At 42.0% G+C, this 281,129-nt stretch overlaps 6 protein-coding genes across 8 annotated transcripts; 2 read left to right on the top strand and 4 right to left on the bottom strand.

The window, feature by feature from the left end:
- Positions 1-21,626: 21,626 nt before the first annotated feature.
- On the top strand, positions 21,627-27,281 carry LOC143395024 (uncharacterized). Its single transcript, XM_076849716.2, has 7 exons — positions 21,627-21,732; positions 22,696-22,852; positions 24,162-24,266; positions 25,054-25,158; positions 26,092-26,121; positions 26,444-26,605; positions 27,057-27,281. Exons 2-7 carry the CDS (start codon positions 22,729-22,731, stop codon positions 27,137-27,139), a joined length of 609 nt encoding a protein of 202 aa, XP_076705831.2. The 5' UTR covers positions 21,627-21,732; positions 22,696-22,728; the 3' UTR covers positions 27,140-27,281.
- A 5,761-nt stretch (positions 27,282-33,042) lies between these two features.
- LOC143393619 (interferon alpha-inducible protein 27-like protein 2) lies at positions 33,043-34,670 on the bottom strand. The gene is made up of 4 exons (XM_076847997.2): positions 34,593-34,670; positions 34,453-34,482; positions 33,799-33,960; positions 33,043-33,269 (listed from the first exon to the last, which is right to left on the bottom strand). Exons 1-4 carry the CDS (start codon positions 34,597-34,599, stop codon positions 33,070-33,072), a joined length of 399 nt encoding a protein of 132 aa, XP_076704112.2. The 5' UTR covers positions 34,600-34,670; the 3' UTR covers positions 33,043-33,069.
- A 39,247-nt stretch (positions 34,671-73,917) lies between these two features.
- On the top strand, positions 73,918-190,580 carry Ppp4r4 (protein phosphatase 4 regulatory subunit 4). Of its 3 annotated transcripts, XM_076847994.2 has the most exons (25): positions 73,918-74,178; positions 75,443-75,516; positions 104,630-104,732; positions 129,384-129,531; positions 130,013-130,086; positions 131,556-131,662; positions 132,450-132,557; positions 135,779-135,900; positions 137,010-137,132; positions 138,141-138,313; positions 138,631-138,750; positions 140,907-140,984; positions 141,889-141,972; positions 143,292-143,474; positions 158,899-159,004; positions 160,343-160,490; positions 163,752-163,896; positions 166,220-166,261; positions 166,348-166,422; positions 168,122-168,191; positions 168,499-168,585; positions 168,856-168,949; positions 170,043-170,113; positions 186,947-187,094; positions 189,325-190,580. In XM_076847994.2, exons 1-25 carry the CDS (start codon positions 74,056-74,058, stop codon positions 189,347-189,349), a joined length of 2,631 nt encoding a protein of 876 aa, XP_076704109.1. In that variant the 5' UTR covers positions 73,918-74,055; the 3' UTR covers positions 189,350-190,580. The 3 variants fall into 3 exon arrangements, with proteins under 3 accessions (XP_076704109.1, XP_076704110.1, XP_076704111.1); XM_076847995.2 differs by lacking the exon at positions 168,499-168,585; XM_076847996.2 differs by lacking the exons at positions 129,384-129,531; positions 130,013-130,086; positions 131,556-131,662; ... (17 more) ...; positions 186,947-187,094; positions 189,325-190,580 and adding exons at positions 126,076-126,179; positions 126,287-126,659.
- A 2,740-nt stretch (positions 190,581-193,320) lies between these two features.
- Positions 193,321-201,182, bottom strand: Serpina10 (serpin family A member 10). Its single transcript, XM_077109009.1, is given in 12 exon segments — positions 193,321-193,460; positions 193,463-193,587; positions 194,746-194,779; positions 194,782-194,879; positions 194,881-194,979; positions 194,981-195,024; positions 195,026-195,126; positions 195,129-195,152; positions 195,155-195,424; positions 196,238-196,358; positions 198,968-199,064; positions 201,142-201,182. Coding segments are annotated over 12 exon segments (1,194 nt in total).
- A 9,434-nt stretch (positions 201,183-210,616) lies between these two features.
- LOC143393616 (corticosteroid-binding globulin) lies at positions 210,617-217,327 on the bottom strand. Its single transcript, XM_076847993.2, has 4 exons — positions 216,718-217,327; positions 214,124-214,394; positions 212,153-212,300; positions 210,617-210,799 (listed from the first exon to the last, which is right to left on the bottom strand). The coding sequence occupies exons 1-4, from the start codon at positions 217,325-217,327 to the stop codon at positions 210,617-210,619; spliced, it is 1,212 nt and encodes a 403-aa protein (XP_076704108.2).
- Positions 217,328-241,209: 23,882 nt separating this feature from the next.
- Positions 241,210-244,553, bottom strand: LOC143393544 (alpha-1-antitrypsin-like). Its single transcript, XM_077109008.1, has 3 exons — positions 243,935-244,553; positions 241,496-241,766; positions 241,210-241,318 (listed from the first exon to the last, which is right to left on the bottom strand). Exons 1-3 carry the CDS (start codon positions 244,551-244,553, stop codon positions 241,210-241,212), a joined length of 999 nt encoding a protein of 332 aa, XP_076965123.1.
- Positions 244,554-281,129: the final 36,576 nt, after the last annotated feature.

The raw sequence follows: 281,129 nt of genomic DNA, 5'->3' as shown, positions 1-281,129 counted from the left end.
ATGACCTGAGGACCTCCCACTCAGTCATACCTCTTAAAGTTCCACAGTACCTCCCTGCCCTTCTGGGGACCAAGTCTTTACAGAAGGATCTTTGGGGGACACTACCAGAGTAAGCTCAGCAAAATTTGATGTGTCTTTTTCCATGTCCAACTTTATATTGAAGTTTAAAAATAAAAGAACTACAACAAAATTACTATCCTAATCGTTTTTAAGTGTGCAGTTCAATAGCATTCAAGTGTTTTCACTCGCATTGTTGTGAACAAGGTCTCCAGCGTTTTCTCATCTTACAAATCTGAAACTCTGTACTATATTGAGATAACAATCCCCTCTCCCCATTCTCCCAGCCCCTGGTATCCACCATCCTCCTTTCTGCCTGTTTGAATTTGACTACTCTAGGTCCTCACATTTAGTGGAAATCGACAGTTTTTGGCTTTTTGTGATGATTTATTTCACATAGTATAATGTCCCAAGGCCTAGCTTTGTTACAGTATGTGACAGAACTAACTTCCTTTTTAAGATTGCATAATATTCCATTGTATTTATAACTCACATTTTGCTCATCTCATTCTTCCATCAGGGAGCACTTGGGTTACTCCTACCTCTTAGCAATTGTGAATAGTTCTATGCATATTTTCTGTTTTGGAGAAAGCTCAACATAAATTTCAAAGCTGAGAAGAGTGAGCACAAGGAAAACAATTTTAGAAGAAGTTAATTTATTCTATGAGTCTTTACAACTGCTCTATTTTTTTTGACACCTTCCTCCCCAGAAAGACTATTTAATATAATTATTTGACAAGAATCAATCTTTTCTCTCTGTCCCTATGTTTCAATTATGAAGCAATAATTCTAATCTTGAACAGGAATTGTAAAATAATTTTTTTTAAAGACATAAAATATCTGAAGTGTTAACCACCAATGAAGACTGTCATTTGATGTCAATTAAAAAAAAAAAAAAAAACCTCTGGGAGAAAAAAACAGTATTTCTATATTATATTGCAAACAATCATTCTTAAAATTCATTACCGTATATCAATGGTAATATAGTTGTTTTTAAAATGACACACCCTCCCTTGGTTAACCCACAACGATTGATAGAGTGGTCAAATCCCAGCTGGAAAACGGAGGAGAGTGGCATCTCTCATTTTGTTGCTGGATCCCAGACCAGAGACTCTACTGGGGTCCCAATGAATGGGATTCCGTCACCTTTCCACATCAGAAATCAGAGAAATCTGTTAGGTAGTAGTTAAGGCATGAGCAGGAGGTGAGGATTCTGAGAAGATACTCAGTACAAAGCCTATCAGTTAATCGACAGTCCTGTCTCAGTGGTAGTGGAAGGCCTGGCAAGACAGCTGTTTCAGGACTCTTGCCTGATCTCAGCCCCATAGATGAATCTTCTGACAACTGGAGAAAACAGATAAATCCAGGGGAGAACAAAGATAGGCTTGCTTAGCAGGGCCTAGTTGCTAAGACACCTTAAGCATGACCCTGCACAAAAATACAACCAGAGATTTCCAGGCTAGGAAAGAGGGGTGATCATCACTGATGATTGTGGGCCCCCTCACCAAGAATTTTGCCAAACCAGTTCCAATTAGGACCTGTCAGCCAGGAAAGATGACCAAGAGTTGCCCTTTGATTGTTAGCTAGAGTAGTCCGTCCGTCCAGAGCCCACAGGTGATACTTGGGTGAGACCTAACAATCTCCCTCCACCCCATTAAAAGCTGGGATGTAAGTGGGAGAGGGCCCACCTCTCTCCCTATGGGTGCTCTCCCCACCCCACCCCACTCCTGCTTCTTTTCTTTTAGTAAACATTGCTATACTTTTGCTAAGCCTAGTGTCTTGCCTGAAATCTTCTTGTGTGAAGACACTGTTAAGGTATGACTCCAAAATCCCAAATAAAACTTTGGGTCTTTTTGAAGTAAAGAAAAGGATTTCTTCTGGCCAGGGCCAAGAGAGCAGACAGTAGGTGTGCTTCTGCCACCCTACATGTGCACTAAGCCATCTACAGGGAGCGAGGGTTGCTAACTGCCAAGGGAAATTCTTTTGAAAATAAAAAGGAAACATTGGCTCTACTTGAGGCAATTTGATTACCTAAGCAGGAGGCTGTCATCGCTACCCGGGTCACCAAAAAGGAGACTCTCTGGTCATCAAGGGCAATAATTTTGCCAATGAGACAGCTCAACAAGAGGCCCTGGACTCCAAACCAGAACCAGTCACCATGTTCCCTTTGGCCTTATATCCCCAAACCAGCCTTCCTTCCCTCCCACATTATCTGCCAGAAGAAAAAGAGAAGGCTAAAGAAAAGGGGGAATAAAATCAGAAGCTAGTGGGTCTTCCTGACTCCAGACCATGGTACCCTTGTAAGGGTCCGGCGAAGCGTCGGAGGAAGAGACCACCAAGAGACTAACTTTATGCAATGTGCAAGAGGGAGTTTATTAGGATCCGGTTCAGCACGCTGAGTCCCCAGGCCGGCTCGCACAAAAAGGAAGAGCAGCCCAGGGCCCAGAGCAGAGGTTAAGTTGAGCCTAAGTACACCTTTTGGAGAGGGCGGGGGCGGCGGGGGGGGGGGGGGGGCTTTGCATACATCAGAACAAATCAACAAGAGACGCGGGAAAATTGAACAACAACTCTGAGTCAAGATTAGCACATTTACTGGTGGGAACAGATTGGACGGGGGTGATTGGTTACTCTTAAGTGGGGGGGAATATTTAAACTGATTGGTTCTGGGCCCGTGGTGCCTAGTGCCAGGCGAGTCAGTGAGAATGTTTACTGGGGCAGCTCCGCTATTGTCCTAACAGCTACAGAGATCAAAGGCTTCGGGGTAGCCGAGGTATTTAACATATCGATGGTCTCTTACATATCAATGGTCTCTTACTTTACAACCCAAGCCTTGCAGTTTTAGAAACTTCACAGTGTCCGGTCCTTTACACTTTAACTCTGGCTCTGTGGCTTAGAATCAGCTTAAAAATTTTACCTTTACATTTCCCACTCCTTTTTCTGACTACTTTTAATCTTAAAAGTAATGAGTCATAATTATTGGAGGGTCTCGTTTTCTATATCTGCCAGTGGAGCATATTGTTGCCTGATTACCATAAGTTTCACCTGTCCAATCTGAGCTCGAAGGAAAGAAACTATGCGGTTAAGTAAACAGGGACCCACAGTTAGTAACAGTATAAGAATAATCAAGGGTCCAGCTAAGGCTGATAGTGAAGCCAGATTTAAAGTTAGGTAGTCAGTGTAGTCAGGTAAATCGGGTCTAATATCGAGTGAAATCTAAAATGGAGGCCATGCTGGGAATGACTCAGGGAAAACGCAGGACAACTCATGGAATGTTAATGAAGTCCTGAAAAGGCCCTAGGCCAAAGTCCACTTCAAAGAAATGTTAATGGAGCCCAGGAAAACAGCCCCAACAGACTCGGAGATAGCCCATCCCAAAAGGTGATAATTAAGCCCACCTGTAGGCCTCCAACCTACATTCCATCACTGAAAGAACTATAAAAAGGGGAAAGAACAGCCCTTCCACGGATTCCATCTCTTGGGTCCCCTTCTTCCTCCGGGAGAAGTCTTTTCTGCTGTCCTTTAATAAATTTCTAATTTCTACTCTGACCTTGCCTCGGCGTGTGCTCTCTGGTGTTATTCTTCAACATTGAGGAAGCAAGAACTCATCACCGGTCAACAGCGGTTTCAATAGGAGTGTAGTTAACCAGGGGGACTGGGTAAACCAAGACTCAAACCACCCTTGTTGAGTTTCCCTTTCTCTCTGACGCTCTTCAAGGCGTTTTTTCAATTTATTCATGGATTCTTTCACAACTCCAGTATGGTCAGCATAAAAACAACATTCTTCCCTTAGTGCTACGCAGAGGCCTCCTTCTCTCATAAAGAGAAGATCTAACCCCCGCCTATTTTGTAAAACAACCTCAGAGAGAGAGGTTAAAGACTCCTGCAAGGCTGTGATAGAGGTCTCTAATGTCTTCAAGTCCTGATCTATTGCTGTTTCTAACTGGGCCATTTGTTGTGACCCCCGATCATAGCAGCTGTTCCTGTACCAACTCCGGCAGCAGCTCCTATCCCCAATAGTATGGCCAGAGTGAGGGACACTGGTTCCCAGCGGAAACGGGTTATTTGTCCTCCTACTAAACCTTCAAATGATTCTGCATCATGGAAAAGCACCCTGGGGAGTAACTGTACCATCACACAATAATTTACTGAGCTGTCAAACACCTGGACTGAAATGCAAGGAGTTAATCCTGAGTCACACGCCCACCAGGTTCCTTTCTCGGGAACTAGAAAGCCCTGCGTAACATCAATTTCTCCTATCTGGGTGCATATATGTTGTTTGCTTTTAGGTGGGGACCCTATACATAAACCTGCCCCGGTTACTTCTGGGAGAGTTAACTTTGGATTTTTACCCCAACTACAGGTGGAACTCTGTGTCTTTACAGCGTAAGTCCCATTAACTGCTATCCCTTCATAATAAGGGGGTGCGGCAGAGAGGCATAGCCAGCAGGATTGGGTGAGGTCTGGCTGTGTGGAGTTTAGCACCTCAAAGGTTCCTTCAATTAATTCCCAGGGGGAGGAGTCAGCTGTACTCTGGACTGGGGAAGTAGGCAAAGACGGAAACCGGAAGGAATGAGATAGTAAAGGGGTTCTGGTAGTTCTAAGCGAAGGGGGTTTGGGATGCTTAATTCCTGGCTTAAGGGGATTGGGCCCTATTGCCATAGGATTTTCTTCCTGCTTAAGTCTGATGGTGAACCAGAGACCAAAGTCATAGGTGGGGCCATAAACATAGAACCACATTCCCCAGGTATTTCCCGTAAGCCATGTCGTCCTGAGGTAGCCCCTTGCTTTGGAGGTAAAAGTTATGTTGAGGGGATTACACAGACTATTTCTTCCACAGTGAGTGTTCGACACTCGGCTAGTCATACAGTCTCTAGGGTTTATCCAGGTGTTATTTCGCCCTACCTGAATCATGCTGTCTGGGGAATTTGGTTTCCACCATGCAGCTCCTGTTTGTTCACAACCCCAAGATTTGCAATAAAAGTCATTGGGCCCTCCACAGGTTCGAGCCTGTTTGCGACTTCGGAAATCAGCTGGACACACATAATAATCAAGACTGGCTAGTCGACACCTATGATGTGGGCGATGACATCCATAATGCATATGGTTACCCCGTGGGGAATGTTGCCCTGGCTTGGGGTCGAACGGGATCTGTGTGGGGTCCTCTATGTCAGGGAGGTCCCAGTCAAAAAGGCCTATGGCCAATTGACAAATGTCAGGATGGAGAGATGGCCACCAAGTCCATAAGGGGGCTTTATGTGATATAGACCATACTACTTGTCCAGTGGGATTTATAATTTGCCGGTGTTGTTGAACAGGCTGATGGGGATTAGGGCTGCAGGTGGTCAGGGGAAGAATCCATAGCCCTACCCACATGACGAACACGCAACTTGAGAGGGTTACCAGTCTGTTCCAGTTTCCAGCCGGAGTCTGGACAGGGCGTAGGCTTGAGATGGGAGGCATGAATCCAGGGAGCGATCCCATCTACTTTTACCGCTGTAGGCGTTATAAGCAGCACCTGGTATGGTCCTTTCCAGCGAGGTTCCAGGGATGACACCTGATGTCGTCTCACGTAGAGGAAGTCTCCCACTTGGTATCGGTGTGGGATTTCCTTGTCTCCGGGCTGATAAGCAGTGGCCAGCCGTTTCCACAGGTATCGCTGGGTGTGTTCAAGGGCTTTAAGTCTGTTAAGCAAGGGGGTGTGAAAGGAATCATTAAGTCTCAGGGTTGGGGTCAGGTCCCTGATTGGAGGAGGGGCACCATAGAGAATTTCATAGGGGGTGAGGTTACACAAAGAGACGGAGGGGGTATTTCTTGCACGAAACAGTGCATAAGGTAGGAGCATAGTCCAATCTTTTATGCCGGTCTCTAAGCTTAATTTCGTTAAGGTCTCTTTGATGGTTCTATTCATCCTTTCTACCTGTCCTGAGCTCTGGGGTCTATAGGCACAATGTAACTTCCAATTAATCCCCAGGGCCCTGGCCAATCCCTGACTTACCTGGGCCACAAATGCCGGTCCATTATCGGACCCCATTACCTTAGGCAGTCCAAATCTTGGAAAGATGTCTTCCAGAATCTTTTTGACCACCGTCTGAGCTGTTTCTTTCTTCGTGGGGAAGGCTTCGACCCATCCTGAAAAAGTATCTACAAAGACTAGGAGGTACTTAAGTCCATACCTTGCTGGCTTGATTTCAGTAAAGTCCACTTCCCAGAACTGTCCAGGTCTGGTCCCTCTCAAGTGCTTTCCTACTGGAAGCTTGGATGGGTATGCATTAACTAATTGGCAGACTTGACAAGCTCTAGTCACCTGTTCAGCTATTTCTTTTCTCTGCGAGTCCGTCAACAACAAGTCCTTTCTTTTGTCTTTCTAGAGTGCCTGTAACTTCTTTGAGCCTAAATGGGTGAGCTGGTGTACATCTTTAACATAGAGTTGGGCTTTTTGGAAATGTAAACTTGGCTCTGTAGGATCCCGGAGTTCGGTGTCTGTGTCCCCAGGCCATAAGTTGCCTGTATGTTCCCGCACAGCTAAGTCTCCCAGTCGTTCCCCCGGCGTGGAAACAGCTAACAGGGTCACTCCTTTTAGGGCTGCCAGCTTAGCATCCTCATCTGCCCGCCTGTTTCCAACTGCCACAGGGTCATTCCCCTTCTGGTGCCCCTGACAGTGCACTATAGCCAATTCTTTAGGGCCTTTTACTGCCGAGAGAAGGTTGAGGATCTCATCTTTGTTCTTTATTTCCTTCCCGGCGGAGGTTAGTAGTCCCCTTTGCTGGTATATAGCCCCGTGCACATGAGCAGTGGCGAATGCATAGCGGCTATCAGTATATATAGTAGCTCTTTTGCCTGATGTTAGCTCCAGTGCTTTTGCAAGGGCAATTAGCTCTGCTTTTTGAGCTGATGTTCCTTCTGGAAGGCCAGAGGACCAGATAACATTAGTTTTGCTAACCACTGCTGCTCCAGTTCGCCGCTTACCGTCTTGGAGGAAGCTGCTCCCATCCCTAAACCATATGACCTCAGGGCGGGGCAGTGGCTGATCCTTTAAGTCTCATCGTACTGTACACTGGTCTCCTCTGCCAGTATGTGTTAGCAATCATGAGCGATAGGTCTTGATGATTCTTCTGGCAGCAGTGTAGCCGGGTTAAGTGGAGCAGGGGGTCCCAGCGTTATTCTGTCCTTGTCAAGCAAGAGGCTTTGGTAATGGGTTATTCTGGAGTTTGATAGCCACCTGTCTGGAGGCTGACGGATGATGCTCTCCAGGGCATGGGGGGCTATAATAGTCAGCTTCTGTCCCAACGTTAATTTATCAGCATCCTTTATTAAAAGGGCTGCCGCTGCTATAGCCCTTAGGCAATGGGGCCACCCGCTAGCCACTGGGTCCAATTTTTTTGATAAGTATGCTACCGGTCTTTTCCAAGGTCCCAGAGTCTGAGTGAGCACTCCCCGTGCTATTCCTTTCTTTTCCTCGATGTAGAGAGTGAAGGGTTTTTCTACATCTGGGAGTGCTAAGGCCGGGGCAGATAGCAGCGCCCTTTTGATATTATTAAAAGCCTGTTGGTGTTCAGGGATCCATTGGAATTGGGCATCCCCCTTTATCAGCGGGTATAGAGGGGCAGCTAAAGACGCAAACCCAGGAATTCATAACCTACAAAAGCCGGCAGTCCCAAGAAACTCTCTGAGCTGTCTCTTATCAGATGGGGGCGGTATCTGCACAACAGTTCGCTTTCTGGACTCAGTAAGCCATCGTTTGCCACCCCTAAGTGAATAACCCAGGAAGATTACTTCTTGTTGACAGATTTGGGCCTTTTTAGCAGAAGCTCTATATCCAAGCTGAGCAAGCTCGGATAATAGTGCTTGGGTCCCAGACTCACAGTTCTCCTTAGTGTTGGCTGCCAGCAGCAGATCATCCACGTATTGGAGTAGGGTGACTTCGGGGTGTGCAGTTCTGAAGTCGTTGAGGTCTCTGTGGAGAGCTTCATCAAAGAGAGTAGGGGAGTTTTTGAACCCCTGTGGGAGTCTAGTCCAGGTTAGTTGGCCGGATGTTCCTGTTTCTGGGTCTATCCATTCAAAAGCAAACAACAACTGACTGTCCTTGTGCAGGGGCAAGCAGAAGAAAGCATCTTTTAAGTCCAGCACAGTATACCATATCCGCTCCGGATTCAGAGTGCTAAGTAAGTTATATGGATTAGGTACCGTGGGGTGAATGTCCTGCACTCTGTTGTTGATCTCCCTCAGGTCTTGAACAGGACGGTAGTCCCCAGTTCCTGGCTTTCTTACAGGTAACAGGGGGGTATTCCAGGCCGATTGACAGGGCCTTAGGACCCCAAGAGCCAAGTATTTTTGAATATGAGGTCTTATCCCATCTCTAGCTTCTTTGCTTAGTGGGTATTGTTTAACACTGATTGGAGAGGCAGAAGCTTTTAATTCTACTACTATTGGAGGTTGTTTTATAGCTAGACCTAACCCAGCAGTTTCTGCCCAGGCATCAGGATAATCTTTTATCCATCTTTGGGGTAGTTTACCTATTTGATCGGTCCCAGGGGCCGTGAAGAGTTGATGTTCATCTTCTACTGACATAGTCAAAGCTGTGACTATGGGGGTCTTTACTGAGGGGTTTAGAAACTCCACTTGGGGACCATCAGGGTTAAAAGTTATTTTTGCCCGGAGCTTGGTGAGTAGGTCCCTGCCCATCAATGGGGCCGGGCATTCTGGGATTACTAGGAAGGAGTGGTGAACGTTTCCCCTTCCCAGGTCCATAGTCCTCTTTGTTGTCCAAGCCCGATATTTACTGCCATTAGCCCCTTGAACCAGGGATCTTTTATTAGATAAAGGGCCCAGTGGGGCCTTGAGGGCTGAATATACTGCTCCTGTATCTACTTCAAAGTTCACTGGGGTCCCCTCCACCTCAAAAGTTACCCTGAGCTCGGGGAGGGGATCCGAGCCCCGACTTTCCTAGTCATCTTCTAGGGTCAGCATGGTAGGCTGACGTGACTGCTTCTTTTTGGGACACTCTTTGGCCCAGTGTCCTTTTTCTTTACAGTAGGCACATTGGCCTGAGGCCAGGGGCAGCCTTTGGCGTGGGCCCAGGTATCCCTTCCTGTCTCCCTGCTTTCTAACTTCTGGCCTGTCTGTGGCTGTGACCAGGACCTTAGCCAATGCTTTAGTTTGCCTTATGTTTCTCTCATCTTCCTTGTGTTCCCTTTCCTTCTCTCTCCTCTGTTCTTTCTCTTCCTCAGTTTCTCTCTTTTTTTAAAATTTTATTTATTTTAATATTTATTGTTTTAGTTCTCGGCGGACACAACATCTTTGTTTGTATGTGGTGCTGAGGATCGAACCCGGGCCGCAGGCATGCCAGGCAAGCGCGCTACCGCTTGAGCCACATCCCCAGCCCCTCAGTTTCTCTCTTATAATATACTTTCTCAGCCTCTCTGACTAAATCTCTTAAGGTCATATCTTATAGTCCGTCTAAACGTTGTAACTTTCTCTTAATATCTAGGGCAGCCTGCCCAATAAAAGCCATTGCAACAGATGCCTTTTGGTCCTCTGCCTGAGGATCAAAGGGAGTATATCTCCTATATGCTTCCATAATTCTCTCCAGAAACATGGAGGGAGATTCATTGGGTCCCTGAATAATCTCCCTTACCTTAGCCAAATTAGTTGGCCGCCTAGCGGCCGCTCGGAAACCCACTACAAGAGCCCGGCGATAAGTGGACAGATGCTCCCTACCTTCAAAGGTGTTAGGGTCCCAGTTGGGTCGGTTTAAGGGGAAGCCAGCTTCGATGATGTTAGGAAGTTGGGTTGGTCTCCCATCTGGTCCAAGAACATTCTTTCGGGCTTCTAAGAGGATTCTCTCCCGTTCCTCTGTTGTAAAGAGAGTCCCCAGAAGCTGTTGGCAGTCATCCCATGTGGGCTGGTGTGAGAACATCAGCGACTCGACTAAACCTGTGAGTCGGGTGGGGTCCTCAGAAAAAGGGGGACTGTTATTTTTCCAATTGTATAAATCTGAGGAGGAAAAAGGCCAGTATTGGTAAGCTTGCATTTTTCCTCCGTGCCCATCATCTATTGTGGGCCCATAAGGACGGAGAGGAAGCATCACTGGGGCTTCTGAGTTGTTCATTGTCCGCCGCCTGCGGGTCCCTTTAGCTGGCCCAGGCTCCTCCGGTGGGGGAGGAGCTGCTGCTGCCGTTGTTGCTGTTGCTGCCGCGGGGAAGTCCCTGGGAGGGCTTTGATCTGACCCAAACACTTCTAGCGGCGGGGTGCCCGAGTCAGCGGCAGGAGGGTCACCTAAGACAAATTGGGGGTTTGGGAGCACCGGTAAAGGATACGGAGCGGGGGTGGAGTCCAATAAAGTTAAATCCTGTGACTCAGGGAGAACAGAGGGACGAGGGGGAGGAGTGGAAGGTTTGAGTGATAGAATCGTGGGGGAAGACACTGGAATAGGAACTGGGACAAGGAAAGGCTTCACCCATATGGGAGGAAATTCACAAAGGTCCTGCCAGGTCAAAATATATGGCTGCTGGTCTGGATGGCCACGTGGCCCTGGCTGAAAAACAGTATCTCTGACTTTGCGGATTAGAGGGAGGTGGAAAGACCCCCCTGGGGGCCATTCTACTCCAAGGGCGGGCCATTCTGAACGCAGAGTGTCTGCCAGGTCCGGCGTTTCACTGTAAAAGAAAGATTTTGAGCCCTTGCGTAGACGTCTGTCCAATGATCAAGGGTCAGGGACAGAGGCGTGGAATAGCCTTGTCCCATACTGAAAGTTATTCAAACAGAGACAGGGACGAGACAGTACTACATGACAAACACGGACACACAGTAAACATTTAACACAAGTTCAGAAGCAGAGATTAAAGACAGGCAGGGAATTTAGTCCTGAGAAAAAGAATTGCCAGCAAAACCAAACGGATTGGCAGCAAAATATATCTAATGAGGGCTCTTCCCTCTACCTGATGGGGGGGCTATTCTGTCCCCCCCCCCCCCCGGTGAGTCCCCCAAGGCGTCCCTCTGAGGAACGTGGCCCGTGACTTCTGGCACTTCTGTCTGCCACTGCCAGGGGAAGCTCACGCTCTCCGCTGGCGGCCACACGCTGCCAATCCAAACCAAACCTAGAAGGCTCTGAGAGTTCACACCCTCTGGGAGCTCACGCCCACCATTGAGCGAGGGAGTTTATTAGGATCCGGTTCAGTGCGCTGAGTCCCCAGGCACAAAAAGGAAGAGCAGCCCAGGGCCCAGAGCAGAGGTTAAGCTGAGCTTAAGTACACCTTTTGGAGAGGGCGGGGGGGGGGGGGGGGGGGCTTTGCATACATCAGAACAAATCAACAAGAGACGCGGGAAAATTGAACAACAACTCTGAGTCAAGATTAGCACATTTACTGGCGGGAACAGATTGGACGGGGGTGATTGGTTACTCTTAAGTGGGGGGGAATATTTAAACTGATTGGTTCTGGGCCCGTGGTGCCTAGTGCCAGGCGACTCAAAGTCCCAAGTTTTATCAGACCACCAGAGGAGTCAGTGAGAATGTTTACTGGGGCAGCTCCGCTATTGTCCTAACAGCTACAGAGATCAAAGGCTTCTGGGTAGCCGAGGTATTTAACATATCAATGGTCTCTTACATATCAATGGTCTCTTACTTTACAACCCAAGCCTTGCAGTTTTAGAAACTTCACAGTGTCCGGTCCTTTACACTTTAACTCTGGCTCTGTGGCTTAGAATCAGCTTAAAAATTTTACCTTTACACCCTGAGCTTTGGGAAGAACATTAGTATTGGATTTATGTGCCACAACTCCTTGGGGAAGAATCAACTGGCTGACTTTCTAAGACATACTGTATCCCAGGGCTAAAACAACATCCCAGGACATCTCTGGGCAATGTCCAGCCTGCCAACAGGTAAATGCCAAACAAGAAAGGTGGACCCATTCTGAGAGCTGCCTGGAGATCACTGGGAGATTGGCTTCACCTAGGTAAGACCTCCCTCTGGTAGTTATATGTTTCTCTTTATTTTTGTGGATACTTTCTCAGGTTGGCCAGAAGTGTATCCAACAAAAGTCCCACCAGGCTGTGAACTGCCTGTCACCAGAAGATCAGCTGTCAGACCGGCATTCCCTGCAGCGACTGGAAATTTCATTGCGCTGACCAGCCTCAACGTTCTGCACAGGTTGAGCACATGAACCAGACCCTCGAGTACCCTCAGTAGATTTACATTAGAGACAGTGCTGGGTGGCCAGTGCCTTTGCCTGTTGCTCTTTTGCGTGCCCGATGCACCCCTTAATCTTTGAGATCATATATGGGCGACCAACCCTTCTATTTCCCCGGGTTTCTGATATTCATTTGGCTAAAATCAGCCACCAGTCTCTTGTTAACTACCTTAACAAGAAAAGGCTTATAGACTCTTCCTTCATGAGAACCAACCCAGAAAGTTCACTGGTTTCCAACACCCATTCCAGCCAGGAGGCAACGTCCCCACCTGCTTGAGACACCTGAAGTCTTTACAGTCAGTCTGGTTGATTTGCCCCTAGGCTTCACATCCAACCCAAAATGGAGAGAGTAAATAAGGCACCTCTACACATGAAGCTTCATGCGTCTCTTCATGGCTTGGCTCCAATTAGTCACCACCAGGAATCCAAACCCTGCCGCAGTCTGGCTGGGCACAAATCATGAGCCACTCACAGCTTTGTAGATTCAAACAGCAATTCTTTATTCCCGAACTCACACCAGCCCTTTACAAACACGTTCTGGGGAAATCCACGTTCTCTGCCCAAATCCACACTCCACTGGGCTTCTGTCTCCCAAAAATACTGTCTGAATCCCTTGAGAACTCAAGGGGAACTCAGGCAGCAGGATACACCCTATTCCCAGCAGGAATAATCTGGAACCGCCCTAAACCCGATTGTCCTAAACTGGGAACACCCTAAACCCGGATCCGCCCTGGTCCTTGAGCAAGGTCACCTTACATGCTATGTCACTGCAAAATGTCCTATTTCCACGAGTCCTTCCACTAAGCAACATGGGGTACGCTGGCAAGGAAATTGTCATACCTACTTGGCTCATGGCTCCCAGCAAAACCCAACAAAATAGTGCTCCCTTAAAGCCTGTGTCAAGGTGATCAGTTCTGCTCACTGTGCCGAGTTTCCCCTCAGGAGTGCTTGAGCCCAAATGACTTTGGTTTCTGTTGTGACTGAGGCTCCAGCCTTCCAAGCCCCTTCTATGACTTGGCAGCTGCCATTGGATGGCTTTCAGCCTCAGTCAAAGGAACATGGTCCAGTTGGCTTTCCTGAGCTCACCTGGTCAAGCATAGCCTTGTAGTCGTGGAGGGGCTCAAGTGGGTTGTCTTCTGGTATCAGCCAGGTGGGGTTAAGGGCCCTTGTGGGGGCAAAGGTGAGTCGAGGGTGGTCGTGCAGCAGACCCTGATATTGAATAACATCTACCTAGTGCACTGTTTAGGAGGGTCTCTACAAAGTGTGGGGTTGCCACTCTGAGGGATTGTCCCAAAGTTAACTTATTGGCCTCTCTGACTATAAGGGCAGTGGCCATTATGATACATAAGCAGGAAGGCCATCTGGATGCTACCAGGTCCAATCTTTTAGATAGATAGGCTATTGGCCTTTCTCAGGGTCAAAGATCTTATGTGAGGGGCCCTTTGGCAACCCTTGGACTTTTTGCCACAAGCAGGTTGAAGGACTCAGTAACAGCGGGCAGAGCCAGAGCAAGGACCTTGACCAGGGCTTGGTGGCTTCAAAGGCCTGCGGTTCCTTCTTAGTCCATTTTAAAGGGCTAGTTCCTGTGGTGGCTTAAACAAAGACCTTGCTAGTTCTGTAAAGGAGGCAATCCAAAGCCTGCAGTAACTGCCATTCCTAGAAGTTCACAGATTTTGTTTCTCCGTAGTAGGGCTATGGAGAGAAAAAAATCAGATTTATAGTTCACGTATTTTCTGGTGCCTCTGGGTCAAAGTGGGAAAATGTCCTGAAAGCATCTTGCAGCTTTTCAAGGAATAAGCTTCGAGCTTTGTTGGGGCCTTGGAGTACCTCAGTAGTTCTAGACAATTTAATGGGCTTTTTAGTAGCCCCTTTTAGTCCCCCTAACAAATGTCCGTGATAGGCGTCCAAATGAACATTCTTTGCCCCAGAGTTAGGGTCCTAATCAGGACGGATGTCAGGAAGGGCCTTCTCTAACAATTGTTGTCCCTTGGCTTTGGTGCAACTGGCCACTGAAAGGATGGCTCTCTTGGCCATGAGGCAGTCCTGCTCATCAGAAGTGACAAGAGCCAGCAAGAGCTGCTGGCAATCGTCGCAAGCAGACCTGTGTATGCAGAAAGTGGCCTCCAGGAGAGAAATGAGGGCCTGTGGGCGTGCAGAGAAAGGAGGATTTTGATTTTCCCAATTATATATCTGAAATTGTCAAGGGGACATACACAAAGGCAGTGGTTCCGTCCCTTCCTGAGGGTAGCTGCCGGAGGGGCAACATGGGAACATTCGGGGTTGGGGGAGGAGTCGCACCCTGGAAATCAGCAGCAAGGGAGCCGAGAAGAGAGATGGGGGAGACACCACCACTTCCATCAAGTTTTTGTCTCCCTGTGAGGATGGGGGGAAGTTATGTGCCCTTCTGGTGATGAAAGAACAGACCCAGGGACCTTGGGGAAGACACAGATGAACGAGAAGGAATGTGGGGCCCATGAGGAGCATAGGGAGGTGGCAACATTTCATCCTCATCTGAAGGGGGAAGAACAGAGGCAGAAGGGTGCCAAGAAGACTCTTAGTTCTTGTCTGTTACGACCCTGGAAACCTGATATCCTGAAGAGCCAGGACTTTGGCTGACCTAGGTGCATCCTTGAGACATTTTTGTAAACATTTTGGAGGATTAAGAACCAAATCTAGCCATTGGTCTGTATATGGGAACTGGTCAGGATGGCCAGGCCTGCCAGTTACCACATTCCAGACCTTCTGGACTATGAGGGCTTCCAGAGAGCCCTCAGATGGCCATCCAACATTGAAAGTGGGCCGTTCTACCTCACACAGAATTTGGAGGTGCCCTGGTGTCACAGGCACCCCATAGTCAATGTGAAGCCCTGATGAGTTTTTCAACATGTAGTTCAAAAGGGTCAAAAGACAGGACTGATTAGATCCCATGATAAGGCCAAAAGTTAGAACAACAGGCAGAAATGGGAAGAAACTGGTAGGCAAAAGTCGAATTAGATAGTTGATGGATCCAGGGGCAGTGAGTTGTGCTGGCAGCCATCAGCCAAGTAGGTATGACAATTTCCTTGCCAGCTACTCCCATGCTGTCTAGTGGAAGGACTCTTGAAAGGTGATCTTGCTCAAGGACCAGGGCGGATCCGTGTTTAGGGTGTCCCCGGTTTAGCATAATAGGAGATTAGGGTGTTCCCCCTTTAGAATAGGGCGGTTTAGCATAATAGGAGATTAGGGTGTTCCCCCTTTAGAATAGGGCGTATCCTGCTGCTGAGTTCCTCTTGAGTTCTTAGGGTCAGACAGTATATTTTGGGAGACAGAAGCCCAGGAGTGGTGAATTTGGGCAGAGTGTGGATTTGGGCAGAGAACGTGGATTTCCCCAGAACGTGTTTGTAGACGGCCGGTGTGAGTTCAGGAATAAAGAATTGCTGTTTGAATCTACAAGCTGTGTGGAGACTCGTGATTTGTGCCCAGCCAGAGACTGCGGCATTTGGTGGCTCGTACGCAGAACGCCTGAAGCTTGGGGGTAAGTGAAATTGTGAAATTGCTCGCCCCTGAGGGAAGGCGAGAGAATGGGTGACCATTTCAAAAAACAATGTGTTCTTCTTTTGATTTATTTTGTTTTTCTTTCAAGCTGCCTATCCCTAGAAATTTCTCAGGCAAACTGGAAAAAATGGTTGACTAAAGGTTTGAAGTTTGTCGGCCCTGAGGAAGAGAAAATTGATACAACGATTTTTTATTCCGTTTTTGTTTCATTCAGTTTCGGTTTTGTTTTGTGTTATCTTATTGGGTTGCGTTATCTTTATAGTAGATTAAAACAAACTGAAAAGATGTTAAGTAAATTGTTAGAGGTTCAGAACATGGAGAAAGACATTTTAGATCAAGCAAAAGAGAAGGTCTCTCGAGCTAGTCAGACAGAGGAAGAAAATTTAAAGGAAAAGGGGTTGTTAGGAAAAAGGCCACAACAGGAGGCTGTTACTAACTCCGTTTTATCACAAGAGGGTTTAATTCAACCAACAGCCCCACCGATAGAGAGAGCTGAGTGGCCCTCAAACCCCGTAGTTGATAATTGGGATCCTGAGACAGGACCTCGAAGATTAGCATGCCCTGTACTTGAGCAGGCAGGAGGGCAGCGAATTCACCGTGCTTTAGATTTTAAAATAGTGAAGCAGTTAAAGGAGGCTGTAACAACCTATGGTCCCCAAGCTCCCTTCACGGTAAGCATGGTCGAGTCCATTACTAACTTGGACATGACGCCAGCAGATTGGGCTAGCATGTGTAAATCTGTGCTAAATGGAGGACAATATTTGTTATGGAAGGTTGCCAATGAGGAATTTTGTGCAGAGACAGCTAGGCGAAATGCAGCAGCCGGTTACCCTCAAAGAAATCTAGAAATGTTGCTAGGGAAAGGACCTTATGAGGGTCAGCAGCAACAAATTGAATATGATCCTGCTATATATGCACAAATTGCTGCAGACGCAGTTAGGGCATGGAAGACTTTACAAGGACATGGAGATTTACAAGGTCAGCTATCTAAGGTAATACAGAGAGCTAATGAACCTTACGCTGACTTTGTAGATAGGCTAATTCAAATGGCTGCCAAAATTTTGGGGGATACGGAACAAGCAATGCCATTAATAAAACAACTGGCTTATGACCAAGCAAATCGTTGCTGCAGAGAGGTTATTAGACCATGGAGACATGAAGATTTAAACACATATATTAAATTATGTAGAGATATTAATGAACAAGGGCAAGTCTTGGCAGCTGCAGTACAACAGGCTTTAGATGCCAGGCCAAAAACATGCTATGATTGTGAACAAACAGGACATTTTAAAAGGAGTTGCCCCATAGGAGGAGGGTTTAACAAAACTAGGTATCAAAGAAATAGAATACCGGGTATTTGCCCACGATGCCGTAGAGGGAGACATTGGGCTAATGAATGCCGTTCTCAAACTACCATAGAGGGTACTCCCTTATCAAAAAACGGACAAGGACCAGGTATTTACCCACGATATCGTGGAGAAAGGCATCAGGCTCCACTGCCAAAAAAACGGACAGCCGGGCCCAATGCTCCGGGGCCCACAACCACAAATATACGGGGCAGTGGAGGAACCCAGCAACACCATCAGAGTAGTGCCCAGGACACATTGTCCATTAAATCCCTCATCAGACAAACCCGAGGGAGCGCAGGGTTGGACATCTACGCCTCTGCCAGAGCAGTACTAACTCCAGAGATGGGAGTTCAAATCATTCCCACAGGAATAAAAGGACCTCTTCCCCAAGGGACAGCAGGCTTATTATTGGGACGTAGTTCATCTACATTAAAAGGACTTATGATAAGTCCTGGGGTAATTGATCCCGATTATGTAGGTGAAATAAAAATTATAGCTAGTTCTCCAAGAGGTATATCAGTAATTTCACCTGGAAATAGAATAGCACAGTTGTTAATAATACCCAGCCTACATAATAAATTTCCTAGTCATAGTGTAAAAAGAGGTTCCAGGGGATTAGGCTAGATTGGGCTATGTAGATTGGGCTATGTTGTCTTTAAATTTAGATTCTCGCCCAATGTTAAAACTAAATATTCAAGGACACGACTTTAATGGGCTACTGGACACAGGTGCAGACCTTCGCATCATATCTAGTCAGGAATGGCCAAAACATTGGCCATTACAACAAGCCACTCAAACGCTTCGAGGCCTAGGAGTGGCTACTAATCCCCATAGAAGTGCAATGGTATTAGATTGGAAGGATCCTGAAGGATGTGAGGGAACTATACAGCCCTATGTATTGGATCATCTTTCTATAAATTTATGGGGACGAGATGTCCTAGATCAATTAGGTTTGACATTAACAAATAACATCAATCCTAATGCGCCCACTACTAGGGCTAGACAAGGTTTTAGGAAAGAAAAAAGATTAGGAAAACAAGGACAAGGTATAACAGCACCAATTCAAATAGATCAAGGAACAGACAGACATGGGCTGGATTTTCAGAAAGGGCCACTGAGACAATAAAAATTACTTGGAAATCAGAAAGACCAGTGTGGGTTCCTCAGTGGCCCCTGTCTAAAGAAAAGATACAAGTAGCCCATGATCTGGTCAAACAACAATTAGCGGAAGGACATATACAACCTTCCATATCTCCCCATAATACTCCCATTTTTGTCATTAAAAAGAAATCTGGTAAATGGAGATTATTGCAAGATTTAAGAGCCATTAATAATGAGATGGTTATTATGGGACCTGCTCAATCAGGGATTCCTCAATTGTCTGCTTTGCCAAAAACCTGGCACCAAGGCCAAATTTGGGGGCCAACAGAGGTGAGGCAAAGAATCTCACCCCCCCACTGGTGCATAGATGGTCTAAAATTTGGGGGCCAATGGCTATATGCTGGACCGGTAGTCAGTAACGGGTATGATCCAATTGCAGTGGTATCAACCTAAGACAGGAGGCTGACGCCTAAAGGTCAGTTTTCCAATGACGGGTAAGAACCATATGTTGAATTGGACAACCTACCAGGCACGGTCCTTAAGCCACATTAACCTCACTCCCCCACTGGCACCAAGGCCAAATTTGGGGGCCAACAGAAGTGAGGCAAAGAACCTCACCCCCCCACTGGTGCATAGACCTATCCACAAGTATGGCTGTATGCTGGACCGGTAGTCAGTGACGGGTATGATCCAGTTGCAGTGGTATCAACCTAAGACAGGAGGCTGACGCCTAAAGGTCAGTTTTCCAATGACGGGTAAGAACCATATGTTGAACTGGACAACCTACCAGGCACGGTCCTTAAGCCACATTACTTGTTGTTTAATTAATCAGAAGGGGGGAGATGCTGGGAGCCATCAGCCAAGTAGGTATGACAATTTCCTTGCCAGCTACTCCCATGCTGTCTAGTGGAAGGACTCTTGAAAGGTGACCTTGCTCAAGGACCAGGGCGGATCCGTGTTTAGGGTGTCCCCGGTTTAGCATAATAGGAGATTAGGGTGTTCCCCCTTTAGAATAGGGCGGTTTAGCATAATAGGAGATTAGGGTGTTCCCCCTTTAGAATAGGGCGTATCCTGCTGCCGAGTTCCTCTTGAGTTCTTAGGGTCAGACAGTATATTTTGGGAGACAGAAGCCCAGGAGTGGTGGATTTGGGCAGAGTGTGGATTTGGGCAGAGAACGTGGATTTCCCCAGAACGTGTTTGTAGACGGCCGGTGTGAGTTCGGGAATAAAGAATTGCTGTTTGAATCTACAAGCTGTGTGGAGACTCGTGATTTGTGCCCAGCCAGAGACTGCGGCAGAGTTGGGAAAGAAGGTGGTTTTCTTGCTGGAGCAACAATGAAGGAGCAATGTTAGGCAGTCAGGCAAGCATGTAACTACCAAAAGACAGTTATCCTCAGAAAACAGACTCTCTCCATCCCAGTCCCAGATCATCACCACAATCTATGTAGTGGAGCACCTGGGTCCAAAACTGGCATCTCAACAGGTATCCAGTTTATTTGAGACACAAGACCTCACAATCCACCCAGCTGAAACACCTCTAAGGCTTGACAGTCAATCTGGTTGATTCTCCTCTTGTAAGAGTAAAAGAAATTGAAGTTAAAAAGTGAAGGACCAGGTATTGTTAAATTCCTCTGCTACACCCTGAGGCAGTTAAGACAACGCCCTACTAGGCTATTTTGCTGATTCATAGCCTAGAGCATACAGGGCCCGAACCAATCAGTTTGAATGTGTACCCCGCTTAGGAATAACCAATCACCCCTGCCCAATCTATTCCCGCTAATGAATGTACTAATCATGTCTCAGATTTGTTGTTCAATTTTCCCGCGCCTCATGCTGATTTGTTCTGATGTATGCAAAGCCCCCGCCCTCCCCAAGAAGTGTACTTAAGCTCTGCTCAACCCCTGCTTGGGGCTCTTGGCTGCTCGCCCTTCTTGAGTGGGCCAGGAGCCCCAGCGCGTTGGAATGGATCCCCAATAAACCCCCTTCTGCAATTGCATAAGTCAGTCTCTTGGTGGTCTCTTCCTCCGACGTTTCGCCAGACCCTTACACTCTAGGTTGACATTCAACCCAAAATGGAAAGAACAAACAAGGTACCTCCAAACACACGCAATTTTCTTTGTCTTCCTTCAAGGCCAGGCTTAAGTCAGTCACCACATAGGATCCAAACGGGACAAAACAGAGAGCTCCCACAACTAGAGGGGAAGGTGCCCCTTTCTGTGGGGTGGGGGGATCCTGATGGGCCGAGAGGCACAGCCTGGACCCCAGAGGATATCTCTCTGGGGCTTCCCAATATTTAGGCACTATTCCAAAATCCCAAATAAAACTCCGGGTCTTTTTGAAGTAAAGACAAAGGATTTATTCTGGACAGAGCCTAGGGAGCAGAAAGCAGACAGTTCTGAAGCCTAAGACACTGAATGTGGGTGAGGGGGCCACTTAAAAACACAAAGAAGGGGCCTCCTTACAGTTTCTGTTTCCTAGGAAAATGAAACCTAGCTCCTTGGCCACCCAAGCACTGGGCGTGCCCTGCAGCCAGGAGAGGCAAGTACAATTACAACACACATTTCAGAAAGTGTCACCAAGTTCTCAGAATTGGCACCTCCCATACCCACTCAGGAAGTAAGCTAGCACCAGCTCCATAGTGTCAGGGTGCAAGTGGGTGGGGGTGTCAGCTACTATGCAAGTGGACTCTTATAGGAGGGGGAGCCAATTTTGCGCAGGGTGAGATGTCTGAGCAGAATAAGGTCAGCCTGACCTAACTTCCAAATCAGCCCATAACAACATTAAGAGCTGAGAACATGATGCAGACTCTGGGAAGATTATCTCAGGTATGAGTTGATCTCCTGATCTCCTGATATAAAGCAGGTCGAGTTAGCACACGCCTGTAATCCCAGCAGTTTAAGAGGCTGAGGCAGGAGGATTGCAAGTTCAAAGCCAGCCTCAGCAATGTAGCAAGGCCCTGTCTCTAAATAAAATATAAAAAAGGGATGGGAATGTGGCTCAATGGTTAAACGCCCCTGGGTTCAATCCCTAGTACAAAAAAATAAAAATTAAATTAAAAAATAAATAAATAAATAAAGGGAAAGGAAAAATTAATTTGATTATAGTTTAGCCAAAACTGGGAAGACAGCTAACCTCCCTTCCCCCTTTCACAGAAACTTTATGATTAATAGAAACAAAAATCAGGAAATATGGCAGAGCCAGGTTAGGCCAGCCAGAGATCAGTTGTAATTCTGGGTTTATCGGCTCCTATCTGGGACAGGGTCAGCTTTTTGGTTTCCATTGTCTACCCAAGGAAGCCGGCATTTCATGGTTGCCAGATTTCACTTTGGCCTCCTTACAGTTTCTGTTTCCTAGGAAAATGAAACCTAGCTCCTTGGCTGCCCAAGCACTGGGCGTGCCCTGCAGCCAGTTGGCGGGGGCTTCATCAGTGTTTGGGCTGAACAAAGAACGCATGCTCTAGATAAATACCAGGGTCCATTCCACACTCTGAGGACTTCCCTTCACCAGGTAAGGCAGGGAGGGTGGGCAGGGACTGCCACTTGCTGTGGCCCCCAACCTCAGGTGGGCAGTGCCCAGTGTGCACCCACTCTCCCACAGATCCTTTTTTTTCATCCGGGTAGCTGCGATTGGAATAGAGGAAGGGGATCAGAGTGAGGGAAGAGAGAAGGGAAAACGAGGGAATGAAATCACCCAATTATGCTCTGTGCATGTATGAATATATCCCACAAATCCCACCATTAGGTATGTCACAGTATCAAAATGAGAAAAAAATAAGGCATCAGATTTTTTAAAAAGTTAGGTATTGGGAGAGAAGGGACTTGAGCCCCCACCTGCCCCTGACTTCTCTCAAGCCTCCAGGGTGGGTGGAGGTGAGGTGGGCTCAGGGGAGAGGTAAGTGTCTGGAGGGAAAGCATCAGTCACGATGCGCCTGTGAACTAGAATACCTGCCCTTGCTGGCTCTTGCTTTGCTAAGGCCTGGAGCATATAGCATACCCTCTCTGGGCTGCACCCTGTTTTCCCATCCCTAAGATGGGAACAGAAGCCCAAGTTTCTCATGTTAGTGAGATCACAGCGCAGCAGGCACCCACAATACCTCGGCTGCTGTTCATACCTTAACAGTGGGACTAGTTCTGATTTCCCAATTTTGGTGCTTTTAAAATTGCTCCATGGAGATTTAAAGGAATCCAGAAGTGGCTAGGTGGGTGCTGGGCTTTTCTCGAGGAAGAAAACAGCTGCTGGAGGAAAGACAATACCTGCGGCTCTCCCCTAGCCCCTACCATGGGTCTTTTGGTAACCTTGATGCCCACATTCCTCCTTCCCTCACCCAAGCCCCCTTCCAGGTCCACTGTCCCCACCAGCTCACAGCAGACCCCTCTACCCATCCCAGAGCCCCTCAGATTTTTCAGGACAGTAGGCAGAAAGCCAGTTCTGGGGGTTCCATTTCTCCACCAAAGTTCTACCCTTTGGTAGGTTTGGTCCAACTGAAGCTTTCTGCTCGGCAGCATGGCCCTTACGTCTGCGAGCATGCTGGCCTCCTCCCTGGCCACCCAGTTAACATCAGCAGTGACCATGGCTGAAGCTGGCGGGGCAGCCTGTGGCACCCTCCTGGCTGGCCTTTCGTCACAAGGTAAGTATTCTTGGAAGGGGCAGGTGCTGAGGGGGCGAGAGGACTGCTAAGGAGGATGCAGAGTCCTGCCCTTGAGTGTCCTTGTCCTCCCAGCACATCTATATGTCCCCCCTGGCATCCTCTCAGAGAAGGGCCTGAGGGAGGCAAGACCCTGGCTGTAAGCCTAGGGGTCCAGTTCCCCAAGGGCTAGACCTAGGCGCTTCCTGCGTCTCCTTCTCTCTCCAGATGTGAGCCTCCTCATGTCCATGTCTATAGCTAGGGGTCGTGGGAATCTCTAGCTAGGTCCCCCTCCCTAAGTTTCCTTTGTCAAGGAGCCTTCTCTGGTGAGCCTTCCCTAGGAGTTTGTCCTACTGGATCTGATTTTGAGCATTGATCATAACAAACTTCTTCACTTCAGGTCCTCTTCCTTCGTGTGTGTGTGTGTGTGTGTGTGTGTGTGTGTGTGTGTGTGCGTGTGTGTGAGTTTTCATGTTGCAGAAGAGACCTGTCCATGGAGCCAGAGTGGCCATTGTCTTGTGATTCCACAGGAAGAATTTGAAACCGGATGCACAAAGAACAGACAGCAGTGTATTAGAAATGTGCAGGATTGTGGGCAGTGCAGTGCTATGTAGGCCAACTCTGGAGAGACGGGTGGTTCTTCCAGAGTCTAGGGTCTTAGGATTTATCCCTTAGTTCTTGCCCTGTTCTCTCAAGGCCCCCATCAGTGCTTTATTACCCCTTATTAACTTGCAGCAAATTTTCTTTGTGAAGGTTGTAATGACCTAGTCCCAGGGGTGGGTGCTGTTGGATGCTGACACAGTAGTTCCCTTAAGGAGTTATAATTGACTGTGGCTGGGAGGTTTTACATGCCAATTTCCATTTTTCCAGATGTCTGTTTAGATAAGGTGATCCCCAGTCCTGTCACCTATGCACTCTCTTTGATGTGTGTGTGATATCCTCCTTGTAAGCTCCCTGCTTCACTGTCCCTCCCCAACCTCGTTCGTGCCAAGTGGCCAGCCAAGAATCCATCGTGGGCTGTTGCAGACTAGTGGTGGTTTTCATTAACGTGTGTGAGTTACACACAGGACAGTGTGTTATGTATGTCGTGCTACTGGATTATTTAACTCTTCCTTGAGATCCATCAGTGTGCTTAGGGGAGCTTCTGTCTGCTGCCAAGGGTTTCTCTGGGGTCCTCCACTGCCTGTGACCTTTCTGTCTCCCTGGGTGGACACCCAGGGCTTCTTCCAACTCCACCAGCACAAACAGCATGGATGGGTGGGGGTGGAGCCTCTTGACCTTCCCTGACCTCTGACCCTCTGCTCTTCTCCAGGGGCCACACTAGTATCCCAGGCTGCCCTGGCCCCTGTGGCATCTACTGTTGGCTCCCTCCTGTCGGGATTCTCTGCTGTCACCTCGGCTGCTGCTCCAATTGGAGGTAACTGGCTCTGAGTAACAGATACCACTTGTTGGGCTCCCAGTTCTGCGTGGCGAAGGTCAGGGCCTGGAGCACACCGGCGTTCCTTTCTGTCATCAGAAATGCAGTCGAATCCTCAGCTCATGGTGAAGAGATTCATAAGATTAAAATAACAAGATTGGTTAAATCTGATTAGTGTTTTTACACTTAGTTGCTAAGTCTAGCACTTGACATTTGACAATTCATTTAATTCTTCTAACCACCCCAGAGAAGTTAATATTGTGCCTTATTTACCAAGGGACAACCATGGGCATTTGGTCCCACAATTATGCACAAAGACTGAGTCCTGAAACTGACAATGTGTTGATGGGGGTGGGGGCTGGGGAGCCTGCAAGCTGCAACTGCTTTGTTCTTGCAAGGCTCACAGGGCAGTGTGAGCTTAGATCTTAACTACGTATTGAAAACAACCAACTGGCTTGCTAGTACGAAGGAAACATATTTCCCAGTGACAAAACAGGATGTTCTCATAAAATGCCAGGAAACATACTCCTAAAGGCCTTATTTTTCTCCTTAATCAGGGTCATTATTAGTCTAGCATGAGGAGTTATGCTGTCCTTGGCTTTGGCTAATACACAGGAACTCCGCGTTAGGATTCTTCAGGGTTGCACTCTCCATGACTTCAGGAGACTGGGCCCCAACACTGGATGGACATTCAGAGCTTCTTCCAACTCCACCAGCACAAACAGCATGGATGGGGGATAGAGCTTCTGATACCTTCCCTGACCTCTGACCCTCTTCTCTTCCCCAGGGGCCACGATGATATCCAAGGCTGTCCTGGCCCCTGTGGCATCTGCTGTGGGACCTCTGCTGGGGGCACTGAATGTGGGCTCTGTGGCTGCTGCCCCAATTGGAGGTAACTGGCTGAGTAACAGATGCTACTCGTTGGGCTCCCAGTGCAGTGCAGAGAGGGTGATGAGAAGATCGGGGCCTGGAGCACACCAGCGTTCCTTTCTGCCTCAGAAATGCAGACAGACTGTCAGCTCATGGTGAAGGGATTCGTAAGACTTAAATAACAAGATCAGTTAAATTAATTATTAAGTGTTTTTTTGGCTTAGCACTTGATATTTGTCAATTCATTTAATTCTACTAACAGTCCCAGAGAAGTTAATACTGTGCCTTATTACCAAGGGACATTTACCATTGTCCCTCTGGCCTGGGCAGGGAGGAGGGGTGGGAGGATGTTTTCAGAGCTTGGGACAGGAAGTAGAACAAAAGCTTGGAGATATTCCAACAGCAGAGGGTGGGGTGGGGTTTGGGAGGAACCCTCAGGCAGGCCAGGTTCTGCACACGCCAGGGGAAGGGCCAGCCACCCACACCCGTGACCTCTGGTTGAGACCAGCAGGGAGGCCATGAGATGGACAGCCTTCCATGTAAGGAGCCCAGTGTGCCAAGCTGCCTGCCGGCTGGGCGTCACCTTCCCTGCTTGCCAATAAGTTGAGCAGCAAATGCCTTTCAACCTGGTTCCTGGGTCCAGAGGATGCCCCTGGTCACTCAGGGCTTGACCTTCACGTGCCTGTTGCCCAAACCAGGGAGAACCAGGACCCTAAACCCCTGTTCCCAGATCACTCTTGACCAGGGTGGGTAAACACATTCAGGACAGGTCCTTGGTCTCTGAACTAAGACTCCCCAGCAATCACACCTTCTGCAAAGTCCTGCTTCTCTAAGAAAAGCAGGGAGGGGCAGGCAGGGGCCATTCCTTCCTGGGCAGCAGCTCCCTACAGTGGGTCTTTGGCAGGAAGAGGGAGGTACGACGTGTGAGCCTCACGGCATGTTCTTTCCCTTCTAGTCAAGGCTGCTGCAGTCATGACTGGTGGAGGTAAGCCTGCAGGAAGGGGGTTCCAGCCCCACTTCCCCCAAACCCAGGGTGCAGTCAGAGACGCCAGGGCTCCTCAGGAGGGCCTGAGGCCTGGGCAACCCATAGCAGACCCCTCTGGGAGTGCAGCCCCCTCTCCTGGTGGCCCCCAGTCCTTCCGCCACGTTCCCTGCCTTGCTGCCCTGGGCTCATCACTGCTGTCCTTGCCTGTGATCTCTCCCAAGCTCAGAGCCCAGTTACAGACTCCGTGAGGCCTCGGGATGGGCCCAGGGAGCAGGGAGTCCTTCCCCTGGATCCACACCCATGCAGCTCCTCTCCCCTACAGTCCTGACCGTGGGTGCCGTGCCCGTGGTTCTGGGTGCCATTGGCTTCACTGGGACAGGAATCGCTGCCTCCTCACTGGCGGCCAAGATGATGTCCATAGCTGCCATTGCCAACGGGGGCGGAATCTCCGCAGGCAGCCTGGTAGCTACTCTGCAGTCAGTGGGTAGGTGTTTGGCAGGGCTTGCTCGGGAGGGGACGGAGGAACACAGGAGCCACCGAGGACCCAACCCAGATCTCACCCGTGGCCCTCAGCCGCAGTCCTGCCTCACCCTCCTCTTCTCTCTCGGGTTTCTCTGAGGGTGGGGGGTGGGGGGAGCCCTGGCTGGAGCTGCTGGCTTAGGGCCAGGTCACTTGGGGCATCTCCTCCCACTTGGGGCTCATCCTTCCTCTACGCGGAGCAAGGCAGTTTCCGCGGATCCACCACTGGAGTCCCTCCTGGGCCACTGCCCACGGCGCCTCTCCCCTAGACCAAGATGCTGGGGTTCAGGAAACAGAGGGTCTGCTGTGGGGTGCCCCGCCTCGGGCCTTCATGAGGAGCATCCCCGGTCATGCACTTTTGTCCTTCAGAGCTGCCTTGGCCCTCCCCCCTCTGCTCACCCTCTGCTTTTTCCCAGGAGCGGCTGGACTGTCCTTGTCGTCCAAAGTGGCCCTGGGCTCTGCTGGGTCTGCCCTTATGGCCCGCATAGTGGGTTTGTAATAATTCCTGCTACTCCCATAGAGAAGAGGACCCCACGAAGAGGTGGTAACTGCCCCTCAGCCTGACCCGGGAGGGGCCAGTCCTGGAGGGTCAGCACCAAGGACATACATTTCTTGAGAATAAAGCTTGTTGTTGCAACCTACCCGAGCCTCGCCTCCTGCTTCCAAGATGGGTGGGAAGGGCCAGGCAGGGGCTCTCTCCCACTGTGTGTGGGTGTGTGCTGAGCAAGAATGAAGTAAGTGTGAAGACAGGAGCTGTCCCCTGCCCTGCTACTGACAATGTGTGTCACTCTGGGCAGGTCACTCCTCCTGTGCCTCAGTTTGTCTTTCTCTAAATGGGGAGTTGAACCAAATGACCTCCCACATCCCAGCCTGGGTGGGTGTTTGGCTCGGGTTCTGTGAGGAATCACTTCCCTCAAAGCCAGATCCTACTGTCCTTGCACTTGCCACCTCCTTGGTGTCTGGTGGCCATTTCCCTGGTAGCCTGGGCTGTTTTCCTTTTCCATACTCTTCCGCCATGATGTTCTGCTGTTGAGAGCCACAGCCGAAGGGGCTCCAGCAAACTTCCAGCTGCCAGCAAACTTCCAGCTGCCAGCAAACTTCCAGCTGCCAGCTGATGATTGGCTCACAGCGGCCCCAGCAACTTCTAGCTGCCAACTGATTGGCTCCTCTACGGTGATGCTCATTGGGCTGTTTCCCCGCCTTTTCAGACCATGGAGCTGCTTATTGGGGGACTATTTTAGGCTCCGCCCACGTGACCCAGCCAATCGGCCTCAAGAGCAGGAGGAGTGGGGGAGGTGGAGAGGCTTGTGGGAAGCCGGTGGTGGCAGTTGGGCTCTGAAGGTTTTTCCTGAGGAGCTGTTTTGTTTGGGGTGTGTGTGTTCTAAAAATAAAGTTTGTTTCTTTTGACAAGTGGCTCCTGAATTGTGCCCAGCCAGATCTGGTGGCCATTTCCCTAGTAGCCTAGGCTGTTTTCCTTTTCCACACCCTTCCGCCATGATGTTCTGCCTCACCTCAAGCCCCAAGGAACGGGGATGGCCATCCATGAGCTGAGACTTCTGAAACTATGAGCCCTAAATAAACTTCTCCTCCTCTAAAATTGTTCTTCTCAGGTCTTTTGGGCATGGGGGTGGAAAAAGCTGACTAGAACAGACATGCTCAGGGGGCTGAGTTCTGTCCAGCCAGAGGGGGACAGAATCAACTCTCTGGGTGTGCAGCTTCAGGGAGTGGAGGGCAAGCTTTGCCCTTTGTCCTCTCCCTTGGGCTCTGTTGCGGGGGTAGTGAGCCTTCTACACCCAGGAGAGGACAGCATCACGTCAAGGGAGGCCCACAGCACGGCTTTCATACTGAAAGGTGAAAGCTTCCAAATAAGGGGGTCTGGTCTCCCAGAGCCAGATCACTACCCCGCCCCCAGACTTTGGAGGACGTGGTAGCAGAGAAAGCAACTTCCCTCGTGCAATCCAGCAGGGTGTCTCTCAGTGCAAACAAACACATCCTGAAGAACACCAAGGAACCTTCTGACTCCGAGCAATCAGAGAATGAACCCAACAAAAAAAATGGTTGCTTTGACCTTTCCTCCCTCTCAAAAGAGCACTAAAATACCTGTCAGGGATTAAAGAAGCCCTGGCCTATAAGGAGAAAGAGAAGGAAAGAGGAGATGACAGTAACAAAATTTTAGGAGCCAGAAATGACCTGGACAAAGGGTCCTACTTAGCAGCACCATGAAAGCAGAATCTTAGTTGTTGGTAAAGACAGGAGAACTCGCCCTACAGGACCCCGCGCAGCTCAGCCACTGGAGTGGCCCAGGCCTCTGGAGTTCAGCACAAAGGTAGGCTGACAGCAAGAGGGCTGGTGGCCAGGCTGTTTAAGAAGCAGGCAGACCCCAAGGGTTCCTCCCCACAGATCACTGAGGCTGGTATCTTTGGAGAGGTTGGTCTCTGGACCAGAGAGTACCAGGCACAATGGAGAGCAGGAGCTTCATACTGAAAGGTGAAAGCTTCCAAATAAGTGTGAAGACCCTCACTCTTCATCAATGCTCCTGGGATGTGGGCAGCAAATTGGACTTTGTCCTGCCAGAAGCAGGACTCGGTCACCCTTGACACGATTTCCAGTCCTCCACCCACCGCATGTTCCTCTCGAGATGGTCCATCCAGATCTTTGTCTTATATAACCGCCTCCTGGTGACCACCTCCCTACAGGGTGACTGAACACCCTGCCTGGTCACCCCACTGGCCATCGTCCTTGTGTGGACTGCACAGAATTGCCACAGGGACCAACTCTCCGTCAGTGTGACCTCCTAGAACTCTCGCCTGCTCGTTCTAGCCCCCCCAGCTGAACTCCCAGGGGAAACCTGCTTGGCAATATCCTGGTCCCCAAAAAAGACACTGGCCCAAGGGACCCTTGCTTTTGCCTCTTCCTCCCACCTACTGGCTGAGCGTATGGGTGCCGGGTGGCTCCCTGGTCCCATGGCCCTGTGAGGCAGGCTGCCCTCTCCATCTGGACCTGTGAGCAACCGGCTGCTTCTGTCACTTGTGGGCTGTGTCAAGCTGCCTCCTCCGTCTCACACCCGACCTCACCCCTAAGTCTAACTCTCCTCCTGCCAGGGCTCTGTGGCAGAGGGGCCATCTTGGAGTAAGGGACATGGTCAGACAGGAGCCACAAGGACATGTGCCAGCATGAACAAGTCTCCTGTAAAGGGGACACCTGGTCGTGGTTTGCATACTTAGACATTAAATAGCTGTCCCCTTGGATAAAGAAGTATCCCATGAGCTGGGCATGGTGGCACATGCCTGCAATCCCAGTGCTTCCAGAGGCAGGAGGATCATGAGTTCAATGCCAGCCTCAGCAACTTAGCAAGGCCCTGTCTCTAAATACAATATTAGAAAAGGGCTGGGGGTGTGGCTTAGTGGTTAAGCATCCCTGTTCAATCCCCAGTACCAAAAGAGAAGTATCCCATGAAAAGTTCATAGTGAACACCACTGACCAACCCCTGGAGTTCCATCAGGGAAGGTCTAGAGTTTACAACCGGTCTCCGGAGAGCGAGAGCTCAAGACCTAATTAAAAGAGGCAGGACAACAATAGGAACAACAGCAGGGGCAGGCCTGCCAGGACTCTCCCAGGGAATCTCACTGGCTCTGGAAAACCAAGGCTCCCATGCTGACACCCAGTAAGGGGGTGGCCCTGTGACGGCTCAGACCGATCACAGAGCTGTCCCTGGACTGACAGAGCATCCTGTGGCAGAGCCTGATATCTACATCCCAGGAGACTCCACAGAAAGGGAAGCAGTTGTGAGCCCCACCCCTCTGAAGCCCTCAGGGTCCCAGCAGCAGCCATTGCCGCTGCTGCTGTTGGAGCTGGCATCTTGCCATAGGCTGGAAATGATCTACTTGTGGGTGGATCCTCCTTGAAGAAAAGAAGGCCAGTAACATACCACGCCCTGAAAATGCTCCTTTCTGTCCCAAGAACCCAGCCAAGTTAAGGGAACAAGAAGAGCAGTCCTGGACGGGAATGTCTAGATAAATCTGTATCTTGAAGGACAGAGAGTCCTTTTCTCACATATATTGCAACAGGGCAAACCTCTCTGAGAACTGCTTTCTTGCACGCATGCCAGGACAGCTGCTCCTCTGAATGCTGGTCCGAAGAGGATTTCAGGAACAGTTTGATATTGTGCTCAGTCCCATGCGATTGTGGGAGGCCCCGAGCAGTGGGAGGGATCTGTCTTAGACTGAGACCTGGGGACAAAGATTTGAGTGCAAGTTGTTTATTTGGGACGTGACCCCAGGAAGCACCAATTGGAGGAAAATGGAAGTGAGACAGGGACAGGAAGGTAGCCACAGAACGTCCACTAGTGGGTGAGTGTGTATCGTGGGCAGCTGGGGCTCCATCCCACTGTGCACCCCTGGTTGTCCCATCCAAGGGGAGTTTATCCTCTAGCTCCCATCCATCATTGGTCCAGGGATATTCTTGAGGGGCCAACACCCCGACACTTGCAGCCTGCCTTGGGGCCTGCAGGGAGGGCTCTGGGGCAAGGAGTCAAGAGGCTGGATATAGAGAGCAGCAGCAGGACCGGAAGCACGTGAGCACAGAAGTAGGTCAGGATGGAGGTCATCCAGTCTAGACCCACATCCCTCCAAGACCTGCATATCCCAGGGCTGCCTGGATGTCCCCCTTCACTGACAGTCTTGTAGGTATTTGCCACCCACCATTGTTGCCATGGAAACATCTAATTACTTACTTTTTCCTACACTCCCTCCTAGCAACTGGGACCTGGTTCCCTGGCACACCTCACTCTCTGCTAGACTTCCATGTACCTTTAGATGACCACCTATTTGTCCTTCCTCCAGGAAGTCCCTCCAGCTGTCCCCCACAGGAAGAGATCCCTGTCTTCTCTGGACTCCCTGCTGTGACCAAAAACCATCTGTTGTTTGGGAGACAAGGTGTCCCTCAATAGCTCATGTAATAGACAATAATGATTAGATTAGAAGAGCTGTGACCTGATCAGTGAATTAAGCCATTGGATGATTTCATCATTGGAATGAATTCCTGGATGCTAACTGCAGGAAGACAGGGCATGGCTGGAGGATGTATGACCACCATTAGCAGAGCAGCACCTCCCCCATGCCCTTCCACCGTGATGTTCTGCTTCATCTTGAGCCCAGAGCAATGGAGTCACCCAACCATACACTGCGTCTCTGAAACCATAAGCCTGAAACGAATGTTTCCTCTAAGTTGTTGCTGTAGGTATTTTGGTCATAATGACAAACCTAACTAACAGGCCATCACTGCACTGAACAGGTGTCCTGTGTCACACTCATTCATGTGAGTGCCAGTTCCTCCTGATATCAGACTCCTTGGGTCAGTGTGGACCCCTCCTGTCCACTGCAGTATCTGTTGCGTGGACAACGACTGCAAGGTCTGGGTGAGGGCATGGTCAGGGTTCCAGAGTGTCATGCGTGAATTTCAGTCTCCTTTTCTATTTTCAGGATACTGAGGTTGCTGTTTTTGATTCAGTCTTCTTAACACTCAGCACATTGTATTTCCCCGGCAGTTTGCTTGTTGACCTCTGGACAGGACTGAGGACAGGCCAGAAAAAGAGACTGTCTTGCTCTTCCTGGGTATCTAGTGCCTTTCATGAGGAAGGGCTGAGGGCACTGGGGTCAGTGGTTCATCGTGTGTTCCAGCTATTATGGTCTGGATCTGAAATATTCCCCCAGAGGCATATGTATTGAAGGCTTGGTCCCCAGTGCCGCAAAGTTCAATGTTCTGGAGGAGTGACTGGATCAGGAGGGCTCTCACCTCATCAGTGGATTCATCCATTGATGGATTCCTAATTTGATGGCATACTAATGGGAGGTGGTGGAAACTCTAGGAGGCGGGGTGTCATTGAAGGGAGTGTGCCATCAGAGGGTGTGCACTGGGGGCTATGTTACATCCCATCCCCTTCCCCTCTCACTCTCTCCACTTCCTGGCTGCCAGGGGAGCAGCTTTCCTCCACCACAGCCTCCCTGTCATGATGATTCTGCCTTGGAGCCAACCACCGACTAAACACCTCTGAAACCCTGAGCCCAAATCATTCTTTCCTCCTCTGTTTTCATCAGTTGTTTTGTCTCAGAAGCACAAAGCTGACTGGCCCACTACACATCATCTCTGCCTGCCAACAGGACTGTCTGTCCCCCGACACTGAATAAGGGATAAACTTAGGCCCACAGAAGTCCCTCCAACAGCTCTGGACCATTCAGTTCATCCCTTGCAAGGCTGGGACCAACCAAAGCCTCCCATCTGTTGACACTGTGCTGGAGCAACCTGGCCCCTCCCTTTGCCCTCTGTGACAAAGCTGGCTAGGAGAACCAGGGGGACTTGACACCCCCAGCTCACAGCTCCCCAGACAGAGCCACGAGGAACAGATTTGGGCGACACATTAGCAATGGATCTTTATTTCTCATCATCCTCTGATCTGAGTGGGGGTTTTGGAGGTTCAACTTGGGGTACATTTTCTCTTGGCTGGTCCTCTTCAGCATTGGGTTCATCTGGGGGGGAAGTGGTAGTCTTTTTTGAACCTCCCAACCAGGCTCCAAAAGCAGACCCAACAGAGCCCAGGAGGATGTTAGATGAGGTGGAGAGTCCAGCTGCCCCTGGGGAGAGACAGAGGGTGAGCACAGGGTAATGGCCAAGCCTGAGGTCCAGAGAGCCCCTGGATCCCTCCTCTACTTCCTGAGTCACCCAGGGCTCTGCTTTGACAGAGGACTCTGAAGGTAGCAGAGAGACGACAGAATGAATCTAGGGAACTGAGAGACAGAGGAGAGGGGTCACCATCCACACACAGACCAGAAAGCTGCAGATTCACCACTTTACACAGGCCACCAAGTCCCAGAGAAGGGAGGATACCATCCAAGGCCACCCAGGGGTCAGATGTGGGGAGGGCTGAACCCAGAGCCTAGGCAACCTAGGTACAACCTCTTGTATCTTGGGCCAAACTTCAGTTTTCTCCCTACAGAACACCTCTACACTTCCACCGGAACGACACTCAGAAGGAACCAGAGGTGGGGACACTGAGGATAGAAGAACTGCAGGGAGCCAGAAGAGGCAAGAGAGGAGCCCAGGGAGAGGACCCCCCTGGGGCAAGGCTTCTGATGTGGAACCTCACCTGGTTTTAGTCCTTACCCACTGACTGCAGTGTCGCCACCAGGCTGCCCGCCGAGATTCCACCCCCATTGGCGATGGCTGCAGCGGACATCATCTTGGCAGCTAGAGAAGAGGCTGCGATTCCTGCCCCGGTGAAGCCCACTACGTTGAGCACCACGGGCACAGAGCCCACGGCCAGCGCTGTGCGGGAGAGGCGCAGGGTCGGGTGGGGCCCGGGGAGGGACCCCTTAGGAATTCCTCACAGTTTCTGGGGACGGTCTGCTCTGGGCATTTGGGAGAGGACGGCTTGGAGGGGGACCCAAGGTAAGGGAGTTGGAGTAGGCGTGGAGCCAGGAGGGGGCGACGAGGTCGCAGGAGGATCATGAGTAGCCTGGTCTTGTCTTAACCTGCTGTGTGACGCTGCTATGTCGCTGTCCTTCACTGTGTGCCACCACCACTGTAGATTTTAGCAGCAATTGTCCTCACCTTCCCCATGTCCCCATGTGCCCATGACTGGTAAGGACTAAAGGAAACCCTGAGTAACTTTTCCCCCTGGAGTACTGCAAGTGCGCCTTCCTGGCCCCGCGCTTCGCCTAGGAAGCTCCAGGAGTGGCCGGTAGGCGGCGGGGAGCCCCCAGAACCCTGCCGCGCCGCGTCTCCAGTCTCCCTGCAGCGCGGGGCCAGGAAACAAACCTCCTCCGATTGCAGCTGCAGCCGCGCGTTCTAAAGAGAGGGGCGGGAGAGCGAGTTAGCCAGGTGATTGACAAGCGAGGCAACCCGGCGGCTCCCCGGGCTTCCAGGGCCAGGGGTGGGGGTGGCCCAGGGAGACTCACTCATCATGACGAGGCCGTCCCGGTCCCAGCTCCGCTCAGGAAATGACACGACTCTTGGAGGGTTGCTTCCTCGGGAACCAATCCGGACAAGGCCCGCCCTCGCAGCCCGGCACCCGGAGCTGAGCGCTGGACCCCGCGCTCCGCCCACTTGCTGGCCCGCCCCTGGCCCGCCGCCTCGCCCGCTGCAGGTGCATCCCACGGGGCGGGGGTGGGGTGGGGGCTTGGTCTGCGCTCAGGATCTACCAAAGAGAAAAGAACTTCCAAGCCCCGAAAACTGTAGCAGGTGGGCGGTGCTTCCCAGTTTAACCTCCCTCCTCCCCGTAATGGAATCAGTATTCGCTGCAAAAACCAAACAAAATAAAATCGAAAACTTTAAAGAGACAAACAAAATAACTTGCAAATTGCTCTTGTATCTAATTGGTCATTTAGATTTTCTCAGGCTGCTTAGTATTTTTCCACAAGATATTTGAAAGTCAAGTTCATTGAGGTCTAATTTGCACAAATAAACGTCATCCCTTTAAGCACACCCCTGCGACTTTGGACAACGTCGTACAGTTCTGGAACCACCACCTGGTACACAGACTATTTTATTTATCCATCACCCCTTTCTTGCGTGCTCTTTGGTATCATCCCCAACCCCCACTGATCTGGGTGCAGTCTCACACATTTGCCTTCTCAGAACTCAACATGATATTCAATTGTCATCAAATATTCTGTCCTGAGGATTTTCTACAGTTCAACGCATTGTCCTCCCTTCCTGAAGATCCAAATTCCTCCTAATTTTGCTCTTAGAAGTTATCTTGCTAACATAATGAGGCACCAATATTTTCTGATAATATGTCCCCAGAGGTAGAACTGCTGGGTCAGAAAAGGTATTTCAAGCCGGTGTGGTAGCCCACGCCTATAATCCCAGTGGCTTGAGGGGCTGAGGCAGGAAGATGCAAAGTTCAAAGCCAGCCTCAGCAATTTAGGCCCTAAGCAACTCAGTGAGATCCTGCCTCAAAATAAAACATAACAAAAAGAGGCCGGGGATGTGGCTCAGTTGTTAAGCGCCCAGGATTCAATTCCTGGTCAAAAGAAAAAAAAAAAAATGCACTTAATACCAATAAATTGCTCTCCAAAATCAGTGTATTAGTTTACATTCTCCCAGAAGTATGTGAGCAGATCTATATTTTTCTTTTGTGTGTGTGTGTGTGTGTCTTCATACATGTATTTTGGATAATACTGTCCATCACATCCCACCATCATTGCTAACCCTGCCCCCTCCCTTTCCCTCCCACCCCTCTGCCCTATCTAGAGTTTGTCTATTCCTCCCATGCTCCCCCTCCCTACCCCACTATGAATCAACCACCTTATATCAGAGAAAACATTTGGCATTTGGTTTTTTGGGATTGGCTAACTTCACTTAGCATTATTGTCTCTAACTCCCACCATTTACCTGCAAATGCCATGATTTTATTCTCTTTTATTGCTGAGTAATATTCCATTGTGTATAGGTGCTACCTTTTTTTTAATCCATTCATCTACTGAAGGGCATCTAGGTTGGTTCCACAGTTCAGCTATTTTGAATTGTGCTTCTATGAACTTTAATATGGCTGTGTCCCTGTAGTATGTTGTTTTTAAGTCCTTTGGGTATAGACCAAGGAGAGGGATAACTGAGTCAAATGGTGGTTCCATTCCCAATTTTTCCAAGAAATTTCCATATTGGCTGCACCAATTTGAAGTCCCACCAGCAGTGTATGAGTGTACCTTTTCCCCCCACATCCTCGCCAACACTTATTGTATCTTTCTATCCCTCATCAGCAATGAGCTTTGTCATTTGAAGAAGTCTTGTTGACTGGGTGATCTCAGGGATGGAGCATTTGTGGAGCAGGCTCGAGGCCCTGGGTTTCATTCCCAGCACTGGGGGGAAAAGTGATCTTAGTTGTTTTAATAGATTAAAAAATGGTGACTTGTTTTAATTAACATTTCTTTTTTTACTGTTGAGGGAGGCTAAACCATTAAACCATTTTTTAAGTTTTGGGGGCTTATGCAGTCCTTATTTTGTGAATTATCTACTTGTATTCTTGGGCTTTTTTTCTATTGAAGTATCTTCCTAATCAATATGTAAGAATTCATCATTGCCTGTGTGACATCAGGTGCTGCAGTGAAAGAATCCATTGCTCATATCCACGTAAGATTGAACTGAAGACAATAAAGTATTCGACTGAAAATCCTTGGTGCCTTTTAAAAATTTCAATGATTTGAAAGAAGGGCTTAAGAAATATATCTATATATTTACAGATTTGCACCCAATTCCCACGAATCTGACAACTGCTCATACAGACTGAGGGACATGAGTGACACCATGATTGACACTGCTACCAGAAACTTAATTTTCTGAGATGCTGAATAACTCTCGGTAAAGTTCAAACAAACCGAATAACAATCTCTTCCTGGTTTGCAGTATGACTGCATACCTGAAAATTCCATCTATATTAGAACCACACAAGGAATAATGCATAGAACATGTAAAACGTGGTCAAGTTCTAGGCTTAGATAATGATGAGGGTTAAGGGACATTTAAAATGTGTATGGGATGACTTTAGTTATGCAGTATTATGAATGTCTTTCAGGGTGTCAGGCGCTCCTAGCCCCTGTACACTAAATCCCAGTAGCACCCTTCAGTCACATTGACTTTTCAAAGCACACTGTAAAATTCCCCAAGTATCCCACTAGGGGGCAGAATATCCCCGTTAAAAACTAACATCAGGTAGATATTTTTTAAAACCTAAGAAAGTTTATGATTGTTTGCAGAGAAAATAAAGTCACATAAGTAAAAACAATGATATTAGTATTTCTGGCATTAGTTATAAGACTAAACTGTGCATTCTGAGTGCTTGTCTTGTGTATAGGAACTGGTTACATGTGACAGATTATGATTCCAATTTTAAAAGTGTACTTCAGTAAGAGATATAATCTTGATTGTGAAGTTGAAAATATTCTATTTTAAAAATAATTTTGTAAACAAATTTTGTTTAAGAAAATTTAATTTCAAAGTTAAATGTTTATTGTATTTTATTTATAAAATTCACCTAATAGCAGTGTTTGATTATTTTCTATAAAATTATTAAGGGAATTTGATAAACCAAATTGTAAAAGTTCTCAGACTTATAGATAAAACATCAATATTATAATTTAAAATAGAAACTTAAGAATTACTAGATTTTTAATTTATTCCAATAAATTTATTAATTTAAAAAACCCTAGTTGCCACAAATAGCCTTTACTGTTTATAAAAACTTCTTTCAAGAAAACCCCCAAACTCATATTTATACCAGTTACCTTCATCAGCTCTCCTGAGCTAACTGAGCCTTATAAAATTACCTGTAATATATGAACTAAAATCATAAGCTTAAACCAAACTCAGAAAAGTGCTGCACTTAGTTATATGGGGAAATATTATTTGAATACAATAAAATTAAGAACCTTTATTTCAACAAAAGGCATTATGAGAACAAGAACTGAAGCCCTCTACAGAGGGAGAAACTATTTGCCGTACATATAACCAACACAGCACAGAGATCCTGGGTATATAAATCACCTTTACAATGCAACAAAAGGCAAATAATCTAGTATAAAACATGCAAGAGGGCTGGGGTGGTGACTCAGCGGTGGAGGGCTCGCCTAGCACGTGTGGGGCCCTGAGTTCGATCCTCAGTACCACATAAAAGTAAATAAACAAAATAAAGGTATTGTGTTCAACTAAAAAATATATATATATTAAAAAAAACATGCAGGAGACTTTAGAAGAAACTACAAATGAAGCTATTCAAATAACTAATACAAAAAATAATTAATACATAGGGAGAAAATGCACGATCTTCTTAGGAATAAGGAAATGTAAATTAAAACTATAGTGCAAGGAGTTCTGCTTCTGGCTAAGATGTAGAAGGACACCGAAGACCCTTTTTACTCTTGAAAAATAAGAAATCACCGAATAAGTGAAAAATGTATATTTTTCTCTAAAGCAGGTATTGACAAATATTCTGTAATAGGCCATGGAGTAAATACTTTAGGTTTTCAGACCACATTTAGTTTCTGTTGTGTATTCTTCTTATCTTAACAATCTTTAAACTGTTTTTTAAAAAAAGTCATTGTTATATCATGATCTGCCCAAAAATAGGTCAGATCATGTTGGCAAAAGTAGACATAATCATAAATGGAGACAGTCATCCCAGTGTGACTTCAACCTAGAATAGAATTCCAAGACCAGCATTTCCCTGACTTTAGATTGTGGGCCACAGTTTTCCAACCCCTTCTTTAAAATCACTGAAGAGCTATGTACAAAGAAATCTAAAATAACCAACTCTAGAAGGATGATTCTCTCCTAGACACTGGGTCCAGTATCCAATAAAAATAATTATTTTTATAAGACATACAGAGAAACAGGAGAATGTAACCTGTAATCAAGGGGAAAAAATCAATTAACAAGAATGATTCCACAGATAATCCACATCTTAAAGTTATCAGAAATGTACCTTAAATAATTATGCCTTAAAAATGTACCTTAAATAAATATACTAAAAAAATCTAGAAGGAAGTATAAATTTAATGTTAGGAGGAATTAGAAATATCATTAGATTTGTAGCTATAAAAAGGAACTATATAGAAACTGAAAAATATATGAGATTGTAAATTCACTGGAGGGGATTTATAGCATAGCAGACACAATGGGAGAATGTGAACTTGAAGACAGTTTAAAAAAAAAAAACCTAAACTGAACTGAAGCTTAGAGGAGGAGGAGGAGGAGGAGGAGGAGGAGGAGAGAGAGAGAGAGAGAGAGAGAGAGAATGATCAGAACGTCCATCACGTGGGCTAAACGTGTATAATTGGTGAGAAGAGAGAGAAGGAGGGAGAAATGATATTTAAAAAAATATTGTTTAAAAGTTTTACAAATTTGAAAACAAAATAATGCAGTAACTCATTGATCCTGAAAGTAGACTGAACCTCAAAGAGGATAAACACAAGGAAAAATAAGCATATCATAGTCAAACTTGAGACAGCCAGAAATTAAAATAAGAAAAACAACAAAATTAACTGCAAATTTCTTACTAAAAATATAATGGCAGGGGTTGGGGGGTGGGGAAGGTGGGTGCTGGGGTTGTGGCTCAGCGGTAGAGCGCTCTCCTAGGCGCTGGATTCAATCCTCAGCACCACATAAGTAAATAAATAAATTAATAAAGGTATAAAAAAAATAATGTCACCCAGAAGACAATGGAACAATATGTTAGTCAGCTTTTGGTCACTGAGAGAAAATACTTGAGAAAGCCACCTTATAAGGAGGAAAGGTTTATCCTGGTTCACAGCCTCAGAGGGTCCAGTCCTGTCACAAGCCGTCCATGCGTTGCATGAGGGTCACCACCCATGGAAGCCTTGTGGCTAGAGACATCTGATGTCTGGGAATAACCAGTGGACATTTCCTCGGGTCATTTGCCCAGGGACAATGTGAAACTCTTTCCCTACGCTGCTGTGGCCCACACAGCATGTGAGATGGGTGTGACCTGCTAAGATGTCAATCAACCTGCTGACTGCAAGACATCACCAAGCAAGACTCTGCCCTTGAAACCTTATCCCTGCCTTTGATGTGCCTTCTTAAATAAACCACTGGAGCCATTTTCCTTTCCTCCAGTTCCAGAACCCACGTTCCCTAGATCCATCAGGGACTTTGCATTCTGGAAATATATTTCTGAGTATTTGTGCTTTCTTATTTGCTAATTATCTGAGATTGTAAGTTTTAGGGTAGCTTGGATTCCTGGCAGAAAGAAGGACCCCTGATTGAGACTCTGGCCATCATTTCCCCCTGAAACAGCCCATGATCACTTGCCCTGTTGCTGGGAGCCTGTGGACAGGCAGAGCCTCATGGTGGGAGCACATGATCTTGTGGCTGCTGAGAAGCAGGGCGGGTGGGGAAGGGGTTGGGTTTCAGTATCCTCTTTGAGGGCTTGCACCCAGTCACCTAACTCCTATCTACGCAGCCCCACCTTCTAAAGGTTCCACCACCTCCCAGCAGCACCACAGGTTGGTGGCCAATCTTTTAGCATATGGGCCTTGGGGGGATGTTATGGATTGGTTGTCATTTCCCCAAATCTCATGTGTGAGGCAATGCAGGAATGTTCAGAGGTGATGGGAGTCAATTATGAGAGCTGCACCACTGTGTCTTCTGGGTTTGTTGTCGTTGTTGTTTTTACACATTTTAAAGTTGGATGGTCTTCTGCAGGCAACCAAATGATTTTCAACCAAAATCTCTCTCTCTGGAAGCGGCATTATTGCACCATACGGATACTGTGCAGTCCCTGTGAGCAGGTATGTACCATGGGATCCTCTGGTTCACAGAAGAGCTGTTTCCATCTCCTCAGCTCCTGGAGCTCAGGCGCTCGAGCTGGGAAGGGCTGCGGAAAGAGCATCAGGGAGCTTGGGGGCCATCAGGCAGAACTGGAGGGACTCTCAGCCTCTCTGCCTCAGTTTCCCTCCTCTGTGAAATGTGGGTGATATTTGGGTCCTCCTGGAGTGCAGCCGAAGACGAAGGGAGATGGTCCAGTGGAGCTGAGCACAGGGCCACGATACCCACGGAGCTGTCAGGGTCCAACTCTGATGCGGACAGGAGTCTTCGCGTGTCCCAACACCATCTGGCCCTCTCTCCCTCTTGGCCCAAGGAATGCAGTCCAAGGCTCTGATTTATTTGTTTACTTATTTACTTTTAATTTTAATTTTTTAAAGTTGGACCCTGACAGCTCCGTGGGTATTGTGGCCCTGTGCTCAGCTTCACTGGACCATCTCCTTTCGTCTTATAAATCAGTAGGCTTTAGTATGCTGTGAGAGATACGCAATCATCACAATAATGTAATTTTAGGACATTTTCATCATCCTCAAGGAAACCCTGTACCAATATTAATCATTTCAATCCCCCCATCCTCTAGCATCCAGCTACCATTAATTCATTTTGTCACTGTAGATTTGCCTGTTCTGGACATTCCATATTAATGAATTATACAATATGTATCTTTCTGTGACTATGCTTTTGTGCTTTGCCTACTGCATTCAAGGTTCATCCACTGAATCTTTTTTGTTTTTTAATTTTTAATTGATTTTTAAAAAATAAATGACAGTGGTGTTCTTTTCTGTGTGTACTCTAACAAGAACAGTTTAAAACAGAATAATAAATGATTGAGGGTTATGTTTTTCAATAGAAAATATGTAGTGTTCAATGATGCTTCTAGTATGCACTGGTTGTTTCACAGCAAAGATTGAAAAGAAGAACAGCTTTATAAAAATGCATATGAAAATTTAGAAGTCAGAATTCTAAAAATATAAAATTGATTGAAGAATGAAAAAGTTTGAGGTTGGATAGGCATTAAAGAAGTTGAGTCAAAAGTTTGAAATTATCCCATAAGAAAACATTAGACCTAATTTCTAAGATGTGCTGTTCGTCTTTATGAAAAAAAATACTATAATAAATAAATAAATAAATGCCAGTGGAATGCATCACAATTCTTATTACACATATAGAAAAATTTTTCATACCTCTGTTTGTATATAAAGTATGTTCACAGCAATTCGTGTCTTCATACATGTACTCTGGATAATGATATCCATCACATTCCACCAACCTTGCTAACCCCCTGCCCCCTCCCTTCCCCTCCCACCCCTCTGCCCTATCTAGAGTTTGTCTGTTCCTCCCAGGCTCCCACTATGAATCACCTCCTTATATCAGAGAAAACATTCAACATTTTTTTTTTTTTTTTTGGCAGGGGGGGATTGGCTTACTTCACTTAGCATTATCTTCTCCAAAGCCAGGCTCTGATTTATGTAAGGTTAGTTAGACACTTTAAAATCAAGTAATTTGCCACATAAACAGAACAAAGGACAAATGTCCTATGCCAATCTCAGTAGATGCTGTCATTGAAATTTCTGAGCAATTTAGGAATAAATGGAAAGTTCTCCATATTACCAAATTTTTGTATGAAAAAAAAATCAGAAGACATTATTACTTTATGTATGTATATGACTGCGTGGCCAATATGATTCTACCACATGTACACTCAGAAAAATGAGAAATTATATCCCATCTGTGTGTGATATATCAAAGTACATAAATGCCTTCTACTGTCATACGTAACTAATAAAAAAAATGTTTAAAAAATCAGTTGCAAATATCATGTTTAATATGGTTATACTTAGTACTGTTTACTGAGTGCTATATCAACAAATTATGTCAAAATATGTGCAAGTTCTGTGGTCCTGTCGAGGTTCAGACCCTGGGAAACAGATTTGGGATCCTGGCAAGTGAAAGACAATGTGAGGGACAGTTGGGAGAGTAGGCATGCTTTATACAGAGGTAGCCGCAGCCCCAGGCCCCAGACCCCTGAATCTTCCCATAGGCCTTTTTGGTTTGCAGACCAAATAAAGAAGGCACATTACCAACAGGTTAGATAAATGAGTACACGCTCATGACCTTGAGTAGAAATGCCAAATCAGGTGTTTATGACCTTGACTATATACTGAAACATTGCTGGCCAGAAGTCCCAGTGAGAGAGACTAACTCTAGCCATCTTGGGCCTGCCTTACAATATGTAGACTTTAAGATATTAATATGTAGACTTTAAGATAAATATTTTAAGTCCAAAATATTTTTGAAAGAAATTGAAGTGAATCTAAAAAAACAGAAAAGAAAATTCATATCTGTGGGTTGGAAGAATGAATTTTAAGTTATCAATATTCCACAAATGGACCTATAGCCTCAATGTAATCCCAATCAAAATCCCAAAGGACTTTTCTTTTATGAAACTGAGTATTCTCAGGTGTATATGGAAATGGAGAGGACCTCAAATAGCTGTTTGTTTTTTTTTTTTCTTTTTCCCTGGAAAAGAACAAAGTTGGAAGTTTTTTTTTGTTTTTTTTTTTTTAAACTGAGGATTGCACTCAGGGCACTCTACCACTGAGCCACATCCCCAGCTGATTTTTAATTTTATTTAGAGACAGGGTCTCACTGAGTTGCTTAGTGCATCACTACTGCTGAGGCTGGCTTTGAACTCATGATCCTCCTGCCTCAGCCTCCCCAGCCACTGGGAATACAGGCATGCACCACTGCACCCAGCCAAAGTTGGAAGATTTAACAATACTTTATTTCAAGACTCAGTGTAAAACTTTATAATCAAGACCATGTATTGTTGGTGTAAAGATACGCAAGAAGACCAATGGAACAGAAAATAAATTCCATAAATAAACCCAAATATACTTTGATTGAGTTCCAGTAAAGTAACAAGTTCATTCAGGAAGGTTTTTTTTAATCAATTGTTTCTAGAACATCCATATGGTGGACTAATGGCCCCAAAATATCAGGTCCTAATACCTAGAATTTGTGAGTATTACCTTTTATGAAAAATTGCACATGTGATTAGCTAAGGATCTTGAGGTGGGAGGTGTTCTGGATTTTCTGAGTGGATCCTTACTGCAATCACAAATACCCTTAGAAGAGAGAGGAGAATTTTAGTCCCAAAAGAAGAGGATGATGTGACCACGGAGGTGGAGGCTGGGGCTGTGGTGATGCAGCCACAAGCCAAGGACTGCAGCAGCCACCAGGAACCAGAAGAGGCAGAAATAGATTCCCTGTAGACCCTCTGATGCTTCAGTATTGGCCCAGTGACACTGATTTCAGTCTTCAGCTTTCCATAGAGAATATGTTTCTGTTGTTTTAAACCACCAAGTTGACGGCAATTTGTTATAGTAGCCACAGGAAAAAGAATATAATTCACATGGAAAAAAGAAAACTCAATTTCTACCTCATGCTAGGTACATAATATGAACTGGAGATGAATCACAGACTTAAAATAAAAATAAACAGCTAGGGATGTAGCTCCATGGTAAAGTGTTTTCCTGCCATCCACAAGGCCCTGGGTCCAATTCCCAGCACTGCAAATAAATAAATAATAAATACAAAAGCTAAAATGTAAAACTTGTCAAAGAAATCAGAGGAGAATATCTTTTTGATCTTGAAATAGGCAAAGAGTTCTTTAACAGGGAGTGCAAATCTTAAAAAGAGAAATTACTTATCAAAAAGATAACTTCAACTCATCAGATTATATCATGAAGAAAAGATAAAGGCAGGCCAGACATTGAAAACATTGTTTATAATACATATATTTGATAAAAGACTTATATTCAGAAGCTATAAAGAATGCACAACATTAAAAAAACAAACAGTTCCATTTAGAAAGGGGCAAAAGATTTGAGCAAATGCTTCCCAAAGTAAGATACGGGAATAGCTACTAAGCACACAAAAAGTTTCCTGGTATCTTTAGTCCTTGAGGAAATATAAAATCATGTCACAAAGGAATATCACTTCACATGCCCTAGAATGGCTAAAATTAACGGCTTGTCATGCCAGGTTTTTGTTGAGGATCTGGAGTGAGTATCATGCATTCCTGGTGGAGGGTTAGAATGGTACTACCGCTTTGTTCTTACAAAGTCAAACATCTGTACATATAAACATCCATTAATCCCATTCCTCAGTACCTATTCAAGAACAATGAAAATTTTCACACAGACTCCAATATAATGTTCAGAACAGCTTCAATTATAATAGCCCCCAACTAGTGATAACTGGAAGAGTGTAATTCCCTGTTCACATACTTTTGAGCAATATATGTCCATGAGGACATTTAGAAGATACAGGTGTGTGATGTGAAAAAGAAATCAAAGTTCTAGAACTTCCTACCTGTTTCTGGTGCAGAGTTTTATTTATTTTTTAATTTTTTGGCCTTTAGCGTAGCCTTGGACCCTCCTCAGGCTCAGGTCTCCGTGTGCAGCTCTGAACAGTCTCCATGTGCTCCAACCATCCAGCTTCGAACAGGGAATGCACTGCACCAGGACGTGCCATCCTTCAGGTGGCAGCTCTGGGCAGCAGGCCAGGGAGTGTGAGGCCTCCTGGGCTTCCTTCGGGCTCCCAGACTACCCACCCCTAACTCCCTAGAAGAATATGTAAGGACTCCCTGGAAGGACTGCAGAGGACTGGCATTCTGAGGGCTGGACTTGGGAGACTCTGCTTCTTGCTTTGGAGTGCCCTCTTCTGGCACTCTCTCAGACTGCCACCGCGGCTGCAGGCGGTGGTGGCAACCGGACAAGGTTTTTGAGGCTGGAGTGGGCTTGTCCTGAACCGCAAACCTAAAGGACGAGAGGGCAGCGTGGTTTCTTGGAGCACACGTGTGCACTGGGAGAGCAGAGACCTCGCACGGGAAGCGTTGGGCAGCACCTGTTTAAGGAGCCTCCCCAACGGAGTCGTGTCCTTTGAATGTGACCTTGCTTCCCCAACCACAGCGACAGGCCAGTGGGCATCTGGCGAGTCTAGATCAACCGGAGTTCTTTCCATACCACTCTGGAGAAAGAGAGCCAGACAGACAGAGGAGAGAGGTGCAGAGGAGACTCACAGGCAGTGGATCTGTAATAAATAGCAGGGAGTCATGGGCAGCTGCCCTCTGCTCTCTGCACAGGCCCAGGAAGGGATCAGGTGTATCTCCTGAGAAAGAGGAATGTGCTGATGTCCAGAGAAGCCAGAGGGAGAGACAGAGAGAACCCTTCCATCCTTGGCGGCTGCTTCTGGGGCTACTCGTTCCGTCAGCAGATATTTACTGAGTGGTTCTACATGTCGAGAGCTGCTGTGGAACCTGGGGAAAGGGCAGTGGATGCAGCGAAGTCTTTGCTCCCTGTAGGACAGATGGACATTCAGCCAACCCCAAGGGCATCCCCCGTCAGGTGGTGGGGAGGCTGCGAAGACAACTGAAGCGAAGCAAGAAGGACAGTGAACGGAGGAGCGGACGCTGCTGCTCAAGAGTCTGTGTTGCTGTAACACAATGCCCGAGACTGGGAAATTCATGATGGACAGACATTTATCTGTCATCCTTCAGGAGGCTGCAAGTCCAAGATGGAGTCACCAGCATTGGTGTCTGGTGGAGCCTGCATCCTCCAGAGCAGAGAAACACGGCATCCTCCCAGGGCAGGGGGTGGAAGAACAAGAGAGACCAACTCTCTTCATCAGGCCTTTGATGAGGGCACCTCCAGTCCCCAGGGAGGAGTCCCTGGCCTAATGGCCTCTCAGAGGTCCCACGTATTAATGCTGTCACACTGGCAACACCTGAATTTTGGAGGAAACACATTCAAACCGGAGCAGATCTCGTATCAAGAAGGGCATCTCTCCCAGGGTGGAACTTCAGCCCAAATTTGAAGGAACTGAGGAAAAAGAGGGAGCTATATAGAAACTTGGGGGAAATCTGACCATATAGAAATGCACTGGACAGATAAAAAAATAGCAAGTGCAAAGGCCGTGAGGCAGGAAGGGTCTGAAGAGCACCAAGGACATGCCAGTGTGGTCAGAGGAGTGAATGGAAGCTAAGGTCAGGGTGGTGGAGGGGCGATGTCAGGGGAGGCTGTGCATGGCCGGGCACTCAGGGCCCTGTCACATCAAAAGGACTTTGACTTTTGCTCTGAGTGAGGTAGAGGGTTTTAAGGTGGAGTTGTGGTTAATGCTGGTGCTAATATATTTTAAAAAGAGAAGAATCAGACATTGGTGCTTGATTTGGGAGCCTGGGGGGTCCGTTCAAGACTCTGGAACTGCATCAGCACACACGGGGTGGGTAACACCCTTGGAGTGCGGGTCTGGGTCCTTGGCAGCATTTGGGATGTACTTGTAGGAAGAAGCGGATCTCACCGTGGAGCAGACTAGGCTCCCATAAGGACCACTGTTATCTCCAAGTTTTGACCTTTGGGTTTGCTCTTTTGGAAGTTTTCCCCATGAGACTGAGAGCTTTAGCTGGATCTGGTCTGGTCTGCTCTGGCTTAGGAGAAAAGACCCCAAAGACCCTATCTGGGGGCCTCAGGGATCTGCCTGTGGAGTTTGCGTATTGAACCACCTGGAACCTTCCTCAAATTCCCAATTTTAAATTGCCTTCCATCTTGACACACGCCACAGCAATTGTCACTGTCTCATCCCGGTGTCAGGATGGCCGCGGTCCGAGTCCTTGAGGAACCGCAGCAGAGGCTGGGAGGACTCAGTCAACCCAGAGAATGGACCCTGTCCTGTACAAAGGGAGGTGCTGCCCTGCAGGATGGGGCTCCAGGACGGCCAGGTTTTCTGAATTTTGCAGACAAGGGAAGTCTCAGTTAGCCTGACACAAAGATAACAACCACCACCTCGTGGCCGAGTCATCCAGCCGTGGGCCACCAGGCCTGGGCTCCAGCCTCAGGGAGAAGGGTCTTCCTCTCCCCCACATCCGTCTTCCCTCTGATACCCACAGTGCCAGGCCGTGGTCCCCCTGAGTGCCCTGCCTCCCTGTCCTCTGCATGGAGGGGGACCAGCTTCGTTTAAGGCTCCTTTTCTGATCCTTGTCATCTGGAGAATTAGGTGGAGCTCCCGGCAGCCTGCGGCACCACCTCTCCTCACAGCTCCTCCTGCAGCCTAGGACAGAGCTGGTTCATCTGTTCACGCAGCTAATACTTGAGTTTCTCCCCTGCCAACACTTGAGAGTGCCCAGGTCAGGACAGGCAGAGCTTGGCCCCGGGAGTGTGCGGAATGCTGTATCATCTGGGTGACCTTGAAGATTCAGTGGTGCCCCATTTTCCCACTTTTTAAATCTGGAAATGATGCCACCATGGAAAGTTAATCCCAAGTCACAAGTCCTCGTTTGTACGACATTAGGACGGCTCCTCTTGAGCTCGTATCTCACTACATAGCCATGTTCCAAGCCGCTTTACCAACGTTCAGTCCTGCTACCTGCTGTCCAGGGGACGAGACCCCGCCCAGGAGTGATTCTGCACTCCCTGTCTGCCGGCTCGGCCAGCTGGATCCGGGAGGCAGAACCTACCAGGCGGGAAGGGTCGGCAGGGGAGGGGTTCTCTACTGCTCGCATTTTCTCCCTCCCCATTTATTTCCTACCTTTTTTATTTTGTCGTATTTTAGTTTGCTATAACCATAATGATGCAGTGAGATAAACTATCCCCAAAGACAAGGACTTAAAAATCCTCAATAATAATAATAATAATTAATAATAATGATGCCCTCTTGTGGGTGTGTGGGCAGCAGGAGTGGCTCTGTTGCTCTAGGTGGGGCTTGGCTGGGTGGCAGTTCTGGTGACCTGGCCTTGAGCAGTGACAGCTGCAGCAGCTTCCTTGTGCATGGCTGGCCTTGGGTCAGGGGAGGTGGCTCTGCCCTCCGCGTGTTCTGCCTGAGGTGCAGCCGGATGGGCAGCAGCTGTGGGCTTTTCATGGCGAAGGCAGAAACATGAGGCCTCTGAAGGTTGGAGTTGTCATGCTGTCACTTTCCATGGGCCTCAGCAAGTCACATGGTGGAGCCTAAAATCAAGTGATGTGGCCCTGCCGGGGCCCAAATGCTGCTGCTGTGAGGGATCCGGAACTGGGGCTGGTGACCCAGTCCACCAGCCTGACCCGAGCTCAGGAAGTCCTCCCGCTGAATTCCGCGGGCCGTGGGCATATTCCCTGGGTTTTGAAAGTGCGCCTGGGGACACTTGAACTTGCCGCCTGGGTGGCCTTCTTTAACTTGATTTCCTCAAGGGAGCGGGTTCAGCTATGGCCTGCACCGAGGGCCAAGCCGCTTATGGCACTTGAAAAAGGACAAAAGAGCTTTTCCAGAAATGAAGCCGCCAGCCAGGAGTCGGGCTCTTAGGATCAGGGCTCCATCACCATGAACTTGAAACGTCCATTAGCAGAGCCATTAGCCTGTAGCTGCCCGGGTGAGGTCAAGGAGGGGGCTCTGGGCCAGCGGGGAGCTTTTGCCTCATCTGGAAAACTGCCCAGAAAAGACTCATGGGATGCCGATGCCAGGCGGGGGCCACACGTTATGCCATTTAATGATCACACAACTCCATAGAGTCGGTATTTTTAAACCCGCGGAATGGAGCACTTACATGGGTACAATTATGATCCCTCCCCCGGGTAATGACTCGGATCTTGCAGGGTGTGGCGTAGTCAATTCCCAGCATTGCTGGAACATTTAGAGACGCAGGTCAAGTGCCCTCACCTTCAAGTCATAGCACGGAGCTTATCGATCATTAAGAATGCAGACGAGGGTTTGGAGACAGCCGCAAGACCGGCTTTGCACTTGGCGATGGGGCTGCTCCGTGGTTCCCCATCAGAGCACTGACCTGTCCTCGGTCTCCAGTCGCCATGTGGGAGATGCTCTGTGGCCTGGGGCAGGCGTGGGACTCTCCAGTCCTCCTGGGGCCACTTTGGATATCTGGCAGCCAGGTCTTGGCTGTCCATTGTTCTAGCTTAAGTCTGTACCAAGAAGCCCCCCCGGAAGGGACAACGTGGACGTGAAGAGAAGAAGCACCCTCACCTCCTGCTCTTCTCTAGGGTCTTATCTGCTCCTCCATTTCTTGCCTGGCCACAGTCACACCCTGATCCCTTCCTCCTCCTTTACTCTGCTGGGAGAGGGCTCCCTGTCAGCAGCCCTCTGCCCCGGCTCCTCTCCTTTCCACATTCCTAGGCTACTGTCTTCCTGTTGAGGAAATGGAGCCCCCAGCTGTCCCTCCAGGTCAGGAAGGCCTTCCATGGCAGAGCTGAACCCCACTCAGAGCTCCAGGCTCCAACCTGCACATTCTTGTCACCCACACACTTGAAGTTTGCATATTGTAGTGCTTCTTCCCCAAATCACCAGGGAGTCTTGTTAAAATGCAGATCCTGATTCAGTAGGTCTGATTCAGTGGGCAAGCAGGTACCAATGAGGCCAGACCATGGAGCAAACATTGAATAGCAGGGTAGGGTGTTTAAAAAAAAAAAATTAAAACCTTCTCCTCGTTCTCCTCCTTCTCCTCCTCCTCCTCCTCCTTCTTTTTTCCACCTTCATCCTTGCTCTAATCCAGCAAGTCTGGCAGGGCAGAAGCAACGCGTATGTATTTTCTGGTAAGTTGGCTGAAGTCCAGAGAGTTGACATGCCTTGTTTGAAGCCCCCCGGTAGCAGACAGCATCCCTGAAATGAAGCGAGGAAACTTGGGTCTGGCGCATCACACTGCTCATCTGCAAAGACGTGGCTAAAGGCGGGGCCCAGACAGCCAGGGATAGCCCAGCAGGGGCTGCAAACCAGCTGTGTGTTTCATGCCACACCCCTGTCTCCGAGAGCAGCCTTGACATTGTGGTGACTGTCCTATTATTCTGAGGTCCCATTGTTCCTGGCCTAGGGAGATGTCCCAGTAAAGCACAAGACTCAGGACAAGTTGTGTGTGGCTGGAAGTGGAGAGCTCCTCCCCAAGGGCAGAGCTCGCCGTTTTGTGGTGCAGGATCAAGTGTGCCTTGTGGACTGCTCTTGGCGGCAAAAGTGGGCCATATAAATTATACATGGAAAGAATAGAAGCTGCTGCCACCCGCCAGGAGGTCTGTGATGGGAGAGATGACACTCTGCAGGAGAACTGCAGGCCACTCAAGAAAGGAGGGGACATTGAAGCCAGGTGTTCAACCTCTGGATTTCCAATCGGTTAAGACACATTCTTTTACCTGTTGTCAAAGCTCGCTGGCCTTTGACAAAGGACCAACATGCTCAGGGGTTCAGACCCTAGGAAGGAAAAAAAAAAAAAAGGAAAAATGGTCCAACCAGTGAGGGACAGCTTCGCCCCAGGCAGTCTGGAGCCCTGACAGTGTCTCCGTAGAGGGGCAGCAGTGAGCCTGAGCTCTTGCTCCTTTGTGGATCCGCTGCAAACAGCCACCGCACAGCGACACGTGCCCCAGGCACCCAGTGTATGGCAGGCAGCTTTGGGGCCAGGGTTTGGGCTTCTGAACTGTGGTCTCAAGTTCCTCGCATAGCTCCACCCTGTGCCTCCTCCTGGTCCAGGTTTTGTCTGATTTCTCTTAAGCAGGTCAAAGGGACGGCAGCAGGGCAGCAGACGGAGGAGACTTGGAAGAAGGACTCTTTCAGAGATGTGAAAGTTTAGATCTTGAATGTTTCTCAAAGGCCCTTGAAAGACCCACCGACTCCCTGTCCAAGAAAGACGCACGAGGCACTGGCTGCAAACGCATGAGGTTTATTCAGACAGACGCCTGTGGGTGCTCAGCGAAACCTCAGCTGGAGCTTCGGTGAGCTGGCACACCGGGCTTTGGGGTACAGGTCTTTTATAGGGTAAAGGGGCAGGTTTTGCGCGCGCGGTAAGCAACAGGCTTCTTATTGGTTATTTTGAACCCAGCATACAGGTTACCTAAAGGGTAAAGTTATTTTTCATTTTATGTTCCTGGAATTACACCACATGACAGTTACATATGAGCATTCTGATTTTTCTGTTCCTGCTTATTAGCCCCTGTTTATTCAGGCATGCCCTGGAATCTGTTTTTCTGCTCTTTCCCAACCATCCTGTTTTTCCCTTTTCAATCGGTCACACTTAACTGATTATCTGAAAAACACATTGTCTGCAGGTTTGTGACGTGCCCTAATAATTTTGTAACTAAGCCTAAGGTTGCTGGGCTGGGGTCTTTCACCCTCTGTTGAAGGCTGGGTCCGTCCCCAGCCTGTGGCACCACTGGGAGGTGATGGAACCTATAAGAGGTGAGCCCTAGTGGAAGGAACTCATGTCATGGAGGCATGCTCTTGAAGGGGATGTGGGGACCTCATCTCCTATCTGTCTCTCTCCTTTGCACCTGGCCACCAATCAGGACTCTTCTACTACGTGCTCCTGCTATGATGTGCTGTTGCCACCCAAGCAAAAGTAGCAAGTGACCATGAACCGAGATCTCTGAAACCATGTTTAATAACCCTTGCTTTCTTTAAAGTTGACTGTCTCAGGTATTTTGTTACAGTAACAGAAAACTAACACAGGAAGTGCACATGGAAAAAAGACCAAATCTGACATCAGAGAAGACACATTCCAACAAATGGTCATCCCCTTTGGCCCCTGTGCAGAGCAGACTTTTTCTTGGGCCTGTTCAGCTGGCATTTCTATCTGCCTTGCAGTAGATCTCATTGTTTATTTGTCTGACCTTCAGTTAAATGTGTGTCGGTTGAATGAGGGAATGAACTGCTATTTTCCCTGCAGGTTCTCATATTCTTTTCTGAAAAAGTTGATTGGACATCTCTCTGCAGGACAGGTCCTGAGCCTGGCATCAGTCATTTTTAAAAAATTGGGATATTTATTTTCTTACTTGCTTGCTAAAGTTACTTATTGGTTAGGGAGTGTTTTCTTTTTTAATTTTTGAGATTTTCTAGGTAGATGATAATAGAACTTTACATTTTTCACAGGTAAAATTCACCTCATGCCATGTCTGTCAGGGAACTTCAAATAACAGTAGCTTAAAGGACACCCATAGTAGTTGATTGTCACTCAGCTCTGCCTTGCAGTCTTGGAGCCTCCTATCCCCAGGACACTGCTTCCATCTGGTCTGAGTTCTCCCACTTAATCTGCATTCCAATGGGGACAGGAAGGAAAAGGCAGCTCTGGAAATTCTGCTCACATCTAACTGCTAAGGATGCTGGGAAGCAAGGTCTGTATTCTGCAAGACCTTGTCTCCAACCTCTTCTGTGAGACCAAAGGGACAGCAATTGCCTTCCTGCTACAACAATGAGGTCAAGAAGTACCTAATTTCTTCCTTTTTCTTTTCTTTTTTTTTTGTACCAGGGATTGAACCCAGGGGCGCTTAAATGCGGAGCTACATCCCCAGCCCTTTTTTATATTTTATTTAGAGACAGGGTCTCCCTGAGTTGCTTAGGGCCTTGCTAAGTTGCTGAGGCTGGCTTTGGGCTCTCGATCCTCCTGCCTCAGCCTCCTGAACTGCTGAATTACAGACATGTGCCACTGCACCCAGTTATTGCCTGGTTTATTTATCTTTTCAATCAGATAAACTCTGGTTTGGAGCTGCCGTGGGGACAGCTGGTTATCGGTGGTGCTACTCCACCTCCTCTGTCCAGAGCCTGGAGGGCATCACCCCCCTCGCTGCTCTGTGCTGCTGACGAGGGTGGGGGCAGTTTCTTCATCCTCATCGGGGCACTACAGGTAAGGAGGGGGTGGAAGATGCCTCCCAGCTCGGCTGCAGGGATGTGAGCCCATGTAGCATCTTCTCAGCCACCCTTCACCCCGGGCCCCTCACTGTGAACCATGCACGGCCAGAGGCCCCAGGCCCCCTGACACATTCTCAGGCGACCTCCAGGATCAATATTTAAAATCAGTATGAATTTCACATTCAACTGACAGTATTCTTAAAATGCATCTATATTTAGGATGGTCTTAAAAAATGCACCCAGGGGAGGCTCAGGGAACCCAACTAACCTACGATCTCTGACTAGACAAAACGTGATCATGGATAGTATTTAGAGAGTAGGTGTCTCATCCGCGTCCTGGCAAGAAATGTTGGCATCAGGCTGCCTCAGGGGCCAGGGAGGGACTGCTGTCAGACCTGGAGAGCCAGAGCTCTGAGGAGGAGGCTCTGGAAGGAGACCACACCCTGACAACACTCCCCTCCTCCTGGCCCTCTTCAGGGCTTCCCCTCCGTCTCTGGCCGAAAGGGAACAGCAGGAAGCCAGATGCCAGGGAGCCTGGGGAAGGGATGCAGTCCTGGGCAGGGAGGGGAGGGCCTGTGGGAGGAAGCCCAGGGGATGGAGGAGGACGGCAGTCACCTCTTCCATGGTGCCCCCGAATGGCTCTGTGGGTTTCCATTCTCACAGGGTCAAGGGCAAAGGAGGGGCCGAGGGCAGTGAGCAGGCGGAGGCCTTCCAGGGAGAAGTGGCTTGGAGCTGGGCCCATGGGGAAGAGGATTCACTTATTTAAAACGGCCAGACTGAGGCACAGCCGAGGCAGAAGTGACACCCTGGACCCACGGGAACAATTTATCTCATGAACCAACAGTGGCCAGTGAGTGGCCTTCTGTGTGGGAGGCGGGAGGGGCGGCCGGGGTAGGAGGAGTTTGCATGTTCAGACAGGATTGGGACCAGGAGGAAGTCGCTACCTCTCGGCTCCTGCTGTAGCCAGTGGGCTGCCTTTGATTACTACCTTGGAGAAGGCCAGGAGAAAGAGGGCTTAGAGGTCATGAACACAGTGGCGGCCACAATCATTGAGCTCTGTGTGTGTGTGCCATCTACGTCCAATCCCCACAATCCTGCAAGGTAGGGGTAATCGGGTCTTTTGAATAGATGAGGAAACTGAGAACCAGAGAGATTAGGTAAGTTGCCCGAGGTGACACAGCTGATAGGTGACCAAGTTGAGGCTCAACTCTAAATCCGATGAGCTTCTGTTGTTTTCCGCATCTGAAATAGATATGAAACCCAGGAAAGCTCAGGAGACCAGAGCAAACCTCGTGCCTAGGTGATGGGGGAGCCAGACCGAGGACAGGAGGGGTAAGGATGTGCAAGATTGTTCTGGGAAGGAAGCAGGCCATCATGGAGCGTGAGGGGCAGGTGATCAGTGTTAGTGGAGAGGGGCACTAGGGAGGTGAGAATGTGAGCAGATCTGGGGCAGGAGCATGATCTCCCACACCCAGCGAGGAAACAGTCCGGAGGAGCCTAACTTGGGGGGACTTTGCAATCAAACTCAGCGGCGGGACTTTGGACTGGTTTGGTAGGACTTACGTGCATCAGAAAAGTGACACAATGAAAACGGTGATTAAGGAAGATTAAGATTCAAGGGACACAGCTGACCGCCGCCAACGACTTGGAAGCCTGTGTCTGAATGAGCTCTGCCTCGCAAGCAGCTCTTAAATACAGTCACGGTCTGTGTTTTTCCTTTAGCATCAGGTAGATATTAAAACAAAGGGCTGGCATTTGAAACGTAGCTAACACCTCAAGTCGGTGTTTATTTTTCTTCCTTTTCTGGCCTAATGAGTTTAACTGACGCTTATATTATTAAGCTAGAAAACTAGTGCTTGAAAATGAACCCTGTGGGTGTCTGTGCCCAAGCAGCTTGGGGAGCTCACCTGCCTTTTGGCAGCGCTGGTGTGGGCACCTGTAGCGTAGCATTGCCACCTGTCCCCTGCGCTGCCTAGACCCCTCCACAGAGGCTGAGAAGGAGGGCTCAGTTTGAGGAGCCCAGACGGGCTCAGGTGCTGAGCTCTCTTTGGATCTCCTCCACCACCACGTGGTGAGAGCCTGGAAGCTGGTTTTGATTTGGTTTTTATAAAATTTTCAAATCAAACTTAAACACTCATCACCTGTAATCCCAGTGACTCAGGAGGCTGAGGCAAGAGGATTGCAAGTTTGAGGCCAGCCTCAGCAACTTAGTGAAATCCTGTTTCAAAAAAAAAAGGGGGGGGGCTGGGATGTGAGGAGCAGAAGCAGGAGGAAGGTGGAGCCCGTTGATGAGACGATGAGCAGTTGGTCTCCTGAGACGCTTGGACAGGTGACCGAGAAAGCTGATGGTCATTGTTTTCCAGCCTGTGTGACGCCCTGTGCTAGGTGCAGGGGGAGCCGGCTGAGACCAAGTCTGCCCTCAGGTGGTGAAGCCGCAGCCGCTGGTCCTAGGAGGTCACCTCTTCATGCACCTCTGTCTTACTCAGGTGCAGGTGGCTTCCCCTGGCTCCTGCAGACCCCTGTGTTGGTTCTATGTTGCTCCCCACCCTGAGCTGTCATTTACCAACTTACCCGTCTTCCTGTGTGCCCTCCAGGGCCAGGACATCATCGCCAGGGTCAGTGTGTGGAAAACTTGGTCATCCAGGGAAACAAACTGAAGGACTTTAAACCCAACTGGGAAAGTCAGTGAGTGATTCTGAGGTGAAATCCAAAAATGTCAACCTCATAGAAACAGAAAGTAGAGGGAAGACACCAGGGACGGGGACGGGGAAGATGGCCATGTGTTAGTCACAGGGTAGGAAGTTGCAGTTTCAATGAGATTAGGTCCTGGAGGGGACCTCTAGGTCACTTGATATGCAGCAGGTGATCATAGTTAATGGTGTGTATATTTGAATTTGCCAAGAGCGTGGATTTTAAGCATTCTCACTACCCGCGCATGCACACACACACACATAACCAGGGGAGGCGACCCACCCCTCCTGGGGCAGGAGAACGCTGTCCCATTCCTGGTGGCACCTCATGGCGTCAAGCCTGGGTGGCTGTGCCTCACCAGGGGCAATGCAGTAGTGTGGGAAAGGGAAGGAGGACAGAGGAGGATGGGCTGCCATCCTGTCAAGCGTGGTCGCAGGCAGGACTGTCATGTGAAGGAGTGGGTTTCCTCCTCCTTCCTGGGGATCTCAGTTCCTCCTTGAGCCTCTGTGTTCTTTGATTTTGTTCTGGAAACTATTCCTCAGGCCCCTGGCCACGGGACCGACAGCGTAGGTGATGAGAAGCGAATCCCACCTTCCCTCTCCAGATGGGGTTCACTCCGTGAGGATGGGAAGATGAGTGGACACAGGAAACAGAGTGGTCACACGCTCCTGCCAGGCAGCAGCGGTTACTTAGCAACAAATTAGAAGCTGTGTTGAGTGAGTCCTGTTTGTGTCCTGGCTGCAGTCGCTGTTCACAGAGGGACCATCTGTGTGTGCTTCGGCTTCTCCAGCATCGACTGCAAGGCAGCTGCGTGACAAAGAGTCTGAAGGGCTGGAGTGTTCCTGAAACGGTCTGGGGGTCAGGAGCTACGTCAAGAGGGACTCCTCTTATCTCTGGTGCTGCGGTTTACCCTGCGCTGCGCTGGTTAAAGTTTTCCTGGGTTCCTTCAGATGGCTAGTCTTAAGACCTGCCTTCGTTTCTTAGTGCACCAATACCTCTATCCTCTACTGCTTGAGTGATCTCAGTGAACGTATTTTATTTCCATTTCAGTCCTGCAATAGAGGGTTCAGAAAGGAGAAGACACATGTGCAAGGACAACTCAGTCTTTGCAAGGAAAAAGGATACAAGACGATAGGATGCCTCCTGGTTCAAGGTCCCATATCATCTCAAGTCTTCCTTTCCCTATCTACCCCTTCTGTGGTGCCTATGGGCTTTGTAGGAGGCTTCTGGCTTGAGACTTGAAGCCCTATCATGTGATTCCTCAAAGACGGCAGTCAAGGGGTCCTTGGATGCCTGTGACGCATGTTAGCACTCTCCCAAAGCCCAGAATCAAGATTGTTGTTCCATAGGTCCTCTCTCTGGGTCAAGATTCAGGAGGGGACAAGGTCCCTTTGCAGGCCCCAGCGCTGGGCTCTATGAGTATGTGCTGAGTGAATGAATGAATGAAGGGATGGATGGATGGATGGTTCTCATTCCATTCACAGCCTGGTGCAAGCTGAAGCAGAACATAATGGTTTCCATTACTCAACACTCAAGGGATTATTTTTCTGTAAACAACACTACTTGTATGCGTTGCTACAGAATTATAAGTTCTTGTGGTTCAAATTATTGTTCTCGGTAATTACTGTGGTGACGCCGGGAGAGGGACAGAATTGCCCCTCTTATGAAACAGAGATCCAGTTTGAGTCAGGGATGAGTGTTAGCAGGTGTTGTGGCGAAACAGGTGGCCAGAGACCGCTGGTGGCTCTGTTTGCCAAAGCAAACGCCATGACAGCACAGAACCCTCAGGATCCGCGCACGGTCTTGCTGGGAAATCACGTAGAAGCTTCATTGTGAAAGCGAGCTGATGTAGGCTTACTTCTCAAGTGCTTCGGTGTTTGTGGCCACTGCATCTATTCATAAGCTGAGTCTCCAAACATAAAGGAAAGGAGCTCAGCCTCGCCTCCCTGTCGGACCACTCCCCCACTCCCAGGCACACTCCTGGTGAGTGTCCTGCCTCTCAGGCTGTACCCAGATGTGAGGGTTGGAGCAAAATGCCAAGATCGTCATTCACTCTTTTATTTGTTTCTGTTCTATTCTTCTCTCTTGCTTATGATGAATAGTCCTCAATTTCTTGCCAAGAGGCAGACACACTGGGAGATGTAAAATGGTTAAGTTATTCTTCAGTGATGAAACCCACTCACAGGACACAGTGCCTTTGTCTCTGGGGCCCATTTTATTCCAGATTTACTGGCAAAGAAGGGATCTTTACAACCCAGCAATGCAAATGACTTTGTATTGCATATTAGACGTCACTTTGCATACTCCCGCCTGAGTCCCAGGCATCTCCTCTCTTTCCTTTGCCTCAGAGGGAGAGCTTCATCCCTGCCTGGCAGCAGATGAGTCAGGGAATATCCTGTGAGCCAGAGATTTAGTGATGCAGTCTCACTGGTCCTTGCTCTTACTCCCCTGCCCCCTGTCCCCGTCTTGCTAAGGGGAAGGTGGTGAGTGGTACTGAGATTTAATTTACTCCCACATATAAAAGTCATGTCCCACACTTTGTCCTCCCCTCCAGCCCCTGCCATGCCCCTTAGACGTAATTTCTGAGGAACTACAGTCAGTTTTGGTTTTAAATACATCTATGCTCGTAGTTTATGTATCTTGTTTCTCCTCTCAGCTCATGAACTCCTTCAGGCAGGGGCTGCTTCTCCTTCAATCCCCACCCCTTGGGGTCTCTCTCATGGTGCGAGGTGAGTGGAGTGAAGCTTTACACGTATTTTTTGCTAGATGGAAAATAGCTTTCATATTGGGTTTGAATAAATGAGTTGTTCCTTTGTGCAATAGAAGTGAACATGTAGGACGGGAAAGGAAAATAGCCTTTCAGCTCTGAGGCTACTGCAGGAACAGGTGAGAAAACTCAGAGAAAGAACAGATGCGGGGCCCAGATGTGGGGCACAGCCAGGTGAGACCAGCCTGCTGCAGCGAGGCTGGGGCAACGGGGCGGCGCTGCTTCCTTTACAGGCTTGAAATACAGATTCCATAATAATAGTGCTGGCCTTAAAAAGCACAGAAACTCGACTTGAGAATCCAATTAATGAGGGGAGTTTGCCCTAGCTTGGGTAAATGATGATGATGACAGTGACCATAATGATGATGACGATGAAGATTACAGGTTGAGTATCCCTTATTCAAAAGGCTTGGGTTCAGAAATGTTTCAGATTTTGAGTTTTTTACAAGTTTTGGAATATTTGCACATACATAAAGAGATATCTTGGGGATGGGACCCACATCTAAACAGGAAATTCATTTATGTTCCAGGTACATCGTATACATTCAGTCTAAGGTAATTTTACACAATATTTTCCACTATTTTGTGCACAAAGTAAAGTTTCATAGTGTGGAATCTTCCACTCTTGGTGTTCAATCAATGGTCAAAATTTCAAATTTCAGATTACCGGATTAGGGATAATGATGATAATGTGATGGTTTTATGGTTTAGATGTGGTGTCCCCCAAAAGCTCATGTGTGAGACAATGGAAGAAGGTTTGAAGTAGAAATGATTGGGTTATACCCTTAACTTAATCAGTGAGTTAATCCCTGGGATTAACTAGTGGTAACTGAAGGCAGGTGGGATGTGGCTGGAGGAAGTTTTTCATTGGGGGTGTGTCTATGAGTATATACTTGTATCTGGTGAGTGGAGTCTCTCTCTCTCTGCTTCCTGATCACCATGTGAGGTGCTTCCCTCTGCCACACTCTTTCGCCATGATGTTCTGCCCACCTTGAGCCCCAAGGAATGGAGCCAGCCTTCTATGCACTAAGACCTTTGAAACTCCAAGCCCTCAAATAAACTTTTCTTCCCTAAAATTGTTCTTGTCAGATCTTTTGGTCACAGCAGTGAAAAAGCTGTGATGGAGATGATGGTGGTGGTGATGATGATGATTTTAGTAGGGGTGATGTGATGGTGATGGTGATGGAGGTGATGGTTATGGAGGTGATGAAGGTGATGGTGATGGTGATGGAGGTGATGGTGATGATAATGGTAATGGAGGTGATGGTGATGTTGGTGATGGTGATGGTGATGGTTATGGAGGTGATGGTGATGGTGATGGAGGTGATGGTGATGGTGATGGAGGTGATGGTGATGGTGATGATAATGGTGATGGAGGTGATGGTGATGGTGATGGAGGTGATGGTGATGGTGATAATGGTGATGAAGGTGATGGTGATAGTGATGGAGGTGATGGTGATGGTGATGGTAATGGAGGTGATGGTGATTTTGGTGATGGTGATGGTGATGGTTATGGAGGTGATGGTGATGGTGATGGTGATGGAGGTGATGGTGATGGTGATGATAATGATGATGGAGGTGATGGTGATGATAGTGATGATGGAGGTGATGGTGATGTTGGTGATGGTGATGATGATGGTGGTGGGGATGGAGATGGTGTGATGGTGATAATGATAGTAGCAAAATCCTTAGAAGAACTATGTTCCAGGAAAAGTATCTTCCATATTTTATTTGTACTAACTTATTTGATCTTCAGTGACTCTGTAAAGTCTGTCCTTTAGTCTTTCTCACTTCCTTTAAAATAGTTGACCTATGGGGGCTGGGGATGTGGCTCAAGAGGTAGCGCGCTCGCCTGGCATGCATGCGACCCGGGTTCGATCCTCAGCACCACATACAAACAAAGATGTTGTGTCCGCCGAAAACTAAAAAATAAATATTAAAAAAATTCTCTCTCTCTCTCCCTCTCTCTCTTTAAAAAAAAAAATAAATCAAAAAATAAAATAGTTGACCTACTTGCTGTGTTAGGACTGGGACATTTTCCAAAAGAATAGAAGAAAGATGATATGAGCTCTTTGGAGATGGGCAATTCTTTCCTATCTTATGACCGTACTGCCCAGCTTGGTGGTGGGCACTGGGACTGGCTACATAATTTGCAAGGCCAAGTACAAAATAAAAATGGAAGGCTCTTTGCTCAAAAAGAAGTTTAAAGCTTCTTCCTTAATTTTTTTGGTCTCTCGTTCAACTTATGTATTTTTAATGGTTATTTAATGTTGTTATAAATAAAGAAAAATTAATATTTGCAATTATTAGCATAGAATAATTTTGGCATTCATAGTTATGTTGTGCAATGCCAGTCTTAAATGCAAACATGTATGGATTTAATTTATTTATGAAATCACCAAAATCACGCAGTGTGCCCTTCATGGCATCTGTGTCTTGTGTATTTCATTCTTTCCAGGCCAGTGGAAAACTGCAGGAGTCAGACTCACCTGTTTTTCTTTCCTTCTTGACACGGGCACCTTCTACCAACTCTCAACCTTCCTTTCCCTGGGAGGAAAAGGTGCTGTGGTTCCTGCTGTCCCCCTTTCCCGCCTTGCCTCGTCTTCCATGTGGGTGCATGGCCAACCAGGGAAGGCACGCAGCAGGAAGCCACCGTGAGGGGTCCTTGCCTGTCCCAGGGGTCCTAGTTCAATAGAGCATCCTGGTGTGAACAGAAAGTGTGGCCTCTGGGTGGAACACACTCAGAGGAACACACTTCCTTGGACTCATTTTGAGTGTCTTGAACTCCCATGGGTCCTGGGTCCACCAGAGTTCCCTGTCACGGGTACTGTGAATGCTCTGTGCAAATGGCATGGCAAGGGACTGTGGACACACGAACATCTGTTTCCTCTGCCTATGCCCATGCACCAGTGTCCCATCAGACTACTTGCACAACACAAGATCAAAGTTACAATTGTTAAGATTCTTAAGACGTCCAGCAGAAAACCAAGCTCAGGGTCCTTCGGAGTTGGGGACCCATGTAGCTGGACCTGCCTGACACATAATAAGTATGCAATAGCTATTTGTCTAAATGAATGAACAAATGTTACTTCTTAAGAATAAACCTCAGCCGGGCATGGTGGTGCATGCCTGTAATCCCAGAGGCTTGGGAGGCTGAGACAGGAGGATTGCAAGTTCAAAGCCAGCCTCAGCAATGGTGACGCACTAAGCAACTCAGCGAGATCCTGTCTAGAAATAAAATACAAAATAGGGATGGGGATGCCGCTCAGTGGCCTAGGGCCCTTTTGAGTTAAATCCCTGGTATCAAAAAAAAAAAAAAAAAAAAAAAAAAAAAAGGCCTCGTTAACCAAAACTTAATTTTCTATCCAGGGCAGAAGACAGAATAGTTGTATTAATGCCTCAAATAATTTTTTTTTTCAAACTTTTGAGCAGAGAGCTTTAATTTCCTTTTCTTATATCAGTTTGATTAATCAGTTGCAGTGTTGAGTAGATTTGAGTTTCAATTCCATTTTTTTTTTTTTTTTTGGCTAGGCAGCACTCAGGAGAGAAAGGGATGGAAATTGATGGGGAATGAAAAATTCATGGCCGGAAAGCAGGCCCTGCAAAGGGAAGATGGATCCCTGTGGCACACAGAGTTTGGAGTATTAATAGCCACTCTGGTTCAGAAGCACTCACATGTACAAATTTATTGAGGCAAAAATACTTTCAAAATTAGAGGGCTGGCTGGTGGGCTGTATCTGCATGCTCGCTCTGGGCTTTCCTGGATTAAAACCACTTCCCTAGATGTGACTAAATGCCACTGAAATGGATCTGAAATGCAGTTTTCCCTAAGGGAATAGGTGGAGAAGAAATCCAATGACAGATACCTGGAGTCCTAATTCCATTTTATCTTTCTCTTCAATGAAGCCCATTGTTTAGAGACCTGAGAGAATCAGATCTGCGCTAGATCTATTCTCCCGACCGGCATTGATCAAGTGACTAGTGTATGTCAGGCTCTGTGTTGGGTGCTGGGACTTTACAGTGAGAGTCAGTTAAGTCTTTGTCCTCCAGTAGCTGTCAGTGTATCTTGAAGTGACATCTCAAGTGGTGGGTGGGACGGGGGCGTGTATGTGTGGGGGTCCCATCTCCTGGAGTCCTGTAAATCCACATTACACCCAGAGCCCTCCCATGCTGGGGGAAGTCATTTTGCCCCACAGAGGTTGTCCTAGCTCTGATCACCATGGTAATAGATTAAAGGGAGCTGGCGCTCTGGCGGGCAACCCAGCTGTGAGAGCTGCCTCCTCCACTTCCCTAGATGTGAGATTTGGCTGGGGAAGAACAAGAGCCTGGGGAGGGGCAAAGGGAAGGGGAAAGGCCACCCTAGATTCACAAAGAATGATAAGCTAAAAAGCGTCCATTTATTGGACGGTCATGCTGTGCCAGGCTCTCTGCTAATCTTGTGGCCTCATCTGGTCTGATATTGGCTACTTTCTTTCCCTCAGTAGAGGGCAAGGAAACTGAGGCTCAGGTGGGCTACAGAAAAATTGTCCCATCTGATCCCCATGCTCTTAGTGCCAATGGCTCTGGTTCTGGGGAACAGTGGGCGAATGCTAAGATGCAGGCTCCAAGGCCTGGGTTTGAATCTACTGAATCACAATGTCCAGGGCTGGGGCCAGGAATCAGAACACGAAGGGATTTGGGCTGGCACCAGATCCAAGTGAGACCTGGAGTGGGGAAGGGACTTGTCCCAGGTGCCAGGGCTAACGTGGTATCTATGCCAGCTCAGAAGACTTTGACAGGGTAGGGTGGAGTGTCTTCAGGAACCAGAACAAGATATGATGGGTCCAAGGGCTGAAAGTCACCCTTCATTTACCATGTCAAGGCTCCCTCAAAGTGGCGCTCCAATAAAGATAAAGAAGAAAGAGAGGCAATCTCTAACTGGTGCTTATTATATTTTCTTTCCAACACTTCTGTCTGTAAGGCCAACCCACTTCCCAGCTCAGTCACCAGGGTAACCATCACCCCCACCTTGACAGCCAAGTGCATACGCGGCTTCTTGCACCCACCTCCAGGGCCGTGGGACCCAGCCCTATAATCAGCCTCCTGCTGCCTCTGCAGGCAAACAGCAGCGACAGTCAGAGCCCCATCACCCCATCACGGTTCTGCAGACACCCCCTCCCCACGCTCACACAGCGCGATCTGCTTGCCTCGCCCACTGCCTCCCAGGAGACAAGTGTGCAATCTGCTCTCTGCGTGTATCATCACCTCTGGAGGGAGGGATCGGCCAACCAACACACGGGGCCCACACGGGAGAAGACACAGGCTCTCAGAGAAGAGGACCAGTGGCAGCGACTGCTGAGGGGGCGGCTGGAGTTTAGGAAGAGTTTGCACAAGTGAGGCTGGGCTGCCACCAGACAAGGGGGTGGGGGGAGTGGGCACCCACTGCCTGTTGCTAAGGAAATGGCTCCAGCTGCCTGCCCAGCCCTGGTTCTCCCTGCCAGGACCAGAGTCCTCCCCTGGCCATAGACACCCGGAGCAGGACCTGGCAGGTAACGAGTGCGTTCCCTGGTCCAGGTCAAGGTCCCTGGTAGAGCAGTTTCATGAGACCAGTCTGTGGGGGACAGGAACACTCTGTCAGGACTTGCAAAGCACCCATTCCATCCAGTTTCTCAGGCCTCAGGGAGTCCACCCAAGCGCCTGCCAGAGCTCCTTCCTCAACCCCTGGAGCCCTGCTGTTTCCGACCAGCAGCTCCATCTCTACCTCTGCTCTGGATGCTCCAGATGTTTCACTCACTTATCCTCCATGCTCTCTTGGGAGCAGAGATTGCAGGATTATTATTATTATTATTATTATTATTTTTGGTACCAGGGATTGAACCCAGGGGTGCTTAACCACTGAACCACATCCCCAGCCCATTTTGTATTTTATTTTAGAGACAGAGACTCACTGAGTTGCTTAGGGCCTTGCTAAATTGCTGAGGCAGGCTTTGAACTTGCAGTCCTCCTGCCTCAGCCTCCTGGGATTACTGGCATGCACCACCACACCCAGCCGGGACTGAAGTCTTGAGCATCCAACCTCAGTTCCCTGCAGCCTGAGGCCAGCCCCCTCTCGCTCCTCCTTGCTTCCTGACTGGGAAGAAGTCCCCCTTGTCAAAGCTGGGGATTGCCTCCCTGCAGAGACTGCTTAAGAGCCAACCAAGCCCACTGAACTGCAAGGGCATTAACTCCTCAAGGAGTGGGTTCTGGCCACTGTCCTTGTAAGTGGAGGCGAAGGGTGGGAGGGGCTTCGCTTGTCACCTTTCCTCAAACAGGTCTCAGGCCTGGGGTTTGGGTCCTCTGTCCAGAGTGCCCTGTGTGCTGGTCCTGAATGAGGTGGGGCTGGCTTGTCTGCATTCACTGGGTTTGAAACCCTGGGTGAAGCAGGCCCAACTCAGCTTTGCCTCAGACTGCTTTCAAGGGAAGCAGGGTAAGCTGGCACTCAGACTCCAATAGCAGAGAACTCTTGTTCTATGTTTGCAAACCTGACTTGCTCATTTGACAGAGCAAGCTGAGGCCCAGGGAAAGGAAGTGCTTTTCCCAAGTGTTCAACTCGTTAGTGGAGAAGCCATGCTTACTTATTACCACCAGCAACGATGGACAATATTTTGGAATGCGTGAGTGAATGGATGGATGAATGAATGAAGTGGACCAAACCCCAATCTGAAAAAAATACAAAAATATTACTTCATGCATAAAAATTATGTATGATACCTAAGTACACTTTGGTTGTGGGTGCGAGGGTGGGGGATGCTGGGCCAGGCACCATTCTGGGCCCTGCAAATGCAGTGGTGACCACTACAAATGGATGGAAATCTCTGTCTTTACAGAATACAGCATTCTGGGGGAGCAGAAAGAGAAAAAGATCATATTTAATAAATATTCAGTAAGCCAGACTGAAAATCCTGGTTCTGGTGATGATGGAAAAAGTGGGTTACCTCCTTCCCTAATTGGTATCCTGAAGCCTTAAGCCCTGGTACTTCTGACTGTATTTGGAGAGCCCTTAAAAAGGTAATTAAGTTAAATTGATCCACATTCAAGCTGACTAGTGTCCTTGTAAGAGGAGGACATTTGGCACACATCCAAGAATGCCTGTACCCAAAGAAGAAGCCACGTGAGGCCTGGAGAGAAGGCGGCTACCTGCATACCAAGGAGACAGGCCTCAGGAGAGACCAAACTGTTGACGCCTTCCTCTTGGACTTCAGCCTCCAGAACTGTGAGGAAATACACTTCTGTTGTTTAAGCCGCCCAGCAGGTGGTATAATGTTAACATGCCCTAGCAAACTAACCCAGTGGGACTTTAATTCCCCAAAAGGCATCGGAGTTGGCTTTACCAAGAAGGTGGTGTCTGAGCAGAAATCCCAAGAGGGTGACAGAGCCGGTGTTTTGAGGGAAGAGAGCGGGCAGGGGGTTAGCAAGGATGGTGGAATGTGATGGACAACATTATCCAAAGTACATGTATGAAGACATGAATTGGTGTGAATATACTTTATACACAACAGAGATACGAAAAATCGTACTCTATGTGTGTAATAAGAATTGTCATGCATTCCGCTGTCATATATTTGAAAAAAAATCAATTAAAAATATATATAAAAACTGGAAAAAAAAAAGAAGAAGAAGAAAGAAAATCTCAGAGAAGAGCATACCAGGCAGAGGGAGGGCAGACCGAGAGGCTCAAATGGGGCCACCACAGCCTAAGTGACCTTCTGGGGGACAGCATGGGGAGGCAGCAGATAGGAGGGCACCTGATGGGAGAGGCAGGGGCATGTGGAGGAAGTCTCTCCCCAGGAGACAATGGTATTGCAGGGCTTGGGGTGGGAAGGAGGGTGTTTGGTGGTGTTTAAAGACATTTTTTCATTGTCACAGTTGTGGGGACCCTTAGGAGGGCTATGGTGCTGGGGGATGCAGCTGGGCATCCTGAGATGTGCAGAGCAGCATTTCCTCCCCCTCCCGGCAATCACCAGCCCCCCATGTCCTTGGTGCCCAGGAGGTCCACTCTGACTACATGGGAAATGTCTTTAGAGAAGAGCGGCAGAGCAGTGGTGCCATTAATCCAGGTGAGACATCTTGGTGGTTTGACCAGGTTGGTAGAAGTTCTCCTAATATGCCAGCGTTTCCTCCCCACTTCTTCCCTCTCTCTCTTCTCCCTTCTCAATAAACATGAACAGAACCCTGCCCCCCCAACATGCTACCATGACGTCGGGCGCGGGGCAGGTTCCAACAGCTATGGTCCACTGGGAACCTGGCCTGGTTCACACAAGGTCCAACCTGAAGACTGGGGAGCTGTAGGGAACAGCTGCTGACAAGATGAAGTCGGCTTGTGGCTGTGGATGGAGCGCTGGGGCGGTTGTCAGCAGGTGCCATCTGCTCAGACATGGAGGGAAGCTCAGGATGAACATTGGGTGGTCATGTCCCCATCCTTCCAGTTGCACAAGCCAAAAATCTCGGAGTCACCCTGAGTACCTCTGCCTCCCTAATAGCTCCTCCACCTCTACTCCACCCAGACTTTTTCTGAATCTGTTCAGAGCCCAAGATACTGTTCGCTCCCACCCGGTCCCTGTTGTCACTCCACAGACTTATGGTCTTTCATTAGGATACATGGCCAAGGCTGCAGAACCAGCATGAAATCTCAGAACCTCGACACAATGAAGGTTCATTTCTCATTCATGCCAAAGTAGGTGGGGTGGCCCTTCTCAATGACTCAGAAGCCCCTGCAGCTTTTCCAGAGCAGCTGTTTTAGTTTGTAATTATATATTTAATGGCACAGCTATTGGACTCATTTTCATTATTCTCACTGTAATAAGTACTCCTTGGGGGTAGGGCCCGTACCTGTTTGTCTTACTGTGTATCTCTAGACCTGGAACAATGTCTACGATATCATGAGAACTCTGGGAGGATTTTGGAATGCGTGAGTGAATGGATGGAAAAATGAATGAAGTGGGCCAAACCCCAATCTGAAAAAATACAAAAATATTACTTCCTGCATAAAAATCATGTGTGATACCTGAGTACATTTTGGTTGTGGGGGTGGGGGTGGGGGATGCTGGGGATTGAAGCCAGGGCCTCGCAAAGGCTAGGCAGGTGATCTAACACTGAGCTACAATCCCAGCCCCTACAGATGTATGTTTTAAGCATAAAGATAAAATAAACACTGATATCTCACTAGCTTATTCAATAAAACAACACCGACCAATGTCCTCGGTGGGTCCCTCCCTTGTCACATCTCAATTCTAGAGGTTAAACAACACATTGCATCTTGCGCCTTCATCCTGCTTCCTTTATGTATATTTTCAGTCTTTTTAACCATGTGGATATTCCATGTTTTATTGTTTTTGAACATTATGTAGATAGCATCATGATGCTGATAAGTAACTGTAATTAATTAATGTAATTAATTGATCCTTTCCTGTGGATGGACATTTGAGGTTTTCCCCAGGTTTTTGCTACTATAATTTGTACTCCATATAAACTTTCTTGTATCTCTCTCTCTCTCTCTCTCTCTCTCTCTTTCTCTCTCTGCAAAGGAGCAAGAATTTCTCCAGGGTATCTTGCTCTGAAGAAGTATATACCTCAAAGAGGAGGTATATTTAATTTTAAAGTTAAGGCCAAATTATTATCCAAGCAGGTTGCACCAATTTGTACTTCCACCAGTAATGTCAAGCGTTCTTGTTTGCCATTTGTAAAACACTCAAGGGGTCGGACCTTGAAATGTTTGCCTATCCAGTGGGCGAACACATTTGCTTATGCCTTTTTGTTAATGAGAGTTGACCTTAATTAATATTAAGGTTTCATTACTCATACTTAATGAAGAATTGATCTTGAACTCCTTTTCACAGATCTATTGATGATTCTTCTGTAAAAAGGTTGTTGATATATTTTCCCCTTATTTCCATTTAATTGTCTTTTTTATAGATTTTTTTTTTAAATTTCTTGATTCTGGATAGTAATCCTTCTATAATTAATTTGTTGCAAATATTGTTTCCCTGCCTATGATTTGCCCCTGATGAATACAAGTTCTTAATTTAAAAGTAGCTAGACTTCTCAGTCTTTGATTTCATATGTACACTTTTTCTTTTGCTTAAGACTTTTTTGTCCTCATATGTCATAAACATACGATGTTTTCTTCATATGTTTGAAAGAGTTGTCTTTGTGTTTTGGCTTTTTATTCACCTGAAAGTGGTTTTTCATGTGTGATCTAAGAAAGAGATTAAATTTGAATACTTTTTCTCATATAGATAATTGCATTGTTTCCCATGCTGCTGTAACAAATTACCATCGACCCCATGGCGCAAAATAACACAAACTTATTATTTTGTAGTTCTGGAAGTCAGAGTCTGAAATGATTGTCACAGGGCTAAATTCAAGGTGGCAGTAATGCTATGTTCTCTTCTGGAGATTCCCTGGGAAAATTTTCAAGATTTTGGAATCTCCCCCAACTTAACTTCTACAGGCTGCAGGCTCATGACCTTTTCTGTCTTGAAAGCCAACAGCGCCCGGTCAATTACTTGCATTGAATCACTTTGACGGTATGACACATCTGCCTCTCCCTTCCATGTATAAGGTCCCTGTGATTAGGGCCAACTTGGATAATCCAGGATTATTTAAGCATATCAAGATCAGCTTACACCTTAAATTAGCTACATCAAAGTCCCTTTCACCATGTCAGATAATATCCACAGGCTTAGAGGATTGGGACAGGGACATCTTTGGGGAAGCATTATTTTGCATCCCACAGTAATCAATTAATTCAGCACAATTTTTTGGTATCTTTTCTGAACCTGAGTCCAGAAGGACGCTGGTCTGGTGACAATAATAATAGTAATAGCAAACACTTGTGCCAGGAATTTTTCTAAGTATTGTATGCATATTATCTCATTTAATTCTCCCAATAGCAATTGGTGTTAAATACTATCACTATTACTTCATGAAGAGTAAATTGAGGAACAGAGTAGCTAAGTAGGAAGGTCAGAAGTGGCGGAGCCTGGATTCAAACCTAGATAGATGGGCTCCGAACTCCATGTGCTTTAGCACCATGATGTTGTTGAAAGAATAAATGAGGTAGGTAAATCTAGTTTTCCTTTGCTGTGTGTTCATTCATGCCTGTGTTGTATAACATCTCTGAGCCCCCATTCATTACCTGCCAAACTGGATTAGTGAAGCATCTTTTCACACTTCACAGGCCTGTTGTGAGGGAGCACTGAGATGACATGTATGAAAGCAATGCAAATGAGAAAAAGAGGGCTCTGAGAGTCAGTTTACCACTCATCACCGGCAGAAACAGGACTGGGGGTCAGGTTTCCTGGCAGCCAGGCTGAGCAGGCTACTTGCATCCTAGGGCAGTAATTAGAGCAGTTACATATTCCAGTCATCAAAGTGGGCACCTTCCCCTCACCAACCTCCTGCTCCCTTACGGTCAACATCAAAGCTCTGTCTGAGGGTTCAACCAGCCCCGTACTAAGAGTGCCACTGAGTCTCAGATGATACTGCTACAAAATCAGAGATGAGAGAATACTTCTTCACTGTCACAGGGTGAAGTTTACAAGTAATATTTAGTATCAATTTCAGGTTGTTTTGAATAACCAATAAAAAAAAATTTCAGGTGAAGGAGAAAAGGAGGGAGACTTCCAGAAACTGACAGAAAAGGGAACCCACATGGCATGTGCTCAGGAGAACCACTTCCCTGGGACTCGCCTCTTCTCTATCCTTATCCTGTCATATTTCGGCTCCCCTCCTTTGTCCCTACTCTTTAGTACAGCAGGGATCTAAAAGCCTGAATTTTAGCTGTGGGGCTCACCACTGACCATTTTTACTTTGAACTTGTAAGGCAATACCAAAAAAAGAGCAAAGAGCAGAGAGATTCACTCCAGCAGACCTCAGGACACACACTTGTCTCCCCTTATCCATAGGGGATGTATTTCCAGACCCTCAGTGGAGGCTGGAAGCCTCGGAAAGTATCCAACTCTCTATATACCATGTGTTTTCTCATACATAAGTACACTTACATGTGCTTATGACAAAGCTTAATTCATAAATTAGGGTAAGAAACAAACAATAACAACTAATAATAAAAATAGAACAATCACTGTATTAAGTAAAATAGAATAAGGTAAGCTGAACACAAGCACCGTGATGCTATGACAGTTGATCTGATGACCAATATGGCTACTAAGTGACCAGTGGGTAGGCAGCATTTATACGGCCTGTGTATTCTGGGTGAGTGGATGATCCATGTCCCGCCCCAGGTGGGATGGAACAGAAAGGGACCTGATGTCATTACTACTCAGAATAGAGCACTTGGGTTTTTCCAATTAACATTTTTCACATTACACTGACTGTAGGTAACTGAAAACACAGAAAGTGACATCAGAGATGTCACGAGAAAGTGATATGGGAGTGGGGACTACTATACAACTTACCCACAGTGGCAACCAGCACAGCACTGGCACAAGAACTGACCCAGATCAACGGAACAGCAACAAGAGCCCAGGAACAGAGAGGTGTGTCTGTGGGAACATGGTGCTTGATAGAGCTGCCACAGGACAAGGGATGGGGGGATGGGCAGCTAGGTGGTGCACTGGAAAACTGGCTCACAGCATGGAGAAAATATGTACCGGAGGTGAACTCCAGACTCCAGACCCACTGCAGCAGGTGAAAATAGGAAGGGAAATATAGATATTTTATGACTGAGTGAGAGTGAATTATTAAATAAGACTGGAAAGGTACACTTCAGAAGAGTTACAAAGTATCTGGCTAGATCAAAATTAAACATTTCTCATTCATTGTGGGAGAGCAAAGACCCAGTTAACAGGAGGCGCAAGGGACTGTAGGAATTATCTGTAGTGTCGAAGCTCACAAGGGATTAGTATTTAAAATCTATAAGAACATCCATTCATCCGTTCGGAAAAAATGATAGAAATCCAGTAAGAAAAATAGGCAAAGAATATAAAAAAGGTGATTCACAGAAAGAAAATATGTCAATGATTAAGTACATGGAAAAATAGTTAACATACCAATTATCAGAAAATACAAATGAAAATTATGTAATACTGCTTTGATGTCAGATTACTATGCTAGCACATTATTAGCTACAGGATGTGCTGTTGGCTGGAATGTAAATTAGCAAAGTCATCCTGGAGGGCAAGGTGACAGTGAACCTAAGCCCTGTAGACTTCATGATCCAGCAATTCTTTTTCTTGCTTATGGTCCATAAGAGACATATCTAGAACCCCTTTAGCACTGTCTGTGACAGCAGAGAACTGCTGGCAACCTAACCGCAATTTTTGAGGAACTGATAAGTAAAATGTGTCAGGTGTATAAATGGAACACTATCAGTAAATTGATGGACTCTTGGTGTATAAAGCCACTGGCTAGCTAGGTCTCTGTTGGAGTTTATGGCTTCAGGGTTCCCAAAGGCCATGTTTAAAGTCTGGGTTGCCAACCTGAGGGCTACTAGGATATTGCAGAACCTTTAGGGGGTGGGGTCTAGTGGAAGGAAGTTAGGTTATTGAAGTGAGTCTTTGAAAAAGGTATTGGGACTCTTATCCCTTCCTCTCTCACTCTTTGCTTCCCTGTGTTGATAAAGTGAACAGTCTTGCTTTGGAACATACTTCTGCCATCATAATGTACTGGGTGGGCCACAGCCCAGAGCAACTGGGCCCAGTGAGGATGGACTGAAACCTCTGAAACCATGAGTCACAATAAATTCTTCCTTTAAGTAGATTCTCTCAGGTATTTTGTCACAGTGACGGAAAGCTAACACAATTCCTAAGATATTGGGCTGTGGAAAAAAAAACCAGAATCTCTTAGCACATATAATTTATTTTCATTAAAAACAGATAAATAACTCTTTTGACATACCTTATGCAAGGGAGGGTTCTTGTGTGGGTAGAGGAATGGAGAAGGAAAGAGTACAAAATAAAAGAGATAGCTCTTGTTGACCAACGAGATGAGGAGTAGGAACAACATAACTCTTGTCCCAAGGTCCAAAACTTGCCCCAGTCTCCCTTTAATGGCCTCCTATTCTTATCGCAGCAAGTGTAAGTGACTCAAAATGTCGGCGGAGAGAAGTGCCCATCTCCCTAAGGGACCTGGGTGCCTCTCTTCGCCCCACCTGGCAAGCACTGGTTTCCAGCTCCCCAGGCTCTGCTCAGACAGACCGCACTTTCCAAACACGCCCAGGCTTCACCCCGGGGCTGACTCATATTTCTCTTGGTGAAGTCTTACTGATCAGCTTAGGTGTCCCTTCCAGGAGGTCCTTTCCGGACTCTGCCCTTCCCCAAACGTCGCCCCTCCAGGACAGTACTCTCCCATACCTCCCCCATTTCCTGGGCACGCACCGGGTCCTAACTGCTTAATTTGGGTACGCACCCGTCCACCAGGATTGCAGCTGAGCTAGGGTGGGCCCAGCGTCAGCCGCCGGTTAACTGCGGTGCAGTCCTAGCAAGAGTTAGAAAGTTATTCTCGCAGCTGAAGCCAGAACCCAGCCCACCCCCTCTCCCCTGTCCTCTTCTCATTGGCTCAGCAGCCCGCGCCCAGCTCCCGCCCTCAGCCCGCCTCCGCCAGCTGCGCTCAGCGCACGCGCCGCGGGGTGGGGCGCTCGGTTGGGGGCGGGGCGAGGGCCCGGGAGGGCAAAGAGGTGCGGACTCAGAGAGCGACGTTGAGCGGCAGTTGCGTCCGGCCGCGCGCGCGCGCATCGCCCGGAGCCCGGCAGGGGGCGGGCCCGAGGCGGGTTCTGTGGAGACTCACCGCCCCTGGCCCCTCCCCTCCCACGCCGCCCCGCCCCCTAGGCCGTCCCGCCCCGCCCCCTCGGCTGGCCGCGCTCGGGCTCCCGCCGCCCGCCAGCCGCACGCTCGGTTCCCGCGGTCGAGAGCGGGAGAAAGTCCTGCTGGTGGGCGGCGCGGGACTGCGCGCGTCCGGCATCCCGGGGCCGCTTCGGCCCGGGCGGCGAGGGGTCCGGGCGGTCCATGCATCCGCCGCCGCCCGCTGCCGGCGTCGCGATGGATTTCGGTCAGAACAGCCTGTTCGGCTACATGGAGGACCTGCAGGAGCTCACCATCATCGAGAGGCCGGTCCGCAGGAGCCTCAAGGTGCGCCCCGCCGAGAGAAACTGCCCCCAGGCGCCCGGCCAGCCGGCCCGAGCAGCCCGCCGCCCTCAGTCCTCCTCAGCGCCGTCGCCGTGTCACCCTAAGCCGCTCTTCCCAGGCCCCTTCCTCGACGCGGCCCGGCTCTTCAGTCGGACCCTCAGCCCGGGGACGGGCCCTGGCCCCCCCGCCAACCACTGAGCCCTGGCCCCGGCCTCCCCCTCGGCGTTCCCCGCGGCCGCCGCGGCCCTCGGGGCGCCCCGCCCCCGCCCTGCAGGGGCTGCCCCGCGGCCCGCGCGGTCCGGGCGGCCGCAGCCTCCTCTCCGCGTCCTGGCAGTGCCGCCCAGGTTCTGGCCCCGGTCCCCGAGCCCCAACTTCTCCTGTCCCCCGACGCCTATCCGCTCAGGACCCTCACTCCAGGCGAGCTCAAGCTGGGTCCCCTGTCCCCAGGGCAGCCCTTCCTCCCTTCACGTCCCAGTCAGCACCGGTTCCCGGAGTCCTCCCAACCCTTCGCTCCCGTCCTGAGTCACTGCTCGTCCTCTCCTCCTCCCAGCCTCTCCAGGACTCCAGCTGGGACCCCGCTTCCCAGCCCCGGAGGGAGTCAACCTTCCGCCTGCTCCCTCCACCCCCACGCGGTCCCCCGCCCCGCACAGTCATCTTCCTCCCAGCCTCCCGAGGTTCCAACCCCCACTGCTGGAAACCTAGTTTGGGGACCCTCCTCCCTCCTGACCAGTCTCTTAATAGCTCGGTTAGCGCTTCTTACTCCCACCTGCCGCAATGTCTGGAACCTTTGATTTTCTTCCAGCTCCAAAGTGTATTCCCTCACATCCCCAATATCTCGTCCCTTAAATTCCCACGGGGCTGGGCTGCAGTCTTCATTCGCCCCTCCCCCCTTTAGCTTTTCCTGGGGGGTAGAGTCTTGGGGTATTAGGGATGAACTGTGTTTATAAATATGCATGTGATATATGCATAAATATCATATATGCGTATGAAATTGATTTCAGCAAGGTTCTGAAGCTACGATGTGATTAAGCTGCAGTCTGGAACCTAGAAGAGTAAATGCAGAATAAACCAAAACACCCCCTCCCCATGAGATCACCCAGTTAGAGTTCTTTGTGGTAAATGTTGCCAAGAATCATCAGACCCCTATCTAGTTTTCAATGCTTAGTTGGGAAACTTTTTCATTAGTCTGTACTCTGTAGAGGATCACTTGGAGGTGGGCAAGATTGACCAGTGTTTATGTGCCTAATTTGTATTTTACCCTTGACAGACACCAGAAGAAATAGAAAGATTGACAGTTGATGAAGACCTCAGTGACATTGAAAGGGCTGTTTATCTGCTCAGGTATTTCCTAGTCTTTCAGTGAAATTGCTGTTCTTTCCTTGTGATGGCATAGATGAATGCTTTCTGAAATGTCATGTTTCTCTTGTGTTCAGATTTACTTACTCACTTGAAGAGAGTACTTTCACATGCATAACAATTATGTTATGAATTATATTAGGTATGGATTTAGGGATTTGAGAACTGAAATCAAATAAGTTATCTAATTTATGCAATATTGCTTTGGAGGAGAACAACTAATGGGTTGATTTGAACCTCATTCTTCTTTCTTTTCCAGCTTTGGTTTTGCTCACATAAGATACAATAAGTTTAGATGAGACTTAAGAATACACAGTGATTAATTTTTAAGTTCCCTGTAGAAGTTAAATATTATGTACCATTTACCATATATGGATTTTCTGTTTAGGACATCCTGTTTATATTTTTTTGCTATGTGAACGTTATAATCTTGTCAGTTTTTTTTTTAATTTAATTGAGCCTACTGTCATTAAGTTTCAAACCATCTCACAGGCTTTACAGAATTTTTTAAGGCAAATGGTTACTGCAAATATTCATAATATTTTTCTGAATTATTTTAAAAATTGTGTTACAGATTTAGTTTCCTAAAAACTGATAGTGAGCATTAATTAACATATTGATGAACATTCCTCAGAAATGGAAATTTTCCTAAGGCATTTTGTGTATATTTATTTAAAAATTTTCCTTAATTTGCACATTTTTTTCTCTTTTGGCAATTTAATCTTTACTTTCATTTTTCAGAATCAGATTTTGAAAACTGGTGTTATTTACTCTTTGGATATTTGTCATCCTTGCATTTTTAATTTCGCTCTGTTTTGCCGGTTTCAGGTGCTGGCCAGTTTCTTGTCTCTGTTTTTGTTTTAGATTGTGTTTTCAAACCCATGTTATTCATTGGATAACTCTATAAAAAAAATTCCCTTTCCAGGACTTCCATTTTTTAAATTATTCTTTAGCCTACTGGAGGCTTCTTGAGTTTCTGCTCTTACTGTAATCAGAGCCTCAGTGTGCTTACCATGTAGGCAGTGCCCACCGACATTCCAGCCTTCAGCAGTGCCTCTGGATCTCAAGCTTCATCTTGATATTGTTACCTCTCACTCCCTGCTTTTGGTCATCTCTGGTAACATGGTCTCATCATTCCTACTTATTTAAAAGAAAACTTGTGCCTATATTATGAATTCTCAGTTTGTGCTTTTGCTTTAACTTGGAGACTAATGCATCTTTTAATCATTTTGATATTTGATTGTATCATATTTGAAGTACTTTATTCCTTATAATGAACATGATTAAAATGGTGAGTGATAGATGTCAACATTTGTCTTTTCTCACAGGTTTTCTTTTTTTAATTGAAGTACACTGGTGAAAGTTTGTATAAATTTAATACACAGCAGTTAATGATTTGAAATAACCTCTACTTACTCCTCCTGAATCCTTTTCTTTAGTATAAACACTGGCTTGCTGTTAGGAATTGGAGTGTCTTGCTCTCCTTACTTGTGATAGCAGATACCTTATTCTAGATATCAGTGATAATTCTGTTTTAGGAAAGCTTACTTGTTTTCTCTTTGCTTTTATTATTGGTTAGAGAACCAGGTTGTCTAGGTTTTATTTTTCAGACATAGAACATAAGTTTCACTTAGTTCTGGAACTTACAAAGCCCTTATAGAGACAGATGGGTACTCTGATTCTTAGAGAAGAGAATTTTAAAAGAGATCCAATGTCTACTTTAGTTTCTTGTGGCTCACCTTCCTGTAAGGAGGGTTCAGGGTGCCTGGGTAGGGGAACACTAGATTGGTTGTCTGGGTTCCCTTGCTGGGTTCTTCTTTGGCATTTCTAGCATCTCACCACCTCCTGGGGAAAGTGGGATTTCAATCTCCTGCCAGACTGCCTGAAAAGTTCTTTCTTCCCTGGGATTCAGGGGAGGGGGTGGGTTGTCTCACAGATGTGTTCCAAACTGCCTCTGTCACAGCCTTCTCATCCACTCTGTATTGATAGCTTTCTACTTTAAATGTAATTTATTCCATTTAAAATAGTTTGTTCTTTCCAATGCCATAGAACCTAAAACTGACTCCTACTTTTTTCAGGCTCATTTTTGAGTGCTTTACCTTTCCCTTGTATTAGATATTTAATATTCATATATATGTGAACATTGTATATGTATGTATTTGCTCTCTGCTTTTGTGTCAGATTGTTTCTTTAGTTCTCTTATTTTGCATATTAAAACTCTTTAGGAATATTATGTTAAATTAGAACTTAGAGTCAAATGTTTAAACATCATCAGGAGAAATGCTTTATAACAGTCAAGAGTCTGATAACACTTAATCTGAGTCCAATATCTAAAAACAATTATGTACAGAGTACTGCCATCTAATGAAAAACAAATAACACTGTTCATTATCTTACCCTAAAATATGATAGGTCAGTTATTAATGCTATTTTCACAATTAAGTTTAGAACATTACGGTATTTGAAGATTTGAAACAGATGAATTTGTGGTTTTGCATAATTATGGTGCTGATATACCCATCTGTGGCTTTTAGCACGGAAGAAAAACAACTTCCCTAATAGTCACAGCTTGTGTCTTAGTCAAAATCGTGTTACAGCATCTTTTTCCTGTTCTCTCTCTTCTGTGTGATTTCAGCATATATTTTAGGAGTGCACTCACAATATGCGAATACTTGTATTAGTATACGTCTTTATTCATGTATCTCTTAATTGTCTATCAGATAAATTCCAGACCCTTAAGCCTGGCTTTCAGAATACTCCATAAATGATTCCATCTTAGATGTGCAATGTGAAGTTCCACTAGTCCCTCACTTTTAAAAATGATTACGTTGAAATGTGATTTACATTCCATATAGTTCACTCATTTGAAGTATGCAGTTTAGTGGTTTTTGGTGTATTTCACAGAATTGTACAGGCATTACCACAATCAATTTTAGAACCTTTTTGTCACCCCAAAAAGAAATCCTGTAGATTAGCTCAACCTCACTTCCCAACTGCCAGCTTTTGGGAACCACTAATCTGCTTTCTGTCTCTGTAGATCTTCCTATTCTGGCCATTCCTGTAAATGAATTATAATAGGTGACAGACTTCTTTTTCTTAGCATTTTGTTTTCAAGGTTCATCCATGTCGTAGCATGTGTCACTACCATATTCCTCTTTATTGCTAAATAGTATTCTGTTGTATGGGTATGTGGTAGATCCCCCTTGTCTGCAAAGGATATTTCAAGACCTTTGGATGCTTGAAATAGCATGTAATACAGAGCTCTATAATTCCATACTTTTGCCATCTTCGTCTTAATTAAGTACTTACAAGACTCAATTTGAGGTATAACCATAAAACTAGCACAAATTTCCTTTTCCTTCTTCACAATTTCATGGGTAGAAGATTCCTTCTTAACTTTAGTGCATGATTATTTTTATTAATAAGAACTTTCACCTTTTCACTTAAAGGAAGCACTTTTTGTCTTCTCCTTGGGATATCTGAATTGCCAACATCATTACTCTTGTGCTTTGGGTCCATTTTTAAGCAAAATTAAACATTGCTATACTGCAAGAGAGCACTGGATGATGAAAGATTTCATTGAGGTGGCACACTATTTAAATCTTATGGATTGTTTATTGCTGGAATTTTTCATTTAATATTTTCAGATTATGGTTGTCCATAAGTAACTGAAGCCCTGGAAAGCAAAACCTGGGGTAAAAAGGGACATTTTCTTAAGCATTCTTCAGTGGTGGACATGTGGCTTGTTTCTACTCAGACCAGCTCTTTTTGAAACAGTGATGCTGGCCTCAGATACACTGTGGTCATCCTCAACTCTGCCTTCTGCATCCTGGAGTACCGTTTCATTATACCTGCCAATGTTTACCATCCTTGGGATGCAGCTACAGTCCTGTACTGCCATAAGGAAGCCACATGGATGCCAAGCTTCTTTCAGCTTCCATATCACTTTAGTGACTGCATCCCTCAGCCAGCAATTAATCATTGGTTCACATTCCTTAACTCATGTGTATATGTCCATTTGCTTTAATAGATTGCAAACTCTTGGGATATAATCCATATTTTTGTACGTTGTTAGTTCTTTTTTTTCTTGCTGTAATGTAAAGGTAACTCTTAACAAAATGAAATGTATTTAAGTTAACCAACTTGAATTAAACAATTTCTGATTTTTTTTTTTAAATTGTGGGCAGTAGAATCAGACAGATTAAGGTCTTACCTACTCTTATTATTCATTATCTTTGTGAGCCTGGTTTTGTCATCTATAAAATGGAAATAATAATCCCCCATGGGTGGTTGTATTTGTGGATCTCTGGCATACAGTGTATACTCAATTAAAGTTAATCCCTTCTGTTTCCTTTCCCTGCTTTTTTTTTTTTGTTGTTGTTGTTACTTATGTGTTCAAGGTATGTTTCAAACTCTTAAATAGGATGATGGCACTAATATTTCCCTCAACAATTTAATAAAATAATAGGCAAGTAAAGTATTTTAACTGAAGTTTGTCATGTATATCCATTAACTTCCTTTGCTAATAGTATTTATCAGAAACTAGAATCTTCACAAGTTATAATCAAGCATTTTTAACAGAGTGATGGTAAGGTCAGCCAGTTTTACAATTTATATATTCTTATAAAAGACCCTATCTTAAGCAATATTTGCCATTTATATTATGCATTAAATGTGTTGATTAACATACCTTATCTAACCCATGTTTCATGTTGCTTACTTTAAAAGTTGCTGAGTTTTTAAACTGTTTTTCACTTCATCCTGTGAATTTTCCAAACATTTTTCCTTTGTCTCCCATGGTCAGTCAGATATAGTACATTTATAATTGAGAACGTTTTTTTCCCTATTTTTATCTTTCTTTCTTTCTTTTTTTTTTTTTTAAAGGCATAAGTGCTCCCCCTAGTGATATGGCAGAGTAAGCTTTCTGCTACCAGATCAGTGGACATAAATGCACTGTGTAAACTGGAGTTAGGCCTTATTACATCTGCTGACCCTTTGGGGTGTATCTGAGGCCAGCATGATTGTTTCAGAAAGGGCCAATGAGCCATCAGTGAGGCATCCAGGGAATGCCAGTGGGCAACTTTCTGCTTGTTTAGCTTTTGATTGCTTTATCTTTAAAAATGCCTATCCCTCTTGCTATCCCAAAGTAAACATTTGTAGAAAGAACTCTTTTTGTATGTGCCCCGTTTTGAAATTGTCTCTTTTCTCACATTTCTTTTATTTTCATTATGATCTTGATTTCTGTTTTCATTCCTTCTGCCTTTTTGTAATGTTTCAGTGAGGTATGGGGTGTGAGTGTGTATGTATGTGGTCTGAAAGTGTGAGAGAGAGAATGTGTGTGGTCTTAAGTGTCACCATTGCCTGCCCTAGTTCTCTTTAGTGATGTATGAGAGAAACCCCATTTGAATACTTCACAATTGAGATGGATAGTTGGTTAGTTAATCCAAAAAAAAAATTTTTTTTAAAGTGGGGAATAATATAAATGACACATATCTTCAACATTCCATTTTAATGTAAAACATAAATTCTTACTCTTTTGCTCATCTTTTTGATGTAGAGCCTTGACCTTTCCTTTTGAGTGTGGCTCTGGAGATTACAGTTCAGAATCCTCTTTCTTGCATAAATCACCCCTAGATGGCATTTACAATGCCAGGTTCAGGTTTCTGTAAAGTTGAGTGAGAATTTAAAGATGTTTATGAAACAGTCTGAAAGTATGGTACTGTTTTTATAATTTTTTTGCTTGTCTTACAAGTTAAGACAACTTCTTTCTTATTATTAGATTTCTCTGATAACGTACTGAGTTTTAAAAAAATTTTCAACTTAGTTTTGGTATATATATATATATATATATATATATATATATATATAGTATTTAATTATGTATCTAAAAATCGAGTGAAATTGAGAAGAACTAGTTGAGGAACAAACACAACTTACTATCATTTAAACTTAACTAGTGAGAGCAGAAGTCTGTGGATATTCCAGAAAGTGTGCAGCCTCTTAGCCACCAGCAGGGGAGTGGCAGCTGCCACTAGCAAGGGGTTGGAGAGAGCTGCTAATGGGATGAGTCTTTCAATACCTTGTTGCACCTTTTCCTCAGAACATGCTCTGTGATGCCCTTGCTTCATCCTTGGTATTCCTTCCTTACTCTCCAGTGAAATTGGTCCCATTGTCTAATCTGTCCCCTCTCTACCCCCATAAACTTAAAAGAGAAGTTTGGAATTTCAGTTAAAGAGGTACTTTCATGAGCATATTATTTTCTGTTTATAAAAAGCAAGCTTTGACTATATGCAGAAATGTGCACAAATCATAAATATACCGCTTGTTGAATCTTCAAAAGTGAACACATCTATGTAACTAGCATCCAGATTAAGAAATAGACATTACCTACTGTGTTCACCTAGTTACCTCCCTTGTACTCCTGTTTGAGTCCTTCCAACTCCTTGTACAGGGTGACTACTCTCCTGACATCTGACACTATAGATTGACTTTGAGCTTTATCTAGTAGGAACTATAGTCTGTACTCTCTTGTGCCTAGCTTCTTTTGCTCAATATGTAAAAAAAAAGATTTATTCTTATTGTTGCATGGAATAATAGATTATTTTCATTGCTATATTATATTCTGTTTTATAAATATGCCATAATTTCTTTGTTCTTCTACTGTTGATGGGTATTTAGCTTTTTTCCAGTTTTGGGCTTTTCTGAACAGTGTTATAAACTTTTTTGCATAAGTCTCTTATCAAATACATATATAGGTTTATTTTCATTATTTTCCTAGAGATAGAATTATTGGTGATAGTATATTTATATGCCTAGTTTAAAAAATACTGCTAAGCAGTTTTCCAAAATGCTTTTTACCAATTTCTATGTCAGCCAGTAGCATATGAGTGGTCCCTGCAGATATTTTCTAGGAAAGTAAAGTGACACGCTTTCTGGTGTACAGTAATGAACTTCCTACTAGATAGCCTTTGGGAGTTTTTGTTTTTGGTGCATAATTTTCTTACATTGTCACTTTTTTCCCCTTTTCTAAAAGAAATAGAGTTTCTATAAGCTTTTATAATTACTATTTATACTGCTAGACTGTTGGCTAGAGGATTCTAGGTTATACGGTTGTCTTTTAGAATGAGAATTTCAGAAACTACAACAAAGTGGATATTGGAGTCCTTTACCCATTTCCAGAAGTACCATGTCTCCAGTTCCTGTACTTTAATGATTTCAAGAGTTTTTTGGTTTTTTTTTTAACTGCCCAAATTGTCATCCTTTGTGAAGGAAATACTTGCCTTTCTACCTAGAAATTGCAGGTATCTTAATTTTCATTTTGCTTGGACAGAGGGACCACTGTTTCACATGCTGAGAGTCGGATGTAATGGATTTCTGTGGTATATCTTTCATTATTGTTAAGGCTGAGTTATTTTGAGTTCTTGGCAAACTCCGAATCCCCAGTTTTGGTAAAATACTATGTCTGAATATAGGGGGTTTGGGCATCGTTTTCTGCCTCCTTTTCCATGTCTTTTGTTCTGAGAACCACCATGGGAGGCATCTGTTCCTTTTTTCCTACTTGCTGAAGCTTCAGAAGGCCCTCTTTGTGCATCAGTAGAAAGCAGAATGCTCTCATGGGAACTGCAGGAAAAGCTTAAAAATAAAAAGTGCACTATTTTCATCAATGTAAAAGTGACCCATATAATGCCACTGCAGAGGTCTAGAGCTTAATAACATGATATGACTATGAGAGAGCTGAGCAGAATTTTAATTTTGTAAATAGAGCTGTTTGATTACTTATTTAAAATATGTATTTCTACAATAAAACCATTAAAATGAGTGATTATACATATTTGAATAAAGTATGTGTTATTATTTAGCTGCAATAGAGCTGCATCATATATGTGTTTCAGTGTATGCATATATGTGTGTGTATTTATTTTCATGAATAACTAATTCATATCAACACTCTTGGGAAGTAGCTAAGTGAGACACAGGAAGACTGAACTTTATTTTAAATCATAGCTAATTTGTTGCCAGTAAAAAGCTGGACTTACTTTGGTTGGCTCACTGCTTTAGGTTGAATTTCTTAGAAATTAAAGTGTTAACAGTACCAAGTGGTAAATATCACAGTTCTCCTTTTATCAGGGTTACATGAAAGAAATTAAACCATTAAATAAGATCTACTGACCTTTTAAGTCTACGTATCTTTCAACTTGATATTTTGGTTGTTACGTATCATTCGTGGACTGGGTTGGCCATCAGGTATAGGAAGCATGGGGAAAGTGTTCAGGCTTAGTTCTTCAGAGTCACCACTGTCCTCGATTGTATGTAATAATCAGGTCAGAAATAATTGTGAAATCTATTATACCTTTGTGTATGATGTAATTTTCCCTCCAATCAGAGATTTAATAATGGAAAAGGCTCATAATGCAAATAATAGTTCTTTGCAGTGCTTATTGAATACTGATGTGTAGACACCTCTAGGAAATGAGTGGCACTGTACTAATAGATGCTGTATTCAAGGAAGTGCTTGTTTAAAGAAGCAAATGCATTTTCCTTAAATTTTGCGGGATAGGGTCATCCCCAATTAGCATGTCTTTTGGGCATTGAGAGGCAATAATGTGTTGTGTTGGAAATACTTTATATGAAGATGGAACCAGATGTATTCTTGGGGACTGAGACTCACTCATTTCTTTGATAGACCTTGAGTAAATTGCTCATCTTCTCTGAGCCCAAGTATCCTTTCTAAAGTTGCAGTACTAATACGTACATTGTAGAATTTCTGAGAAGATTGGAAGAAGTGTAAGCAGCGGGCAGAAGGTGTGGTCCAGAGTTAAGTATTGGTGGAGGAGAGTTGTTACTGTTATTTTAAATCATCGTTTGCAGTTCAGAATTTATTTCACTTTGGATATAAAGGAAATTCCCTGTGCAGAAACTTCATGTAGTTATAGTTTTCTCACCATATGATAAATTGGGAAATCTAATCCCACCTCTAATATTTTGAAAATAACTTCTACTGAGGTATAATTGAAATAAAATAAGTGCACAGTTTGTTGAGTTTTGACAAATGGATATGGCTTACATGACCAGCATTCCAGTGAAAATATAGAACATTTTCTTCACCCCTAAAAAACCACTGGTGTCCTTTTGTAGATAGCCCCCTACCCTGTCCCTAGGCAACTACTGATTTGCTTTTTGTTCCTATTGATCAATTTTGCCTGTTCTAGACTGTTTTTGTATCTCTTGGATAAGTACCTTAGAATGAAATGCAGGTTTTTTTTTCTTTTTTAATGGTGTTGTTGAGGTATACTTGACATCTAATTATTTGTACATGATTAAGTAGATTTCCATATGTATAAACCTGTGGAAACATTATGATCAGATAAGGAACATTTCCATCAGCCAGGAAAGTTACTTTGCATCATTTTGTTATTCTTTTACTCTTTTCCCCATTGTAGACAATGACTGCTCTATAAATTAGTTTATAGTTTCTAGACTTTTATGGTAGGTATTTTTTGTCTAGCTTCTTTCACTCCACAAAATGATTATATTTTGAAGTTAATCCATAATGTTGCATGTCAGTAGTTTACTCCTTTTTATTATTGATAATTATTCTATTTTATGGGTGTAACATTTTTTTCATTCATTGGTTGATGAACATTTGGGTCATTTCCAGTTTTTGGCTATTACAAACTAAATGGCTATGAACATTTATTTACAAATCTTTATGTAGATACATGCTTTCCCTTCCTCACTGTTAAACATCTAGGAATGAAATGGCTGGGTCATGTTGTAGGTACTGTATTTTACAATATAATTGTTGTAGATTTTATGTCAGGTTTTTTTTTTTTTTTAATGGATGTGACCATCATGTGAAGCTTTTTTTTAAATTGTGCTGATATTACCTAAAACTCATAGCTGGAAGCAGTGGCACATGCCTGTAATCTCAGTGGCTAGGGAAGCTGAAGCAGGAGGATTGGGAGTTCAAAGACAGCCTTAGCAACTTAGCAAGGTCCTAAGCAACTTAGTGAGACTGTCTCAAAATTAAACAAACAAACAAACAAACAAACAAACAAATAAATAAATAAATGGGCTGGGGGATGTTGCTTAGTGTATAAATTCCCCTGGGCACATTCCCTGGTACAAAAAATATTATTAAATTGTCTTTGGTGCAAGATAAGAATGCATGAAATACTCATGAACATGTGAATTTTTGCACTGAAAAACAGGGTACAGTGATTGTGTGGTGGCAGTGATTATATGGTGAAATATGGTATATGGTTAATACTTTTAAGAAGTAGCTAAGTGGGTGGGGAGGTCAAGGTTGGAGGATCTCAAGATCAAGGCCAGCCTGGGCAACTTAGTGAGACTGTGTCAAAAAAAGGGCTGGTAATGTATCTTAGTACTTTCCTAGTATGTGCCAAGCTTTGGGTTTAATCCCCAGTCTTGAAAAAAAAATTAAAAATAAAATAAAAATTGAAATAGCTAAACTGTTTCCAGAGTGATTATACATTGTTTCATTTCTGCTAGTAGTGTTCAGGTTGCTCTGTCTACTCATTAGCACATGGTATTTTAGTTAAACTACTTTAGTGGGTGTGTAGTGTTTATAATTTGGATTTCCCCACTAATCAGGGGAGCTTATGCATGTTTATGTATGTTTATGAGGCAGACATATATCTTGTTTGGTGATGTATCTGTTCAAATCTTTTGTGCACCTTTGGATATACTTTGCAAAAATTTTCTTCTGGTTGGTAGCTTGCCTTTTCATTTTCTGAAGTGTGACTTTTGAATTTTAAAGGTCTTTAATTTTTTTTTCAATTTGCTTTTGTAAATTTCTATTTAGAGACAGGGTCTCACTAACTTGCTTAGCACCTTGCTAAGTTGCCAAGGTTGGCTTTGAATGTGTGATCTTCCTGCCTTAGCCTCCCAAGCTGCTGGGATTACAGGCATGTAACATCACACCTGGCTAAGATCTTTAATTTTGACAAAGTCTAATTTATTGATTGTTTTCCTTTATAGTACTTTCTGTATTGTATTTAAGAAATCTTGGCCAAACCCTAGGTCATCAAGATTTTTTTTCCTGTTTTAGAAATTTGCACATTTTAGATTTTACTTAGATCTATAATCCAGTTCCAGTTAAATTTTGCATATGCTATAAGTAGGGGTTGAAGTCCTCCAACCCCACCTGACTTTAGTGTGTAATAACAAGGGCCAGATTGTTATTGTAAAAATCAGTGTAGGGCTGGGGATATAGCTCAGTTGGTAGAGTGCTTGCCTCACATGCACAAGGCTCTGGGTTCAATCTCCAGCACCACACACACACATACAAAAAAAAAAAAAAAAGAAAGAAAGAAAAAAAAAATCAGTGTATATGACTTCTATATCTGTGATGATAACATTCTAGTCACTGATTTCCTTAGGTACTGTTACTGGTGCACAGACAAGGATCTCCAAGGGGTCCCAGGTGGTTCAGGTTCTTAGCATCTCAGGCAAAGAATTGAACTAGATGCCAGAGATTGGCAGGCAAAGCAGAGGTACATTGAAAGTGACAGTAAACTCTTGGGAACTTAGAGTAGGCCCAACTGCTAGGAACTCAAGGGCCTGTTTATACAGAAGAGCTCACTTTTATTGGGCTGTGCTGGTTCTTCCCCTTCACCCTGGGTGGATTTGGGATTGATTGACAACTTGATTGACTGTTGAATTTGATATAATTTCTTCTCTACTACCCTTGCTTTTCTTCCCCTTCCTGGAATGTGCAGAGGAGGAGCAAACTGAAGTGCTAACTATATGTTAACTAGCAACAAGTTAACTTTAGATCGGTCCCTCAGGCTATTGAGTATTCCCTAGATTGGGGACTTTACTTTTAGGGGCTTGAATTTCCCTGTGATAGTCTAGCTTCTTCCCTTTAACCACAGAATGACCCAGTATCCCCTCAGAGGAAGGGGCTTCAGGTCGAGTGTTGGGTGGGGGCTGACAGCCCTAAGGGGTCATCCCTTCCCCTGTCCAGTCTACTACTTAACACTACCATTTTCCAATTTCTCCCATTGATGGGCAAAATGATGGGCTCAGCCTGATAGAATTTAAAATTTCAGTGCTGATGGAGATGCCTGCAGGGCAGAAACTGCTTGCATAGTTTCAGAACCTTTTTAAGAAGGGTCCTATATAAGGTATTTATAATTCAGAAATTGCCTGTGTTTTATTAAGGACTAAATAAACAACATTATAATGTATAATATTATTTGCAATAATATTATAATCAAACCCAAACCTTTCATTTTGCAGAACTGAAAAAAATTTGTAGTTAATATTTCTTTTCTTTAAAGAGTTTTGTATATTATAAATTTTGCTTGAAAATGTTTTTGGCAGAATAAGTTCTATGTTTAGCATAAAAATGCTTATATATTTAATTATGAAAAATGAGACTGAGAATTCTCATTTGGTAGGTTCTTTTGGTAGTGTTTATAAGCAGAATTTACTTGACAATAAGGTTATAAGTTTTTTTTTTTTTTGGGTAGGGTTTGTAAACAAAATTTGCTTAAAAATACAGCTGTGAACTCTATTTGTTTGAAAAGAGGACGAACTTGAAGAGGGAAGGCTTCACAGAAGGACAGCCTGCTGGGAGAGAACACCTCTGCTCTGGCTCTGATTAGGGGAAGGAGTTGATTTATACCTATGGATGGAAGGTTCTACTTAATCATGATGTAAATATCAGATACTCCCAGTTTTTAGCGTCTGACATTACTTAGATGATGCCATTATTTGAGATAAGGAAGCTACTCACATAAAAGTAAGAGCTGAAGGAAATAGCAATGCAGGTATCTGAGAAAAAGCACTAAAAGCAGAAGGAACAGGAGGTGCAGAAGGCCTGAGGCACGTGTGTACATGTACATTTAGAGTGGAAAAAGACTTTTAATCTATGTTAATGAGAAGTATTGGTCTATTGGTTTTGTTTCTTTTTCTTGTGCTGTCTTTGCTTGGTTTTTGTTTTAGTGAAAAATGCTCATAAGATGACTTGAAAAGTCTCCTATTTTGTGGGGGAAGGTTGTGTAGAATTGGTATTAATTTCGTTATACGAAATCACATATATGAGGTTGTGAGGGGAAAGGGGGGGGAGGGAGAGAATGGAACAACAACAGATGAGGTAGAGAGGGAAGATGGGAGGGGAGAGGAGGGGGGATAGTAGGGGATAGGAAAGACAGCAGAATACAACAGTCACTAATATGGCATTATGTAAACATTGTGAATGTATAACTGATGTGATTCTGCAATTTGTATTTGGGGTAAAAATGGAAAAGCATAACTCACATGAATCAAATGTATGAAAGATGAAAAAAAAATTTCTACCTTAAATGTTAGGTAAATTTCACCAATGAAGTTATCTGGGTCTGGAATTTTCTTTGTTCAGAGGTTTTTAGTACAAAATTCAGCTTCTTTAATAGATGCAGGGCTATTTGGGTTGTTTCCTTCCTTTTTACCTGAATTTGGGTAGTTTGGTATTTGGTAATTTGGTATTTGGTAGTTTGGGTATTTTATTTCCTGTGAGTTTTTTTTTCTTGGTTATAGATTTCTATATCTAGTTGCATAAAGATCTGAGAATGGCTCTGTCTGATTTCTTTGATCTCCTCATTATTGCTCTGATTTCATTTCCTACTGTTCCTTCCTCTCCAGTATCCTTGCTCTTCCCCAAAGACACCAAGGACACACGTGCCTTGGGCCTTTTGCACTTGCTTTTCCCTCTGCTTTCAGTGCTTTTTCTCAGATACCTGCATTGCTAGCTCCATTTCCTTCAGTTCTTTACTCAAACATGGGTTGCTTTCTTATCTCAGATAATGGCACCATCTTATGTAATGTCAGAGGCGAAAAACCTGGGAGTATCTGATCTTTTTCCTGTTCTCATCTCTGATACTTAAGCAGATTATCTCTTTCTTTTACAAAATAAGAATGCTCACAAGATTTCTGGTACATACACTAAAAATAAACTTTTATTTAGTCAAGATAGTACCTGCTTGGGGGTGGTGGTCTTTAAAATCTCCATTCCACTGCAGGGCGTTGCACATGTTTGGCAAGTGCTCTACCACCCAGCTGCACCCCAGTCCAGTGTTTTTATTTTGGAAAACATATATTTCATCTTTTGGCATACTAGTAGACAAATAAATGTGGATTTTTTTTTCAGGAAAATATTTCTTAATATTCCAAAATATCAAACATTTTATTAGTTTACCTCTAGTCTCTAATTATCCAAGAAAAAATCCACAATCGGTCTTTAGGCTAATTTTTGTTTCTTTTTTTAAGCAGCCATAGATGTATAACTTGTGTTTTTCTTGTAATCTTTGTTGCTAAGAAACATGGAGTGCAGCCACTGACCAGCTGTATGACCTTGAGGATATAATCTAGCTTCTCTGTGTTCTGTCATTGAAGTGAGGGAGATTTATTAGTCAAGCTGTTAAGATTCTTCATTGTGCTGTGACTTTGTAAATGAAACTTACTGCTTATCCAGTTATGAACTTATCTCGAGTAGTAAGTCCATGTATTTCTCTACTCCTTCAAAAATATCAACTATATAGTTAAGAAAAAAAAAATAGAGCTCAAGGTATGCTAGTCAGTTCTGATACTTTTGACTAGTATTTTTTAAAATTAACATGTGTTGTTTTAATTCTTCATTTTGTTCAGGTAGACTGTGTATAATAACGGAATAACTTATTGCTTTGTGAAATTCTATTTTGTATCAGTATCTATTTTGAATTTAAAAATCCTGTTATATCCTTTAGTTTCTTCATGATTCTCACATAAATAGCATGTGGATCACATATAAAAATCCTGATATTTAGGATATACATATTGTTATAGTTTATAGAGATTAGGTTCCCCTGAAAGCTCATGTGTAAAACAATGCCAGGAAGTTTGGAGATGAAAGGGCCTTAACCTAATTGGTGCATTAATCCCCTGATAGGGAGTAACTATGTGGTGACTGAGGCTGGTAGGGTGTGGCTGGAGGAGGCGGGTCCCTGGGGGTGTGCCTTTCGGGTCTATATTTTGTGGGCTGAGCTTAGTCTCTCTTTGTTTCCTGGTGCCAGGTCCCCAGCTGCTTTCCTCCACCACACACTTTTGCCATGATGTTCTCTATCTTACCTCTGACCCCGAAGAATGGAGCCAGCCCTCTATGGACTAAGACTCTGAAACCTTGAGCCCCCCAAATAAACTTTTCCTCCTCTAATTGTTCTTGTCAGGTCTTTTGGTCACAGCAGCAAAAAAGTTGTCTAAAACACATATTCTACTTTAAAAATACATGTACATGTATATATATTTGTATATGTATATACAGAGATAGCTATATAGAAAATTTATCTGAATTATTCATACATTGAATTACATGTGATATTAATAACAATTATATTTTTGAAATTTGTATATTTGAAGTTTTCCACAAGAGTAGATCTTAACTACAGACACGTATTGTTTAATGTCAGGGACACATTCTGAGACTTCATCATAAGGGGATTCCATCTTTATATGAACCTCATGGAGTATATGTACCTACTACACAAACTAAAATGCCTACTGTGATAGGCAGTGTACATGGGACCTCCATCATATATCTGGTCCATTTGACTGAAATGTCTTTATGTAGTGTGCTACTGTATTTTCACCACCAAAAAGATAAATATGTGAGGTGGTGGATATACTAATTAGCTTGCTTCTGGTGATACTGGTTACACTTCACAATGTAAACATTTGTCAAATTATCATGATCACTTTGTACCACATAAATATATACAATTACAGTTTATCAATTTATAAAAAAGGTAAAAAAAAAACCTCATCACATTGTACACCCTGAATGCACACAATTTTTATTTGTCAACTATACCTCAGTAAAGCTGAAAAATATATTTTTTTTCATTTAGGATAATTATAGAACTGGTAATTCATATATTGCTAAAAGAAATATTTGGCTGTCTAAAATAGTTCTTATTTATAAGGGGCAACAGGGAGAAAATTGTCTTTCTTTTAAAGAAGAAAATATACATGTGCGAAATTAATTTAAATGAATAGTTATTTAGGAACCATGAAAGATCTTAAGGACAGATAGTTTTTAAAACAGCAGATTCTTGCTTTGTGGAGTGATATTTTGACCCTGACAGAGATGAACTGGTCGACCTTGCACAAGTCCCATCATCTCTGTCGGCCTAGGAGTCTTCACTTTCACAGTGTGAAGATGGGAAGGGGGGGGGGTTGGATTTCCGAAGTCTTCTTTAACTCCAGTATCATATTATATACTATTTTATTTTGTCCTTAGCAGTAGAGAAAAATGATCATTATTTCACACAGCTTTTACAGATTGATTTTTGGTTGACTGATGAGCTTTTAAATATTATAATTGATTTGTTTGAATTACAATTCTTGTGTTTTAGTGCTTCATTTACACTAATATCAGTCAGAGGAGCAGACGGGAATCATTATGTGTTATTTGGGACTCTTTCTGGGTCATGGTGTCCACATAGGGGAAAAAAAAAAATTCCAGTATTGTCTCCATGCCAGGACTTCTGAATCTGTGACTGTGGCCTTGACTGTTTCTCCTGGACTTTGGACTTGCTGGCAACCTGACCAATTTTTCCACCAAGGTGTCTCCACCAGAATGTCCTGCTGGTTTTTCAAATTCAGTGTGCCTGAAACTGAATTCATCACTTTTTTGTCTAAATATGCCTCTGCTTGATTGAGATTTGACCATCTTTTAATTCATCCTGGAGGGAAACCTGGGAGTAATTTTGTATTCTTTCTTTTCTTCTCAATACTCGTAACTTATCAGTCAATATTTATTGTCAACAAATTCTGTGCAACCATAAAGCATTATTAGATTGTGTTGGAGAATCAGAACCATTTAAGTACTTTCTGAACAGTTGAACAGTTGAACCTATCAATGTCCTCTGTCTTCTATAGAGTCTCTTCCCCTTAATGTGATAGCTATTTATCATCCCTTCTTTCTGGAAGTGCTGGAAATTTAAGCCTGCTTTTAACTCTTTTTATAACTGTTGGCAGCTACTGTATCTTCCCTCCTGAGTTTCTCTCTTCCTGAGTTGGTAGTACCTCTTAGCTAGCCTTTTCCCCCTACTATGTCATAACATATTTATATATTTTAAAAAAGTGTTTTTTAAGGAGATTTTTTTTACCATTGTTTGTTAATGGGGAAATAGAAACACTGGTTAAAAAAAAAACTAGCAGGGAGGAGCCTCTAGTGTTTCCAGAAATCTCCCAAGCTTATGTAGTTATTCCTAAACTCATATTTTATAATACTCCTGCTATAGCTCATGTATTTAGGACAGACCTTGATATTTTTCCCTCTTCTATAAAGTACTGCAGAACAGTGCTTGTTCAACTTTTTTTTTTTTAACTGTGACCCATAGTAAGGAATACATTTTAAATTGTGAACCAGCAGATCACGTGCATGTTTCTCTGCATATTACTGAAACTACAATTTAAGAATAATTATCATTCTGTGTCTAATAAAGTGTAAACATGTAAAAGTTAACAGCAAATATAATCTTGTTAATGTTCAACTATAATAAGGAAAAAAATCCAAAATAAGCAACATAAAAAAATAAGAAAAGATTTATTAATGCCTCTGGTATGCTTGAACCTTAATAAGTTCATTCCATTCCAGGACAGGTGACAATTGTGCTCACCTGTATACTGTTGTAAGCTCGGCAGCCAGTGCTTCCTGTATAGCAGGACTTTGCTTGAAACTTCTGCATACAGTGTTAACATGGCATTGTAATAGCAGAGGATATGTAGCAGAAATTACCGGTAAAGATATTTACTGTAGCACAAATGTTATCAAATGAATCATGTGATAACTCTTGCAGAATTGTCAATTTAGAGAACCTTGTCAACAGGCTGACAGTTAAGCTACTTCTTTTGATGGAACTGTGATCAGAGGTGATATCATGTCTGTCAGTTATGGATTTAAAGACTCACAGGTTAGAATCCTAGCTCTGTCTTTACTAGTTGAGTGACCGGGGCTGAATTGCGTCATTTTTCTGGGCATGAGTTTCTTCAGATGTAAAGTAAGGATAAAAAGACATTGGTTTTGTATCGTAAAGATTAATGGGAAAAATGTATGTATAGTGCCTTGCCAGGCACATAGTAGGCCCTTAAATGTTAATTTTCCTTTTACTCTTCCTTTGGCCCTAATATGGAAAAATAAGTAATTTGTTTCTCTGTGATGCTTCTCTGACTTTATTTTTTTTTATTTTTATTTTTTACAGAGAGAGAGAGAGAGAGAGAGAGAGAGAGAATTTTTTGATATTTATTTTTTAGTTATCGGCGGACACAACATCTTTGTTTGTACGTGGTGCTGAGAATCGAACCCGGGCCGCATGCATGCCAGGCGAGCACGCTACCACTTGAGCCACATCCCCAGCCCCAGCTTCTCTGACTTTATAAACAATGTTTTGAAGATTTAATCTTAGTTTAGTACTCTCATGTGGAAATATGCCATATTTGAAAATTATTGATGTTGTGGATTATAGTATTCAGTGTCTTCTGCTTTAGATTCTTTATCTTTGCCTTAGCAGTGGGTTTTGTCTTTTTTGGAAGTTAATTCTCCAAAGGTAATTATTTAATTTATTTTGATATATTCATTAAAACATTAAAACTAACTGCTTAATTAATGTGAGTAAAGAAATGACTAAATACCAACTATGTAAATTTTAGTTTTCATTGTGAGCTTGGAGCAAGGCTTGCAAGTTATCCACTTCATCATTAGAAAGTTGAGCACGGTATTGGTGGCTTTGTGTTGTATTTTGGATCTAAATGAAAGCTGCTAGGATTAGGATCACTGCCTCTGGGAACACAGATTGTTTAATGTCCTAAACATAGTCAGACAGTAGCAAGGCTGGGGTTCTCAGATACGGTTGTGACTGACAATGTCAAGTCATCTTTTTGGGGAGGGATCTCCTTCTCCTCTCCCTTTCTCAATTGGGTTAGGACTAAATAAAGTAGGCTCTTTGTTCAGGCTAGGAAGGGATGGGACTTTTTGCTATTATAGTCAAAATTCTTAGTGTGTCAATTTGTCTTCCTCATTAGATTTTGAGTTCCTAGATGATAGGAGTATGGTACTAGGATAGAGAAAGATAATATTGTTAAGATCTAGAGTCATTCTTTTATTTTTTGGTGGTGCTAGGGATGGAACACAGAACCTCATACATGTTAGGCAAGTGCTCGATCACTGAGCCACATCCCCAGCCCTGTCTCCATCTATTCTAGCTTGTGGCTGCTTTTGGGGGGAAGGCATGGGATTTAGAAAATAGCACAGATAGTCTTGTTTTGAGAGACCCAAGATAATGTTTCTGAAAGTGCTTTAGGCAATATCATATATTAAGGATTTCTGGTCCTTTTCTTCGTTGCTGCAAATTGGTTATTTTGTGTTTCTTTCTGACTTCAGAGACTGGCTTTTTTTCCTTTTCTTTCTTTTTTTGTAACCTTGTTTTTAAAAGCATTAAGCAGCACAATTGTACAGTTTTCTGTAATAATGCTACATAGCTCAGGAGGAGCAGGAGCAGGTGGATGTTTTGATGTTGGCTGGATGCACAGTTTGTAAGGAAGGAAGTAATGTTGGTAGCATGGGTTTTGGAATTGTACAGGCTGGATAACTTGGGCAAGTGCCTTTATCTTTCTAAAAGTAAAATAAAGTGAAGCTAACAGTAGTATCTACTTATTTTATAAGATTTTTGTAAGAATTAAGATGAATGCAAATAAGGTGTTTATCAGCACAGTGCCTGACAGCCTATTGGATGCTCTGTGTTTCTTATTATTAGGAGGAAAAGAATTGAAGAAGTAAGGTTGTTAGAGTCAGCCCTAAGTAGTGGTGAGATTAAGGTTGGCAAAGAAGAAAGTGAAACCAGGAGGAAGTTAGAACCTGGAGCATAGGGAGGAATTCAGGGAATAGAAATGTGATGAGAAGAAAATTTGGTTTAGCAATGAAAAATGGAAAGACATGGCCAACAAGCAAGATCAGACTTCAGAGATGGAACATTTCCTGGTTATAGGATCATGCCTCTGACAGGAGGGGTGGGCTGCTGACGTTGGGTAGAGATAGTTTAAATCAGAAACAATTTATGAAGCCCTTATTATGTGCTACTGTGCTAGGCAAGGGGGAAGGCATAATTTGGGCAAACATCCTTGGATTACAGAAGGTATGAAATTAGCATTGGTCTGAATGATGTTTACCATGAAAGTGGCAGAAGCTGTGACAATAAAGACTGCTAAACTTTTGTATTATTATTATTATATCAAGGAATGCTTGAGTGCACTGACTTGTTTTTCATTGGTTTAATATATTACTAAAAATGGATCTTTAAAATAGGTGCATCTCACCCTGGGAATTAAATAATTAGTAACACTAATTTAGAATTTAAAAGATAGCTGTCCTAAATTCATTTATTTAACTAGTCTTATTTTTTCTCTCTTCCCTTTTTAAGCAGGGTTCAGATTTTGATTAACCCAGTTCCTTTTGGTTGTAGAAGGTTGGTTTGCTGAGTGGTTTGTGTCCTTTTGTTTCTGAGTGAGTATCCTAGAAAAGGAGCTTGCCCCGAAGAGCAGCGCTTGGGGCACAGGAGCAGCTCAAGGTGCAATCGTGATGCTTGTTCCTGGAGCCTGCCTTTCCAGTTGGAAGTTGTAGGTTTTGAAGTCTTTGAAGCTTGCTATTTAAAAAAGAGTATAACATTGATGAATCATTTATTTAAAAATTGCACATTTCATATCAAATAGTAATATATTTTATGCTTGACTCCTCTATTTGATTGTTTTTTAGGCTCCTTCCATTCAATGATGGTAGCGTAGATGCATACTAACCATACATACATGGTTTCTTTATGTGGACTATGATCAAAGTCAGCAGGAGATAACAGCTTATTCACAGCTTCAAGGAATTCCCAGATGTTCAAGTGTAGTACCCGCTTCATTGCACAGCCAAGTCTACTCTTCTCAGTGTCTCTTTTGAATGATATATAGCTCTTTCCCAGACTGCCTCACACTTTCCACTATTGTGCATTTAAGTAGACTACAGATTGTTCCACCCTTCCTCTTTTTTTTTTTTTTTGTTTGTTTTAATTTTTTGGGATACCAGGGATTAAACCCAGGTGTGCTTTATCACTGAGCCACATCCCCTGGCCCCTTTTACGATTTATTCAGAGACAGGGTCTTACTGAGTTGCTTAGGGCCTTGCTAGTTGCTGAGGCTTGCTTTGAATGTGAGATCCTCCTGCTTTAGCCTCCTAAGCTGCTGGGATTACAGTCATGCACACTGCACCTGGCTCTTTGCTTTCCTTTGCCATGACTTGATATCATTATTATGAAGAAGAGCCCTATTGCTAGGACAGACAGAAGCAGTGAGCACCTGCTGTTCAGTACCAGATGGACCTTCTACTTCATTTGGGCAGACTGTTGCTGTGCACTCGATTCACTTCATTCATGTAGCCTAAAAATGTGGCGGTTCCTCAGGCTCTTCTTTTTTTCTTTTTTTTGGCAACCCTATCCATGGTAACTCTCAATGTTTGGTCCCCAGCAGTTTTCAGTTCCTGAAATTTTACACAAATGAATCATACAGTTGTATGTATCTTTTTAGTATGGCATCTTTCATTTATTGTAATTATTTGAAAGTCATTCATGTTTTTGCATGTATAAATAGTTAATTTCTTTTTATTGTTGGTAGCACTCATCAAGGAGTTATTACAATCGGATCAACTGTCCACTTGCTAGTAAACATTTGGGTTGTTTGCAGTTTTTGTCTAATACAAGCAAAGCTGCTATAAACCTTTTGTGTTCAGGTATACACGTGGGTATACACTTTCCTTTCCCTTGGGTAATGTCCAAGAGCAGAAGGTCTGGGTTGTTTGGAAGGTGTACATGTAACCTTTTAAGAAATTGTCACACTTTTTTATTCATTAGTAGTATATGAGAGCTATTTTCTCATTGTTCCTGCCAGCATTTGGTGTATTTAGTCTTTACGATTTTATTTATTCTAGTGGATGTGCTGTGGTACCTTATTTTAGCTGTAATTTGAATCTCCTTATAAATTTTGTTGAGCATTTTTTATTTGTTTATTTACCATTTGTATTTTTTTTGGCAGAGCAGCAAGGATTATTATATTCAAAGCATAAAGTAGACCACTGTTACATTCTAGTGATATCAGATACCATTTGTGTTTTTTGATGAAGTATAAAATCTTTTGTCCTATTTTTTATTGGATCTTCTTCTTATTAAGTCTAAGAATGCTTTATGTAGTCTACCAGTCTGTGGCTTGCCTTTCCATTTTTGTAATGGTGCTTTAAAACAGCAAACAATTTAAATCCCCATAAGGTTTGGTTGATTTTTTTTTTTTTATGCTTTTTACATCAGTTTTAAGAAATCTTTGTCAAACCCAAACTCATTAGGATTTTTGCAAAGTTTTCCTCCAGAAGTTTTTAAAAAATATTTATTTATTTATGTGTCTTTAGTTTTAAGTGGATACATTAGTTTGTGTATCCACTTAATGTGGTGCCTAAGTTCGAACTCAGTGCCTCATGCATGCTAGGCGAGCACTCTACCACTGAGCCACCACCCCAGCCCCCTCTAGAAGTTTTGTGGTATTGGTTCTTTGTTTCATGTCAGGGAGAGAGTCATTGTATGGCTATTCAGTTGTTCCCCACCTTGTTGAAAAGATCACTTTCTTATTGAATTGTCTGCTCATCATTGTCAAAATGCGAATGCCCTTTACAGTGGGATCTATTTCTGGACTCTATTCTTTTCCATTGATCTGTATGCCAGTGCCAAACTATCTTGTTTATTGTAACTCTGTCATAAGTCTTTAAATCAAATATTTTTAGTCCCCCTTCATTCTTCTTTAATTTTGTTTTGCTTATTATTTATCCTTTGCATTTGCATTTAAATTTTATAATAAGCTTATTCATTTCTATAAAAAGTCTGCTGGGATTCAGATTGGGGTCACATTAATCTTTATTTCACTTTGGGAGATTGACATTATAATGGTTTTATGGTTTTAAACCTGAGTTTTGATATCTCTCTATTTATTTATGTCTTTTTATTTCTGTCTAATGTTCTATGATTTTTGGTCTATAGATATTGCACATATTTTTCCTAATTTCCAAATGTTTCATATTTGTATGTTAATACAAACTAGATTATTTTAAAATTATAATTTATGATTTTTTTCTATTATATAGAATTACAGTTAACTTTTACATATTGATGTTGTATTCTGCTGCACTGCCCAATTTACTTCTTAGTTCTACTAGCTGTTTTGTAAGTTACTTAGGCTTTTTGTTATAGACAACTATATTTCCTATGAATACAGACAATTAAACTCTTCCTCTCTAGTAAGGTAAGCATTTTATCTCTTTTCCTTGCTTTATTGCATTGACTGAGACCTCCAACACAATGTGGAATAGAAGAGAGAAATGGTGAACAACCTTCTTCTTGATAGGGGAAATGAATTCATTCTTTTACCATTAAGCATGATATTAGCTATAAGTTTTTCATAGATGCTTTTTTATATGATTTAAGAAGTTCTCATCTATTTCTGTTTTGCTGATAGTTTTAAATCACGAATAAATGTTGGATTTATCAAATTTATTGAGATAGTCACATGTCTTTTTAAAATTTTTATTAACATTGGTTGATTTTCTAAAAATTTAAACTTTTGACTTTGAGATAATTATATACAGTAGTGAGAGGTAACATAGAGAAGTCCATGTACCCTTAGCAAGTTTCCCCCTCTTGTAACATCTCAAAAACCTGCAGTACAATATCACATTCAGGATACTTATATATAAGATTTCCAGGACCACAGGACCTCTCATGTTTCATTTTTATAGTCACACCTATTTCTCTCTTGACCTTGTACCCCTCATTAACCCCTAGAAACCATTTGTATAATTTTGTAATTTCAAGAATGTTCTATAAATGGAATTATACAATGTGTAACCTTTTGTGATTGTTATTGTTTTCTTCACTGAGCATTATTCTTTAGAGATCCATCCAGATCATTGCATATATTAATAGTTTGTTCTTTTTTAATTCTGAGTAGCATTCCTTGGTATGGATGTGCCATTTCTCCCATTTAAGGACATATGGTTGTTTGCATTTTTTTATTGTTATTAAAATAAAGGAACTGTAAGCACTCATCCACATATTTTTATGGAATATAAGTTTTCCTTTCTTTGGGATAAATGCCCAAGAGTACAAATTGCTGGTTATATGCTGTATGTTTTTAGTTTTTTTAGGAAACTGCCAAACTGTTTTCCAAAGTGGCTGTGTCAGTTTACATTCTCATTAGCAATGAATTTAGTGATCCTGATTCCTTTGCTTTTGGTAATATCATTCTTTTTTATTTTAGTCAGTCTAGTAGGTGTGTAGTGATATTTCATTGTGGTTTTATTTGTGTATGCCTAATGGTTAATTATATTTAACATACTTTACTGTGTTTATTTGTACTCTTTATAATCATCTTCAATGAAATCTCTCTTTTGTGTTTTTTGTCCATTTCTTAATTGAATTGTGTTTTATTACTGTTGGTTTTTGAGAGGTTTATATATAGGTTAGATACTAGTCCTTTGTCAAACATGTAATTTGCAAATATTTTCTCCCAGCCTGTTGTGTGTCTTTTCATTCTCTTACAGGGTCTTTCACTGCAAAAATTTTAAATTTTGGTGAAGTTCAACTTATCAGTTTTTCCTTCAATAGATCATATGGAAGTTTAAGAATTCTTCACCTAGTTCTAGATCTAGGTGATTTTCTTCTGTTTTTTTTTTTTTTTTAATTTAGAGTTTTTTGTTTACATTAATTTGACTCTCTCTCTCTCTCTCTCTCTCTCTATATATATATATATATATATATATATATATATATATATATATATAAATTTTTATGCGTGTAGATACTCACTTGCTCCAGAACCATTTATTGAACAGATTGTCTTTTCTCCGTTGATTTACCTTCCCATTGACTTCTGAGTCTGTCCCAATGCAATAACTGCCTTTGTATACAAAGAATACAGCTTAGGAGGACAGATTCCTCTCACTTCATTCTTCTTTTTCAAAATAGTTTTAACTATTCTTACTTTGACTTTCTGTATACATTTTAGAAAAATATTATCTATGTATCCCCAAAAATATACCAGTTAAGGAAGCATTGACATATTTACTATGCTGAATTTCCTAATCTATGAACAGAGCATGTCTCTCATTGTTTAAAATAACCATCATCAGTGTTGTGTAATTTTCAGCACACAAGTACACAATTTGTTGGTATTTTTTTGATTCACTGTAAATGATACTGAATTGTAATTTCAGTGTACATGTATTGAATTTTGGCAAATAATTTTTCTGCATTGAAATGATGATGTATTTTTTTCTTCTTTAGCCTGTCAATATGATGTACTACATTGATTTGGAATCTCAAATAACTCCTTTTTGATCATGGTGTATAATTATTCCTTTTATACATTTCTGTATTTTACGTGGAAATATTTTGTTAGGATTTTTTTCCCTCTATATTCATGAGAGATAGTGCTCTATATTTTGTAGATGCTTTGCCTGGTTTGGGTGTCATACTAGCTTCTTTAAATGATTTAGAAAGTGTTTCCTCCTCTTCTGTTTTCTGGAAAAGACTCTAGAGTGGTGTGAATTCTTCAATAAGTATTTGGTTAAATTTCCAGTAAAATTATCTAGACCTGAAGGTTTTTTTTTTTCTTTAGGAGTTTGAAAATATGAATTCTGTTTTCTGAACAATTGTAGGACTATTCAATTATCTCTTTTATTATTGGGTGAGTTGTGGAAGGTCTTTTTTTTTTTTTTTTTTTTAAGAAACTAGTTCATTTTCTGCCATCAAATTTGCATGTGCAGAATATTTTGTAGCGTTCACTTCTTACTCCTTGGTTGTCTGCAGGATCTGTGGTGCTGTCTCCTGGTTCAATCTTGATATTGGTGATTTGTGTCTTCTCTTGTTTCTGCCATTTTTGTTTTGTTATTCTTGCTAGAGGATAGTCAATTTTCTTGATATTATTAAACAACCAGGTCTTTGTTTTACTCCTTTTCTCTATTATTTTCTGTCCTTATCCTCATTAATTTCTGCTCTTTATTGTTTTCTTTCTTTTTAAATTGTGATTATTTACTCTTTTAGGTTTTTGAGGTGGAAAGGTTGATTATTGATATGAGATTTCTCCTGTTTTGTAATGTGTACTTAGTGCTATAAAATCCCTTCTCTGCACTGCATTAGCTGTATCCCACAAATTTTGATATGTTCTATTTTCATTTTCATTTTAAAAAATTCCCCTTGAGACTCCTTTAACCCTCTTGGAGCATGTAGAGGTATGTTGTTTCATTTCCAAGAGTTTTATGTTATCTATCTGTTATTGATTTCTAGTTTGATTTCATTATCCTAAGAGAAAACTGCATGATTTTAATTTTTAAAAATCGGTTGAAGTTTGTTTTATGGTCCAAAACGTGTTTTTTCTTGATATGATTCCTTTGGGTTTTTAAATGGAATGTGTATTCTGTTGTTAGGTGTTCTGTTAATGTCTGTTAGATCTTGTTGGTTGGTGGGATTATTGAGTCCTCAGGTGTCCTTGCTCATTTCTGTGCAGTTTTTCTACCCAGAGAGATGGGTGTTAAAGTCTCCACTTGTGCTTGTTTATTTGTCTGTTCCTCCTTCCTGTTCCATCACTTTTTGCTTCACACATTTTGCCGCCCTCCTTGGTGTATCTACATTTAAGACTGCTGTGTCTCTTGGTGGATCATCTTTTTTATTATTATGTCATGGCCCTGTCTGTTCCTGGTGGTTTTCTTGTCTCAAAGGATTTCTTTATGTGCTATTGACATAGCCTCCTTTCTTTTGATTCACATTTCCATAATGTATAATTTTCCATTCTTTACTTGCTGATATTATTTGAAATGAGCTTCTTATAGGCTGCATATTGTTATGTTTTAAAACCAACACCCTGACTTTTAATTTATGTGTGTCATCCATTTATATTGAATGTAATTGTTGATATTTTATGGCTAAAATCTGCCATTTTATTTTTTTGTTTCTGTTCACTTTGTTATGTTTATGATTTCTTCTTCCTTTTTTGGTTTTCCTTCTTGTTCTTCCTGTGAAATGTTTCATTTTCACATTTACGATGAATTAAAGATCACATTCCTTTTTTTTCTATTTAAGAAGTTGGTGAATGAAATTTACTGAATATTCAATATTAAATATTAAATATATCTGATATCTGTTTGTCCAGTTAGCCATCTATTTACCCATTCTTTCAAGAGATATATATTAAACCTGCACCTGGGGTCAGGCATTGTTATATTGAGATAATTTTTTTCCCCAGATACTTCTCGTTTAGTTCTTTAGTAGTGTATTTAATTCTTGTCATTACTGTAACAAATTACCACAGGCTGGGTAGCCTAAAATAACAAAATATAGTTTCTCATAGTTATGTAGATAAGAAGTCTGAAAATAAGAAATCAACTGAGCCTTTGGGAAGAATCTGTTCTTGGCCTCCCTAGTTCCTGGTGGGTGTCAGCATCCCTTGACATATGGCTCTGTCCCTCCCATCTCTGGGTCTGTGATCAGACTCCATTCCCCTCTTCTGTCTTCTTCTCTGAGTGACTTTTTATTTTGTGGTGTTGGGGATTGAACCCAGGGTCTTGTGTATACTAGGTAAGTACTCTACCACTGAGCCACATCCCCAGTCCCATCTGAGTGACTCTTTTAAGGATACTTGTGTTATTGAATTTAGTGCTGACCCAGATAATCCAGGATGACCTCTTCATCTCAAGATCATTTCCAAAATTAAGAAAACATTCACAGGCTCCGTGATTAGGAGCAGACATCTTTTAGGGGGCCATGGTTTGACCTACTACAAATAGTATGTTTACATCCCACTTTAAGTTCCCTTTTTTGATCCTCTCCCAATCTTGGTATGGTTCCTGATTTCATGCCTTCTATTTTTCCTTCTTAATTTTGTCATTAAAATATTATCTTAGAAAATGGTGAGAACAGTGAAAAGATTATGGTGTCCTATATTTCATATCCCATCATATTGCAATAGGAAAAAAGACTTTTTTACAGCAGGGTGGCTTCTCTTAGAATCAGAACATACTTCTTAGAAACAGATCTTAAAAACTTTGAGCCAGAAACATTACTTTAAGAAACTATTTTTAAAAACATGTATTAAAAGTCTTATGCACCTCTGATAACTATAAATATTCCATTTCAAGAGAAGTAAAAAAAACCAACAAATTTTAAATAAGCAAATGTTGTATCATTAATAATTAATATTTAAGTTAGCATCAGTTATGGATAGATAGAATTTCCCTCTGAAGCCATTTACTAGCATCTGTTTGATAAACATTTAAACTACTTGCAGAACATTTGTCACTTAGTGGTATCTTTAAAACAATTTTTTTTTTTTGCAGTTCATAGAAACGGTTTTTCAGAAGATCTGAATATTTTTTGAAGGCATTTAGGCCACTGGGATTTCATATTGATTATTTTGATAAAACCTTAATGAATGTTTTGTCAAAAAGGTATTGTATAATCAGACCCTACTGACCATTAAGAATATTAAGTGTATTTTTAAGAAGTTTCTAGAAACTCATGGAGCCAGTCTAGTGTAACAAGTAATTTCATTATGCTAAAAGAAAGTTGTGTAGTTTGCTATAGTTGATTTTAATTTCCTGTCACTCTTGTTCCTATGATTATTATCTTACCAAAATAAAAATTTGTCATTTGCATATGTATTTTTATAAAGTAAGTCAACTGGTAGGGAAAAAGGAGGTAGAATTTTAAAGTGAATTTTAATAGTAGACTCAAGAGTTTAAGACTTAAAACATGTATAAAAAGAGAATATTACCTTAGTATAATTATAATTAATATCTTCATGTATTTGTTATAATATTTACTTAATGAAATTTTATTTCTGATGTTATTTTAAAATTTAAATGATGTGTTTAAAACTTTGTAGGAAGTCATTAAAAGTGTCAGTTTTCAAATGAATCTGTCCTTTTATAATTATAAATCAAGAAGTCAGCTTATAATTATAAATTTAACATTGGTGTTTTCTTTGTAAGTTCTGGTCAAGATATTCAAGGAACAAGTGTGATTGCAAATCTCCCATTTTTGATGCGACAGAATCCTACTGAGACGCTTCGGAGAGTCTTGCCAAAAGTCAGAGTAAGTTGGTATGAAATAAACTTTCAATTTCTCATTTTTTTTCCCAGTAGTGTGTTGTAATTGTTGGGAGAAAGTTTTGGTGCTTTGTGGCTGATATTTCATATCTAGTAAGTGAGGAGAGGAAGGATTACTTTATACATTCTGAATTACAGGAAAACATTTAGGGAGATTTGTTATAATGATTTCTACACAAGCCATTTTTTCTTTAGAAACATTTAAGAGTTAGCTTTTTAATTGCTTGAAAATCTAATTCTCCTTAGATCATAAATATTTTGTTTTGTTGACTAAACCTATATTAACATGTTAATCTATATTTATACAGCATTGATAATATAATTTAATGATTGTCCTAATAAATGTCCTATGGTAACTGAAGAATCATCAAATGAAGGTTGAATTATGGCCATCAAGACCAAAATTTTGGTTTTATTTTGTTTTATTGCTTCCTAAATTCCTTCAGAATTTGCTTTCTTGCTATGAACATAAAATGTTTGCTCTACTAATTTACTTTTTTCTTCTGATTACATATTTATTGATTGTTATGTTAAATATTTAATTTTTAGCACTTATGATTTATTGGCACCTATGTGTGGTCTCTTCTTTAAAGAATTTGAAAGAATAAAGCAGACAGCAGTCTGTGTTCTTCAGAAGCTTACCTGCTCATGGGGTCAGGGAGGTTACATGGCAGTGGAGATAATGTTTTGCTAATGGCAAGTTTTGTATACTTTGCTTTGGCTTTTTATTTGGTTTTATATTTTTTCTTAGTTTTTAAAATTGATTTATATATGTTTAAAATACTGTTATTGTGTGTGTGTCCCCAGGTTTTCTTTTTAGGCAGATCTGGCATGTTTTTGGTTCCTGGGTTAAATGAGGGATGGACTGTGCCATTTTTATAAGCTACCTACATCTGCATGCAGATGCAATATGATTTTTTTTTTACTGTTTAGAGTGGTGAATTGAGATAATGTTTAGTTTGGTATTGCATGTAATTCACATGTGAATCAAGCTTTTTCATATCTGTTTTTCTTTCCCAGAAGAATGCCATCTACTCAGACCAGGTTCATTTTCCTATTCGATTTTCAATGATATTAACTGACCTAAGCCTGATAGTAGGGAACCTGGTAATGCTAGTTAAACAATTGTAGAGAGGAATAGATGTTTAGATCCTCTTGATAATGGAGTTAATATAAATAAGCAAATAAGATTTAAAGCCAGAAATATTAAGTAAGCTGCATACTCTGTGTTGAGCTGGCTAATCTGTTCCAAGAAAGCATGTTGAAAGTCCAGTGCTATATAAAGCAGGAATAAAAGATGAAAGATACAGAGTAGTGACTGTTAGCAGTCTCTAAATTATTTTTCCAAAATTCTTTGGCTTATGGCCCCACAATAAAGCAATTATGTAAGAACTCTCAGGAAAGCATTAATTTTATGAGAATGTATAAAGAACATACAATTGAATATATGAGGCCCTGGTTTAAACCCCCAGCACCAAAAAGTAAAACAAAAGAATATACACTCACTATGTTATATTTATAGGAATATAAATCTTCTGAAACTGTAAGGCCTGCTTGAGTTATGAAAGATATTATTTTATTAAGCTCCTAAACTTATTAAAAGTGATCCATAATAAAGAGGATTAACTGATTAAATGCGTGCAAATAAAATTTATACTACTTTTGTATTAAGAAATCTTTATTGCTCAAAGTTTGCCTTTGTTTCTTTAGTTAATCATAACAACAATTTGTTAGTATCCTCCTTTAACTTTCCCTAAACTAAGTTTGAAGAGATTTTTAAAAAAAAAAGTTAAAAGAGGTCTCAAATTATATACTGGATCAGAAGGGCCTAAAAACTATGAAAAAGAATAAGGATATAGAATAGAGCATTGTGTGATTCTGGCTTTATGGAAAAATGCTGAAGAATGAAACAAATGAGAGAGGCTTTATAGGGGCAACTCCAAAAATACTTTTATTGAGTGTTTAATATGTAATGTAGGTGGCCAGACATTTAATCAGCCCATTTCAAATGATGGAACCTCTGCTTATGTGCAAGTCATTTTAAAATCATTGCATTGAGAGATTGTGAAGATTTATTGCTCTCCTGGTTAGCACACTTTTCAGGTGGGCCCTGTTTCTGTGAGTGCTTGCTTTCCAGTGGTGAAGCCATGACAGAAATCCTATAGCCACTGTATTCATTTTGCCATGACCAAAATTTCTTAGTTAATTTTATGAAAAAAAAATCAATCTTGTATCCCAAAGTGAGCATTTTGTAATAATGACATTCTCATTCATTCATTCATTCGTTCAAGGGGACAGGCACTGTTCTAAGTGCTGGGGAAATAGAGAGGAATAAAACACAGATGAGGAACATGTTCCCAGGAAGGCTGTAGTACAGAGGGAAAGAGACTTTCAACAAATAGGCAAAAGGTATAATTGTCATTTTTGTTAAGGGCTTTGAGTGTAAAAAACAGGAGAAAATGATTTAAAGTAGCAGGGCAACCTGCTGTGCTGGGAGGTCTTGGGAAGCCTCTTTGATGAGCTGAAAACTGAAGGGATGTGGAGGACAGCCATTTAAGAGTCTCTGGAGAATAGTAGGTAGCCTGAGGTTCAGCAGCTTGGTGAAACAGAGAGGCAGGAGTGGCTGGAACTAGTGGGTGGGGGTGGGCTATGACTGCAGAAGAGGTCAGAGCATTTCAAAGTTAGTTTTATTCTTAGGTGGTGTAAGGCCATTGAAGGCTTCATGCAGGACAGTGATTTGATCCCACTTACAGTTTACAGTGATCATTTTGGTTACTTTATGGAGAGTGGATTGGAATGGGACAAGTAGGAAGCTTTATCACTGGTCCTTATGATATTTGATGGTGGCTTGGTTGAGATGACTTGTTCAGACAGTAGAGTGTGAGGTAATACCTGAGATACATTTATTGAGGTTGAGTGACGAGAACTTCATAATGGATTGGATTCAGGAAGTGAGGGATGGCTTCCAGATTTCTGGCTTGAGTATACTATGGTCCTGATAGTTTTCAGTATCTTAGTTGATGATCTATTAAGTCCATGAGGAAAAATAATCTATTTACTAATTCTGTTTTTTTCTATAAATGATTTACTTAGAAAGAATATAAAAATATCAATGATAAACATTTTTTATGCAAGAAGTAATCATTCCATGGTTCATTTGTGACATAAATATATGCAGTTTTTAGAACTAACCCTTACTTTGTCTTTAAATTAAAGATCATCAGATAAAATAGCACTGGAGATTTTGCTTGCTTTTTGTGTTACAAATTGTCACCACTTGTATTTTTGTTTTCTTGAATTGACTTTCATCCTTACAATAATGTCTTAACTGAAAATGGATTTTAAAAAATAAACTGTTGTTTTCAGTTTTAGAGATGCAGTAATTTAACATTAAAAATAAAATGGCAGAAACAGAGTTAGGATCAGAATTGAACTAATTCCATTATATTTTTGAAGTTTACTTTCTAAATTGTATCCAAAGTGGGGATGATGAGTGGTACTGCAGTTAGGCCATTCATCTTAAGGTTAAATTTAAGTAAGAATCTAGAAGGGAAATATTTTTACCTCTAATTTAAGTTCCTTATTACTAATTATAATTAATTACTAATTCCAGAATTAGTAAATAGATTATTTACTAATTTAAGTTCCTTAAATTTGGGAACACTTTAAAATATAGTTGTTATATACATGTTACATAATTTAACCCTAGTGTATCTTTTGAAAAAGGAATAATTTTTCTGTGGTCTTTGATTGTTTTAATTATTTCCCCACAACATATTAAATTGAAGTTTTAGTTGTTAGATTTTAATATGTGATTTGAACTTCTGACATCTGGAAGTTTAAAGAATTTGATTGTCAAGATAAACTTCTAAAATACTGTAGTCCTTTATAAAATCTTTATACCACATAATATAAGTGACTTCTTTGTAATGCATACTAAAACAAGTTTCTACCTGTTGGAGTTTTTAAATTCATTTAATTTTCCACTTGGGTTTTAGTTTCCAATCTATATGTCATAAGTCAATACAATGGAAATGTGCAATGTCAGGTATAAATAAAATAACAATAGCAAATCGTTATTGAGTTTTCTTTTGATTGGGCTCTGTAAACTTACTATACATTTTTTTTCTCTGAATCCTAGTGTTATGGTTTAGACTTGGTATCCCCCAAAAGCTCAAATGTGAGCAATCCAAGAAGGTTTGGAGAAATGATTAAATCATAGCCTTGACCTAATCAGTGAGTTAATCACTGATTAACTGAGTGGTAACTGAATTGGTGGGGTGTGGCAGGAGAGGGTGGGAATTAGGGGTGTGGCTTTGGGGTCTATATTTTGATTCTGGAAAGTGGAGTCTCTCTCTGCTTTCTGACCACCATGTGAGCTGTGTCCCTCTGCAACACTCTTTTGCCATAATGTCCTGCCTCACCTCAAGCCAGGAGGAACGGAGCCAGCCTTCTGTGAACTAAGACTCTGAAACTGCGAGGCCTCAAATAAATTTTTTTCTCCTTTAAAATTGCTCTGGGCAGTTCTTTTAGTCACAGCAATGAAAAAGCTGACAAAATGCCTAGCAGTGGATCTAGAGCAGGTACTTGGCAGAGGAAGAAATGACTTGCCAAAAGCAAAAAGCTAGCAAGTGGCACAACAGGAAGCCTGGCTCCTGAATCCTCCTCTTAACTAGTGTTCAGCCTCCTCATTAGTGGATTGTGACTGAGGCAGATCTGTGTTTGATTTCACTTCTCAAAGCTTCGCCATCTCTCATCTGATTGCTGCAGTAGCGTGCCTTACCTCCTATAGCCTGTTCCCCCAGAGAGATCTGTTATGGAATCAATCTGACCGTATCACCATATTGTATGAATTACTAACGGGGTGTGGTAAGTAGTTATAATGCTCCTACATCCCCAAGATAGGAGACCATACTCCCTGGAAACTATGAATATTACCTTATTTGGAAAAAGGGTCTTTTCAGGTATGGCTAAATTGAGGATTTTGGTGATCCTGGATTATTTGAGTAAGGTCCAAATGCCATCACATGTGCACTTAAAGGAGAAGGCAGAGGAAGATTTGACACAAACATGGAGAAGTCAGTTGAAGACAGATTAGAGTGATGCGACTACAAGTCAAGGAATGCCCACCACCACCAGAAACTGGAAAACTGGAAGAGCCAAGGAAGAAGATTTTACCTAGCTCTCTGTAGGGCACCTTCCCAACTCTCTCTTTGATTTTGACGGAGTGATGCTCATTTAGGACTTCTCACATACCTGAACTGGGAGAGATTCAATGTCCACCGTTTAAGCCATTTAGTTTAACTTAACTTGTTACAGCAGCCATAAGAAAATGAGTACAAGTAGCTTCTCATTTCAGATAGAGTAAAACTTCTTTCCATGTCTTTTCTGACTCAATACCCGCCAATCTTTCCCCTTTGTTTCATAAGAGCAGAATCTTTGTCAGTCTGGTTTATCACTATATCTCCAGAATCTGGATAGTGCCTAGCAAATAGTAAGCACTCAAAAACAATTCTAAAAAAGTCATGATTGAACTTAACCTATTTTGTCTCATCCCAGATGTGGAACACCTATAAAAAGCTTAAATAGAGCAACAAATATACCACTTATGATAACTTTGAAATAATTACTGTTTTTAGAGGTCTGTTCTTTTGAGAAAAGTAAAAGGTGAATGATTAGAGCATTAAAACATAAATATTATGATTTCTAACCTATGTACCTGTGTTAGTTTCATTGAAACATTCACAGAATTGAAAACTTGGGACTTAATGGGTTAATATTCTGAGATGAAAGTCTTTCCCCGTAAAACCAGCAATTCATTGGTCCAATTTGCTGATGGCATTCTTGGGTGAGAAATAAAAATGGAGTATTAGTGGTATATGGGAAAGGGAGATGATAGTGTTATATAATAGATTAAGGATAAAAGAGACATAATAAATCAATATGAAAGTTGATTCTTTAAAATTGGTGGATGTGATATGGCAATATTCTGAAAGATTAATTAGTTCTACTTTATTTTCATATGTAGAAATAGGAGAATGCATGACTTTATTTTCATATGTAGAAATAGGAGAAAAATTTCACCAATTTTTCCCAATATTTTCTGTCTACTGAATATAGGTCGATTTTTAAAAGTGATCTTACTTGGATTTTTTAATAGAAATATTTGAATAAGAAGCTTTCCTTATTTTTAAAAGGTGTTATTTCAAGCAGGAGAGCACAGTTACATGGACAAAAGATAATAATCTGTTGAGCACTTCCTGTGGGTCAGGCACCGTGCTTAGGGCCTTAGCTCTTCAGCATTATCATAACTGCACATGATGTATTTATACTCATTTACAGTTGAGAAAATATAGGCTTAAAAGTTTAGTGTTTGAGTATTAATATCTTGGGGTTGTTTCTAGGAATCATGACATAATATAATTTGGTTTGACACTTCTTCCCTCAAAAGAAGTAGTCTGAACTAAGGAATGGACGAATACTGACAAATGATACAAGTCACATTCTTCTTTGGTTTGCAGCTCAAAACATATGCCTGTCTTTCTCACGGTAGATGATGTTTTCTTGAAATAAAGCAAAAGTTAAGTTCTAAGGAAAGCAAAAGGATTTTGTGAAAAAAACAAAATTATACATCATAAACAGAACATGTTGTTCCAGATCCCCTGCAGACCATCAAAAACCCACAGTGGAGTACTCTTTTGACAGGCCAAACATTTAGAAGACAGTGAAATATTACTTCTGTAATGTAAGTTTGCGGGAAGGTGATCATCGGGGGAGGATTGACCCCCCTGGGACAGTTTTATGGTCAGAGAGGCATAAAATTATATGATTTTTTTCTTATAGTTTACTGAGTAAAAAGAGAAAAGTATTAATCAAAGAGATTGGCATGAACAGATGATACAAATTCCTCTTTCTTCTTTATTTACAGCACAAAAATAAAAGTACCTCACCACAGTGTATTTGGAGGATAATATTTGCATTGTATTTTTTCTATTTGTATTGAAGGACAAAATTGACTGACATTACTAATTACAATGATAATTAAAGTTTGATGGAAATGTTTACTGAGTATATAGTTTTTCTGGACATACAGAGTTATGTAAGCTAACATTTCTGATATATCTAAAATTTACCTTTCAGAAAATTCTAGTGGAGAACAGGGTTTTCACATGTGTTTCTTAGTCATTCAGTCATTTGCTTTTACCCTGCCTGCAATAAAAATGAACTAAAATTTTTGAAATTCTTCTAAATGTGTAGTTAAGCTTATAAGAAAATAAGGAAAAGTTCCAGGGCTCAAAAACAAAGCAGTCAGTTCCACTCCTACTTAGGGTATAGAAAGCAGCAAGAAGCCATCGCTCTTGTTCTGACACTAGTAGGTTATCCACAAAACCCATAGGATCATACCTTTTTTTTTTTTTTTTTAGTTTTTTATTTTATTTATTTTTAATTTTTTAATTGGTTGTTCAAAACATTACAAAGCTCATAACATATCATCTTTCATACATTTGATTCAAGTGGGTTATGAACTCCCATTTTTAGCCCAAATACAAATTGCAGAATCACATCAGTCACACATCACATTTTTACATAATGCCATATTAGTGACTGTTGTATTCTGCTACCTTTCCTATCCCCTACTATCCCTTCTCCCCTCCCCTCCCATCTTCCCTCTCTACCCCATCTGCTGTTGTTCAATTCTCTCCCTTGTCCCGCCCCTTTCCCCTCACAACTTCTTATATGTAATTTTGTGTAACAATGAGGGTCTCCTTCCATTTCCATATAATTTCCCTTCTCTCTCCCTTTCCCTCCCATCACTCGTCTCTGTTTAATGTTAATCTTTTCCTCATGCTCTTCCTCCCTACTCTGTTCTTAGTTGCTCTCATTATATCAAAGAAGACATTTGGCATTTGTTTTTTAAGGATTGGCTAGCTTCACTTAGCATAATCTGCTCTAATGCCATCCATTTCCCTGCAAATTCCATGATTTTGTCATTTTGTCCATTATGTATAAATGCCACATTTTTTAATCCATTCATCTTTTGAAGGGCATCTGGGTTGGTTCTGCAGTCTAGCTATTGTGAATTGTGCTGCTGTGATCATTGATGTGGCAGTATTCCTATAGTACGCTCTTTTAAGATCCTCAGGGAATAGTCCTAGAAGGGTGATAGCTGGGTCAAATGGGTGGTTCCATTCCCAGCTTTCTCAGGAATCTCCATACTGCTTTCCAAATTACCCGCCCCAATTTGCAGTCCCACCAGCAATGTACAAGTGTACCCTTTTCCCCACATCCTCGCCAGCACTTACTGTTGTTTGACTTCATAATGGCTGCCAATCTTACTGGAGTGAGATGGTATCTTAGGATGGTTTTGATTTGCATTTCTCTGACTGCTAGAGATGGTGAGCATTTTTTCATGTACTTGTTGATTGATTGTATGTCCTCCTCTGAGAAGTGTCTGTTCAGGTCCTTTGCCCATTTGTTGATTGGGCTATTTGTTATCTTATTGTTTAATTTTTTGAGTTCTTTGTATATTCTGGATATTAGGGCTCTATCTGAAGTGTGAAGAGTAAAAATTTGTTCCCATGATGTAGGCTCCCTATTTACCTCTCTTATTGTTTCTCTTGCTGAGAAAAAACTTTTTAGTTTAAGTAAGTCCCATTTGTTGATTCTTGTTATTAACTCTTGTGCTATGGGTGTCCTATTAAGGAATTTGGAGCCCGACCCCACAATATGTAGATCGGAGCCAACTTTCTCTTCTATCAGATGCAGTGTCTCTGATTTCATATCAAGCTCTTTGACCCATTTTGAATTAACTTTTGTGCATGGCGAGAGAAAGGGGTTCAGCTTCATTTTGTTGCATATGGATTTCCAGTTTTCCCAGCACCATTTGTTGAAGATGCTATCCTTCCTCCATTGCATGCTTTTAGCCCCTTTATCAAATATAAGAAAGTTGTAATTTTGTGGATTGGTCTCTGTGTCCTCTATTCTGTACCATTGGTCCACCCGCCTGTTTTGGTAGCAGTACCACGCTGTTTTTGTTACTATTGCTCTGTAGTACAGTTTGAAATCTGGTATTGCTATACCTCCAGGTTCACACTTCCTGTTTAGAATTGCTTTTGCTATTCTGGGTCTTTTGTTTTTCCATATGAATTTCATGATTGCTTTATCTATTTCTACAAGAAATGCCATTGGGATTTTGATTGGTATCGCATTAAACCCGTAGAAAACTTTTGGTAATATCGCCATTTTGATGATGTTAGTTCTGCCTATCCATGAACAGGGTACATTTTTCCATCTTCTAAGATCTTCTTCTATCTCTCTCTTTAGGGTTCTGTAGTTTTCATTGTATAAATCTTTCACCTCTTTTGTTAGGTTGATTCCCAAGTATTTTATTTTTTTTTGAGGATATTGTGAATGGGGTGGTTTTCCTCATTTCCATTTCAGAAGTTTTGTTGCTGATATACAGGAATGCCTTTGATTTATGCGTGTTGATTTTATATCCTGCTACTTTGCTGAATTCATATATTAACTCTAGCAGTTTCTTTGTAGACCCTTTTGGGTCTGTTAGATATATTATCATATCATCCGCAAATAGTGATAATTTAAGTTCTTCTTTTCCTGTTTTTATGCCTTTAATTTCTTTTGTCTGTCTAATTGCTCTGGCTAGTATTTTGAGAACTAAATTGAATAGAAGTGGTGAGAGAGAGCATTCTTGTCTTGTTCCAGATTTTAGAGGGAATGCCTTCAGTTTTTCTCCATTTAGAATGATGCTAGCCTGAGGCTTAGCATATATAGCTTTTACAATGTTGAGGTAAGTTCCTGTTATCCCTAGTTTTTCTAGTGTTTTGAACATAAAGGGATGCTGTACTTTGTCGAATGCTTTTTCTGCATCTATCGAGATGATCACATGGTTCTTATCTTTAAGTCTATTTATGTGGTGAATAACATTTACTGATTTCTGTATATTGAACCAGCCTTGCATCCCAGGGATGAATCCTACTTGATCATGGTGCACAATTTTTTTTGATATGCTTTTGTATTCGATTCGCCAGGATTTTATTGAGGATTTTTGCATCTAAGTTCATTAGAGATATTGGTCTGTAGTTTTCTTTCTTGAATGTGTCTTTGTCAGGTTTCGGGATCAGGGTGATGTTGGCCTCATAGAATGAATTTGGAAGAGCTCCTTCTTTTTCTATTTCTTGAAATAGCTTGAAAAGTATTGGTATTAATTGTTCTTTGAAGGTTTTGTAGAACTCCGCTGTATACCCATCCGGTCCACGGCTTTTCTTGGTTGGTAGTCTTTTGATGGCTTCTTCTATTTCTTCCTTTGTTATTGGTCTGTTTAAATTGTGTGTGTCTTCCTGACTCAATCTGGGCAGATTATATGACTTAAGAAATTTATCTATATCTTCACTATCTTCTATTTTATTGGAATGTAGGGTTTCAGAATACTTTCTAATTATATTCTATATTTCTGTAGTGTCTGTTTTGATATTGCCTTTTTCATCCCGTATGTTAGTAATTTGAATTCTCTCTCTTCTTCTCTTCATTAGCATGGCTAAGGGTCTGTCGATCTTATTTGTTTTTTTGAAGAACCAACTTTTAGTTTTATCAATTTTTTCAATGGTTTTTTTTTTGTTTCAATTTCATTGATTTCCTCTCTGATTTTAATTATTTCTTGTCTTCTACTACCTTTGCTGTTGTTTTGCTCTTCCTTTTCTAGGGTTTTGAGATGAAGTGTGAGTTCATTTATTTGTTGGTTTTTTTTCTTTTTTTGAGGAATGAACTCCACGAAATGAATTTCCCTCTTAAAACTTCTTTCATTGTGTCCCATAGATTCCGATATGTTGTGTCTGTATTGTCGTTTATCTCTAAGAATTTTTTGATTTCCTCCTTTATGTCCTCTGTAACCCATTGATCATTCAGTAACATATTGTTCATTTTCCAGGTGATGCAGGATTTTTCCTTCCTTCTTTTATCATTGATTTCCAATTCCATTCCATTATGATCAGATAAGGTGCATGGTATTATCTCCACACCTTTATATTTACTAAGAGTTGCCCTATGGCATAATATATGGTCTATCTTTGAGTAAGATCCATGTGCTGCTGAGAAGAACGTGTATCCACTTGATGATGGTTGATATATTCTATATATGTCGGTTAAGTCTAGGTTATTGATTGTGTTATTGAGTTCTATAGTTTCTTTATTCAGCTTTTGTCTGGAGGATCTGTCTAATGGCGAGAGCGGTGTGTTGAAGTCACCCATAATTATTGTGTTGTGGTCTATTTGACTCTTGAACTTGAGGAGAGTTTGTTTTATGTACGTTGCAGCACCATTGTTTGGTGCATACATATTGATAATTGTTATGTGTTGTTGGTGGATGGTTCCTTTTAACAGTATATAGTGTCCTTTTTTATCCCTTTTGATTAACTTAGGTTTGAAGTTGATTTTATTCGATATGAGTATGGCCACTCCTGCTTGCTTCCAAGGGTCATGTGAGTGGTATTATTTTTCCCAACCTTTCACATTCAGCCTGTGTATATCTTTTGCTATCATATGAGTCTCCTGAAGGCAGCATATTGTTCGATCTGTTTTTTTAATTCAGGTTACTAGCCTATGTCTCTTGATTGGTGAATTTAAGCCATTAACATTTAAGGTGGGCTGGGGATGTGGCTCAAGCGGTAGCGCGCTCGCCTGGCATGCATGCGGCCCGGGTTCAATCCTTAGCACCACATACAAACAAAGATGTTGTGTCCGCTGAAAACTAAAAAATAAATGTTAAAAAATTCTCTCTCATTCTCTCTCTCTCTCTCCTCTCTCTCTCTCTCTCTCTATCTATCTTTAAAAAAAAAACATTTAAGGTTACTATTGAAATATGGTTTGTACTTCCAGTCATGTTTATTTATTTTATTTATTTTATTTTGGCTAGTTTTTCCTCTTTGGTTATTTTTCTCCCCCTTTACTGAGATACCTCCCACTGTTAGTTTTGGGTGCTATTTTTCAATTTCTCTTCTTGTAGTATTTTGCTCAAAATGCCTCGCAGTGCTGGTTTTCTGGCTGCAAATTCTTTTAACTTTTGTTTATCGTGAAATATTTTAATTTCATTGTCAAATCTGAAGCATAATTTTGCTGGATACAGTATTCTTGGTTGGAATCCATTATTTTTCAGCGTTTGAAATATGTTGTTCCAGGATCTTCTCACTTTCAATGTCTCTGATGAAAAATCAGCTGTTAACCTAATTGGTTTACCCCTGAATGTAATCTGCCTCCTTTCTCTCATAGCTTTTAATATTCTCTCCTTGTTCTGTATGTTGGATATCTTCATAATTACGTGTCTTGGAGTTGGTCTATTGCGGTTTTGAATGTTTGGGGTCCTGTAGGCTTCCAGGATTTGGCAATCCATTCCATCTTTCATATCTGGGAAGTTTTCTAGGATTATTTCATTCAGTAGGTTGTCCATTCCTTTGGTTTGAACCTCTATACCTTCTTCTATCCCAATGACTCTCAAGTTTGGTTTTTTTTATGACATCCCATATCTCTTGGATAGATTGCTCGTGAGTTTTAAGCATCCTTTCTGTGTTGACTATATTCTTTTCAAGTTGATAAACTATGTCTTCATTATCTGATGTTCTGACTTCTACTTGATCTAGTCTATTTGTAATATTCTCGTTTGAGTTTTTAATTTGGTTTATGGTTTCCTGCATTTCTACGATTACTGTTTGATTTTTTAAAAATCTCTATCTCCTGGTAGAGCTCGTTCTTTGCCATTTGAATTTGTTTATTTAATTCATTTTCAAAATATACTTTCATTGCTTGGACTTGCTGTCTCATGTCTTCTCTAATATTCCGTTCCATCTGAGTTAGGTATGCCTTGAGTTCTTTCTCTGTCCATTTTTCTGATGCCTCTAGGTCCTCCTGTAGATTTAAGTTGTCCTGCATTGTTTGTAATCTTTTTTCCCTTGTTTTTTCATGTTGTTCACGTTACTTTCCAGCTCTGTTTGACTGCTGTATTTCTGCTTTCTCCTATAAATTTGTTTTGGTTTTGTATATCTCTGTTGTCTCTCCTTTGTGGTGGGAGACTATGCCTAGAAATGTTGGGCTTTATTTTACTTTAATGCTGATTCATCCAATTCATAAACGCTTCCGGATTCTGTATGCATATAGCCATTTGTTGTTTGTTCTTAGGACTTTATGTTTAGGTTATGTTATGTTATGTTTGTTCTTAGGACTTTATGTTTAGGTATGAGGGTTAGTATGTCTTGGCTACTTTAGAAGTTTGCTCTACTGACGGGGGATATTAACAGACGATTGGATCAGGGTATTTGGTAGTAGCTAGGTATTTAGGAGCCCTATAGACAGCCTCGAAACATTCACCTATTTGCATTTAGACAATTACACGTAATGGAAGAAATGCTTGGGATGAAAGTTGCGGGGTAGGGGAAGGAAGATGCTCTTAAAAAGAAAGAAGGAGAGAGAGATAGATTAGAAGAGAATGGAAAGAACAATAAAACTTGAAACGGGAAAGAAAGAAAGAAGGAAAAGGGGAGAAAAGAAAAAAGAAAAAAAATTGAAGTCTTAGAGATCTGTTTTCTTCTCTTCCAGTAGGCGGAGCTGTGCCCTCCGAGCCGAGCTTCTGCCCTCTATGTACCGACAGCAATCCCTGTAAGACGGCTCCTGGGAGTCTCTCAATCCTGTTAGTCCAGTGCCTTTTCACTTCTCCAGCCCCTCCCCCTTTCCTCCTGCCAGCCAGCCAGGTCCTGTTCACCGGAGGCGGTTCCCCAAGGATCTGGTTACACTTGCAGCCCCACCGCGTGCCCTATTTCCCAAACGACTGAGCACTCTCTCTGTCATTCATCTAAGCCCCAGTGCTGTGGAGCGTTGTTCTCGGAACCAACAGTTTAATTTTTCCGGACCCCTTTGGTGGGCATGCCCCCGGAAACTGGCGGCTAAGGCCTTGGGTGTCACCGCTGGTGGTAAGGGGAGTTGGGGATCGGGAATCCCCTCTGCTTCCCTCGGCCCCTACTTTCACATCCACTCTGCTGGCGGTAGGAGGAGTTGGGGATCGGGAGTCCCTTGGCCCCTACAGTCACGCCCCTGGAGAGATTACCGAGGTTTCCCGGCTGGTTGTATCTTATGGGGGTGGGAGTCACACACCTGCTAAAGTGGATTCTGCTGGGAAGGAATTTCGTCGACCGAACTCTGGTGACGTCACCTCTCTGCTATGGCGGGCCCCAGGCTCCTTGCCCAAGTGTCCGAAGGGAGGGGTGGGACTGGTCTGTCTCTGGTCTGACCCAATCTCTGTTGGCTTCAGTTCTGGGTTCGCTATTTCATGAAGGCTTGGCTAGAGACTTCTTCCTAGAGTCCCTGCGCCGCTCCTGCTGAGCTGTGCCTCGGAGGCCGGTCGCCAGGTCACGCGGGCTGGGTCCAACATGCGGGCGGGAGGCCGGCCGACGGTTGCCGGGTCGTGCAGGCGGCGGCTGGCAGCTGGCGGGTCTGGTAGAATCATAACTTTTCTTGAGCTTTATCAGAGCTGGTTACAAGGAAACCAAGTGAACTTACCTCTAAAGATAAAGAAACCTTCTAAGGAAGAATGAGATGCAGTGGCACCAACCTTTGGCAGAATATAGGAGAAAAAGGTGGCCATTACACAAGGGATCACAAAAAATCATTTAAACTTTCAACAGATTTTTATGGGCTGACTCTAGGCCAGCAGAGTCCATTACATTTTGGATAACTTGGAGCTCCAGACCCAAGGAAGCCTTGCACTCACCCACTTGCCAGCTCTAGCCCCAGGTCTCCACTGTTTGCTCATGAAATTGGGAGGCAGAGCAGGTGTGATGGTGATTAGCTGCTGTTGAGGGTCAGAAACAAACTCTGTGTATTGCCTCAGAACCTTCTCTCTTGTGAAGCAAAGGCCTGATCTCCTGGGAAAAGGTGCAGTGAACCTTCCTGCTTTTAGGGCCTGCTTCTGTGGCTGTGGTAGAAGCAAATTCAGCCAAGTCTCCTGGATAATGTTTCTGGAAAAAGGATGGAAACTTGAGCCTCTTGCCCTTGGGGGAAGGGTGGGAGATATTGGACTTAAGACCCTGAACTGATAGAAAGCAGAGGTCTGCTACCAGTGAGGAATGGGCAGGAAACAACCCTGACAAAGATCTTCCTTCTCCAGGATACAAGGTCATACGATAGGAGCACTGATAAAGCTCCAGTGCTGAGGCTCAAGCTGAAAGGCCTGGATCTGAGATGAGGTCGGATTATGTCAGGAATCCCTTACCTCCACTGTTAGCCTAAGCATATGGTAATAAACAACAGTGGTCCCTGACCAGAGTGTTGAGAGAGACTCCTGCTGAGAGTGGAACAGGAGCACTGAGGAAAATATTTCAGGCTGCCCATTGAACACTAGGTAGCAGTGATCTGCTGCGGTGGGGGGGCAGGTTTGAAACTGTGAAGTTGTGAAAGTTAGCAACAGCAGAGCTCAAACCCAGCTTAACTACTGGATAAACTTATTCATCCCCCATATAGAGAGCCTAGCAGAGGAGGCTTGTCCGTTTCAGAGCACAGGTACCATTACCTCCATCTTCACTGAAAATCCACCTTTCAGTCAAAAATTTCTAGGTACACAAAATAAGGGGGATTAATGACCAAGACATAAAGCAAACAGCAGGTCTAGTATTAGCAATGACCCAAATATTAGAGGTATTAGGAAATTTAAAATAATATGTTTTTTAAATATGTTAAAAAATCTGATAGAAAAATAAAATGCACGGACATATAGGGGGTTTCAACAGTGATGATACTATATCAAATGCTAGAAATAAAAAGATGCTATCAGATTTCTTTAGTAGGCTTATCAGGAATTTGGACACAATTGGAGAAAAGTCAGGGAACATGAAGATAGACATTGTTCAAACCAAAACACAAAGAAAAAATAGTGCAGAATGATAGTCTAGAGCGTCCAGTGGTTTTGAGACAGTGTAAAGTGCTCTAATGCCTAGAGAGTCTCAGAATGAGAAAAGAGGACAGGGAAGAAAATCATTTGAAGAAATAATGACTAAGACTTTTCTGAAATTAATGAAAGAACAAAGCATGACCCATGAATCTCAGAAGGCACCAAGCAGGATACATACCCCGCCCCCAGCTACAGCAAAATAAAACTGCTAACATTAAAAAAAAAAAAAAAGTCAGTCTTGGGAGCAGCCAGAATCAAAGGAAATGTTACATACTGAAGAACAAAGGTGAGGATTGTTCAGAAACTGCAGACGAAGAAAAATGGCACAGAGAGTTAAACAGACCAGGTACCCTTAAAATCTTAAAATTGTAAATTCATTTTTAACATAGGTACAGCAGCAATTCAGTACCAACAGGGCAGGCTTTTAAACAAATGGCATTGGACCAATTGGAGAAAGTCTGCATGTTGCACCAAACCGAAGAACAACAACAATAATGACAGATCATATACCTACATGTTAAAAACTAAAATCATAAAACATCTAGAAGAAAACATAAGAAAAAATCTTTGTGACCTTGGTGAGGTAGGCAAAGATTTCTTAGTATAATGATTACAGTTGGATCCATGGAAGAAGAATTTGACAAATGTGAATGTTCTTCAGAAGACAATTAATGTTAAGAGATTTGATGAGACAAGTCAAAATGGGAAAAATATTGTAAATTACATATCTGATAGATGACTTATGTTTAGAATATGTAAATGAATCTCAAAACTCAATAATAAGAAAACAATTCAGTTGGAAATTTGAAAGACATTCACCAAAGGAGATTTGTGGATGAACAATAAGCATAAGATATTGAACATCATTAGGCATTACAGAAATGCAAGTGGATCTAGTATATACCTATTTAAAAAGCTCTGACCATACCAAGTATTGGCAAGAATGTTCACTGCAGCTTTGTTTATAATAGCCAAAGCTGAAAACTACCCAAATATCCATGTACGAGTGTGGTGTAGCATTCTAATGGGATAATACCTTTTCTATATTCTGGTTCCAAGCTCTTTGTTGGTTACGTGTTTAAATATCTTCTAATCTGTGATTTATCCACGTGTCTTAAAGTTTATTTTACAAACAGGATTGGGTTTTATTTTTCAATTCAATCTGACACATTTGATCCAAAACATGAGAAAAAAAGAAATATCATCCTATTAAAAATACCATTTAAATCTATTTACATTTAATGTAATCACATGTCATCTTACATTGCATTTGCTTTTTCTTTTTGCCCACTTTTCTATGTTCCTTTTTCCCTTATTTATTTCCTTTTTTAAAGTATATAGTTTTATTCTACTTTCTCTGCCTTCTGTTGGCTGGGAAGTTATATACATTTTTTTTCTTCGCTTTTGTTACTAACCTTAGACACTGCAACAAAGACTAAGCAAATTTTAATGTTCCTCAGTATTTTTGCCCTCTTTCTGTCTGATATATGATCCTTACAACTCTTTAATTCCATTTAATCATCTTCTGACTTATATATTAATACACTTTAATTATTTATGTACTTTAAACCTCACAGATATTGTTATAGTTATTATTTTATGTAATTAATATTTATTTAGATTTTCTACATATTTATCAATTCTTGTTGCCTATAGTATTTCTATTTGGTATCATTTTTTTTCCTTCATGAAGAACACCCTTTAGTATAAATTCTCTGTTTGTTGATCTGAAATGCATTTTACACACATTTTAAGTAGATTTTTTATTAGCCTAGGATTTTACAGTGCCAATATGCAAATTTCTTTGGGGGATTATTTACAGCTTCTTGGATCTGACTTATTTTGTCAGTTTTGGAAAAATATATATTAGAATCCCCTGTTGAAATTCTTAGTTGTGTCTTTTATCTCTTGCACCAGGTATGTAACAGGGAATACCAGTGTTTCTGTTTTCTGGTGGTTTGCTGGTTCTCATTCATGTTGTCTTCTCCTGTGTCTGGATAGTATTGATTGTGTGCTTGACCTAGTATGTGACAGATTATTTGTGGAAATGGTTTGGGACCTAGGGGAATCTCATCCTTCTTCTGGCCAACACTGCACTAGCCATAAAGTCTCTCGGTCCCCTTTCAGTGTGGGGCTTCTCTCCCTGCCAGGCCACCTATGGCAGGAGTGGGGCACTCTTCCTGCTAGTGCAGAGGGGCTGCCAGGGCCTCTGCAAGGCAGCCAGTGAAGTCTCTGAGGCTTTCAGTCTCTTAGACTCTTCTATATATAATCAGCATGTATCTTGGGGAGGAAGCAGGCCTAGACCTACATGTTCACTTTTCTTGATTTCTGGCATTTCTTGGATCATTATCTTGTTAGTTTCCATGTGCCCTTATGCAGAGGATTTCTGTTTTGTCCAGCTTTAAAAAATTATCCTTATTAGAAAGTTGTCTGGGATTACTTAAGTCTAGAAGAGGAAGATTCCTTTCCTTTATTACTCCTTCTTGGTTTAATTTCAGAATGACATTAACCCAAATGTTTCTGTTTGCAACCTGCACAGGTTCTGTACACCTATGCCCCTCTACTGTGCCCTGTCGTCACCCCTACATACACTCTGGTGAGTTGGTTATTTTTTAGGGATATGGTAGGAATACTTTAGAACATAAAATTAAAATTAAATATTCTGCCCAAACGTTGCGGCAGCCTCCTCATTTACACATCATGCTCTCAGCCTCCCTCTGTTGAGGTAGAATCACATTCACAGCAGGAGCTCTCCACTGTTGTCTCTGTTCCCTTCACAGGAGACCCCATGCCTTTAAATACCATCCATGCAGACCACTTCCTTATCAGCAGACCTTTCCTGAGTATCAGATCTGTCTGTACGACTTTCTGCTTGTCATCTCTTTTTATAAGTCTCAGAGGCATCTCAGAGTTAGCAGTTTCCCCAGTACCCAAGCTTCCTGCACTGTCTTCCATCCTAATATGTCCTCATACTCTCTTCCTGGTTTATAAGCCAGGGTTTTGGGAGTCATCCTTGGTACCATTGATTCTTTTACTGACGAATTAAGTAATCCTGTTTCTTCCATGACTTACTATTTCTTGGCTCTGCTCACTCTCTCCCACTGCACTGCCTCCACCCTAGCCAGGCTCTTATGAGGGCTGTTGCAGGTTCGTGTCATAGCTTTGCAAGGGATCTTCACCCTCTGTCTCCCTCCCATTCCATCCCACCTCTCTCCTTTTTGATTCATTTCCAACTTTATAATCAACTTGATATTTCAAAGCATTTAAAGCTATAATTTGCATATTCTCTTGCCTAATGCTTCTAAGGCTGTGCATAATTGGCACTATTTCACCACCTCGGCAAACCCTCTCGCTCTGCTCCAGGCTCGCTGATGGGTCTTCTTTCATTTCTTTTCATCTGCATGCTTCTCCTTACTTCTCAGTGCTGGGAGTGTCTTCTTTCCCACCCTTGCTGTTTCCTCTCTCTCTTTCCCACTCTTTTGTCTAGGATTTCTTTTTATTCACATATGTCAGTTGTCACTTCTCAGTAAAGCCTCTCGGACTCCTCACAGGTCACCTTTCTTATGGCATATTGTACTTCTTATCTTAGCCCTTTCAGAGATTTAATGACAAATTAGCAGTGTTGTCAGGATGTAAGGTGCACTGCTAGCCCTGCTTACTGATTGCTAGGTCTCTAGCACCTACTGAATGCCTTGAATGTAACTAAATGAGTATTTTTTGAGTGTGAATGTATACAGCCAGCAGAAGTCACTCTAAGGCAGAGGACCCTATCTTTGGACTTTTTGCCAAGTACTTGGAACCTTAGCATGATACTGGTACTTAATAAATACTGAGGATGAAATTGAAACTACATTCTCTTCAGAATTAGATTTTTAGTGACTGACTAGAAAAAAAGCCCCATTTCTATTTGCTTATAGAAATTACCAAATTTGCAATTGCTACTTTTTCACCAAGAAAACAGTTTGTAATTTTTTCAAAAAGATTTAATTAATTAAATATTGCTATGAGTTATTTAAAATGGTTATTTAACAGTGATCACGTTCATTTAGTAGATATTACCTTCATAAGCACATACTTTTGTTGGCAAAGTTTGACATTGCTGCCTTACATTTTTATCCTAAGTCATAAAATTATCCATGATTCTAATTTATTATATGTAAAAATGACTTTGCAGAATATTTCAGCTGGAGGTTAAATTTTGAAACCATGACCCTGACATATATTTTGTTGGTCTTAAGATTTTGCATGGCAGAACATGTCACTGTACATCATAGGAGTCACATGATAGTTGCTGTTGTTACTGGTATTTCCTTTATAGAAAGGGCCTTTGAGGGAATTTTTATGTGGACCTCCTCATGAACCTTGTGTTTAATCCCTGAAATGTTGTTCTGTCTACTGTCTTTACTTTATTTCCCAGTTCAGACTGACTTTCTGTGCTCTTAATCACTCCTCTCCATCCTTTATTTTGGTGCAGAATGTGAAAATCAGTGATAGTGAAAAGAATGAGGTATTACAGTGAATTGTAAAGGTATTTTAGAGTTAGCATGTTTCAATTATTCACATTTTAACTCAGTTTTAAAGTCTGTTACAAATATTGCAATTTTATAATGAAAAGAGATATTCACTGTCATTTTTAATTATTGAAAATTCCCATATTTATTACCTTCAATACCCCACATGTTTAGATCCCTATTAATTTTTTTTAAAAATCCAGGATGTTATCTCTAAAAATACACGAAGACATTTTGTAATTTTCCAGTTCTTTTACCTTATTCAAGCACCATTCTCTGAAAATGTGTTTTCCAGTTTTATTAAATAAGATTAGTTTCAAAACATATAGATCTAAAATATTTGTTCTTTTGGACTAATGATTTATATAATACTTCCCTATATATGTATTGTAAAGAGATATATCTTTAAATTTTTTTTAGTTGTAGGTGGACATAATACCTTTATTTTTATGTTTTTATGTGGTGCTGAGGATTGAATCCAGTGCTTTGCACATGCTAGGTGAGTGCTCTACCATTGAGCCACAACCCCAGCCTGAGATATATCTTTTGATGGATATAATGTAGGTTCATTGGAGATAGGGCTATTTCCCTCTCTGCATGGAAGGAAGATATCACATTGTTTTACAAAACGCTTTCTTGCACCTTCATGCTAACTCAAGAACAAATTTTAAACATATAAGTGTCTGGTGAATTTCCTTCCTTGAGTGGGAATAGTTTTTTAAATTTGGAAATGTACCATTTTCTCATTTATCAACTGTCTCATTTCATTTTGAGGAATTCAAATTGGGCTGGCAGCCATGCGATAATATATAAGAGGAATGGTAACTGGCCTTAAGGCATGCACTTAAGCAATAGAGAAATTTACTTTTCAGTGTCTTCCAAGGTCCATGAGGATACACACTTATATATCCAGAGAGTATGGATCTCACATATATTTGTCCAGAGGGTGTGACTCTGTGGAGGAGAACGCTTTGGGGTAAGTATCATGCTCTCCTTGTACTATGTATCAGAAACATATGTTTAGAAATCATTTGATTTTTTAGCAGTGATAAAATCTCTTAGTCTGTGCTGGTTTCTTAACAGTGGACAGTTCCAGATGTTGAAGTCAGCACAACAAGAGAAAAACCCAATTCCTGATAAGACTTGAGGATTTTTCGAAAATTAAATGCAAAATAGTTGGGGCAAATGTTGCTGCGGGAGTCAAGACTAAGTCACACAGTAAGAAGAATGAAGCCGGAGAGCTCCACATGTTCTTCTCTGCACACAGTTTGCATATGTGCAAACCCTGGACTTAATGACTTTAGGGGGCAGAATTTAGCTCTCGGAACTTAAAACAGCAGACTCACATGAACTGGAATGTGCATTGTGGCCCTCACTATTTAAATATTTCTTTGCAAAGTCCTTCTGTTTCTAAATAAAGTCTATGCCTTCTGAAATCTGTAACGATGATGCACACTGGCCACTTCAGATATTTCAAAAGTGTTTTCCAAATTCAAAACTGTTAGTGTGAAACAAATGTTTGTTTTGGAAACAGTTAAAACAAGGGAGATGGGAGGATTGGTTTCAGAGACCAATTACCACTTCTGCTTTATGCCTTAATATTCCTTCTCTTTTTCTCTCAGCCAGGAACTCTTAAGATAGATGTGTGATGGATTTTTAGTTGAAAAAAACTTGTAAAACAACATTTGAACATGTGATATAAAAGCTTAGAACAAAATAAAACCAAACCCAGCCACCTGAATGTGTGATAGATTACACAGAAGGCTTTGCCATGGCAGATGCTACTGCCAGATGTCCCTCACTGCCATATGAAGGCTTAGAGTTGGTTTAAGCCTTGCCTTACAATGACAAATGGATGTGCAGGATCAGTGAGGAAGAAGTCAGTACTTAGGGGTCTTTGGCTTCTGGCAGGCAAGGGGTAAGTCATAGAGTTGCCAGTTAACTAGCTCACTGGCCTTCAGCAAAATACTTCTCTGCCCTGAATGTTTTTTCTGCTGTAAAACCATGTATGTTACCTCTCATATGGTGACTGGTGGTGGTCCCACTGTGCTGAATCAAGGAATCTGGGTATAGAATGTAAACCACCGTCACAGAGCTGTTGGGGCAGAAGATGGCATGGACCACTCCTTATGGGACATGATAGAAAAAGGAGTGAGGATCTATGTGATCCATTTTTGCTTTACCTTTGGCCAAATTCTACCAAATCCTTAGTCTTTAGAACTCACCTCAGAATCTCTTGAAGCCACCTTTTAGGAGATGTGGAAACTATGCGTGAAAGAAGAAAGTAACAGGAGCAGAAAGTTTAAGTGAAAGAGCAAAAGATATTTAGTCATCCAGCAGTTGCTTACTGAGTGCCTGCTGTGTGCTAGGAGTTGGGGATGCATTAGTAATCAAATGGACAAAAATTCTTACGGTTAAGTAGATTATGTTCTATATGGAGGAGAGAGAACCTGAACCAATGCCGCATGGGCTGATGGTGGTGTAAGCTGGGAAGGGGACGCTTTTAGTTTAAAATAGGATCATCAGGGAAGGACTTGTTGAAAAGATGGTGTTGTGTCGAGGCTTGAAAGAGGTCAGAGATGCACCATGTGGAAATCTGAGCACAGAATGGAACTGACAGATCCTGAAGTCACTAAAGGGAATTTGACTTTGACTTTGAGGAAGAAAGCTGTTGGAGAATTTTGAGCAGAAAAGTGGTGTAATCTGATATATTTCTTGAAAGCATCTCTCTGGCTGCTTTATAGAGAGTAGATAGCAGAGGGTCCATGGTGGAATCAGGGACTGATTAAGGGTGATTAGACTAATTCAGCCTGGAGACTACGGTGGCTTGGGATAGGGTGGTAGTGGTAGAAGTGAGAAGTGGTCAGATTCTGGATCTGTTTTGAAGGGAGATTCTTCAGGGTTTATTGATCTTTGATTGGGATGAGTGAGGGGATGACCCTGGTGTTGTGGGGATGAGCAGCTAGAAGTTGAAGAGGAAGATTGACAGAGGAACAGGTTTTGGCAAGAGCTCAGTTAAGGTTTGGACCAGGTGAGGTTTCTACTTAAATTGTCAAGGGGAGTGTAAAGAAAGTTAGTTGAATGTAGAGTGGTCATTATTAAAATGCTCATTTTGAAAAATAAATTGTAAGTTGTAAAGAAAAGCTGTTTAAATGATTTAAATGCCTATAAAGATTATGCTGTAATTCACATATATATATATATATATATATATATATATATATATATATATATATATATATGAGGGAATGATGTAGAAAGATCAGTATTCCTAAAATCACAGAAATGAAATTTTATTTTATGACTGTGAGTCCCATGATGTTCTAGTAAATTTATTAGTAAGAAAATAGTTATATAAGGGGAATTCCCATAATTTCCAAATGTGATTGAACAAAAACACCTTCAACTGCTTTTACATCACACGCACACTCCCTCTGACCTGTGTCTGTCTCAAACTTCTAGAGAAGTAAAGGTAATATGTTTGATGTAGTTTATGAAGCATTTTTTAAAAACTTTTATGTGTTGAAAATTTTCTAATGTAGGCTTTTGGTTTGAATATGCACTTTAAAATTATTGAAATGGTGAATAGAGATGGTTTCAATATAAGTGATTTCTTTAAAAAACATTTTTATATTTAAGAAGTTCTTTTAAAATGTTTACTTCATGGTAATTTATGTTCTTGCCAGGTGTTTTAAAGGGAGAATACATTGGTACATCCTTAAGTGTATTCCTTTTCATAGTAGAGTGCATAATCTTTATTTTGAAATAGAAATACAAGTAATGAAAACATGTGTGATTAAGCATTGATGTTATTTTTCTAGGTAGAATGACATCTGTACAATAGCAGTAGCAAAATAGAAATTCAAACCCATCAAAAATGCCTACTCTTTTGTTTAAAGGTTTTATACTATTTATAATTTTTATTCAGTAAAATAATGGAATGTTATTGATTTTATAAAAGTCTTAAGACAGTTACGGTTTCTGTAGCCCACTGAATTAAATGATTAGGAACAGATTTAGTTCTTATATAAAGTAGTAATACCAAGTACATATCCTTACATGTCATATGTAGTATTTTGTTGAATGTGACTGTGTTTGGTTTCTGTGATCTTGGGTTTTTAAATATTGTAACTGCTGTTTGCTCATCTCTGTAAATAGCAAACTCTCTCTGATTACACAGGAAGCCCTGCATGTTGCAGGAGTGGAAATGCAGTTAACGGCTGCGGTAGCATTTCTGACCATTCTGCAAGAAGAGTCAGTGTCAGTCCATACGTATGCCCACTCCTTTCTCCAAGTCATTCTCCTGCATCTGGAGCAAAGGGACACAGGTCAGGGCCTGGCATGCTTAATCATATTTCTTTGTTGTTTCTTGTAAATGGCCATGGTGTTATTTGAATTCTGTGAGCTGATGAGGATAACAGAATAAGGCCAGGCTAATAGTTGAGTGATGGTATGACTTAAAACAGCTGTGACTGTCGCCATACAAACCCCACAAAATTTAGTATCCTTGAAAGCTGAAGACCCATTAGTTCATCTTGTGATTTATACTTTCCTTTTAGACCTTATTATTTGACATATGTTTACAGTATATAGTATATAGCAAAATAACGTACCTTGGGTTTAAGATAATCTCCCAAATTATTTTTAAATATAAAAAATTTTCTAAATATTGCCTAAGAGGAAAAAATAGAAAAATCTCTTTGAATAGGATACTTTCTATTGAATGTTATTGTAACTATTGATGGCTGGGTTGAAATAGCAGCGGTAAGTGAGACGCTTAATTTAGCATGTTACATGTGTGTCCATCAGGTGTCAGCAACGCATGGCTGGAAACTCTCCTGGCTGTGATAGAAGTATTGCCAAAGGAAACTCTAAGGCACGAGGTAACACTGGTTTTTGTTGATGTTGTTGCTTGTAATAAGTAAGTTTGTTTTTAATACTTTTAGTTTATGTTGTGCTGAGAATCAAACCCAGTGCTTCATATGTACTAGGCAACTGTTCTACTACTGAGCTATAACCCTGGCTCATAGTAAGTTTTTAAATTTTGGTCAAAAATGTTTTTTTCAAAGGAATAAAATTGTTTCCCATTTGGAAAGCAACACATGATCACTGTAGAAAATTTGAGTAAAGACAGAAAATAAATGGGAGAAAAATAATTCATGGTTCTGATATGTGGCTACTTGTAAGATTCTGATATATTTCTCTTCAGATTTCCCTATATATGCTTGGTGTTTGCCATATTAGTAATCATGTTGAACCTGTGTATGATTGTTTTCTACTTAGCATGAGTTTTCTACATTATTTTAAATTTATTTTGTAGTAGTTGTAAAACCACGTACTACTCATTAAACATTTAAGGTTGTTTTCAGGCTTAAGCTTTACAGTCAAAATAAGGCATTAAGGAACATCTCTGTAGAGTTTTTCCTGTTTTTCAGATAATTTCTTTACCTGTAGCTTTCAGAAAAGTGGAGTTATTGGGTCAGAGGGCATTAACATTTTTAAGCTCTTGACTAACATTACGTAAAAATTTAGTTTTTCTAGATTTTTATCAACAGTTTTATTCTCATTAAATTTAATGTGTTAAATATAGAATTAAATTTTAATTAGAATTAAAAAATATGCTTCTATTTTCCCATATGTTATATTAACATCAATTTTATTTATTCTTTTGGAGTTGTCTGATCTTCAAGTACTGTTTATATATGTCATCTATCTGTGTTGCCAATTCTTTGTTATACTTGAAAATATTATTTTCAATTTGTGGTTGGTCTTTTTTAAATATTAGTATATCTTTCTTGAAAAGTTTTAAGTGAATTTAAGAGAATAGCAAAAATAGAAAACTTATCCTCTAATGAAATGATTTTTACATTCTTTGAAGATTATCCCTGACACACACACACACACACACACACACACACACACACACGTTAATCTATCTATTCCTCATATATATATATATATATATATATATATATATAGAGAGAGAGAGAGAGAGAGAGAGAGAGAGTGTTTATATATATGAGGGATAATCTATATATTCTATATTTCTATATTTGTGTGCATTCTATATATTTCTATATTTGAGTGCATTTAGATCATTGCAGAATTTACCATAAAATTTATTTCAGTTTTTTGCTTCTAATTGTTTTTAATTGCATGATTTATCATCATTTTACTTTAACTCAGAAGACAGACAAAGTGATCCAGGTAATGAGCCAGGTACTTCAAAATATAAATCAGGTTCTTTAAAAACATTTAGAATATTAAAATACTCTTTGAAGAAAATATCTGACATTAGTGACAAGAATGTATAAAATTTTGTGAATTTGTTTTCTAAATATTTTCTCTTTAGATTTTGAATCCACTTGTTTCCAAGGCACAACTTTCCCAAACAGTCCAGTCTCGTTTAGTTAGTTGTAAAATTTTAGGAAAATTGACCAACAAATTTGATGCCCATACGTGAGTATTTGCATATAATTTTTTATCTCTTTTAACAAATTGATTTAAAATGTATAATGATTGTATGATTAATAATTATGTTCAATTTATATTATTTCACATTACATACAAGTTTAGATATTTTAACTTTATATAATTCCCAGACAGAAATTTACTTATCAAGAAGTGTTTCTGCTCGATCTCACGGCTTTTCAATTTCAAGATCAGTAAGATTAACTTATTTTCTGCTTCCCATGTGATCTTCATATCCCACACGTAGTGTACTTTTGAGGATCAAATAGCATTATCTTAGGACTTCCAAATTTGGTGTACATGACATAAAGGTGGTTTTCCTGCTTTCTTATGTGTTGGTTTTGAATTTGTTATTTTGAATAAATCTTACGTTGAAGTTTTATGAGATATGTTCATAATTCATATGCCGCTCTCTGTCAAGATGACAAATACCAAGTGGAAGTAATGGGATGCTATGTAATTATGACAGGAGAGTAAAACATGAAGTTGAAGGATAACAGAATGAGATATTTCATTGCTATAGCCTTTTGCTAAGCTACAGACATTCATCTGCCAATCCACAATTAACCATTATTTTTAGCTGATACTGTCATATACATAATTTACAAGTAGATGATGATAACATCCAAATTTAATAACATGTAAAAATGATTTGTAAACCAAAAGACTTATAGTGTTATTAAAGGTGATTTAAGAGTTTGATGGTAATTGCTTGAAAATCTTAATTATTCTTAAACATTCACCCATTACATGTTTCTTTGCTCTCCTCCCTCAGTATTAAAAGAGAAATACTTCCCCTGGTAAAATCACTCTGTCAAGATGTAGAATATGAAGTTCGATCTTGTATGTGTCGGCAACTAGAAAATATAGCTCAGGGCATTGGGTAAGTGCACTTTTAGTTCCTTATGCTGCTGTTGTCTTATTTCTGGATTGTCAAACCCTGTATTCCAGGAAAGTGTGCTATTGAAAAGGTTCACTGTATGTGATTTTTCAAAGTGATCATGACAAGCACCTCTTGGTATGTCTGGATTAAAAGAGATTAAAGGGAATGTGCTGAGCAAGGTGTAGGCATTCAATTAATGTTAATTTCTTTTCTTCTTACTTTAGTTATTTAGTTATTGTTCCAAAGGCTTAGATCCAAGAAAGGGAAATGTCCTAGTATAAACCATGCTTGGAATGTAGTAGGGGCATTTCTTTTGGCTGATTATTCTCTGGCTGATGGAGGCTTGTTTCCAACGAGATGCTGTCATGGCAGCCTCTCTCTCTGTCCCTGTACAGTCCAGACGTCCACTCCCAGCTCTGCTTTCCTTGCCCTTTGGGTGCATGAAGCTCAGGGAAGAAAGATATAGGACAGCTAGTTTATTCTCTTCTCCTCTAAATCAAATCTCTTATCAAGCTGTAAGCATGATATTAAAGGCAATCTTATCTAAAACCATCTTGGGCAACTTTGTTTTAACAGATTTTTTTTTTTAAAGGATCTAAATTGTTACCAAATATTGGAGTCTCTTATTTTTGTAGAAGTTGCACTGGTTTTATCTGGTTCTTTGATTCACAACAAGGAAAGTCAATTTATGGTCTTTTATACCATTTTTAATTTTATTTAAGGCCTTGGGAAAGCTTTATGGTGTCATACAGACTCAGAGCGTTGAACTATACTGTTCTATGTCTACTCTTGGATTTAGTAAGCTTGACAGTTTACTAGAGTAACCAATTCCCTTGTTTTAATCTCAAAACCAACTTCTTTCTGATAGGTCTTCTAAGTCTAGGTGTCTCTTTTTGACTCATTGTAGACCATAATGAATTCAGTCTTACCCAATCTATGTGTATCAGTCAGGATCACAACCTGGGAGGAGAACAAACTGTTACCTTAATCACTTTATGAAGATGTAGAATATGATTTATCTATTTTTTTTCTCATCTGACATTTTGTTAAAAATTGGAGGGTCAAGTGTTTTTAAATTAATCTAAGATTATTGCTTAAGGATTAATTTATAAAAGTAAAACTAGAAATAATCTACCTAACTTATTAAGTTAGAATCCCCTTAAGAAACTAATTTGTTTAATCATATATGTATTTATTTGTGAATTCATTTGACGTATTAATGACATAATCATAGGACTTTCATGTTATGATAGCAGAAACTATCTAATATGTGATTTCTACTGTGATAGTTAGCTTTCTGTTGCTGCAGTAAATACCTGAGGTAAGCACTCTAATAACAGAAAAGGTTTCTCTGGGTACAGAGATGCACACTTATAATTCCAGCTGCTCGTGAGGCTGAGGCAAGAAGATCATGAGTTCAAAGCCAGCCTCAGCAAAAGCAAGGTGCTAAGCAACTCAGTGAGACCCTGTCTCTAAATAAAATACAAAACAGGGCTGGGGATGTGGCTCAGTGGTTGAGTACCCCTGAGTTCAATGCCTGGTACCTACCCCCTGCCCCCCCAAAAGGAGAAAAGGTTTCTTTTGGCTCACAGTTTTGTAGGTTCTGGTCCATGATCAGTTGACCTTGTTGCTTTTGGGCCTGTGACAAGGCAACACACCATGGTGTGAAGCATGTGGTAAAGCACATCTCTCATGGCCAGAAAGTGATAATGAGAAAAAGGAAAGGGTGAGGTTCCACATTCCCATCAAGGCGTGTCCCCAGTGACCAGAAGACCTCCTCTTCTACAGGTTATATCATCTCCCAATAACAGTCAAGAAAATTAAAAAAAAAATCCTAAAAATTTGCTCTAATAAAGAAAGTTAATAAACCTTTTGCTTATTTTTCAAAAATTCATTAAAATTTCCCTGATATAAAATGAGACTGAAAATGTGGTGATGTGACTACTGAGGTGAAAAAGCTTCAGGGAAGAATAATTTAGATCTAGTTAATTTTTTTTTTTAAAAAGTAAAAATGGAATAGAAAAATTTATGTGAACAGTAAATAGTCCAGGACTGGTTAAAAACTTTAGTCAATCAGTACTTAGAAGATGAATTAGCTGTTTCAATTCAGAAGAAAAAGATAGATGTATAAAAGTTTTCAGAGACAAGTCTTAAATGTGCAATGAAGGGAAGAATGATCTACCTTGAGAATAGCTGATAGTCAGCATACAACAGAGATGAAAAATTATAGACAACAGAAAAGAAAAGTTCCTTCAAGGACTGAGTCTGAATATTGAAAGAATAATCCATTGCTGACTCTCTTGTGCACTATAAATATTTATGTCAATTATAATTCGTACCCCATCTTCTATCTTACACTTGAGAAAGCTGTCTACACTTAAACTTTCATTTTATCAAGGTGTGTGGCATTGTAATGGTATCTCATGAGGAATAAATGGAAATAAGTTATGTTGAATAAGAACTCTCTGACAGCCAGGTGTGGTGATGCATGCCTATAATTCCAGCAGCTTGGGAGGCTGAGGCAGGAGGATTGTGGGTTCAAAGCTAGCCTCAGTAAAAGCAATGTGCTAAGCAACTCAATGAGACCCTGTCTCTAAATGAAATACAAAATAGGGCTGGGGGTGTGGCTGAGTGGTTGAGTGCCCCTGAGTTCAATCCCTAGTACCCCAAAAATAAAAAAGAACTATCTGACATAAATATTATACATTCTCTAAAAGCCTTTGCGTTGTGTTTCATTCTTTTAGGTAGAATATCTAGTGCCATTCTTCTATATAAGAAGTTAGTTTTTGTAACTTCATGTTTTAGGTGAATGGAAAAATAATGTATGACCTGAAACATAGATTAAAAAGATTTTGCTTGGTCTCTATAATTACTACTGATAAGTTTTTCTTATTAGTCTAGATTGCTTCCTGAAGTTGCTTAGAATGGAAAATTATCTATTTATATGAAGTTTAATATAAACTGCTAGTCATTACAATTTCCACAGGTAACAGTGTTGCGCGGGGTGGGGGGGAGTGGAGCTGATTTAATCAGTATGAGAGCACTGTTGGGATTTCTTGTGTCCGCATTTGCTCTTCTAGCCAGACGCAAGCTTCAGAGAGCAGGAGCATCTTTATGGTTTTTCTTATATTCTGTACACCTACTCTATCTACTTGTTTTCAGTAAATTCTTGCTGCAAGTTTGTTGATTTGATTTATTTTCTTCTATTGATTATTGTGCAGGACAGAACTCACAAAAAGTGTGGTGCTCCCTGAATTAATAGAACTCTCTAGAGATGAAGGCAGCAGTGTGCGACTTGCAGCTTTTGAAACTTTGGTTAATTTACTTGACATATTCGATACAGGTAAATCTTCACCCGGATACGTCTTTGCATCTGAAAGCAGTGCTGTCTCATGTTTTGTGTCACAAATAAAGTGTAAAGGTAGATTCAGAATTTTTAAGTTTTATTATAAATATTTAGCCTCTCCTTGACTCTTTCTTTTGGTGTCTTCTCTGCTTCCATGGTTACCCTCATGGCATCCAGTATTGCTGCATATTTCACACTCTGTCATCAGAATTTAACTGACTTGTGCAGAGAGCAAGACTGTGGCTTGGGAAGTAACTTTAACTTTTTCCACTAATTCACATTAAGACAGGTCCTTACTATAACAATGAGTTTCCCTTCTTAAACTTAAATCCTTACTAGGTGAGTTTCCCTTCTTAAAAATATTTTAATGCCAGAAATCGTGTCTGTGTGAGCAATATTATGGGATGGGGCATATGAGTGTGAATCAGTAAGGAGGAACTTCTTAGTGTTGTGAAAAATCAAGAAACAAAAATCACTAGTTGCTCTACTAGAGTATGACTAAGATCTCTAACTCTAGTCAATGAGTTTATTAGTAAACATTAACCATTTTGATAGGGTGGAATTTGGAAGGGTAAATGACAAGACTTAGGTGTGAAGCCTAATTGTATAATTGTAGGATTAAGATTCTCTGGGATTACCAGCTTTTTATCTGAGCTAGGAGAGTTTCTTTAGGATTATTGCAATGTAGACAATAATTTATATGAAAATTATAGAATAATCATTTAGGTAACAGGACAAACCAAAAGAATAAAAATTATGATATTTGAACAAATCTCATTGTTCCTATTAATGAGTCATCCTCCAGGCTCCAAACTAGAAAGCCTGGTATTGTTTTTGTTCTCTTGCCTTCACTGGATCAGCATAGGTCTGGCTTTATCCCCGCCCATTCTTTATTTCCCATTTATCCTGTGTTGACACTCCAGTCCCACTAAGGTCGTCCCGTTCCATTACTACCCACCCTTGTCATCTCATCTTCAGATATTTTCTATTATTCTGGGACTAACAAGAGTCCCCCCACCCCTTGTAATTTGTATGTGTATGAGTTGCCACATGTACAGTGTTGGCAACTGGGTCTAAATTATATATTGTTTTGTTTTGTTTTACAGATGACAGAAGTCAGACTATCCTTCCCTTAGTGAAATCGTTTTGTGAAAAATCTTTCAAAGCAGATGAATCAATTCTTATTTCATTATCTTTTCATTTAGGAAAACTATGCCATGGACTATATGGTATGGTATATTCTAAGAATTTCAAAAGTATAGATAACTTTTTCCTGTTTTCTTCTACCTTAGCCAATGAACTTGAGTTCTTTAGTTGTAAAACCTATCCTTTAAGTATGTAAAATTTGATGAGCTCTTAGAATTTTGATAAACTAATTTCAAGCACATTTAGAAAAGACCTTTTCACTAGTAGAACCTATTTCAAAGAATAATGACTTTGGAATGTATTATGCTTATATAGTATTAGGTTTGTGATAACAGAAGCTCAGGTATGTGAACTATTGCTGCGTAGGAAGAATACTCATCTTTTGTTGAATAATAAATGTATCTTGTAAGTAGTTTTGCATAGAACATAGAATAATACCTTTAAGTCTTGGTATTTTGAACATATTGCTCAGTTTTTAGTTTATGATAATCATGAGAATTAAGTTAAAACCTTTTGGCATAGTAACACATTTTCTTTATGTGAGTTACAGACATTTAGTAGATGATTGAAAAAAGTACTTTGCAATCCATAATGAATCCCTGGCTCCCTGATAGTGAATAATGATTGAATGTGGAAGCATTCCGTATATCAAAAATATTTTGGATTCACTTTTCTATTTTTTAGATTCAATATTTAGCTCCAAAAACACCCCTGTGTTTTTGGAGGAAATTTTAGAATATTTACCATAAATAAATAACAATATGTATAAATAGTCGTAATATTATTCCTATTATACTGACTTGTTTTCTACAAGCTGAAGAAATTAACATAGAAATAATTCCTGCATGACATAGTTCACACTTGTGAAATTGAAGTTAAAATCTTATTAAAATGAACATAAGATGAAACAATATGACCTGCTAGGTTTCTTCATAATAGTTTATCTTTCCTCATTACTTTTGATTCATGAACTGTCTATAACCATATATTTAAAGATTAGGTTCCAAATTTGTTTTTATTGTACTTTGAGTTTTTCTTTTTAATTTTTGTTTCAATTGAAATGCTGAACACAGATTTTACATTTGTTTTAGGAATTCTTACTCCAGATCAACACTTGAGATTTTTGGAGTTTTATAAGAAACTTTGTACATTGGGTTTGCAACAAGAAAATGGACACAATCTGGAAAACCAGATTCCACCCCAAGTCCTAGAGCAGGAGAAGAAATACACTTCAGTACGAAAGAATTGTGCCTATAACTTTCCGGTAATAACAATATATTTATATTTACTGAGCATTTTAATTATAGCTCTAAAATATGTGAACAGATGGCATTAAGAAATATTGCCATATTTGACACTTGCTGCTTAGCATTATGTGTGGTATATATAGCAGGCACTGAATAAATATTTGTGGAATTTATATTTCTATGTATAAATTAGAATTATGTGCATGCATTTGGATCTTTCAAATATGATTTTCAATTAAATTATGATTTAGAGAATGTGATTTCATTATAATACCAGGTACCAATGAATGTTTTTCTCTCCTTCCTGTTCATCTTCCCCTCCCACCTCCACCAGGCCATGATTGTTTTTGTTGATCCTAAGAACTTTCACATGGAACTCTATTCTACATTCTTCTGCCTTTGTCATGACCCTGAGGTACCAGTCAGATACACTATTGCTATTTGCTTTTATGAAGTAAGTCTAAAAAATTTATACTGCTGTACATTACGTTAATCTAGGCAGTTGTGGTAGATATGGAAGTAAAATCAGTTTTTAATATGCTTTATAATGTGTATGCTTTGCATCTAAACTTAGATCACTTTAGTACAAATGGAAAATTGATAGACAAATTATTTTCATTTATTGTTTTTACTGAAAATGAATGGCGCTTCCTGAGCATAGATTTAGATTCAGCTATTATAGCTTCCCATAAAGTATAAGAAAAAGTGAGTTTAAATTTTTACAATGAGTGTAATTAGCTTTTTAACCATTGAAGTTGAAATTTGGGGCCTATTTCTTAGATGATAGCAAGAAACACACCTATGCTATCGTTGCAGTAAACATGTATGAGCTGTAACTCACATTAGAAAAAAACCTCATTGTGTGTGGCATAGTAAAATATTTTCTTTCTTTGTAAGTAGTATAATAAGTTCTTATTTTCATTGAGAATATTTTATTATCCTTGCACTGTTAGAGTAGCTCAAAGTGTGCAGGATGCTCATAGCCTTTATAAATGGTACTTAAAATTCTTTTAACTATTGAGTGGTATCCTTTGCTTCCTTAAAGTGACACTTTCTGGCCTAGATGAAATAGGAGTTCACTGTTCAAAATTTAGGAATTCTCCCCTTAAATGCTATAGTTATTTAAAGTAATTCCAACATTACATAATTCTGTCATCTTTGGCAGCTACAGAAATCTGTTTTAGGGCATGGAAAAGGGCAGAGGGCACTCCAGCTGAGCCTCCAGGATAAGCAGCTATTTAGGATTGGTTACTGTGTACATGTGTGTTTGTTAGATCAGTGGTCTCCAGGGAAGTTGGCACAAGATTGGAGTCCAAGAATGCAGTGTTTTTATGCTACTAATATTAGACTTTCTTCTCATGTTGATTTTTGTCTTATCCTATTTGATAGTGAACATAATTTTGCACCATGTAATTAGGCACATTGAAATGTATGGGTATAATAAAAATATTTCACTGGTAAAAGAAAGTTTGGAGATTGTTGATCAACTTATGATCTGGGTGGCTAGGTTCCATATTCTCACAGTCATATCATGTAAAGTAGGCTAAGAATGATGTTCACATCTTTAAATGAAGGACTAAGTTTGTTTTTTTCCTTTTAAATAATAAAAATCCACTGGTGGACTTAAATTTTGTAATTCAGTATTATTGCTAGATTTTGATAATTGGTTTATTGTATTATATTGATTCTTATTTTTCAGAAAAATATTATTTTTCAATAATAATTTCAACAAGTTAAAAACAGCACAAGGAAAGTTTTGGGTTATCCAGGAATCATTTTTTTCCCCAAATAAAATTTTCTCAAGCACAGTTTTTAAAAAATGTAAAATAGAAACTGTTAAATCTACCATTGGAGGCTCTTGAGTTTGTTTGGAGAAATAAACCCATTGTTTACAAGAGGAACTAGACTATTCTGACTCCCCCAACTGTGCTCATGCTGATTAAAATCTTTGATGAGAAAAAGGAAAGTTGTTTCTCCTCGTTAGTACTACCCAGTTGATGTCACCACAGGCCCTCAGCAGGAGCTACTTTCTCTGGAAAACTTGGAGCTGCTATAACACTTGTGTGCTTGAGATGTCCTTTAAGACTGTTGGCTGTTTTGAGACTTCAGTTTGTGAGCTAGAGGGATCTGTGGCTTGTTACTGCTTTGATGTGGAAGTCGTCATGGCTCTGGAAATCCCATCCACTGTATTTCCCCACCTGCATACCTGCCTATTTATGTCCACACAATCCAACATGCTATGAAATAGATTTTAAAAGCTGATTATGGAAGCTGGGTGCAGTGTTGCACATCTGTATTCCCTGCTTCTCAGGAAGCTGAGGTAGGAGGATTCCAAGTTAGAGGTCAATCTTGGCAACTTAGTGAGATGCTATCTCAAAACAAAAACTAAGAAGGGCTAGAGATGTAGCCCAGTGGCAGAGCACCCCTGAGTTCCATCTCCAGCCCTGCAAAAGCTGGTTATGTATGTAACTGAGTTTTCTAGAAATCTAATTTTATATTTTTATTGTAATCTTTTTATTTTAGAGGAAGCATCTAACAAGAATGTAAGTTTTTAAAAATATTATTTTAATCTTTATATCAAATCTGAGAGACTTTGTTGCTATATTTTAGGTGTCTAAACTTCTGAATTCTGGTATATATTTAATACAGAAAGAACTGATAACATTATTACAAGATGAATCACTAGAGGTAATACTTTACTATTTGGTTTATATTCTTTCTTTCATATAAAGTTGAATATATCAGTGCCTTTTCCCCATTTCCTGAGAGTTGCATTAGCCCCAAAGCTTCATGTCAACATAACAACTATATCATAGACTGGGAGTGGAAATCTTTAAAAAATATTAGGATTTAAAATATATTTAGCTTTAAAATGGAAATGTTGCTTTAAAGTAGAAAAATTTAGGAAGTGCCAAAAATAGACAAAAAGTGTACTTTAATTCTAACGTAACTCAATACTTTTTATTAATTATTTATTTTTATTAATTATTTATTATATATTCTAACTCAATATTTTTTGCATTTTTTATTTTTCTATATAATTATTACTGTATTTTCTATATTATGATTTTTATTTTACACAGTTTTTATCATATGTTACATTTTATGTACTTTTTCTTTTAGCATTGTTGATGGAGTTTTTTTTTAACCTTCTTATACTTACCTATGAGGATTTTGTAATATTTCACTTTGATGTTCTGTTTAGTACATTCCATTCACTAAGTGGTACTAACATGGAGAGCTCTCCTGATCAGTATTTTGATATCACTGAGGCTAGTTTCTGATTTAGACTCCCTTTCAAAAGTTGGGAGGCAATTTTGAGCATGTCAGCTGTGTAGAAGTAACCAACTCCAGTTCAGACTTTTTGAACAATAATAAGAGATGCCTACATTAATCTCTTTTAAGAAAGAGATTGACCAAGGCAAAAATCTTTGTAGGACTTTGAAGTAAGAAGATAGCAGAGTAAGAAAATAGAAACCCCCAAAATGTTTGTTAAATAACATCATTTCTGTGTAGAAATTGATGTGTAAAGTTAACTATTCTAGAAAAACATAGCAATCACCCTAAGAATAACCAATATTCCTATTAAAAGGTCCTAGATGCTCTTGTAGAACATCTTCCAGAAATCTTGGAACTTATGTCTACTGGTGGAGAAAGCAGTGTTCAAGAAAATAAGGTAAATCCCATCTGTCAAAAAAGTGTCTGAGCTGGTGCAGTGGCCCATACCTGTCATCCCAGCGGCTCAGGAGGCTAAGGCAGGAGTATCACAAGTTCAAAGCCAGCCTCAGCAAATGTGAGGCATTCAGCAACTCAGTGAGACCCTGACTCTAAATAAAATAAACATAGGGAAATAGGGCTGGGGATGTGGCTTAGTGGTCCAGTGCTCCTGAGTTCAATCCCCGGTACCCCCACCCCCAATGGCCAAAAAAAGTTTCTGAACTTTCTAAGTATTATTCTACTCTGCATAGTTGTTATGAGATTTGTTTCATTCAGTGAAAGGATGTTTGGAAACATTAGGACCTGGGAATAGCACTTGCCCACCCATCTCCCGCCCGGAGTGGAGAGCACCCAGCTTGCTGGCAGGATCCCTGAGAGGCAGGGTAGAGGATCCCTAATCAGTTTACAAATTACATGAGGCCTTTGTGTGTACAAGAAGAAAGAACAACAAATTAATCTCGTGTCTCTTAGCATTATTTGAGAGAGTTACTATTGAATATTGACAATCATGTGAGACATTGTAAGCTTCCTTCTTGAATTTCTTTCTTATCCCTGAGGAATACATGGCCCAAGCCACAGGCACCTGGAGCTCTCCCTGGGGTCTGTTATGCTGGAAGTGCCGCCTTCCTGCCAGTGGCTCCCCTGTCTCGCAGAGCCCACAGTGCCAGGCTGGTTGCAAGGCTGTGTCCTAGTGCTAAGTACAAAAAGCCACGTGCTCTTCCGTTTTTTTCATTTCCAGTGTCTCTGCTGTGTGGGTGAAATATACAGTTTCTTTGAAAATCCCTCAAATAAAGTACTTTTCAAGTACAGCTTTTTTAACCAGTTAATTTACTATTTTTTATAACAAATAAATGAATACATAAATGAAATAGCTCCTGCCACACGGTCCATGCTTGCAAAGGTCTGTTGGTAATTGATTAAATTTCCTCTTTAATTCTTACATTAGCAATTTTAATACTACTGTGATTCTTATTTATTATCTTTGGCATTTGTGTTTATATTGTCAGCATAACTGATTATTCCAAGAATAAGCAATAGGACAAAGGGGTAGGAACTTAGAAGGTAAAACTGGCCCATAGTAATATAAAGCAAATGTAGAATTGCTATGGTAATCCACCCGCCTGGGAAAATAAGGAGTCCAATGTCTATTTCAAAATTTGATTTTCAGTAACTGAATTTTACTTAGGGATTTTTTTTAAAAAAGTATTTGATTTCACCAGATAACGTTCCCCGTGACAACTAAGGTACCATGGATTCTGTCTCTGCATTCCTTTTCAGTTGTCCTCTCTGCCTGACTTGATTCCAGCACTCACAGCTGCTGAGCAGCGAGCTGCAGCCTCTCTGAAATGGAGAACCCATGAGAAGCTGCTGCAGAAATATGCCTGTCTGCCTCAGATCATATCAAGTGATCAGATTTATTACCGTTTCTTGCAAAGAATGTTCACCATCATGATGACAAATGTGAGCCCAGAATTTTTATTATTTTGAACTCATGATTGATTTTGGCATTTCCAAATTCTTCACATTATCAAAATAGTGCAATAAACTCAATTCCTTTCATTCTGCTGGGAGGGTCTGGGAGGGTGTCATCCTCCCAGGTCCCTGAGGAGGCAGCTTGGTTTCCCTTTACTTCTCTGGTTTGATCACCTTCCACCTAGTTGCAGGGGGCAGGAGCAGGTAGGACTTGTGCTTACCCTTTGTTTATACACTGCAGGAGTCACTGTACCCAACTCACTTCACACTTGATACAGTTCTTGTGAGGAAAGTTGACAGGACTCAGCAACTTGACTACAAAGGACCTTCTGCTCTCATGTGCCCCTCTGATGTATCCACAACCTCAGTGTCTCACCCTAGGAGGCCATTTTCCCAAGGCTTCCCTTAAGCTCCTTAATATTAGTTTGGGGTACCTAATGGGGTGTCTATGTGACCGATAAAGTTTATACTGAAAACTATATGTTGTACTGCAGATGACCTTTTAGAGTTAAGGAACAAACACCTGACCCTTGAAATAGGGTTATACTTAAACTTCCTTATGAAGTTAGTTGTTTGCTTTTTTCATAAAAAATTTTCAGAGAGGATTGTTTTAATCCTCAGATTACTGTATATTTAATATGATATTCCAATTCAATTTTGTGAAAGTTTTAAAAGCTCCAGATAATGTTCTGTTTTGGAAATTTTTTGAAAAAAAGTATTTTCAATTTTTATTATTTCTTTTCAATGAAAGGGAGATGATGAAAGTTAACAGTCATCTCAAAAATCCAGAATCAACTTTAGCTTCAAAGATTTAAAAATGAGAAAAAATATATTAGCATTATTTGCAGCTTAGGAAAACATAAAAAGTACTTGGCACACATTGTATTAACTACCACCCTACAAGATTATTTCACACATCAAAGCCTAGCTGAGAAATTAAAATTTGTATTGCAGTATAACAATCTTAAAGAGTGATTTTGACAATGATACATCCTTATAAGTTTCACATTTAATAGCATGAATGTACCACATTGGACATTTCTCATAAAATGAGCAGAATTTATTAAGTTAATTTTATTCAGCAGTAATTTATTTACGTGTGTTCTATATATGCCTTACTTGTCTAAGAACTGAAGTTATAGCAATGACAACATAGATGAACAGACTCTTGTTCTAATGGAGCTTGTGCTCTATTTTTCCCCACTTTTTTTATTGGTGTGTTATAGTTATACATACTAAGGGGATTTGTTATTACATATTCACACACACACAATATACAATAAAACAACATAATTTGGCCAATATCACTCTCTAGCTCTTCCTGCATCTCCCTCCCCATCTCCCACTCCTTGGATCCTTTCCTTTATTGATCTCTCTCTGATTTTCATGAGTTTCCCCATCCCTAGCACCTTTCTTTTCCTTTTTCCTCTCTAGCTTCCACATAAGAAAGTATATAACCTTTAACCTTCTGAGTTTGACTTATTTTGCTTAACACAGTGGTCTCTAGTTTCATCCATTTCCCCTCAGATGACATACTTTCTTTTTTCTTTATGGCTGAATAAAACTCCATGTGTTTATACACCACATTTTCTTTATTCATTCTCATCCATTGATGGACACCTAGGACAATTTCATAGTTTGTCTTTTGTGAATTATGCTGCTATAAACATGGTTGTACATGTATCATTACAGTAAGATGACTTTAATTCTTCAGGATAAGTACTGAGGAGTGGTGACACTGGGTCATATTGTGGTTCCTTTCCTAGTCTTTTAAGGAGTCTCCATACTATTTGCATAGTGGTTATACTAATTTATAATCTCACCAATGTTATAAAAGTGTTTCTTTTTCTCCATATCTTCTCCAGCATTTATTATTATTTGTATCCTTGATGACTGCCATTCTGACTGAAATCTCAGTTAAATCTTGCATTTCCCTGACTTATAATGATGTTGAACATTTATATATCTATATGTATATATCTATATCTATCTATCTATCTATATATATATATTTGTTGGCTGTTTGTATTTCTTCTTTTGAGAAGAAGTGTCTGTAGTGTTCCCATTTATTAATTGGGTTATTTGATTTTTTTGGTATAAAGATTTTTGTGTTCCTTATATATTCTAGATATTAATCCTGTGTCAGAAGAGTAGGTATCAGAGATTTTCTCCTACTCTGTAGGTTCTTGCTTCACATTCCTAATTGTTTCCTTTGCTGTGCAGAAGCTTCTTATTTTGATGCTGTCCCATTTATAAATTCGTGGCATTATTTCTTGAGCTTAAGAGGTCCTTTTGAGAAAGTTTTTGCCTGCACCTATATGCTGGAGTGTTGACCCTGTTTTCTTCTAGGAATTGCATAGTTTCTGTTCTAATCCCTAGGTCTTTGATCCATTCTGAGTTGATTTTTTGTACAGGGTAAGAAATAAGGATCTAGTTTCATTCTTCTACATGTGGATAACCAATTTTCCCAGCCCCATTTGTAGAAAAGACTGTCTTTTGTCTTTTCTCTATGTATGTTTTTGACACCTTTGTGAAAGATCGGATGAGTCTTGATGTATGGGTTTGTCACTGTCTTCTATTTGTGTTGCTTTGATCTGTGTGTCTGTTTTTAAACCAGTAACATGCACTTTCTGAATAGCTTTGAAGTATAATTTGAAGTCAGGTATTGTGATGCCTTCAGTGATATTTTTTGGCTTAGAATTGCTTTGGCTGCTTCCAAATGAATTTTAGACTGTGTTTTCTAGTTCTGTGAAGAATGCCATTGGTATTTTGGTGGGGATTGCGTTGAATCTGCATATTGCTTTTGGTAGTATGGCCATTTTAACAGTATTAATTCTCCTATCCATGAACTTGGTTAGTATTTTCATCTTCTAACGTCTTCTTTTTTCAGTGTTTTATAGTGTTCATTGTAGTTGTCTTTCACCTTCTTGGTTATGTTTTAAGTTTTTTTTTTTTTCTTCCCCTCGTGAAGCTATTCTGAATGGAGTTATTTTCCCGACTTCTTTCTCAAAAGATTGGTTGTTGGTTTATAGGAAAGCTGTTGATTTTTGTAACCTGCTGCTTTGCCAAATTTGTTTATTAGCACTAATAGTTTTTTGGTGGAGTTCTTTAAATCTTCTAGGTATAGGAACATATCATCTGCAAACAGTGATAACCTTCTTCCTTTTCTATTTTTATCCATTTAATTTTTTTCTTGAATAATTGCTCTGGTTAGAATTTCTAGTGCTATATTAAACAGAAATTCAGCTGAGAATCCTCCTGGTCCTAGACTTTTCTCTGTTGGAAGGCTTTTGGTTACTGCTTCTATTTCATGGCTAGTCATTGATCTGTTTAGGTTTCCTGTGTCTTCTTGATTCAGTTTGGCAGATTATATTTGTCTAGAACTGTATCCATTTCTTCTAGGTTTTCCAATTTATTGAAGTATAAACTTTTAAAATAGTCCCTAATGATCCACTGGATTTCTATGATGTCTATGGTGGTTTCTCCTTTTTAATCTCTAATTTTATTAACTTGGGTTTTCTTTCTTTTTCTTTTGGTTAGTTTGGCTAAGGCCTTATCAATCTTGTTTGTCTTTTCAAAGAACCCCCCCCCTTTGTTTCATTGATCCTTTGTATTTTTTTAAAGTTCTCTATTTCATTAATTTTAGCTTTGATCTTAAATAATTTTTGGAATTGGTTTGTTCTTTTTCAAGGACCTTGAGATGCATCATTAGGTTGTTTATTGGAACCTTTTTGATTTTCTTGTGTAGGCACTCATAGCTATAAACTTTCCTCTCAGAACTGCCTTCATAGTGTTGCAGAGATTCTGATAGATTGTATCAGTATTCTCATTTGAGTCTAAGAATTTTTAAATTATCTCCCTTGATTTCTTCTATCACCCATGCATCATTCAAAACTGTCTTGTTTAATCTCCATATATTTATGTGGTTTCTGAAGGGTTTGTCATGTTGTTTTTTAATTTCATACCATTATGATCTGATAAGATGCAAGGAATTATACCAATTTTTTATATTTGCCAAGAGTTGCTTTGTGACCTAAAACATGAATTCCAACAGAACACAGAAGAACAACTGAATGGATTAAGGAAGTCAGTATAGGATATATATGAGAAATTTAATAAGGAGATAGAAATATTGATAAAAAACTAAACTGGAGGATTCAAAATGATGGATTAGAGAAGGTAACCTACTTGGTTGCCTGTGGTGTGAAACCGAGAAATCAGACAAGCAGCTTCTCAGCAAGGTGAGAAGGGGGCACATTACTAGGAATTAATTTTTGACATTAAAAGCAAAAAGGACTCAGGAGGTTGGATATAATAAAATAAATAAGAAATCCCTAGCACTGCTGCTGCTGCTGGTGGCACCTGCCAGTGTGATTCTCCTTGCACTAAAATAGTAGAGGGATACATCAATTAAAGGAAACGACATTCTTAGGAGGTTTGGGGTGTCTGGGTACATAGAAATCAGAGATCAAAGACACTGTCCAAGTCACCTGAAAGGTATCCTGCACAATATCCTCCCAGCTACATCTCTCCCAGCTGCCAGGAAGAACAGAGAAAGGAACCATTTTGCAGCTCCAGTGCTGGGGAATGGTAGCTGGGGGAACTGAATCCTTGCAACTGTGCTGGGTCCAAAGTACAGGTCTGGAAACCCATGTGGTATGGCATAGAGTATGCCTAAGTAACTAGGAGAATATCAAACAGGGGAATATTGGTCAGGGAAACTTAACCGGTTTCTCCCAACCCCACCAGCCTGGTTGCTTGAAAGATCTGCTGGGAGAGATGCACCTAGCCAGAATTTGAAAGGGCTGATAGGAATAGAATGAGTTCCAAGTTGGAACCCAAGAGAGTCTAGAAAACATGAAATTCACAAGTGACTGAGGGGAGCAAGCATTGGCCCCTCCACTGTCTTGAGTGAAACCTGGAGATTTTTCCTGGGGTCCAGTCTCCCAGAGTGGTCTGGGAACTGCTCAGCCTGGAAAGTGCCCTGATTTAAAGTCTTCATACAAATCGCCATTCGAGGAAGAACCTAGAGGCTCCCTACACCTAACCCCCACCCCCAGGAGTCCCGCCTGTATACTTTCTTTTCATACTTCAGCAACCCCACCTAAGACACCTGAGAAGGGAAGCTGAGAATCTTTTGAGCCCCAATAGAAATAATTTGTTAACTTTTCATCAAGATCCTTTTTCTTTCTTTTTTCTTCTGTTAATTGTGACCTGAATGGTTCATGGACACTTATATATATCTGTTTCTTTTTTCTCATTCCTAGTATTTTTTGAAGGCAGTTATTTTTCAAGGGTCAGTATTTTGAGTATAAAGATGTTGATTTGACTATATCAGTTTTGTTCTTATATTTTTTTATTTTTAACATTTTTATTTTATTCATTTATCTCTCAATTATCTGTTTCCCTTGATTGCCTCTTTCTTTTACACTGATAACAACCTATCTTTTTTGATGTTTCTTTCACTCTTCCTTTATTTTTTGCTTCTATTTTCTCTCCTCCTCCCTCAAAATCATTACATCCTACATCACTTGTTTTCTATCCCTGTTCACCACTTAAAATTGTAAACCTTTATGTAAACTTACTGCTTTTACCATAAGCAATAACTGATCATGTCATTTCTGTTTAGTGTGATAACACTATAGATGCCAAAGCAGGAATTCTTTGGTTTAATGCTGTAGTTGTTTGCATTGGTTGTTGTTATCTGTATCCCCCTAAACTGTGAGGTACTAGAAACCTTCAGGGACACTATAAGTCCACAGGGTAGAAAATCTGCTGCCTCCAATTCATACTGTTAAATGGGTAGACCCACCAACAATGTGAAAAAGCAAGGAAACAAATCACCTCAAATAAACCAAAATAATTCAATAACAGAATCCATGAACACCACAGTGGAAGAAGTGTCAGAGAAGGAGTTTAGAATGTTCACAGTTAAATTGATCTGTGAGGTAGGAGATGAAGATGAGTTAAGAAGTGACTACAGGGAGAAAATAAAGGAACCAAAAGGTCACTTCATTAAAGAGATAGAAATTCTGAAAAAAAATTAAGCAGAAATACTCAAAATGAAGAAATCTGTAAACCAAATTAAAAATTCACTGGAAAGGAAAGCATCACCAGCAGACTGGTCCACTTGGAAGAAAGAGGTCCAGGCAATGAAGACCAAATATATAATCTTGAAAATAGAGTTGATCATGGAGAAAAGATGTTAAGAGACCATGAACAGAACTTCCAGGAAATATGGGATAACATGAAAAAACCTTGTAGAAACAAACTAAAGGAATGTACAATGTTTTCAATGCAATAATATCTGAAAATTTCCCAAATCTTAACAATGAAATGTGAAATCAAATACAGGAGGCATAGAGGACCCCAAATATACAAAATTATAACAGACCCACCCCAAGACACATTATTATGAAAAAGCCTAACATAGAGAATAAGGATAGAATTTTAAAGGCTATCAGAGAAAAACAACAGGTAGCATTTAGAGGGAAACCAATACAGATCTCAGCTGGTCTCTAAACTCAGACCCTCAAAGCTAAGAGGTCTTGGAATAATATATACCAAGCTCTGAGAGAAAAATGGATGCCACCAAGAATACTATAACCAGTAAAATTAAGCTTCAGAATTGACAATGTGATAAAAACCTTCCAAAGCCTGAAGTATAAAACATTATAAGATATTTCATGAAGAAGAAATGAAGAATAAAAGTGAAAAACTAGCAAAGGGAGGAGCTACTCTAGAAGAATAATCAAAGGAGAATCTAGCTCGAATAAAAACCAGAAATAAATCAAAATTACAGGAATAAAAATCATATTTCAATAATAACAATGAGTGTAAATAGCTTAAATTCATCAATCAAAAGACCTAGACTAGTAGATTGGAATAAAAAACAAGACCCAACAATTTTCTGTCTCCAAGAGACTCATCTCATAGGCAAATATATCCACAGACTGAAGGTAAGGAAGGAGAAAATCATATCATTCATATGCATCTCATAAACAAGCAGGGGTTTCTATTCTAATATCAGATAAAGTGGACTTCAAGCCAAAATTAATCAGAAGAGACAAAAAAAAGGCCATAACATACTCTTAAGTGAATTATATATCATCAAGACACAATAATTGTAAATCTTTATTCCTCAAACAGTGGAGCATCTGCATACATCAAACAAACTTTCTCTATTTCAAGAATCACAACACAATAATATGGGGTGACTTTAACGTGCCTCTCATCACTGGAAATATCTTCCAAACAAAAACTAAATAAAGAAGCTATAGAACTAAAAAATAGAATTAATAATTTAGACTTAAGAGAATATACAGAATATTTTATCCATCGATGACAGAATACACTTTCTTCTCAGCAGCACATAGATCTTTCTCTAAAATAGAGCATATCTTAGGCCACAAAACAACTTTTAGTAAGTACAAAAATAGAGATAATACCTTGTATCCTATAAGATCATAATGGAATGAAATTAAAATCAACAATAAAATAAAAAAATGTTACTCTAACTTTGGAGACTAAATTACACAGTATTGAATGAATGATGGATAGCAGAAGAAATCAGGGATGAAATAAAAAAAAATACATGTAAATGAGATTAGCTACACAATATACCAAAATCTTTGGTACATCAGCGAAGGTAGTTCTAAGAGGAAAGTTCATTGCACTGAGTGCATTCTTCAAAAGAATAGAGAGTCACCAAATAATTAACATTACACCTCAAAGCCCTAGAAAAAGAAGAACAAATCAACACCAAAAACAGTAGATGATAGGAAATTATTAAAACCAGAGCTGAAATCAATGATATTGAAACAAACAAAATTTTTAAAAATCAGTGAAACAAAAAGTTGTTTCTTTGAAAGATAATTAAAATTGATAAGCCCTTAGCCAAGCTTATGAAAAAAGAAAGACTCGAATTTCTAAAATTTATTATGAAAAAGGAAATATCACCACAGACACTACTGAAATACAGAGAATAGTCAGAAACTATTTTGAAAATCTATATTCCCAAAAAAATAGAAAATCATGAAGACATTGACAAATTTCTAGGGACATATGATTTACACAAATTGAATCATGATCACACTGAATCAGAATCACAGAAAATCTAAGCAGATTGATTTCAAGCAATGAAATTGAAGATGCCATCAAAAGCTATCCAACAAAGAAAAGCCCAGGACTGAATGGATTCTCAGCTGAGTTCTATGAGACCTTCAAAGAACAACTTACACCTGTTCTCCTCAAATTATTCCGTGAAACAGAAAAAGAGGGAACCCTTCCAAACTCATTCTATGAAGCTAGTATCATCCTATACCAAAACCAGATGAAGACACATAAGGAAAGAAAACTTCAGACCAATATTCCTAATGAACATAGATGCAATAGTTCTTATTAAAATTTTGGTGAACTGCACACAAAAACACATTTTAAAAAAGAGAGTGTACCATGATCGAATGGGGTTCTTCCCAGAGATGCAAGGTTGTTTCAACATATGGAAATCAATAGATGTAGTTCATCACATCAGCAGACTTAAAGACAAGACTTGCATGATTATCTGAATATATGCAGAAAAAGGATTTGACAAAATACAGCATCCATCCATCCATGGTCAAAACACTAGAAAAACTAGGGATAATAGGAACATACCTCAGCATTGTAAAAGCTATATATGACAAACCCAAAGCCAACATCATTCTAAATGAAGAAAAACTGAAAGCATTTCCTCTAAAAACCATAGTAAGACAAGGATGCCCCCTTTCACCACTTCTATTCAACATAGTTTTTGAAACCCTAACCAGAGAAATTAAGCAAAAGACAGAAATTAAATGGATACAAATAGGAAAAGAAGAGCTCAAACTATCCCTAGTTGCTGACATGATTCTATATTTAGAAGACTCAAGAAACTTCAGCAGAAAGCTTCTAGACCTCATAAATGAATTCTGCAAGTAGCAGGATACAAAATTAACACCCATAAATCAATTGTATTTCTATCCCATTCACAATAACCTAAAAAAGAGAAAAATTGGGAATCAACCTAAAAAACAGACGTGAAAGATCTCTACAATGTAAAAATTGCAAAAAAAAAAACCCAGAAATTGAAAAAGACCTTAGAAGTTGGAAAGATCTCCCATGTTCTTGGTTAAGCAGAATTAATATAATCAAAATGAGCATACTACCAAAAGCACTATATGGGTTTAATGCAATTCCTATTAAAATTCCAATGATGTTCCTCATATAAATAGAAAATCAGCCATGAAATTTATCTGGAAAAAATAGAGGCCCAGAATTGCCAAAGAAATCCTTAGTGAGAAAATTGAAGCTGGAGGCCTCACAATACCAGACCTTAATTTATATTATAGGGTGATAGTACAAAAACAGATATGAAGAATAATGAACAGAATACAAGACAGAGACAAACCCACATACATACAGCTATCTCATCCTAGACAGACGTGCCATAAAATACACTGGTGATAAGATAGTCTCTTCAACAAATGGTGCTAGAAAAACTATAAATCCATATATGATAGAATGAAATTTAATCCCTATCTCTCATCCTGCACAAAAATCAACTCAAAGTGGACCAAGGACCTAAGCATTAACAGCTCAATTCACAATAGATCAGAGAACCTGCACTACTCGAAGAAAATGTAGGCCCAATTCTCCATTATGTCAGGTTAGTAACCAGCTTCCTCAGTAAAAATCCTAAAGCACAAGAAGTAAAATCAAGAATCAATAAATGGGATAGTATCAAACTAAAAAGCTTCCTTACAGCAAATGAAACAAGAATGCGAAGACGGAGCCTGCAGAATGGGACAAAATCTTTGCTGCCTGTACCTCAGATAAAGCATTAATCTCCAGGATATACAAAGAATTTAAAAAAACACAAAACTTAACACCCCCCCCCAAAAAAAAAAAAAACAACTCCAGGGCTGGGGATGTGGCTCAAGCGGTAGCGTGCTTGCCTGGCATGCGTGCGGTCCGGGTTCGATCCTCAGCACCGCATACAAACAAAGATGTTGTATCTGCCAAATACTAAAAAATAAATATTAAAGTTCTCTGTTAAAAAAAAAAAAACTCCAACCCCCCCCCCAAAAAAAAAAAACCAAAAAAGTAGTTATCCAATCAATAAATGGGCAAAAGAACTGAACAGGATCTACACAGAAGAAAAAATACAGATGACCAACAAATATATGAAAAAATGTTCAACATATCCGGCAGAGAAATGCAAATAAAACTATACCGAGATTCCACCTTACTCCAGTCAGAATGGCAATTACAGGAATACAAGTAACAATAAATGTTGGTGGAGATGTGGGGGAAAAGGTTCACTCATACATTGTTGGTGGGCCTGAAAATTGCCACTCCAGAAAGCAGTATAAGAGATTCTTCAGAAAACATGGAATGAAACTACCATTTGACCTAGTTATCTCACTCTTTGACATATACCTAGAGGACTTAGCATCAGCATACTACAGTGACACAGCCACATCAATGTTTATAGCAGCTCAATTCACAATAGCCAAGCTATGGAACCAATTTAGGTGCCCTTCAACAGATGAATGGATAAAGAAAATGTGTGTGCATATATACACACACACACACACACACACACACACACACACACCACATTTTATTTATATACACACACACAATCACACACACACACACGCACAAAATGGATTATCACAATGAAATTATGGCATTTGCCAGTAAATGGATGGAACTGGAGACTATTATGCTAAGTGAAATAAGCCAATCCCTCAAAACCAAAGGCTGAATATTTTCTCTGGTATGTGGATGCTGACTCACAATAAGGGTAAGAGAGGGAAGAATAGAAGTTCATTGGATTTGACAAAGGGGAGAAAGGGAGGGAAGAGAGATGGGAAGAGGGAAGACATAGTGAATGAATCAGATATAACTTTCCTATGTTCATATATGAATATATGACCAGTGAGACCTATATCATGTACAACCATAAAAGTGTGATTCTAATTAGAATAAGTTATGTATCGTGTGTATAATATGTCAAAATATACCGTCATTTATATCTAAAAATAAATTTTTCAAAAAAGAACTAAATAAATTTTGGGAATGAAAAATACAATAAATCAAAATGTTCAGTGGTAAGTGCCTCTAATAGAGTAGACCATGTGGAAGATAATGTGGCCACCCTGAACATTCAGATGCATTAAAAACAAGAAAATAAGTAACTATGATCTGGGTATTCAGGAACTCTGGGGCACTTAGAGCACAAATTTAAGAATCATTGGAATTAAAGCAGTTTACAAGGTGCAAATTAAGGGAATTGATAACCTCTTCAGAGAAATAATAACAGAACATATTCCAAATAAACCTTGAGAATGAGATGGACATCCAGATACAGGAGGCATTCAGAACCCCAGATAGACAAGGTCAAAAAACAACCTCTCCATGACACATTATAATTAAATGCATAACATGCAGAATATTAAAAGCCTCAGTAGAAAAAATATCAGATACTTTTAGAGGCAAGCCTATCAGAATCACTTCTGATTGCTCAGCACAAACCCTAAAAGCCAGAATGGTTTGGAATGTTGTGTTCCAAGTCCTAAACGAAAATAACTGTCAGTCAAGATGGCTATGTCAAGCAAGACTCTCCTTCAGATCTGAAGAAGGAAAAAACCTTCCAATATAAGTATAAATGAAAAGAATTCATGAGAAGTAAGCTGATACTAGAGAACTTACTTAACAAAATACTCCACACAGAAGAATCCCAGAGTTCTCAAAGGATCAAATACTCCACACAGAAGAACCCCAGAGTTCTCAAAGGAACAAATATTATTTGAAGAGTTACTAAGCAAATGAGAAGCTGGACCAAATTAAACATTACAAATACATCAAAATGGCAGGAATTAATAAGCATCTCTCTGTAATAACATTGACAGTAAATGGTCTCAATTCTCCAGTTAAAAGACATAGGCTGGCAGAATGGATTAAAAAACAAGACCAACTATGTTGATTGCAAGAGATGCACCTTATAGGCAAAGGCAGCCACAGGTTGGAAGTGAAAGGATAAAAATTGATATACAATGCAAATGTAAATGGAAAACAAACAGGAATAGCTACTCTCATCTGTGAAAGCAGATCTGACACCAAGATTAATGAGAAGAGACGAAGAAGATCACTTCATAGTGGAAAGGGAACAATCCACCAAGAAGATGTAGCAGTAACAAATATTTATGCCTCAAACATGGGTACCTCTGATTATATAAAAGAGACATCACTTGAAACCTCACATAGGCCCCAGTACAATAATACGGGGTGATTTCAACACATGTCTCTCAACATTAAGTAAGTCATCCAGACATAAACTCAATAAAAACTCTTTGGACCTGAAAAATAACAGAAATCAAATGGACATAATAGACATCTATAGAATATTTCATACAACAACAGTGAATACACTTTCTTCTCAAAATATACAATATTTTAGGTCATAAAGCAACTCTAATACAGGGATGGTAGAGAGAAGTAATCAAATATAAATAAGTACATTAATAGGAGATTATAAGTAAAATGAAGCTTGATTTTAATTGTTGGTTTCAACCTAATTATACAGTTGGCATGTTTGTGTTTAGGATGTGAAAAGAATATATAAATATTCTGAATTGTTAGCTTCAGGAAAGAGAAATGACTTACAATGTAGAATGTGAATGAGTGCTTTCAAGGCTGATATATATATTTATAATGTATATATTTTAGGTATCAGGCATTGAAACCAGCGGGGCTTAACCACTGAGCCACATCACCAGCCCTTTTTTATATTTTATTTAGAGACAGGGTTTCGCTAAGTTGCTTAGGGTCTCACTAAGTTGCTGAGGCTGGCTTTGATCTCACAGTCCTCCTGCCTCAGTCTCCCTAGTCAGTGGGATTACAGGCATGTGCTACCATTCCTGGCTGAGAGATATGTTTTACTGTTCTCCTTTACAAGGAGATAATTCCAATAATTCCACACTCTAAAGCAAATACACAATTATTTTAGCATGTTTTCTGTGCTCAAACAGGACACATAAAAACATTTATATTTTTAGTACCATACTTATAATATTCATTCATCTATTCATTCATTCAACAAAATTTATAGTGTCCTTACTATTTGACAAGCATTATTCTAGGTGCCAGGAATATAATAGTGAACAAAAAAGCAAAGGACCTATTCCTATTCAATTTACATTCTACTGAGGACATCTGACAACATTCATAATTATTCTTTAATATTACTTAATATCCAATGTATATTAATGGCTTAGCAAATATCTCCCAAGTGAACTTTATGATTATTTTATTTCATATAGGATCCAGTTAAGATCTGCACCTTGCCTTTGATTGTTATATCTCTGAATTTTCCTTCTCTCTCTCTTTTTTTTGGGAGTGGTGGTGGTGGTGCTTGGGATAGAACCCACATCCTTATCCATTCTATACAAGTGCTCTCCCGCAGAGCTACATTCTCAGCCCTCTGAATTCTCATTTCATCTAGAAGAGTCTCCCTGTCCCTCTCCACTTGCTCATGACATGGATTGTAGAAGGGGCTGGGTGGTTGTGCTGTAGAATATTCTAGCTTATTATTTGTTGGATTGCTGCTTATCTGTGTTCCTTGTAAACCACAAGTTAGACCTGAGAGCTTGCTGTGATTCAGGTTAAACATTTTTGGCAAGGAAACTTTAGAGGTGCTGTTGTATATTTTACATTAGATCACGTCTGGGTGATTGTTCCACTGTTGGTGAGCTAAGAGTGATTATGCAAAGTTAGTTTTTTCCACCGCTGTGGTCTGTACTGCAGTCTGCAACTGATTCTTCAACCCTCTGAGTACCCAGTTTCTCATCAGTCTTGACTCAACAGTTTTAGCACCCATTGGTGACCCTTGCTTGAATTACTTTATTAGAACTTGCAAATGAGTGATTTTTAAAAATTCCATCGTTTCTTAGGCCTCATTAATGGTATTCTTCTATGAAGAAGTGCTTTCCCTCATTCACATGGGTATTTGGTTACCCTGAGATAACAAGTAAAATCAGGATGGAATCTGAATTCTTCCCATCTAATTTTCAAATTTCAGAACTAGGACTTGGTGCAGTGACCACTTATAAAGGTGATAGGTCAATTTTGATTTTGGTTTTCTCTCTCTGAGTTTCTCTCTTCAGACTCTCTTTTAAACATTAAATGATATCTTTGTTGTAGTCATTATTCTTCATGTTTAAATTGTCACAACTTCAAGATGGCTTTTATGTTCTTTTGACATGATATTATGTTTGTCTTTGATTTCTGACCCCTAAGGATATTTACCTTATATTATAAGGTATATATTATGTATGAGTTGTAAAGTATATATATTTTCATGTGACTAGTGTATAAGCACTTGAAATTATTTCATTATACCCAAAAGAATAATGTGCTTTTATTTAGTTCCCTATTTATGTAAAATTCATTTTAAGCCACTTATGTTTCTGATTATTTATCTTTTTCAAGATTTCTGTTCTAAGTCATAGCAGGTATCTTCATTTTACATTCAGCATGAAATGGTACCTAGTAGGGTGGAATGGCATGTGTGAAGGGGATTGGACTGGCGGGCATTGGTGTCTCAGCAGTGGGGCACTTGATTCTGCTTGAATTTCAAGGATTCCCACTGTAATTGTCTTAGTATTCAATCATTGAATATTGTGATATTTTATGTATAATTCAGGATGGTGATTTTGAATTTATATCTGGTCGAGAGATTTTTCTCTAATACGTGGTTTGAACAAAACCCGCTAAATAAGTGATTGAATTCATTTAGAGTTAAGGTTCTCTTCAGTGATGTGAGAAGGAATTCAAAGGATAGAGGTGTTGGAATACTGGTAAGAGTGATTGACATGGGTCCTTTGGATTTTAAGCTTTGTCCCATGGGCCAGAGATAGTAGTGAATGATGCTGAGGTTGAAGAACCAGAAAGATGGAAGAGTGGACCCGACCATGGGGTCTCTACCTTTTTATTTTAGAATGACTGGGGCATTTTGGGTGATATATCTGACAAATGTTTTAGCAAATGTTTGTTGAATGAATGAGTGACAGAATCCAGGAAATGGGGGACTGAGCCATATCTGAGGAACATGTCATCTAAGATGATGTAACAAGGAAATGAGAGTCAAACTTAGATGATTGAACGTGACTGTGTTACCATAACTTTGCACTGTGTTGTATTAGTTGATTTACCTGAGTGATTTTAAAATTAAATTATGAAGACTCTTCTAGAAGGATGTAAATTCAGTGATTTGAAAAGTGGGTGAAGACTCCTCTTTTAGCTACTAAAAATTGATTTGGTGGGGGCAAGTTATTAAGAAAATATATTAGGTTATAGTGTAATTATATTTCTTATTTATTTCTTTAAGAATGTCTTACCTGTCCAAAAGGCAGCTTCACGAACTCTATGTGTTTTTCTACGATATAACCGTAAACAAGAACAGAGACATGAGGTCATTCAAAAATTAATTGAACGTAAGTGATGATTGTCACTTATTTTGAAAACAAAAAACAGAAAGTAACCAAACCAATGGGCTTTAATTAAATATGAATTGTGTTAAATATTGTTTCACCAACAGGCAGATGTTGGTAATTGTCTAGTATGTGCATTCATTTTAGTTTTGTCGATTAATTTGTGTTTATTTTGGAAATCTTTATGGCAGGATCAGATCTGTGATGAATGAAAATAGTAACTACTTGGAGCCTTCTTGTGAATTTCAACACTTAAGAAGTCAAAATATGTAAATTTATGTTGAAATCCTTGTTCCTTCCTTGATGAAACATTATTTGGTACTAAAATATGAATAAAATATTTATTAACCTAATCACTTATTTTGTAATTTGTTTTCAATATTAGTAGAATTAGTAGAAAATATTTTTCCCCTTGAATAAGTATGAATCTAGTGAGTTTAGATGGTTTTACTGTCTTAAAAAACTAAGTCATATAACAAATGCAAATTCATTTTAATTTGTTAAGGGCTAAACTGAAGGCATAAACCTTTAGTTAAAGTGTTAATTCTAAAAATAATGGCACATACCTATAAATACTTAGTGAATTTGCTATTCATTGAATATTTGACTCTTACTTATTGAACAGTAATGAGATTTTCTAGTTATTGGAACTTGCCATTTTAAGCATTGCTACTTTTCAAAAAAAAATAGAGTACTTTTATAAAATTCCATTTGAGAAAAATTATTTTCAGTACTCTTTGATCTTTCTTCTTGAGACCTGTTGTAACTCAGTTTTCATTTTTCATTCAGAATGTTTTAGTTTTCAAGAAGATTCTATTTGGTTTTAATATTAAGAACTTTTCTTCTGAACATTTATGCAAAAAGTAGAACTTGATCTTCTCAAAGCATGTTTAAGGAAATAAGAATATGTTATTTGATTATTAAAAGATTTGAAGTTATATAATCCTGTATTTAATTCTGGCAGATTTTAGCCTCTCTGAATGTTAGCTAGCACTAACATTCTTATATTTTAGGAGGGGTAAGTATGTGCATCCCATTGGATTGTTTTTCAGGGTTAGATGAGATATCTTGTGTTAAGTACTTAGGATATAGTGAATGATCAAAAAATAGTAGACCTGGTCTTTATACAATATTAATAAAACATTTTGCTGATTTTTGAGTTGTCAATAATTTTGGAATCTACAAATCTGGGGAATATAATGTGATATTTTTTCTTTTATCTCTTGGATTTGCTAAACAAATTACGGGTTTAAATAAACTTGTCCCAGATTTTGTGTGTTTAATATTGTCATGCATAATTTCATGTAGGAAAAATTAACTTACTTTTTTTTGTTGTTTTAGAACTTGGTCAAGGAAAAAGTTACTGGAATAGGCTTCGATTTTTGGACACCTGTGAATTTATCATAGAAATCTTTTCCAAATCATTTTTCTGTAAATATTTCTTTCTGCCTGCTATTGAACTGACACATGATCCAGTAGCAAATGTAAGGTAGGTTGCCATTCCCTTTCTGTAGGCTCTCTCTTCACGTTCTATTTCCTGTGCTGTTCAGAAGCTTTTTATATACAGCCTTCCTACTTATTGATGCTTGGTTTTATTTCTTAAGCTTAGGGGTCTTATTAAAGAAGTTGGTGCTTGTACCAAAGCAATGGAGTATTGACCTCATGTTTTCTTCTAACAATTGTGAGTCTTTAATCCATTTTGTTGATTTTTGTGCAAGGTGAGAGATAAGGATCAAAGTTCTTCTTCTACATATGGATATAGTTTTGCCAGCACCATTAGTTAAAAAGGTGTCTTTTCTCCAACATATAGTTTTGGCACCATAGTCAAGTATCAGATGGCTCTATGTGTGTGGGTTTGCCTTTGTGTTTTCTGTACTATTTCAGTGGTCTTTGTGTCTGTTTTGATGCCAATGCCATGCTGGTTTTGTTACTATGGCTATGTAGTATAATTTGAGATCAGATATTTTGATGCCTCCTGTATTGCTCTTTTTGCTTTGGCTATTTTGAGTCTTTTATTCTTCCAAATAAATTTTAGGACTCTTTTTTAGTTCTGTGAAGAATATCATTGGTATTTTGATGGAAATTGCATTGAATCCATATATTGCTTTTGGTAACATAGCCATTTGATGATATTAATTCTGCCTGTCCAAGAATGTTAGGGGGTGTTTCCATCTTCTGAAGTCATCTTCAATTTTTTTTCAGTGTTCTATAATTTGCATTGTAAATCTATCACCTCTTTTTTGTTAGATTAATTTCTAAATATTTCATATGTGTTTTTTGAGTTAGAAAACCAACTTTCCATGTGATAAATCATCACTTATAAAAGCAGTTGACAAAAATAATTCAAAAGAAAATGAATCATCTGTACTTTGGTCAGTGTGACTAACAGCAGTGCAGACTCTTAAGAGCCATCTGCCAGTTCAGAAATCAAGTGCTTAATCAAATATCACTCCATCAATTTGGGGAAGTAGGAGATCATTGCATAGGAATTTGTCTTGGTCCTCACTCTTCTGCCTGGGCAGCTGTCAGCCAAAGATGGGTCCAGTTACCTGACTTTTGGGTACCAAAGCCTTTACCCAGTGCTGTAGAGATGTGCAGATAGAATGAAGGCTATCACAGCCCAGAGTGGCAGGATTGTGTAGGTTAGGAGGATTGTTTCTGGAGCCACATGCCTGAGCTGAGATTGCCCCTCTATACTGGCTGGGTATCTTTGGGCAAGTTAGAAGACATCTTTGTGCATGGATTTCCTGAGTACCTAATTCATAGGAAGGAATTAGGAATTTTAATAATTTACACAAAGAACTTTGCTTACCAGAAATGTGTGGTTCTTAATCTCAAGAATTTGATAAACTTATGGGCCCAGGATTCTTACAGAGATAACCATTACTGCGCCTTTCGTAGCTTCTGCTGAATATGTTTCTAGACATTCCTTGGGAAAAAATAAAGCATGCATAGACTATTGAGTGTTTTTATCCTTCCATAAGTGAATGTTTAAATGTTTACCTAAATTAACTGAGTTTAGATAATATTAAGGCTAGGAAAACCCTGTTGGTATTCAAAGAAGCCTCTCCTCAGCTGCCAGAAATGAAATGCCTTCTCCTGGGGCCCTGGGACTCCTTGGTTGTGTCACCAGCATCCGTGATGAGTGCTGAGTGAGGTGTCAATAATTTTAGAGTCTACAAATCTGGGGAATATAATGTGATTTTTTTCTTTTATCTCTTGGATTTGCTAAACAAATTATGGGTTTAAATAAACTTGTCACAGATTAGTATTGCTGCCATGCTGAACATGCTAGAGAAAGACCTACTTTACCTTTTTTGAGTGCATGAACAGAAAATTTTGTCATATCTGAAGACTTCTCAACTGAAGATTCTGCTGAGAAAGCATCCTAGAAACTCTCAAAATGAGGTTTAGCTGTCTCAAAGCTTGCAGTAGAAATAAATTCATTTACAGATGAATGAGTGAATCCAGCAGCTATAAGAGAGACAGTGGCCTAGCATCCCTGCCCCAGACCGGCTCTGGCTGAGGAGATGGAGTTCTGCAAAGCAGAGGGTTTCCTCTGAGCCATCTCCTCCTGGGAAGGCGTTCTTCCCAGGTTACCTCTTCCTCCTCAGCATTCTTCAGCCTCCTGTGTCTTTCTTGTAAACCTAGTCTAGACTGGGTGTGCTTCCTTTCATCTCTCTTTTCTCTCACAGCACTTAGCACCTTGGTAATCTCTCAGATCTCTGGGTGTGACTATCACCTGCTGAGGATGTATGACTTTATCTCCTGCAAGGACTTCTACTTGGACAACAGCCCATGTGGCATTTCCATTGCATATCTAATAGGCTCCTCAGATTGAATCTGTCCAGAATTCAGTCCTGATCTTCCTTACTTGCTTTGCTCCTTCTGCAGTCTTTTTCATCTCAGTAAATAGCCGGTTCATCTTTTTACTTGCTCAGGTCAAAATTTTAACTCCCTTTTTTTTTTTTTTCTATGTGAAGTATCTCAGCATATCCCGCTGCTTGCAAAATATATATAGAATCCAGCTACTTCTAACCCCTCTGCTGCTGCCTGTCTGGTGCATTAGACCAGTAGCTCTTACAAAGGCCTCTGGTTTATCTTTTCTCCTTTACCACCTACAGTCTAATCTCAAAACAGCAGCCAGATGATATGACATTTCTTACTGCAGAGCCACAAGCTGGCCTCTTGTCACTGCTGTGAGGTCTCCCGCTAATCTCTCTTTGACTGTTTCTACACAAAGCCAGTTTGCTCAGGTGGACCGCTTAGTAATTTGGGGCAACACCAGAGGCAAGGTCCCTGTTATGCTCTTCTCCAGATACTTGCATGGCTCATATTCTGCTACTTTTTAAGTCTTTGGTTAAATGCCATGTCTCCAGCGAAATCTTATTGATCCCCTCTCTCACCACCTGCTTTAAAGTTGAACCAACCCTCCTCCTCTTGTTTCCCTCATTGGTTTCTCTGTAGCACTTAAACAACTATCAGAAAAAATTGTGCACATTTGTTTATTCTCTCTTCCGTATCCCCATACTGGGATGTGAATTCCCCAAGAGGAAAGAATATTATTGGTTTTATTCCTTTTCATATCTCAGTATCAGAATAATGAATTTCAGACACATAAAACACACTTCATAAACATTTATTGCATGAATAAATGAATTCTCAGGCTATCTCAAACTTGGATTTTCTTTGTTCTGTGTTACTATTATTCTTCATTGAACCATTCATTATAAATATTAATTTATTACAGAATGAAACTTTGCTATCTGTTACCCAAAGTCAAGTCAACTCTGAAGATTCCTGCAGATAAGCATCTACTTCAGCAGCTAGAAATGTGTGTGCGAAAACTGCTGTGCCAGGAAAAAGACAAAGATGTCCTGGCTATTGTGAAGAGAGTGAGTATTCCTTTTGCCACAGTCTTTGTTTCTTGCATTCACACAGTATTAAGTGTAGTTTTACTACTTTAGCTTGACAGGAGAGCAGTATGTTATGATATTTATATCCTTGCTAAAGTAGTAAATGATTTGATTTGATTGGTGTGTGCTACACAACTGGATATGAGAGTTCCTTCTGAAGGGCTGTGAGATATTGTGCTTTTATTTATAGTGTATAAGCTCCAGAGGAGCTTATAGATTTTTCTTATAAGTGATTATATTCCAGTAAAATTTGGTAAAATTAAGAAAGTCACATCTTATAGAAACAGACTTGGAAGGGCCTCCAGATTACTTCAGTGGATAGCTTGACTTTACAAAAGTCCTTGATCTGGAAATTCTGCATCTGCTGCAGATGGTGTTAGTAAGTGGCAGAGCCAAGACTTGAACCAAGGGCTGGTATTGACCCCTCAACCATATTTCTTTTAAAATAGTGTGACATTTATTATTTTTGTTTTGTGTTGTTTTGTTTCAGTATGAGGTCTTATTATATGGATTGTTTGGGAATATTGGAAAACTAAAACAATATTAGTATTTGGGTTAGTAGGCTCAAACCCTAAAATACTTTGTAGTTTTCAAAACCTTTTTGCTGAATATATAACTGGAAACTCTTGAAATGAGAGTTATGACTTTTATCTGTTATAAGATCAAATTGATTTAAAGTAGTTACTTTTATGAAGCTGAATGTGACCTTTAGAACAGTTTTTGTGCATTTATTTTTTGTGTGAGAAATTAATTTGTTAATGTTTTAAATAGATTAGCATCATTGATAAGAAAAAAAGAAAATCCTCTGATTTTTCCCCCTTTTATTCTAAAGATTGTTGCCAGTTGTCATAAGGAACTTTTTAATAAAGTGATTTGATAACTCAGTTATTAATTAGTAGAATAATTTACTGAAATGTGAATTCCTCTTTCCTCAGTAGAAATAACCATAAACACCCGAAGTTAGACATGCAGCTAGATTTAAACACACACATGCATGCACATTTGGTTCTGCCAGACATGTCTGTCTTTACTATTTAAGTATAATTATTTTAACTTGTCAAAATAATAAACGTGAGAGAGTTACTTTTCAAAAGAAGTTATTAATTCAAGAGATATTATAAGGTGGGGTGGATCTCCTAAAAATCAAAGGGAGATCAGTAGAGGAAAGAGACTATGATAGGAAGCAGGGAGGGAGGAAATGCTGGGGAGTGATATTGGCCATATTATATTGCTATATTATATGCATGAATGAATATATAACAACAGATCCTATCAATATGTACAAAATATTTTGAACCTGGCAAAAAAAAGAGATGTTATAAGCTACCTCCAAAAGTAGGTACAATAATAATGTAATTAAATTAGTGGATTGTTAATCCACAATGGATTATTCTGGAGTGTAGCTTTTATTTTAAGCATATTTTTCATAATGAGGTTAATCTGTCTGATGACATTCTGTAGTTAACACTGATCAAACTGAGGTATTATTAATTTGGGAAACTGAGGGAGCTGCACCAAGCTTGGGTATAAAAATGGAATAGCTTACTGTAACTAAAAGGGATATTTCATGTCATGAAACATACATTTTTTATAAATTTGATCAAATAGAGTATCAAATAAATCTTATATGTTAACAATAGTTAGCTTTAAGTTTATGAATGTATAAATTTACTTTGGTCATTAGGGTTACTTTTGTAGAATAAATTTTAGGAGAACTGTTCTCTGTCAGAAATAGAACCATGGATTAGATTGACCATTATTTGATTAGAATTATGTTTTCAGACTGGTGATTAGAATTATGTTTTCAGACTGGTGTATTCTGAAAGATATCCCAAATTTAAGAAAGAACTTTCAGAGCAAAGCCTTTTCTATTGGTAAGACTACTGAAATGATAAACAATCTCTGTGGAAAGGACCTAAGGATTTTAATCTAACTGAGAGCTTGCTCCATGTATATTTAGCTAAGAAACTTTTTAATATTTCAAAAAATGTGTTCTATTTCTTAAAGTTCAGAAAAGATTGGCACTGGGAGTTAGGAATTAATTAAATTGAACTTAGTGTTTAAAGCCTCTAGACTTGCCCCTCTTAATGTTAAACACTTCAGAAAGTTAAAGTGGATCCTGGCGCTAATACACAGAGGTTGATTGAAACTGTAGAACTGGGTAGAACTACAGAGTTTTCTCTTCAGCTCTCCTGCAGTGTGGTAGTCTTCCCATTGAACCTCCTGGGAAAGGAGTCTCTGAGAAATGGTTGATTGCTTGAGTTTAGTTACTATTGAATAATTTTAAAAACTTCCTTTCCAGACTGTACTAGAGTTGGACAGAATGGAAATGTCTATGGATGCTGTAAGTGAACTCTCTTTACCTTATATGGAAAGAAAGGTTTAAACACAGGCGCAAAGTCACCATGAATGTTGGCCATGTTGTTACAGTTTCAGAAAAAGTTTTATGAAAAAGATTTGTTGGATCAAGAGAAGGAAAGAGAAGAACTACTTCTTTTGGAAATGGTATGCTTTTTTGTTTTTAACACACATACACACGTGCTCTTTTTTGAGAAGTGTTAACGGTGCTTTCTTATTAAACTTAAAAATAATTTCTTTTATCATATTACTTCTTTGCTTCCTAGTGTCTTAAGAAGGGTCTTGGTTTTCTGAAATCTATTCTTTCATGAACTGGAAAAAAAAAAACCACTACATTTGAGAGCCTTAAAAAAATCAAACTACTATATAGCAGTAAAACTGACATAAAATTAACTGCGTATATTTAAAATACATAGTTCGATGAGTTTTAACATGTGGACCTAACCTTGACCCCATTACCACCATCAAAGTACCAAGCATTTTCATTCTCCCATGTTTTCAGATGCCTCTTGGTAATTCGAATCATCTCTTCCAGTCCCTAGAATCCACTGATCTAGTTTCTGTCACTATATAGTTACATTTTCTAGAATTTATATAAACTGAATCATTTGTCATTCTTCTTTCTATCAGTGTAATGATTTTTCAGATTCATCCATATTATATGTATCAATAAGTCATTCCTCTTTATTTTGGGGTAGTATTCTATATTATGCATATGCTTATATATTTACATTTTAACAGATATTTGGGTTACTTCTAGTTTGGGGATATTACAATAAAGCTTCTGTAGCTGTACTAGTGGGTATGTAATGGTATCTCATTATGGTTTTAAATTGTATATACCTGGTGCCTAAAGATTTCGAGCATCTATCCTTTTTATTTATTGGCCTCTTGATGAAATTTGATTTCAAAATTTAAAGTGGATGGTTTCTTATTATTATTGAGATGTCAGACTTCTTTGTGCATTATAAATACAACTCGTTAGTTACATATTATATATATTATAAATATTTTCTTGGAGTCTGTGGTTTATCTTTTCATTTACTTAACAGTATATTCTTTTGAAGAACATAAATTTTTAATTTTTATAAAATCCAATTTATCAGTTTTTTCCTCTTTTATTCTGTTAATATATTGAATTACACTGATTTTTCAAATAGCAAACAATTTTGTGTTGGGGGCAAAACCTACTTGGCGATGACATGTTATCCTTTCCTTTCTCTATTTTGGCTAATGTTTTTATTAAGGAATTTTACATCTATATTAATGGATTTCCTAGTGATACAGGTTTATAATTTTATTTTTTAAAACTTTTTGGGTTATATTTGGTGTTAGAATTATTCTAGCCTTATAAAACAAGATGGGTAGTATTCCTGCCTCCTCTATTTTCTGAAAAATTCTGTAGAGACCATTTTCTTTCCTCTCAACCTTTTTAAAGAAGAATATTATTTTGCCATTTACCAATTAGAAATTGAAATAGCTAAATGGAGATTGTTCTTTTTGTTTTGAAAAAAAGGAAGAAATTGAAATAGCCACTAGTAATATGTTTTGCTTATGAGTATCAGTAAATATCTTCTAGAAAATAAAGGCTCATTATAACAGTGATGCAAAACTCAGGGTTGTTTTTTTTTTTTTTTTAATCTGGGTAAACCCAAAACTGTAGATTTGTAAAAGAGCACAAATTTGAAAGGACAGCAAATTCTTTAGACACAAATATGGAAAAACCCCACTTTTTAAAGACAGTTTTCCAAACTAATTGTATTTCAGAAGCTTAATTCTTACCAGAATGACTTCCTAACTCTGTTTCAGCTTTTCCTTTAACATGGAGATTCTGTTCTCCTAACAGGAGCAATTAGAGAAGGAGAAGCAACAGAATGATGGAAGGCCCCTGAGTGACAAGATCTTTGATAAGAAACGTAAGTTGTTTGTGAAAATCGTTTGCTTGGTGTAGCACAGAGGCTGGGGATACATGAATAAATGGCAGCAGCCAGTGTAAGATTCAGATCCTTCCAGAGGAAAGTTTGGGGCGGGGTTAAAAGCTGTGAGATTGTGAAATTAGTCACTGAATAGCAAAGAAAACATGGAGATATATATAAAATAAGAATATTTGGAAAAGAATGCTGCTTAACTAGGGTTAGTAATTCCTATTTTCTGTATTTTACATTTGTGGAGATTCATAAGGACTAGAGGAAATTATAAAGCTTAAAACAGAGTTTGTTTTAGGCAGAGACACTAAGACACTGACGCAAAGTCTGCCCAAGAGCATTCCCATCTCTGTTCCTGGACCCTCTTCTAGCACCCCATCAACAAGTAAGAAGTGACTTTTTTATGTCTTTTTTGAAAAATTTACTGCTAAATGAGCTATGTTATCCTGAAACATCTTTGCCTTTTACTGTTAATCATTTGGTGGTTCTTAGTGGTAGTGTGGGTAAGAGATTCTTCTCTATTCAGATCAAACTAGGAAGAACACTCAGTCCAATTGTGTTTTACTGAAAATGGTGGGCTTGGGGAGGAAATGGGGGAGGGCAACTAGGCTGGACTGAACAATTGCATTTTCCTTTTTTCTGCTTATTACTCTAGGCAAAGAAATCAAGAAATCCAAATTGATTCGAAGCCAGTCTTTTAATAATCAAGCTTTTCATGCAAAATATGGCAACTTAGAGAAAAGTGCTAGGTATGACCTGTTAGCTATTCATTTTTAACTTTTGATTTTATAGTCACATGTATATATTTATGTGAAACATTTACATTATTATAAAACTCAGAATTAATCTTGTGGGTTTTTTTTAGTAAGACTGTAAAGTATTCTCATTTATAAAGATTATTACATTTAAAATTGGGGCTGTGGATATCGCTTAGTAGCAGAGCACTTGGCTGTCATGCTCAGGGGCCCTGAGTTCAATCCTTAGTACTGCCAAAAAAAAAAAAGGAAGTGTCCCAATTTGCATAAACATAGGTATCTTGACATTTGAGGAAGAATATTGGCAGGACACTGAATAAGAACATCATGGAATCCATGTATTTATGAGAGGGTGGCACTATCTCATGAGCCATTTTGGATGGCGCACTTAGCCTCAGTGCTAAGTGGGTGTGGACACCCATTTGCTGTTAATGCTATTTTCCTACATATAAAGAAGCCACTGGAATGTTGCTATAGGAAAGTGGTCACAAAAGAGTTCTGACAATAGGTAAATGTCTGGTTTCATTTTTTCAGTCGAAGAGACAAAATTACAGTTAAGATTAGGAGAGAAGTAGCACAAATTAAATTGCCATGCTTTAAGCATAGTAATCTTAAGAAAATATAAACGTCTTTAAAAGCATTCATGTCTCAAGATAAATAACATGATACAGAAAAAAACATATTTTTCTTTTATTAAAGATAACATTCCAGAGTTTCAACTGTAGTTTGGGGAAGTAGATCCAACTAGAGTTCCTAGTCAATAGGGCAACGTTAGGATGCATGGAGAGGAGAGATTATGACTAAAGAAAAGTAATTTTCAGGAAAATTTTACCCATCTTACCTGGGTTTCCTGAACATCAAAAGAAAAACTGGTTCTGATGAAATGAAAGTTTAAGGAAATGCCTTTAATTTATAGACTAAGTGTCTTAAGGCATGGAATTTGAAACAAATGAGAAATAAAAGCAGAAAGCATATTTTATAAGTAGTAGAGGAAAGGATTTACAAAACAAGATTAATAGCTGAAGTGTAGGGATCCAAGGCTGAGAAGCATATTCCTGTATTTTAATGGAATCATGTTCTTTTCCAGTAAGAGTTCCACAGCAGCATATGCACCCTCTGTCTCAGGGTTAGCAAAGACTGCAGTGCTTTCACTAACTGGTAAGTAGCCATCTAAGCTCTTCAAAAAAGTTCCTAAACTTAATAAAATATTATTTTCTTTCAATGACTTAGCGCTTTATTTCTAGATAGTTTTCCCTAAATTTATTTATTTATTAAATCCCTGAGAAATTAAGAAAAATACTTGAAAAAAAAATCAAGAAAAATCCCTGGCAATTAAGAAAAATACTTGACTGTAATCTCTTGTTTTTATCATGTCAAGACTCAGAGTTTAATACTTGAAAAAGGTACGATGGGATAGGATGGCTGCACTGTGGTCTCAGGGCCTACTGAGGCTCAGACCAGAAGCTTTCCAGTAATTTGAAGGGAGTTGAAGGCAGTAGGGATTCACTGTCACGCATGTGCAGCTGTTTGTTCCCAGTGTTGACAGGCTTCTGTAAAGGGCAGATCACAAATACTTCAGATTGGTCTCTGTCACAGTTACTCAACTCTGATGTTGTAGTATAAAAATAATCACAGTTGAAACCTAATGAATTAGTGTGGTAGTGTGGCTGTGTTCCAGTAAAACTTTTTTTTTTTTTTTTACAATTCTTGAGGAAATTTTATTTATTTATTTATTTATTTTTATTGGTTGTTCAAAACATTACAAAGCTCATGATATATCATCTTTCATACATTTGACTCAATTGGGTTATGAACTCTCATTTTTACCCCAAATATAAATTGCAGAATCACATCGGTTACACACTCACGTATTTACATAATAGCATATTAGTGACTGTTGTATTCTGCTACCTTTCCTATCCCCTACTATACCTCCACCCCTCCCCTCCCATCTTCCCTCTCTACCTCATCTGCTGTTGTTCAATTCTCTCCCTTGTTTCTACCCACACTTTCCACTCACAACCTCTTATATGCAATTTTGTGTAACATTGAGGGTCTCTACCATTTCCATATACTTTCCCTTCCCACTCCCTTTCTCTCCCCCCACTCATCTTTGTTTAATGTTAATCTTTTCCTCATGCTCTTCCTCCCTGTTCTGTTCTTAGTTGCTCTCATTATATCAAAGAAGACATTTGGCATTTGTTTTTTAAGGATTAGCTAGCTTTGCTTAGCATAATCTGTTCTAATGCCATCCATTTCCCTGCAAATTCTATGATTTTGTCATTTTTTAGTGCTCCGTAATACTCCATTGTGTATAGATGCCACATTTTTTTTTATCCATTCATCTATTGAAGGGCATCTAGGTTGGTTCTACAGTCTAGCAATTGTGAATTGTGCCGCTATGATCATTGATGTGGCAGTATCCCTATAGTACGCTCTTTTAAGATCCTCAGGGAATAGTCCGAGAAGGGCGATAGCTGGGTCAAATGGTGGATCCATTCCCAGCTTTCCCAGGAATCTCCATACTGCTTTCCAAATTGGCCTCACCAATTTGCAGTCCCACCAGCAGTGTACAAGTGTACCCTTTTCCCCACATCCTCGCCAACACTCATTGTTGTTTGACTTCATAATGGCTGCCAATCTTTCTGGAGTGAGATGGTATCTTAGGGTGGTTTTGTTTTGCATTTCTCTGACTGCTAGAGATGGTGAGCATTTTTTCATGTACTTATTGATTGATTGTATGTCCTCCTCTGTGAAGTGTCTGTTCAGGTCCTTGGCCCATTTGTTGATTGGGTTATTTGTTATCTTATTGTTTAATTTTTTGAGTTCTTTGTATATTCTAGGATATTAGGGCTCTATCTGAAGTGTGAGGGGTAAAAATTTGTTCCCAGGATGTAGGCTCCCTATTTACCTCTCTTATTGTTTCTCTTGCTGAGAAAAAAACTTTTTAGTTTAAGTAAGTCCCATTTATTTATTCTTGTTATTAACTCTTGGGCTATGGGCGTCCTATTAAGAAATTTGGAGCCCGACCCCACAGTATGTAGATCGTAGCCAACTTTTTCTTCTATCAGACGCAGTGTCTCTGATTTGATATCTAGCTCCTTGATCCATTTTGAGTTAACTTTTGTGCATGGTGAGAGAAAGGGATTCAATTTCATTTTGTTGCAAATGGATTTCCAGTTTTCCCAGCACCATTTGTTGAAGATGCTATCCTTCCTCCATTGCATGCTTTTAGCCCCTTTATCAAATATAAGAAAGTTGTACTTTGGTGGATTGGTTTCTGTGCCCTCTATTCTGTACCATTGGTCTACCCGCCTGTTTTGGTACCAGTACCACACTGTTTTTGTTACTATTGCTTTGTAGTACAGTTTGCACTCTGGTATCGCTAAACCTCCAGATTCACACTTCCTGCTTAGAATTGCTTTTGCTATTCTGGGTCTTTTGTTTTTCCATATGAATTTCATGATTGCTTTATCTATTTCTACAAGAAATGCCGTTGGGATTTTGATTGGTATCACATTAAACCCGTAGAGAACTTTTGGTACTATCGCCATTTTGATGATGTTAGTTCTGCCTATCCATGAACAGGGTACATTTTTCCATCTTCTAAGATCTTCTTCTATCTCTCTCTTTAGGGTTCTGTAGTTTTCATTATATGAATCTTTCAACTCTTTTGTTAGGTTGATTCCCAAGTATCTTATTTTCTTTGAGGATATTGTGAATGGAGTGGTTTTCCTCATTTCCATTTCAGAAGTTTTGTTGCTGATATACAGGAATGCCTTTGATTTATGCGTGTTGATTTTATATCCTGCCACTTTGCTGAATTCATTTATTAACTCTAGCAGTTTCTTTGTAGACCCTTTTGGGTCTCTTAAATATATTATCATGTCATCTGCAAATAGTGATAATTTAATTTCTTCTTTTCATATTTTTATGCCTTTAATTTCTTTTGTCTAATTGCTCTGGCTAGTATTTCAAGAACTAAATTGAATAGAAGTGGTGAGAGAGGGCATCCCGGTCTTGTTCCAGATTTTCGAGGGAATGCCTTCAGTTTTTCTTCATTTAGGATGATGCTAGCCTGAGGTTTAGCATATATAGATTTTACCATGTTGAGGTAAGTTCCTGTTATTCCTTGTTTTTCTAGTGTTTTGAACATAAAGGGATGCTGTACTTTGTCAAATGCTTTTTCTGCATCTATCGAGATGATCACATGGTTCTTGTCTTTAAGTCTATTGATGTGGTGGATTACATTTATTTATATTTTCCGTATATTGAACCAGCCTTGCATCCCAGGGATGCATCCTACTTGATCATGATGCACAATTTTTTTGATATGCTTTTGTATTCGATTCGCCAGGATTTTATTTAGAATTTTTGCATCCAAGTTCATTAGAGATATTGGTCTGTAGGTTTCTTTCTTTGAAGTGTCTTTGTCTGGTTTGGGGATCAGGGTGATGTTGGCCTCATAGAATGAATTTGGAAGAACTCCTTCTTTTTCTATTTCTTGAAATAGCTTGAAAAGTATTGGTATTAATTGTTCTTTGAAGGTTTTGTAGAACTCCGCTGTATACCCATCAGTCCAGGGCTTTTTTTGGTTGGTAGTTTTTTGATGACTTCTTCTATTTCTTCCTTTGTTATTGGTCTGTTTAACTTGTGTGTGTCTTCCTGACTCAATCTGGGCAGATCATATGACATAAGAAATTTATCGATATCTTCACTATCTTCTATTTTATTGGAATATAGGGTTTCAAAATACTTTCTAATTATCTTCTGTATTTCTGTAGTGTCTGTTGTGATATTGCCTTTTTCATCCCGTATGTTAGTAATTTGAGTTCTCTCTCTTCTTCTCTTCGTTAGCATGGCTAAGGGCCTGTCGATCTTATTTATTTTTTTCAAAGAACCAACTTTTAGTTTTTTCAATGTTTTTTTTTTTTTGCTTCAATTTCGTTGATTTCTGCTCTAATTTTAATTATTTCTTGTCTTCTACTACATTTGCTGTTGTTTTGCTCTTCCTTTTCTAGGTTTTTGAGGTGTAGTGTGAGTTCATTTATTTGTTGGTTTTTTCTTTTTTTGAGGAAAGAACTCCAAGAAATGAATTTTCCTCTTAAAACTGCTTCATTGTGTCCCATAGATTCCGGTATGTTGTGTCTGTATTGTCATTTGTCTCTAAGAATTTTTTTATCTCCTCCTTTATGTCTTCTGTAACCCATTGATCATTCAGTAACATATTGTTCATTTTCCATGTGAGGTAGGATTTTTCCTTCCTTCTTTTATCATTGATTTCCAGTTTCATTCCATTATGATCAGATATGGTGCATGGTATTATCTCCACGCCTTTATATTTACTAAGAGTTGCCCTATGGCATAATATATGATCTATCTTTGAGTAAGATTCATGTGCTGCTGAGAAGAACGTGTATCCACTTGATGATGGTTGATATATTCTATATATGTCGGTTAAGTCTAGGTTATTGATTGTGCTATTGAGTTTTATAGTTTCTTTATTCAGCTTTTGTCTGGAAGATCTGTCTAATGGTGAGAGCGGTGTGTTGAAGTCACCCATAATTATTGTGTTGTAGTCTATTTGACTCTTGAACTTGAGGAGAGTTTGTTTTATGAACGTTGCAGCACCATTGTTTGGTGCATACAAATTGATAATTGTTATGTGTTGTTGGTGGATGGTTCCTTTTAACAGTATATAGTGTCCTTCTTTATTCCTTTTGATTAACTTAGGTTTGAAGTTGATTTTATTTGATATGAGTATGGCCACTCCCACTTGCTTCCGAGGGCCATATGAGTGGTATGATTTTTCCCAACCTTTTATCTTCAGCCTGTGTATGTCTTTTCCTATCATATGAGTCTCCTGAAGGCAGAATATTGTTGGATCTGTTTTTTTAATCCAGGTTACTAGCCTATGTCTCTTGATTGGTGAGTTTAGGCCATTAACATTTAAGGTTACAATTGAAATATGATTTGTACTTCCAGTCATGTTTATTTATTTATTTATTTTAGTTTGGCTAGTTTTTACTTTTTGGTTATTTTCCTCCCCCTTTACTGAGATACCTCCTGCTGTTGGTTTTGGGCACTATTTTTCAATTTCTCTTCTTGTAGTATTTTGCTCAAAATGCTTTACAGTGCTGGTTTTCTGGCTGTGAATTCTTTTAGCTTTTGTTTATCGTGGAATATTTTAATTTCATTGTCAAATTTGAAGCTTAATTTTGCTGGATACAGTATTCTTGGTTGGAATCCATTATTTTTCAACGTTTGAAATACATTGTTCCAGGATCTTCTTGCTTTCAAAGTCTGTGATGAAAAATCAGTCGTTAACCTAATTGGTTTACCCCTGAAGGTAATCTGCCTCCTTTCTCTCGTAGCTTTTAATATTCTCTCCTTGTTCTGTATGTTGGCTTTCTTCATAATTATATGTCTTGGAGTTGGTCTATTACGGTTTTGAATGTTTGGGGTCCTGTAGGCTTCTAGGATTTGGCAATCCATTTCATCTTTCATCTCTGGGAAGTTTTCTAGAATTATTTCATTTAATAGGTTGTCCATTCCTTTGGTTTGATTCTCTATGCCTTCTTCTATCCTGATGACTCTCAAATCTGGTTTTTTTATGACATCCCATATCTCTTGAATAGATTGCTTATGGGATTTAAGCATCTTTTCTGTGTTGACTATATTCTTTTCATGTTGATAAACTTTGTCTTCATTATCTGATGTTCTGACTTCTACTTGATCTAGTCTATTTGTAAGATTCTCGTTTGAGTTTTTAATTTGGTTTATAGTTTCCTGCATTTCTAGGATTACTGTTTGATTTTTTTTTAAGATCTCTATCTCCTGGTAAAGCTCGTTCTTTGCTATTTGAATTTGTTTGTTTAATTCATTTTCAAAATATACTTTTATTGCTTGGACTTGTTGTCTCATGTCTTCTCTAATATTCCTTTCCATCTGAGTTAGGTATGCCTTGAGTTGTTTCCCTATCCATGTTTCTGATGCTTCTAGGTTCTCCTGTAGATTTAAGTTGTCCTGCATTTTTTGTACTCCTTTTTTGGCTTGTTTTTTCATGATGTTCACGTTACTTTCCAGCTCTATTTGATTGCTGTGTTTCTGCTCTCTTCTATAGATTTGTTTTGGTTTTGTATATCTCTGTTGTCTCTCCTTTGTGTTGGTAGACCATGCCTGCTAAAGTGGATTCCACTGGAAAGGAATTCCGACGGCCGAGCTCCAGTGACGTCACCTCTCTGCTATGGCGGGCCCCAGGCTCCTTGTTGGGGTGTCTGAATGGGGGGGTGGGACTGGACTGTCTCTGGCTGGTTTCAGCTCCTGGTTACCGGCGGGCGGGCGGTCTCCAGCTGCCAGTCGGGCTGGCAGCCAGTGGGCGATTGGTCGCCGGTGGGCGGGCGGACTCCAGCCGCCCAGTCGCGCGGGCAGTGGGTGGGCTGTAGCTGGTTGGCAGGCTATCTCTAGCTGCCCAGTCGCGCGTTCGGTCGCTGGCGGGCGGGCGGTCTCCAGCCCCCCAGTCGCGCAAGCAGCCTGCGGGCTATGGTCGCCGGCGGGGAGTGCAGACTCCAGCCACCCAGTCGCGTGGGCAACTGGCCGGCTGTCGCTGGTGGGCGGGCGATTTCTAGCCGCCCAGTCACGCGGGCAGCGGGTGGGCTGTCGTCGGGGGGCATGTGGTCTCCAGCCACCTGGTCGCGAGGGCCTGGCCTCTAGTCCCCTGGTTTCTCCTGTTAGTCCTGGTTTCTCCCGCTAGACCAGATTTCCCCTGAGTGATGCCTCTCGGCAGTTCAAACTGTACTCTGGGCCTGCCATTTGTTGGGTGTGGAGGTGTGGCTATTGGGAACCCCAGCACTCTATTGTTTTGATTTTTTCCGCTTGCCCCTCCCCCAGAGCTGGCAAGACAGGTTTCATTTTCGCCGCTGATGGGAGGGGGAATTGAAGGTCAGGAGTCTCTAGTTTTCCCCGAGTCTTTATGCAGGCTCGCTCTGATAATCCCTCTCCCGGAAAGCCTAGGAGAGATTTTATGCGAATTCCCCACTGTATGGGAGATGAGCTGAGTAACACGCACCTGTTTTATTGTTGCAATCTGTCAGAGAGTGGCGGTGGTTACTTCAGCTCTCCAAGATGGTGGCCGCTGGTTTCCTTGGTGGAGTTTCTGTTGTGGGGGATAGAACTGTACCGCTTCCTTTCCCGTCTGAAATCCCGAGCTCAGCCCGGGGCTCAGTGCGGGCTCAGCCGGCAGGATTCCACAGAATCTGCAGCCATGTTTCTCTCTGCTAGCTGGCTGCTTCTTAGTGGCGCCCCGCCGTCTGTAGCCGCGGGGTGGGCACACACCTGTTTTTTCCAGTAAAACTTAACTTACAAAAACAGGCAGCAGGGAAGATTTACCTAAAGGCTGTGGTTGTTGACCTCTGGCTTATATGCTAGGAAGGTAGAGTTACGTGATGAACACGCTGGAGTATTATGCTAAACATTACTGAAGCTGTGTGTATTTTTAACTTTCTGTCTTGGGGATATTGGGTGAAAGTTGTGATACTGATTGGTGATAATTTTTTAATGTAAATGATGCTGATCCTGCTCAAAGCTCTGAAATTTTTATGGGCCTCGTTATATTTCCTTTTTAGTTTCCATTTTGAATATTCTGTCTTCCTTTTACTGTGTTTTTTTTATTCTAATGAAGAATATGTATACTCATTGGCTGTTTTATAAACAGTTTTTCATTTTTAGAACAGAAAATCATTCTAAAATTAAATCATTGCCATCCACATATAGTATATAGTGTGGTTCACAAGGTGGACTGTGACTATCTTAGGAAACCTGAAATACTTTGCAAGTAGACAGTTGTCAAATCAGTTATCATCATATCTTGAAATCAGGGTTGTAAGTAATAAAACTGTTGATTCCTTTTATTTCAGCAAAGCAGTGTCCTTAGGAAGTACTAAGGAACATTTAGTGTTCAAGAATTTATTTACAATACAGAATGCCTTTAAAAATTTTAGATGCAAATGAAAGCCAGTTTAAATTAGCTCAACTTAGAGTTCATGGTACAAATGATTGTAGGTGTCTTTTAGGGGTTCTTCAGACATGGATGTTTTGGAGATTCCTTCATTCTGCTGCAAATAGGCATCTTTTTCCATAAATTGTAGCAATTTCCCCCAATAAATATCTCTACCTAAATCACCAAGAATATTGATGTAGAACTGATTTTTAAAATTATGTGCGTTAATTTCTTTAGTTTTTACTCTACTAGTTCTGAAGTACACTGAGAATCAAGAAAGTAGATATGGTTTATAGACCCTAAAACTTACCTTCAATGTATTAAATAAAAGCATGTTCTTTATAAGGGTAAATCTCTTATAAATATTTGAAAAAAATTCTATCTTAAGGACTCATGTATTTTTAAGGGAGGCTATAAGTTGAGTGAAATATCTCCTAAGGTTAATGAGCTTATTATCTATCAATATGTATTACTTAATGAAATACATAGTGAAGAAAAAGTCAGTGTAAAATCACACATCTTAGCAGTAAAGAGAAAATGGAAGCAAGTGTCTTTTAACAAGTATATGAGATGTTCACAGAGAGGATTGTAGTTAGTTGCGGGACTCAGAGTGGGCTTCCTGATGAGTATGTCAGTTGAGATAACCCTTAAAGTGTGCTAAGATTTTCAAAACAGAGGTGGTTATGGAATAACACCCAGGCATAGTACCAGACGTATACAAAGGCTGGTCGTTGCCATCTTTTTGTTGTTGTTCTAGTTGGTTATACATGACAGCATAATGCATCTCAACTCATTGTACACAAATGGAGCATAACTTCTTATTTCTCTGGCTGTACATGATGCAGAGTCACACCATTCATGCAATAATACATGTACACAATGTCTCATTTCATTATTCTTCCCACCCTCCATACTTCCTCCCCTCCCCTCCCCTCCCTTCACTCCCCTCTGCCCAAAGTTCTTCCATTCTTCCCTAGCTCCCCCCACCCCCCATTATGGATCAGCATCCACATATCAGAGAAAACATTTGACCTTTGTCTTTTTTGTGTTGGTTTATTTTGCTTAGCATGATATTCTCCAACTCCATCCATTTACATGCAAATGCCATAATTTCCTCCTTCTTTAAGACTGAGTAATATTTCACTGTATATATATATATATATATATAGCACCTTTTCTTTATCCATTCATCTATTGAAAGGCATTTGGGTTGGTTCCATAGTTTAGCTATTGTGAATTAAACTGCTGTAAACATTGACTGTATCAGTGTAGTATGCTGATTTTAAGTCCTTTGGGTATAAACCGAGGAGTGGGATAGCTGAGTAAATTGTGGTTCCATTCCAAGTTTTCTAAGGAATCTCCATACTGCTTTCCGGAGTGGTTGCATCAATTTGCAGTCCTACCAATATATGCGTGAACCTTTCCCCCCACATCCTTGGGTTGTTGACATCTTCAGGAAGCAGCTGCCAGCCAATTTGGCTAGAATGTGGAGTGTGTGTGAAGGAGTGCAGTAAGACAGAACTAAAAGGAAAAGTTGAAATCAAAATTTGGAAGGTTGGCTTGGATACTTTTTACTTAATGTGAACTCACCATTAATTGTGTGATGACTTTTCCTTTCATTAGTTGTAACATTCTGCCCAAGATTATGTGGACACAGCAGACTGTGGGAGAAAAAAAAAGAATGCTAGTGAAGAATCAGGAAAACAAATCGCAATATCTATTGTTAGTGGGTATCAAAATCAATAAAACCCCTTTGAAAAGCAGTTTTGATAAAATTTATCAAGAATCAAAATTTATTAAGAATCCTAGTTTTTAAAAATATAATCTGACTAAAAAAATCTCATTTCTAATGATGTCATGAAGCAATAAAGTACATAAAAATGTGGTCAAAATGTTATTATATGAGTCTTTGATAAGATGTGATGCAAATGACACTTCACTTGTCATTTTCCTCTAAAACCATAAACCCTAGTTTAATCTTAAGAAAAACATCAGGCAAATACTAATAGAGGGGCATCACAGTACTTCTCAAAACTGACAAGGTCAGTGTTAACTTTTTGACAGAATACTTGAGAAAACAACTTAAAAGGAGAAAAGAAGCTGGTTACATTGGTGTGTGCCTGTAATCTCAGTAACTTGGGAGGATGAGGTAGGAAGATCACAAGTTTAAGGCCAGCCTTAGCAACTTTAGAGAGAACCTGTCTCAAAAACAAAAATAAAAAAAGGACTTGGGGTATAGCTTGGAACCTCTGGGTTCAATCTCCAGTACTTTCCCTCACCTGAAAGAAAAGGAGAAAAGATTTACCTAAATCCATAGTTTCAGAGGTTTAGTTTGTGGTTGGTTGTCCCCATCACTATGGGCCTGTGGTGAGGTGGTACATAATGGTGGAAAGGTATGGCAGAGCAAAAAGCAAAAACTATTTGCCTTGTGGAAGCTGGTAAGTGGGCGGGGGGCGAGTAGAGGAAATCAATACACTGTGGCCTGTGCTGCCATATGTAGTCAGTTGGTTTTCAACAATGACTCTGAGATAAATCAGCAGTGATGAGTGATTACCTTTCAAAAAATGGTGCTGGATGGCCCAATTCTTTGAAGGACACAATCTCCCAAAATACACACAAAAAGAAATAGCCAATATGAACACACTTTATCTGCTAAGGAAATTGAATCAATAAATAATAACATTACAAAACAGAAAGCACCAGACCCAGACTGGTTTACAGGTGAACTCTACCAAACGTTTAAGGAAGAAATTATACCAATTCTCTATTTCATTAAAACAATTGAGAATATATCTTATGTATACCCTAATACCAAAACCAGACAAAGATGTTAATAAGAAACTACATAGTTTCAAAGATCCTCAACAAAACATTAACAAATCAGACCTAACAATTCATTAAGATAATTATATACCACAACCAAGTGGATGTCACGCTGGGTGTGCAAGATTGACTCAATATTAAATGTTAACCAAAGAAGTCCATCACATAGACAGGGGGAAGAAGAGAAGTCACACATTCTTATCAATAGCTGCAAAGAAGGCATTTGGCAAAATCCATCACTTATTCGTGTAAAAATTCTCAGTGATAAGGAAAATCAACAGTTAACATCTACTCAATGGCAAAAAAAACTAGAAGCCTTCCACTAAGATCAGGATAAGGCAAGGATTTCTCCTCTTACCTCCCCTTTCATCATCATACTGGAAGTCCTAGAAGAGGAAATAAAAGGTATACTGATTTGGAGGAAAGAAATAAAACTGTCTTTGTTCACAGATGACATGAGTATTTGTGTAAAACATCTAAAAAAAAAAAAAAAACCTGACAAAACCCCCAACTTATAATTATAGCAAGATTTCAGGTTACAAGGTTAATAGAAAAAAGCCAATTACTTATATTTCAGCAATAAATAAGTGGGATTTAGTACAATACTATTTATATTAGCACCAAAATAAATGAAACACTTATGATATATGTGACAAAAATATAAAGACATATATGAGGAAGATGACAAAACTCTGATGAAAGAAATCAAACAACTAAAAAATTGATATTGCATGTTCATGGTTAGGGACACTCAGTATTCTTAAAATCATTACTTTTCAACTTGATCTATAGATTCAGTACAATCCTAGTCAAAATTCCAGCAAGTGAATACCAACAAACTGATTCTAGAATTTATTTAAAAATTTTTTTTTGGTACAGAAATTGGACCCAGGGGCTCTTAACCACTGAGCCACATCCCCAGCTCTTGTTTAAAATATACATATATATTTTTAAAATATATACATATATATTTTGAGACGATCTCACTGAGAGTTACCAGGGGCTTCACAAAGTTGCTGATACTGGCTTTGAACTTGCAGTTCTCCTGTTTCAGCTTCTCCAATCAATGGGATTACAGGCATGCACCACTGCACCTGGCCTGATTAAAAGGTTTAAATGGGGGAAGATAAAGACTCAGAATAGCCCATACAGTGTTGAATAAGAAGAACAAAATTAGAAGTTTGACACCACCTGACTTCAAGACTTATTGTAAAACCACAGCAACCAAGACAGTGTGGTATTTGCAAAAGAAGACATATTAATGGAATCAAATAGGGATCCAGAAATAGGTCCACATAAATATAGTCAAGTGATCTTTGACAAGGGAGCAAATCCAATGCAATGGAGGAAAGATGGTCTTTTCAACAAATGGTGCTAGAATAAATAGAAACCAACATTCAAAAATAAGTATAGATTAATACTCTTCACAAAATTTAAGTTAATTACAGATCTAAATATGAAATGCAAAGTTATGAAGTTCCTAGAAGATAATATAGGAGAAAAATCAAGATGACCTTAGGTATAGCAGTGCTTTTTTTTTTTTTTTTTTTTTTTTTGGCAATAACATCAGAGGCATGAGCTGTGAAAGAAACAATTGATAAGTTAGATTTCCTTAAAAAGGAAAACTAGTAGGAGAGTGAGGTGATTAGAGACAGAACGGGAGAAGATATTTGCAAAGATATGTCTGGTGAAGTTCTATTATCCAAAATGAACAACAATAACAATAACAACTCTTAAAACTTATCAAAAATAAAACTAAAAACCTGATTTAAAAGTGGACAAAGACTTGAACAGATACCTCTCCAGAGACGATATGTAGATGACAAGGATATAAAAAGATATGTTCAATATCATGTGTGTTAGCTTTTTGTTACAGTGACCAAAATAACCAGAAAAGAACAACTTCGAGGAGGAAAAGTTTATTTGGGCTCACGGTTTTACAAGTTCAGTCCATGGCTGGCTGACTCCAGGGCTGTGGGTCTGCAGTGAGACAGAAAGATATAGTGAAGAAAAGCTATTCATTGGGTAACAGCTTGGAAGGAGAGAGAGTGGGGAGGCAGAGGGAGGGAAGGGGCCACAGGAAGATGAACCCCACCAGAGTGCATCTCCAATGATGTATCTCTTCCAGCCACATCCATCTACATACAGTTAACACCCAGTTAGTCCAAATTCAAATGTACTGAGTAGGTTACAGTGCTCATAATCTAATCATTTTACCTCTGAATATCCATGCTTCAACCCAGGAGCTTTTGGGGGAACACCTCATATCTAAACCATAACATCAACCTCTGGCCCCTAAAACTCCTGCTTGTAACAGTGCAAAATGCATTTAGTCCATCTCCAAGAGTCCCCATAGTATTTTAAAAATACTTTTAGTTGTTAATGGATCTTTATTTTATTCATTTATTTATATGCGGTGCTGACAATTGAACCCAGTGTCTCACACATGTGAGGCAAGTGCTCTACCACTGAGCCACAACCCCAGCACCCCCATAGTCTTAACAGTTCCAGCATTGCCCAAAAGTCCAAGTTCAAATTCTCCTCTCTAGTCAAGGCAAATTCTTGGCTGTGAGCCCCTTTAAAAAAATCAAAAGCAAATTACAAATATCAAATATATAATGGTGTACAATAAACATTCCTATTCCAAAAATGAGGAATGGGGCATAGAAAGGAAAGGACTTCAACAAGACAAAAACCCCAGCTGGGCAAATAAGCCCTGTAGCTCCATATCTGGCATCTGGGGCAAATGGCGGTGAGATGTGATATCTTGTCAAGTTTGGTCTTGCCAGTCACAGCCCACATGGTCTCTGTTAGCCTGGCTGTCAGTAGCCCGCAAGTTTCCTTGCAGATGTTCCACATTCCTAGCATCTCTTAATCCCTGGGGTCTCCCTTCCAGCTTTGGCTTCACCTTCACACATCACGTTCTCAGAGGCAACTGACAGGAATACTGACCCGGTTACATATTGCCTTCCTTTGAAATCTCAATGGAGGCCTCCATGACCCCTTAACTCCAGTATCCAGCATTATTGCAGAACCAGTACCAAGTGGATTCCACCAAGGTCTGATGCTATCTTGAGCAGTTGGTGGCTCCCCTTGAACCTTGATTGTAGCAGCTTCTGAGTACCTGGGTGGCTGAGTACAATGAACTGAATCCTGAGGAAAGAGCTTTCTAGGCATGGCTTGTAAACAGGGTGCCCCTAGAGTTTCTTCTCAAATGAATTTTTAGATTTATACTCTTGAGCTTGCAGTGGGGTTGGGCTTGCTAATTCTTGGATGCCCTTAAGGCATCTTTCTTGTTATCTCTGTACAAAGCATTAACTTCTCTTTAGTGGTGGTTATATCTTCAACAATCACATGTGGGCTCCAATTTTATGGCACTTTTCTGGCCAAACTGCAAGTTTTAAGAATCCTCCTTCTCTTCTGCTCCCAATTCTCACTGTAAACCTGGCTAAACCATGTACCCATGCCACAGATGCTGTGCTGTTTTGTAGTTTTCTCTGTCAGATTAACCACCCTTAAATTTGGCCTCAGACAAAGTCTTAGAACATGGACAAAATGTAGGTAAGTTCTTTGCCAGAATGTAACATGAGTAGCCTCTAATCCAGTTCCCAATAGAATCCCATTCTCCTCAGAAACCTCATGAGCACAGGCTTTACTGTCTGCATATCTGTCAGGTTTCTCATCTTCTGAGCTCCCACCAGAATTACCCATTAAGCTCCACTTACAACATTTTTAATCTTCTCTAGTATGCATCTCTAAACTTTTACATGTGCCTCCTGCAAACCTGCTTCAAAGGCTTCTGAACCACATAGTTAGGTTACTTATAGCAATATCTCCACTCCTGGTACCAGTTTCTTTGTTAGTCAGGTTTTTGTCATTGTGACCAAAATACTAGACAAGACCAACTTAGAGGAGGAAGAGTTTATTTGGGCTCATGGTTTCAGAGGTTCAGTTCATGGTCAGACAGTTTCATTGCTGTGGGCCTGAGGTGAGACAAAAATATCATGGCAAAAGGGTGTGGTGGAGGAAAACTTTCACTGTATAGCATCCAGGAAGCAGGGCAGGGGATGGGGTGGAGACTACAGGGAAGATGAACCCTTCCAGGGCATACCTGCTATGACCCATCTCCTCCAGCCACACTCCACCTGCCTAGCGTTCCACCCAGTTAGTCCATTTAAAGTAGGATGGGCTGATTAGGTTATAGTTGTCCTAATGTGATCATTTACCTCCTGCATCAACACAGGAGCTTTCAGGGGACAACCTCATATTCGAACCCTAACAATATGTCACTAAGTAACTATAAATTAAAGCCATAAGATATCACTGCCCACCTACTAGAATGATCAAGATCCAAATAATATGTCAAATACACTCTACTACTATGTATATCTAAAAAGAACAAGTAAAAAAATAAAAACATCATTGCCCCCACCAAAAAAAAAAATAAAAAAAATCCAAAACATTGACAACGCCAAATGTTAAGGATGTGGGTCAGCAGGAATTCTGATTCTTTGCTGAGGGAACCCTTTCATCAATTTGGTTGTTTGTTAAAATACTAGATGTACTCATCAGATGACTCAGCAGTCATCCTCCTTGGTATTTACCTACAGGAGTTGAGAACTTATGTCTATACAAAAACCTGCACACAGAATTTATAGCAGCTGATGATAAGATGTCAATGAAGTTTCCTCAGTTACAACCAACACACAACTCTGGTGGGAGATGTAGAAAATGAAGAGCTGTGTATGAGTGGGTACAGGGTTATGGGAAATCTGTACCTTCCTCTTACTTTTGTTGTTAACCTAAAACTTCTCTTAAAAAGTAAATCTATTTTTTAAAATGGTGCCAGAACTATTGGGTATCCACATTAAATAGATCAAAGCCAAAAAGCAAACAAACAAACAAACAAAAGAAACCCTGCCACCACTAAACAAAACTGAATCTCAGCTTTTATCTCACATTATATACAAAATTAATTAAAAATGTATATCTAAGCATAAAAGCTAACACTGTATTTTCTGAAGAAGATAATAGAAAAAAGCCTTTATAATTTTGAGACATAGATTTCTCCTGTCAGCATATTAGACTTGATCAAAATTTTCCACCTTTGGGTTTTGAAAAAAAAAAAAAGAGTAAAAGGGCATGGATTGGGAGAAAATATTCACATCATATATACTTGACAGAAGACTTGCATTTATAACATACAAAAAAGTCTTTAATAAGGCAACTACTACTAAAATGGGCAAAAGATTTGAACCTGAACTTTACAAAAGAAAATATTCATAGAGGTGCATGAAAAGATACTTAAAATCACTAATCATTAGGGAAATTCAAATGAGGATATTAAGCACACAAGAAGATAACACTTGACACTCACTAGAATGTCAAAAATTTAAAAGGCTGCCAATATTCAAAGTGTGAGGATATGGAACACCTCTCCAGAACTCTCAGACGTCACTGCTGGAAGTGACAGATGCAGAGAATAAACTCTGGACAACACTTTGGCAGTTTCTTTTGAAGATAAATACACACTCTCTATATGATCCAGCAATTCTACTCCTAGGTATTTACCAGAGAGTACTAAAACGCACACACACCAACTTGTACATGAATGTTCCAAGCAGCTTTGTTTGAAATAGTCAAAAACTGGAAAAAATCCTGGTGTTATCAATACGCATTATATTTAAACAAATTTTACATACCCATACAATACATAGTCAGAAATAAAAATGAAGTATCAATATACACAACATGGGTGAATCTTAGAATAATTGTTGTGAATGAAAGAAGCCAGATAAAATGGATAATTACATATTGTAGGGTTCCATTTACGTAACATTCTAGAAAATGCAAGCTTATTTGTAATGACAGGAGGCAGATCATGGTTTAGAGAGGAAGGATGCAGGAAGAGAAGGAGGGATTGCAGTGAGGTGGGAAGGGACATTCGGGTGTTCCACATCTTAATTGTGGTGATGGCTTCCCGGGGAGATATATATGCTAAAATATTAAGTTTGTGAAATTTATTGTATGTAAATTCACTAAATTTCTTTAATAAGAGAAAAAGTCAGCTATTCTTTAAAAAATAGAAAAAGGCCCCTGGTGGAGGCCTTTTCTCTTCAATTAACATTTTTCTAGTGTGTTCACTGTCTAACTCTATTTGTTACTTTCAGATGATTCATTCCGGGCTCGTAGTGCCAGTAATGTTCCACCTCCCTATTCTTCCAATCCTGCCTTACCGAGTACCTCCCGTGGGACGAGTAGCACAGCTGATTCGAAGAACAGTGGGAATAAAGATCCACAACCCAGGAAGGCCATGTCGTAAGTCGTCAATGATACATGATGAGTTTATTGTCCCACCGTGTCCTCAGTTCATTTTCCTTCTTACTTACATACTTTCCAGAGTATAGGAAATGTCCATAATGAGGAAGTGTTTCAAGTCAAAGGGGATTATAATGGTGGGAGACTTGGGTGTTAGGTGGTGTGCACGAGTAAGCAGTATATGGCAAATGCCTTGTAACCTTAGGAAATCAACAAAGACCATTTAAATGACCTCTGCTAGCATCTGAAATCTGCTTTTCTTCTACAAAAGTTTTACTTTCTGGGGAATTTTCTTTGAGAAGGTGTTAGGTGGTATAGTTGGATCCCTTTAAACAGCCAACTGTGGGATCTAATCCCTCATTGCTCAGAAAGATGGGTATAACAAATGCCATATAAGAAATACTATTCTAGCACAAACCAGAGTTGCAAGTTTAGAAAAGACATTTGCAGACTACACTTGGGCCTTGAAGTTATAAAGGGCCTCTCTCTATTCTCCTTGCCCCATGCTGTTTTACATGCTTTTTGCACCTTGTTTGAATTGCTGAAGCCTGTGTTTCTTTTAGCTTAAACATTCAAGAGTGTAGTCTCATAAAAATCATCATAAGAGACCATAGCAAGGTACACATGATTCAGCCGGGCTGCAGGTTTGCTCTTTCAAATAGAACTCCCAATCTTTCTGATTAGAACAGAACTTAAGACAAGATTCAGACTTTCTTTTAAATTCATGGACAGTTTCAAAGTAAGTTTTTCATGTGAATCCTTTTATAAAAACTCCATGCCAGAGTTCTTTTTTAGGACTTAAATTATATTATAATTCATTTTAAATTTTATTTGGCCAGTGGGTCTATACCCAACTTCATTCAGAATTTAGAAATCAGTTTATTCAATGGAGCTCACAGAAGGGTTAGGACTCTATACTACAAAAAGTAATAGAGATAGGAAAAAGTGATATTGATATTACCGATTAGCATTGTTAATGTGGAGAACACTCTGACTAATGAAAATACTCCACCCATATGTTACTGCCCTGGTGATGAACCTGTGGGAGTTCCATTTAGAAGCCATGCAAGCAGAGGTGGAACCGGGCGGTGAGATCCTGTCAAGCAAGCAGCAGGGCTCAGTTCAGCCCTGTGCTTCTCAGGCCTCACTGTTGTCTGTGCTGACTCACGCTTGGTCTTGAAAGGGGCCTTTCTGTTCTGCATCCTGACATCCTGCCTCTCTCTCCCCCTAGGCTCTCTTCTTCTCACAGGGTTGCCCTGGACTTCTCCTATGTGGACATATTTAGTAAGGGCACATTCCCTTCTCCACTTATTTTTCTAAATGTCATCAGCATTTTTTAAAAGTAAAGACCATTGAAACCTAATATATTCATGCCAGCCCTCCTTTACTTCAGATTCCTATATCTGATCTTTCATTGTCCAGCTCATTTTTCCTTTTTATATAATTGGTGATTACAAAAATGAGTCCAAAAACAACGACTGATAAGAAATCACATCAGGCTTGTTTCTTCTTTTCTGAATGTTCTGAAGAGAGGAATGCTGGGCTCCACAGCTATTTCCTGACCACACACCTGGATGTCCAAGTGCCTGGCCACACTTCCTATAACCGGGGTCTTGGGTGGACTATCAGAAGTGTGTATTACCACTTAGCTGGGACAGGTGGCTGATGTCTCCCCTACTCTCACTTCTGTGAAATATTATTCACATTTCAGAACCATGTCATATCTAAATGAAAATATGTCCTTTTTTATTTAAAATAAGTCTATGCAGTGATTTCAGAAAGTATTAATTATTTGAATTCTTATTTCTCAAGAAAATTCTGTGCAGAACATTCCCTCACTTTATAAAATGACACATCTGGTATTCAGAAATAGTGGTGACTTGAAGTAAAGGTGTGCATTGTGTCTTTTAAGGTCAGTTTATATATTTAGTTCTGGGTAATTTCCACTGTGGTTACATGAAATTTAAAAAGAAGCAAAACTTGTATGAACTAAATTGAATGCTATGTTAAGTGCATACTTGGTTTTTTGGTCATTAAAGGTAATTCTGAGTAATTTTTAAGGTGTATTTTATCTTTTCCCTTAATCAGGTTCTCATATATTAGGTTTATCCAAAGTAGCTTTTCTTTATTTACTTAGTAAGCATTATATGGATAAAATTTTTCATGTTTTCTTTTCTCCTCTCCCTGTCTCCATTCCTTCCTTCCCTCCTTCCATCCTTCTTTCCTTCAGGAAATCTAGAAAATCCAACCCTTAAATCAACTGCATAATGAAGGAGGCAGACAGAGACCGCTAGAGATGACATGATCAGTGGGCAAAAGCAGAAGCAGTGGCTGGGACCTCTTTAAGGTGTTTTTGTTTTTGTTTTTGTTTCTGTTTTTAATGAAATGGGAAAAGACACAGAATGGCAGCTGATATTAAACTTACCATATTTGGAATTAGATCCCTAGGAGGTATAATTAATAGATATTTCTTAAATAATAATAATAATGTGGTTACAGAATTCCAATGTAACAGTGCAATGTAATGAAAAATAACTAGGTGTGTGCGTTAGTGACTGCTGCAGTGAGACAAGCCTGCCTTTCTTTGTGCAGGAACCCAGCTCTCCCATTGCCCTAGAGGATAGTGTTCAGATAGGATAAGACAGTGCAAGTCAGATGACCTTGCCCTTGCTGGGTCGTCACAGGGACAGGAGCTTGGGAAATAAGGAAGTTACTGCACCCTCTTATGGCTCTCCAAGCCAAGATGAAAGGACAAACTGAACAGCTGTCCATAGTTTTATCAGTTCCATGATTCCAGGACATCCCCAAATTTCAATTTGGCATTGAAAATTCTATAAAGACTTCTGATAACTTTGAGCTACAGATACCTTTAAAATAATAGATTAATGATTTCCTTTATTTCCTAGAATTTCTTTTATACATACTTTGTTTATTTTTTAGATTGTATTAGTCCTTACTTAATTTAAAATGATGAATCTGGTTTGAATCAGCTGTTATTCCAAGCTATCATGCTTAAGCTTTGTCAACAGCATTTATTTGTCTTATTATTTCATCAGAGTTGCCTGTGGAACATGTACAGTTCTTAAGTTTAAAACGTCAGTTCTTGAGATATACTGTATGAAGCTATTGTCAGCTTCTCTATTTCAAATGCAATCAGCATATAACTATATTATATTAGAAAATATTTGTTTTTTAAAATATATTGATGTATGATAAAGATGATCTAATTTGTGAATGCATATGCGTGTGTGGTTACTTTTTATAATGTGAAATGGATAATGAATTGACTCAAAATAAAACATAGGTTAATGAGGTGCCTGTGTTTGTGAAAAAAGTTTTGAATACTTTCCTGCATTTTTTATTCTATCATTAAAGAGCAAGACAGTTCATTTTCAAGTAATGAATAATAGAAGCACATCCATGTCAACTGTAAATTACTCAGGGGACAGTCATTCAGTGTGAGTCTTTTTCATGCCATATGTTTCCTTTCCTTCCACAAAGCCTCTTTTTGTCCATGCTTAGTGATGTGTTATGTCCTGCATCAGAGGATAAAACAGAACTGTTTAACTGTTCATTTTGTCAGCATAGTTCCAGTAAGTGTGAGAAATTTGACAACACTAATTAAAGGAATTCAGTGTGGTTTTTGTGGATTTCATTTAACTATTTTAATTATGTCTCCTACTATCATCAATAATGTGGATTGAACATTTATGATCTAGAGACTTTGTGGTGCATAATGGTACATCAAGGCTGCATCCCTTTTTCCAGTACTTCAATTCAGTCACCTTGACTCTGTTACTTTAAATAAAATGGATAATTTCAATTTACTTGTTAAAAAATAATTTAGGTGAGTTATTAGCTTTTTTTCCCTATCATGGATGTGGGAAAAGGGGAAAGTGAAGAGAAAAATCACCACTACTTGTAAAATTTAAGAATGTAGAGAAGTTGATTGCAGTCTTGCTCCTAGGCATTAAATTCTGAGTTATAACAGTCAATCATGCAGGGTGTGGTGCATACGTATCTAATATTTGTGGAGCCCATATTCTGTGCTATTGATTCTTGTGTTGAACCAGTGCCCGTGGAAGGCGTTAAGCTGCCTGGGTCTCCTGCATCCTTTGACTTTCCCTCTGGCAGGGTGGGGACAGGGTGTGGTGAGTCTCTGGTGGGAGCTCCCCAGTGCCTGGTCCTATTCTGGGGCACTCCCTGGGGCAAGCCCGAGGTCCTTGAAACCTTCCTAAACTCTGCTTATACTCAGGCTACCTGCCTGTTTATGAAAGTCTTTTGTCCAGGAACCTAATGGAATATGAATGATGTGTCTTTATAATTATTTTATCAACCTTATAATTCCTAGAAATTCTCTATTTTCTGGGGTGAAAGTTTACTCCCAAGAGCAAACACAGGGTATTTAATAGTTTACAGTTTAAGCTTCATGGAGATGCCGTCCTTGTAAAACAGCACGTGTCTTCAATTTTCCTTGTGTTTCCAGCAGAATTGTCGAATTGTCTTGCCTTCCCTGGCACGCTAAGGCCTCATTGCAGGCCAGAGTTTTCTACTGAGTCCTGCTAAGGTGGATTCAATTTGTCCTCCCTCTTGGAGTTGAAAGTTACAATTGTGTGAGAAAATATGAGCCAACTCCACAGCCAAGGAAGAAGGTGACGAGATGTGGCTGCCACGTGGAGATGTGTGGGGGCATTTTCTTTGTCATAAGGATCTTGGGGACAGGGGAGGGCAGAGGGGGCTACTGCTGTCCTCAGTGAAAACAGGCCCGGAAGGCCACCCAGTCCCCAACAAGGCACAGAACTGCTCTGGACCACAGGTGGTTCTGATTGTCCTCTGAACCAAGAGCACCTCCCCTGAGAAACGTCGATTGGCTGAGAGCATTCTGTGGACTGACTAAACCTGTTCTTAGCAGTTTAGACCTAAAAGTCGGGCCCAAAAAATTGGAGTTAGGGAGAAGCTACAGGTGTGTGTGTGTGTGTGTGTGTGTGTATATATATATATATATATATATATATGTGTGTGTGTGTGTGTGTGTGTGTGTGTGTGTGTGTGTGTGTATAAAATAGCCATTTGTGGATCAGGCTGCTTTTCAAGGAAGGGATGAAATAAATCTCAGTCACAACACGAGACTGGCACCAGAGGGGTTTTCTAGAGGAGCTGTTCAAGGCAAGTGGGCGGAGGGGCCTTGTAAAGTCAGGGTTTTCTTCACCCTGAAGGGGGTGGGATTCCGTGGGCTCTTTGAGGATTTGACAGACTCGTGATTTTGCAAGCCAGTTCACGTCAGGGCTAGGTGGCTCCTTGAGCATCCAGAGGAAGGGGACAGGGCTCTGCTGAAGAGAGATTGGCGGAACAATCCACTCTAGATCTATGCTTCCCACATTTTTCCCCCATTTCACTAAAGAGTAGGTTGATCCTTCCAGTTGAGTAGGCTAAAAGCTACAATCACCTTTGACTGACAGATCTCTTCCTTTCTCTCACTCCCATCCGATCTACTCACAGATTTTGCCAACTCTTGCTTCCTTAGGTAGATCCAGAATCCAACCGCTCCTTGTCACCACCACTGTCAGCCCCACCATCCAAGCAGCAGCATCCATTGGGGTTTGACCTAACCTTGAACAGGTCTCCTGCTTTCATGCTCATCCCCCTGGTGTCTTCACCACACAGGCCATTGCACCCCTGCCCAGACCCCCCAGGGCCCTTCCGTCTCCTCAGACAAAGCCCAAGTCTTTTCTGGGGCTTGCTTGGTGAGGTGGCCAGGCTCCCTGCTGCTCCTCAGCCGAGTGGGCACACTCCCATCCCAGAACATTATGCCCTGATGCGCTTCTCCATCAAGATAGCCCACAACTCGCCCTTTAGCTCAGATGTCAGCCTGCCACTTCCTTGGGCCTTTCCTGAGCCCCTCTCCCCTGCTGATGCTCCTGGTCATCTCCCTGCCCTGGAAAACAAGCTCCTGGGCCAGGGACTTGACCTCTTTTCCTCCCTGCTGCATCTCTAGCACTGGGCAGGGGTCACGGTAGGAGGAGCCCTGTAAGTACTTGCCGAGTAAATGGCTGGATGAGCCAGGTCTGCCATCCATTGATCAATGCTGGGGGAGAGTAGGAAAGAAGGAGACAGCTGCCCCTGCCCTTGGGAGCTCAGAGGTCAGGGGGCAGATGGCCGGAGCCACAGTGCCTGGGATGAAACTGTGGTGAGCATCACAAGGACAGATAGGCTGAGATGGTGCATGTTACCTGTTCCTGAGCCATGTCTCCACCAGCTCTGTGGTCAGACCACCTTCCAGGGCCAGGTGGTCACCTGTGCTCCCCATGAGGACCACCAGCATGGTGGCGTTTCCTGAGGAGGGCAGTGGGAGGACATGGCATGAACCTTCTTATCAAAGGTGGAGGCAGATTTGCCTGCCCTGTACATCGCCAGCGCCTTGACTGCCTTGGACTTGTCCAGGTGGAAAGTGTCAGCTTTGGTGAAGGTGGGCCACATGCGACCAGCTTCTTCCCTGAACAAGTGAGAAGAGAGTGCGTGCAGAAAGCAGCCTCTGCCAAAGCAAGGTTCTCGCTCACAGAGTGAGAGGGCTCTGCTGCCTTCCGTCTAGCAAGGAGCCATCTCCTCCCCTCATGAAGTTTGCCAGGGCCACAGCTCAGGCAAGACAATGGATTACCCAGAGGCCTCAGCTCTTCTGGGCAAAATGCCCTCTACCCACAAGCCCAGCTGGAGTCACACACAGAAGCAAGGGAATGTCTCCTGGTCCCTGTTCCCCTTCTTTCTGGACCTGGACAAAACTCACTCTCAGTCCCTGGTTAGCTTAAGTCTGGAGAAGACTTGGGGCTTTTGCATGGGCCTGGCCACCATCTGTGCAGCACCTCCGTACAGTGACAGCATTTCTGGCCCATGCACTCCCAGAACAGGGGAAGCCCCAGCTCCCTGCTGACAACCCTCTGTACCCGCGCCTGTCCTGGGTTGTGGCCTGGCTGGCTGCAAAGTGGCTTCCCCTCCTGGGGCTTCGCTCATCTCCTGAGCTGGCTCTTTGTTTCCATGCATCCATACCCTGTCCTATGCCCCCAGAGAACCTGGGATCAGGGTGTCAGGAGACCCTTGTTTGACTCTGGCCTGGGCATTTATGTGGACTAAGCAGGTTCACCTCTTGGGCTCTGCTTTCAGCTCCTGCTCTGCCCTGTGCGTTGGCAGCCAGGGAGACAAAGATTTCTAAAAGCCCATGTATATGTAGTGCCTTGCCTGTGCCAAGCACAGCTGGGCACTCACATTATCTCATGTGCCCTCATGACATCAGAGCAAGTGGGAGTGTCCCTGTTTTTTTGTAATCAAAATTGGAGGACAGAGGTTTTGTCACTTACTCCAGGTCACAAAAGCAGAGAAGGAAGAAGAGAAAATACAACCCTAAATTTCTCGGGCACTGGGTAGAAGTGCTAGGAACACAGTAAGAAGTGGAGGCTGTGGGAAGACCAGGGAGTGCCTGGACCTGTCTGGCACCATCTGTTGCTGCTCCAGCTGGCTGTGCAGCCAGAGAGCAGGTTCACAGGAGCTCCTTCAGCAAGAGCCACTCCCTAAGCAGGACAGGGGAGCAGGACAGGGGAGCAACGGACAGCTATGGCGCTTTGGCTTGGGAGAGCAGAACATGACCCAAGTCCCTCAGAACAAGATGTGATCCTCAAGAATCAATTTGGTTTGATATTAATCTCATCAAATAGTGGGGGAACTTCCCCCTGAGGCTCTTTGTGTAATATTCATGAGCCCCTGGGCCTGAGGGCGCTGCGAAAATTCACAGGCATATGCGGTATCAAGGGACCTCTTGGGTGAATTGGGGAAGGTCTCTTTGCCATCAGAATCCTTGTGGATGAAGGCAAAACTCCCCTGGGTAAGGCCCAGCTCTGGTAGAGAGGGTCTCTCTGATCAGCTTAAAGAGGGAGGCAGGAGCAGGGGAGCAGGGGCGTGGCGTGGCTCAGGGCCTGCAGGTGGAGGCTGCTTTTCACCTGGCTCTCTCTGCCCTCTGACCCCAGCATCAGGCCTACCATGGTCAAGGGGAGTAGACCACGTTGCCCTGTCCCTCATGGGCATCTTTCACAGGAGGTTGAGCCCAAAGTTCGAAATCTCACCAGACAGCTGCCGGCTGGTCATCAGCCAGGCCCCCTCTGTCCCCAGCTCATCCTCCCCATCACTAGGAGCCTGCACTCCCCCACCCCGAGTCTGGTTCTGAGGAGGCTGAGGCTCCAGAGTGTCCATCCCTGCCTGGGCTTCTGGTGACCCAGGACCAAGGGCCAGGCCAGGCACCAGCCTCATCTCCGCCAGGAGGACAGAGAGCAGGAGGCTCGGGGCCACTTCATGTGGTCAACTGTGGAGGCCAAGGACTGCTTCCCTTCCACAGAAGACTCCCTGCATAGGAAAGGGGCAGGGATTGCTTTAATGCCCCGGGGAGCCCTGGAGCAGCCAACGTTGCACCCATTTTCCAAGGAGGGAGCAAAATGTCAGCGCAGAACCCCTCCCGCTCCCCTCCTCTGCGGGGCCCTTGGGCAGCTCCCATTCTCCAACTCCTTTTTCCTCTTCTTTATCTTTCCTCCCCTTCTCCGGGGACAAGTGGCAGTATCAGAGCAGGGTCAGGTGCCATCAGGGGCCTCACAAACCCTTTACAGAATGGCTTCAGGCATGGCCTTCGATTGCTCAGCCATAAGGCAGCCAATGTACGCTGGGCCACGGGCCCTTGGGATGTGACACATTTGGCTGGGGATTTGGAGGGTCCGAGAAGCCATCGGGCAAGGAAAAGAGAAAGCCTGCCACGCTGGTTTTTGATGCACATCCTCCTGCGCCTGTCCCCGCCCTGCACAGTGCCCACAGGTCTTCCTTGCTCCTCTAGCTGGACTCCCAGGATGGCGGGAGCTGGCACAGCCGGGGCTTTCAGCACTGGCCTGGGCTTAATCCCATCTCTCCCACAGCAGCCTGGGGTGTTCTGGCTTTGCTGCCCTAGTTGGGTACCTGTCCCCTACTACCACCTCTCCCAGGTCCCTCTGTGTTCCTTGGCACACAGGATGGCTCCTGGGCTGTGCCCCTGTCTGTGACCACATGTTCTGGTTCCTGGAGTTTGGTCATACACCAGGCCTGGCTGCACAGGCCACCAAGAGACCCCTCTCCCTCACCCTTGCTCTGTTCTGGGTCCAGGAGGGCCTGGTGGGGCAGGACGTCCAGGCCAGTGGTGTGGGGCCTCGCAGGCCTCTCGGCAGTTCCCTTCAGGGAGACCCTGGCTCTGGCCCAGGGTCCCTGTGTCAAGGGGGAATACCGAGGCAAACCTCCCAGGCTGCTGCACCCGGAGCCAAGCCACGTCCAGCCCCGGGATTCCTCCTGCTGTCCCTCGCCCTGCTGACAGCACTACGGGATCAGGGCCCCCTGCTGCGGCCTGAGCTGCCTCAGTGAATCCTTCAGCCATATTTTCCCAGGGTCATGCTTCAGAAGTCCTCTCCAATCCCCAGTGGCAAGCCCAGGATCGCAGGTCACGCTGTCACTGTCACTGTTGGGTAAGTCCCTCCTTCCGTGCGCCAATCTCCCCATTCCAGGCCTTCACTGTGGTTATGAACTGAATATTGTGCCCCTCCGAAATTCATAAGTTCAAGCCTTCACCCACAAAATGATGGTGTGAGGAAGTGGGGCCTTGGGAGGTGACTAGCTTGAGAAGAGGTCACGGTGGGGGTCCTGTGTTGGGATCAGTGTCCTCATGATAAGAGGACAAGAGCCGAGCACCTCCTCTCCCCATGCAGGACACAGCGTGAAAGGTGAGCATCTGCAAACCAGGGAGAGGGTCCTTACATGGTCCAACCGTGCTAGCACCCTCATCTGGAGCTCTGAGCCTCCAGGACTGAGACAAATATGGCTCAGGCCCCGCCCATGACGTTTTGTTAGAGCCAGTCCCGACTAAGACAGCCACGTGACAGTATTCAGCTCTACTTTGTATGTTAAGCCCTCGGCAGGACACCCTTGAATTTGGTCAGCTCTCTCACGGTTACCAGGAAGCTAAGCCAGCACACCAGCTAGATGTCACCCCTTCCAAATGCTAAGTGTCACCGTACTGCTCCTGAAGCTCCTCCTTCCCCTGTGGGGTGAGAGTCCTTGACAGCAGATGGCTCCTGCACCTGCTAATGGAACCTTCCCCCCTGTCATCTCAGGCCTTTGTTCCTCAGCCAAATGGTGAGGACCTATGTGCTGGGCCACTCCTTGGACTAGGAGCCGGCAAGCTCAGTGAGGACACGCCTTCCCAGATAGCATCTGATGGTAGGAGACCCCTGGCACCTGCCACTCAGCCTGGGGCAACTGCCTAGAGCTGCAGCGCCCGTCCACTCCTGACCCTGCCCAGGGGCAGGCACGTTCTGCTGGGCGGTTAGTCAGGGCTGATGAAAGGCCGAGACTCACACTACACCCCGGGCCCCCTTCCTGCGGGGAGCCCACCCCTTCCCCAGCCCCAGCTTGGATTCACAGTCCCTGTGGAGTCTAGGATTGAGGACTCTGCACTGTTTGGCCACTGACCCCTCACATTGGAGCCCATCCAGAGCTGACAAGGGCATCTCCTCTCCTCTCCCCTGGGGCTGGACTCTGAAGGTCTCTCTGTGGTCACTGCCTCATACCCGCGAAGAGCCCCTGGTGCCAGGGAAGATAGTCCAGAGGAACAATGAAGGCTTAGGAGCTGTAGCCAAAGCCTTCAGTAAATATTTGCTATTCCAAAGTGTGATCCCCTGGGGACCATTACTGATTAACATCCTGCCCAGGAGGTGGCGGAGCTTCTGGAAACCACACACCAGGCGGGGCTTCACGCACTCCCAGTTCCAGGGATTCACCGGAAACTTTTGCTTTTCAACTCAACTCTGTGCCCTGACCCTGAGCTCTGCCTGGACAGGGCCAAGGACTTTCTGTTGAGTGCCTCTGGGGACAGAACACCTGGTGAGGGAGAAGACAATGGTGGTCTCCCCTGCTTCAGCCAGGGTGGGGCAGGTGCTCTCCCACCCCAAGGACCTGCCAATCCAGTGTGGGACAGACAGCTAGATCACAAAGCCTATTTCAAGGTGAATTTACAACTCTCAGCATTGAAACTGGACAGACCTCAAGCCCTCAATGTCAAGGCTGGTGGAGACCCTTTAAGCCCAACTTCTCAGACCTACTGACTTCCTATTTTATAATATAAATATTTGGTTATGTGCTCCTTACCACCCTTGAATAAAAATTTATAATTAATATAACCTACCCACAAATTTAAAAAAATAGTGTTCTAAGATGAAGGCAAAATACAATTATAAACCAGGCACAGTGGTGCATGCCTGTAATCCCAACAGTTCAGGAGGCTAAGGCAGGAGGATTGCAAGTTCAAGGCCAGCCTAAGCAACTTTGTGAGGCTCTAAGCAACATGCATTCACACACAACACACACCTAATATATACATGTGTGCTCCTGTCCTGGACTATGCGCTGTTATTTTATTTATCTATTCTGTTCTTGGGTGCTTCTGGCCATTATTTATTTTTGTTTTCATTGGAAGTTTTTAGTTTTTGAATTATCTCAAAAGAATAGCACCAAGAACACCTACATCCCTCTCTCCAGATTCCCTACCTTTTTCCTTCTTCTCTTCTCTGTTTAGCCATCTCTGCGTTGCACATCAGCACATACACTCACATATGCTATCTTTTTTTAAAGGGTTAATGACATTCTTTATTCAAGTCACATAGAAAAGCACATCCTATTAATGTAAAATGTTCATGCATGTAAGATGATCAGTCATTAGCAAATTTTAAAAGGCTTATATAGGCACACCAAATGTTTCAGTCAACTTTTTTTGTTGCGGTGACCAAAAGACCCAAAAAGACCCACTTTAGAGGAGGGAACGTTTACTTGGTGCTCACAGTTCCGGAAGTCCCAGTCCATAGACAACCAGCTGCGTGGCTCTGAGCCTGAGGTGAGGCAGAGCATCATGGCGGAGGGGTGTGACCTGACAATCAGGAAGCAGAGAGAAGGTTCCTCACAGGGGACAAAATATATGCTCCAAAGGAGTGTGGTGGCCCGCCTCTTTCAGGCACTCCCTAGCTGCCTGTAGTCACCACCCAGTTAGCCCCACTGGTGGGTTAGCACACTAACTAGTTGAAGGCTCTCCTAACCCGATCATTTCACCTCCTGTTGGAAATATCAGGTGTCCTGGGCCCCCCAGGAGCCGAAATAAACACTCAGAGACAGTCAGCTCTGTCTGCAAGGCAAGGATTTTACTTCTAGTGCAGAAGGGCGCCCAGCAATCAGAACCCAAAGCCAGCAGCTGAGCAGTGGCCTCGTGGCCTTCGTCCCTGCCATGGGTCTTGGCCGGGGCCCAAGGGTCAGGTGGCCGCACAATCTTTGGCACAAACAGCTCTGAGGAAAAGGGCTCTTAGCAGCTGCTCCCTGGTCAGACTGAGTGTGCTGCCCCCAGAGGGTCATCTGAAGAGGCGTCCTTCAGCCACCAGCTCCTTTGCTGTCCCTTGTCTCTAGCTGGAGAAGCCTCTTGGGTGGAATGCCTTTTGGCGCGGACACAATCCCCTGAGGATTCGGAGGCCGGAGGCAGAGACTCTAGAAAGGCAGGCTGCCATGTAAGGCCATGGCAGTCAGTTGGACAGAATCGGCCCCAGGGCTTGCTGGCCCTCTGAAGGGACACCCTTGCTGCACAGAGGCCCAAAGAGCAGCCACCATGACTCCAACCTCTTTAAAGGAGCTCCGTGTCTTTGCAGAAGTGTGCAGATCACACGGAAGCAAGTGATTTAAGGAAAAGGAACCTCGAGTTGGGTGAGTCGGCCAGCAACCGCCCCCCCCACCCCGCCCCACAGCGCAGCTCCACCGCTGGACAGGATCAGCGACATCCAGACACGGCTCCAAACTCCCCAGGCAGAAATGAGAGGGACTGAGCTCCACGCAGGATGAACACTGGAATTGTGACCCAGGTCAACACCCTCTAGCCACCCTTGGGCCACACGCTTGACTAGAGAGGCTCAGTTCAAAGTCGGTAGGACCAGGGCTCATGTGTCCCTTTAGAGTGAAAACAGAAATGAGGCCTTTCCAAGGCACCAACTTTGAGTTGTGTTTGCAGTGATGGCACCGAAAGGCTTCTCTGGATCTTTCTGTTGATTAATTCATGTTTCATTCCCTTTTTGGGGCACAAATGAAGTAGTTCACGAAGACTTAAGTGGCTATGAATACCATACATCTCTGAGAATGTCTTAAAGGTCACCAGACCACATCAATATTCATGGCAGCTCAATTCACAATAGCCAACTATGGAACCAACTCAGGTACCCTTTAACAGATGAACGAATAAAGAAAACATGGTACATATATACAATGGAATATTACTCAGCCATAAAGAAGAATGAAATGACGGCATTTACCAGTAAATGGATGGAACTGGAGAATATCTAAGTGAAATAAGCCAGTCCCAAAAAACCAAAGGCCAAATGTTCTCTCTGATCTGTAGATGCTGAGTCACAATGAGGGGGATGGGTGGGTGAAAGAAGAATAGAAATTCACTGAATTAGACAAAGAGGAATGAAGGAAAGGGAGGAGGGATGAGAATAGGAAAGACAGTGGAATGAACTATACCTTTTCTATATGAATACATATATGAAGCTCCACATCATGTGGCTCCACAAGAATGGAAAGTCATCCTCCTCCATGTCTGTATGATATGTCAAAACACACTCTAGTGTCAAATGTATCTAAAAAGAACAAATAAAAAATACAGAAAGGAAGGTGACCTGAACCTTTGAGCTCTGAACAGCGGCTGGCAACTGCTTAACCTCACACCTGGGAAAGCTGCAGGGTGGCGATTTCCTGAGCTCCTGGGTGGGAGCTGGCTCGGCCTGGCCAGCCCTCATGCACTCGGTGGTCAGATGGAGAGAGGGAGAAAAAGAAAAGTTCGTTCTCATTCACGTCCATCTTCTAGCTGATTCGCAGTTGTTGGCCTGTGGGGAGGGGTTGGCTTGGTTCTTTCTTCTAACTTCAGGTTTCTCCAGGGTCGCTGCCTTCAGATGTCTTTAATGACTCCTCACGTCTCAGTCACCAGGGCTCCAGCTGCCGCAGACTCCGACATCCCGCGAGGGAAGGCAGGGCTTGGCCAGGGTGGGCAGCCGCCACCGGGGCTCTGCTGCATGTTCTTGTCCAATCCCTTTCAAAAGAGCAAGCAGAGGTGACCCTCTTGGATAAACAGGAGCCCGATTTCTCACTCCGTCTTGAAGATGTTCCTCCCAAACTGTTGGGGACCGCAAATCAAGTCAAGATGGCGCCTGGCAGTTTGCTGGGAGGAGTGGTTTGTGAGGCAACGCCGCCTAGCCATTAAGATGGTGGAGATTCCTTATTGGCTGACTGCTGTTTCTGGATGATGCTAATTGAGTCAAGCTGTGTGTAATCAGTTAGGTATATATACCGCTGTTGTTCCGTAATAAAGCAGTTTCCGCTTCAACCTTCAAGTTGCTTGTCACCTCCTAGTTATTTTGCCTAGCCGGACTGTGGCACCAAACGAATAATAAACCCAAATAGAACTGGCAATTGTGTTAAATCCAAGCTTTGGCCACAGCTGGTGAAACAGCCCCACCTGGGGGTAAAGCATTCCGGTTGCTCCTCATTTCCCCTTCTACCTGTATGATCCTCTGGGAATATTTATTACAGATTAGGAGAACCATGAACATCAGCAAGCTCCGATTTTCTGAGAAACTCCTGCCTTGATCCCAGAGTTCTGTTCTCCGGGACACTAAGCCGAAATGGACTAAGGAAAAGCAGTAGAAGGAGCTGAAAGATGGTTCCAGAACAACCCAGTCCCAGTGTACGAGAACCAGCTCCAATTGCCAGGAGACCCGAGACAGGCAGGCAGATCCAGGATTGCACAGAGTGCCATTTATTGGCCACTTAATGACTGTGTGGTTCTTGGGTGGCAGCGACACCAAGTAGGTTCTGCAAGTCGAGTCAGAAGGAGAGCTGTGCATCCTGGGAAGGACAAAAGTAGCTCTATCCCAGACGGAAGGGAGCTGGTTTCTCTTAAGCTAATATCCGAGGGCTGGGCACATTGCTGGCGCCAGAGTTCAGTTGTAAAGCTCCACATACCTCTTGTGGTTTGATCTATTTATAGCACGCTGGGAAACTGTGCAGGAAGACTGGCGGGGACAAGGGTGGTGGTGTTATGGACCAGGCTATATGAGCAATGACAAAACAGACTCCATTTTGCCCTAGACTCCGGGTAAAATGTGAGAAACGCTTCTCCCGTGGGAATACCCCCTCCGTACCCATCAATAGGTGCTTAGCAAAGAATGTTAGGGACACAAGATGGCAATTCTTATACGATGTAAAATTGTTCTCTCTTTGGTTCCCATTTTCCTTGGACAATGTACCCTGTCAGAGAATGGCTGTCTAGATGTTAGTAACCATTCTTTAACTTGCACTCAACTAGGGTCGTTTTGACCCACTTCCCCTTCTGCTTATGATTTGAGATCTCATGCTGTTTGTGGTCTTGAATCATAGCAACAGCCACTTATGACTAATGTACTGGCATGTTTTACTTATGGTATAAAAGGTGCACTCAAACTGCTGGAGGGGGTCAGAGGTATAGACTTGCAGCCTGCCCCTGGTGAATCCGATCACCAGCTGGTGAGTAAAGATGGTTCATCTTCTGCTGTAAGTTTGACTCAGTGATTTATTACAATCTTCGCCATAACTGTGGTTACGACTCAGGATGGCCACAGTCACGTCAGTTGTATCTACATAGATGTGATGAAGGGCCTCATCATTGTAGGGCACACATCACTTTGTTTATTACCCCACAATTTTTTTTGGGGGGGTTACTCAAGATTGAATCCAGGAGAGCTTTACCACTGAGCTACATCCCTGGTCCTATTTATGTATTTATTTTTGAGGTCTCACTAAGTTGCCCAGGCTCATCTGGAACCTGAGATCCTCCTGCCTCAGCCTACTGAACTGCTGGGATTACAGGTGTGCACCACCACTCCTGGCCACCTCACACATTTCCCCAACAATTTCCATTTTGTATTTGTCATGTCTAACATATGTCCACCCAACTTTGATACAAGTGAATATAGGTATATTTATTAGCATTATCAATGCAGACTCATGGACTCTTAATTTTTTTTAACACATAACTGTTCTTAATATATCTGTATCTCTATCTCTACATTTTTATTGAGATGTTAAAATTACCCTAGATATAATTATATGACAGAAATGGACTAGAAACCATGAGTTTATAGCTCTAATTCATACCAACCCTGCAGGGGGCTTTGTTGCTTCGCTCTTCCATACTGCTGTCCCCTTGTCTGCTCAGGTCTACGAGACACATAAATAACTTCGTGTCTGCTACACTCTTTGCAGGAAAAGCAAACCTGTAAGGAGGGCACCAAGATCTGCCTGCAGGGTCTTACTCTTGGGGATGAATGGTCCCAGTCCTGCACTAGATAATGAGACTCTTTCCTCCTCCTCCTCCTCCTCCTCATTCTTCTTCTTTAAATTTGTTCTTTTTAGTTATACCTGACAGTATAATGCATTCTAAAATATTATACAGACCTGTTTGAGTTTTTCTTTTTATTCTGTTTCAGAACTTTTATTGTCTTGTTAATATAACTGTGCTTTTTAATATATTGAATATTAACATTATTCCAAAAGTGTACATTGCATCAATAGATCCACAAGAGAAGTGCCATTCCCTCCCCACTGAGTCCTCTCTGGTCTAGTCCCCTTCCCCAGTCTGCTTTAGGGCATCATTTAATGACTTTCTGGTTTATTTTTCCTGTATTTCTTTATGTAAGGACAAGAGTAAAGATTCATGATTTCTTTTTCTTCCAAACAGTTTGTATATATCCTCCTTGGTTTGCTTGTTTGTTTTTACAGCTGCATAGTACTCCCATTGAACTAATTTCCTATGTTTGGGCTTCTAAGTAATTTCCCATTATTTTGTGATTACAAAGAATGCTCCAATTAATAACTTTGTAGATATTATTTTAAAAATTGTCAGTGCTGTGTCTTTAGGCTAATAATTCTTAGAAGTGGGATTTCTGGATGGAAGGTGAATATATCTGTATTTTAAAAATACATTGGGTTTAACAGTGGCCCCCAAAAGATATTCTGAGAACTAACACTGGGGACCTGTGAATGTGACCTTATTTAGAAAAAGGTCTTTGTAGGTGCAAATAAGTTAAGGGTCACAAGATGAGATCGTCTTGGACTAAGGGAGGGGAGGGCCTTCTCTAAGGACAGGTGCTCTCCGCAGAGGTAGGCAGAGGGAGCTTGGAAGTACAGAGGGATTCTGGGGAACCTCGTGAAGACAGAGGCAGAGGCGGGAGTGATGGGCCACCAGCCCAGGAGCACTGAGGACTGCCGACAGCACCCAGGGGCTAGTTGGAGGCTGGATCACATGCTCTCAGAGCCTTGGCAGGATCGAACTGGGCAACACCTGGCCCATGGACTCTGCGCTCCAGAACTGGGCATGGATTTATTTCTGCTGTTGGAAGCTGCCCCGCTGGTGGTAATCTGTTTCATCAGGTCTTAGGAAACACATGCCTTGTTTTGTTGCCCAATCCCCTCCCACAGGGCCTTCTGCCTCCAGCTGTGCATGGGAAGGGCAGTGTCTATGCAGTTGATGGGGGTGGGGGGCTTGGGGGGCGGTCCATCCAGCTCCCACACCTTTGCCAACTCAGGGGAGAGGAAACAGTATTTTAGCATAGTTTTAGTTTGTGTTTTTTTTCTTTAATTTTAAGAGAAGTTGAACATATTTCTCATGTTTTTTCAGTGTATCTATGTATGTCTGCTCCTGTATTTTGTTTGTTTTTATGTAAGATTTAAAAATTCTTGGGCTGGGGATGTGGCTCAAGCGGTAGCGCGCTCGCCTGGCATGCGTGCGGCCCGGGTTCGATCCTCAGCACCACGTACAAACAAAGATGTTGTGTCCGCCGAAAACTAAAAAATAAATATTAAAAATTCTCTCTCTCTCTCTCCTCTCTCACTCTCTCTTTAAAAAAATAAAAATAAAAATAAATAAAAATTCTTGTCCTTGCCAGTTGCAGTGGCACACGTCTGTAATCCCAGCGGCTTGGGAGGCTGAGACAGGAGGATCTCGAGTTCAAAGCCAGCTTCAGCAATGACAAGGCACTAAGCAACTCAGTGAGACCCTGTCTCTAAACAAAATACAAAATAGGGCTGGAGATGTGGCTCAGGGGTTGAGTGTCCCTGAGTTTGACCCCCCAGTACAAAAAAAAATTGTCCTTAATTTTGAAAGAGGTTCCTTATGATTTGTTCTATTAGCTCCTATGGATGACACAATTTACAATTTGTAAACATTTCTTTGATGTTTCCATTTGTCTTGGGACTTGCTTACGCAATTCTCTTCTGTAGTCAAGTTTATCAGCCTCTAATTTCTTGTGGATCTAAAGGTGAGGTTAGAAAGCCTTGTCCTCCTCCTAAACAATGAGGAATTTACCCACGTTTCCTCTGGCACAAGGAATGGTTCAGATTTTACCTTTTTCTGTCCCCGCCCCCCCCAATGGCCATCCAGCTGTCCCAATATTACTTTTTAAAAGCCTTTCTTTCTCAAATTCAAAGTTTCCATTTTACCTGGGTCTATTTCCAGGCTTTCTCACCTATTTCGCTGGTCTGCCTATCTATCTATTCATGTACCAGTACCCTGGTTTAATTAAGGAATCTGTGTCATATGCCGTGGTATCTGTCAAGACGGACCTCCCTCTCCCCACTGTCCACCCCCATGGCTTTTCCAGTGTTTTCCTGGCTATTCTTGTGTATTTACTTTTCTATGTAGATTTTAGAATCATCTTGTCTAAATTCAAGAAAAAGCATTTTTTTTTTAAGGTACTGGGGTTGGAACCCAGAGCCTCATGCACGCTAGGCAAGTGCTGTACCACAGAGCTACCTCCCCAGCCCAATTGTTGGCATTTTTATTGAAATCCTAACAAACTGACAAATTAGATTAGGGAAAGCCTATATGCAGATGATGTTGAGTAATCTTATTCCAGGTTTGTGGAATAAAAAATAAAAATAAAATAAAAAATAAAACAAAAAAGTAGTTCGAGACTACATTTTTAAAGAGTGTTTTATAATTTTCTCAGTGTAGATCTTGCACATTTCTTGTGACATTTATTCCTACGTGTTGTGTCTCTGTTGCTGTCAGGGTTTCTCTTCCACTGTGATTTCTAACTGGCTGTTATTTGTGCATGTTAATTCTATCCTGATATCTCGCTGCATTCTTTTAGTCTTTGAGTTTGTGCTGTTGATTTGTATGTTCATCTTTCTATGCAGACTTGAGTGCCTAGTTAGTTATGCAGGTACATTGCCATGCCCTATGCAAACAGAGAGAGAATTGTGTTTTGTTTTTCCCAATTCTCATGTCTCTGCTTTTGTGCAATTGAATTGTTTAATAAATACCCACAGTACAATGTGAGATGGTACTGGATATAATGAATAGTTTTGTCTTAATTTTAACTTTAGTGAGAATACATTTAGTATTTTTTTTTATCTAAGTAAGATGCCAGGGTGTCTGTGTGTGTGTGTGTGTGTGTGTGTGTGTGCCCATAAGATATCTGTATAAATATGTGTATTTAAGGAAGTATCTTTCAGCCATTATTTCTCAAGGTGCATGCTATATTCTTTGTATCATTTCTGTATCTATCAATCTATCTATCTATCTATCTATCTATCTATCTATCTATCTATCATCTATCTATCTCTTTACCAATCACCTAGTTTTTTGTCTTATTTAATGTTTTTGGCCTTCACCAGAAGGGTGAAGACCATTTCTCTTGCAATGTCTCTCTAGCGCCCTCTACTGACAAAGCTTGACACCATGCTCAATTTGTGCTCAATTTATAAAGAAAGAACAGGTGGAAACCTGCAGACCGATTTCTGCAGAGCAATGGTGATGGGAACATTTGCAGCTGAGAAGCAATAAATCAATAATGAGCATACATACATATATTGTTATTTTTGCTTTAAGTGGTTAAATATATTTCAAATATATTTTTGAAATATTTTATATATTTTTTTCCACATATTTACCCTTTCATTCTTTTGTGTTGGTCCAGGTTTCCATATAGAATCATGTTTCTGTCTGAAGAACTGATTTTAAAACTTTTTTTTCATGAAGGCCACACATTTTCTCTTGAAAAAAAATGTTAGTCTTCATTTTTGAAGGATCATTTTGCATTTTTTTAAAAAATATATTATGACATTTTTGTTCCCCTTCAGAACTTTAAGATGCTTTTTCATGGTGTTATGACTTGCTTGCTTTCTTGTTTTTTTAACTTTGTATTTAGAAATAACTATAGACTTATAAAAATTTGCAAAAATAATAGTGTTTCCTGTACTCTTCTCCCGGCTTACAAGTATGAGGACATTAAACAGCCATATTACAAACCACTGTACAATGATCAAACCAGGAAATTACAGAAATACTATATTGTGTTGATATTGCTCAGTTTTCCCCACTGTCCCACCAGTGTCCTCTCTCCAGTCCCGAGTCAACACGGGAGCACCTGTAGTGTTCGACTCTCAGGTCCTCTTATTCTCTGTCTATCTGGGCCAGAAATTCTGGGTTGTTTTTTTCTCTACCTAGGTCCTTTGGGAGAGTACTGGCTGTGTGTTTAATAGAATGTCCTCCAGTTGTATTTCTCTGATATTTTCTCCTGGCCACTTCAGGCTTCATGTCCCGGGAAGGACCATAGAAGTAAGTGTACCTCTCAGGGCGGTGCCTCCCTTCAGCCTCTGACAAGATCTCTGATGAGAAATCGAGACTCATCTTTATCTTTGTGTTCTGGATGCAACATGTCTTTTTTGTTTGTTTGTTTTCTGGTTGCTTTAATTTTTTTTCTCTTGATCCTTGGTTTTAAGCAATTTGATTTTGCGGTATCTTGGCTGGTATTTTGTGCTCCTTCTGCTTTGGGTTTGTTGAATTTCTTAGACCTGTGTATTTACACCTTTCATCAAATCTGGGGAAAAAATGTTGCCATTATTTTTTCAAATGTTTTGCTCCCCTGTGCCTGTCCTTCCCTGGGGTTCCGATTTCAGGTACTGACATGACGTTGAAGGGTCAGGTTGTGTGTGGTCTCACTTGTGCTTCTACTGAGTCTATGGAGGGCTGGGGGGATGCATAAAATGTGCATGTTTGTGCAGCCATCAGTCTCCCAGAGCCAAACAAAACTTCATTTCAATGTTTTAAAAATAATAATCGACTTGTCAGAGAAATAAGCTCTTTCAATGTTTTTGTCAATTTGTAATTTTCCTTTTAAATTTGATTATGTTTATTTTTTCCTTTATATTATAACTAGAGCACATATGAACTGTACAAACACAGTGGGCTTCATTGTGACATTTTCATATTTGCTCATAATGTACTTTGATCATATTCTCTATGACCCTTTTTTTTTAAAAAAAAAATCTCTTTTCTGTGATTCCCTTTACCTTCCATAATAGTCCACTTTCAAGTTTCATGTAGTTTTTGTTTTCCCCCTAGATTTCACAAATTAGAGAAAACATGTAATGCAGTTTTTCTGAGTCTGGCTTAATTTACTTAATTACTTAAACTCTAGTTGCTTTCATTTTTCCTGTGAATGGCAGGATTTTGTTTTTCTTTATGGCTGAATAATACTCCATTGTGTATATATACCACATTGTCTTTATTCTTTCATACATTGATGGGTATCTAAGCTAATCCTATAACTTGGCTCTTATTTTGGAGAAAATTCTATATGCTAATGAAAAAAAATATGTATTCTGTAGTTGTTAGAAGAAATACTCTGTAGATGTCTGTCACGTTTGTAAGCAAAAATGGTTTTGGCACCATAATGAAAGCTCAAATAATGGGGACGGGAGCAGACTTCATGGATCAGCAATGCCTTTTATTCAGCAGCAGAGTCAGGCATCAGAGGGGCTCACTTTCTTTATAAAAAATGGCTGTGGGTTACAGGAGGTGTCTGGGTTTAATGGAATGTGTTAGTTTGGGCATTCAGGAAACAGGTTGTAAAAATTTGAAACTTGTTTTTACTGGATGGAGGGTCCTTTGCTCAGCACCCAGTGCTTACCTGTTCCCTTTGGGTCCATTGTACTGTCACTGGGAAAGGATTTGGCTTCTTCCTCTGGTGTCTATTGTCACTGGGAAAGAATTTAATGTTCCGGGGACTGCCATTGTGGGATTGATGTTTGCCTCTTTTTCAGGGATTGTCTTGTCACTGGGAAAGGATTTACTGGGGGAAGGATAAGTGTTTTGCCTTCTTCCTCTTTTCCTCTTCCCGGGTCACACAGTCTTTGGGGGCTGTCATTTCCCATATCCTTCAAAGTTGGTCCGACCTATAGTGTAATTTAACTCTGATGTTGCTTTGCTGATTGCTTTAATCTGAAGCTGTGTCTGTTGGTGACAGTACTCAACTCACCCCCTGTTGCTGTATTGAGGCTTATCTCCGACTGTAAGTCCTATAGTGATTGTTTTATAAAATTGGATGCTCTGATGCTTAGTGCATATGAGTGCGTGAGTATAAATATATTTACAATCATTATATTTCTTGCTGTATTGTTTCCTTTATCAGTATGTTGTGATCCTATTTGTCTCTTTTGACTGATTTTGGTTTGAAGTCTCTTTTGTCAGACATGAACATAGTTAATCCTGCTTGATTTGGGGTTCCATTGGATTGGAATACCATTCTCCATCCTTTCACTATCAGTCTATATTTGCCTTTTCTGGTAAGATGAATTTCTTTAGACAGCAAGGAATTGAGTTTTGTTTTTAGATCCAATTAGCTAGACTGTCTTTTAATTAAAGAATTCCGACTGTTTACATTCAAGGTTATTTTTGAAAGATATGTACTAGTTCCTGTCATTCTGCTGTATTTTTCTGATTATTTTGAAGGATCTATGTTTGTTTCTTTCTCTCTTATTTATCTTTTTCCCATTTTTCATCTTCACTGATTAATCATGTTTGATTCTTTACTTTTTTATTCTTTACTTTTTTTATTCTTTACTTTTGCTCACGAGTTCCTCTAATAATACTTACCTTTTCCCCACTGTGTTCTCATGAGTGTGTTTGTCTTGTTTCCTCTTCTGAGGGTAGGAATCCTTTAAGTCTTTTCAGCAGTTCTGACTTGGCAGTCACGAGTTCCTTCAGTTTCTGTGTATCTTGGATGCTCTTTAATTCACCTTTGATAACTTTGCTGGATTAGTAGTCTAGGTGGGCAGTTACTTTCTTTCAAGGATTGAATGGGATTAGTGCACTCATCGGAGACCCCAGGCTGCCCAAATGGACTGAGACCTCAGGCCTGGGGGTGGCAAACATTCCTTCATAAGGGTATCACTTCCGTGGCCTCCCCTCTCAAACACACTTGTCCTGAGAGTTGCAATGACAGCTGTTTATTACAAGATGCTAAAGGTAGGAATAACTGTGGTTGGGTGGAGGAGAAACTGGAGAAGACAGGGGAAATCTCCCACTCCCCCAAAGTCAGGTGGTCCTGTGCTCCCGGGTCAGTGCTCTCAGGCTGGATTCACCACCTTGCCCAGGAACAGGCTGCTCCACGTGAAGTGGTCGAAGACCATGACAAGGAAGGGCCGGTTGAAGCTGACGGTGAGTGGCTCGGACTCCAGCTCCAGGGTGCCCTTGGTGGCAGCTGGCTTCATATCCTCCTCGTCCAGTTGCAGCATGGCCTTATGAATCACCTGTTAAGAATGCACCCAAGGCAGGAGGTGAGGCCCTACTGTGTGTTAGGCACTTCCACACCCCATCACTGTTAGTTCTTGTTTCCTTTTCTTTGTGGAAGGTGAAACTGAGACTCTGAAGGGGTCACTTGCTGGATCCTCATGTAAGTGGCAGCTCCAGGACTAGAGTTCTTGGTCTTGGCCCCAACTATGCTTCCTCCCTAGGAGGGGTGCCGACCGAGCTGTCACACAGCCTGGTGCACCTGGGCTTCCGTGTCCATATCAGGTGTTCCTTACCAGTCCCAGGCTGGGGGAGGAAGACCTCACTCTCTGTCCACCTTGCTAGGTAAATACCAGTTACATGAAGCACTGGTACCTACCCTGTGGGAAAAGCCCAGGCAGAAGCTAAAATGTCAATCTTTGATTGTTGATATGCTCCTTGTGATCAAAATTAGGAGGAATTCTGAAATCCGTAAAATGTTTGATGAGCTTACACTGAAAGCCTTTGACAGATCACAATCTGGTAAGTCAAACAGCAAGTGACATTTAATGCACGCAGTGGCCTCTGGAAAGGGAGCTCTAATCCAGTCTGCTTTCCAGCAAGGACTCCAGGGCTCTGGGTGGCTCTATGAGGTGGCCACAAGCTAGGAAGAGGCTGAGCTGGGATTGGGATCCCTGCAGTGGGTCTGGAAATAGATTTTTGAGTCAATAAAGCTAAGGTCAAATGTCAGACTATGATTTACTGGCTCTGTGTCTGTGGCACGTCTTCACCCTCCCTGTGTTAGATACTCTGAGAACTTGGGAGGGAGGGCATGCCCAGAGCTGCATGGACTCCACCCTTCCCCCAGCATGCACTGTCCTGAGCAGTTACCACTGTGGTCACAAAGCCCTGTGCTCTGAGGGCAGGAGCCTTGTCTGAGTGAAGAAGTCATCCCCAGAGCCTCGCACAGTGTGGAGCACATAGTACATGTTCAAAAAAAAAAAAAAATCTTAACCAATAAATGAATACAGACCATCAAGTGTAAGGATAATGAATATACCCAGATAAAAGGCTCAATGTGACCCCAATTAGACATCGCACTCCCTGTTTCTTGTTGCTGCCCAGAGTTCTGCCATGACGACTTAGTTTCCCAGTGTCCTCTCTGTGTGGTCTGGTGGGAGGGTAGGCTTGCGGGTTGTGGTTCTCCCCGTCACCAGCTTCCTGTGAGGTCTTGGGATGGTTGTTTTCTTCCCATGGATGGAAGTGCCTGGACCAGACCTGCAGTTCTCAGCCTGGGACCTAAAGGCCCGTCGATGAACAGGCTCAGTGTGACTTATTGCTATTATTTTTATTGTGAAATTTGGAGGGAAAAGGCAGCTTCCTGAGACCCTTACCTTTGATACTTTCAGCTGCTCTGCATGGCTGATGCCTGAGAAGTTTGCCCGGTTGGTGAACACGTCTTCAATGCCCATGTCTTCCAGCACGCCCTTGAGGTCATAGGTGCCAGAGATGGAGACTTTGGGGATGTACAGGTGCACCTGGCTGGTCGGGGTAAGCCGATGAGGTTAGATATTCCAGGGCTTGGCCTCTGGAGATAGCCTCACAACCTCCACCAGCAAGATGCTACTTCCTCATGGGATCCCTCCGGCCCCTGCGTCCCACTCTGACCTGCTCACTGGGGCCAGGGGAAGGGACAGGGAAAGAGCAAGCCCTGCCTCATCCTCTCCCACATTTGCAGCCTCTCCTTTGGTCTCTGAACTGCTCGGTCCTGTCTATGGCCATTCCACCTTGAACATGCTTGATCTCATCTGACTTGCGCAGTCCTCTCCTTGTCAAGATTCCTTTGAGCTGATTCCACCTGTGATACAGCTGGACTACTGGCCATTGAAGACAATGGCCCCTTGAGATGTCCTTTTGGTCCCTAAAGAACACCCTGCTAGATGCAGGGAGTTGAGGAAGCATCCACCTGGAGCCTTGGCTATGCTACTAATACTGTGTGACTCTAGCCAGGTCCTGCTAGGGTCCTCATCTACCTATGGTGAGCAGATGTCCCACTGGGGCCCTGGGTGCTGAAACTCTGAGATTCTGCAAGAAGTGGACGATGGTGCTGGTGTGGAGAAGCTAGGTGCAAAGGTGCTAGATGCACTGGGGCAGGAGGGGCCTGGGGCTGAGCTGGGCATCTATACTCTGTCATATCAAGGTTTAGTCCTTCCTTTTCCTGTTCTCTAGAGGGAGAGAAGATGCCCAAGACCTGAAGCTAGGTGGGACAGCAAAAGCACACCTGCTCCCTGGCAGGTTCAGGGGAGGTGCCATCCCTCTGTTCTCTGAGCAAAAGCAGCCCTGGAGGCCTGGGGACGGGCCACCAGCCAGTTTGATGTTTGAGCTCCCTGTTCAAAAGGAGTTGAGGATGAATCTGAGACGACTGGGACAAGTGACTTTCCCCATGGATGGGAAACTCTGGTGAAACACACACCCACATCTGGTCTGGACAGGTGACCTTCCCTTCCAACTCATCATCCACCTGAAACCCCAGGAAACTGCAAGCCACACCTTCAATTCCAAATTGAGACCGAAACCCAGAGAGGTCCCCCTGTCCTGGGGGATTTCCCCCAAAACTACACAATTGGTAGCAGCAGAGCCCTGAAGAAACCAGGACCATCCTGGTGCTTCTGCCTCCTGCTGATGGGGGCAGCTCTCTGAGGGCACCCGGGAGGCCCCAGGGCTCCAGGAGTGATGACTCATTCATGTGGTTCAGGTTGATGAGTTTTCACAAGGACATTTCTTTGGGTGGAAAGAGAAAGATTACCTTCACCTCATTTTCAACAGAATAGGATCCAAAATTTATTGTTTTAATCATGGTGTATTCTCAGCACCTGGTGCAATATCCAAATTACAGGTGAGAGACAGAAGGGACCCAAGGGGGTTCTTCCGACCACTGCTCACCAGCATGCACACCCTTGTCCTCTGCTACTTATTCCTTTGTTACCTGCTGTGGTCTCACTTTCTTATTTACTGATTGATTGATTGGCAGGGTGATTGATCGATTGAAGAAAGGTTAGATCCCCTGAGTGACCTAAGAACCGTCCATGACGGATACAGAGATGGCAAAACAGATAAGTGGGGGCCTGGGTGGTTGGTGAGCTCACTTTAAGAAATAGATGCCAAAAAACCTCACTTTGTGGAATTCCCCAAAGTACCTAAGTGCTGATTGATAGATGGGAAATGTCACAGACTGTGGGGACCCAGCAGACAGGAAAATGGGGAGCCCTGGAGGGTGAGTCCCGGGAAGAAGGATGACCGAATGCACCCCTTTCTGCCTGGGAACGTGGGCACTGCAGACACCCATGTGCTGGTGGAGGGCTTACCTCCTGGCCAGGGACATGGACCATCTCTCCATCATGTCCCTGCTCAGTGCGGCAATGACTGTGTCCATCTGCCCCAGATCGGGAAGGACGAAGAAGATGGTCTGGTTGCCCAAGTGGTCCAGCTGCACCACCTGGCAGGGGAGCTCCGGGTCGAGAAGGTGCTTGACGGAGCTCGACTGGAACATCATGGGCACCTTCACGGTGGTCGTCTCATTCACATAGAAGTTCTTCTCCACGGTTCTCTCCGGGTTGGAGGGCTGTGTCCATGTGCCTGGGAAGAGGTGGGAGAGTACACGCGGGCTAGGCCTGTGGCGCAGGGAGGAAGTGCAGCCCCAGAGCACCAGGTGTGCCCGACACCAGCCACACTGCCGCCTGTCACATGCCTGGGTTGGCCCCACTCCAGCTGCCAGAAGGTTCTCAAAGATCTGGTCATTCCCAGAGATTTAAAGCCTGTTTCACCCTCTTTCCCTTGAAATGGGTGGAGGATGAACTCTCTGAAATTGGCTTCCAAACAAGGAAGGAGGGAGAGGTCAAGAGACTTCTGGGTCTAATGGGCATAGGACCAGAGTGGGTCCCTGCTCCAAGAGTTCTGGAAGTGGTGCCAGAATTCAAGTCTTTGACTCAAGATGGGGATGAAGGGGCCGATTTGGGAAAAGAGACCATCCATTCCATCCCGCCCTGATAGCCTGGCCAGTCCATGTAGGAGGCTTCTGCCACTGCCCCCTGGATCCTCACTCCAGACCACACTTCTGGATGCATAGCCAGCGTGAGAAGACTCGTGGGGTCACAGATTTCCACCCTCCCCCCAGTTGGACCTTGGGTCCCCTCTACTATGATGTCGCCATCTAGACTGCTTTTCCCCTCAGAATGGGGAACCCACTACCCTCACAGATGGGGCTTTGCAGATCTGGTCAGCTCTGGTGGGAAGACGGTTGGTGCTCAGGCTGAGCCAAAGTCTGCCTGACCACAGAGGCTCCCTGTGAGCCTCTCCAGACTTTCTGAACTTATTCCCCAAACCCTGAGTTTTCTTGCAGGATGTTTAAAGTCACAGGTTAAATCTCCCCAGGACCTCTTGGCTTTAGTTGGGGATCCACAAAAGAACCGAGGATCTGAGCTCAGCAGGTCTCAGGTGTCCTGGCTGCCCTGGACCTCAGGCTCTGAAGACCTGTGAGACCACTACTTCCAGCTGAGGCTGTTTCAAGGTGGCCAGAGCCTAGCTCCAGGCAGACCTTTCTCCATCCCACGGCAGACCTTGGATTGCACAGCCAAAATTCATGGTTTTGGGTGGAGACAATGGAGAGAGGGTGGGGAACGTGAGGAAGCGATCGGTGGGCACAGCCTAGAGACCTTGGGACCATGCCTGGTCCATCCTGAACGCCCTCTCTCAGCTCTGCGACTGCAGACAGCGATTCAGGGTAAACTCTTCACCTAATCCTCTCAGGGCAAGTGAGATTACTTGAGGTTCTCAAACCAGCCTCCAAAGGAAGCCCGAGGGCCTCGGATCTGGAATGCGAGTTGAATACTGAACTTACCGGTTCCATTTGTTCCTCTCACGGGTTTCACCTGCGTTTCTTTGACTACGACTGCTTCAGTGAAACTGCGCCAGGGGGGTCCCAGTTACATGTTATAAAAAGACGATTGCTAAAAATGTCCTGGACAAACTGGTTACAAGAAGCTAAGGGTTTTTGAAGGAAGGGGAGGCTTCCCAGAAGAGGTGACTTTTTTAGCTAAGACCTGAAGAGTGGGAAGATGTGTTAGGCTGTCAGATAAATTGAGGAAGGGCTCACAGAGCCATGGGCTTTGGTGCAGAATATGACTCCCCCCTATAAGCCCACGTCCTAATTCCTAGAGCCTACGAATATGCTAGGTCACACGTCCAGCGGAATAAGGTTGCAGATGGAATTAGAGCTGCTCATCAGCAGTTCTCGAGAGGAGAGATCGCAAGGGCAAGAAGTTGATTTTATTCTCAGGCATAATGTGTCCGAATGCCCTAATCACAGAAATCAGCTGGGCATGCTGGAGGGGACACGTACTAAAGCCCGAACTCTAGGGTTTCCCTGTGGAAGTCTGTTGCTTCAGCAGGCCTGGTGAGGGCTCTGGAGTCTGATCTTAACAAGTCTCCCTGGAGATTTTTACGAATAGCATGTTGGAAGACCCAGCTCTGAACTGGTGGAGATGGAGGTGGGGCCCAGGTGGGCCTTGTCAGAGCTGGCTGAGAGCTCTGTGTGGGCAGGATGGCTCTGGGAACATCAGGTGCCTGAGGGAAGCCTGTGTCTGCAAGGCCCAGGGGTTTCTAGCCCAGGGGGCGCCTCACTACCAGGGCTCTGCCCAGACATTGAGGCGGCCACTCTGTCCCCGGTTACAGTCTGGGCTTGAACCAGCCCTCCTGGAATCTGGGCAAATCACTCGGCTTTTCTGTCACTTTGATTTTTGCCAAATGATATGATCCCATCTTCCCAGCCACCTGCCATGCAGATGGAGACCCAAGTGTGAACTTGGGAATTCAAAGGCTCTGCCCCAAAGTGGATTTTGATGGCTGCTGCTGTTCTCGGCCCTGGGTATAGGGTTTGTCAGAGGGGATGAGGAGGCGGTACCTTTGGAGAAGATGTAGCTGACCAGGGCGGGGATGGCCGGGCTGTCGGGGTCTAAGAACGAGTCTGCCGTTTTCCCCGGGGTCTTATTCTTGATGTACTCGTTGATCTGCCTGCTGGTCCCCGCCCACTCCTGGAAATCCACAGACAAGGCCTCTGACCCATAGTAGTGTTTGATATCTTCCAAGAACGAGTTGAGCAGCTCCAGGCTGTGGTCAAGGAACAAGGTGCTGCCCATAGTGATTTCCAAGCCGGTGTCTGACTCCCGGAGGAGGTGCTGGAGGTGCCGGAAGCTCTGGTGTATTTCACCTTCCGATGTCTCCGTGAGGTTGAAGCCCAGGCCCTGCAGAAGCTGGGCCCGTGTGTGGCCACCAGCACCCAGGGACAGCATAGCTAGGGCTATGGAGACGCTCACTGGGGAGATGAAGGTGTTCTTGTCAGGAGCTGAGGCCACCAGGTGCTTATACAGGCTGAAGGCAAAATCAGCATTGATTGGAGCCAGGTCCCGGTGAGGGCTTTTCGTGCTTATAGCAGCGTTGGGATCCTCAGCCTGGATGGTCCAGAGGCCACTGGTGGACAGCCAGAGAAGACACGTATACAGGGCAAGTGACATTGTTCAGTATGACCAGGATCTGCCAAATCAAGAATGCTTGTTAGATGTCATGGTGGCCTCTGGGTCAGCAGACCATGGTGCCATAGGAGGCAGACAAAAGAGGCACTTGACCACTGAGTTACGTCCCCAAATCTTTAATTTTTTTTTTTAGATTTTGAGAGATCTTGCTAAGTAGTTGAGGCTGGCCTCAAACTTGTGATCCTCCTTCTTAGCCTCCTGAGTCACTGGAATTACAGGTGTGTACCACCGTACTCACTTGGGCTTTAGTTTTCTTATTTGAAGATATGAGTTATATTCACTGTGATTGATCAAGGGCTAGTAGGTTCCCATCACTGATTTAGGTATTTTGCTTATATTCTCCCATCTAACCTTCACCCAAACACTCATGAAGTAAATATTATTAACCTGATTTTAGGCAGCTGTAAGCAGATGCTCAGAAAGGTTAAATATGCATCTAGCTGATATATTCAAAGTGCTGAAAGAAAAACAAAACAAAAACTGTCAACAAGGAATTCTGTATCTGCATAACTGTCCTTTAGAAATCAGGACAAAATTGAGGCTGGGGTTGTGGCTCAGTGGTAGAGTGCTCGCCTAGCACGTGCGAGGCCCTGGGTTTAATCATCAGCACCACATAAAAATAAATAAATAAAATAAAGGTATTATGTCCAACTACTACTAAAAATATATTTTTTAAAAAAAGAAATTAGGACAAAATTAAAGCATTCCTTGAGAAAGCTGAGAAAACTCATTACCACATACCTGCCTTGCAAGAAATATAGAAAAGTTACTGGATTGTAACTTGAAACTGGATGGGGAAATAAAGATCTCTGGTAAAAAAGTAAGTAGCAGGGCAATTATTAGTTAGTATAATCGTAATACTAGGCTTATGCATAAAAACAATTATTAGTCTGTTTTTGAGTATACAATGCATAAAGATAATTTGTGGCATTAATATCAGAGAGAGGGGTCAAAAGAATGAAGAAGGCAAGTTTTGTATATTATTTAAGTTAAGCTGGTATAAATTCAAATTAGAGTGTTATAATTTTGGACATTAATGGCAATTCCCATGGTAACAACAAAGAAAACATCTAAAGAATATGAGCAAAAAGGAGAAAAGAATTAAAATGTTTCACTTCAAAAATCGACTAAGCCCAAAACAAGACAGTAACATAGAAGACGAGAAACAAACCAAAAAATGCTGTAAGGCATATAGAAAACAAATAGCAAAATGTCAGAAGTAAATTCTTCCTTTTCAGTAATTACTTCAGTAATTATGATTCAGTGTAAATGGATCAAAATCTACCGTCAAAAGACAGAGATTGACAGGATGGATATAATGGTTAATTTTATGTGTCAGGTTGACTGGGTCTTTGTCCGTTCAGGCTGCTCCCAGGTCTGGAGGCTGGTGAGCCCAGGGTTAAGGTGCCTGCAGATTCACAGTGTGGGAGGACTAGCTCTTTGCTTCATAGGAGGTGCTGTATTTCTGCTTCCTCACATGGTGGAAAGAGTGAAGAGTCCCCTCAGCTTTTTTTTCTAAGGGCATTAGTACCATTCATGAGGATGAACTGCTCATGACCTCATCATCTTCCAAAGACCTCACCTTATCGCACTACCGTAGTTGAAATTAGCTTTCAACACAGGAATTTGGTCAGGCACAAATACTCAGGCCATAGCAGCTGATAGAACATTTCTGGGTGTGTCTATAAGAGTACTTCCAGGAGTTTGAGTCAGTAGATTATCTAAGAAAATCCAACTTCATCAATGTGGGTATGTATCATTCAGTTGAGGAGCCAAAATGAAAGGGTGATGGAGAGAAATTCTCTCTGTCCTTGAGCTGAATCATCCATTTTCTCTTGCCCTTGGGCATGGGAGCTCCTGGTTCTTAGATCTTTGGACTCTGGGAGTTATACCAGCAGCCCCCTGTCCACATTCTTGAGCCTTCAACTTAACGCTGGGAGTTACAGAATTGGCTCCCTTGATTGTCAGAACATCAGATTCAAAACTGAATTATACCACACAGTTTCCAAGGTCCCCGGCATGCAGAATGTGGGACTCTCGGTCTCCACAATCACATGAGCCAATTCTCATTGTATCCTCCCCTCCACCCCACACATCAGAAAGTGATGAAAGAAAGAAGACATAAAGATGGAACGTCTTCTATGTTGATGGATTGGAAGGCAACACCGTTAAGTGACACTACTCCCCAAAGCAACCCCTGAATTCAATGCAGTCCCCATCAATCCCAATGATATAGTTTGCAGGGATAGAAAAATCCACCCTTCAATTCATATGGAATCTCAAGGGGCCCTCCTGCATAGAAAAAATGATCTTAAAAGAGAACCACAAAATTGAGGGTTTCATGTTTCCCCAGATTTGGTTTCTGACCTGAATGGCAGCAGAGTTCTTGATTTCCTTGGATCACGTGACAGATCAAGCTGGATTAGGGTCCCAGGGCTGCTGTTTCTGAGCTAGATGATGTGGGGTGGGCTAGTTAGGCTCTGCCTGTTTTCTCAGCATGAAACAGAGCCCAGGGCAACTCTCCCTTCAGCCTTGCCTGGGTTTATGCTTTTGTCTTCTCTTCTCCAGTCCCAGTGAGTGGCCCAAGGTGGCCGCTCAGCTTCTCTCCCTCTCTAATCCCCCTGATCTGCCTCCTGATCAGCCCCTTCCAACCCCTTCTCCCCTCTTCAGTCAAATGCTTCTTGCTAAAGCTTTCAGTAACTCCCCGTTGCCCACAGATGAGGCTGGTCTCACTGATGTGACCCAGGGGCTCCCTGGGACTGTCCCTAGCCTTAGATATGTGCCCTTAATGTCTTAGGTGGGTATCAGAGGTTTCTCCTGTTACCCACCAGGCTTTTATCCAGCTGCAGGACTGGGGAAGGCAGGGCAGGGCAGGGCAGGGCTGTTCATCTCAGTGCCCCAGTGCTTGCTGAACCCTGCTCTGGGAGGAAACTGGAGATGGACGTGGACCTGTCCCAGCCCTGCCCTATGTGGCCCCACTCCAGGTCCCAGCCTCCCTGCTGTCTGTCTCTCTCCTTCTCAGTCTTAGAGACTCGGTGCTGGGCTGCTGCCTCCAGGAAGCCCTTCCCCATGCTCTCTGTCCTCGCCTCTGTGTCACACAGAGGGGAGCCTTTGCTTCGGCACCGGTCACTGCTCTCCCGTCCGCGACCCCCTTGGGAGAGGACCCTGGGTGGCACAGGTTTTCCCTGTCTCTGGGGAGACTGTGGGCCTGACCCCTCCTGTAAGAATTCTCAAAGGTGGGGATCAAAATTCTCCCCATCTCTCCAGATGGATGAGAGAACCAGTCACAGCCCCCAGCAGTGATTGGCCTAGGTGACCTCACTTCATGGTTTGTCCTGGACCCATTTACAGATGGGAAAACAGGCCAAGGAGGCAGAGCAACCCGTGCAGGCCTGGGGTCTAAGCCCAGATGCCCCGACGTTCTCTGCAGAGAGCCAGAGGACAACAAAACAGCTCCCCAGAGTACCCAGCCATATAAAAGGGCAGAGGACCAACATTAGCCATGCCTGTATCTTAGGAATGTCCTCCTGGTCTTCATCGCCAGTGTAAAGAGCCACCATGTTCCCTGCTTTCACAAATGGGCTCCTGGGTCAGGCACAGGTCTAGGTCTCCTCACGGGTGGGTTAATGCAGAGTTAACGCAGATGTTCCCCGGGTCACTGAGGGAGGACTGGGGAGGGGGTGTGGGACTCTGTAGAATGCCCCTGACTGTGCCGGCCACGCACCCCTCCCTGGCTCCCTCCCAGGCTGGCATCTCCCACCAGGGCTCTGCCTGGCACTTAGCCATCCCCATCCCCAGACCCCCAACTCTTCTGCTGCCAGGTGTGGGAGCCTCAGCTGGGATAGGTGGGGACGCAGCTTAGCACAGCTTCAGTGACAGCCCCCTGCAAGGCAAGAGCCCAGGGATGTTAAGAGCCCCGTGGGCAACCCACAGACCTGGGAAGTCCTCTGCGGGGCTGCCTCTTAAAATTGCTGGCTGCCCTGGTGTTCAATGCCCTGTTGAAAACAATCAAAACAAGCAAGCAAACTGCAAACATTGCTTAGTGCTAGAGGAGGGCTGGGGCAGGAGGATGGAGCGTTCTGGGCAGTCACTCACAGTTGGCTCTGGGCTCGGGCTGTGCTTGCTTGCTCGCGCCTGCTGCTGGGGACCCCGGCACGTGTACAGTAAGCTGGTGGGAAGCTGCCCGCTGGGTCCTCTAAATCTTGTTTGCCAGTTTCCCTGCTGGTTAATGGTTAGAGGGGGGACAGTGGCCTTTACCGTTCGGTGGTCCCCACCCCCCAGGCGTTAGCCAATGGGAGGCTGTTCAAGAAATTTAAGTAAACATAGCAATGTACAAATCAACTTTCTTCTGAAGTTTTATTTTTTAATATCAAAATGTGGCTGGGGTTGCGACAGTGTTTGTGGTCACCCTGCGGCAGCTGGCAGAGAAGTCACAGGTGCCCTTAATAAAGAGCCAAGCCACGGACACCTGTGGAAAACCCGACTTGCTGCTGCAGCTGGGGATAAAGCAGGGGAGCCCTGCCCTCCAGGGGGCCTCAGTTTGGTGGGAGAGACAGACGTGTGACACCTCCAGGGGCCCCTGCGGGTGACCTCTCTTGATATTCACAGAGCTACTGTGAATGAGGTGCTGTGGTCATCCTTCTTCAGATGAGGAAAATGAGGTGCATGGAGGTGAGGTGATCTGCCTGCAGATTCAAATCTAACACCCCCATTCAACCCACTAGTCTCGCTCTCTCTCCCTGACCCACACTTGTATCCATTAGTTTGACTGCAGGGGACAGACAGCAAACTCAAATTATTTGAAAGAAAGAATGTTGACTGGGTTTTATGAATAAGAGTCCCTCAAAGTGGAAAGAACTTCAGGCATGGCTGGATACAGGGGTCTCAAATTCCTCATTAGAGGTCTCCCTTTCTTTTCTTTGTCTGTTTTTGGAACTGGGGATTTAACTCACTTTACCACTGAGCTGTATCCTCTGCCATTTATTTATCTATTTGTTTGTTTATATATATATATATATATATATATATATATATATATATATATATATATATATATATATATATATATTATTCATAGACAGGGTGTCACTAAGTTGTTTAGAGCCTAAGTTGCTGAGGCTGGCCTCTAACTTGTGATCTTTGTCTCAGCCTCCCAAGTCGATGGGATTGCAGCTGTGCACCACCATACCGGGCTCTCTCCCTTTCTTGTTTTAGATTCTTAGTTGAGCTGTCTTCTACTTTTCTACTTTATTGTCTACAGTAGGAACAAAGGTGGCCACAGTGTCTCTGGGTTATTTGGTTCTAACTGGTTGTTTGTTTGCAGAAGGAGAAAAATTCTTATTTTCTTAGCTCATGTAAGTTCCACAGAGGACTCCGGGCATGATTTCCCATCCTGGGACTAATCATGAGGTCCAGAAAGATGAAGTATTGTGAGTGTCCAGAAAGATGAACTATTGTGAGTGTCCAGCCAGAGTCCCGTGCCATAGTCCCTGTTCCCCAACATATCTGCCCCCTATTCCTTCTCTATCTGTCCGTATGTCACACCCTCCTCCAGAGATGGAGTCTGTTCTTCTCTCCTTACAAATCTTGGTGTGTCCTAGCAACTTTTTTGATCAATAAAATGTGGGATGCTAGACACAGTGGCCTGTAATCCCATTGACTTGGGAGGCTGAGCAAGGTCCTAAGGAACTTAGTGAGACCCTGGCTCAAAATAAAAAATAAAAGAGCTGGGGATGTGACTCGGTGGTAAAACACCCCTGGGTTCAATTCCCAGGACTCCCCCCACCCCCAAATGTGGAAGGAGTAATGTTCTGGGATTTCAAAGGCTACTTAATAAGAATCTTGAAGCTTCTGACTTGGTCTCTTGAAACTCTTTCTTTTGATCCCAGGTGACCCATGTAATGGTTCTGTTAGAAGGACTAGTGGGGACACCATGAAGAGGGAGAGGAGAGCAGCTGAGTCTTACCTTCCAGGTTCCTGCCAACGCGCCACAGAGGAGTGAAGTCATCTTGGAGAAGTCAGACCCGACAGCCCCACTGAGTACTTTTGAGTGGTCCCGGTTGATATCATGTGGTCCAGAAGAATCACTCAGTACCAAATTCCTGACCTAAAAATTATGAGTAATAGCAAAATTGTTCTTTAAGCTGCTGAAGTTTGGAATCATTGTTATATAGCAACAGAGAACCAAAATAAAATTTTTAGGTTGTATAGTTTGCTTTAGCAAATGCTGCCGGTTCTTCAAAATGATTAAACAGATTTATGTATCTAACAAAAGGGTGTGAGAGATATAATTGCTTCACAGTCTTGCTGATAACTAATGCTGCCATATTATCAATTTAGCCATTTTGCTGTGTAGTGGTATCACATGAAAGTTTCAGATTGTGTTTATTTGATGACGAATGAGATTGGTTACCTTTTACTAATTTCCCTTGTCCACTGGAGGTGTTCTTTAACAACCCTTTTCTAGATAGAGATATAGGCATCACTCATGAAAGGGGAACATTCTGCAAAATATGTTGTTAGTGACTTTATTGTTATGTGAACATAAGAGTATGACTAATGCAAATGTAGATAGCTGTGATGTCCTAGGCAATATAATCTTATGGGACCACTATTGTATATATGATCTACCATTGACCAAAATGGTGTTATGAATATTATTGTGGAATGTATGTGGAAAGCAAAATATTATTGTGGAATGTATGTGGAAAGCAAAATACCTTTTCTAAGTTTGTGGCTTATCTTTTCACTCTCTTACTGGAATATTTTGATAAAAATAGTTCATAACTTCAATGAAGTCTAATTCATCCATTTTTCTTTTATAGTTAATGCTACTTTTGTCCTATTTAATAAATATTTGCCTACTTTAATATTGAGAAGGATTCTCTTATATTTTCTTTTAAAGGCATTATAGATTTAAATTTCAATTTATCTAGACTCGATTTTTAAATATGGTGTGAAGTAGAGTTCAAATATATCTCTCTCCAAATGTATGTTGGCACCATTTAATGAAAATAGAAATTGTGTTCTTTAAAAATGTCACTATCGGATTGGGGATATAGCTCAGTTGGTAATGCTTCCCTTGCATGCACGAGGCCCTGGGTTCAATCCCCAGCACCACACACACACACACACACACACACACACACACACAACACACGTCACTATCTGATTCCTGGCTTCCATGAGCTGAGCAGCTTTATTTCTCATGCCTTTCCACCAGTTCTCCCTCACCTGGGGCCCAGAACAATGGAGTTGGTTGACCATGGACTGAACCTCTGAAACTATGAGCCCAAAGTAAACTTTTCCTCCTCTAAGTTGTTCTTGATAGATATTTTGGTCACATCAATGAAAAACTGAACAACACAGAAATTGGTTCTAAGACACGGGTTTGTAGCTGTGACAATACCTGACCATGTGGTTCAAAAGACTTTAGTACAGGTTTGCAGGAAGAGTTTGGAACAATTTGGAGATGCAGGCTAGAGAAGACTTAGAATGCTGTATGCAGAGCTTAATGGGAGATTCTGGTGTAAGCTCAGAAGACCAGAATGCTGATATGCATGTGGACAGTAAAGACTGGGGAATGGGGACTTTGTTGGGAGTTGAACAAGTAGCCATTTGTGATACATTTTGACAAAGAACTTGTCTACATTTTGTCCATGTTCTGAGACTTTGTTGAGGCCAAGTTTAAAGGTAATGGATTAATCTGGTAAAGACAAATTCAAGGCAGAATAGCACTCAGGCAATGGCATGGATGTAGCTATCAGCTTTTAGACAGATTTACTGTGGCAATTGGGAGCAGACAGCAGAAAAGAAAGATTTAAAAACTCAAAGTTTGGTCAGAAAAATGCATGTAAAACTGGGGCCAGGGATGTTGTTGCTAAAGAGATTACCACCATTAAAGAGAAGCTAAGCATTTTGCCCAGATCCAATAGGAAAGTTGCCTTGAAGGAATCTCTAGAATAAGTAAGATCATACCCATTGCAGGTTCAAGGGTGTAAATGTGAAAATTCATTTGAGGAGAGACAGTGGGGGTACCCTGCTTGCGCAGAGGTGCCCAGGAGGTTGTTTTCCAATATTTGTCTCATGATGCTTAGTTTCCTGGGCACTCAGAGGCTGTTGCAGCTATGGTCCAAGGTAGTATGTCTAGTGTGCAGTTTGGTGGCTGACCTTGACATTGTTCACAGGACACTGGTTCTGCAGGAATGCAGGATGCTGGAGTTATGGGGTGATGGAAGCTCTCTCCAATATTCCAAAGGAAGGCCTAGAAGGTCAGGTAGTGTGCACGAGGGTTGCAGTACCTGCATGAGGCCCCCGAGGGAGCAATGCATGAAGCTGTGAGAATGAAGCCAAAGCTGAAATGGAGACCACAGGGCTTAAGAGATGCCAGGAAGGTGAGACATCTGCTGAAGAAACCTGCAGCAGGGGAGTAGAGCCAGGCCCAGAGAGAGGCCATGTGGGATGCAGCTGGAAAGGCCATCAGACCAGGGCTGCCTATGCCTTTTGGGGATTGCATTTCACCACCATGTTTTGCAGATGCTGGGTGTGATTCTACTGCATTTGTTTGCCCACCTGGGTTTGGGTCTTGTTTTAGTCCTACCCCTTCTATCTCTGTCCATATTCCACCCTTTTGAAATGGGAATGTTTACTCTTTGCCATTGTATATTGGATGTATGTAACTTGCTTTTAATTTTTACAGGGGTTCACAGCCAAGGGTTTGTCTTGAGTCTCAAATGATACTTTGGACTTAAACTTGAGCAATAATGGGATTGTTAAGACTATGGTGATTCTTGGAGATGGAATGCCTTTTGTGTCGTAAGATGGGCATGTGTTTTGGGGGACCAGGGTGGAATGCTATGGTTTGAATGTGAGGTGTTCCCCCAAAAGCTCATGTGTTAGATAATGAAAAAATTTTCAGAAGGTAAATGATTAGATTATGAGACGTGTAACCTCATCAGTGGATTAATCCACTTTATGGATTTATTGTTTGAATGGACTTCTGGGTGGTAACTGTAGGCATACCTGGAGGAAGTGGCTCACTGGGAGCACGCCCTGGGGGATTATATCTTGAATATGGCTCCTCTCTCTCTCTCTCTCTCTGCTTCCTGGCTGCCATGAACTGAGCAGAAATCCTCTACCATGCCCTTCTGCCATAATGTTCTGCCCACCTTGGGCCCAGATTAATGGAGTCAGCTGACCATGGGCTAAATCTCTGAAAGCATGAGTTCAAAATAAAATTTTCCTTCCTCTACAAAGAATGTTAGTATCATAAAAGAAAACAATATGTTCCCCTATTAGAGGAGACTAAAGAGACACGACATTTGTGATGCTGTGATTTCTGAGAAGGAGGTGGTCCTTTTAAAGGGCTTTGTCAAGAACCTCCTCCCAGGGATTGGGGAGATCCACTGAAAGTCCAGCAAATCACCCTTGATGACTTATGAAATGCAGAACCTAAGCCCTTTACAGAGGAAGCATGAACTGTGCTATGGAGACATATTGAGACAATTGACAAAATTGGAATATGGATAGTATATTAGATAAAAATATTGTATTCATGACAAATTTCCTGAAGTTGGTAGCTTTACTGAAAAAATAATATCTTAAAAATTTGGGAGCTATTTACTGAGGTATTTAAGGGTAAAGGAGTATGATGTAAATTTATTCAACATATTATGAAAAGATGCAAATATATATGCACATATGTGTGTGTGTTGGGAGGGGAGTGTTTATGGGACAAGAGGAAGGGCATATGGGTGTTTGTACTATTTTTGTTCTTGCATCTTTTCTGTAAGTTAGGAATTATTTCCAAACATAAAGCTTAAAAAAAATGGGGTTGGATTCTGGCTCTTTCTCTGCCAGTATGAGTTTTTGGCCTTGTTACTTTTCTTCTCTGAGAGCATTCACTCACCTCCCTCAGAACTATGAGAGTCCCTGCCTCATGGAGTGAGCTGGATGATACTGAGGGCCCAGCATAGGAGCTGACACATCTTAAGGCATCAATCAAGAGAACCATTGCTAAAATTATTATTTTAATACTGGATCCTGCAGGGACTGTGCCAGACAAGAACTTTCTTTGATTGTAACTTCGTAGTCTCTTAAAATAGAAAAATATTTTCTTTTAAAATATAAGAACATTCTTCACAAACACCTTTGGTCATCCACCACGTGTTCCTTGAGTCACTGGTCTATGCCCACCAGGTGCTGGCTGGTGACCTTCAGTGAGTGAGACCTGCTTCCAGGTTACCAGCTGGCCCCTCAGGCAGAGCTATACCTGCCCCAGATGTCCTTTTCAAGGGCTGAGCCAAGGACACTATTGCATCTGGGTCTCACTGGAGAATGATTTGCTGGTCTTTCAGAGGGTCACCTCAAATCCTGGCAGGAACTTGTGGCTGGAGCCTTCCATGAATGACCATGTCTCCTCTGAGATGACACAAATATTGATGTGCTTCTCTGAGTTGCACTGTCCCAACTCTGCTGACCACAGAACCTGGAACCAGAGGGTTGTTCAGGGTTTCTGAAAACACCAGGTATGTAACTAATCAGTGCTCTTTGGAATCTCATCTCCAGGAAAACATGGCCCAAGCCTTGCCTGGCATGGGTCAGGTCATGCCAAGCCAGAGAACAGTTATGAGATTTTCCAGGGAAGGGTCTTGGCTGGCCTTCCAGAGCCCTGGCTGGTTGTTTATTCAGGGAATCATGACCTATGTTGGCAAAGAAGGATGCCAACTGGTAGCCAGGCTGGGGGTGGGATGGGCAGGCTGGGTGTGCTCCAGAGGGCTTCCAAGATCTCTCTCAAAGCTTGGGCCTCTGAGGCTGAACCTGGGTTGTTTGTTACTGATACTAGGGCCTGCCTTTTCAATCTTGAGTGTCAAGAGAACTTCTTGGATCCTTCTCCTACCTGCCTTCACCTCTGGATCCACCTGTCCTATCCTCAGGCACAGGCTTGGGGCAGTTCCTGAACCAAGTAGGACTGCCATCCCCTCTCACCTTCATCCTTTTGGACAGGCAGAAAAAAACAGCCTGGAGATGCCATTAATTTGGTGTTATCTCCCAGGACTTTCCTGATAAGGCATCTTCATTAGCTGGGTCACCTTCTTCCTTCCCACCTTCAGTTCCTGCTCTACTCTGGTCTCCCAGCAGAATATAAAGCACTGAGCACAGCATCTCTCATAAGAGAGCTGAAGTCCTTACCAGGTGCCTGCTTGCTGTTGAGTGTGTATTGACCTATTTGATCCAGTCAGAATCCCGTGGGGACAGCATAAGAGTCAAAAGCAAGAGCTCTGGGTTTGAATCCAGGTCTCGCACTTTGCTCTGTGACCTGGAGTTCTAGGGTCACTGTAGCACCTACAGTCTCTTTGGATTGTTGTAAAGATTACACGGGAAATATGAGGAAAGAATACAGGAGAGGCTCTGAGGTATTTTAAGCGTATTTAACAAAGGAAGTTGATGATTATTGTTGCTTCCATTTGGCAGATCAGGATTCTGTGGCCCACAAAAGTTAGATGACTTGCTTAAGTCACACAACTGAGTACAAGAGTCAGGATTTGACCCCAGGGGCCCTAGCTAAAGTCCGTGCTCAGAGTTCTATCTTTGTCCAGGCTTCTCTGCTTAGTGCCACCTTGAGGCAGAGGTTATGGGATTCCAAGCTTAATCCCAAGGAACTCTGCAGGGTAGATTCTGGCCCCAGGGTCTAGATCAGGGGGTTGGCTGGAGTGTGCAGTGGGGACGGAAATGCTCCCCACTGATCTGGGGGTAGTCCGCGGCGGCACAAGTTGATGGTGGCCTGAAATACCTGAGACTGGGTGACTTCATAAAAACAAAAAAGAGGGCTATTTTGCTCACAGTTTTGGAGGCTGAAGGGCACATCCCTGGCATCAGCTTGGCCCTGGTGAGAACCTCCTGGTGGGGGTGTCACAATGGTGAGAGCACACAGAAAGGAGAGAGGGCATGGCAAGGCAGGAAGCCCGGGGGGACTAGAGACTAAATGGCGTCCCACAAGAGCCACATTAAGCTGTTTGAGGGCACACCCCAACTGCTGAAGAAACTTCCACTGGACCTCACCTCTTGATGTCCCATTGCCCCAACAGCATCACACGGAGGGCCAAGCGCCCCCACCATGGGATCGGGGGGGACAAATCACACCCAACCACAACACTCAGATTCTTTGTAAAAATTATTTCTAATTTTAATTTTTTACTTTTTCTTGTTTTTCAATTTTAGGTGTCAAATCAAGGGCCTTGCACATGCAAGGCAAGCTCTCTGTCACTGAGCTACATTCCTGGACAATTTAAAAAAATTTTGAAACGGAGTCTTGCTGAGTTGCTAAGGCTTTCCTGGAACTTGCTATCCTCCTGTACAGTTTGTAGATATTTTCTCCAAATCCATAGGTTGTTTCTTCATCCTGTCATTTCCTTTGTGATCCAGAGCTTTTAAGCTTGATGCAATACCATTTATTGTTTATAAATTCATTGCCTGTGTTTCTTTTTTAAAAAAATATTTTACAAGAGAAAAAATATTACCATTTATTTGGGAGATTCTAAGATCAAATCTGAAAAATAAAAAATCATTGCCCAGACCAATATCATGTAGTTTTCCTTTATGTTTTCTTCTAGTAATCTTACCGCCTCAGACCTTGCACTTCAGTGTTTAATCCACTTTGAGATGACTTTGTATATGGTGTGAAGTAAGGGTTTAATCCTTCTGTACATGGGTATCCAGTTTCTGTCACCATTTATTGATCAGATTGTCCTTTTCCCTTTGCTATTCTTGGCACCTTTCTTCAAAATTAGTCAACTATAAATACGTGGGTTTATTTCAGGGCTTAATTCTGTTCCATTGATCTGTGTGACTGTACCATGCTGCTTTGAATATAATAGATTTGTAATATAGTTTGAAATCTGGCAATCTGATGTCTCTAATTTTATTATTCGTGTTCACAATTGCCTTGGCTAGTCCAGGTATTTTATGGTTTCATGAATTTTGGATTTTTTTCTATTTCTATGAAAAATGCCTTTCAGATTTTGATAAAGATTGCATTTAATCTGTACATTGTTTTGAGTATTATATGTAACAATGATGACTCAATCCATACACATGGGGTATCTTTCCATTTATTTGTGATATTTAAATTTTTTCTTATCAATTTATAGTTTGCAGTGTATAGGTCTTTCACCTTCTTGGTTAAATTTATTTCTACCCCATGCTCCCTCTCTTCCCTTCACTTCCCTCTCTCTAGTCCAAAATATTTCTGGTTTTCCTCCTCCTTATTGTGAATTAGTATCACATAAAACATTAGCCCAGCCTTTTTAAAAATAGTTTTTTAAAAATATTTTTTTAGTTGTCAATGGATCTTTTATTTATTTATATGTGGTGCTAAGAATCGAACCCAGGGCCTCACACATGCCAGGCAAGCTCTCTACCACTGAGCCACGACTCCAGCCCAGCTCAGTCCAGCCCAGCCCAGCCCTTTTAAAAAAAATTATTATTTTTTTTTCACAGAGACAGGGTCTCACTGAGTTGCTTAGGGCCTTGCAAAGTTGCTGAGGCTGTCTTTGAACTCATGATTCTCTTGCCACAGCCTCTTGAACTGCTTCTGCTGTGTCTTTAAATAGTATTTTTTTAAAAGAAATCTGTCCATGTCATCTGATTTTTAAGTTTATTTATGCAAAGTTTTTACATCCTGTTATTACCTGTTTACCATGTTCTGGATTCATAGTAATGGCCCCTTATTCTTCCTGACCTGTTATTTGTGTTTTTCTTCATTTTTCTTCTTGATGAATCTCACTGAGACATCAAAATTACATTCAATTAAGGAGTCATTCAATATATTTTCAAAGAACTGACTTTTGGATTTCTTGATCTGTCTTGTTTTATGTGTGCTTTCTATTTCATTAATTTGTTATGTTTACTGTTTCCTTTCTACTATATTGTTGTGGTTGGTTCTTCCTTTTCCTCCTCCCCCTCCTCCTCCTCTTTCTCCTCTTTGTTCTTCGTGGTACTGAAAATTGAACTCAGGGCCTCACACATGCTAGGCAAGAGCTCTTCCACTGATCCACCCCTCATTCCTTTAAAAAGTTTACTTTGAGACTGGGTCTCACTAAATTTCCCAGGCTAGTGATCCTCCTGCCTCAGCCTCCTGAGTAGCTGGGATCACAGGCATGTGCCTCCTGACTTGAGCTTCTTTTTCTAACATTTTAATTATGATACCTCAAAGATTTTGAAACTTTTAGATGCTAATATATGCATTAGAAACAGCAAAATTTCCTGCTAAACATAGTACTAGATGTGTCTCTAAAATTTTTGACAGTTTAATTGAGATGTAACCTAAACACAATGGTCAGTGTATGATTCAGTGGTTTTCAGTTGTGGAGTTGTGCCCTCCGTAATCCAGTTTAGGTCATTTCTCAATCTTTTGTACTCAATTGTCACTCCTAGCTCTACCCGCAGGCCACCGCTGATCTGCTTTCTGGCCCCACACACTTGCCTTCTCCAGATAATTCCTCTGTGTGCTCCGGGTCTGGCTTTCTTCCACTTGGAGTAAGTTTCCAAGGTGCATCCATGTTGCATCAGCAGTTTCCAGCAGATCATTCCTCTGTATTGCTGAGGAGCAGTCCATTGAATAGGATTTCATTGATCTGCTCACCTGTTGATGGACATTTGCATTATTTCCAGTTTGAGGCTATTATTTCTGTAAGAATTTATATTATTTATATGTCATTATATTCCTATGTTCACATATTTTAGTTTGTGAATTTGTATTATTTTTATGAACTTGCATTTGTGTGCAGGTCTGGCTTTGTGTGGACATAGTTTTTGTTTCTCTCTGGTAGATTCCTAGGACTAGAATCGCTGGGCCATGTGGTAAGTTTATGCTCAACTTTCAGTGAGACTGCCAAATTGCTTTACACAGTGGCAACACCGTTGTGTACTGCCTCCCACAAGGTGTGAGAGTCCCATGTTCTCTGTCTTTGTCAGCACTCGATATTATCTGCTTCATTGATTAGAGCCACTCCAGGGTTGGTTTTCATTTGCGCTCGTCTAATAACTAAATGAAGCAACTTTTCACATGCTTTTTAGCCATCTCCCTGTCTTCTTTGGGGAATGCTCATTCAAGCCTTTTGTCATTGTGAAAATGGGTTAACTCCTTTGTTTAAGTATTAAGTTGTAAGAATTCCTTATGTATTCTGGATTCAAATTCTTTACCAGATATATGATTTACAAATATTTTTCTTATTTATAGCATGTGCGCACACACACACGTGCATGTGGAGTTTTAAGTGTTCGATGCACAGGAAAATTGCAAAGATATCGCAGAAAGTTCCCATACTTTCTTGGCTCAGTTTACCACATTCTTAACACCTCACTTGACTTTGTATGACACATTTGTTACAATTACTGAACCAATATCAATACAGTATTCTTAACTAAAGATGGTACTTACATTTCCATGTGAGTCTTTTTACCTAATGTTCTTTTTTCTGCCTTGACATCCTATCCATTTCCAAGTTACACTCGGTCATTCATTATGTCACCTCCAGGTTCTCTTGGGAGGGACAGTTTCTCTGACTGTCCTTGTTTTTTATTACCAGGTGGTCAAATATTTTGTAGGACATCTGGCTGCTGGAATTTATGTGTTTTTCTCCTGATTCAGCTGAGGTTGTGGGTTCTTCAGAGGGTGACCACAGAGGTCAAGACTGTCCTGACCACATCAAGTAGAAGGCAGGTAGTGTCAGCCTGACTCATCACTGTTGACGCTGACCTTGATCCCTTGGCAAAGGTGATGTTTATCCAGTTGCTTCACTGTAAATTTATTATTTCCTCCCCCTTTTCCATTCTGTGCCTTTGGAATGATGTCAGTTTATATAGCCCACGCTTAAGGATGGGGAAATAAGCTACACCTCCTAAAGGCTGAGTATTTACATAAATTATTTGAAATTCTTCTGCAAAAAGGGTCTCTTTGTTCTTCCCATTTTATTTATTCAATAATTGATTTATGTCTGTATGGACTTGTGGATATTTTTTAATCATTTGAATTATAATCTAGTGTGTGTCTGTGTGTACACACCACTTTAATTTATAGTACTGCTTTATTTTTTGTTCAAATTGATCCAACTTTGGACACCAGGATCACCTTCTGTTGACTGTTTGTTCCACTGACATATCCCAGCATGGACAGAGTTTTTAAAGTACTTCCTTGTTGCCCGTGTAGTGGTGCACACCTGTAATCCCAGTGGCTTGGCAGGCTGGGGCAGGAGGATCGAGAGAGTTCAAAGACAGCCTCAGCAACTTAGCAAGGCCCTGATCAACTCAGTGAGACCCTGTCTCCTAAATAACATATAAAAAAGGGCTGGGGATGCGGCTCAGTGCTGAAGTGCCCCTGTGTTCAATCCCTGGTGCAAAGTGCTCATTATTTTCTAGCAATGTAGGGTGCTCCAGGGCCATCTTAGGTACTTCCCACCCTGGTCCTAGGATCGGTGATTTCTCCAAGGAGTCCTGGTTGCTTTTGTTGAAGAATGGTCTTGGAGAGCAAGGTCTTGGTGCTGTGTGTGCTCATTGCTACTGAGGCACCCTTGCCCATAGACCCTCTTCATTTGTGCACATGCGTGCACACACACTTGCTTCCCTACACATATCTACAAGCATTTACCTGGGCCATCATCTCTATCTACATTAATGCTGAAGTTCACACTGGAATCTCCAGTCTACACCACGGATCATCTTGGTTTCCTCTTTCTTGTCTAGAATCACCCTCCCCACTCCATGTACTTTGGCTAATTGTTGAGTTCCTGGACACAGGTGCAGTGGAATCTACATGGTCAACTGTCCCGCTGTGGGGAACAGCTGTAGTGACTAGAAGGCACTGCTCAGCGGCCACCTGCTTACCTCTGGCCTTGCACACTCGCTCACTCCCAGGGGTTCTAGGTCAGCAACCCTACCCCTCAGTGAAGTCGCTTCATACTTTTGTAATACGATGGGGTTGTTTGCCACACTTTACTTTCCATCCTGAGATCCCCCAGCTCCTAAATGATTTTGTTTTTGCTTGTCTATTTTCAGATTCATATTCTGTGCTGTAAAGTTTTACAGGTTTGACAAAGGCTAGAGTCACGAACCACCTTACCTCATGGTGCAGAATACGTCCTGCCCCTGCGTTCCCTTATCCGGCCCTTCCCTCCGCCCTGGGCACTCCTGACTAGGGCTGGTCTTTTTGCTGTCACAGTGGTTTCCCCTTTTCCAGAAGGCCCCACAGCTGGAATCGCACAGCCCATGACCTTTTAGATGAGCTTCTTTTTTTATTTTTTAATTTTTAAAAATGTATTGGTTCTTTTTAGCTACCCAGGACAGCAGAATCCATTTTGATAGAATTATACAAGCACGGAGAAGGTCTTTTTCTAGTTAAGATCCCATTCTTGTGGACGTTCGTGATGGTGAGATTCAGTGTGTCGATTTCATCTAAGGACGTGGGAAAGTTATGTCAGTTTCATTCATTGTCTTTCTCTTCCTATCCCTCCTCCCCTTTCCCCATTATCTGATCTATTGAACTTCTGTTCTTCCCTTGCCACTTGTGTGTTAGCTTTCGTGTATCAGGGGAAACATTTGAGCTTTGGCTTTTTGGGATTGGCTTACTTCACTTAGCTCGATAGTCTCCAGATCCATCCATTTACTGTCAGATGCCATAAGGTCATTCTTCGTCTTGGCTGACTAATACTTCATTATATCACATTTTCTTTATCCATTCATCTGTTGGAAGGGCACCTACATGGGCTTCATAGCTTAGCTATTGTGAATTCAGCTGCTACAAACATGGATGTGGCCGAGTTACTGTAATATGCTAATTTTAAGACTAGCTTCTTTCATTCAGCACCTTGTATTTAAGGCCCCTGTGTGTCTCTCTGATCTCACAGGTCCTTTCTTATCACTTTAACTTGATTGCTGAATGACATTTCTTTGTTTGCATGTACCACAATTTGTTTAACCATTCACCTGTTGAAGGAAATCTTGGTTGCTCCCAGTTTTTAGTGATTATGAATAAAACTGGTGCAAAAATTGGGGTACGGGCTTTTGTGTGGGTGACGTTTTCAAGCGGGACGAGTAAGTCTAGGATGATTATTGATGGATACAAGACTGTTTCACTCTGTAAGAAACTATGGCTTGTCCCTTCATCTTCCCAATAGTATCCTTTGAAGTGTAATTGTTGTGGGGCAGGTCGCTCAGAAAACACACGAAGTCCCAGTTTGTCCAAATGGAAGAGTCTTTATTTAGCCGGTCGGCCAGGGACTGCCCCGAGACTGAGCATTTTAGGATATTTAAAGGCAAAAACCACATCTGGGTTGACATAGCTGCAAGCAAGCAGGTACAGAAGCGGAATCGGGCAGTTAGCGAGACAATGCAATGTGTACATTGGTGTTTCCCACGGGACTTTCCAGTTTGGCATAGCAGCAAGTCAGCAGAAGGAAAGTGGGTCAAAATGACCCTAGTTGAGCACAAGTTAGAGAATGGCTACTAACATCTAGACAATCAATCTCTGACAAGGTACACTGCCCAAGAAAAATGGAAGCCAAAGAGAACAATTTTACGTTGTGTAAGAATTGCTATTTTGAGTTGCCAAGTATGTCACGCTAGGTGACTATTAGTGGGTGCAGAGGTGGGGCTTTCCCATGGGAGAAGCATTTCTTACATGATGTGGAGTCTCAGGGTAAAATGGAGTCTGTTTGTTCATACAGCCTGGCTCTGACATAAACATTTTAGTTTAGTGAAGTCCAGTTTATCATTTTGGGGACAGGGAGGGAACCCTATGGAGGAGTATGTTCAAAACAATGAAAAGAGATTTTTCTTTTCTTTTTTTCTCTTTTTTTTTTAGTGCTGGGGCTTGAACTCAGGCCCTTGTGCCTGTTAGATAAGTGTTCTACCACTGAGCTGCACCCCTGGCCCCAAAGAGGATTTTATGGGTTGAACAACCTGTGATCTGGAAACGTCCTTAATTCTAGCAAGGAAGTCTGCATCTTGTGACTTCCTATGTCTTGGGACCCTTGTAGTCTCAGGAAGACTGGGGTGGCCAGGTACCCTAATTTGGATTAAAAAACAATCTATAACTTTCTCAAGCAGTGGTGTGTTAGCTGGAAGGGAAAATGATTATCTGTCTATCCATCTATGTATCTGTCCATCTGTCATCTATGAATTTACCTGTCCGTCGATCTCTGTTTTAATAAGAAAGCCACAATAGTGTATTCATATCCTGATAGGAAAAGCCCAGAGCCGGGGAAGATGTGGGTGGGGGGAGAGGAGAGGAGGGGAGAGCTGGGCAGTGTCTGATGAGCGAGATGAACGCAGTCCTGATGGGCTGGCCTCAGGGAGGACAGGGCAGGCCACCTGTGCACCCGGAGGGACAGCAGGGCCCTGAGTGGTGGTGGGTGGGCCGGCAGGGGAACCCCTGTATTTTGCCAGTGCAAGAGGCGTGAGGTCATCAGCTGAGAGGGATTTGGGACCCCAGGACTGGGAGGCAGAGGCCCAGGACAGTGGGGCATGAGAGGGCTGCAGAGTCGCTGCCCTCCGGGACCCCGGCTGTCTCTGAGATTAGGGATCTTGAGGTGAGAGGGAGCAGTTAGTGTGTGCGATTCACTAGCCACATCCAATGGCTGGAGCTTGGAATAGGGAGAGGGTCTGGAGGCTTTGCCGAGTGATTTCGAGAAAACCAGAGAAGAACAGAGGATCTCAGGATGGGATTGATCCTGGACTAAGTGAGGACCCGAGGGCAGAGAGCAAAGGGACAACCAGATGAGTCCCTGGGTCGTGTATCCCAGTGGGATTGAAGGATCACTGGAGTTGGCTGTGAGAGGAATGGGCTGGAAAGAGAGGAGGCTGAGGTCACAGTGGAACAGCTGAGAGTGTAGAGGTGGCTTACAGGACGGTGTCTGTGGAGAGACCGCCATGGCAGTCCAGGCTCGAAGGGTTCCCCTTGACTGGCCGCACCTGCCCCTTGGCATCATTTGAGCCGCATCCTTCCTCCCCTCCCGCAGTGAGGCCGACTCCGCCAGTGTCGGGCTGCTCGCCCACTCTGCTTAAAGCTCCATGGGACACACCTGCCAATTAAAACAGGGTTCCCATGTGTAGAGCAAGAGAATGTATCACACGGTGAACATTTGCCCCTGCACCCAGGGTGGCCGCGGGTTGGCAGGGTGTCACTCACACCTGCGTCTTGGAGATGACGGTCTTGGTCTCCTGCAACCTTGCATGCAGTTGGTACCCGATGGCCACTGAATCCAGTGACTTATGGAGGACAGAAGGCCAGATGGAGACTCTGGTGGACGGTCTGCCTGCCCTGCACTGTCCTCTCAGGAAAGAGGGTTCCTCTTGGGGAGAATGAGTTGGATGGGCTCAGGGAGTGTTTGTGCTGGGTCGTCCCTTGCAGGAGCCAAGCTGAGACAGGCAGATGGCCTTCCAATGTGACACAGCGTTGTGCAGCTCTCATCAGAGAGGCCCCGGGAAGTCCCAGGCATGCTCTCCTTCTCAGTCACTTATGAAGGAGAGGGGCTCAGCGGATTCCTGGAGCTGTCAGATGCCACAGGCAGCAATGACAAGGATGGTCCTGCCTCTCTGGGTCTCACAAATGTGTTCCCAGGCCACTCCCAGCAACCACCTCCAGGTCCTTCCAGGGAGACAGCCTTCCCAGTAACACCAGAACACCACCTGCAAGGTTGTCATTTGCCAGTTTATTTAACCAATTCAACAGAGAAACACAGCTTCGCTGTACTCCAGGTGGTGAGGGTTGGAGGAAATCGGAAATGAAGGAAAGTCCAGTAATCAGCAGAGGAAATGAAGCTAGGGAGAGGCCAGGAGAGGGACCGGGTCTACGATCCTCACAGGAAGGTGGGTGTTGGGCCTGGGAATTTGGCCTTGGGGTGTACAAAGTTGTGCCCTGGACCTTGGTTTGCTAGTCTGTGAAATGAGGACAATCACTCGGGGGGATTTGTGCAAATGCCCAGAAGATGGGACCATAGTCGTGCGTTTGTGCCAATGAACCCGGGGCTGGTTTTCCATTTTCTCTTGGAGCCATGGGAAGACGGGGGCTGGGTGGGAGGAGGAGCAGGCAGGCCCTCCTGTCGCCTGACTCTAGGGTGCGTTGGGGTTTATCACTTTCCCCATGAAGAGAAGGTTGTGGCTGCCTTCCTGATAGACGAGCACCAGGAAGGGCTTGTTGAAGTGAACGGCCGGGATCTGGTGCTTGGGAAAGTACCTGAAGCTGGCGACGTTTTCCTCATCTGTCCCTTCCTCATCCATGATCAGCTCCACCCTGTGCACGGCCTTTGGGGACCAAGGTTCACAGTGTCAACCTGAGCAGGAATAGCCCCTTCCCCCAGGAGGCACCACCCTGACCCTCACTCTGAGCTGGGCCCAGAAGACTAGAGGCACGACCTGGTCTGTCCTGTCTACCATCTCCAGGCCTCCAGGAAGCTCTGCAGCCGCCCACTTGCATGGGCCAGGGCTCCCTAATGCGCAGATCCAGCCAGCTACTTGCTGCTCGAGCCCCTGTGGCCCCCTCCCCCCTCACTGAGTGACCTCAGAGCACTAGTCTGGTGATCAGGATCCTTTAGTAACTGGTTCTAGGAGCTGCACCCACAGCCCTTCCCATGCCCCATGGGCTCATCCCTCTTCTCCCCAACGTCGTTTTCCCAAGGTTAGCCAGTATTTCTGGGCATTTCCTCTTCCTGTTCCTTGGAGCGTCCCACAGAGGTGTTGTATCCTCAGGACCCCAACTCTGGGGATCTCACTCTGCTGCCCCTTCTCGGTGTAACGATGCCCATCCCCACCGCACATCCGTATGTAACCTCCTTCTGCAGCCGGACCCTCCTTGCGTAACTCCCTCTCCCCATGTTTACGTAACCACCAGGGCAACCCCCGACCCTAGGAGGTGTCAGCATTGCAAACACACATCCGGCTTTGAGGCCCCCAGAGCTCCTTCTCCCAACAGAGCAGGTGGTGAGCTCAGGAGCACCCTCCTCCCCAGGTTCAGCCCTCTCCGAGGAACAGCCATCCTCAACACCACTGGGTGCTGCGGTTCTCCATTTCCGCCTCCAACCTCACTGGGAGCCAGAACAGCCCTGGGAGCCCCACGGGTGCTGCTCAGTGAACAAGGAAGCAGGCAAACCTGCGCACTGGTGTAAAAACCCTGGACTCCAGGCTTTAACTTACCTTAGAGACCTTTATGGGGATGGTTTGCACAGAGATTCCCGAGAGGCCTATGCCGTAACCAAACATATTCAGGCCGCTGGGTGAGAGCACCAGCTTGTCCAGGTCATAATTCCCACTCAGGGATAATTTGGGAAAATACAACTTCCTCCTGCTACTCGGGAGAATGAGAAAAGAAAACCAAACTTAAACAACATCCTTCAATACACTGTCCCCCGCCCGCAACCTCACTTCAGAATAGTAGAGAAAGACTCGTTTCAGCCACGTTTACCGTGAGCCTGGAACCACCGGGTCCAGGCCAGGCAGCCTCCAGAGGATTCCATTTTATCCTCCTGGTGCTCCTGGGGCTAGGTGCCCAGAGTATCCATTTCACAAATGAGAAAATGGGGGTGGTTGAAGAAGTTCAGAGTTGGCCCAGAGTCACACGGTTTCTAAAAAGCTGGCATTGACCCCAAAGCCACGGGTATTTCTGGAGCCTGCAGCTGGCTGTGGCCCCCCGGGCTCCAGTGGAACGAGATTCATCCCACTTCCTTCCTGTGAAGGCCCAACCCTGGGGGCCCTGTGTGCTGGGGCAGGGCTGAGTCCCACCTTCCCGCCGCCTCCCACGTTCACCTTTCCACGCCTGCGCGTCAAAACCAGGGGAGGGGAGGCGATCTCGCTCACAGGTGGAGAAGTCACTCTCACAGAAGCTGAGAGCCCAGGGGTGGTGGCCTGGGCTGGGAGGGGGATGGGAGAGGTTGGGCCAAGTGCCAGACGGGCAGAATGAACGGTTCTGGATTTCTCTTGTGCAGCCTGGTGAGGGGAGGGGCTCATACTGCGCTGCCTGCTTGAACTTGGCCGAGAGCAGCTCTTACGTGGTCTCACCAGACACACCAAGAAAGGCACCCGTGTGAGGTGATGGATCTGCTAATGAGCTGGGTTGTCCTAAAGGGTTCACCATGTCCCCGTACCTTGAGACATGGTGGCCTCCGCAACTGTAGACAACTGTTGTTTTTCAATGACAGCAATAAGGTTGGGAGGGAGGAAGAAAACCATAAAAATCAGAAAACAAAAACTAGCCCCCGTGGGGACTGTCCCTGCGTGGCGGTCAGAGGGCGGCCCTGTGCGCATGCTCCGGGATGACTGTGCGCTGAGAATGTGTCTTCCCAGCTTTAGTGTCTCTGCTTCAGCCCCAAGAAAGTGTGTCTCCTCCCCCCACTGTGACCCCCAGGCAGCCTCAGCTAGCTGGAGCCTCCTGACAACCCAGGGGTGTCCTGGGGGACCATGTATAAGGAGCTGTGTTGCTATCTCCAGGGGAAGGGCCTTGGGGATGAGAAGGCCCTGCCGGGAGGAGCTCAGTGGGGCTCACCCTGGGACCTGTGGGGTATCTGGAGGTGAATGAAGACTCGAGGCTGCAGCGGTGCCCAGGCCCCACCTTCCAGAACCACTGACCGGCATGATTCATGGTCTAGAACAAGAGCCACTTGGACTCCCAGATGATGCCAGTCTGCAGTGACTGGGGACGCATTTGGCTGTCCTAACTGGGAGTGGGGTGTGACACTGATACCCAGTAGATGAAGCAGCTGAGCCAGGAGGGAAGACCCTTGGCAGCCACAGGCTGTGGGCTCCACGGGACTGTGGCTGTCTGGGTTCTATGTGCAAATCCTGTCTGGGAAGCGCTAAGTGAAACATCCCTCATTTCTTCACAGGTTCTCGTGGCTTCCAAATGCCCAGGTGATCTGTAATCTGAAGGGAGGCGTCAGGTGGCGACATGCAATGACGTGGATGGTGATGATTTTGAAGCCCTGTTCCCTTCTCTCAGAGAAGTGGAGGGCTGAGTCCTGTGTGACAATCAGGGTGTGACCTAGTTCCAAACCCTCATGTCATGGCCCCAAGAGCAGCAGGGCCTCACTCCCCGCTGCAGAGCGTTGGCGGTGGCTCTCGGGAGAGCCCTGTGCTACTGGGGGGCGGACACATCTGGGGACTTACTTCAGTGGGAAGGGCTCAGTCCACTTGTCCAAGTTGTCCTTCATCAGCGCCTCCTCCACCTGGGCGACCGTCCCCTTCTCAGGAAGAATGAAGAGAGCAGTGGTGTTGCAGACGCAGGGCACCTGGAGGGCGTGGCTGTGGAGGTGGCGGAAGTACTGCAGCTGGAACCAGCCCAGCCTCTGCATCATGGGCACCGGGACGCTGAGCTCCTTGCTCACCGAGAAGGGCATGATCCTAGTGTCCTTCGGGTCAAAGCGGTACTTCCATTTCCCTGATGAGGGAGCATGTGGGTGTCAGAGGGGACCGGCAGTGTCCACGGGCATGATGCCAATCATTTGGAGACACTTTGGGAGGAGCTGCTATGAGCCAGAAGATACAGGCACACAGGAGAGGCCCCTGTCCTCGTGGATCTTACACCCCAGGAGATACAAGGAACAAGACGAATAGGAAAATAAGTGTGCCTGATGGTGATGTGCGCTAAGGAGAGAAATAAAGTCAGGGGAAACCCGAGATGTCAGGGAAGGACAGTTACAATTGCACACACAGCTTTCCTGAGAGTGTGGCATGGAGTGAAGACTTAAGAGGCCGAGGGACTGAGCCATGGAGTACCTGGGCAAGAACCCCCAAGGAAGGAAATTACCTGTTTAAAGGCCCAGTGGGAGGAGTGGTCCTGTCATGGAGCAGAAGGAGTGAGAGAGGGTGTGGGAGGTGAGGCCAGGGAGAGACAACTGGGGGTGGTGTAGCTTCCTTAAAGGACACTTGTGAAAGCAAAGTCCTGGGTGCGACTCCTGGCACACAGCAGTTGCTCAGACCTCAAAGTCTTCATACTCAAAGCTCAAACAACACCCCCCACTTTGGTGGTGATGGGAAGGGTCACCAGATCACATATGGGATGCCCAGTCAATTGGGAATTTCAGGAAGTGAGCATTGTTAAGTGAGAGCCCCACTCTGATGCGGCTGGTTTGTTCCTAAAGTTGGCAGTCAGTCCCTAAAGCTGTCCAGGATCCTTCCCTAGGGGCAGTGGCTCCCAGGCTGGGTCCTGAAGGGTGTGCCTACTGGCAGGAAGAGGCCGGGAGGCGGCAGTAACGGGTGGCCACAAAAAGACCCTCAAGCAAGAGAGATGGTGCTCTTTGCCGGGGGGGGGGGGGGGGGGTGCCATTCTCCCTAGCCTGGGGAAGGTCACCTGGGGACTGTCCCTCCTGCAGGCATGAGGCATCATCCTGAGGGTCCCAACTGGGCTGGGCACTGAAAGGATTAGCCAGTGAAGCTCAAGGTCAGATTTGGCTTCTAGAAGGATGACCTTTCCAGGGTGGACACTGGATCGGGGAGTCCGTGGGCAGGAAAGCCAAGGATACAGAGGACCCGTTAGGAAGCCATTGCAATGATTTGAGTGGACGGCAGAGTGACCTGAGAGAGAACAGCGGCCACGGAGGGGGCCACGGTCCGGTTGAAGAGCCACAGAGAGGGAAAGTCCACAGCATGCGGTGGCGGCTCAGGTACATCGTGCAGGAGAGAAGAGAGACCCTGTGAGGGGACCTCAGGGTCCTGGCTTGGGGCAGGAGTTGGGGCCATTTACTGAGATTTGGAGGAAAGGAAGAGGGGGACTTAAAGGGCGGAGGAGGTGATGGCAAGATGTGCTTTCTGTTTAGAGCATGCCACACTTGAGGTGCTGCTCTCAGAAGGAGGTGACCAGATGGTTGGTGGGGATGGGGGTCTGGGTGTAGAGAGTTGGGGGTCTTCAGTGTGTGGGAGGGTCAGAGGCTGCAGCTTTGGCTCAGTTCACCTGAGGAGACTGCCGACCGAGAGGAGGGGGAGGCTGGGGGGACTCTCAGCAGAGCCAGCAATGCACTGTGACGGGCAGGTGCACTGAGCCAGAGGGCAAGGGAGGGCCAGGAGAGCCACTCAGCCCCTGGGGGGCGGTCGGGAAAACAGCCCATGCAGCCAGCAAGGTGGGTGTGGGGGACGAGGTTCCCTGGCTCGAGGAGTGGTTTCTTTGGTGGTTGGCGAGAGGCAGTCTGATCACAGGATTCTACAGGGCGGTTGTCGTCTCAGAAGCGAGACTTGTCTGGGTGGCTGGGGGCACTGGCTCCTGTGAGCTGGGCCGGCTCCAAGTCTGTCCACAGAACCCTACAGGCAGTGCACCATGTAGCGGTCACCATCTTGACAGATGCCTTTGGAATAAAGGGTCCCTCATATTCATTTGTCACTCAGCCCTACAGATGATGCAGTTGGTCCCGCGGGAAGGTGTCCCTTTCTAAAGCTCTGCTTAGGACAGGGAGGGAAGAGGGGGTCGTTGCTATGCAGAAAAGACCCCGGAGGAGGGAGGCTGAAGTCAGAGGAACAGCAGCTCCAGGCAGGGGCAGGGGACATTTCCACCTTGGACAGGACAGGGCTTAACTTTGCAATAACCTGCAGGGAGGTCACGAGAGGGCTACTTACCTTTAAAGAATATATAATTTGCCAGAATCAAAACCGAGTGCATCTTCATCCCCTCAGAAAAGGTCTTGATTTTGCCCCCCGTCTTCTTCTCCATGGCCAGGTCCATCTGATGCCTGGCTACCCGGTAGTTCTTGAAGGACGTGGCGAGGATCTCTGTGCGGTACAGACTCCTGGCTCTTTGGGCAAACTTCCGCCTTGGGTTTCGACCCTGACCCAGAAAGAGCATGCTGCCGGTATCTATCCGGCATGCCCCCGGGGGTGACAGGAGGGCTTCCAGGAGCTGACTGGGGTGTTCATGCATCCTGCTTTCTGGGAGCTCAGCGAGATGAAACCCCAGATCTTGCAAAATCTGGGGGCGGGCTTTTGGCTTGGCCTGGAGGGCTAGCAGCGTGAGGGGAACGGAGAGGCTCAGTGGGGAGAAGAGCACATTCCTGTCTGGGGCTGGGGCCACCAACTGTTGGTACAGGCTGAAGGCAAAGTGGGAATTGTCCAGGAAGGGGGAGGAGGTTGGCCTGTCCACTGGGGTTGTATGATTTTCCCGGGCAGGTGCACTTTGGCCATAGGCATGAGGACCCAGCCTGGTCACCAGCAGCCAGAGAGACAGAACAGGGTATGCCATCCTAGACAAAGAGACACAGCACCGTCGTCATCCAGCTAGGCCACACAGCCCATCAGGGCCTGTCATCCCAAAAGGCCCCTGCTGCTCTGCCCTTCCCTCCAGGGTCCATAGGATCAGCTTCAGTGGTGACTCCCGGGGTACAGCTTGGGCTTTGTGGACAGACTGGTACTTGAAGCCCGACTCTGGCTTGCTCTCCAGTGTCATCACAGACAACTGCCTGACCCTCCCTCGTGGAGACCAGAGGTCTCCTGTACACCTGTCGCGTGGACCTGTGCGAGGCTTGAGGTGTGAACAGCAGGTGTTCAGGGAAATGTAGGTGCTAGGGACAAGGAGCCCTTGCTGGGCTTGCAGACTTCTTTGGATTCTAGTTGGAATAGCTCTGTGTATAATATGTCCTCAGCGTGTGTGACATACAGCCAAATTGCATCACCCTCCTAACTCTGTTGGCCAAACCATTCCTTCCTGGGCCCTTCTCAGCCCTTTGTGTCTGGAGAGGGCTGGGCTCCCCTGCCCATGGTGTGGGAGGCCAGTCAAGAGCAGGGGACCTGGTGTCCATCCAGCTCCCTTGCTGCCTCAGCTGCAGGCAGCCAGCGGTCCTTGCCTCCCTCCCCTGTGGCTCCAGCCCTCTCTGTTTCCTCTGAGCTCCTCCAGCTCAGAGCAGCCCCCGCCTTCACCCACCTCTGGTGCCTCCCTTTCCTTTAACCTTCTCTTCATTAAAGGCACGTACCCTGAACCACGGGGTGGCTCCATTCCATCCTCACACGCAGCCCCTGCAAAAAAGTGACCCCAGGGAGGTCAAGGGGCCTATGCAAGGTTGACATGGGCCAATGTGCGAGCTGGGATTCCAGCCCAGGTCTACTGCCTCCAGAGGGTGGGGCTTCTTTTGTTCTTTACTGGCCCCCTATTTAAAGGTCAGGGGTTCATCTGCAATAAGATTCGCAAGCTCATGAACCCTCCAGGTCCTGTTGCACCCACAGCTCTGTAAGACTGCACCCCAGCTACTGCCCCAGCCATGCAGGGAGTTCTCTCCCCAGGGGCAATCTGGGAGCCCCGGGAGTCAGAGGAAAGCAACTTTTACTTACAGATTGTGTACTGGGAGTCAGATGCATCCACAGTGCCCTTGGATCTGGCCTCTCTGGGCAGCTGTCCTGGGCTGAGTGGGTAGCAAATATCACTTGCCGATCCTGGTGGTGACAGTCATATGGGAAGCTCAGCTTGTACCTTCCTCAGGCAAATGTTCCAGCTACACTGGGTGGTGCTTAATGGGGCATAGGGAACTCGAGGGACAGAGACTCCTGAGCTTCACTAGCAGTGGAAGGAGGAGGTTCACACTGTACTCAGGAGGAAGGACAGACATATCCTCTACCAGGGAACTGCTTTCTCATTGTCCCTCTCTCTTGTTCATCCATCCATCCACCTGTTCATCCATCCATCTATCCATCCATCCATCATCCATCCATGTATCCATCCATGCATCCATCCATCCACCTGTCCATCCATCCATGCATCCACCCATCCACCCACCCACTTCTGAAGCACCTGCTATATGTCTGACCATGGGTGGGCATTGAAGGGGGAAGAGGGAAGAGGACATCTAGTCAGGGCCTTCAAGAGCCATTTCTTGCTTGAGGCCCTCAATGCCTGTTATGTCTATCCTCAAATACCTTTGGGGTAGTGGGTGAGGGTGTAGGAGAAACTCTGATCCTGAATTGATTGAAAATCCCTGAGTTGACAAAGTTTCTGTGGAACAAACAGAATTCTACTAGAATTCACTAATATGAAGCCTCCACCAGGGAACTCAGAGAGGCTCCTGTGGGCATATGGCCCGGAGCTGGTTCTGGAGAAGGAACAGGATGGAGGCAGGAGACTCGGAGCCTAGCGCCTCCACATTTCCTTTTACTGTCTCCGGACATGAGCAGTAATTTACTTCTCTATGGAAAAGCCCAAGATAAATATGGGAGAGTACCACAGTGATAGTAATAACATGTGCAGGGACAGCAGCTGCTCTTGTTTACCTGCCGAAGGTCCTCTGGCGGGGAGGGGATACAGTATTTGCTAAAATGACCCCATAAGGAAACGTTAGTCATGTTTGCAGACAAGCTCAGAAAAGGTGGAGTAAATTGCTCAAAAACAAGACTAAAGGCTGGGGCTGGGGCTCAGGGGTAGAGTGCTTGCCTAGCACATGTGAGACCCTGGGTTCTTTCCTCAGCACCGCATATAAATAAATAAAATAAAAGTCTATTGACAATTTAAAAAATATGCATATTAAGAAAAAAACCCCAAGACTGAAGCACATTTAGCATGCAGAGTTCTGTGATACCCAGATCCACATTCCACTCAACCCAGGTGACTTCTTTGGAATAGGCACATTCTGCGGTTGCTGCAGAGGTGACTTGGTGAGGCTCTTGAATACTAAAAGTCGTTCTCAAAGGGCCTGCGATTATGAACACACATGCAAACACACAACTTGGGTTTTTCTAGTTCATAATTTTCTCCCCAGTTTCTTTGGGCACACTGTCGTGGGAGGAAATGGTTAACAGTTTCTATCTGATACATCGATGTCCAGCAATTGCCCGGGGCTGCCTGAGAGCGCGGATTGGGGAGGCATTTGGGACGCTGTCTCTTCGTGGGGGAGCATCTTCCTCCATCCTGGGAGTGGGGAGAGGAAGTGGTGAGATGATTCATCTGTGAAATGAACTAACCCTGAGCTGGGATATTGTCCTAGTCATCTTTTAAGAATGCCCATGCTCAGTTCCCAAGTCCTCATAAGAATGACAATGTGAGACCTGAGGTGACTTAATAAAGAAGAGATTTATTTAGCTTGCAGTTTTGGAGATTCACAGGCACGGTGCTGGCTTGGCTCAATTCTGGTGATGGCCTTTTGTGCTGGCAGAGTCCTGAGGTGACCCATGACATCACATGGCAAGATACAGAGAGCACACGTGTCCATGCCTGTGTGTCTGCTGACATTCCCTCTTTTTTATGAAGCCATCAGTATTCAGTCACAGGGTGGGGGCTGGAGATGTGGCTCAGTGGTAGAGTGCTTGCCTAGCATGCCTGAGGCCCTGGGTTCAATCCAAAAAAAAGAAGAATTCAGTCATCGGGCTCCACCTTAATGAGTTTATTTAGACCTAATCACTTTCCAAAGGCTCCACTTGGAAACCCCATAGTTGGATTTTGTTTTCTATTAATACTATTAACATATGCGTAAATGTGTATGTGTGTCGGGGGGGACCATATTGAAACCACACCAGACATCTAGGAGTTCCATAAAGTATGGAGAGAGCAGTTCCTAGGAACTAGGTCACCTAAATCCAGGACCCAAATCTAAAACCCTGGGGTCCTAGTGAGGATGATGGATAATTGGTCTGGGAAAGGAGAACATGGGTCAGGAGAACATGGGTCAGGAGGGGACCCCATACAGTAAGATATCCCAAATAGTCACTCCATGAAAACCTTGAAAGATGCAAAATGACATCAGTTTCTCGCCAAGGAATAGTTCAGAATGAGAAAACCTAGCCATTGGAAGACATTTTAGAGGTCATATAGGACAGGATGGTGAATGGTTTCCACGGAGACTGCCATTTTGGATTTCTTTCCAATGTTCCTGGAGTCCTATTGAAGCTACATCTCTGAGTAAAGATGGAAATGAGCCACCAATGATTATGGACATCTGTCATGGGTGTGAGAGCAGAAGGAATGGCACCCTGGCCACATGCTTGTCATTTTTGGTAGAGCACAAAGTTCTTGTAGATGAAGAAGAGGAGGTTGGGAGAAGTGACAGGGACTCACCAAGAGCTACACGCTGAGAACAAGTGAGAATTCCAATCCTGTCTTCTGTTCCTCATAAGCAAGCATTTGTTCTATCCTACCATACATTAACTTAGGACTGGTAAGAAATTTTGGCTGATTCTCGCGGCGTCCAATGGTGATAAACACCTGATATCAGCTGAGTATTGATTTTGACCTCCACAGTCCTGCTGACCTTCACCAGTAGCTTCTTGTTTATTGAACAAACAAGCCTTTGAGCCTGTTTACGAATCCTCATGAGGCTTATCTCAATCCTATTTCAGGATATTTGCACCCACTTCTTGAGCACCTACTGTGTACTTGGAGCCTTACCTGTTAACACCCTATCCAATCCTTTCAATGACCTTAGAAGGAAGCTACTATTACCCACATCTTAGTGAATGAGAGCGTGGAGTCAAGTGGCTTGCCCAAGGGGGTGTGGCCTTTCTACGGTTAGTCCCAGGAGTGGAATCCCAGCTCCAATCCCTCCCTTGCTATGCCAAGATTTCTTGGGTTCCTGTGGGTTTAAAACAACCTTATCTGATGTCTTTATTTGTAGAACAGCAATGGGTGTCAAAAGTCAACAAGGGCAAAACCTCCATGCATATAGCCCCATTATTGGACATCAGTTGGCCTTCAGACCCCAGTGGACAACGACCCCTCTTCATTATGGCTCACGTCTTCCCAAGGCAAACATTAGCCCATGCTCAGTTCCCAAGTCCTCACATGCCACGGTAGGAACTCTCTTACTAAAATGCTGCCCAAAGTCCTGCTTTCATTATTATTCAAGTTTAGGTTCAAGGATGTGAACAGGCAGCTGCCAGTTCCCAGATACCTTCTGTTGTGAACATCAGAAAGAAGTGTCTCTGTGAGTTTGCTGATTTAAACAACTGGAACCTAAGGTTCCATGGTTCTTAAGGCAGGGCATTCTACGGAGAAGTGAGTTCTGAGGCAAGGATCTGCTCCCGGCCTCTCCCTTGGCTTCCAGATGGCTATCTTATGTTCACATGGTGTCCTCTCTGTGCCTTTGAATTGTCCCCTCTGTTTGCATGTCTCCTGTTCAATCCTCCCTTTACATAGGGACACCTATGGATTAAGGATTACCCGAGTAATCTCATTTTAAGTTGATTACCTCCAGAAAAACTATCTCTGAATTACAGTCACATTCTGAGTTATCGGAGACTAGAGATTCAACACATGAATTTGGGGGAGACATAATTCAACCCATAGCAGCCTCTCTTAGCCCATGTATAACATGACTGCATTTTATTATGCAGATTTTCAAATATAAAGACAAGATTTTACAGGGGACACCCTAAATCTCCCACCTGGATTTTACCATGCACATTTTACTCCTCTTTCATCACATGCTAGCTTGCACAAAGAAACCGCCGCTTGATTTTTACCAGACCGATGTTGCCATACAGCAGGGGTACCACTTAGCCAGAAGGACGTGGGTTGGACTTCCGGCCTTGTACTTCCCCTGCCAGGCATCCATGCAAAGCACAACCTGCACTATGGTCCACACTGACCTGAAGAACAGTCTTCTGAATAAGCAACAGAACATGAGAGAATAGCATCCACAAAGCCCTTGCTTCTTTTTACGAAAAGATTTGTAATTCAAAGTGGTGCCCCAGGCTGGGCATAGTGGTACACGTCTGTAATCCTGGCTGAGGAAGGAAGATTGCAATGTTGAGGCCAGCTTGAGAACTTTAGTGACATCCTGACTCAAAACAGAAAGCAAAAATAATTAAGGATCTAGCTTAGTGATAGAGCACCCCTGAGTTCAATCCCCAGCACCCCCCCCCAAAAAAAATGTTCACTGAGTTTACATAGCATCCACACACAGCACAGTGACTAGCCCAGGATGGGCATGTGGTAGGTGCATTGTAGAAGAATGTTGAGTGAGTGAATGATTTACTCAAAGTCAGGTGATTGAATGCATAAATGATAGACTGACTGAATCCAACCCATTAGCTTAGTAATGTAAACATTGACCTGCAATCACAAAACACTGGGAATGTCCACCAAGAAGAAATATACCCTAAGAAGTAGTTTTATAGCACAGCGATTGTAATGGATAAGATGGCGACTCTCCAGAACCACTTGGATTGACAATTCAAATTTTTTTTTCCTGCAGGGTTTCTGCTCCCACTCAGTCCTCCCCCCACCCCAGTTTTTTCCCTGTTCCATGCAAGAAACCTCCAACATGTGGCTAAAGAGATCATAGCTGCATGTTGATGAGGTCAAGCAAGAAGCCTTGAAGGACGGGCCAACAAGATGAGAAAGACAACATTTATCAGGGCAGTGACTTTGGGTGGGCTGCTGCTTCCCCAGGATGGAGAGGAGGCTGATATTAACAAGCCCAGGGTGATGTGGGCTTGGGCCATCCTGGGCCTGTCCTCCTCTTCCCCAGCAGGCAGGCCTGTTCATTCACCTGTCTCCTGTACCTCAGTTGCCCTTTAGGATGCCCAGGAAGGAAGAAAGTGGGCTGGACTCTGGACAGCAGTCCTACCACCTGCTGTGGCACTGCCACTCTGAACCAGGAATGTCGAACACTGTTCCACCACATCAGCATCTTTTCAAGCAGATATCTCTGGGTCTCAGGAATATGGGAGCATCTGAAAGCCCCTGTCACTCTCTGAGCCCAAAGGCATGTCAATCCAGAAGGGCAGCTGATGGGCAATGGAATAGTAAGGTCTGGGATCTCCTTACACCTGATATTGCCCTCAACGTATTCCCCTTGCCACTGCCTGAGAGAGACCCGGACTTCAAATCTGCCCTCACTGCTACTCCTCTTAGGAGCCTCTTCACCTGCAGCAGCATTTGGCAGAATGTAACCAATGGAATGTAGACTGGTTTGTGATAAATGGGTTTCATGGGCAAATCAGTTTGAGGGACACTATCCTTTTCCTCCTAATCTAGTGGTGACATTTTAAAGGATCCAAGAATGACTTCAGTAAAGACTTACCAAAGTTTTCTAAACCCATTTAACCATGTATTATGAGTTGGATATGAAGTGTCCCCCAAAAGCTCCTCTGTTAATTCACGAATGTTTAGAGGTGAAATGACCACATTATAGAAGTTGTAACTTAATATGTATATTAATTCATTTGATGGATTAATAGTTTGAAAGGACCACAGTACTGAGTGGTGTCCGTAAGCAGACTGGTGTGGCTGGAGAAGGTGGATCACTGGGGGTGTGCCTTGGGATTACATCTTGTCTCCCTGGCTTCCCCCTCCCTCCTCTCTCTCTCTCTCTCTCTCTCTCTCTCTCTCTCTCTCTCTCTCGCTTCCTGACTGCCATGAGCTGAGTAGCATTTCCCCCCCATGCCCTTTGGCCATGAAGCACTGCTTCACCTTAGGCTGACCATGACCGGAACCTTTGAAACCATGAGTTCAAGATAAACTTTTCCTCCTGTAAGTGTTTCTGATCAGGAATTTTGGTCACAGCAATGAAAATCTGACACAGAATTTGGTACCAGGAATAGGGTCATTGATGTGACTAGCCTGACTGTGTGATTCAGAAGGCTTTGGAATAGTGAGCAGAAGGAATTTGGAAAAGTTTGGAGATGCAGCCTGGAGAAGCCTTAGAATATTATAAGCATTTAATGCCACATTGTTGTGGGAACTCAGAAGACCAGAATGCCAATAGGAATGTGAAAAGGAAAAACCGGACTCATAAGGTTCCAGAGGGGAGACAGGATTCTAATGGAAATTGGACTGGAGTTCATTCATGTTATATTCTGATAAAGAACTTGTCTACATTTTGCCCATGTTTTGAGATGTTGGATGAAGCTAATTTTAAGGTGATGGACTAATCAATCTGGTGGGGAAAATTTCAAGGTAGCACAGTGTTCAGGCAAATATGATTGTTGAAGAGATTATAGTGGCTAAAGTGATGCTAAGTACTTTGCACATAGACTACAGAAAGGATGCCTTGATGGCTTCTCAGGAACTGACAAGATCACACTGGTCTTTTTCTGGTCTCCAGGAACTTCCTTTGAAATCTCAGTGGAAGCCTCCATGCCCCCCTAACTCCAGAATCTTGCATTCTTGTAGAACCAGCACCATGTGGCAAATGCCTGTCTGATGGGCCCTCTGGAATCAGCTTCAGTGGCCCATGAGTGCCTGGATGGCTTAGCATGGTGAAACAACTTCCTAGGCCCCCCGTGTGAACAGGGCGCCCACTACGTCTCTCTTCAAATGAGTTTTCATGTTTACATCCTTGAGCCTGCAATGTGTGTGTTGTTAATAGTGTACATGTGTGTTCAGGGAAGAAGTTATGCTATGTTCTGTCCTTTGCTTTTTTGCATATTGTTTGATCTCAGCTAATAGAAAATTGTTGATTTTCTATTAGCTCACAGAGAGCTAGCCTTATGCTTTTTAAAAGCTGCATGACTTTTCATTGTAAGGATGTACTTATATTTATAAAATTGATTTCCTATAGATTTTGTCCCTCTTCAAACAATGCTGCAAAATGTGAAAAAGAATATTTTTTGACGTTTGTATAATTCATAAATATTAATATTCCCATGGAATAAATTTTCAGTAATTGGCTTCCTAAGTTAAGAAGTGGGGTTGTTTTTTTGTTTAAATTCAATATATGTTACCAAATTATCTTCTGCTGAGTTTGCACAAGTTTCCCCTCCTTCATATAATATATGATAATGTCTATCATCTTACATGCTCACAAGCTGTGTATCACCAACCTTGTATGTTTGTGCCAATCTAATGGGTGGAAAATGGCACCCTCTTAAATACATTTGTGTTTTTAAAATAATGAATGACACTTAGAGTTATTGCAAATTTCCACTGGCCATTTCTGTTTTGTTTTTTTTTTAGTCTGCCTGCATTCTTTGCTAATTTTTCTGTTGTATCATTTACTGTTTCTTTCTTTCTTTTTTTTTAAAAAAAAACATTCTTACGATTCTTACTTTTTCTTTATAGATTTAAAAGAATTCTTTGAAATTAAAATAATTACCTTTGTCTTATCTGTTACAAAACTTTTCAGTTTGTCCTTTGGATTTGTATGACATCTTTATGCAACTGAATATACATTTTAAACAAACAAACAAACCAACAAAACCCAGGCTGTTTTCATAACTTGACATTCTGAATTGTGCTGCTATCAACATTGATGTGCCTGTATACTGTGGTATGCTGATTTTAGTTTTTGGAATCACCATGTGACCAGCTATCCTGCCCCTTGATATTTATTCAAAGTTTATCATCTTGACCATTTTTAAGCATACAGGTCAATTGGGTTAAGGCCATTCGCATTGTTGATGAATCAATCTCCAGAACTCTTTTCATTTTGCAAATCTCAAACTCATACCCATTAAGCAACTCCCCACTTCTGGTACCTGGCTACCATTGATTTGCCTTCTGTTTTTATGAATTTGACTTCTCTCAGTATCTTATAAAGTGGAACCATACAGTATTTGTTTTTTTTTTTTTTGTATGTATTTGGCTTATTTTACTGGTATGCTTTCCTCAAGTTTCAGCCATATTATAGTATGTGACAGAATGTGATTCCCTTTTTAACCCAAATAATATTTCATTGTAGGTTCATACTATATTTGGCTTATTCATTTATCTGTTGATGAAACATTGGATTCCTTCCACCTTTTTTTTTTTAACATACATGACAATGGTGGAACGCCTTACACTCATTATTACCCATTTACAACACAATTTTTTGTAACTCTGTATATAAAGTATGTTCACACCAAAACATGTATATGCCATTATACATGTACTCTTTATTTTTTTGTATTATTACAATTCTTAATACACATATACAATTCTTAATACCACAGTTTTTCATTCCTCTGTTTGTATATAAGGTATATTGACACCAAATTCAAATCTTCATACATATATTTTGTATAATGATGATCATCCTTCCACCTTTTATTTATTATGAATAATGCTGATATAAACCTGAGTGTACAAATATCTCTTTAGATTACTTTTTCAGTTCTTATGGATTGGGAATGAAAAGGCTAGATTGTAAGTCATTCAATTTTTCATCTTTAATATTTTTATTAGTGCATTATAGTTACACATACTAGGTTCATTTCTACTTGACTATCCACTCATGGAACATAATTTCTTCCACTTCAGTCTCCAGTACTTCCTATTTCTCCCTGCTCCTCCCTCCTTCCCTTCCTTTCCCTTCCCTCTACTTTACTGGTCTTCTATTTACTCATAGCTTTTTAAAGTTGGTACTTAGAGTAATGCATAGAGGTGAAATTCACTCAGCCATGGAGAAGAATTTTCCCACTTTTTGAGGATCACCCACTGTTTTTCAAAGAGGCTGCACCCACCACTTTCCATTCCCACCAACCATGTGATTTCTGATTTTCAGTGTACATAACTTTCACAATATTTCCAAGTATTTTATTCTGTTTTGAGGCAGTTGTAAATTTCTGGGGTTTTCTTCCAATTTCTGTTTAGAATTGCCTTTTGTTGATTTTGTGTATTGATTTTAAATCCTGCAAATTTGTTGAATTTATCTATTGAGTCTGTGTGTGTGTGTGTGTGTGTGTGTGTGCGCGCGCGCGTGTGTGATCTTCAGCATTTTATAGGTAGAAGGCCATGCTGCTGTTTCTTTTTTTTCTAACATTTTACCTCCTTTCCTCCAGCTCTGGCTGGAGTTTCCATCTCTGTTAAACAGGGTGATGAAAGCAAACTTCCTTTTCTATGTTCCTGGTCTTAGAAGAGCTTTCAGTCCTTCACATTGAATATGCTGTTAGCTGTGAATGTTTCACACATGGCTTTGAGACAGTTTCTCTATTCCTGTTTGATTGAGGGTTTTTATCGTGATAACGGTGTTGAATTTTGTCAAAGGCTTTTTCTGCATCAACTGAGATGATCATGTGTGTGTTGCTCTTATTGTTGTTGTGGTTTTGCTGCACAAGGGATCTAACCCAGGGCCTCAAGCTGAGCAAGCACTCTACTACTGGGCCTACAGCCCTTTTAAAAACATATTTTAACTAATCAATTAATTATTGTTTTGGCACCGAGGATCTAACCCAGGGCCTAGTGAATGCCAGGCAAACATTCAACCACAGAGCTACATCCCCAGCTCTTAATATTTTGTTTTGATACAGGCTACACAGACTGGCCTCGAACTTGCGATCCTCCTACCTCAGCCTCCTGAGTAAGTGGGACTCCAGGCCCGGGTCACCACACCTGGCTCATCATGGGCGGTTTTTTCCTTCAGTCTGTTGATGCGGTCTGTTGCATTGGGTGATTTTTACTTGTTAAGCAAAGCTTATGTTCTAGTTATAAATCTTACTTGGTGTTTTAGTCAGACTTTTGCTCCTGTGACCAAAAGACCTGATAAGAACATTTAGAGGAGGAAAAGTTTATTTTGGGGGCTCATGGTTTCAGAGGTCTCCGTTCATAGATATCTGACTTCATTGTTGACATGGCACCACAAGAAAGTGGGGGGGAGAGAGAAAACTCCACTCTCCAGGGGAAAAATATGTACCCCAAAGGCACCCCCCCAGGGACCCACCTCCTCAGCTACCCCGTGCCTGGCTACAGTTACCACCCAGTTAATCCCTACCAGGGGACTAATTCACTGAGCAGGTTAAGGCTCTCATAACCCCATCACGTCACCTCTAAGCTTTCTTGCATTGTCTCACACATGAATTTTTGGGGGACACCTCACATCCAAACCATAACACGGGTCATGATGTGACTCCTTTTAAGGTGCTGCTGAACTCCGTTTGATAGTATTTTGTGTTAATGTTCCTAGGTGACATTTCAATTTTCTTTTGTCTTTGTCTTTGCCATCAGGGTGGTTGTAGCTCCACAGAATAAGTTAGCGTTCCCAACTCTTCAAATTTTTGGAAGAGTTTGAAGAGGATAGGTATAAATCTTCTCTTTTCTTCTGACTCAATTTAGCAAAAGTTGGTTGATTTTCTTTGTAATGAATCACTCTTGGTTTTGTCAATTTTCTCTATTCTTTATTGTTCTTCTGTTATCTCGTATTAATGATGTTCTCCATTTATTAAAAAAAATCTATTTTGTAGATCTCTGTTCTGATCTTGAATTTTATTCCTCTGTTCTCCTTTTTTTTCTAGTTTTAAAAAGTAGAAATTTAGGTTGCTGCTTTGAGAACAAGTGTTTAGAGAATTTTCTCTCTTAGCACTGTTTTTGCTTACATCCAATTAATTTGGCTATGTTGTATTTTAATTTTCATTTGTCTCAAGACATTTTCTAATTCTCCTTGTGGTGTTTCCTTAGACCATTGGCTGTTTAAGAGAATATTGTTTCATTTCTAAGTCTGTGATTTTCCAGTTTTTTTGTACCACCCAGTTTTAGTTTTATTCCATTGTGATTTGAAGAGACTTTGTTTGCTTCAGTCTGTTTAAACTCATGAAGACTAGATTCATGGACTAACACAGGGTCCACATGCACTGAAGAATACTGTGTGAGACACTGTTGCTGGGTGGAGTGATCTACATGTATCTCGGGGTCCAGTTGCTCTACAGTGAGGTGAAGCCTTATTGATCTTCTGTCTGGTTGATCTATCAATTATTGAAAGTGGGAGTAATGGTCTCCTCCTACCATTGCTTCACTGTTTGTGCATTCCATTCAGTTTGTTGGCTTCTTACATTCAGGACCTCTGATGTTGCATGTGCATGTATTTATGACTGTTATTTCTTCTTGGTGAACTGAATGGCACATTTTTTCCTATTCTGTTTATAAGTCAAATATGTCAAATATAACAATTGTTCCTTTTATGATGTCTGGGTTCTTTTCTGATCTTGTTTAGAAAGGTCTTATCCATTTGAAAATCACAAAATCAATTAACAACTGCTTTATTTTTTTTCCAGTATTGAGGATTGAATCCAGGTGTGCTTAACCACTAAGCCACATCCCCAGCTCTTTTTTATATTGTATTTAGAGAGAGGGTCTTGCTAAATTGCTGAGTGTCTTGCTAAGTTGCTGAGGCTGGCTTTGAACTTGCAATCCTCCTGCCTTAGCCTCCCGAGCTGCTGGGATTACAGGAGTGCACCCTGCGCTGGCAACACATGCTTTCTTTTAGAATATTTGTTTTTATGTTTTAGTGTTTGGTCCACCCAGAGACAGGAAAAATGTCTATTGGTCTTGACCTTCAGCCTTTGACGCCCTGAGCACACGGTGGTCCTCGTCAGGTGCTGACTCCTGAGCGTCAGCCTGTTGTTTGGCCCTCTCGGCTCATCCTTGCCTTGCCAGCATCTGCCCCGATCATCTCCCTCCCACACATCTCCAAACACTCCGTGGGGAAGCCCAGCTTACCCCCAGCGAGTTCTCTTTCCTGTCATTGCTGGTTCCTGTACACACCATGTCTCCGACTGGAGAGTAAAGACTTCTCACATCAGGTGAGCTGCGGAGCTAGGGACACAGGTCAGGGGGGCAGTGAGGCACCCATGGGGGAATGATGGGGCCATGAACCCAGATAAGAAAGAGCAAGGAGAGGACTGAAAGGGCAGCCAGGTCACCGAGGAGTTAATGAACACACCTCTCCCTGGAGATCTCCATCAGGAGATGAAGGGCAGAGGCCACTGGGGCAGGAGGGTGGGTCAGTGAGTGCAGGGGACAGGACCCTGGACCTCCTCAGGGTCTGAGGAGCCAACTTGATGGGCTGAGCTCCAAGGGCCCCCTTTCTCCGTGAGGGGGTTGGGGACATGCCGTGCAGGAGCCTCTGTCTGGGTCTCTGGCTCGGGCTGGATTCCCAAAGCAGCAGGGTAAGGGGACAGGGCAGAGGCCCAGCTGGAGAAGAGGGCAGGGCTGCCCAGGTGGCCTCCTCCACCATCTCCAGGGCAGAGGCCAGCGAGGACAGGAGGCTCAGAGCCAGTGCACGTGTGGGGGGGTCCACAGGAGAAGTCACCAGGTCAGCTCCTGCCCCAGCGTTCACCCCGAGGCCCACTGTGTGCTGGGGCAGCAGAGCCAGGCCCTCCCCCTCCCCGAGTCTCCCAGCAGCAGAGCCAAGGCCAGGTACCTGGGCTCAGATGTGCCTTGCCCGTGGGTCCTGAGCTTCTCCTGGGTGGACCCCGGATGCTGGGCCAGGCAGGAGGCCGCGAGATGAGGGAGGACTTACTGCGCAAGCCTGGGCAGCCACAGGGAGGCCTGTGACCCTGCCCTGCTCTTATCCGCCCTGGTGACTCCTGCATCCTGCTTCTCTGGCCCCTGCCCTGGGCATCTGTGCTGAGCATCTCGTCCAGGCTCTCTAATGGGGTTCCCTCGGTGCATTCCCTCCCGCCTCTGTGCCTCCCAGGTCCCAGGCCTCATTCCCAGCAGTGTGGGAGGTGAAGATTGAATGACGTTCACGAACTCTGGCTGCACCAGTCGGGAGGTCAGAATGGGAGGGACATGCTGCAGCCACCAAGAAGTCCATAGCTAAAGGCTTGACCCATCCAAGGTGGACTTCTCCTCTCTCAGCCTGCCCCTGTGGGAGGGACAGTGGCCCGTGCTGTCCTGGTGACCCATAGACCAGGCTGAGAAAGGTTCGTCTGCTCCGTCCCTGCCTGGGACCTCCTCACTGTGGGTCCTCTAGGCTTTCCTGATGCCACAGTGCAGGATGCTGTGATGCCAACAACGGCTGTGGGAGCTCCAGACATCTAGGGCCTGTGTGGGCACCTTTGAGCTCCCCTGCCCAGCCCTGTGCCCTGCCTGGGGACAGCCACTAGAGGGAAAGGACGAATGCATGGACTGTTTCTGATAAGCATGGTGGGAGTACGCAGCCAATGTCCATGGGAGCCTGGTCTCCCACCTCTGGGCCACTGAGCCAGGCTCACGCTCCTCCTGCGCAGGCCCCAGAAGGCTGTCTGGGCTGGGCATGGCCAGGACAGGAGGCTGCAGAGGAAGGAACCATTTTACTGAATCCTCACGGAGAACTGGAGAGTAGACATTAATACCCATATTTAACAGATGGGGACAATAGGACACAGAGGAGTTGGGGACACTGACCCAGGCCACACAGCCTGCGCCCTCTCCACCTGTCGAATGTGACCCTGCAATAGTCACCTGCCCTCTTGTGACCTTGCTGGGCAGGGAACTGGCCATGGGGAGAGCAGTTTCCTCTGACTCCTGTACTCAGGAGCCACCAAGTGGCCTCCAGGAAGCTTCTCAGATCCACACAGAGGCTGTTCTTGCTGTGTGTCCGGCTGTGTGCTTGGCTGGCTGTGGGGCCTGTGGACGCTGACCCCCTGCAGGGCGGGGGTGCTGGTCTCTTGGTGATGGAGTCTCAGGGCTCTGGAGGGGTCTGCCTTGCCCTTACTCAGGTCCACCTCTCCCCCTGCAAAGTGCAAGAGCACGTGAAGCTCACTGCTCTGATGTCCTGGCCAAGCTGGGGACCTGCTTTGTGTGTCTCCCTCTGATCTGTGCCGGAGCAGAGCCGGCTCCCCACCTGCAGAGGGAACCTGCCCTGGAGCCCTCAGAACCCAGCAGCTGTGCCAGGACGGGGCCTTTGGTGCAGCACAGTCACAGTGGCAATGTGGGTAGGTGCTGCGTGGACTGGGTCATGTGAGCCTTGGGGTGGCCAGGCCACGCTGGAGAAGCCTGGCCCTCTAGGTCCAGCTGGGCAGGCCCGTTGAGTTGGAGGGCTCGATTTCCCCTCAAGATATGGACTTCTCGTCTTTATTCCTTAGGATGTGATTGAAGAGCTGGTTACACAGAGAAACATATTTAGCATTTTTCATTGTGGTAGCGAACACATCATGTCACCTTGACCTTTGCTCTGGAGCAGTCGGGGGATGGAGTGTTCATTATGTGCAGCGTTCACAGCCATCCATCTTGCTAGCCCATATCGTCTCCTGCACCCTCTTCCCCAGACACTGGCCGTCCCCTGGCTTTCTCTGTCTGCACTTGAGTGCTCCACTATGTAAGTGAGTCGGGTGGTTTTGTGCTTTTTCCACTGGATCTTTGTACTTGGTGTAACGTCCTCACGGTTCATTTATTTACACTCTAGTGTGCGTCAAAATTTCCATTGTTTTTAATGAATGAAAATTCTTCCCTTCTACGTGTGTCAAGCCTTTTGCCTATTGGTTTGTGCGTCAGTGGATACTTGGAAATTTGCGGGTTTTCAATGTGAGGTTTGGATATGAGGTGCTCATAGGACTAAGTAGGAGTGTTGAGAGGTGAAATAATTAGATAATGAAAGCTGTAGCCTAATGATTAATCAGTATAATGGGTTGATAATCTGAAGAGGAAACTGGGGGTGACTGTAGGCAGGTGGGGCATGTCCCTGGGGATCACACAGCTTGTCCAACACCCACAACACCTGCTCCAGGTGTCCGGAGGGGAGCAGTGTCCCTCCACCATGCCCTTCTGTCACAATGTCCTGCTTTATCTCAGTCCCAGGGCAACGGAGTAGGCAGACCGTGGACTGAACCTCCGAAACCATGCACCCCCAATACACCTTGCCTCCTCTGAGTTGTTCTTGTCAGTATTTTGGTTACAGTGACCCAAAGCTGACTAACACAGGACACACGAGTTTACAAATATTTCCTTATTCTTCTTAAGGTCTTCTAAACATTTTTTAGGTCTATTCAAGAAATGGAATTGCATTACAATGATTCTGTTTTTGATTTTTTGAGGAATAGCTATGCTGTTTTTCACAAGTGTCTGTCCCATTTGATGTTCCCACTGACAGTGACATGGGTTTCAGTTTCTCCACATCCCCAACAACACATACACTTTTCTCTTTTGCCTTACTGGGGTTGAACCCAGGTCCTGGAACATGCTAGGCAAGTTCTGTACCACTGAGCTACGTCGTCAGCCTTCATTTTATTTCGTTTTATTATATTTATTTTTAAAAGATTTTTAAAAATATGGACACAATGTCTTTATTTATTTTTATGTGGTGCTGAGGATCAAACCCAGTGCCTCACATGTGAGATGCAAGCGCTCTGCCTCTGAACTATAACCCCAGCCCCAATTTTATTATATTTTAGACATGGTCACTAACTTGTCCAGACTGGCCTTGAATTTGTGATCCTCCTGCAGCAGCCTCCTGAGTAACTGAAATTATAGGTGTGCACCACTGTGCCTGGCTACTATTGTGTGTGTGTGTGTGTGTGTATATATATATATATATATATATATATATATATATATATATTACAATTATCATCCAAATATGTGTGAAATGGTATCATTTTAATTTCCCTAATAATTAATGCTATTGATAATCTTTTCATGTTCTTAGAGGACATTGTGCCTCTGTTTTGGGGAAATGTCTGTTCTATTCGAGTCATGAGTCCATTTCTTAATGGCTCTGTTTGTTGTGTAGTTGCTGAGGTTTAGGTGTCCTCTATATTTTTTGGTTGTTAGTCCTTGATCCAGTATCTGATTTGATTACATTTTCTCACATTCTGTGAGGTGTCTCTTTACTCTGTTGACAGTGACTTCTGATGTGTGTGATTTTCTGCGTGAAGTCCCCTTTGCCCATTTTTGGGTTGGTTGTCTATGTCTTCAGTGTCCAGATCCAGGAAATCATGGCCAAATTCAATGCCAGGAAGCTTTCACAGTCCGAGTTTCACAGTCGGAATTCTCATATTCAGGCTCCAGTCCATCCTGAGCTCCTTACTCTCTGTGGTGGAAGAGTCCAGCTTCATTCTTTCCTTGTGAGCATCCAGTTTCCCAGTGGAATTGGATGAGAGAGTCGTCCTTTTTCGGTTGGACAGTCTTGGCCCTTGACAGGAATCACCGACCACGTAGGGAGGGTTTGTCCGGGGCTCTCTGTCCTCTCCCGTTGTCCTGTGAGTCTGTTTCTGCTGGCAGCACGCTGCTCTGATCGCTGTAGATTTGCAGTTAAGTTTTGAAACCAGGAAGTGTGACTCCTCCAGTTTTCTTCTTCTTCTGAAAATATTTAGAACCGAGAAAAGCTGAAGCCTGTGGCTGCTGTCCCCCGGGAGGTGTGGTCACACTTCACATAACCAGCTGTCCTGACCCTCTGCCCGCCTCCCACGGGTCCCTATTGGTTCTCGTGGAGCTAGTAACTCCCCTCTGGTATTTAAGATTTTTTATTGGTGCATTGTAACTACACGTAACTGTGGCATCCATCGTGACATATTTGCACACGCACAAAACACAGTTCCATCAGTTTCATTCCTTACCAGCTCCGCTTGCCCTCTGCTCCTCTGCCCTGACTCCCTTCCTTTATTTCTCTTGTCTTTCTTCTATTTTCATTTGATCCTTTTTTCCTCCCTTTTTCTCTCTAGTTTCCACATATGAGAAGAAAAAAACAAAACATGACCCTCAGCTTTCTGAATCTGGCTTATTTCCCTCAACCCAGTGACCTTCAGTTCCACCCATTTTCCTGCAAATGACATAATTTCATTCTTCTGACTGAAGAAAACTCCACTTTATTTCTGCTATATTTTCTCTATCCAGTCACCTGCTCATGAACACCCGGGCAGGTTCCATAATTTGGCTATTATGAATTGTGCTGCTATACACACGGGCACGTATGTACACTACAGCACTCCGAGTTTAAGGGTTTAGGATAAATACTGAGGAGTGTATAAATAGCTGGTTCACACGGTGGTTCCATGGCTAGTCGTCCTAGGAACCTCCTTAGTGGTTGTACTAGTTTACAATCCCACCAATGGTACACGAGTCTCTTTCCCCCCACAACCTCTCTAGCATTTATTATCATTTGTATTCTTGATGATTGCCATTCTCACTGGAGTGAGATGAAATCTCAGTGTAGTTTTGATTTGCATTTCCATGATTGCTAAAGATACTGAACATTTTTTTTTTCATATATTTGTTGCTACTTGTATTCTTTCTTTGGGAAAAAATGTCTGATAGCTTCTTTGCCATTTAATGATTGGTTTTGTTTGTGTGTGTATGTATCTAGTTGTCTGAGTTCTTTATTTATTCTGGATATTAATCCTCTGCCAGAAGAGCAAATGGCAAAGGTGTTCTTCCATTCTGTTAGCTCTCTCTTTACACGCTTGACTGCTTCTTGTGCTGTGCAGAAACTTTTTAATTTGATGCCATCCCATTTACTGATTCTTGGCATTATTTCCTGAGCTTCAGGAGTCCTATTCAGAAAGTAGTTGCCTTGCCTATATTTTGGAGTATTTCCCCTATATTTTCTTCTAGCAGTTACAGTGTTTCTTGCCTAATTCTCATATTTTTTGATCCATTTTCAGTTGACTTTTGTAGGTGATAGATAGGGATCTGGTTTCTTTCTTCTACACATGGAGGACAGTTCTCCTGGTATTAAAAAGGTTGTCCTTTTTCCTGTGGGTTTTGAGACCTGAAGGATCAGATGACTGTAGATGTGTGGGTTTGTCTCTGGGCCCTCTCTATCCCATTGGTATTCATATATGACATACCATACTGTTTTGTTACTATGGCTTTGTGGTGTAATTTGGAATTGATTACTGTGGTGCCGACAGGATTGCTCTTTTTGCTTAGCATCGCTCTGGCTATTCTGAGTCTTTTATTCTTCCATATAAATTTTAGAACTGTTTTTTTTTTTTTCCAGCTCTGTGAAGAATGTCAGTATTTAAATGAGGATTGATTAACTTTGGGTTGCTTTTGGTAATATGACCATTTGAATGCCATAAATTCTGCCTATCCATGAACTTGAGAGGTCTTTTGTCGGGAGCTGCCCTGTATGAACGTGCCTTTAAGTCCTGATGCATTTAGCATGAAATTTAAGCCTTTCCACAAACCATAGAGCAGAGGGCTCATTCGCATTATTTATTGCGTTGTCTTCTAGAGCATTTTAACTTACTTCCAATCCTTCCATCAGCACTTGTCTGACTATTAAGGATCTTGGAAGTAATTCAAGTCAAATATTAAGTTTAAAACATAGCCATAAAGGCTATAATTGTAGAAGCAAGGAATAATATTTAAGATAGTAACTTCAAGGATCATGAGACCAGGAGCTTGCCTGGGTCTGGTTAATTGGCATGCACCTGTTTCAAAGCCTGAACATTAACTTCAGCATATTATAGCTCTGAAATATTAGCTGGCAATAACTAGTGATACAATAAGATAATTTGTATTCTTACAGGCTATAGGTATTCATCATCCTGTCTCTTAATTCTCACTTTTAAGGAGTCTATTAGGTCTGTCAGTAATGTAAATATTCTGAAGGTAGAAGTCAAACATCAAAACATCCCTTTGAGTGCCATATCACCAAGAGTTAAGGTATTACCAATAAACCTCCAGGTGTCATGTTATCCTTGCGTGATTATCTTTGTCAATTCTGGGAGACCAGTCTAAAATATACCCATTATTGCCAGACACCTTATGTTGCACTGGTAAGACATTTGCACAATCTATCCACTTAGGACAGGTGCCAATTTCTATTGTAGAATGATTAGGGCAATAATACGTTGGTGGATATTTTAATAAATACCTGGCCCATATAGGAAAAATCTATTATAATTATCTTTCTGACAATTGTTCAGATAGGTAAATATAGTCTTAATCTCTAAGGACCGGCATGATTGGCTGGTTTAGGTTTCTCATATAATGTCTTTTTCTCAAAAGATACTCCCAGACAGCCTATTTACCATAGGGTCAAGATACAGCTGACCATTACAGTCATACAATTACTCTAGTTTCATTGGTGGACTTTCCAGTCCACACTGAAGGCATATTAAAGATGGACCTGAGAAATGGGTCCATAGAACGTTGTTCATGATTTTTACTTACCTGACAAGCCCACAAAGCTGCATGGCTATATGTTGGGAGATTTATCTTCCTGTGACAGGTTTTCAGTCATTATCGTGATGACAGGTTTAAACTGTCCTTTGAAATCTGATTTAATTTACTGAATCATGTTCAGTAGCAGTAAGACTCTCAGTATCATAGTTAAGAAAATTTTAAAAATATTTATAAGATCTAGTGTGTGCCTATGGGGTTCTGTCCCCCCCCCTTTATTTATTTAATAAAATAGAGGAAAGGCCTGGCATCAGCCATAGTATCATCAGTTTAAGTTATAGATAATAGTACAAGCATTTAAATAATAAGAAAAGATTTATTATCTCTAACTGGTCATGAGACTTGACAAAAGTCATTTAAAGGGATCATGGTAAATAAAAATTTAGCCTTTACTAAATGTATGACTTGATTTTGACTTTAATAGAATTACCAAAAATGAAGAATACAATAAGTTGTACATAAAATTTATATTTTGAAATTAGCTTAAACAATTATTTTAATTTGGAATGAAGCAAGAGACAGTGGGAATGGTGTCCTTTACTAGGGGCATGAGAAATAGATAGACATCTATCTAAAATAGGAAGCACATATGCTAAATAAGCCTAGAGAAGATATTTTGCTTTTTACCATTAATAAAAATGAAATAGACAAATGAATAGTCTTTTATCTATGAATCTATGAAAAACTGTCATTATTGTTATCAAACTTAGTGTAGGGGGAGTTAGTATTTTAAAAACAAGTAACAGTATTGTTTAAGACAATGATATAATTTAGAATGATTCTGAACTAGTAATGATACCTTGAGGGATTATAGTCAAAACAATATTTATGTATAATGAAATAGTTATATGAGCATCCTTAATACTTTATTTAATGTAGTAAAATTAGCTATAATCACTATATATAATTTATGATTTTATTAATTTCAAAAATATCATCTTGTATGTAGGGCATTACCTTATATATTAAAGTTGAGAAAAGGTCTACCATCTTAAAATTCTTATTAAAATTAGCTATTGGCTGTTGAGCTGGTTATTTATGGCTGTCTGTCTAATATTTTGGGGATAATTATTTTTAGAATCATTTTCTTTAGTGATAAACTGTTGACAGGGGCTCAAAGTGAAGCCCTGTTTTAATGTTAGAGGTCTCTAAAATCTGTTTATAACTTAGAAGAGGAGTAAAATTTTTTAACTAGGTAGTTTACTTTTCTTGGGCTAAGATTAGCATTTTAATTTTTCTCTGGGCTCCATTTAACTATGGTGTAACATCTAAACTTGGCTAGAACTATATTAACCTGTGTAAATCTCTTGGAATGACTAGAGTTAATTGGATGATAAACTCATCTTTTCAAAATGTGTGGTTTCCTATAAATTTAGGGTGCTATATTGTCTTTTTGAATCTCTCTATGAAAATAGTAGGATCTTTCTAAAGGCTTACTAAAATTATTTTTCAGGCATTCTGTTTATCTGTAGGATTCTATGTGTCCTAGGAAATTGTTTGTGTCCCTGACAAACCATTAGGCCCATTCCTATTTGTGTTATGGGGATGTGGCCAAGATAGATTTCCTTTAAAACTGTTTTTAAGATGGCCCTCTATTTTAAAGTTTAGCTAAATAGTAGCATAATATCTCTCTAGATAAGGTTAGACATCTGGCACAAATTTTTTTAATGGTTGTTCAAAACATTACAAAGCTCTTGACATATTATATTTCATACTTTAGATTCAAATGGGTTATGAACTCCCATTTTTACCCCAAATACAGATTGCAGAATCATATCGGTTACACATCCACATTTTTACATAATGCCATATTAGTAACTGTTGTATTCTGCTACCTTTCCTATCCTCTACTATCCCCCCTCCCCTCCCCTCCCATCCTCTCTCTCTCTACCCCATCTGCTGTAATTTAATTCTCTCCCTTGTTTATTTTCCCCCTTTCCCCTCACAACCTCTTATATGTAATTTTGAAGGGTCTCCTTCCATTTCCATGCAATTTCCCTTTTCTCTCCCTCTCCCTCCCACCTCATGTCTCCGTTTAATGTTAATCTTTTCCTCTTGCTCTTCCTCCCTGCTCTGTTCTTAGTTGCTTTCATTATATCAAAGAAGACATTTGGCATTTGTTTTTTAGGGATTGGCTAGCATCACTTAGCATAATCTGCTCTAATGCCATCCATTTCCCTTCAAATTCCAAGATTTTTGTCATTTTTAGTGCTGCATAATACTCTATTGTGTATAAATGCCACATTTTTTTTATCCATTCATCTATTGAAGGGCATCTGGGTTGGTTCCACAGTCTAGCTATTGTGAATTGTGCTGCTATGAACATTGATGTGGCAGTATCCCTGTAGCACGCTCTTTTAAGGTCTTCAGGGAATAGTCTGAGCAGGGCAATAGCTGGGTCAAATGGTGGTTTCATTCCCAGCTTTCCCAGGAATCTCCATACTGCTTTCCAAATTGGCCGCACCAATTTGCAGTGCCACCAGCATTGTACAAGAGTACCCTTTTCCCCACATCCTCGCCAGCACTTGTTGTTGTTTGACTTCATAATGGCTGCTAATCTTACTGGAGTGAGATGGTATCTTAGGGTGGTTTTGATTTGCATTTCTCTGACTGCTAGAGATGGTGAGCATTTTTTCATGTACTTATTGATTGATTGTATGTCCTCCTCTGAGAAGTGTCTGTTCAGGTCCTTGGCCCATTTGTTGATTGGGTTATTTGTTTTCTTGTTGTTTAATTTTTTGAGTTCTTTGTGTAGACTAGAGATTAGAGCTCTATCTGAAGTGTGAGAGGTAAATAGGATGGTAGGCTCCCTATTTACCTCTCTTATTGTTTCTTTGTGTAGACTAGAGATTAGAGCTCGATCTGAAGTGTGAGAGGTTCCCAGGATGGTAGGCTCCCTATTTACCTCTCTTATTGTTTCTATTGCTGAGAAAAACTTTTTAGTTTGAGTAAGTCCCATTTGTTGATTCTAGTTATTAACTCTTGTGCTATGGGCGTCCTATTAAGGAATTTGGAGCCTGACCCCACAATATGTAGATCAGAGCCAACTTTTTCTTCTATCAGGTGCAGAGTCTCTGATTTGATATCAAGCTCTTTGATCCATTTTGAGTTAACTTTTGTGCATGGCGAGAGAAAGAGATTCAGTTTCATTTTGTTGCATATGGATTTCCAGTTTTCCCAGCACCATTTGTTGAAGATGCTATCCTTCCTCCATTGCATGGTTTTAGCCCCTTTATCAAATATAAGAAAGTTGTAGTTTTGTGGATTGGTCTCTGTGTCCTCTATTCTGTACCATTGGTCTACCCGCCTGTTTTGGTACCAGTACCATGCTGTTTTTGTTACTATTGCTCTGTAGTACAGTTTGAAATCTGGTATCGCTATACCGCTTGATTCACACTTCCTGCTTAGAATTGCTTTTGCTATTCTGGGTCTTTTGTTTTTCCATACAAATTTTATGATTGCTTTCTCTATTTCTACAAGAAATGCCGTTGGGATTTTGATTGGCATTGCATTAAACCTATAGAGAACTTTGGGTAATATCGCCATTTTGATGATGTTAGTTCTTCCTATCCATGAACAGGGTATATTTTTCCATCTTCTAAGGTCTTCTTCTATTTCTCTCTTTAGGGTTCTGTAGTTTTCATTGTGTAAATATTTCACCTCTTTTCTTGGGTTGATTCCCAAGTATTTTACTTTATTTTTTTTTCAGGATATTGTGAATGGGGTGGTTGTCCTCATTTCCATTTCAGAAGATTTGTCACTGATATACAGGAATGCCTTTGATTTATGCGTGTTGATTTTATATCTTGCCACTTTGCTGAATTCATTTATTAGCTCTAGTAGTTTTTTTGTAGACCTTTTTGGGTCTGTTAGATATATTATCATATCATCCGCAAATAGTGATAATTTAAGTTCTTCTTTTCCTATTTTTATGCCTTTAATTTCTTTTGTCTAATTGCTCTGGCTAGTATTTTGAGAACTAAATTGAATAGAAGTGGTGAGAGAGGGCATCCCTGTCTTGTTCCAGATTTTAGAGGGAATGCCTTCAGTTTTTCTCCATTTAGAATGATGCTAGCCTGAGGCTTAGCATATATAGCTTTTAAAATGTTGAGGTAAGTTCCTGTTATCCCTAGTTTTTCTAGTGTTTTGAACATAAAGGGATGCTGTACTTTGTCAAATGCTTTTTCTGCATCTATCGAGATGATCATGTGGTTCTTATCGTTAAGTCTATTGATGTGGTGAATAACATTTATTGATTTCCGTATATTGAACCAACCTTGCATCCCAGGGATGAATCCTACTTGATCATGGTGCACAATTTTTTTGAAATGCTTTTGTATTCGATTCGCCAGGATTTTATTTAGGATTTTTGCAAATAAGTTCATTAGAGATATTGGTCTGTAGTTTTCTTTCTTTGAAGTGTCTTTGTCTGGTTTGGGGATCAGGGTGATGTTGGCCTCATAGAATGAATTTGGAAGAGCTCCTTCTTTTTCTATTTCTTGAAATAGCTTGAAAAGTATTGGTATTAATTCTTCTTTGAAGGTTTTGTAAAACTCTGCTGTATATCCATCCGGTCCAGGGCTTTTCTTGGTTGGTAGTCTTTTGATGGCTTCTTCTATTTCCTCCTTTGTTATTGATCTGTTTAAATTGTGTGTATCCTCCTGACTCAATCTGGGAAAATCATATGACTTAAGAAATTTATCGATATCTTCACTATCTTCTATTTTATTGGAATATAGGGTTTCAAAATACTTTCTAATTATCTTCTGTATTTCTGTAGTGTCCATTGTGATATTGCCTTTTTCATCCCGTATGTTAGTAATTTGAGTTCTCTTTCTTCTTCTTTTTGTTAGCATAGCTAAGGGTCTGTCCATCTTATTTATTTTTTCGAAGAACCAGCTTTTAGTTTTATCATTTTTTTCAATGGTTTTTTTGTTTAAATTTTGTTGATTTCCACTCTGATTTTAATTATTTCTTGCCTTCTACTACCTTTGCTGTTGTTTTGCTCTTCCTTTTCTAGGGTTTTGAGATGAAGTGTGAGTTCATTTATTTGTTGGTTTTTTCTTTTTTTTGAGGAATGAACTCCAGGCAATGAATTTCCCTCTTAAAACTGCTTTCATTGTGTCTCATAGATTCTGATATGTTGTGTCTGTATTTTCATTTATCTCTAAGAATTTTTTGATTTCCTCCTTTATGTCTTCTGTAACCCATTGATCATTCAGTAACATATTGTTCATTTTCCAGGTGATGCAGGATTTTTCCTTTCTTCTTTTATCAAGGTTGCAAACCTTGTTGGAAATTTATTAGCATTATATAAGTTCTTCGACTGTACCTATTACCCATAAAAAATATGGTAAGATTTATATACTAGTTCCTAAACTGGGAAATAACCTTAATCATATTTTTTTTTAAAAAAAAGACAATTAAGAGACACCTATTCAAAGGATAATACCCTAAGATATAGAGATATTTTGAGACCTTCTCTCAGTAAGAGATGGAGGGTTCTATTAAATTATACACTTACACATAATATCAAATGAATCAACTAATCTATATACTAAGAAAAATCACAATGAGTAATAAAAGATGTCTCATTTTCATGTAGGCCTTTAAGAAACTAATGAATTTACCTTAAATCACAATTAAATCCAACATCTCTAAACATTGTGTCCCAACACAAAGGAGAGATATTGGAACTATAAAAACCAAAACAAATTTAAAGGAGAAACAGAAACACAGCAGTCAAACAGAGTTGGAAAGTAACGTGAGCACCATGAAAAAACAAGGGAAAAAAGGATTACAAACAATGCAGGATAACTTAAATTCACAGGAAAACGTAGAGGCATCAGAAAAATGGACAGAGAAAGAACTCAAGGCATACCTAACTCAGATGGAATGGAATATTAGATTTTGATGGCATATAGAGAATTGAGGTTTGAACTTAGGATTTTATGTTGAGGTCGGGCGATTTGATGGTATGGAGGTTAGTATATGTTAGCTTCTTTGGGGGGTTGCTCAAATGCAGGCGGATATTAACAAGAGAATAGACAGGAGTACTTGGGGGTAGTTAAGGGCTTAGGCGGACTATAGACCAATTTGTAGTATTCATCTATTTGCATTTAGTAAGTTATACATAATCTGGGTGGTCATGCTTAAGAGGAAAGATGGGGAAAAGGTAAGGAAGCAAACCAAGGAAGAGAGAGGGAGAGAAGAAAGAAAGAGAAAAGAATAGAAAAGAAAAAGAAATGATAAAAATAATAAAATGCAGTAAAATAAAAATTGCAATTAAAAAATAATTAAAAAAATTAAAATTAAAAAATTAAAAAAAATTTTAAAAAGAAAAAAAAAAGGCACTGTTAGGCTTCTATTTTCTTCACTTCCAGTAGGTGGTGCTGTGCCTTCCGGGCCAAGATTTTGCCCTCAGGCTGTAGAAAACAATCCGTGTGAGCCCCCCCCCCCCCCCCCACAGGCAGGACCCACAGAATCTGCAGCACCGTTCCTCTGCATTGCCGGCACGCTGTTTCCCGGCGCGCCACAGTCTCTAACAGCAGGGCAGGCTGCCGATCAATCAGCCTGAATCTCTGGGCGCACGGTTCACTCGCGATTGAGCCCTAGTAACCGATCCTCGGGTGATGGAAATCCTTCCTCTAGGTTTCGGTGCACCCAATTTTGATGGAAATTCCTAACAAGATAGCTTTTGGCCGTTCTAACTCGTTATTCACCTGCGCAGTGACGCAGTACACGGGGGTGATGCACTCTATTCGCTGCCATCTTCACAGATCATCCTGGCACAAAATTTAAAAAATATAATACATGAATTTGTATCTCTTGAAAATCTCTCTGAATTTTTTCTGGTCTATATTAAGTTTGAGAAGTTCCCTTTTGATCTTAGTTTCTAGCAAGCAATTTTCTAAGGCCTTCTATTAGTAGTAATTGAGGCTAGACATGAAAATGAGACATCTTGTATTACTCATTGAGATTTTTCTTAGTATATAGATTAGTTGATTCATTTGATATTATGTGTAAGTGTATAATTTAATAGAACCCTCCATCTCTTACTGAGAGAAGGTCTCAAAATATCTCTATATCTTAGGGTATTATCCTTTGAATAGGTGTCTCTTAATTGTCTTTTTTTTTAAAAAAAAATATGATTAAGGTTATTTCCCAGTTTAGGAACTAGTATATAAATCTTACCATATTTTTTATGGGTAATAGGTACAGTCGAAGAACTTATATAATGCTAATGAATTTCCAACAAGGTTTGCAACCTTTATTGTTCAAAACCAATGTACGACTTTAATTTGGAGAGCAACAATCCTAATAAAATGTTCTCCTAAATCTCACAATTATCCAACAAACAAAAGTAAAATGTAAGAATCATAAGTGTCTTTGAATTAATCAAATTTAGTTTCCAAGGAAATGTCAAAATTGGAATCTAAGACAGCAGTTTAATATATTTAGTGTTTAATTAAGGATGTGAATTTATTCACCAAAATTAATCCTTGTCTTAAACAGTAAGAATCACTAGGCAATAAAAACCTTTCTTAAAGGAAAAAAGCTTAAGATTCTAATAGGTCTTTATTATGTCAAAATATGGACAAAATCTTAGCTCACATCAGCATAGTAAAATCAGGGAAATAGTCTGAAATATCCTTGAGTTAATCAGTTAAAATTTTTAGTTAGTCCAGTACATATAAATCTCTTTTCCAATTGTTTTAACTTTCTATATCATCTGTCTAGATAATGACATAAAGATCTCCCTATTTAGGAAAATACTTTTATCATTAAAATCTAGAATATAAAGACCTTTTTTTACCCAAAGATGATTTTTTTCTTCTTCTTAGGACCTCCAAAGTGTGTTTTGTCTCTGTGGAAGTATCTTCTTTTCCTTTAGAATTCTTTCTGGTTATACTTTGGAACAATTTCTGAAAACCTTAGAATCTAAATAAATTATTTTACCTTGATAAGAAGAAATGTCTCAATGAAAATATAGTTAAAGCCTTTGAATATTTCTGTAGACAGAATTATATTTGTTTATCATCTTATAAAGTTTGTACAATAGAGTTAGAGAGTACTTGATCATCTCTTGAAAGAAAATTTATAGTAAAATACATTTATCTCAAATACCTGTAACTAAAATGCAGAGCATTAGATAAATCCATGTATGATATATAAATTATGTGTTTTCTCTTAAAGAAAAACAATTAGATAAATATATATTAACTAAACAATTAGACACATATGCTAATTATTTTATGGTTTAACAATTATAGGTTATCTAAATACCTAGAAAAATATGTATTAAGAATAAGGACATAACTTATAGTTGTATAAACTTTATGTAACCACATGGTTTTTAAGATATTTTGATCCATTTCAATTTTCATTTTTTTTAAAAATATTTGTGATGCTGTGTAATAAGATCCTTGTGTATACATTTATTTTTTTTCTTGTAATTGTATAGTCAGGAATGAGAATAAGGATTTTTTGATTATTACGGGAACCTTGCTGGCTTTTGTTCCTACAACAAGCAAATGTGTCCTCATAACCTTCAAAATTAAAAGCAAAACATAAAGAAGCATATGTATTTCTTATAACTGTTACATTACCTCTGCAATTTTTCTTAATTATACAGCTCTAAAGAAAACATTAGGTTATTTAGCTTTGAAAACAAGTTTGGCTTAGGGCTGCAACATAGGAACCTGTGGAATTAGATTTTGCCTGAAAAATATCTTTCATTAGCATTTACAGGTGGGCATTCTTAAAAATGCAGGCTCTGTGCGGCCCCCAGTAGCAGGTCTGAAACAGGAAGTGCAGGTTAGTGGCTGGAAGGCAGGATCAGAAGCCCTGTCTGAGTGACAGTGGAAGGACCCATGGGAAGCCCATGAAACTGCAGGAGGCGGGACCAGGAAGCCTGCTTGGTCGGCTAGGCTTTGGGCGGTTACCATGGTGATGGAGACAGCCTGGAGTTGGCTGCCCAAAGTCCAGGGCAAAGGCTCCCAGAGTTGGTTGCTTCCCTTTGATTTGTCTGCATTCTCCCACCTGGGCAGGACACTACAGCCGGCAGTGGCTTGCCTTGTCTCTGAGAACTGCCCCGGTGTTAGCACTGTCCTTTGTATTTTCCCTCGCAGCACATGGCACTTTAAAAGTGAGTTTTAATGGCCCATGCCAATGTTACTATCAGATCTTAAGGAGGTCTGCACTTGGCACCCAGGCCAGGTTGCTTAAGGGTTAAAAGCACCGATGGCAGTGGGTCCAGTTACAGACCCCACAGGGAATAAGTCTTGTCTGCAGCGGCTGAGTTACAGCCATTCTGACTTGTAGGACAAGAATGTAGCAAAGAGGTTCAGTATAATCTGAGTTTCCACAAAAACAATAGAAAAATAAAATCCACTTCTCTACAGGTAAAGAATCCTTGTATCAAGCCTCATCACAAAATACTTTCCTCTCCTCACTCTCTAAGCGCAGACTTCTAGTACATAACCACCCTCAAATCTTTACCTAATGTTTCAAAATATAAAGGTTTACAAAAACAATCCAAAAAAAGTTCACAAAAGCGCTTTTCCCATGGAGAGGACTGAACTGAACAGTAAGTATATCCTATTAATCATCTTACTAATTCTTTACATTTATTTAGGGTCTCTAGGATTGCAAAAATAATTTTTTTTTATCTATCTAAAGATGAAATAGTCTCAGATATTAAAAAATTTTAACATCACAGATTTTTCTTCTAACTCACTTACTTCCTACAATCTCTGAAATCCTCAGCATGCTTAACTTCTAAGAGAAATTCTAAACCCACTTCATGTCTAAAATTCCCGATGGAGTCCCCATATGAACCGCAAATTTGGCGTTCCACGACTAAACACTCAAGGTCACTCCAGGTGAACTGGGCTGCTCAAAATAACCACAGAGAGACAGGAAAAATGACTTTTTCTTTGAGTCCTGTGATGGCTCCTCTGACCTTAGAAGTCTGTGGAAAGAGAGAGAGTGAGGAGCACGTGCTGAACCCTTTTATTGGGAAGAAGCCAATCCAATTAGGCAAGCGGTAGGATACAAGGGAACAGGTAGCCCAACTCCTCCGGGTGCTGCCTACATCTCGGGCCACGCCTTGTTAGCCTTGTTATCCAGCAATGGAAAGGAGTGAGTCAGGAGTGATGGCACGTCCTTGCCAGACTACAGTGATCTTCCAGATCCCCACAGTGCATCAGGACTTAAAGGTGTGTGCATTTGGAGTGGCTCCCCACAAGAAGCATTGGCATCATTTCTTCAAAGATCTGATAGAATTCAGCTGGGAATCTATATGGTCCTGGGTCTTTCTTTGTTGGAAGGCTGTTTATTACTGTTTCAATCTCCTTGCTTGTGATTGATCTGTTTAGGATTTCTGTCCTTTTAGTTCAATTTTAGTAGGTTATATGTGTCTAGAAATTTTATTTCTTTTGACTAAATTTTCCAATTTATTGGATAATATAGGATTTCAAAATAGCCCCTGATGATCCTCTGGGTTTCAGACATGTCTGTGGTGATATCTCTTTTCTCAACTCCAATTGTAGCACTTTGGGTCTTCTCTTTAGTTTGGTTAGATTGGCTAAGAGTTTATCAGTCATATTTATCTTTCAAAGAACAAACTTTTTGTTATATTGATCCTTTTGTTCTCTCATGAATTTTGGCTCTGATCTTAATTATTTCCTTACTTCCATTGGTTTTGAAATTTGTTTATTCTTGTTTTTCTAGGGTTTGAGATATATCATTAGCTTGGTATTTGGGATCTTTCTAATTATTTAATTAGAACTGTCTACTAAGACCTTTTGATTTTTAATGTGAGTAGTTTATTTGCTTACTTTATGTCTGGTTAGCCTATCTAGTAGTAAGGTGTGTTGAAATCAGTCAATATCATTATACTAGGAACTCATAGCTAAAAAATTTCCTCTTAGGACTGCCTTCGTAGTGTTCCCAGAGATTATACTCTATGGTATGTCTGTTCTTATTTGATTCTAAGAATTTTTAAATTTCTCCCCTAATTTCTTTTTATGGCCCATTAAAATTTAAAGTTATTGTTAACCTCCATGCCTTTATTTCATTTCTGTAGTACTTCTTCTTGTTTATTTCTAATTTCATTCCATTATGATTTAATAAGATGCAAGGGATTACATTGAATTTAAAACACATCTGATCATAATTGCTCTGATTTGCTTTGTGTCTCAAATATGATCTACTTGGGAGAAAGTTCCATGAGAATCTTAAAAAAAAAGTATATTCAGCTGCCATTGGATAAGATATTCTAATGTCTGTTAAGTCCCTTTGATTAATAGTATTTTTTTAGGTCTGAAGTGTATTTGCTTATTTTATATTTGGTTAGCCTATCTATTAGTGAGTAAGGTATGTTGAAATTAGTTAATATTAATTGTATTAGTATCCATCTTTATGTCAGGTTGTGTTAGTTTTATGTACTTAGGTACACTAATGTTGGGGTGTAAATACTTAAAATTACTATATCTTCTCTGTTGGATTATTCCCTTTACCAGTATGTAGTGATCTTTTTTTTTTTTCTTGTGATTAATTTTGGTTTGGAGTCTGATTTGTTGGATATGAGAGTAGCAACTCCTACTTGCTTTTAGGATCCATTTGCATGGAACATCATTTTCTATTATTTCTCTCTCAGCCTGTGGATATATTTGCCTGTGAGGTGTATCTCTTTAAGGCAGCATGTAGTCCAGTCTTGTTTTTAAATTGAATCTGTCTATGTTTTAATCGGAGAGTTGAGACCATTTACATTCAGTGTTACTATAGAGAGGCATATATAATTTCCTACATTTTGATTTATTTCTAATGCTTAATTTGATCTTAACTTTCCTTTGATTAACTACTCTTCTAATGAGATTTATTCTTTCCTAAACTCTGTTGTCTAATTTTTATCTTCTGTATGTAGGATTTTTTTAAAAAAAAAATGTGTTCTGCTTAGTAGTCATGAATCCTTTTGTTTTATGCTCACTTTGGAAGATTTTCATTTCTTCTATTCTGAAGGATAGCTTTGGTGGGTATAGCAATCTTGGTTGAAAGATATTTTCTTCCAGGATTTGAAAGACATCTGTTGAAGCCCTCCCAGATTTTAGGGTTTCTTCTGAGACAGCAGAGCTTATTCTGATTGATTTACGTTCAAGTGTGACCTAGTGTTTCTATCTTGATTCTTTTAAATTCTATCCTTATTCTTCAGACTTGGCATTTTAATTATAATATGAAATGAATGGGTTCTTTTTTAATCTTGCCTATTTGAAGTTACAAATGCCTTCTGTATGTGAATATCCATCTCATTCCCAAGGTTGGGAAATTTTTCTGCTATTATTTCACTGAATATATCAACACAAATGCTTGTGTCTCTGCTCCTTCTTTGACGCCAACAAGTCTCATGTTTGGTCTCTTAATGTTGTCCCAATGTTCTAGTATATTCTGATTGTAATTTCTTCTTTTGTAAAAAACACTTCCTGATTATTCAAGGCTGGTCATCTTGTTTTCCACCTCCTAGATTCTGTGTTCTACTTGATCTAATCTATTGAAGAGACATTCAGCATAATTTTTTATTTGATTTAGTGAATCTTTCATTTCCAAGATTTCTGTTTAATTCTTTTCCAGAATCTCTATCTCTTTATTAAAACAATCTTTCACATCTTGTATTTTCTCCTGTAGTTCACTCCTTAGACTGATTATGTATTTGTTTATATGAATTTATCATTTTAACGATCAACTCTTTGAATTCTTTGGGTGGGATTTCATTGACTTCAATGTCTGTGGATTTAGTTGTTGGGGAGTTACGAACTTTTGGTGGCATCTTGTTGGCCTCTCTCCTCGTGATCCTTGAGGTCCTATATTTTCACCTCTGTTGTGATGGATTCCTCTTCCTTTTTATGTGAGGTCTTTCAGTGAGAAGCTTTGGGCTGGGGTCTATCTTAGCTCAAACACATCAATCAGTGTAATCAAAGTTCTAAGTTTAACAACCAGTACCACTTTGAGAAGAGAGAATAACCACCAGTGACAGTGGAAGAGGAGCCACCAGGAGAGAAAGTAGGATGAAAGAAAGGGAAAGGGATGGGACGAGCAGGAAGAGAAGAAGTATGGAGAGAAACCAAGTGCTTGGTAAAATATGCAAAATTGGCCCTCTGAAAAAACACAGAACGTAGGAAGACATCACAAGTCAGTTCACACTAAGCAGCTAATGCTACACAGTCATAAAAAGATCTGATGTTCTTCCTTCTGAGGTTTTAAAGATAAATATATTTCTTTCTGGAGTTTCAATTTTAGACTCTCACAGCTAGGAAGATGTTCACACAATACAAATATCTTGCTGTTTGTTTGTTCTCAGCTCTGGTCCAAACCAGCTTAATGTGATAGGGAGTCCACACCCTGAGCCCTGCCCCCGCCCTTCTTTCCTGGCAGCAATAATTTGAGAAATGTCATCCATTTAAAAGTAAAAATCACCCTCAAAAATGATTGTGACTAGGACAGAAGCGTGGCTCTGGTGGGGCTGCTGAGCAGTCTTCTCACCCCCACAGCCTGTGGACCATCGGGTTGCCCTGCACCCTCTTCCTGAGATCCTTGGTGTGTGGGATGCAGCGGCCTATCCTCCAAGCCCTTCTAGGCATGGGGTAAGTGGCACTGGTCCTATTATAGAATTTTTCCTATAATAGGAAAAATTCCACTTGACCCTAATCCACCCCAGTTCCACCTCCGTCAGCCACTATCCTTATCATTGAGTTCAGACGGCCAGTTTCCCATGAAAGCACCCTTCTCTCTGCTCTGCTCTGCAGATTTTAGACCAGAAGCCATGGCTCCCACTGCTGCCCAGAGCTTCCCCAAGTCTCATTAAGTTGCCGTCTTAAGTTCCAGTTTCATTCATGCACGTAGATGGGCTTGTGACTTGGGAAACCACTGATCCAGTAAAAAGTAAAGCCTAAGTGCGGACTAGGTCTTGGGGTACTCACAAGGAAGTGTACCAAGAAAGTTTAAAAAATTGAAGCAAAAAAATGAAAACCAAAGGTGTTGGGAAAAGTATAAACAGCAGCCATACCCCAGAGAAAAAAAACCCAACATGGCGCCTAAGGACCTCTTCTTCCTACCTTCTTCTTTTCTGCAGTGGTGCGAAAAGTTCCCGCCCTTGTGAACTCTCCCGCTGGCGCCAATTTCAAATCTCGCTGGCGGGGAACCTTAGCTCCAATAAGAACTAATTCCTGGGCTCCAGAGCTGATATCTGGAAGAACTTGCCAATAAAGGGTTGCCTGTCATTTATCTAAGCCCTATCATCTCCCCCTTAGTTCTATATAAGCACACAGCTTTTTGCAATAAAATTGGAATTCTCCCGGCGAAGTGTCTTTGCGTGGGGAATTCTTTCAAAAGGCAAATTGCAGGAATTTCTAGTCTCCCCTTGGGAAGCCCACAGTCTCTAAACTGTTCCTGCTTCCCCTCTGTCACTAGCCCCTCGGGCCAGTCCCAGGGCTGTCTCCCCTGCAGGCTCACTTCACAGTACCTGAGTGTGTTTTCTACTCAGATGGACCTTTGCTGGACAGCAGCACCTTTTTATTTAATCCCTCTGGGAGCCTTTCTTTGGCTTGCTGGAGGGGAGTGTCTCCTGCTGTGCTTAGTATCTCACGCCTTGGGACTGCTGGTCTGTTCCTTATATTAACTCTCCTTCTATTCCAGAAGCTGATTTCCTAGTCTTCGCTGGCTGTAGCCTGTGAGTCGCCTAAGGGCGCTTCCTCACCACCTTCCTACCTCACTGTGCCACCACGGAAAGTTCAGGTCCTGTTTTGTGCAGCAGCTACGATGTGATGTTTCCTCTCATCTGTCATTTTTCCTCTCCTCCTACCCTAGGGATTTACAGGTAGTTTAGATTGGGTGTGTCCCAACCAGACTCCTGACTAATTTTATTACACATTAACCTTATAAGAAAAATGACAATTTCTGAGGTATATGTCTGTCATAGTTTGCTTTCTATTTCTGTAACTTAATTTAGAGATTTGAGCAGTTTATAAAGAATAGAGGTTTGTTCAGCTTATAGTTCTGGAGGCTGGAAGGTCCAGGGTCAAGGGGCTACTTCTGTCGAGAGCCTTCTTACTCATGGGCACTCTCTGCAGAAACTGAAGTCATCACAGGGCAAGAGGGGTCCACACAAGGGACGGAACCCACTGGTTCCTATGACAGCCGCCTCAGAGATAGCCGTTATCACTTTAATCCAGGAGTGGATTAATTCGCTCATGAAGGCAGAGCCTCATGAATGAATTATGACCTCATCACTTCGTTACCTTGTCCCACCTGTAAATTCCTCACAACAGGAGTTTGAGCAGGGCCTTCAAACCACAGTGGTGCCCTCCGCTCCTTGGGTCCATTTCCATTCCCTGACTCCCTGGATTGTTCCCAGCCTCAGCTTCTCTCCCCTCCTCCCACGGAATGACAAGCTGGGGAAATGGCTGTGCCCTGGGTGTAGCCTGTTTAAATATGGAGCAGGAGGAGGCCTGGCGGATCCACCTCCTCCATCTCCACTGAGTGGTGGGGGTATTTTTCTTGTGGAAACATCCTGAACATCAGTCATGGACCACCAAGTTTCTTCATGGCTCAAGGAGGAATCGTATTCTGCCTGATTCCAAGTGGCCCTTTGGCAGGAAGGGTAGGGTAAGGTGGTGAGCTTTGGAGAAATGAGTAGGACCCGTGAAAGCAGCTCAGCTGCCAGCTAGCTATGTGACCATAAGCAAGACACCCACCTCCCAGAGTCTCAGTCCCCTCATGTGCATTGACAGCTGTCTAGCTGTATACCAGGTGCATAAAATGCCGTTCTTGGTACTCAATAAGGAAATGTCTGCATACCACTGCCCGCCGTGCCTGGCTCACAGAAGCTCAGAACCAGAACAAGCATCGTTTCTTATGTTGGTACATGCTCCACTAGGGTGCAAAGCCACAGCTTTTGTTGTGCACAATGAGGATATTGAGGCTCATAGAGGTTGGACAACTTCTCTCAGGTCACACAGCTGGTGCATGGCAGAGCCTGAGCATGAATCCAAGTCACAGGAGAGATCAAGAACACCAGACCTGGGGCTATCTCTGGAAGAC

This window comes from Callospermophilus lateralis, chromosome 3 (genome assembly GCF_048772815.1).
Source record: "Callospermophilus lateralis isolate mCalLat2 chromosome 3, mCalLat2.hap1, whole genome shotgun sequence".
Taxonomy (NCBI): domain Eukaryota; kingdom Metazoa; phylum Chordata; class Mammalia; order Rodentia; family Sciuridae; genus Callospermophilus; species Callospermophilus lateralis.
This window is presented reverse-complemented; position numbering and strand designations above follow the sequence as displayed.

Coding starts and splice junctions, on each gene's coding strand:
- LOC143395024 (XM_076849716.2), top strand. CDS start 22,729: ATGGCCCTTACGTCTGCGAGCATGCTGGCCTCCTCCCTGGCCACCCAG. Junction 22,853..24,161: donor GGCTGGCCTTTCGTCACAAG/GTAAGTATTCTT, acceptor GCTCTTCTCCAG/GGGCCACACTAGTATCCCAG. Junction 25,159..26,091: donor GGCTGCTGCCCCAATTGGAG/GTAACTGGCTGA, acceptor TTTCCCTTCTAG/TCAAGGCTGCTGCAGTCATG.
- LOC143393619 (XM_076847997.2), bottom strand. Junction 33,961..34,452: donor TGCAGCTGCAATCGGAGGAG/GTTTGTTTCCTG, acceptor TCTCCCGCACAG/CGCTGGCCGTGGGCTCTGTG. Junction 33,270..33,798: donor GGCGACACTGCAGTCAGTGG/GTAAGGACTAAA, acceptor GTCTCTCCCCAG/GGGCAGCTGGACTCTCCACC.
- Ppp4r4 (XM_076847994.2), top strand. CDS start 74,056: ATGCATCCGCCGCCGCCCGCTGCCGGCGTCGCGATGGATTTCGGTCAG. Junction 130,087..131,555: donor AGGAAACTCTAAGGCACGAG/GTAACACTGGTT, acceptor TTTTCTCTTTAG/ATTTTGAATCCACTTGTTTC. Junction 170,114..186,946: donor TGCAGTGCTTTCACTAACTG/GTAAGTAGCCAT, acceptor TGTTACTTTCAG/ATGATTCATTCCGGGCTCGT.
- LOC143393616 (XM_076847993.2), bottom strand. CDS start 217,327: ATGTCACTTGCCCTGTATACGTGTCTTCTCTGGCTGTCCACCAGTGGC. Junction 212,301..214,123: donor TCCATGTCCCTGGCCAGGAG/GTAAGCCCTCCA, acceptor TACCCCGACCAG/CCAGGTGCACCTGTACATCC. Junction 210,800..212,152: donor AGCAGCTGAAAGTATCAAAG/GTAAGGGTCTCA, acceptor CATTCTTAACAG/GTGATTCATAAGGCCATGCT.
- LOC143393544 (XM_077109008.1), bottom strand. CDS start 244,553: ATGGCATACCCTGTTCTGTCTCTCTGGCTGCTGGTGACCAGGCTGGGT. Junction 241,767..243,934: donor AAATTATATATTCTTTAAAG/GTAAGTAGCCCT, acceptor CTCCCTCATCAG/GGAAATGGAAGTACCGCTTT. Junction 241,319..241,495: donor ACTGAGCCCTTCCCACTGAA/GTAAGTCCCCAG, acceptor CTCTGAGAGAAG/GGAACAGGGCTTCAAAATCA.